The following is a 252,688-nucleotide window of genomic DNA, read 5'->3' on the forward strand; positions in this document are numbered from 1 at the left end:
AAGGCAAGAAAAAGCGAAAAATTGAATGTGCTTGCCCCAAGGCTTGCATGACTAATGACAGGCGAGAAAAGTTAGCACAAAGCTAATGTTAATTAGAAATTAAGCAGAGAAAAGCCAAAAATATTCCCAGAGGCTCAAATCCAAGGGAACTGGCAAAACTAGCAACAAAAAAAGTCACTTTAGGCCAATTTCAGTACGAGAAATGGGAAAAGATTACGTAAATGTAACGAGAAGCTTTCACTTGTTAGACGAAAGCCTGCTAGCTTAAAGCTTTGCTTTCATTTGAGTAAAGCTTTAAGAAAAACAACGGGGGGTAGTTTTTTTGATTGTATTCAATATGTTTTTAACTAATCATCAGATTGTTATGTTTTTAAATGGACTTTAAGGACTCTCTTGAATACTGTGACTTTCCAACAAGAAAGGGCGATACCTTCCTTGCTTCCCAGTCCCAATCTCTCTCCTTTTTTTGTCTATCCCTCTCTCTCACTCTTTTACTCTCTTACTGTCCCTTTCTGTCACCATTTCTTTTCTCGATCTCTCTCACTCTCTCTATTTTCTTCTCTCCCTCTCCCTCTTTCTCTCTGTCTCTGTCTCTCTCTCTCTTTCTCTCTCTCTCTCTCTCTCTCTCTCTCTATCTCTCGCTCTCTCTCTCTCTCTATCTCTCGCTCTCTCTATCTCTCGCTCTCTCTCTCTCTCTCTCTCTCTCTCTCTCTCTCTCTCTCTCTCTCTCTCTCTCTCTCTCTCACCCACTCTTCTTATTCTCCCTCTTCCACTATCTCTCTGCCTCTCTATTTCACTCTTTCTCTGTCTCACTTCCCTTCCTCTCTCTCACGCTTTTCATGTCACTCTTTCTCTCAAATTTTCTGTCACTCTCTCTCGCTGTCTCACCACATTTCTCAGCCTCTCCCTCTCTCTTTTCTCTCTCTTACTCTATCTCTAAATCCCTCTCTCTTACTCCTCTCACTTCATTTCACTCCCTATCACTTTCTATTCTATTCTCTCACTCTCTTCCTATTTCTATCTCCCTTTCACTTCATATCCCCCTCTCCCTCTCTCTCTCTCTCTCTGACTCTGTACAACTCGATTCTTTTCTCCCTTAACCCACCAAATAATCAACTGTAACTTAAAACATGTTCTGAGCTCCCTTCATTACTCTTGCTAATCCACACACTTTCGCCTCGCGCGCTCTCTCTCTCTCTCTCTTTCAGCCTGGCTTATTGCTTAGCACTTTAATATATGGCCAAAAAATAAATAAAATAAAAAGAGAAATTTCACTTGCCGCTCAACACTTTAGCCAGAAGAACACTTGCACTCCTTTTTCTTTAGTCCCGCTCCGCCCAGTTTCCCTTTGTTTTCGCGCTGCCGCAAAATGCCTTAATCATGGCTCGTAAATCTTTGATGTTTCATTTGTGCCAAACACTAAACGTTTTTTAAAATGCCAGCCCGGCTGCAGTGTAGAGGGGTGCCAATAACAGACTGTAAGCCCAGAGGCCGCGAAGGCCCATAGCAAAAGGCCCCGACGGAGTCAAATATATACATGTATATATATATATTTATCTGTATAGATATATGGCTTGTTTATTGCAGTAATTTTGGGGTACGAGAAAAGGGATGTGTGCGTGTGTGTGTGCGGGGATTGTGTGTAGTGTTAAGCAACGCCATAAATTATGGCTAAGAGATAAGGCACCGGCAATCTGCGGCTTTATATTAGCCAGCATGCGGAATGAGGTTATGTTTTGGCGCAGAGCGCAACTCGCCGCCAAAAAATATGAAACTACATTCTCAAAGGGGAAGTGTGAATCCTGAACTGAATGCCGACCCAAATACGAAGTCGCAATAATACAAATTTATAGCAAATTTATGGCATATGCCAAAGGCAAAACGTTTAGAAAAGATTTTCATAATTTTGCATACACTGTAAAAAATGCGCGTGTCTAAAGACGAGCTTGTTCGCACTTCGTACGCTAAAATACAAAATTCGCAAGAGTTTGAGCATAAATCAAGCAAGTTCTTGAACAATTCGAACTTAACCTCAGAATGTTTCTATAAATGGTCTGAAAATAAGCTTGGAAAATCTTTAATCAAGTCAGTTAAAAAAATTGTTTGTAATAGTAGAAATTTAGAAAAAGTTGAAGAAATCTTCCTTAATATAAGAATTTCCAACTTGAATCAAGTAATCCTGGTCTGAAAATAAGCGTTCAAATTCTTGGATCTAGTAAAAAGTAATATTTTTATCATTTACATAAAATGGCGTCAAAATTACTTTACATAAGATTTTTTTTAACATTTACTTGATGCAAGCATACAAATCTTTTTTCTCCTCTCGTACAGGGTAATCCCTAACTGGTCTCTCTCTCTCTCTCTCTCTCTCTCTCTCTCTCTCTCTCTCTCTGCATCTTTCATTTAATTTCAAGATATTGCCATATAAGTTATCTATAAATGCATAAATTCTTTTTGGTTTTTGGCAATGCAGAATATTGTTTTAGCCAACTTTTTGCATTCATATGCAAAATTCGATGCGATAACAAAAATACTTGTGTACAAATTTGATTTGCATTGCAGTCGAAAGATTTGAAGCTAAGCAAAGGACCAGCACAAAAAAAACGAGTAACTAGCTGGGAGTAAAAAACGGAAGGAAGATGAGAAAAAAAAAACCGCAAGCATAGCAAAAATCAAAAGCTAAATTGAATATAAATACGAGATCAAATTGAATTTGAATCACAAAAATATAAAAGAAAGTAGGAGAAAGTAGGGAAATGCGAAAATGCATTGGACAAAAATAATAAAATCAGCATTTCATTTTCTCTCCTTCGGTTTTCATTCAAGCTCCTCGGCGGTAATTGCCTGGAGGGGGGACCTCGTGGCGGAGGGGGGAGGAGGTGCAAGGCAGCTTGGTCAAATGGAATCAGGTTCCAAAAATACTCAAAATTCTGCGCAAACAGTTTCAACTTTCTCTGCGGCACTTGAAATGCATTCCAATTAACTGCTAGCCAAACTGCTTGCCACTCCCACTCCCACTTGCACGCCCCACCCCTAACGCCTCCATGCCCAGCCGCACCCCCCCTACGCACCGATACGCCCCGGCTGCGCTTAATGCTTTGCCCGCAAGTGTCGCTTACATTTTCGAGGCTAGGCTTTCGAAGGGTGGGGTAGGGATCTGGTTGGGTTGGCTTTTTCCGGGAAAATTGTTTTGCCTGGCTTAGCCGGCTGTCAAAGGCATTTGCCAGGGAGTTTTCCTGCTGAAAAGCAGTTGGAACGCCGCCAGTTTACTTTACTTCTCTTCACTTTGTTTTTGTTTTTTTTTGTTTGATTCCGAAAGTTACGCAACATTTTGGAGCCTGATATAAAGTTACAATTGCGCAATTGAAAACTTCACGGTGACTCTGTGTGGGCGTGTGGGCGTGTCAGTTGCAAACGAAATGCAGTAAACTTTTGGAGCGAACTGTTTGAGTGATTAGACGGTCAGGCACTGGGAATAGTTACACATTGAACATTGTCAAAATGTGACCAGAAAGTTGTTAAAATAAAAATAGCTTGGGAGCGCGACTAGCCAATACCCTGTAATCATAACAGTTCTTGATATTGCAAATGTTTCTATTGCCAAAAGATTTTCAGCTTATAGTTATTTGCACTAAAAGTTAAAATTTGTTTAAATTTGTTTGACATGCGTGTGCTACAGTTCAAGAAGCACTTTGTTTGTTTGTTAGAAACTTACAAAGCAATTAGTTTGTGGCTCGACGCAATGCTTCATTAACATTACAAGAGCACAGTTATAAAAGCACAGCGCAATTTGAGGCGTGGCAATGCACAACCTACACGAAAATTCACTTTGTGGCTTTGTGCATTGACTGCAGTTGCACAAGCACTGTATACAGCATTTTTGAGCGCAGCTTATGAGAGCCTTGCATGAATGTCGCTGTCAAGATACAGTTATAGCAGCACTGTTAACAGTTCCCTGTTAACTGTTCCCAGCAGCTTTGCTTTGCATAATAACAGACACCGCACAAAAGAGAATGCCCAAGAATTGAAACTGTGCTCAAAATGCACACATGTATAGGCACACAAAAGCACACACACACACACAAGAACATGTCTTGTTTTTATTTTTAGAAGAGGAAAAATGGTGCCAATAATAAATCAAATTTCCGGCTCCAAATTACTTACCCTACAAATTGTTAGTTGGGCTGGGCAGCAACAATTTATGCCAACACACAAAAGTCTAATGTATGTGCTCCCATTGCCACCCGCCGACACTCACCAGAAAAGAAGAAGAAGAAGAAGAAGCTGTTAAAACTTTAGACAGGAACAGTCTGAAATGCAACAGTGTGTGTGTGTGTGTGTGTGTGTGAGTGAGTGGCAGTAAAAGCAACAGTAGTAAAAATAGTTTATTTAAGTAGCTTGGGTCGGGCGCGAAAAAGGTATTTTATAATGCGAGTAAGTACAAGCAGCGGGCAATGCCGTAAAGAATTTTATATTCTGCCCGCCCCCACTCCTTTTCTCTCTCCCTCTCTCTCGTGCTCTTTCAACTGTTCTGCAGTAAATGTATGCACGTGTGTGTTTGCCATGTGCGTGGGTGTCTGTGTGTGTGTGTGTGTGTGTGTGTGTTGTGTGTGCATGTCTGTTTTGCTTATTTAAGTCGTTTGCAATTTCTGTTTTGCTTTTCTTTGCTTAGTCAACGCATAAAAAATAATGTGAAGCTGCAGCAAACATGCACCGTTAGTTTTTCTGCTCTCCTTTTTTTTCGAGTTGTGTTGAGCGTATTTGCTGTGTGAGTAATGGAACGCATGCAAATGTTATTTCGTATTCTCTTGCACGGATTTAACAGCCTCAGCGCCGTCCCACCCCTCCCCCACCAGCCAACCCTTAAGAGTGTAGTTATTTTATCAGTAAGTTTATTTTGATGTTTGAAGGCAACTTTTGCAATTACAAAACTTGTAAATGCATGTGCAAATATGATATTCGAATTGCCTCTCGCGAGATGCAAGTGTGTGGGGAGGAGAGCGAGAGAGCGACTTTAAGACTTGACAGCAAATCATGTGTGACAATTGCCTAAGCTCCGATTAAAAAGTTGAAGTTGGGCGAGTGCGAGAGTGACTTTGACGTCTGAGTGCAAGTCAAATGTTACAGTTACCTAAGCCTTGACTGCAGATAGGCGTGGGAAAGAGAGAGAGCGCAATTTGAGCCCTTGACAGCATATAAAATGTGACAACTTGCTAAGCTTCAATTGAAGAGGGGCGGGAGTGCAACATGAGCGGCTTAGTGCTACCATTTCCAAAAATAAAAGAGCAAGAGCAAGGTAGGTAAGAGAAAGACATTTAGCTGCCAAAAGTATATCATAATAGTACTATTTTAAGAAAGTGTAAGACACCGGGAGGTGACTTTAATACTTGACTTGCAAATAACAGGATATTGCTTCACTTGCCCAAGCTCTGTGTACAGATAGTGAAAGAGAAAGAGAGCGACTTTAACAGTTGACAACCCAAAGCTCAACCATGAAGCTCAAGTTGATGATGCGCCTGCAGCTATCGTAATATCTCTCTCTCGCTCTCTCTTCCTCTTTCGCTCTCTTTTGGTATTGTCAATCTGCTGTTATCTGCGACAGAAAAAAGCACACAGCGTGTAACTGGACTACCTCAAGCCTGTGTGGGCTTAGAAGGGGGCGCGCAACGGGGCTTGAGCTGATGGCCCCACTAAAATGCTATTTTTCACTCCATTCGAGCGGAAGTTAAGCGACAGAGTGCGACAGAGGGCGAAGCACGGCAATAGCAGCCGGCGCCGGATGTTTTAGCATGCTAACAGACAGACAACAACTGCAGGCACTGGGCGAAAACAACAACAACAACAACAACTGCAGCAACAGTAGCAACAGCAATGGGAACACCCCTGCCGACGCCGACGCAAACGCCAACGGCGACGTCGACGTGAACGTTAACGCGAACGCGGACGTTGCCGCGAAATGACAACAATTGTGCATTTGAATGTCGTTTGGGGAGCCAGTATCCAGCTCTGTAAGCCTCCGCGCCGCCGCCTCCTGCGGTCGCTGCAGCCGAAAATAAAAAGCAACGCAAGCGCGAAATAAAGCAGCATATGTAACACACACACATACCGACACACACGGACACACATATACATGCTCACGCACACATACATAAATGAAATGCCAGAACATTACAATCCGCAATACGTGAAAGAAACAAAGGAGCGTGCGCCAGGTTTGCCACTGCGGCTTAAAATTTCAAATGGAATTTTCAAAGTAACTGTGACTAGCTGTTGTGCGAACAGGTCGAAATTCTTTCACGGTGCAAACGAAATGTAAAAGTCGAAAATTCAATTAGGCAAACACTTTCGGTTAATCCATCGGGTATAAATATTTGTTGCTCAATGCGGTCAATCTGGCACAATCAAGCAGTAAGACGTAACGACGATCGAACGTATCAGGAGCTTTAAGCTTGCTCTAAAGAACATTTTCTAAAAGCTTTGCACAACTCAACAGCTTTTTGGGGTTGATATTTAAAAAGCTTTTGGCAGTATGAATTAATCTAAATATAACAGTAAAGTGTTACTATCATTAAAAGCTTAAGCTTTTAGAGCTTTCGAGCTTTGAAGGCTTAGAGCTTTAATCTAGAACGTAAGAAATATTTGAGTAAGAAATATTTAACATATTTCTATTTAATACTCAATGGGCAAAAGCTCATACCAATTTTCATAGAGATAAAGTGCAAGCTTTAAGCTTTTAAATCAGATAATAAAACTAATTTTACTAAATGTTGTTTAATAATAAAAATAATTATGCAAATTCTAAGCTTTTAGCTGTAACAAAATTATTTTGAAATAAAATTTTTATTCAATTTAGTTAATTTGGGAGCTTTGATTAGCATTAGCATTTACTTCCAAATAAATAGCGAGCTTTTGATTATCTTATAAATATTCATATTGTATAAAAAAGTAATAAAATTTGCGTGTGGCATGCCCACACATGCACCCATATTACAGGGTATAAAAACTACAGTTCGAACTAATTGAAGTGCACCTAAAGCTAAGAACAAAAAAACTTTAGTCACAGCTAAAGCATTGGAACAAAAGGGAAAATTCGGGAGAGAAGATGAATAGATAGAGAGAGAGTGAGAGTAAGAGAGTGAGAGAGAGAGTGAGAGAGTGGGGTAGAGCGTGGGGGAGCGCATTAAAAGTGAGGTTAAGAATGGAAGCAATAGTAATGAACCGTTACATTGTGCTATATTCAAAACTTTGAGCGTAGCTCGACACACATGTCTGGCTGTTAAACCTTTCCGGCACGTAACGCTTACTAATTATTAAGCCCGACACCTGACCGAGCCCAAGGACACGGCAGCCAGGTGGGCAACTAAAGGCTTAGCACGTAAAACGCATAACGAAATGCTGAAAGTTATTAAAAAGGCAACAGAGCGCCAGATCGGGTCGGATTGGGGGCAGCTTGGCCAGCTTGGGGCCGCCTGGGTTTGGGGCATGTGGATCTTTCAAACTACGCACACGCGCCGCAAAAACCGAATGCCGGTGCATCCTCTTTGGCTCGCGGCCAAAGCACATTTCGATGGTCGTGTCGGGCGGTCGAGTATTCCCAAAGAGGAAGTATAGAAGGAATCCGTTAGAGGAAACGAGAAAAAACAAGTAAGGGAGGTAGAGTCGCAGATAGAGTGATCGACTAGGAGTTACCCAGCTCCAAGCTGAGTTGCAATCATTCCAACTTCCATCTGAATGCAACAGCTGTGATTCTTCTTCTTCACTTAGATGTGCCTCAACAAATAAGGTTTTTCTTTATTTCGAGTGAAACGAAGAGAGTATTTCAAAAAGTTAAGTATTCTTAAGCTGTTTATACTAACTAGCTCTAAAGATCTTCAAGCGATGCTTAAAAACTCGTGACTCCTAATCGAATATTATAAAATGGCTGGAAACAAAATATGAAAGACTCTTTCTGCATATTATACAAAGAATATATATTTAAAATTTTAGGAATCTAGCTCAAATAGTTGCAGAGAGCAAAGCCTGTGGACAGCCAGACGGACAGATATGTGAGGATAGGGGGATTCATAGAGTGACATACTTGTGCACAAAACAAGTATACCCTCGTCTACCCATTGGTACAGGGTATACACGAAAAAAAAGGGCAGACAAAATGAATTGGATGTAGCAAATGCTGCTGCTGCTGCAGGCAAAGGCCACAAGGAGCAAATGCAATTTGCTGCGCGCATTTCCTGTCCAACAAACCAATTCAGCTCCTGCTTCCCAAAGCTATCTGTCCCGCTCCGGCATCTGCTGCTGCTGCTGCTGCACGTCGTGTTGAGTGTTGCCTGCCAAGTCATGTTTGCATGACGAAGTTTCAGCTGGGATCTAAACTATTTTAAGATGCTTCCCAACTTGCCAGCAGCTGTAGCAATAGCTCCTGATTTGTGCCTTTAATGATGACTTGGCGGACTTCGAAGCGTCGGAAAACTTGAGCCGGATGAGCCAGGAGCACGGCACGAGGAGCACGAGGAGCACGAGGCTTCCTGCAATCGGAAATTGACGCTAATCTGTGCAAATCTGAAGCTATTTTGTGGCTGCGCTTGTTTTTTTATTCATCTACCAAATCTGCTTCTATGGGTATGGTTTCCACGGCAAATGAATGAATCTCGGATGACTCTCTATACACAAAAAATCGAATGACGTGAGTTTTGGAGTGTGCGTATATTGTATGTGTGTGGGTGTGTGTAATGGGGCGTATGCGTAATGCTGAAGCAGACAAGAAGTTAGCTTGATTGAAAGGAACTCTTGTTAATTGATTGAGTACTTAAAGCTTATTGAGTATTGTGAGAGTACAATAATATATACTGTGAGTACAAAGATATTTGATTTTCATAAGCTGTGAATACTTTAAGTACTTTTATATGGGATGTGAGTACTTCAAATACTCTAAAATGGGTTGTGAATATTTTAAGAACTCATAGTTGCAGAGTGAGTTCTTTAAGTACTCAGGAATGTGGTGTGAATACCTTGCGTACTCTCATATGGGTTATGAGTACTTTAAGTACTCTTAGATGGGTAGTGAATACTTAGAGTACTCATAGATGAAGGGTGTGTACTTTAAGAACCTTAGCTCTGAATACTGCGAGTTCTATGATGAGATGGATATGTAGGATGATTAAGAGAAAGAATTGTTTTATAGTTTTGTGTACATATAAATATTAAAAAGAAATAACAATCAGTCAAAAATGGTTTTTATGTCGCAAGCAAATTGTTGATGACATAACTGTTAATGTGACGTTAAAAGCGTGACGATAACAGCATGTTAAAAGTTTTAATTGAAACATATTTGAAAGCAGCTAAAGTTTCATTATTTAGTTTAATGATTAAGAAGTTTCAGTTTCCTTTGACGCATCAAAGTAACTTTAGGTGTTTCTCTAATGATGCGGCATTTCCAATAACCAGACCAAAAGCTCTAACAACGTCTCCTGTGCGGTTATTAGCTTCATTTTGAACAGGCTTCGCTCTGCACTTCTCGAGTGCATCAGCTAATTAGTTGCACACCCACACACATGTAAAGGCAACTAACTTTTCGATTTACCTCATTGAAGACTAGGCAAACGCCCAGTGGCTTTCAAACTGTAGACTGTTGTAATACCTTCCTGGCAAGTTCTTATACAAACTTGCACAAAGTTTCGTGTGCCAAGCGAAAATTAGTTATTGTCTATGGGCGACGAGTTGGCAAAATAATGCCTTCTAAGCTAGTCAGGGGGTAGGGGGAGGGTAGTCAGGGGGTGGGTTTGTGTGCCCACGAAAAAGTTTGTGTGCGCTTCGACTTTTGTTTTTGCACTTTAGACAGTTCGTTAAACCGGTTCAAAAAATAAGCTCACAACAAAATAACAAAAATTCGAACAAAAATTTAAATCGAAACTTGGCAACTTTGTGACATTGAGCAAACCATCGCACGCCCGGCTCGCTATTAACTTGGCCCTAAAATATGCGTGTCGTTGTTTTTATCGGCAGCGACTCCATAATGTTGCACCAGCTGACGACGCCAGACAACAACACGAGGGGTGGGGTGAGGTGTAGGCAGCCAAAAAAAAAAAAAAAGGAACAACAGCAACAAGCGCAAATAATGAATTGCAAAATGGGCAAAGGGGCTGGCCAAACAACGACGACAACCCTGCCCCAGTCAAGCGCCATAGACAAAGAGCGCGCGAGAGAGAGAGAGAGAGTCAGAGAGAGGGGCAGGCGGGGGGGCAACCCTTCAACAACAGCATCAAACGCATTGTCATTGTCAAACCAGCAGTGACCAGGACCAGGACCAGAAGCAAGCATATTCTCTCTGCGGTCCCATATGCCCAACAAACAACCAGTGGGAGAGGGGGGCGGTGGGGAAGGGGGTAACCTGTGCCCTGTGTAGGGCACAAACAAGCGAATATAGCGACTACATGATGTGCGTTGCCCAACTCCAATTTCATTCAACAGCTGGAGTCGTCGCAAATCATAGTTTGATGTTAGACAAAGGCAAGTTAGCTGCTGGGAGTGTTAACTACGAGGGTCAGTTGGTGACAAGCCACTTTTTTTCATATATAAAAAAAATAGCAAACATATTTTTTAATTTTTAGGCATTTTTAACATAGATTAAATTAAAATTTGTTTAATTATTATTATTAATATTATCAATTCAATTTTAATATCAACCAGGCAGGATGAGAAAATTTCCACAATTTAAAAAAAAAAACAGTTATTTCAGTCGCAATAATTTCCCTTCACAATAAAACAAAAACTCAATTTTTACCCAATTACAGCTTTTATGCATTACACATTTGCTGACAAAATTATTATACTCTCTGGAAGGGTATAAAAAGGCAGATGAACGCCTAACTGTATTCTGTCTAACTGTATTCTGTATTTAGGTAAATAAATATATGTATATATGTATGCATGTAAATATGTATGTTTGTATGTATATGCACAATCGCACTTACTTTCTTAAGCATGACTCCATATTACGCTCCTGCTCTCTCTTCTCTCTCAATCGTTTTCGCTCTCTGGATATGAGTTGAGTTGGCGCCATTTTAATTAAGAAAAAAATTTCTGCAACAAATATTAAACGACACGTATTTTAACCGATTGTTGACAACGACTTCAAGCCGAAAACTAAATTATGTTTGTTAACTAACACACACACAGCACGAACTAAACGCGTTTAACCATTTACGTTATTGAACTTTAATAGAAAACTATTTAAAATACACGCACAGCGGAGAGAACCGATCGATATTACAGACGCGCACTGACTAATTGCCTCATTAGGCACGCGCCTACGCTAAGCCAGCATGCACACTAATACAATCAAATCGAAGAGCAGGCAAGCATTAAAATTACTGCGCACATAGCTCACATAGCGGGATCGCAAGCATTGCGACCAATGGCGTGAGCGCAAAGGGCCAAAAAGTCACCTCAGCCTCTCCTCTCTCCTACTCCATGGAGTAGCTGCAGCCTGCACTCTTAACATATAACGGCATCAAAGTTGGATGCATAATTTTGCTCAAACGCTCACAATGTCCACTCTCTGGATAAATGCTCTTGCCGAACACACACACGCACGCATATACTGATCAAGAATATGCATGCATACATATTATTCCCCTGTATGCGTTACATATTTCGTGACAAAATCAAAATGCCTCATTAACGGATATTAGTATTTTCATTGTAGAGTTTTCAATGTGTTCACAGAACGTTTTTGCTTTGCAATTCATAAAATTGCAACTTTTCTATTTCGATTTGATTCAATTAGTCCATCCGTGACTTTTCTGTTGACATTTCCCGACCATTTTTCATTTGAGTGAAACTTGTTAAGCCTGCATTGAGTTATCGCCTCAATCTCTGGCAGGCGAGTTGAATGGGTGCGCAGACCTTTCGACTTATTGAGCGTCCCCATGGCCTGTCTCTATCTCACTCTACCGCTCTCTTCTCTTGCTCTCCTTCCCTCCTACTCCTCCTCTGCCTTATACCTAACCTCTGTGGCTGCCCAAACGCATCAACTTCATTCAATTTGGCAAAACACAAAATCGCCCAGTTTAGTCTGAGGTCAAAATGAACCGAAAAACGTAGCCCAAAGCCAAGTTTTTCGTGCTGATTTTTATACACTGCTCAAGGCGAACTAAGGGTATATTGTTTTCTTTCAATATCTATTAAAGCAGAGGTCTCGACGTGGTGTCTTCCTGCCTTGAGACACGATTTGTGAACTTAGTTTTCCACTTTGCAAAAACAATAATAAAAAAAATATAAATTATTACACGATTAACAGAGTATCGCACAGTCAGTCGCACCCGACCGCACCATAGAACAGCAGCTGGAACTGGAACTGGAACAACGTGAACTGGATCAGCGGGGGCGCAGGCACAAAATGTGTTTTGGTTTTTTGCCAAAAGTCTTCAATCAAAATGCTTCGGCAAACTTTTAATGCACCAACTAAAATGCGGACTGAGGTGTGAGGGGGCGTGTGGGCATGTGGGCGTGGCCAGGCTGCTGTACAGCAGCAGTGATAAATGATGTGTCGAAAATAAATGATTATGCTTCACACTCGTCCACTTGTTGGCACAAAGTTTTCCTGTTGGTGATTTTTTTTAAACTTGATTTTTTTTTTGGGACACTTCATTTGTTTTTTTTTTACAGCCTAACAAAAAAATAATGTATAGTTCTTTATACCGGATAATTGTGTCTTAATTCTTAATCTACATATTTGTTTATAAGTTTGCCACGTGTATTTTATGATACCCTAATTGCTTTGGGTATATACGCATCTTCATGTTTTTTGTACACTTGCAAAAGCTTTGCTTATAACGCGAAAGTATATATATATATTTCACACACAGAGAGAGAGAGAGAGAGAGAGAGAGAGAGAGAGAGAGAGAGAGAGAGAGAGAGAGAGAGAGAGAGAGAGAGAGAGAAAGAGAGAGAGAGAGAGAGAGAGAGCGCTTAAATCGTTTACAGTTTTGTAGGCACTGTATTGGATTTTCATCTTGAAATAGGAAAATTAATCAAAAAAGTTTAAAATCTATTATTGTAATTTAAGGAAATACCTTTTCGGCCCATAACAAATTGTGGACTTTACGTTTTTATCTATATAATTGAAATCCACGCGAAACTCTGGTTTCATGCATTCCGAAAGATGTGGAAAACGTCAAAGATGATATCTGGAAATGTATTTGAGGCCAATTGAATAAAAAAGAATATAATGTTCAATTGTTCCTCGTGCACTTTGAGAACTTTGAGTCCAATTTCCAGCTTTAACTTTTAACATAGAGTCCAATTTCTAGCTTTAACTTTTAACATAGAGTCCAATTTCCAGCTTTAACTTTTAACATAGAGTCCAATTTCCAGCTTTAACTTTTAACATAGAGTCCAATTTGCAGCTTTAACTTTTAACATAGAGTCCAATTTGCAGCTTTAACTTTTAACATAGAGTCCAATTTCCAGCTTTAACTTTTAACATAGAGTCCAATTTCCAGCTTTAACTTTTAACATAGAGTCCAATTCGCAGCTTTAACTTTTAACATAGAGTCCAATTTCCAGCTTTAACTTTTAACATAGAGTCCAATTTGCAGCTTTAACTTTTAACATAGAGTCCAATTTCCAGCTTTAACTTTTAACATAGAGTCCAATTTCCAGCTTTAACTTTTAACATAGAGTCCAATTTCCAGCTTTAACTTTTAACATAGAGTCCAATTTCCAGCTTTAACTTTTAACATAGAGTCCAATTTGCAGCTTTAACTTTTAACATAGAGTCCAATTCCCAGCTTTAACTTTTAACATAGAGTCCAATTTCCAGCTTTAACTTTTAACATAGAGTCCAATTTGTAGCTTTAACTTTCCAATCAGCACATGGTAAATTATTTATATTTATCCTCTGTTTAATTTGCGGCCGCATCCTTGTGGCAGCTGCCGCAATTTCAATTTAAGTGGCCAATTTACAATGATTGTGCATAAAGAGATTTTTATAGAGATGTGAAATTGTTGTTCAATTGCCGTAATTTCCGGCTCGAAGTGCATGTCAAACTGTCCGGCACTTAGCATGACGCAGCGCCTCTCAAACTGTAGCAACAAATTTTCCATATATATATATATATATTATTTCTTTCAACAGTTTAAAGATTTAGCATATTATTGACAATTTGAATGTTTAAACGCAACTACCGAAAAATTTCAACAGACTTCCACGAAGCAACAGATTTCCAGCAGCCGCTAATCCGCCTGCTGCTGCTGCTGCTCCTTGGGTAGCTCGCCAGCCGGCTGATTGGTGGATTTGTCGCCCGAACCGGAGCCGGAGCCGGAGCCCTGTATGCCCACCAGCGAGGCGGATGAGTCTGTGTGCGGACGCAGCACAACGCTGTTGTCGCTGCTCTCGCTGCTCGAATCGCCCACGTTCAGGTCGCTGTTCAATGCCTCGGCCGGCGGCGGTGGCGCCACAATCGGTGTGGGCGGCAACAGATTGGCGGACGCTGGCGTTGCAATGCATATGCGCTTGGAGGGCGGCGGCGCCACATGACCCAAGCGAGCGTTGGTGAGCGTGGTGCCCGCGGCGACCGTATCAAAGGACATCAGTTCGCCAAAATAGACATGCTGTATGACCGGAAACTTGGACAGTATCTGTTGGGTACACAGAGAGTGGACAGCTTAGGTGGGTTACGTTTTGGGTTTGGGGCCAGGAACGCACCTCCTTTTGGTACATCTTGACCAGGCCGGCATTGATCTTGATCCAGGAGGGCACCGCTGTAATGCTCCACAGCTGATTTGAGTGCTCGCCAAAGTGGCCCGTCTTCACCTGGCAGATGTAGTCGATGCAGCTGATGAACATGTACTGCTCCTTGAAATCATTGATGATCTGCTCGTCCACAAACTTGGCCGGATCGAAGGGACTCTTGACTGCAATAAACACACAAAAAGGGGAAATCAACAGAGGCATCTTGTAGAGCATCAGAGGCACGCACCCGCCAGCTGGGCGCTGCCCCAAATGAAGGGCACAAACTGAAAGTCGTCCAGCGACCAAACGCCCTGGCTGCCCGCCGGCTCCATGTTGTAGGTGCGCTGCAGTTGGCGTGCGAACTCCAAATAGCGCTTGAACAGGCGCAGCGCAGCGCTCACAATATCCTGCTCCAGCAATATCTCCGCCTTGAACAGGGCGCACAGAAAGAATATAAACGATAGCTCATGCCCGGTGCCATAATCGATGCGTGTCGCATTGCCGAAACTCTCCAGCAGATACTGCAGCAATTCGTTGTGGTATTTGTGCTTGGCGGCGGGCAGCAGCTGCGCCAGCAGGCCGGGCAGCTGCTCGTGCATGGTGCGCGACCAGTCCCGGTAGGCCTTGTTGCCAAAACGTTGCGGCTGCTCCAGCGGCGGATGCTCCTTGACCAGCTGGGCCAGCGCATCGAATAGGGCCAGCAGCTTGCGCAGCACATCCGATTCGTACATCTCGTCCGTTGTCTTGATGCCCTGTATGGCCGAGCTGGTGCCATTGATGTAACCAATTAAATCGTGATAGGCACGGGAGCGCTGCCATTGCGCCAGATCTGCGGCATTGTGCACTCGCTTCTCGATAGCCGGCGATTTGCCTGAAAGCGTATAAATTATGATTATTTTGCTGGTGTATCGCGGCAAATGTGTTGCTCTGCTCACCGGCTGTCATTGCATTGGCATCGGCCATGCTTTTTGGGCGTTGTTTATTTGTGGTTTCTTTTTAACTAAGAATTACGTTTTTGTTTTGGAAAAATATATATAGATGCAAGTGTGACCGCGATTGCCTAACAGCTGTTGGTTCAATGTGACCATCTTGGCGAATTATATCGCAAAAGTGTTGCGTATTCCAGTTCATTTGGCAAAGCAGCTCACTCATTTGGTTCACTTTGACTCCAATTGGAAATAGCCATTCGGGTGGCGTGTGTCTTGTGTTGCATATTCTAGTTGGCTTATTGATTGGTGAGAGTTCTTATAAGGTGGCAATTTAAATGTAGTTAGTTAGTTAGTTATTAAGTAAAACAAAACTATGTTCAAATAACTGGCAAGCATTAAACTCAATTGAATAATGCACATTGCATATTTTAGCTCATTTAAATGCAGTTCAAGTTCCGACTCCTTCATCTAGTTCCGATAGGCGCTTCGCCTCTATCGAACTTGTTCAGAACCGAACTACACAACGTCAACAAAAAAAAACGCCTACGCCGGCTTTTCATACGTGAATAAGAAATCAAGTTAATTTCGTGCCCAATTTAAGCCAGCAAAATGCTTGAGACACTGTACAACCTGCCATTTCACATACTCGTGCCGCCCAACATCAAGGTGCGACGCATTTCCATACCCATGCCCTCGCCCATGGCCGTGTTTTCGGTTGTGCTGCTCTCCTACTTTCTGGTCACAGGCGGTAGGTGCAAGCGATTAAATAAAAGCTTAAATTAAGTTAAATATGCCGTTTGCAGGTATTATCTACGATGTGATCGTGGAGCCACCGAGCGTGGGTGCGACCGTGGACGAGCACGGACACTCGCGTCCCGTGGCCTTTATGCCATATCGCGTGAATGCCCAATACATTATGGAGGGCCTGGCCAGCAGCTTTCTCTTCACGATTGGCGGCCTGGGCTTCATCATAATGGACCAGACCCATGCGCCGGGCAAAACGAATCTCAACCGACTGCTACTAACGGCCATGGGCTTCATATTCATACTGGTTTCCTTCTTTACCACCTGGCTGTTCATGCGCATGAAGCTGCCCAGCTACTTGCAGCCGTAATCCGTGTCTAACATAAGGAGAAAAGTCTCTAGCTCTCGAATTAGTATTATAACTTGTATTGCACATTAAAATTCGATGTTCATTTCAAATTGCAACTCATGTACAGCTCACACACACGCAAAAGCTTTGTTGGCCCAAAGCTCAGCGTGGGCAAAGCAAAGCTGTTCAGGCAAAAGCTCACTAATACAACTGCACGCACTTATACTAATGCAGCGCCTAGGCTAGTCGGATTATTTTGCGGGCATTGCAAACAATTTGTTGGCGTCCCAGTGCCAAAATAGTTTTCAGTTTGTATTGCGGCGCCCGAGCGTGCACAGCGTTGGCGTTGAAAACATATATTCTATATATAGAATTATAGAAAATCTATTTTGGTTAACGAGAATATTTGCCAAACGCCCAGAAGAACCAAGTCAAATAAAACGCAGTTAAATAGAAATCAAACTCAAATAACTAACTGTCTAACTTCGACAAGCATTGGGATCATTTATTAAGCCCCATCGACTGCTGTTCCAAGTGATGTAACAGACTTTGCCCCAGAGACGCGAGCGACAACTGATTGAAGAAGCAGCGCAACAGCGGATCGGTTTTGGCAACTGCGTCGCAGTTTGTTTACAAAACAAATCGTTTTCCATTCGAAGAGCAAATGTCCAAAAAGTGCAGCGTACGCTCCTTGAGCGACAGCTCCCTGGCCGAGCTGGCCAATTTGCTGGTGTCCACAATTAGCTATGTACAATATGCGCCCGATGTCCAACTGGACATCAGCATCGTGATGGTCGAGCTGAATGAGTATCTGGCGCAGGCGGGCGCCACATCCAATATCTATCAGGATCTGCTGCGCGTCATACTCAGCTCGGATTATCTGGAGGCCAATATGCGTTTCATTTGCCTGCAAATGCTGCTCAATTGTAGCGTACATTTTCTGGTCACCGAGGTCTTTCCGCCCAGCTACTATGAGAAGATCCTGCAGGTGATTGCCGCCCAGGGCGCCGGGCTGCGTGTCCTGAATCTGAAGGGCATTTGGGTGAAGGACGATCACATGCACTACATGTACGAGATAGTGCGGCGTTGCAAGCAGCTCATCAAGCTATATGTGCCCTATATAGCCAACGATCAGCTGCTGGAGGAGATTGCCGCCAATTGCACACGCCTGCAAATACTGGACATATCGGGCGAAACGGACATCACAGAGATTGGCATCGATTGGCTGGCCAAGGGCGCCTGCGCACAGTCGCTGACAATTGTTGACGTGGGCATGCCCGGCGAGGAGAACATATGCTATTCGGACATAGCGCTAATCCTGGAGCATTGCCATCATGTGGAGACGCTGTCCACCTATTCGTTTGTGGGCGCAGCGCTCAAGTTCATACACGATCACATTGACAACAGCTTCCAGTGCCGCCTGAAATATGCCCACGACACGGCCACGGATGAGGCCACGCTGAATGTCATGATGCAGACGTGTCCGCAGCTGGAGACACTCTATCTGGACTCGCCCAAGCTGGGCGCATTGCGCGCCCTGCAGACGCGCACGTTGCGCAAACTCAAGATTTGTAAATTTATTGTCGCCGAGCTGCTGTCGCTGTTGGAGCGTCCGATTGGACGCAATTTGCGGCATCTGACCATGATCAAGGGCACCGGCAATCTGGAGCTGGGCAAATTGGCGCGCCTCTGTCCCACACTCATCGACTTGGACTGCTATGTGATCGAGAGCCTGTCGTATGCCCAGACCCAGGCGCGTTTCCAGCAGCTGGAGAGCCTCGAGATACTCAGCTGCGACATGCTGACCAGCTCACTGAAGGCGTTCCTCTGCAATACGACAGACCTGAAGCGTCTCGCCGTGGATTCCGTGGACTTTAACGATGAGGATATTGTTAGGTACGGTATGTTACATGGGAAGACTTATTGAGATTTTAACATATACATTCCTGAAGCATGTTTGTGCAGCACGATTTCAAGGTGCTGGAGGATATTTGGTTTACGCTGGCGCCAGAGCTCACTGTACAGGCCGTGGAGGTGCGTACACCTGACTATACTTTCGCCAATTGGTCTTCTTCTTCTTATCTGTGTTGCAGCTTCTTATGGACAGCTGCCCGGAGCTGCAGTCTGTCGGCCAATTGACCGGCTGGTCGCTGTCGCCGGATGATTTGTCCTTGATTCGCGGACTGCTTAAAAGTGGCAATTCCAGCCTTGTGCTGACTTCCAACGGTTTATTGGCTTGAAACATAATAATAATAATAATAATTTGTAGTGCAGTGTATTTGCTGCCTATTGAAATGCCTTACACTTTTTGAATTTCTGCTCTTTGCAGCGCTCGCTGGCAACGTCGCCGCGTGTATCAAATATTGTTATAATATAATAATTAATTAAATCTTGTAGATTGCTTTGTGATATTAAAGTAATAAAACTTTGCTGTATTTAAATTTAGAAAGCAGTTTGTTCGGCCGAGTGTGACCAAGTTTCGCGCAAACAGTATTTTTTTGGGGTATTTTTTATTGTTGGCTCTCACAGCTGTAGCGTAGGGCTGCCATGACAGCACATTTATTTATGTACGTTTTTCTTAAAACATTTATGACTTAAAAGCATGCCAAAACATTACAATCAAAGCAAATTTAATAAAAAGCAGTTTTCTTATATTTTGTATTTAGTTTATTGCGCAACTAGCTGTTTAATTAAATGCAACTTATGCCAGTCGCGCCACTCGACAACCCTGTGCACGACGTATACTTTTCATGCGCACAAAAAAAAAGAAGCGAAAAAAAAGCAGCCTAAGAATTTTGCAATAGTCGCAAGCAAGAATTTATCAACGAATCTCATATTAGACTAGTTAATAAACAATCGCATTTCAACAAAAACAATTGATTCGCACGCAACGTCGCAAGCGTACGCAGTGACATTAAAGAAAAACTATGAAAAATTATAAAAACAAAAAGAAACAACTTACGCAGACGTCAGCAGCAGCAGCAGCAGCGCCCCAGCAGAAGCAGCAGCAGCACAAGCAACCACATCAAATTTATTAAAAGCAGCGTTTTTTCAATATGCAAAACGAATCTCATTGCAACAATCTGTAGCTGTGCGCAGAGCGAGGTGGCGTTTCATTTGTTTGCTGCGCCTTGCCGTTGTCATGCATTTTGTCACACAACAGCGCCAGCAACAACAACAACAACAACAGCAACAACAAGCACAGCAAAAATCAACAGCAACAACAACAACAACAACACGCTTTGTGTCCCTCTGCAAATCTTCCAGCCAAGGCGCTCTGCCCAAAAGCTTGGCCACCGCGCAAAGTCTGCTCAGGCAATCCTCACAACAACAACAACAACAACAGAGGCATAAACGCGCCGCTAGCCTCAATTTGCACGCCACGCCCATGTAAGTCTTCAGTAAATGTTGCGCCTTTTGCCGAAAAAAAAAATAAAAACATGTTTGTTCTACTTTTACTTGAACTACTTTTAGCTTGAAAGTTAATATATACATATATATATATATTTACATATCGTTTGGTGTAGGTTTTTCTTGCCGATTTGCATGTTTAACAGTTACATTTGCCCGCTCGTAATTTGCATGTCTTTATTTCTTGTTGTTATTCCTTTTGCTCATAGTAAATGCTGTTCGTCGCGTTATCAGTAAAATGGCAGAGATAATCCACTTTCAGTGTGTACATATCGTTTGGTGCATTTAATTTACAATTCCAATTAGATGAGATAGTTTCCAATCGTTGGCGCGATTCCAATTGGAATCGCGTAGCCTGCAATCATATTTTCAATTAGAAACCAACTGGAACATCGCAAAATCAACATTTAGACTCGTTTGTTTACTAGAATACATTTATTTACGTCCTACACAGTCTTCTCTTATCAAAACAAGTTTTCTTGTGTACAATTTTTAAATATTTCAACTGAAATTGTGATTGTATGCGGAACAAATATATCATTTTTGCTCGATATATTCTACCTCTTCCTTAAATATCGAAAAAATTGATTTTGAGAAATGGTTATTTGAGCATAACTCGAGGATTATAAGAGCTAGATATGTAAAAGCCGGCATGTTGGTTCTTCTAAAGTATATACAGATGGCAAATGTTTCATTTTTTGCAATACCTTGCCTCATTCCTCCAAAATATGGAGCAATAAAAGTTCTCTTAAGTCAGAGACTTGCGCTTTGGTATATCCACACATCTGTGTACTATATTCAGTCCCTGAAAGTTTCACAGAGAACTGACTAAAAAGACCTGAGTTTAGTCAGGAGCGGATAGTTTGGGCAGGAAGAAGGTAGCTAGAATGTTTGTAAGAGCAACTCATCGCACAGGGTATACCCTAGTCGGGCACTTCCGACACTATTGTTTTAATATGCTTATACTTGTGGTTAATCAATTAGTAATTATTCCATGTATTTATGTCTGTGTTATGCCACATTTCACGCTGAATTGATAAGCTTTACTTTAAAAAACAGACCTTCTGGTTTTCTTGCTGCAAAGAAATACGTTCCCAGAACTAGAAACTAACTTCCGAAAGAAAAACAAAAAAAGGATTGGCTAAGTAGAATGAATAATAAAAAACATAAGTTCTTAACGCAATTTAACACAATTTCTTTAGATTTATTAAAACTGAAGCATAATTGTTGTAGTTCTATTTCTCTATCTTATGAGATATCGTTGGGCTCGTATTTAAAAGAAGAGTTTATTTGTTATCACAAAAAAGAAGGCAGATCTTAACTTAGAGCGAACGTTTATCTTAGGCAGACCCAAGTTTATGGCTTATGGCTTTGCAGATATGTGCGCAGCATTGTTTAGCGTATACTTAATGCATTTGTGGCAGATATCTGGAGAGATAGAAACATTAGAAACATATATTTTCCTACTGATTCTTTCCATATGGCCATATGACATGGGTAGAGCTCGTAAATGCCAAGTTCAGTTAAGATTTTCTTGAAAAATAGCACAGATTTTTCAAGCAGAAACTTTACTTGCGATAAATAACAATATATATATATATATATATATACACATATATTAAAGAACGATCCGAACCAAAGAAGTCCACAGATGTATCTAAGCTAAGTTTCATAAAGAAGGCTCTCAAACTGAGAGATATCCTTGAATAGAAACTAGAATTAGACTTTGAGTAGAAACACGGCTCAACTAGAATATAGACCCTTTATGTTGCCTAGAAGTTAGACCTAAAACATGACCTATTTGTAATACCCTCGAAAGCGTATACAGAGTTGCGCAAAAGTTGCGTTGCGTTGCGCGAAATTTGCATAAAACTTTGCCAAAAGCGTTCAGCGAAGCGTACAAAGCACAATCTCCATAGCCGACTCTTGCACTCGCAGATATATATTTATATATAATATATATATACATGTATAGTTGTCATTGTTGTTATTTTATTTTGCCGGTCTTAGTCGGGCAATTCACGGCGCGTTTTTCGAGTGCAAATTCAAACGTCGCGCTGAAATGACGTTCGCGCTCGCGTCCAGCTCTCGACATCGCGTGAGCAGACAACAATAATCAAAAAAAAAAAAAACGGAAAATAAAATTAATTAAATAATTAACGAAAGTAGGGCCTGACTGCTCCACATAATATATTAATGGCGCCTATTTGCCAAATGCTAAATGTGCTAAAAATAAAAGAAAAGCCATCTTCCGTCCCATCCCGTCCCGCACCCTTTCACTCTAGTGCTTGTGCTGTGTTTCGTCATCGTTTTTCCAATGATGACATACTTTGAGTGACCCGTCGTGCATGACCCACAATAAATACAATAATATTGGCAACAACAATTGCTTCTGAATCAACTAAACAAACAGCGCGACACAAAAGGGAAAACAGACAAAAAAAAAATGTAAGTTTTAGTTTCGTTTTTCTACACTCTGTTACCCCTTGAAAACGGCTAGAAAGGGTATTTTGTTTATGTGCAAAGGAATGTAACAGGCAAACGAAAGCATCTGCGACGACTTAGAGTATATATATATATATACAGATCTGAACAGCGACAGCAGAGTCCATCTGGATATATCCGTCTGCCCGTCCGAGCGAAGCACTATTAATAGAGACTTCGAATTCGGCTTGAACTTTTCTTTATTAGCTCGTTGCATCTTCATAATATCGATAAAAATCGATTTTAAGAGAAACTAGAGATTTGAAATGTGCCTTTAACGATTTCTTGATTACTTAAATCTATCGATTAAACCAATTTTAAGAAAAATGTGACTATAAATTTTTCGATATTTTATATTCGATATAATATCGATATCTATTTCTTTATTTTTTCGATCTCTCGTGCGATTATAATTTGGATTTTGAGAAAAAATTATCGATATCTGTGATATTTGAAATGTTTTCATATCACTAAAAATTATTTGAAGCATAACTAGAGTCTGGAAATTTATCTGTCAAATATATCTCGTCTGACTATATAATATCGATATCAATCGTATTTGTTAAATCTTTATAATTTATATATATATATATATATATATATATATCGTATTTGCCAAAGGGTGGGGCTGAAGAAGAAGAAAACAAAGAGTTTTTTATTCTTCTCAAACTCGAGCTTTAGGGTATCTGCTAGTCGTGCTCTTTCGATTTGAGCACTGCGAACGTTTTTGGTTAGTTTTATTTCTATTGATTTTCGATTTTTCTTTTTCTTATATATACATTTTTTTTTTTTTGCTAGAACTGGTTTCTCTTTGTTGTTCATGCAGGTTGTTTATTACCGTTATGTTTTAGTCTATTTATTGTTTTTTTTTTATTTTTCGCTCTTGCGGGGTGTCATAATCGATTAACTCGCCCCCCGCTCGCAGCCCAACTTATCTCCATCTCGATTTCCAATTAACTCTAACCATATAATCTGTATGCTTATTAATTGTAATTGTTGTCAGTTGTCGTTGCGCGCATGTTGTCTCACCTTTGAGATACGCCCCTCCCGCCCCCGCCCCCGCCCCTTGTTACCCCCACTCGGAGCCCAGACAAAGGTTATCTGAGCTGAGCTCTAACAAGTTCTGGCGGTGAGTTCTTGATTGCCTTTCCATATTTCTATCTAAACAAAAAAAATACTTTTACAAATTCCGAAACTTGTTTTTGTCATCAAATTTTGTTTACGTACTTTTTGTTCTTCTATAAATTCCAGCAGCATTTCCTGTTGTTAGTTTCAGCTAGAATTTGAGTTCTCTTTGTGTTTTTATATAACTCTTAAATATTTTCATTAAATGTGTTTTGTTCTTAAGCCAAATTATTGATTTTTGTGTGGAATTTTTCTCAGTGTAACGCATTAAATCAGATATACATAGTGTATATATACATATATAAAGTGAAGTTGAATCAGCTTCAATTGCCGATGTCAATATTTATATATCTCCCATTCACAATTATTCAGATTTAAACATTTAATTGTTATGTCAAAATCTATGTTGAGTAGTTAAGATCGGAGTACTATAACATACAACCGCATAAGTTTTGTAAGGGTATTTACTTAACGTAGATGAATTTTTTCTTCGTTTTGCTACCCTTCTTTTTTGTAGCGCAAACCTATAACGTATATATAGGTATATAGATTATTCTATATAGAGTATTCTTAAACTTTAAACTATATTTATGCATTTTGTTCGATCGTAAAAGAAATCGGAAATTCTCGACTAGCTACTCTTGCTTTAATTTGGGAAGCTTTTTTATAGAATCAACATCTTAGACTATTTTATTATATAGTTTATATATATTCTTATAAAATATATTTTATTATATTTTAGATACTAAATTATATAGCTTCTAGGCTAGGCCCTTCGCCAGCTTTATCTTTATTATTAGTCAGAAGTATAGTAGAACATGAAGCTGGAATAAAATGAACTTTATAGCTAGAATTATCAGCTATAATTTTTTATGCTGTTGCTTCTGCTGATTTAGCTATTTTCCCTCTACAACTAGCGGGGATTCCTTTAAATTTAGGAGCTGTAAGTTTCATTACAACTTCAAAAATTACTCTAGATCGAATGTCTTTAAGGGTATTCAATCTTCGACTTGCCGTGCTAAAATTTTACCGCAACAAATTATCTAAATAGCTTGTGAACGCAATGTTTGCAGCTGATAAGAAATTTTTTTTTATTCTTTTGAAAAGTTTGTTTATAATTTCAGCAGCTGTCGACCCTCTACTCGAAGTCTCAGCTAGCAATAGAGAGTGAGAGAGGAAATTCGTCAGGCTCGTGTACTTTTTATGCATTTGCCGAGGGTATTATGATTCTTTCATGAAATTTGTAACGCATAGAAGTAGAGATCTTTAAGCGCGTAGAGTATTTCTATTCTCTATCAGTATCAAGAGCCGAGCACATGGCCAAAATGTCTATAAGGCTATTAAGACTTCGGCAGTTTCTCGTTTTGTTTTTACTCATCATCTGACTCGGTTGAGTTGTCATCAAATGAATTTGCACTCAAGCATTTGTGCAGCTATCATCAAATAATGCCAGCTGGCATCTTAATTGAATGCCCCCAACCCCAACCCCATGTAACAAAGTCAATTAAGAAGACAAAAAACAATAAGCGAAAAGGCGGGGGAAAACTACTGGAAATTGGTTTTCATTTAAGCCCAGCAAGCATAAGAGAAATCAAAGCATATTGTAGAGTAGCTCGTACAATTGTGAAAAAAAACAAAAAAAAAACAATAAAAATCATTTAAATTATTTGCTAATAGAAATTTAGTCAATCTTCCATAATGTGTAATTTTAATGGATAGTCGTTAGCGACAAATTTTATTAAACAAATTGGCAAAACAGAAATTCCGTTTGCTGTTTTATGATTATTATTATTTCTGTTGAGTTGACACAGCTGTTCTATGCCCCGATATTGTGCGACAAATACATTTTATTTGCCCGAAGTCGCTTCTGGCTGAAGATAAAACAATGAGTTTCATTTAATGGCGCACATTAGTTAACACAATTGTTTAATTAAAAACAATTTGTACTCGTTCAACCATTTGCACAATATGTTCTTCTCTTAAAATTCCCAAACAGTTTTAGCTGATATGCTACTGAGTCCGTCAGTTGCTTAAAGTTAAATTTAGCCAAACATTTTATGCCTGTTTACATTGAGGCAAAGTTAATGAGGTACTCTTTATGCCCTTCTAACGGGTAGCTTAAGCTTGTGACTGCGATTGTAATGCATCTCCACATATTTTCTGCTATTTTGGGACTTGAAGTTGAAGTTAAGTGCAATTAATTTTCATGAGTTTCCTCATTCGGAAAACACCTGTTTGGAAAGTATTTGAAGCTTTTTGTGGTTTGTAAGCAGCCAACGAGGCTGCCATTAGAGTAAAAACCAGAAAATATACACAACAAGCATGAATGCTCAGGGCGAGAATTCCCGACTAGGGAATACCTTGAACATTCTTCAACTGACAACAAAATGCAGCTCGTGCTGGTAGGCAGGTGGAAGATATTCAAAATGAAAGAGCCTTGATTTGAATATACGGTTCCAGAAGCTACTCGAACTATTAAAACCTACAAGATTGGCTCAGGATTTCGATAACGATTGCTTGAAAACGGCGCAAGTTATCGATTATCGGAAACACGTTCAAAATTTCTCTAATATATCGACTCGGCTATGGATGCCGATCAAGAACATAGAGATGCTTTCTTCCGCCTGTTACATACACTTCCACATAAGCCTTTCCATCCAATTTCAATGGGTTTTGAGGGCATAAAAATCTGGAAAGTATTTGGATTTGGTATTCAGTAGGATTCGTCGATTTGTGTACTAAAGGCCAAACAGAAAATAACCAAACGTGTGGCTGTAAAAGGGAAGATATCTTATCGCGCTTATCTGGCAGACGAGTTTACTTACTTAGTTGTTGCTTTGGTAACTGGGCGAATAATAAAGCTAAAATATACTATCATAAAACTGTGTGTGGGCGCGTATTGTTGTATATACATGCATATATTGTTAATTGATTATCAACAATGTTATCGATTGGCAATTATTATTAAGACTTCATTCCCAGTTCACATTTCAAGCCGTTAACAGTTGGATTAGACAGTTTAGATGGGGAAAATATCAGAGCCCTATGTTGTTTGGTAAGGGCTATATGAAATAATAATAATAACAAATAAGCTCTCTAATAAAATGCTTAATAGAAATGTTCACTTAAACTGAATGTCGAACAAAATAATGAAAAGGCGCATAAATGTGCGATTCCCTCGAATAAACAAATACAACTTTTTGAAATAAAAAACTATGTTAAATTCTTTGTATACAAATTATGAAGGAACAGGAATATTTGACAAAAAAAAGTTTTTGACAAAAAGTTAAAAAGAAAACAAGTGAAACTAAGAAAATCTTTGGCACGTCGAAGATTTAATACCCTTGTTGGACATTCGCTTTTGCGTGAGAATTCGCTATGTGAGAATAGTGAAGTTTGTAAATATCTTGGAAAAAAGACTTTTACCTAGAAGAAACTACTTCTCGAAAGATCGTTCCTATGACAGCTATATGATATGGTAGTCCGAAGTTGAAAAGATTTTGCATTTATGTAGGGCAAGAACCTACTTTCGACAGATGACAGATGTTTGATATAGTGATCCGATCCGCCCAGATCCGACATATGTATTCGCTGCAACAGAAAGACTGAGCTAAGCAAAGTTTCAAGGCGAAAACTGAGAGACTAGTTCGCAGATGGACAGACGGACATGGTTATACATAGAATATATATACTTTATGGGGACGGAGATATCTCTCGATGCGTTCCATATATATGACAAATTCATAATATCCTCTGCAAGGGTATAAAGACGTTGAGCATGCTCTTGACTGCTGCAAGTTAACGTATATTAATTTAGTCCAGTTTGTATGAGTTGTTCCTTGGAATTGTTTTGCATATTTTCAGTGTTAGATTTTCTATAAAAAGAGTAGGTGATCGATTGGTTTCTTAAAATGTATAGCAAGAGAGAGAAGAGAGAGAGAGAGAGCGAGAGAGAGAGGGGTAGAGTGTGAACAAAGAGCGCATGTTTTTATTTTTATTTTTGTATTGGTTTTTCCTCTTTGCTATTCCTTTGTTTTTATTTCCATATGCAATTTTATTGTAGGATTAAAGATATTGAAATAAACACAACAGCAGCAGCAACAACAGCAACAACAACAACAGCTGCAGCTGCTGCAGCAGTAGAAGCAATTGCTACTGCTGCGAGCAGCATTGAGCCTACCCATGCCACAAACATGATTTGTGATGCAAAAGAAGAACAGCAACAGCAACAACAACAACAACAACAACAACTGCAGCAGCAACAGCAGCAACCTGAACTGCAGCAGCAGCAATCACTGGAACAGCAGCAGCAGCAGCAGCTGGAAGCTGAGCAGGATGATAAATGTACACAAAGTATCAATAATGGCGACAGGTAGGTCGAAAAGCACAACTCTGGCCTGGTCTAAAACAAAAATCAAAAAAAAAATAAGAGAGAGAGAGAAAAGAGAGCGTTAAGTATAACCCGCATTTATTTGGCTAATGTACAAAATTTGCATGTCTTTAGCGCAAGCACTTTAAATTTGAATGCATACCATATAATCTATATATATATGTACACTTTATAGATATTGCTGCACTTTTGAACAAGCTATTCACAGTTTTCTCTCTTGTTTTAGGCGCGATTCGATCAGCGATGACATCACAATCAACAGCAGCGCGTTAAACAGCAAGCTATTGACCATACAGGAGGCCGCCGGCACCATCGAGCGCAGCAGCATTTCGCTAGCCACAACCCTGACTACGGCACAGACAACTTCCGTTTCCGTTTGCGCAGCATCCGTCATCTGTCATGAGGCGCTCAGCAGCGTCGGCGGCGGCGGCGCCAGCATCGGCAGCAGCAGCAGCAGCAACAGCGGCAGCCATCACAACGTAGCGCCCGGCAGCAGCATACACAGCAGCCCACAGGCCAACACGCCCAGCATTAGCATCGCCCCAGCCGAGTCCAAGGAGCAGCAACAGTCGCAGTCGCAGCCGACGCAGTCGCATAGCGTTGATTCGAATGGTCAGCCGAGCGGCTCCTGCACGGACAGTCCCAGCAGTCGCAAGAGCTCAACTAGCTCCAAGGGCAAGCCAGCCAAGTTATCCACATCGAGCAGTGGACGCGATGAGGTGAGTCTCCTTGCAACAGCTTTAAGGCCAAAAAGTGCTCAAGAATTAATTTAAATGTGGCACAACATAGGGTTATAGCAAAGATAATATAAAATGTTTACATTTTGTTTATATTGTCTTTACTTTTAAGTTGAACTAGTTCAATTTTTAAATCAAATGCAATTTCTTTCAGTTATTAAACTATATTTTTCAAATCTATATGGGTTACAAATAGTTCGTTAAGAGTGTAATTAAATGTTCAAAACTAAAACTTTTTAAGTTGTGGCATTTATTTTTATTCAACTAGTTCCTTTCTTGCCATTCTAATACGTTTCATTAGTTGAACTAGTTCTATTTTTACAAAAAGATTTACAACAAGTTCATTAAATGAGTTTAATTAAATATACAAAACAAAATTTTTAAAGTTGTGGCATTTTGTTATTCAACTAGTTCTTTTCTTGGCTTTTTTATATGACTCATTAGTTAAACTAGTTCAATTTTTAAATCAAATAAAAACTGTATTTGTTGATAAATACAAAAAGTTCGTTAAAAGAGATCACTTAAATGTTCAAAATTGAAACTTCTAAGTTGTTCAACTAGTTCACTTCGTGTCATTCTAATATGTTTCATTACTGGAACTAGTTCCATTTTGGAATCAAATCCAATATCTTTCAATAAATAAGATTTGTTAAATGTTTAAAACTAAAATTTTATAAAGTTCTCTTAACGTATTTGTTTTCTTACAAAGTGTATTCAGTTTCCCATTGGGTCAAACCTTTTTTGATGAATTTCTAATTGGCCTTTTGAACCAGCTCGCTGCGCCCGCTTATAAAAAGTCTATAAATTAGCATATTAATGTAGGTTTTCTATAGGGTCTGAACGCATATTTTTCGCATACAAAACGTAGCTATTTCCGTTTTAAATCAATTAATTTCTATGCATTTTTTAACTGGCCTTTTGAACCAGTTCGTTCAGTTAGTTTATGCGTTGTTTCTATTAATTGCGCAAAGTAATTGCATCAAATAGTTTTAATTAACCTTTGAACCGCTTTGTTAAGCTAGTTTACACTCTTTAGAGCTCTTCGAACCAATTCGTTGAGCTTTATTCTTTTCCCGCATCAAATATATTTCGATTGACCTTTCGAACCAGTTCATTGAACTACTTTATTCACTCTTTTCCTGCATCAGTCTATCGAACTAATTTAATCTTTTTGTGCTTTAAATATTTTTCGAGTAACCATTTGAACCAGTTCATTAAACTACTTTATTCTTTCTCTTCCTTATTAAGTCAACTGTATACATTGCTCAAACACATTAGATGAACAAATATTTATTATGCCTTTAGAACTAGTGCTGGTTCATTTCGTGGCTTCTAAACTAGAGCTTCTTAATTGTTGTTCCCAATTTAGACAGTTCCTAACTCAAGCTTTTGATAGTTAAGAACTGGTTCTTTTGGCATTTATGCTTTTAATATTCCCATGCTTTAGTTTTCAGCTCAGCTTCCCAATTTTATTAACGTCAGTTCTTCATATATTTTTAAGCTGTGAATTAGTTTGTTTTCCAAAGCTCAGCTGTGCTCTTTCAAGCGCTCTGTGACCAACTTTTAGCCCTAAATGTCGTCATACTTTCGTAAACTTTAAAGCTGGATCTTGATTCCATATACATTTTTTTATTGGTTTCTCTATTAATTATTGTCAAGCACCGAAATTTGTTTTTATTTACGTGTGTTGCCTTCAAAAACGCTCTTAAATCTCGCTGCGCTCTCTTTCAATTGCTCGCTCTCTAAAATTTTGATAGTTTTTTTTTCGGTTCTCACTGTCTTTACGAGAAAGCTCGTGAGCTTTCATTATTAATGAGTTCTACTCATTAGCACGTCACAATTCGCAGAAACCCAAAATACAAATACAGTAGAACTGAATATCAAAACAGATGCTAGGCAAGTGCCGATAATGGTACTGAGCGCTAGATAATGAACTCGGACGCCAGATATCAAATGGATTATTTCAAAACCCGTTGGGTTATTAGCCTTATCGATTTATGCGTGTGTGCAGTAAATGCTCCACTTTTCAACTAGTTCAATTCCCCGGGCTGGAGAAACACTGTGTGACTGCTCGCTGATTAGAAATACCCTTTAAAATAAGCACAAGCATGAGCTTGACGGGAGTGCTTAGCTAGCTGATACCCTGTAAATTATGTTTATGAACATATTTTAGGGGCTACAAAACCCGAATTACAAATAAAAACTATTTTTTGTGTGTAAAAAGAATTGGGTATATTGATTTGGTCTATTTGACTTGGCAACAGTCAGATGGAAGCAATTTTTCGGGCTATAAAATGAAATAGTTAAGGCAAAATATAGGGTATTTTGATTATGGTAAAGGAAGGAAAGAGGCAAATGGAAGCATTTATTTATTAATAATTTATTTTTTATTATTCATTCTGTTTTTATTTATTATTTTTTTTATTTACATTTATTATTATTTTTATTTTATTTATGCTTATTTAATTTTATTTATTCTTGATTTTATTTCTTATTTTTTTTGTAATAAATTAATTTTTTTATTTATTTATTATTTGATTTTTTTACATTTTACTTTTATTTATTGTTTATTAAAATTTTGTAATATTGGTTTTTTTTATTGATTTTATTATTTATTTTATTTTCTAAGTATTTATAATTTATAATTTATTTTCGCACTTGAATGCCAAAGTAGTCTCGATCAAGTAGGATAGCTATTGCTTTAGTTGATCGCGTCGTGGTTGCCGCCCTTACAAGTTTTACAGGGTATACAACAATAAAGAACAAAATATAACAAAAAAGCTCATGGCACCCTAAAAATTGATTGGTCGAAGCTTTACCACATTGATAAGGCTGATATTGTGACTGTGTAGCGTTTGGGTTCTCTGCAAATTAGAATTCAATGTGCTGCGCGAGACGACGACGACACAGCGCTCGAATATTGTGCGGATCGATCGCGTTAGATTATACAACGTTCGGTTCTTACCAAATAACTAAATATTATTAATGAGAAACCAGCGTAAAGCTTGGTGTACCCTTTCTGTGCTCCGATAAGCGAAAACGCAACACCTGCCCAACTGGCCCCGAACACACAGTATGATTCAGCCCTCACGCACACCACGCACACACATATCCATGACTAATGCCACTCAAACAATTACTTACAGGATGCACAGGGCAAACTAAGCGAATCCGCGAGCACCGACAGCGTTCTATTACGCGGAGATACCAACAGCACCACATCTAATGAGAAGCCCAGCAAGGGCACTTCCCGACTCTCCGAGCGCGCCAAGAAGAAGTCCTGGTACAACGTCATCTATCCGAATTATAAATCACGCGCCGAGGACTTCAAGAAACTGTTTAAAGATGTGCCCAACGATGAGCGTCTAATTGTGGGTGAGTGTATATGTATTTGAGTGTGAGATATGATGTATGATGTATGATGTAAGATGTGTGAAGTATAATGTATGATGTACGATGTATGGTGTATGTTGTATGTTGTATGATATATGATGTATGAAGTAGGATGTATGATGTATGATATATGATAATGATGTACGAAATATGGTGTATGATGTATGTTGTATGATGTATGGCGTATAATGTATCATGTATAAGGTATCATGTGTGATATATGATGTATAATGGATGATAAATGATGTATAATTCAGTCAAATCTCATTCGATTTTTACGAGGTTTGGTTTGTTGTTCATTGTTTGGTCTCTAGATCAATTTGGCATCTAAACTTTATAATTGGTCAAAATTCGTCTACCCTTAAATCTCCTGTATAGACATAGTTCAAAATTATCCAGTCTCATAACTCGGCCAAATCTCATCCAATTTTCACGAGGTTTGGCCTAGATCAATTTGGCATCTAATTCTGGCAACATTTTTCTTTTATTTAGTTATTGTCCGCTCTACATAAGAACTTAATGAATGCTTCTTTCAGCGAAATTTCGCCCGCAACAGTGGTCATTTGGCATACCGTCCGATCGGTTTCAAACTAATTTTCAAAGATCTTTCAGAGAATGAATTTTATATGTACCACGGGCAAGGTATATCCGCTAGTCTTGTATATAATTCTTTTTAAAATCTTATGTAAATTTAACAATTTAAACTAAGTTTAAGTCTAAACATACTCTGAAATATTCAGCAAATCTGATATTTTAAAGTGGGTTTGTCTTTAGCATTTAGAATAGTTTCTGAAAGTTCTTTAAAGACCTGCTCTATATTGTAGCTAGCTTAGGGCAAGATAAGAGATGTGTACGGAAATATTATCAAACAATATAAATGTCAAGTGTTTACACTTCTTTTACGCGGCTATTTGGAGGAATATTTTGATTCTTGAATTCATGTACGACACAAGTGTCGTACTGATTGCAATGACATAAAAGATGACTATTTCTATTCAGGCATATATAATGAACTCCTTTTTCAAATAAATTAAGTTTAGTGTGGTTTAAAGATTACTTATGTTAACAAATTGGAAGTTCCCTTTAACTAGACAGCCATGTCCTCAAAAAGGGCGTTGTCAAGGGCTTTCAAGTTAGAAATTGGCAAAACAAATGTAAAATGTAAAGTTTCGGCTATAATATAGTTACTTATGCACGTTATAATTCACAACTTGTTTTTTGCTTGCAGACTACTCGTGCGCGCTGCAACGGGATATATTGGTGCAGGGTCGTTTGTACGTGTCACAGAACTACGTGTGTTTCCATGCGAACATATTTAGCTGGGAAACGTATGTGAGCATCAAATGGAAGGATGTGACAGCAATTACGAAGGAGAAAACTGCGCTCGTGATACCGAATGCAATAACAATATCCACCGCCAGGGAGAAGTACTTTTTTGCGACATTCGCGTCGCGTGACAAGTCGTATTTGATGCTCTTTCGTGTCTGGCAGAACACATTGTTGAACAAACAGTTCTCACAGCAGGAGATCTGGCGTTACGTGCACAATTGCTACGGCGATGAATTGGGCCTGACCACAGACGATGAGGATTATATAGATCCCACGCTGGACGCGGCCGATACAGAAACCGATGGTGACTTTCAAACGGCCCTTGACGATCTCGGTGGCGATCAGAGCAATTCCAGTCAGTGCACCAACAATTCGGGCCAGCAGCAGCAGCCGCAGCAACAGAGCGGCAACAGCAGCGCCAGCAGCGGCGGCGGCAGCGCAGCAGCAGTACGCAAATCGAAGACGAAATATTTCTTCAACTCAAGCAAATCGTCAAATTTAAACTCATCGGCCAACGCATCGGCCAGTGGCTCGGATAATAAAGCTAGCGACAATACGCGTAAGTCAAATAAGAAAATGAAGGCCAATGCCAAAGAGCTGACACTCAGCTCCGTCAAGGCAACGGAGCAATCGGTGGCCGTCACACTCAGCGTGCCCAGCACCAACAGCGGCCCCACCACCAACACCAACACCAACACCACCAATACCAACACCACCAGCAGCAGCACCACAGCCACCGCCACCACCAGCAGCAGCAGCAACAACAACAGCAGCGGCAACAGCAGCTCAGCGATGGCCACCACAACGGCAACAACCACCATAGCCAGTGGTGGGATTGTCGGTGGTGCTGGCGGCGACAGAAGAGCCGAAAAGATCAGCAGCAATGCGGCAACCGCAACTGCAGCCGAACCCCAGAGTCATGGCTCCGATGTCAAGCGCAAAGTGGGCAAAAATCAGCGACAACGCGATGATTTGGCGGCCAAAAATGCCGAGGCTGGGCCCACAGATGTCTCGGACTCTTCCGATTCCGAGGAGAACAATGTGCCGTAAGTGTGAAATGGGATTTTAAACCTAAATTACGATTTTAAACCCTCTTCAGTAACTGAAACTAATTAAATGCATTTGCTTTGTTGCAGCTTTGTGCCTAGTACGGAGTGCACATCGACGCACGAGGGTCGCCAAATAGTGCACACAATTCTGCCCATACGCGTGGATACTCTGTTCAATTTTCTGTTCTCAAAGTCGAAATTCCTAACGGACTTCCACGAGCTGCGCAAATCGACCGATCTGTCCATGGGCGAGTGGCATAAAAATGATGAGGGCCAGAATGTGCGGCTGGTAAACGTGACCGTGCAACTGGCCGCCTCGGTGGGCCCAAAAACCTCAAAGGTAGGCGAACAGAAGTTCAAAATGTATTATTTTATATTAATTACTGTTTCGTGCAGGTCACCGAATATCAAACGATGCGCGAGTGCAGCAAGCCGGGTGAACTCTATTCGATAGACGTGAACAGCGTCAACGCGGGCATACCCTATGCGGACAGTTTCAGTGTGCTCATACACTTCTGTTTGGCGCGGTAAGTGGCAAAAGGGTATTTCAATTGCTTAAACATATCGAAAGTTATGTACTCTTTATATATTGTTAGCACTGTGGATGATCATACGATGTTGTCGGTGCATGCGCAAATCAAATATAAAAAGTCCATTTGGGGCGTTGTCAAGGGCTTCATTGAGAAGAATACGTGGGCGGGCCTGGAGGATTTCTTTGGTGCACAGCTGCATGCGCTGCAGAGCGAGACCTGCATACCGCCGGCCAAGGGCAAGGGCAGGCGTCCCAGACGTGGTAAGCATTTAGCCATTAGCTTTAGCAACAGCAACAACAACAATAGCAACAACAAACAGCAATGCAATAATGTACATGATAAACAAATGCTATTTAATACGAATACAAATACACTTGCAATGCCAAAATGCAATTGCAATTGCTTCTTCTAACCACACAAAATGCACGCACAAACAACAAGAACAACAGCAACTAGAACAATTCTCATGCCAAGCTGCAAACTAGCTACAACAACAACACACAGGCCCCAAAAAGCGACAATTGATTGCGGCTGCAACAGCAACAACAACGACAACAGCAAGCAGCACGGACAATGACAGCATACAAGCGACTTGTGTCATCAACATCCACATCCTCATCATCTTCATCATCATCATCATCATCATCAACATCCTCCTCATCACCAGCATCAACGCCAACAGGCACAGCAGCAACAGCAACAGTTGCCGCCGCCGCATCAGCAACATTTGCAAACACATCCGCAGCAACAAATTTGCCAACATCTCGTAAGGCCAAATTGCACACATGTCAAGGTATATAGCGTATCTATGGCGCTAAGCAACCCCTAAAAGCAAAAGCGATTGTCATCAGCTAATTACGTTGTGAACAATGCAAGAAGAGCCAGAGATTTGTTAGCCTTCGATTAATAGCTAAAGCTTAAGAAGTGAAAAGTGATAAAAGTTAGAACTATTTTAATAATTGAGTAAAGCACGAGGTTTAATTAATGAATGTTTGAGCTTGGCAGACACCTTCTGTTTTTCTCAAAAAGGGAGTTTCAATTCACAAACAAGTCCGTCAGCCGAAAGAAATAGTTGCATATATATAGCTCTTCTTAGCTTGGCATATCCAATGTTCCATTTGTTTTCAATATTTTGCAAAACTTGGCTGTGGCAATCGCTTTGTGCATCGTATTGCTTGAGATGCTGCCATTGATTATTATTTTTATATTTTTGATCCTTAGTCCATTTGCATGTTAACACTTGTGTCCAATTTATTTGTTGCATTCGAATGTTGTGTTTTTGTTGCTGTAGCCGCAGATATAACCCAATTTTGTTATTCAATTGTTTTTTTTTGTTGTTTAATAATTGTTCATTTTTTGCCATTTGTTGGGCTGGTGCGATTTGCAGGTACCTCCACCCAAGCGCGCCCCATGGAGGAAGCAGCCGGCGGCGCCGCACAGAGTGGCCTGGCCGAATCGCTAGACAATTGGGAGACAAAAATGTTGTCCGCTGGCGGCGTTGGCGCTGGCACTGCGGCTGGCCTACTGGCACATGGCGCTGCTGGTGGCGGCGGCGGGGCCGGCAGTCGACAGCAGCAGCTGTTGCTGGCCGCGCAGCAGCAGCAGCAACAGTTGCTGGCGGGCGGCCATCAGCTGGGCCAGGGCCAGGACAGATTCAGACACAGAGGCCTGTCGCTGTTCGTTATATTGTTAATGTGCTTGCTGCTGGCATTAAATGTGATATTATTACTTAAGCTCTGGAAGCTGGAGGAACACATTGACGTCGATCTCAGCCGGCGCGCCCGCTTGCCCAGTTTGGCAGCCCTCAAGTGAGTGCGAAGCATTATAAAACCAAATCGAAAAGTATATAATTTATTCGTTTTGCAGAGAACTACCCAATACGAATCAAGATTGGCTGGAATTGTTGCGCCAGCAGGAGCTGTCGCACGAATCTGAGCTACGCAAATGGCATCAGGTGCTCCAAACGGCCATTGAGCTGCTGAAAAAGGTGAGCATCGTTTGCGAAAAGTTCTACAACGATGCAGAGCTGCGTCAGAGCATTGAGTCTATGCATACGGAATTTTAAGCAGCACAACAACAAATAGGCCCAGGCCAAGCAAAATGCAAAATGCAAAATTAAATGTAATTCATATTCATTATATGATCTCTCGCGGCTAACAAGCAAAACAGCTTAGCAAAAACAAAAGCAAACCAAAGAAATTGTTGCATGTTCCTTAGTTTTAGGTTTTATATTGTAGTACGAGCCAGCAAAGCCTCCCCCGTCTCCCCTACGGCTATCTAGTTACATGTGCCGCTAAGTAGTTTAAGATATTAAGACTAGTCAATGTTTATTTAAAGCTTACACTAAATACTCGCAACGCTATTGTAAAACACATATTTAGAGAACATTTTAGTACATTTGAATTCCGTCAAAAATATTTTTACAGACTGTCAGGAAAGCTCAAGCACGTTTAAGTTGATTTATTTATTACGTTATTTTTTCAAAGATTTATAAATGTGTAAAATATTTATAAGTAGCTTTTTATTATTGGTTTATTTTTATTAATGTTTATTATTTCATTTATTACGTATTTGGTTCGTATCGTTAATTATTTGAATTATATAGTAATATTTATAGTAGCATAATTTATTTGTTTAATATTATTAATATTTTACATTATATTTGACAAATATTTGTTTTTAGTAATCTTGCATATAATTTAATTTAGCTTAAATTTTGTATATTAACACATTTCTTAATTATTTCTTTATTTATTTCTATGCTAATTTTTGCGCTTTTTAAGCTTTACTTTAATGCAAAAAAAATAGTTTTCTGCGCTTTAAATGCCAACTATAATTATTTGTTAATTTACTTTATGATTTATCTAACAAATTGATTTTGTTTTGCTTTTATTTCAGACTGAAAAGACTTTGGCTGAAGTCATGATACCCTAGGCAGCCCTTTCAGCACAAGAACCCACAACTCACAAGCCAAAAACCCCGCACCCCCCTCCAACAAATACAGCAACAACAACAACAACAACAAAAGATATAAACACAACAATAGTTAGTTCCTTTTGTTAATTCCGAACACACAGCCACCAAATAATTGAAATTGAATTTCAAAATGTAGTCACAAAACTAGCGAGAAAACTTTGTGTTATATTGGTAAGTTTTTTTTTTCAATTTGGCTATAAGTAGTAAGGCTTTTAGTTGCGCCTTTCAGTTAATCTATGTATTTATATATAATGAATTTACATTTTATATTCTAATTTTAGTCTTAATTCATAAATTTGTTTTACAAGCTGCATTTATGTTAATGTCGTGTTGTTTTGGGCTTTTGAGCCTTAGAACAAATTCTCAAAGTATTTCACACTCACACACACACACACACACACACACACACACACTCACACACACATACATGCCAGCAACAAAGATAAAAATTTATGGGTAAGCGCCTTGAATTTTTGTTTTAGAAAATTCATTTCAACAGCAATTCAATGTGAAACAACAAATTTTGCGCGCAAACATTTTGCAAGAAACCCGAATAGAAAAATAAATCTACATTTTTTGTAATTTTGATATAAATTATACCTCGTTAAGAAAACGAAACTTGAAACAATGCAAAAATATTTATGTACAATATTTTTGTAAAAAAAACCAATCTATGGAAATCTTTTTCTAAATTTTTCTGCAATTTTTCCGTTTGTTTCTTTTGTAAGAACTCTTTAACTCGATTTTGGCGCCCCGTTTTACAGTCGAAGCAGAAATAATTAAAAAATAAAACTTCAAAAACTTGAATAAATGCAAAGCATTATTGATAATATCGTGGAAAACCCAATGGCTTATTATATATACACTATATATATGAGTACTACATATAGATCCAAGTATTCTTAGTTTGCATTTGAATGTCGAAACTTGTCGCCGTCATTTTGTGCGAATTCAATGTGAAAATTAATAGAAATGAAATGAAAAATATGAAGTGCTAATACATCAAATGTTGGCCGAACTCTACACATAAAATAAACAATTCAAAAATAAAAAAAAAAAAACAAAAAAAAAAACTAGACGTTAAATTTAGGCCGTTGCGAATTGGTTAAAAGAGAACATAATGTTAAGCTGCTGTCTTAAACAAAATTTTAATTTATTATAAAATGAAAAATAAATAAACTACAATGATTATTTATAAAGTATTGATTTACTTATCTAAGATAAAAATATTTTGCATAATTTATTTAGAGAGTTCATTTAAATTTAAAGTAGAGCCTGGATTTTTGGTATATGTGCAATAATTAATACTATTTAATAATACTAGTTTTGATTGAAAGGAAAAATTAAATCTGGGGCAATCAAACAATAATCAATAAGTCAATTGTTATCGATAACTGTACTAGATAACTAGATAGATCGCAGTCGATTCCTCTCTAGTTGATACTCAATAATTGTTATCGATAACTTTGTTAGAAAGTATGCTATGATAATTGGATGGATAACTGTCGACTTCTCAATTGTTATCGATAACTGTGCTAGAAAGTATGCTACGATAACTAGATAGATCACAGCCGAATTCTTAATTGTTATCGATAACTGTGATAGAAAGTATGCTACGATAACTAAATAGCTCGCAGTCGATATATATCGATGTTATCGATATCTCTGCTAGAAAGTTTGCTATGATAATTGGACAGATCCCAGTGGACATTAATGGATACTCAATTGTTATCGATAATTCATTTGATTAATATAGAGTTTTCAAACTTTTCTAGTTTTGGTCTGAAGAAAAAGTCGAAATTCATAACTTGTAATCGATAACTGTGCTAGAGAGTATGTTATCGATAACTTTTGCTAGCCTATTAATGTCAAACTGTCGTGTTCACATAAAGAAAGCCGTTCAATTAATGAAAATAAAATCCATAGTGCGGGCAACTGTTATTCCAATTTAATAATCATCTGTGGTTACTGACATTTTTTTCTTTGTTGTTTAAGCCAAAATGAAAACTTTTCAAAACGCTTGTTCAGATGTTAACCAATAGGGTCCGCAGTTTGAGGGGAACTGCAATGGACTCTATTGATTGGCAAATGGAAGCGCTTCAAAAGGGCAAACGAACTTGAGTAAACGGTTTTGCGCACAACACTTGCAATTTGTAGACTGAAATCGATAAAAATCGATATAACTATCGCCTTTCAGAGGCGATAATGCACTGCATTGTCAGCTGGCGGCGGGATCTTGCGCTCCTTGTTGGCCGACTTGATGGACAGCTTGGACATGTGCATCCGCAAGCGTGCCTTGGGCCGCACAGCCTCCGAGTTCTTGGCGCGACGCTGGACCTTCGGCTCGTTGGGATTGCTTTTGGCCTTCTCGCGCTTAACGGCCGGCTTGTTGGCCAAGCGATTTGTGTTGCGCGGCGACAAGGCCAATCGCGGACGCAGATTGATCGACTCGCTGCCAGGCGGCGTCTTGTTAACCTTCGGCTTGTTCCGCATGCCCGTTCTCTTCTTGCCCGAACCATCCCGACTGCGAGTGGTGTGCTCCGCGGCCGACTTCTCCAGCACCGGTTCCGCTGAAGCATTCTTGAGCCGCTTCCGGCTGAAGCCGCTCATCTTCTCCACCAGCTGATTGAGCGTCTCCTTTTTGGCGTGCGACGGCGGCGGAATGTTCGATTTCTTCTTGGTTAAATGCGTGGAGGTCACCACACTAGCGGGCATCTTAACCCCGGGCTGCATGGGGTCCACCGAGAACCTGGTGCGACTGATGCGTGCTCGTGGCTTCTTCGGCTCAATGCTGCTGTCCACGCTTGGCTTCGTCTGCACATCCTGAGTGGGGCGCCTGTTCTGCAAGAGATCCCTTTGCTGTTGGCATTCTTCTTTGCGCTGCTGTCGATGGCGCTTCATCAACATGTCATATATGGATACAACGGGTTCCTCCATTTCTCGTCGGGTTTCTCTCTTTCAAATGTAATAAAATAATGGAAATAATGTAAAAAGTTTAAGCGTTTGCTGTTTGTATGAAATGAGAGTCAAGTGAATGTGTTGTGCTGCCTCTCGCAAAGCTCCGACAAAAGCCAAACTAGCAACAAAAGCAAAGGTATAAAGTGTAACCATGAAATCAGTTTTAAAAGATGGCAAAGATTAGAAAATGTTCATTATATATGATCTATACACTATTAGTTTTATTTACACAATATAGTATATAAAATAAATTATTTATGATCTATTAAATATTATCTATATCTTACAATAAGTCTACAATATGTTGTATATAGTTCCTGGCTTTTTAACCTAGACTTATATTTTCAAATTCATATTTTTGATCATATTTACATTTATTTTGTTATAATTTTTTTTTTCTTTTTTTGGCAAATTTATATATATTTTATTGTTTAATAATTTAAAATTTACCTTCACATTTTGTAGAAACAACAAATTTTTAAAATTTTTTCGTATGTTCCCGTTTTTCTCCCAATCTTGTTTACATATTCTTATTGTATCTGGGCGAAAAAAAAATAAAAATATTTTATTCAATTCAATAACAAATAGTTGAAAATAAGTTGTTTTGGTTTCCGGTTGAATCGTCAAAAATAACTTTTCGTTTCCGCCAAAAAATCGCAGCATACTTTTAGGCGGCCGCCAAAAAGATTTCATTTAGACATGTGCTTAAAAATCGAAACGCAAAGAAATGTTAACAAATTTGCGGAAAATATCGCAGCTTATCTTTAGTTTATATCAAAATGAACTCTGACTTCAGTTTCTAGCGTTAGTTTCATGACCTCAATTTCGCGCCAAAATATGGGTTAAGTTCAAGGTCCCGCACACAATCTGCCCAAAACTCTTTGTGTCAATTAACGGCAGCAACTTTGGTCAAAGAAAGTGCCCCTCCGTATAACAGAATCGTGTCTGAGTCAGGGCTTTGCTACGTGTGCGCTCTCCGTACCAGGCTGCCTGATAAGAGTTCATTAAACGGCGAAATAATAATAAAAAAAAAAATAAGTGCGCAGATGGGACGAAAAGTCATTTCGCAAGCAAGCAGGAAAGCATGGACGAAATTTTGGAAATCATAAAAAACAAATTTTTAGCAAGACAATTTGCAAGATATTCGCATAATAAAACTATTGAAAATCCAATAAAGTGCGCAAATAAACAACAAAAATGGGCTGTGCGTGTGTGCGTTTGTGTGTGTGTGTGTGTGCAGAGCAACGAACGCACAAAAAAAAAAGAAAGAAAAGAAAGCAAAAACAAAATGTTATCAGCGCAGCCAAAAAAAAAAAATAGCTGAACGACAAATACAAATACACGCACACGCACACACAAGCAAGCCCAGCCAAAAGCTGCGTGCGTTGAAATTTCAAGGTTAAGAGCAAGTGCGTGTGGTTTCGCTGAGTGTGTGTGCGTGTGCGTCAGTGCGTGTGCGCATGTATTGGTAGCTTGTTGGCAGCGTCGCGCATTTGCACAGTACGCATAAAAGAGAACAACCAACAACAACATTAGAACGAGTAGGGTGGACAAATATGTGCGTATGGCAAATGTTTATGGCACATGCCATAAAATTAATAGCGCACTTCTTTCGCCTAATTTATCGTCAAACTAAAAATCATCATGATTATCGCAGATCTGTTATAGGCCTCTGGCTTTATCTAGTGGCCGCATGTTCGCCATTTTTTTTTTTTACATTATTTTTATGGGCTTTCACGCACTGAAAGCTTCAAAACAGCTGACACATTTTATAGGCGTCTAGTGTATTTTGTTGTTTTCAGACTATGCCTCTTCCTGGTATAACGGTGCACGCACACACATTGCGTATACGTTGCGCTCTCTTTGCCGCTGCTGTTGTTGTTGTTGTTGCTCTATTGTCAAGTTTAATGACTGATAAGCTTTAACAGCCGCAGTGCGAACAAAGCTTAACACACGCACAAATATTTCTGGCCTGTTTTGTCTTTATTTCATTTTTTTTTTAGGAGAACGTATTTGGTTAAATACGCGTATATTTTATTATAATTCTTTAATAACTACTGGAATTTGGCAGCGCCTGCCGGAAATGTTATAGTTAAAATCAAAACGTAACCAAACTTGAAACATGTCAAACAACAAACCTGTCAAACATACATACATAACTAATTTAAATATTAAACAGTAAAATAATAAATTAAGAGCTTTGTCCCCACAGCCCCATGTACATAACATTCTGCTAACATAGACAAACGCTCGCCGTAGCTTGATCAACATTTTGACGCTCAGTGTAATCTTAAGCAAATTTCTATCACCAAGTCAACTTTTTTGTACCAGCTGCTAGACAGTTAATTTTGTTGTTTTTTTATTTTTCTTCGTTAAGCCTCATAAAAGCTTTTGTTGCTTTTATCGGTTAAGAGTTTACGAGCTCCACGGTTCACTATCAATGACTGATTACAGAGCGCGCCTAACAGACGTCACATTACATTGTATGCGGTTAAGCGACGAGCCTTGCTCTTAAGCCGCTTGTAAGCTTACAGCAAAGAGAGAGCATAAAATCCACACGCACGTGCAGTGGCTAACTAAAGGCGCCGCAGCGCTGTCTGTGGAGAGACAGAGAGAATGTGCTGTTAAAATTGTCATTCATGCACGGGCGCGCGCTCTCCCAAACGCCGACTGCGTCGCTTAGCAGCAGCAGCACTAGCAGCAGCAGCCACCGCAGTCGAAACAGCGTTTAACGGTGATCAGTACGAGATCGAAATCGGCCGCCGTTGGTTGTACGTAATGCGCGTCGCGTTGCTCGTTGTCGTCGTCGTAGTCGTCGTCGTTGCCGTTCAGCTTTCAATTCAGTTAGTCGATCGCCGTCGCAGTAGCAACAACAACATGCACTAAACAAAAAGAAAAAAAAAGAAGTCATTTTACATCTTTTCGTTACGTTTCGTTTCGTTTTCGGTTTCTCATGTTCTGTGTTCCAGTGCCGTGTGGGGCTAAGTGAGTGTTTTCTGCTCAAAATGTTTCAAAATCAAACAAATGCATCAAGTAAATAAAGAGAAAAGAAAAAATTGAGAAAAAAAGTCCTCTCGCAACGTGCTTGTTGTGTGTGCGCGCGTGTGTGTGTGTGCGTGAAGCGCAGCTGATTTTTAAATACGAAATTTTTAATAACGCTCTACCTGTTGCCTGTGCCCCCGCAACCCCACAGCTCGCCCTGCTGCAGTTCTACAACGAACGAGATTTAGCGTCAATTTGCCGTTTCGCTGCTTTGGGTGCGTGTTTTTTTTTTCTCTACTCTTTGCTCTGCTCGCTTGTTGTTTTTGCTATGTTTACATTTTATTCTATACACACACGCACACATACGCACACACACACGCACACAGCTTCAAGCAATGTAAACTGACATTTTGCTCTGGCGCTTTGTTTCGCGCGGGCTTATTGACAAATTGTAACTGAAGTAAGGCCCGAGACGCCGACTGCAGCTGGCCCTCTCTTGCAGCGCTCTCTTTCGCACTCTTTGCTAGACGCGGCTTAGACAGCAAAATAACAAAAAAATTGCATTTCATTTCATTTGTTTTATTTGGCCGTGCTGCGTATTTCGACAGAAGTTTTTGCCTGATTATTGCGAGTGCTAAAAATAAATACAGCAACAATTGTGAACAAAGAACACACAATTCTATAGACATTTGTTTTGGTTACTTTTTACACTCCAATAAAAAGAGTCGTTTCTTATTTTTGTATTATTTTGTTAGGCGAGTCTCAAGTGCGAAAAATTGTTTGCGGAAATTAACTAACAAATCCCACAGTAAAAGTAAATACAGTAAAAAAAGATCTTGATAAATTTAAAATACATTTTTAAATCCGAGGCAAATTAATAAAATGTATTTAAATATAAATATATATTATATATGTATAAAATATAAATAATTAGCACAGAAAATTTTTTATAATATTACTTAATAAAATCAAAAATCAATAAACCCAAAATAAATAAAATGTTAAGTGATTTATTTTGTTTGAGTACTCGAAAAAAAATGTCTGTGCATTTGTCAGAAATAATATATGATTTATATAGATAAAAGTTATTTTAAAACAAAAGTATTTTAAACAATTTCTTAAGTTTATGAAGTTGGAAATAAAAGTCGTGTAACTATTGCAAATTTTCGGGAAGTTTTAACTTTCGAAATCGATTTTCTAAGACTTTCGCCATTTGTCAAGTGTTTGTGTTTGAAACTGAAAAAATAAAATGCTTTTGCAACAAATTTTAAATACAAGTCAAGTTTTAAATATTAATCTTTTAAATAAGAAATATATAATAAAAATTAAAATTTTCAAATAAAAAAATGCACTTTCAATATATAAAAAAATAGAAACTTAAATCAATTTAAGAGATTTCTTGATATGCATGCGTTAAAATAATTTAAGTACAGCTTGTGTATAATATGTAAATATTATTATATTTAATATTATATTATTTTAAGATAATGACTAAATGGAAAAATTGTGGATCTAAAGAGAGAAGTAAAACTTGAAAGTACAATAAAAATATTAAAAATATATTTCACTTTCGAATTTAACAATTAACAATAAACAATTAAAATATCTTTGCCGTTCTTAAACATTTGAATAATTAAATATAAAATAAAAAGAAAATTACGACCTAATTCGGGGAAAGAAATGTATAAAAGAATTCTCAGAATATTTAAGAGACAGCGAAATTTCACAGAGAAAAAGTTAACTTCTTCGTGTTAAATGCAAAAATAATATAATAATTAATAAATATTATAATAATAGTTATATATAAAAGATAAAAGAAAAATAATATACTTAAATGATTTTAACGTATTGCGAGTTTATAGATATTGTCTTTACCAGATGCATACATATTATTTCTATATTTTTATTTATAATCATATTTATGTTTATTAAATATTATTTTTTTAAATACAATTGCCTCTTCACTGTGAAATTTTCTTAATCAATTTTTATTATCTTTCAACTCGTTTCTTACAGCACGCAAATTATGAAATGTGCGCAAAATTCCCCCAAAATAATTCGAAAAAAGATAAATAATTCCGGCAAAAAAATAAAATATATGTTGCTTGTGTAAAACGTGTTTATTTTGTTTTTCTTCATATAAAGCAACGTTTTACATTAACTAAATAAAGCAGAAATATAAGCCATAAAAAAAAAAAACTAAATAACAACAACATCACAAAAAGGTGATAATGATTATTTCCAAGGATCTTTTCATATTTGGCGAACAAATTTTTGCAACAATTATACCAGAAGGTGGAGTCGCTCTCGCCACGCAGCAGCAACAGCAGCAGCAGCAGCAACAGCAGCCGGCAATTATAAATACAACAACAGCAACATCGGCAGCAGCAACAACAGCAACAGCAACAACAACAGCAGCAGCTGAACAAGTTGTTGAGGAGTCATTAAAATCGGCAGCAGCAGCGGCAGCAACATTGCCCATAGCTGCGACAGCAACAACAGCAGCAGCACAACAGCAACAACAACAACAACAGCAACAACAACAACTGGCAGCAGCAGTTAATACTAAAACGTCAGCAGCAGCAACAACGCCGCGTTTGCTGTCGACTAAACCGGAAACAGTTGCAGTTGTTGCCGCCAGCCTCAACAACAACAACAACAACAACATCAGCAACATCAGCAACAACAACAACAACAGCCTGCTGCGCAGCATTGTCGGCAACAAAACAAAAATTCAAAAAATTCCACAAGCAGCTGAAGAATTGAAAGCCAAGCAGAAGCCAAAGGCGCAGGCTCCGATCGAGACACAGACTCCGACGCAGGCGCTGGCCAAGTGTGAAGTGTTGGCCCATACGCATTACGAAAAAATGCCAATGAATTTGTTGGCCCAAAACGTTGCCGCCAACGCGGACTCGGACAGCGAAACGGCAACGGGCGGCGGCGTCGGCGGGGGCGGGGGCGGGGGCGGGGACTGCTGTCACATGGAGGAACAGGTACCGTTGGTTGACAGTCGACGTAATCTGGCCAAAATAGTCGCCGATTGTCGCCTGCAAATCGATGTGCAGCCAATTGCAGCAGCAACAACAGCAGCAGCAACAGCAACTGTTGCAGCTGCACCGACAGCAGCAGCAACTAGTACAATTTGCAGCGGCTCATCATCAGGCAGCTCGTCCAGCTCAAACTCCTCCACAATATCCACGGATTTTACGCACAACTCACAAACGATATTGCCGAGCGCGGAAAATCTGTCTGCATCGAAACTGGCCAAAACTTGCATTTTAGCTGATGCCCAAAGGTGAGTACATCTGCTTTTTGACCCAATTTTTTGTGCAACCAACACAGACAGCCATAGAGATGGACAGGGGGAGTGGTGGAGTGGTAAGGGGTAGGGGGGACGGGGAGGGTAGGAGAGTGGAGGGAGAGCGCGCTTTTGCTCCCTCCAGTTAGAACCCAAAGTCCAGTTTCAGGCAGCTCTCTAAAAGAGGAAAAAAATGCACCAAAAAATAAACAGGCCAAAAACTGAAGTGTGCGTATAATTTCACCTACAAAATTTGGGACACACACACACACAAACACACACAACATACACACACACACAAACACAACATACACACCTCAGCCAGAGCTTAAGAATAACAGCAAAGCTGCATGCAAAAAATCAAAATAAAAAAAAAGTTGTATAAACATATAAAAGAGAAACAAGTCGGAATGGTTAAAGATGATGAACTGCGCGCTACCCTGCAAAAAATAAAAACCTACAAAGTGTCGATCTGCACTTGAATACTTCAATTCTAATGTAATATTTATTGTTTTATTAACCTATTTTTTGTTTATTTATTTATTTATTTATTAATGGTCGACAAGACGACCCAAATTTCTTGCTATTTCTTCATTTCATAAGTGAACTTGACTTTACAACACAAACTGTTGTGGAGTTAAGCATTTAGACCAAGTTTACAGAAACTAGCAGCTAGTATCTCAACAATATGCTCTTTCTTCGCTTTTGATTTACTGAGTATAAAAAGTGAAGCTAAGAACTCTGCGTAAGGAGCAGGTTTCTGAATTAAACTGCAGCGGCTGCATTTTGTCGCCGCTGGGGGGATTATATCTGTACATATATATACATATATATTAAGGTATATACTTATGGCAGTGAGTGTGTCTTGTGTTTTATACCATTGCTGCCAGCTGCATCATAAAGGCCACAAAAATTAAAAACAGGCCACAAGCTGCAAGCTGAGAAGTGGCTGCCAACAACCAATTCCATATTTGATTACAAGCTCTTCTAGGAAAGGGAATATTGTGACGTGCTTAAACTAGGCTTAAATAAAAAGCATAAGTACACAAAAACATGCATGAATACATATAATTTGCAATTCTTCTTTGTGTTGTGTTCGTAAACGATTTAGACATCATAGTTTATGCACTCTTACTATCTCACTGTCATACTCTCTCTCTGTACATAATCTGTCATACTCTGTCTCTTTCTGTCTCCTTCTGTCTACCTCTCTCTCTCTCTCTCTCTCTCTCTTTCTCTCCATTTTTATTTATCTCTTTGTCTCTCTGTTGATAGGAAACGATTCCTTTGTTGCGTCATTCGTAATCGTTTTACTGGCTGCTCTCAGTAGAAACTTTTTCTTTTTCAAGAGCACGAGATTTCCTTGAATTAGCTTCACTTGCTGCATCTGCTTTGAAGAAGCTTTAATCGGCTTAACTTAAAGTTTAGTAGCTTTCTTTCTAATTTGATTCATGCAACAACTCAAATCCATAACTCGCTCATGAGACTTGCACTGCGTTTATCGAAGCCTTGGTTAAACATTTCAAGAATTTCTTGATTCTTGGATTCGTGGCTGCCTCCCTTTGCCGCATGCCCCAAAAGCCAGCACTCATGCAGCACAGTGTAACTGCTCCAGATAGCTGGCAACAGCTTGTTGCAGTTTTTGGTGCCAATCTGAAGTTATTTTACTTTTTGGAGCCAGCTGCTAAACGAGCATCAGATACATTCTTCCACTTTGCTCTCACTCCCTCTCTTTCTCTCTCGCTGCCTCTCTCTTTCCCAACTACCAAAAAAAACTGGGTCAACCAATTTTCTGGCAAAATTGCGACAACAGATGCACGAGATTTCCAAAAAAAAAAAAAAAAAAAAAAAAAGAAACTGGCAAAAGCGAAAAAATAAAAGAGACAACAAATTCAACTTCAAATAAAATGCATTCATTCAGCTGGCAGCAGAACAGTGCGCCCCAAAAGTGCATGTACTCAAGTGCACTTTAAATCGCATAATAATTGAAAATATTTATGTTAAATGCACATAATGAAGTAGCACTCAGCACACACACACACAGATACACACACGATATTGTTGTGCACATTGTAATTGAATTTAATTTAATTCCTGCAACTAAATTGCAGCCAATCCGCAGCGCAGCCAAAGCGAAGCCACTTCTTGTGGGCTTAAATTAAAAAAAAAAAATATATATATAAAAAAAAACGATATACACTACAAGTAAGAGTGCTTAAGTAGGCAGTGCCCGACTTGGAGATACTCTGTGCACAGCGACAGGCCACGTTGTTAAAAGTATTTCAAGCTTGTTCTACGCTTCTTCCGCCCTTTGTGCTTCTTCCTCCCTTTGCTTTGTGTTCGTTAAGATCGGGTTAGGTTGTAGTTAGGAATTCAAAAAAATTAAATGTTCTTTATCGAAATATACCATACAAGAGCCTATATACATGTACTTAGTCTTATGTATGTAGTTCTCATTATAGTCATCGACCAATGATTAAAAACCATGTCTTAAAATAGATGTTTATCTATGCTTTGAATGTGGAAAGAGATATTGAAAGAAAGAGAAACTAATAAACTTGTGCTACATATGAGGATTTTAATTCCCTCTTAAGGCTGCTGAGATCGACGACTTCTCATTGAGTCCATTCGTGTAAGCTCGTCAAAAAAGGCTTCTTCAAGAGAGACTTGAAATCTGGAAATATATATTCTAGATCAAGCTATGAGGCCTTCAATATAAGAAGTCCTTTAAGCCTTCTTCAATACGTCACTTTAACGGCAAATTGTGATGAAGCACATATATATTTATAAGTCTTATGCAGACTTCAAAACTAAAAGTCCTTTAAAATTGCAGTTTTACTTCTTCACTAACTACACTGCACAAAATCAATCTACCCTTTGCTCATTTGCCAAAGGTTTAAGGTACACAAAACTAAAACTCAACCTTTTTTCCGGCCGCATAATTGAACTGTGCGACTGCAATTCAAATTAACTAAAATATGCACTTGAATCCACTCACTTGCCATTCGTGAGCTAGTGTGTGTGTGTGTGTGTAAATGTGGTAATAGATGTCAGTCAGTCGGCCCGAGGGGCAGTTAGATTGTCAGTCAGCTGCCTCGCGGCTGCCAAGTGACAACGAATTAAAGAAGTAATTTTAGCTGCAATTGCAACAGCTCCAAAAAAACAGAAAAATTCAAATAAAACAAACTAGCAATGATTACACTGAGCGAAAAAAGGGTGTGTTACCATAACCAAATCACAGACCAACAGCTGTAAATGTGACAAATTGTTGAAGATCTTGGTTTTATAAACTTAATTTAACTAATTATAGCCTTTATCGCTCATAAAATATATAAATTAAAACAGTTCCTGCATGGAACAAAACAAAATTTTGTGACTGTACTTAAAGTTCATGCACTTCTCTTAAAGCTTAAGGCTTTAGAAATACAATTTAATTCACTTAAAGCTCTGCTTGTCTATACAAATTCACGCACTTGAAGCTTAAAGCTCGACTTGTTTTTATAAATATATGAAGTAACAGCTCTACCTGTCTGTACAATTTCATACACTTAAAGCTTAAAGCTATATTAGTCTACATTATTATAAAACTCTTCTTGTTTTTAGCGCACTTAACGCTTAAAGCTTTACTTTTCTACACAATTCGCGTTTATCTCTAACCTTTTTGACTTCTCATATTTGGACCTGCTTCAGGTTTATTTAAGTTGTTTTATCGCAATACAATTTATTTTAATTTAAGTGTACATAGACTCTTTTGCTGTAAGTATATTTTGTAATGTAGGCTCGATTGGGCCAATAGTTTCCATTAAATGTATAACTATGCAATCTATGATTCCAACAATTGAGCTTTATGTATATGTCACATAATTGATTTTATATAGCCTGGTCTTACTTGATATCGTAAATTTAAACAACCCAAACTAGATCTTTGAAATTTGTGGCATGTTTTTTAAGATTGATAAGTTTTATTGTCTCAATCAATCAAATGATTAATAAAAACCAGTTCTTTTATTGCTTTCGTGCTGGTTTCTTGAACTAGTTCATTCTACTTTCAAAACTCATTTTTCTTTGCTTTGACTGTTTTTTTTATACCCTGAACCCATTAAAAATGGGTATAAGGGTATATTGTATTTGTGCGAATGCCAAACGTATGTAACAGGCAGAAGGAAGCAACTCCGACCCCATAAAGTATATATATTCTTGATCAGCATAAATAGCTGAGTCGATCTAGCCATGTCCGTCTGTCTGTCCGTCCGTCCGTCCGTATGTATGAACGCAAGGATCTCAGAACCTATAAGAGCTAGATACTTTAGATGTAGATGCTCCTAGCTCCCGCGCAGATCGAGTTTGTTTCCGATAATCGATAACTTACTCCGTTTCCAAGCAATCGATAAAAATCGATATCGATATCCTGTTTTTTGGGCAATTTTGTTAAATAATAAGAGCTAGAGTCACCAAACTTGGCATATAGCTTCTAAAATAGAATATATATATATGATATAGGATTTTTCTTCATGGTTTACCCTCTAGATTAATCTGGCATTCAAATCTGAACACCGATTATTTAGTCGAAATTCATGTCCAAATCTTACCCCAAGATTCGTATGTAAACATGGGTCAAAAATTACCACCTCCATATCTCGGCCAAATCTCATCCGATTTTCATGAAGTTTGGCGTTTTCTTCATGGGTTTCCCTCTAGATTAATGTGGCATTCAAATCTCGACACCGATTTTTTGGTCGAAATTCATGTCCAAAACTTACCCCAAGATTCGTATATAGACATGGGTCAAAAATTACCACCCCCATAACTCGGTCAAATCTCATCCGATTTTCATGAAGTTTGGCGTTTTCTTCACGGTTTGCCCTCTAGATTAATGTGGCATTCAAATCTCGACACCGATTTTTTAGTCGAAATTCATGTCCAAATCTTACCCCAAGATTCGTATATAGACATGGGTCAAAACTTACCATCCCCATAACTCGGCCAAATCTCATCCGATTTTCACGAAGTTTGGATTTTTCTTCATGGTTTTCCTTCTAGATTAATGTGGCATTCAAATCTCGACACCGATTTTTTGGTCGAAATTCATGTCCAAATCTTACCCCAAGATTCGTATATAGACATGGGTCAAAACTTACCACCCCCATAACTCGGCCAAATCTCATCCGATTTTCACGAAGTTTGGATTTTTCTTCATGGTTTTCCCTCTAGATTAATGTGGCATTCAAACCGCGACACCGATTTTTTGGTCGAAATTCATGTCCAAATCTTACCCCAAGTTTCGTACATAGACATGGGTCAAAATTTACCAACCCCATAACTCGGTCAAATCTCATCCGATTTTCATGAAGTTTGGCGTTTTCTTCATGGGTTTCCCTCTAGTTAATGTGGCATTCAAATCTCGACACCGATTTTTTGGTCGAAATTCATGTCCAAATCTTACCCCAAGATTCGTATATAGACATGGGTCAAAAATTACCACCCCCATATCTCGGCCAAATCTCATCCGATTTTCACGAAGTTTGGATTTTTCTTCATGGTTTTCCCTCTAGATTAATGTGGCATTCAAATCTCGACACCGATTTTTTGGTCGAAATTCATGTCCAAATCTTACCCCAAGATTCGTATATAGACATGGGTCAAAAATTACCACCCCCATATCTCGGCCAAATCTCATCCGATTTTCACGAAGTTTGGATTTTTCTTCATGGTTTTCCCTCTAGATTAATGTGGCATTCAAATCTCGACACCGATTTTTTGGTCGAAATTCATGTCCAAAACTTACCCCAAGATTCGTATATAGACATGGGTCAAAAATTACCACCCCCATAACTCGGTCAAATCTCATCCGATTTTCATGAAGTTTGGCGTTTTCTTCACGGTTTGCCCTCTAGATTAATGTGGCATTCAAATCTCGACACCGATTTTTTAGTCGAAATTCATGTCCAAATCTTACCCCAAGATTCGTATATAGACATGGGTCAAAACTTACCATCCCCATAACTCGGCCAAATCTCATCCGATTTTCACGAAGTTTGGATTTTTCTTCATGGTTTTCCTTCTAGATTAATGTGGCATTCAAATCTCGACACCGATTTTTTGGTCGAAATTCATGTCCAAATCTTACCCCAAGATTCGTATATAGACATGGGTCAAAACTTACCACCCCCATAACTCGGCCAAATCTCATCCGATTTTCACGAAGTTTGGATTTTTCTTCATGGTTTTCCCTCTAGATTAATGTGGCATTCAAACCGCGACACCGATTTTTTGGTCGAAATTCATGTCCAAATCTTACCCCAAGTTTCGTACATAGACATGGGTCAAAATTTACCAACCCCATAACTCGGTCAAATCTCATCCGATTTTCATGAAGTTTGGCGTTTTCTTCATGGGTTTCCCTCTAGTTAATGTGGCATTCAAATCTCGACACCGATTTTTTGGTCGAAATTCATGTCCAAATCTTACCCCAAGATTCGTATATAGACATGGGTCAAAAATTACCACCCCCATATCTCGGCCAAATCTCATCCGATTTTCACGAAGTTTGGATTTTTCTTCATGGTTTTCCCTCTAGATTAATGTGGCATTCAAATCTCGACACCGATTTTTTGGTCGAAATTCATGTCCAAATCTTACCCCAAGATTCGTATATAGACATGGGTCAAAATTTACCACCCCCATAACTCGGTCAAATCTCATCCGATTTTCATGAAGTTTGGCGTTTTCTTCATGGGTTTCCCTCTAGATTAATGTGGCATTCAAATCTCGACACTGATTTTTTGGTCGAAATTCATGTCCAAATCTTACCCCAAGATTCGTATATAGACATGGGTCAAAAATTACCACCCCCATATCTCGGCCAAATCTCATCCGATTTTCACGAAGTTTGGATTTTTCTTCATGGTTTTCCCTCTAGATTAATGTGGCATTCAAATCTCGACACCGATTTTTTGGTCGAAATTTATGTCCAAATCTTACCCCAAGATTCGTATATAGACATGGGTCAAAACTTACCACCCCCATATCTCGGTCAAATCTTATCCGATTTTCACGAAGTTTGGATTTTTCTTCATGGTTTTCCCTCTAGATTAATGTGGCATTCAAATCTCGACACCGATTTTTTGGTCGAAATTCATGTCCAAATCTTACCCCAAGATTCGTATATAGACATGGGTCAAAACTTACCACCCCCATAACTCGGTCAAATCTCATCCGATTTTCACGAAGTTTGGCGTTTTCTATATGGGTTTCCCTCTAGATTAATGTGGCATTCAAATCTCGACACCGATTTTTTGGTCGAAATTCATGTCCAAAACTTACCCCAAGATTCGTATATAGACATGGGTCAAAAATTACCACCCCCATAACTCGGTCAAATCTCATCTGATTTTCACGAAGTTTGGCGTTTTCTATATGGGTTTCCCTCTAGATTAATGTGGCATTCAAATCTCGACACCGATTTTTTGGTCGAAATTCATGTCCAAATCTTACCCCAAGATTCGTATATAGACATGGGTCAAAACTTACCACCCCCATAACTCGTCCAAATCTCATCCGATTTTCACGATGTTTGGGTTTTTCTTCATGGTTTTCCCTCTAGATTAATGTGGCATTCAAATCTCGACACCGATTTTTTGGTCGAAATTCATGTCCAAAACTTACCCCAAGATTCGTATATAGACATGGGTCAAAACTTACCACCCCCATAACTCGTCCAAATCTCATCCGATTTTCACGATGTTTGGGTTTTTCTTTATGGTTTTCCCTCTAGATTAATGTGGCATTCAAATCTCGACACCGATTTTTTGGTCGAAATTCATGTCCAAATCTTACCCCAAGATTCGTATATAGACATGGGTCAAAACTTACCACCCCCATAACTCGTCCAAATCTCATCCGATTTTCACGAAGTTTGGATTTTTCTTCATGGTTTTCCCTCTAGATTAATGTGGCATTCAAATCTCGACACCGATTTTTTGGTCGAAATTCATGTCCAAATCTTACCCCAAGATTCGTATATAGACATGGGTCAAAACTTACCACCCCCATAACTCGGTCAAATCTCATCCGATTTTCACGAAGTTTGGCGTTTTCTATATGGGTTTCCCTCTAGATTAATGTGGCATTCAAATCTCGACACCGATTTTTTGGTCGAAATTCATGTCCAAAACTTACCCCAAGATTCGTATATAGACATGGGTCAAAAATTACCACCCCCATAACTCGGTCAAATCTCATCCGATTTTCACGAAGTTTGGATTTTTCTTCATGGTTTTCCCTCTAGATTAATGTGGCATTCAAATCTCGACACCGATTTTTTGGTCGAAATTCATGTCCAAATCTTACCCCAAGATTCGTATATAGACATGGGTCAAAACTTACCACCCCCATAACTCGGTCAAATCTCATCCGATTTTCACGAAGTTTGGCGTTTTCTATATGGGTTTCCCTCTAGATTAATGTGGCATTCAAATCTCGACACTGATTTTTTGGTCGAAATTCATGTCCAAATCTTACCCCAAGATTCGTATATAGACATGGGTCAAAACTTACCACCCCCATAACTCGGTCAAATCTCATCCGATTTTCACGAAGTTTGGCGTTTTCTATATGGGTTTCCCTCTAGATTAATGTGGCATTCAAATCTCGACACCGATTTTTTGGTCGAAATTCATGTCCAAAACTTACCCCAAGATTCGTATATAGACATGGGTCAAAAATTACCACCCCCATAACTCGGTCAAATCTCATCCGATTTTCACGAAGTTTGGATTTTTCTTCATGGTTTTCCCTCTAGATTAATGTGGCATTCAAATCTCGACACCGATTTTTTGGTCGAAATTCATGTCCAAATCTTACCCCAAGATTCGTATATAGACATGGGTCAAAACTTACCACCCCCATAACTCGGTCAAATCTCATCCGATTTTCACGAAGTTTGGCGTTTTCTATATGGGTTTCCCTCTAGATTAATGTGGCATTCAAATCTCGACACTGATTTTTTGGTCGAAATTCATGTCCAAATCTTACCCCAAGATTCGTATATAGACATGGGTCAAAACTTACCACCCCCATAACTCGGTCAAATCTCATCCGATTTTCACGAAGTTTGGCGTTTTCTTCATGGTTTGCCCTCTAGATTAATGTGGCATTCAAATCTCGACACCGATTTTTTGGTCAAAATTCATGTCCAAATCTTACCCCAAGATTCGAATATAGACATGGGTCAAAACTTACCACCCCCATAACTCGTCCAAATCTCATCCGATTTTCACGATGTTTGGGTTTTTCTTCATGGTTTTCCCTCTAGATTAATGTGGCATTCAAATCTCGACACCGATTTTTTGGTCGAAATTCATGTCCAAATCTTACCCCAAGATTCGTATATAGACATGGGTCAAAACTTACCACCCCCATAACTCGGTCAAATCTCATCCGATTTTCACGAAGTTTGGCGTTTTCTATATGGGTTTCCCTCTAGATTAATGTGGCATTCAAATCTCGACACCGATTTTTTGGTCGAAATTCATGTCCAAAACTTACCCCAAGATTCGTATATAGACATGGGTCAAAAATTACCACCCCCATAACTCGGTCAAATCTCATCCGATTTTCACGAAGTTTGGATTTTTCTTCATGGTTTTCCCTCTAGATTAATGTGGCATTCAAATCTCGACACCGATTTTTTGGTCGAAATTCATGTCCAAATCTTACCCCAAGATTCGTATATAGACATGGGTCAAAACTTACCACCCCCATAACTCGGTCAAATCTCATCCGATTTTCATGCAGTTTGGCGTTTTCTTCATGGGTTTCCCTCTAGATTAATGTGGCATTCAAATCTCGACACCGATTTTTTGGTCGAAATTCATGTCCAAAACTTACCCCAAGATTCGTATATAGACATGGGTCAAAACTTACCACCCCCATATCTCGGTCAAATCTTATCCGATTTTCACGAAGTTTGGATTTTTCTTCATGGTTTTCCCTCTAGATTAATGTGGCATTCAAATCTCGACACCGATTTTTTAGTCGAAATTCATGTCCAAATCTTACCCCAAGATTCGTATATAGACATGGGTCAAAAATTACCACCCCCATAACTCGGTCAAATCTCATCCGATTTTCACGAAGTTTGGATTTTTCTTCATGGTTTTCCCTCTAGATTAATGTGGCATTCAAATCTCGACACCGATTGTTTGGTCGAAATTCATGTCCAAATCTTACCCCAAGATTCGTATATAGACATGGGTCAAAACTTACCACCCCCATAACTCGGTCAAATCTCATCCGATTTTCATGCAGTTTGGCGTTTTCTTCATGGGTTTCCCTCTAGATTAATGTGGCATTCAAATCTCGACACCGATTTTTTGGTCGAAATTCATGTCCAAAACTTACCCCAAGATTCGTATATAGACATGGGTCAAAACTTACCACCCCCATATCTCGGTCAAATCTTATCCGATTTTCACGAAGTTTGGATTTTTCTTCATGGTTTTCCCTCTAGATTAATGTGGCATTCAAATCTCGACACCGATTTTTTGGTCGAAATTCATGTCAAAATCTTACCCCAAGATTCGTATATAGACATGGGTCAAAACTTACCACCCCCATAACTCGGTCAAATCTCATCCGATTTTCACGAAGTTTGGCGTTTTCTATATGGGTTTCCCTCTAGATTAATGTGGCATTCAAATCTCGACACCGATTTTTTGGTCGAAATTCATGTCCAAAACTTACCCCAAGATTCGTATATAGACATGGGTCAAAAATTACCACCCCCATAACTCGGTCAAATCTCATCCGATTTTCACGAAGTTTGGCGTTTTCTTCATGGTTTGCCCTCTAGATTAATGTGGCATTCAAATCTCGACACCGATTTTTTGGTCGAAATTCATGTCCAAAACTTACCCCAAGATTCGTATATAGACATGGGTCAAAAATTACCACCCCCATAACTCGGTCAAATCTCATCCGATTTTCACGAAGTTTGGATTTTTCTTCATGGTTTTCCCTCTAGATTAATGTGGCATTCAAATCTCGACACCGATTTTTTGGTCGAAATTCATGTCCAAATCTTACCCCAAGATTCGTATATAGACATGGGTCAAAACTTACCACCCCCATAACTCGGTCAAATCTCATCCGATTTTCATGCAGTTTGGCGTTTTCTTCATGGGTTTCCCTCTAGATTAATGTGGCATTCAAATCTCGACACCGATTTTTTGGTCGAAATTCATGTCCAAAACTTACCCCAAGATTCGTATATAGACATGGGTCAAAACTTACCACCCCCATATCTCGGTCAAATTTTATCCGATTTTCACGAAGTTTGGATTTTTCTTCATGGTTTTCCCTCTAGATTAATGTGGCATTCAAATCTCGACACCGATTTTTTGGTCGAAATTCATGTCAAAATCTTACCCCAAGATTCGTATATAGACATGGGTCAAAACTTACCACCCCCATAACTCGTCCAAATCTCATCAGATTTTCACGATGTTTGGGTTTTTCTTTATGGTTTTCCCTCTAGATTAATGTGGCATTCAAATCTCGACACCGATTTTTTAGTCGAAATTCATGTCCAAATCTTACCCCAAGATTCGTATATAGACATGGGTCAAAACTTACCACCCCCATAACTCGGTCAAATCTCATCCGATTTTCATGCAGTTTGGCGTTTTCTTCATGGTTTGCCCTCTAGATTAATGTGGCATTCAAATCTCGACACCGATTTTTTGGTCGAAATTCATGTCCAAATCTTACCCCAAGATTCGTATATAGACATGGGTCAAAACTTACCACCCCCATAACTCGGTCAAATCTCATCCGATTTTCATGCAGTTTGGCGTTTTCTTCATGGTTTGCCCTCTAGATTAATGTGGCATTCAAATCTCGACACCGATTTTTTGGTCGAAATTCATGTCCAAATCTTACCCCAAGATTCGTATATAGACATGGGTCAAAACATACCACCCCCATAACTCGGTCAAATCTCATCCGATTTTCACGAAGTTTGGATTTTTCTTCATGGTCTTCCCTCTAGATTAATGTGGCATTCAAATCTCGACACCGATTTTTTAGTCGAAATTCATGTCCAAATCTTACCCCAAGATTCGTATATAGACATGGGTCAAAACTTACCACCCCCATATCTCGGTCAAATCTTATCCGATTTTCACGAAGTTTGGATTTTTCTTCATGGTTTTCCCTCTAGATTAATGTGGCATTCAAATCTCGACACCGATTTTTTGGTCGAAATTCATGTCCAAATCTTACCCCAAGATTCGTATATAGACATGGGTCAAAACTTACCACCCCCATAACTCGGTCAAATCTCATCCGATTTTCACGAAGTTTGGATTTTTCTTCATGGTTTTCCCTCTAGATTAATGTGGCATTCAAATCTCGACACCGATTTTTTGGTCAAAATTCATGTCCAAATCTTACCCCAAGATTCGTATATAGACATGGGTCAAAACTTACCACCCCCATATCTCGGTCAAATCTTATCCGATTTTCACGAAGTTTGGATTTTTCTTCATGGTTTTCCCTCTAGATTAATGTGGCATTCAAATCTCGACACCGATTTTTTGGTCGAAATTCATGTCAAAATCTTACCCCAAGATTCGTATATAGACATGGGTCAAAACTTACCACCCCCATAACTCGGCCAAATCTCATCCGATTTTCACGAAGTTTGGCGTTTTCTATATGGGTTTCCCTCTAGATTAATGTGGCATTCAAATCTCGACACCGATTTTTTGGTCGAAATTCATGTCCAAAACTTACCCCAAGATTCGTATATAGACATGGGTCAAAAATTACCACCCCCATAACTCGGTCAAATCTCATCCGATTTTCACGAAGTTTGGATTTTTCTTCATGGTTTTCCCTCTAGATTAATGTGGCATTCAAATCTCGACACCGATTTTTTGGTCGAAATTCATGTCCAAATCTTACCCCAAGATTCGTATATAGACATGGGTCAAAACTTACCACCCCCATAACTCGGCCAAATCTCATCCGATTTCCACGATGTTTGGGGTTTTCTTCATGGTTTTCCCTCTAGATTAATGTGGCATTCAAATCTCGACACCGATTTTTTGGTCGAAATTCATGTTCAAATTCGATTATAGACATGGGTCAAAATTTATCACCCCCATATCTCGGCCAAATCTCATCCGATTTTCACGAAGTTTGGATTTTTATACGGAAAAGCGGGAAAAACTTATTGCCGCGGCAAAGTAAAGAATCCATCTTCTAATATATTTAAAACTAATCAGCTTATATATTAAGGCTTAATTAAGACTATTTCTCTAATGCTTGTTTTATATTTTTTTTGATTGTATTGTATTGATACAAGTCTTTAGTTTTCCATGGAGAATTTCCCAGCGTGGAAATATTTCTGTATATGCAATATTATAGAATATTCTGCACAAATCATGCTTCTATCATCTGGCAGCATATTTAGATATGTACCAACATTTTCATAGTTGCAGCTGCAGTTGCATTCCATTTGCATGCCACAATAAAATTACTAAGCCGAACAGCTTGTGCATCAAATCAAATTTCAAAGAAACACACACATACTGCCAATGTTTATACAACTTTTTTCCTTTTTTTAAGCGAATACCGAAAGCCAAAAATTGTGTTTGTATTTGTGTTATTTTGTTTCTTGATGGCGATGCGATTTGTGCGTGTGCCTCGATTCCAATTCCATTTCCATACAATCCGCTGGAATCGATTCGGAATTCGAGCGGTTAATGTGCGATTAAAGTTTGTTGAACCCGACAAATGAGAAGAATATGTGTAGATGATGATGAAGAAGAAGCACAAGCACAAGCACAAGCAGAGGCTGTGTCAGAGGCAGAGGCAGCGGCTGAGGCAGACAAACGCATTCTTGGCACACAAACAAAGCGCAAAACACAAACATTCCCATTTTGTGTTGCCTGTGCGGCATTTTATTTATTTATTTTTGTTTCATATTGAAGCACTATCGGCACACAGCCACGCCCACACACACACACATACAGAGATACACACAGCCGCCCACGCCCACAGACGCCCCCACAGAACGTCAGCATCTGAGTGCGAGCAGAAACTAAATGAATCGCAACTGAGATGAAGTCCAAGTTGCTATCGGATCGAATAGGATCGACTCCCCCTGCCTCCCTACCCGCCCTCCAATGGAGGGGCCATGCCTAACTAGGCTAATGGCTCACAGTCGATGCGATTGCTCGATTGTATGCCCATGAGTGTGCGACTGTGTGTGTGTAAAATGGAGCCTGAAAGCTCCAGAGGGAATTGAAATAGCACAAAATTGTCATGAAAAACCAAGTTGCAATTTGTGTGCAAATAGGCAAACATTTTTTGTTTTACAATAATTGTTTCTCGAGGTCAATTGCCTTTTTGGCATATCTTTTATTCTCTAGATATATTTCCATTTCTTTTAAGAATAATATATATATTTCGGGGCAAAGGCTCCTGCTTAGAAGTCACCGATCCAGGAGAATTCACTCTTAGGATATGAATTTCTGAAAACAAAAGAAAACTTTCAGGCTGGATAGAATTTTGTTTTCTAGTCAGCTTTTTTTGCCAAGATTATTCTTCTATAATTAATTTTTTAAATTTGACTAACTCGAATTTTTTAAATTGATTTTTCTGGGCTGATGTGGTTCGAAACAGACAAGTTGGGCAGCTTATGGCTTAGAAAAGTGTATGAAATTCTACTATCCAAATATATTTACAAGCTTCTGGCATTATTAAAATATTGTATATACTTTAGAAACAAGTATAAACAATAGTTATATAAAAGGTATAAAAGATTTGTCAACAAGGAAAATATTCTTTAGACGGAACATTATTACAGCGAGTTGATTAAAAAACATAACACTCGGAAAAAACCTAACAAAAAAGTGTATGCTCATATTTAGAGGTAACTTGCGAGCTTTAAGTTTAACAAACGCTTTAAGAGCAGCTTTAAAATAATAAACTTTAAATAAAACTGAAGTTCTTTATTTATGCCTTGATGTAGATAAACTTCAAAGTTCTTGGATTCATTTAAAAATAAATTTCGCCGCTTTACAGAAGCTTTAGGCGGAGCTTTAAAAAGCTTTTGATTTAAATTAAGAGCTCCATTTACACTCTGATAACATAAACAACTTTTCTCAAAGCTCTTGACGGCGTTTAATGAAGAGATTTGGCCGCCTTACTGAAGCTTTAAGTGAAGCATTCAATAAAAAATCAATTTATTATTTGCACTTTAATCTACATAAACTTGCTTATGTAAAGTTCTTAGCTCCTCTTTATAAATAGCTTTTGCCGTTTTCTTATTTGTAGATTATATATTCAGATGCTATTTTCAGTTTTTTTTTCCTACAAAGTTCCCTTTTGTATTTTGAAGCCAAGAATTTGCTCAACCATTTTTGCAACCCTTTTTTTTGCTGCTGCCAATTGATGCGCTGCCAGAAACCGGTTAATAAACTTGTATGTGGGTCAAGTTTTGTCTTGATAACACACGCACACACGCACACACTCTAACAATAAAAGCAACAGGCGTGTCAAATGCAACAACAACAAACAAACAAACAAACAAAACATTCAGTGGGGCAATTTGAAATGGCGCATTTTGAATTCAGCTGAATTTGAGTTGGGTTGGGCTCCGCTCCGCTTTTTGTTTCAGCTAGTTGTGCTTAGATCTTTATTAGATACACGCATAGAGCTTCAAAGAGCCTGAGGAGTTTGGCAAATTCAAGCTCAGCTAGTTCTAGGTATCCTACCTAGCACAAAAGTTGGCCAGGTAAAAGCTAAGCGAAATTCGTTTTCTTAGAAATGCCCAAAAGCAAAAACTGAAATAAAAACAAGTCCTGTGCAGCTGCTCAAGCTATGCCAGCTGTGATGATCTATTGTTGTGTACACTTTTTATTAGAATAATAGAATTAGAGAAAAAATTGCTTTTCAGCAGAGCTTTAATAGGCATGCGATATGCTCAGAACCATACCATTGAAATGTTCAAAGCTGAAAATAATAGCAAAATGGAAATATATTCTATGACAGCTGCCCTTGTGTTGTGTATGTTCGTTCTCTGCTTACCCAAATATTTGCCTCATTTCGATATCAGTTTGAGCGTATTCTGAAAATAATAATTTTTATCGAGGACCTTGATGCACTGATTGCAAATGGTTTTCGGATACAGATCGGTCGGTGTTATTTGAAGGCCGAATGCCTTCATCTTCTCGACGAGTCGCAAACGCTTCCCATAGCCCATGTATATGTGCATCATCGATGTCTCCCATTGGTGGCACATGCGGCAGCGGCATCGAGCAAACGGCGCATATTCAAGGCTGCCCATTTTCGCTCTATGAAGTACTCGGAGTGTATCTATTTCGATCCTAACTTCTTTTCTTTTCGTTTTTATTTAGCCTTTGAGTTTTTTTGTTGACATTTGACATCATAAACAAAGTTAATAAGTTAATAACCAAAGTTAATAAAAGTTAACATCTAACTTATTTAAGAAAACAGTATGACGCTTTGTATTCTTTTCCCTTCAATTGGGGCTTTGATTCCCTGTTCACTTTTATATGAGCTTCTTTTCTCATTTTCTTTTCTTGCTGTTTCTATCAAGCTTCTTGCTTCCCTTCACTTCTTCCTTTACCAATTCCGCTTCTCTCGTATCCATCCCTTCTACATTACGTTGCTGTGATTCGTATCTTACTGAGCTTTCTCTTTCTATTCATTTCTGCAGTTTTCTTCATTTGACTTTGCAGCGTTTTCTTTATTTTGTTCCGGTTCGCTTCTTCCTCTCTTCTCGCTCTACTTCCTTCTCTTATATTTTGTGATTTTTTTGTGCATTTTCTTCCGCTTCGCTTCCTGCTCAGATCTATTCTCTATATGCTTTTTTACTACTGCTTTCATCCGTTTTAATTTGCTTTTCTTTACTTCTTTATTTCTTGACTGTCTTCTCCCTCCTTCTAACTTCTTTTCTATTCACTTTACTTCTCTTTCAGTTTAATTCTTTTTGTACTTATTCATTACTGTTAGCCAAAGCCTTGCATTTACCTTTCATCGCTTCTCGCTGCGATGGCCTGTACTTATCCCATTTTGCTTCTCGCTTCTTTGATAATTTTTTCAAACTTTATTTTCCTTGCTTTGCTTCTCATCAAACCCATTTCCTTTGACTTAGCTTTGCTTAGTTCATCACATTTTTGTTTTTCATATCGCTTATAACTTCTCTTATTGCTTCTCTCTCTGCCTTTGACGTATTACTTGAACTGTATTCAAAACCTTGGAGCATTTTTAATAATGTATTCACAGTTTTTGTTGAATATTGTTTACCCATTTACGATGTTCATAAAGAAGGCGCTTGCATAGTTTTAAAATGAATTAAATTTCTTCTTCTTTTATTATTTATTATTTTTCGAGTTGAATGTACTTTTCGCCTGTCATATTCGCCCCTGTCTCCACTGATCGCTGTCTCGCTTCATCTGCCTGTCTCTAACTCTTTCTCTCTGTCTCCTCCTCTCTCTCTCGGCGTGTGGGCGCCCAGATGTCAACGTCGAGGTCTGGGCCAGCGGCTGCGCCGGCGTTCTTTGGGGCAGGCGCATTTGCATGCGCGCTAGAAAAGGCGGCACAACAATTTTGCTCTCCATTCGCAAGTAGCAAGAGGCTGGGCTGGGCGGAGGGGGGTGGCATAGAAATTGCAATTTATTATAATTTAATCTAGAATAGAAAATTAAATAGACGACTCGTCTGGCAGCTGGCGGCTGCTGCTGCTGCTGTTGCATACATTGTTGCAAGTTATCGCGGGTTTTATCTACCGTTAGGCCGCGCCAGTGTCAATAACACAGCGCGTGTGGGCAGCGTGCGTGTGTGTGTGTGCATGTGTGTGTGTGTGTGTGTGCATGTGTGTGTTTGTGTGTGCGACACATACCTGCGTGTGCGTGCGCGGGGGCGTTGATGACAACGGGCAACCGGGCTGCAATGGAGGCCAACTGTCACTGCCACAGTCACAGTCACAGTCGCAGTTGACGCCTGTGATTGAATGTTGCATGTTTATTGTTGTGTGCTTGTTGTTGTTGTTGTTGCTGCTGCTTAGCAAACGAATAAAAATTAATTCAAAAATAATTTATTGTCATTGTCATTGTTGCTGTTGCTTTTGTTGCTGTTGTTGTTGTTATTGCAAGCTATATTAGTTTAAATTGCGGTTGCAGCGGCAGCAGCTGTCAGCTTTTATTGTTGTTGCAGACATAATTGTCGCTGTTTTTGTTGTTGCTTCTGTTGCTTTTGTTGCTGCTGCTGCCTTTGTTGAGTGCATTCACTTCTATTGCATTTGTGTGACCTTTACAAGTTCATGCCAAATGTACGTTCTTGAACTTTGCCAAACATCATCATTATTATTAATAACATCATTATGACGAGCATCATCTATCACCGTTCGCGTTAGTTTTGCATTTTACTAGAACAAACCAAAAAATCACTAAAATAAATCACAAAATTAACATAAAAATAAACACCTGGCGTATACTTAATATGTAAACGCACTTTTGACTGAATGTGCGCATACGCCCCATTGGCTGTGGGTGGTTATGAGTGTGTGCATGCGTGTGCATGCGCATCAAATTGAGTTGTAAATGTATTTTACAGAAAATCAAAAATAAATTTATTCAAAATGAAATTTTTCTATATAAAACAAAAGCAATTGGCTAAGCATTATAAATGTACCGTTATGCGTTACAAAGCACATGACAAAGTAACATTTTATTTATACGCGATGCTCAAATGTTTTTTTTTCCAAATGACTCATAAAAAGCGTCTAGCCAGGGTGCAAGGGGGAGAAGCGGGTGGTAGGCGAATAGCCGCAACAAGTTGCATAAGAGGCGCGCACATAAAACATGCATCTACCAAAAAAAACCTTTTGAAACTGGAATCCGAAACGGGGACTCATTAAATCATAAAAATTGCAAAGCCAACTATAAAATGCCCAATGAATTTTTAGGAAGCCACAAGAAACGGCCCGAAACATTTAAGCAAATTGCTTTGGTTTAGTTTGTCGGCTGCGCCATGTGTGTGCGTGTGTCTATGTGTGTGTGTGTTTGTGTCATGACATTAGGCTAAAATAAATAAATAAAACAAAATGCGGCAGACTTTCAGCTCTTGAAGCGCCGCCGCATCAAATCAACAATTTTATGAGTTGCACTTTTTTCTCTTAAGTTGAACCAAATGGATTCGTTTGTACACATGCACAAAAGGCACACACACACACACACACACACACACACACACACACACACACACACACACACATGGGCGCATAAACACTCCGAGCTATTACATTAAGATCAACAAGAACGACAACAACAAACAAAGGAATCTAAAAATCATCCGAAAAAAAGGCGGCTAATAACCTTAAGTTGCTTTTGCCAAGACTCAAATAGTCCGACTTTTTCGTGTCGAGAGCAGAAAAATGTGTGTGTGTATGCACTGCGAGAAATTGGAGTGTGTTGAATTTAATGAAATGAATAATAAATATATAGAATAGCAAGAAATTTGAGTACATTAAATTTTACTAAAATATTTATAATATATGTATATATAATGTTCGGCTCACTTGAATTTCTCTCAGTGTAATCGCGTGTGTAACATTAACTGCTTCAAGCCATGGACGTGTGTGTAGCCAAATGATGGGGGAAAAGGCATTTCAAATGTGTGCATGTGTGTATGTGTGTGTGTGTGCCACTGCTGTTGTTGCTGTTGCCATGGCTATTCCCTGTTGCTGTCGCTGCTGCCTCGGCCGCTGTCGCTGCCGCTGCCTCAGCTGCTGCGGCCCCGTCTCTCTCTCTTTCTCTCTCTTTCTCTCGCGGGTTTTTCGAGAAACCTATAGACCTACATTTTAAACAAATTGCGTTTTTTCTTTTTCCTTTTGTTGTTGTTGTTGTTGTGTCTGTTGTTTGTGATGTGATCAACAAATTTTTTGTTAGTTTTGTTTTTCTTTTGCTGTTAGTTGTTGTTTTCATTATTTGGCTGCGTTGGGTTTTCCTCCAAGAAGCAGCAGTAGGCGCTGCCGCTGCTTGCGATGTTGATGATGACGATGATGATGACGATGATCATGATGATGATGATCGTAAGACGAGTCAGTCAGTCAGTCAGTCAGTGTGTCTTGTGTTTTGTATTAAGCTGCTCTTGCTGCCTCTCTTCCCACTCCTTCGCCGCTTGTTTGGCAGCTTCTAATCGCACTTTGTTGTTTCAGCACCATCATCAGCTTTGAGTTTTATTGTTATTGTTGTATATATGTTGTTGCCTTTTGACGACTGCGTCATCAGCGCACAGCAGCGCGTAGATCGCTGCGCTCTGCTGTTGCGCTCTCCCTCTCTTGATTTATCTCTCTTTGGCTGTCTTTTATGCGTCTGTGTCTCTGGCTTGCGGCAGTGGGTCTTCACTTTCGCCAATTCTGAGCTCCACTTGCCAGGTTCAATGGCCGCTGCGCTGCCAGCCGGCGTCGCTCTGCCGCCGACGAGCGCCATTCGCACGTTTTCGACGCCTTGTTTCGTCTTTGCGTCTTTCACACAAAACGTCATTTGCTCATTTGCTCATTTCATCATTTGTTCATTTCATTTGTTTATTTGTTTGCCTGCAAAGCGTTCGCTATGCGTTTCATTTCTGCGCGTTCCGCTTTGCCTTGCATTTCTTGTTGTTGTTGTTGTTGTTATTATTGCTCAATTGTATCTTCCCTTCCTTACAGCTGGTAGCAATTTTATTGGCACATTGTCGCCGACGCATAGGCAAAATAATATCCCAAAGTCTCCGAAGTTTCTACGCCCAGTTTTGCCTTTCCTTATTTTAAAAAGAAACCAATGTGTGAGTCATTTGTGTTAACTTATTTTATTTGTTATACAAAAGTAAAATGACAGTGGAGGACCAGAAATTGTTAGTAAATCTTTGACAATCTTGATTCCTATATAACTTATATAACTATGCAGTATAACTTCTGTTATATACCGAGAGAGAGAGAGAGAGAGAGAGAGAGAGGGAGCTTATGTGTTTAAAATAATGTGACCATGGAGCACAATAACATAACTTTAACAAAATATTATTATAGAGGGGAAATTGATTGCATTCAAAGAGAGGACAACAATCTTAATAAAATGACAATAGACATTTTTTAATGCAAATAATGTGACAATGGAGGTCATGACATTTATGCAAATGCTGCGGAAATGTAAACATGAAGGAAAGTATAAAATACTTGTACTCGAATTTGTTTTCCAATCAATCTCTTTATATAAAACTGTTTTACTGAATGACTGACCGACTGATTGATCGAGTGACTGAATGACTGACTGAATGACTGACTGAATGACTGACTGACTGACTGACCCAATGGCTGATCGACTTGTGACAAAGCATAGTCCGAACCGTAAGAGCTGAAATTTTCACTGTAGTTACGGGTTTCGGAAAATTGCACTCGCATATGTGGAAAAATCTTGAAAAAGCTTTGTATGAAACTCATTTTTTTTACCATCGGATCTGCCTCAAACTCATTTTCAGAGATCTTTGTTGAAATTCATTCGATAAGCTTTTCGTGATATCAACTGCTCTTGGACTCTCTAACAGGTCAAAGGTCTTATGCATGAAAGTTTATATTTAGGCTTCAAGATTCTTACCATAAGACTAAAATGGGCGTAAACAGTTGTTTCCAACTTTTTGCTGTTTTTTCAATGGATTTTAAGCTTGTTTTCAAAAAAAAGTGAAGTTTAAGACAGCACAAAACACGCCACGGCCAAGGCCGGGGAATATCCTCTAGTACAGTATATATCCAACATAAGTGAAGAGCTATAAAGAGAACAACTAAAACAAATTCTAGAAGAAATAAAAGCGTATTAAACATTTATAATCTTAATACAAAAACAATTGCACAACTTCTTCAACTTTAAGCGAAACTCAATAATAAAAAAAAACATTTAAGTTTCAGCTAGTTAAACGCCAAACCCAGACAATGTTATGGCCAAACAGTTCAATGAACCCCGTTTTCAACTTTCATAATTTGAGTTCAAAAACTTAATAAACACTTTCAGCTCTCTGGCAAACGATTAAATAAACTTGTTACATGTTCCCACGTGCAAATTATAAAACTATGTTATAATCTGCGTAACTGGAACTGGCGCTGCCTGAGACCCTCAATTAGGCCGGAAGAAATAAAAACAAATAATATAACAACTAAAAAGGCGACGTGATATAATAACACAAATTAAGCTCATATTTGGAACATCATGAAAACGCCCACAGAACAGGCGCTTCCTAAAGTCTATATTTAAGTAGTTTAATGGCAAGTTGTGTTCAAAAGGTTAATTGGCTAGTGATTGGACGGCTCCTTAAACCAAAAGAAGAAAATACAAGTAAAGGGAGTGCAGCTGGGAGTGCACGACTAGCTGATGCCCTGCAAAAAGAAAGATACTCAATTGGTATATGCTATTCTTGGAGCAATATGTCCAATTTAGTGAATGTAGCTCCTAGAACCTAAGAGATTTGCACAAAAGACAGTTTTTCGATATCGATATTTATCGATTGCTTGCAAGTTATCGATTAGCGAAAGCTCGATAAACTCGTTATGTGCCGGCACTAGGAGTTAGATCGTTTCGGCTATTGATACTGATCAAGAATATATATTAACATTATAGAGCAGCTTCCTTCTGTGCGTTACATACGTTTGCACAAAATCCTTATACTCCTTTCATGCTCTTTCCATGTATTCTGGGTATAAAAACACAAGACAAATGTAAACAAGTTGGTTGCAAAGCAAATTTTGCAATCATAGGAATTGGTTTTCCACGAGAGAAAAAGCTTATAACTTTCGATATGTTGCTTAATGAAAAATTTCAACAGTTTTCGGTGTAAGTTTGGCTAGCTTTGTTTTTGTTTGTTCAAGAAAGAAAAACATTCTGCAAGATAAATTGAAAATTTTAAATCAAAAGCAAGTTGGAGCCAAATTTTAGCTACTCTTTAAGATGAATATTTCATAGCCAAGGATTCCAAGCTGATTTGAGAAAAATGTGTCAAAGAAAAAAGAATAAGGAAAATTGAAAATAAAAGCAGCAAAATTGCTTTCAGCTGGAAAAAAGGAAAAGTCTGTGAAGGTTGAACATTTAAGAATAATAATAAATACTCTCTCCAGAGAAAGATTAAAATAAATAAAATATACAAAACTAAATATTATTCTGGCGCCTAAGAAATTATAATAAATATGTTTAAAATTATTCACAATTAAAACAGAGTTCAGCATTTTCAGTCCAAAATGTTGATAAGCTATTTTGACTAAGTATTACCATTTTAAACTTGTTTTTTTTTTTTTTTTTTGAGAATAAAGTTTACTGCTTTTGAGTAGGCCTTGTGTAAAGGCATTTTAGCAGGGTATCTTAACTTCCTTTTGGGCATTGATAATGTCCTTTTTACAGGGTATCTTAACTCAAAGTTAACAAATGTCTAGGCATAACCTCTCAACAGGGTATCTTAACTTCAACTAAACCTGTGTCTAGGCATTGCATGAAGGCCTCTCAACAGGGTATCTCAACTTAAAAAGTTATTAATTGTCAATTTAGAGTATATGAAATATAAATACTAAAATATATTAAATAAATTATTGTAAACAAATTTCTGGCATGTCCTTCACTTGCCGAACAACTGAATGCTGCAAGCTTGTAGATCTAGCACAGTCAATGCACACTTAATGTTTAAAAAAGAAGATACACAAACATGCAGATACTAGATACATAGATACATTTGGCTGTGACAAGGCCACGTGCTTCGTGCTTGTCTGCAAAGATTTCACAAAAATAGACAAATCTCTGACTAATTTGAAGCGCATACAAAGTTGCATTTTAGCCAGAAATAAATCTTTGGCTGTCTTCCTACTCTCTGTCTGTCTCGCTCTCTCACTCGCTCGTCCCCTCTCTCTTTCGCTCTGTCTGTATGTGGGCTTTTCCCCACCTTTCGCCTGTTGCATTGTTTATGACACTTTGCTGCCTTATTTTTCCGCAGTCAAAGACATTTTTGTGGCGCTGACGCGTCGCCGACTTTTTCCTCCAAGTTTCACTGAGTTTTCTTTTCGTCAGCATTTCCCAGCTTGTTATTATTGTTGCCTTGTTGTTGCCTCGGTGTGGGTCGCATCTGTTTATACAGACTGATTAACACGTCTCGTTGTTGTTGCAGCACACGCTCTGTTATCAACCCAACAAACTGAGCGACTGTCACCTGACACCAGGTGAAAATGCCAATGAATTTCATTTTAATTGCGACTACTTCTGCCCCCTAGCTACTGATAAACTAGGACCAGAGCTGTGCACAGCATTCAATTATATGTCAAGTGTCTGTCAATTTGTTACAACTACATCTAATGCAATTAGCGGTTCCTTCTGACGCCTTCCCCGACAGCCTTTAAGGCATATAGCTTGTGATCTTTAAGATCATATAAATCCTCTCTAGGCATAGCAGCTGGGCTTATGTTTGTCTGGACTTATATTTAGATGTTACATATCTTTAGCTTTGCACTTACCTTAATACCAAATTTTTCCATCATGTGTCGAATGCTTCTTTTGGCTCTTTTTATCCAAAATGTTTATTGAGACCATTTAAAAAGTGTTCTTAAATCTTTCTAAAAGCGCTTTAAGGCCTGATCTGAAACAAATTTTAAATTCTTTCGAATCTTTAACGAAGGTGAGCACCTTTCGCAGACTGATTTAATCCTATGTCTGGAATATAAACATGTATATAGGAATATGGCAGGAATATATAGCAAATATATAGTTATATATTGAAAATTAATTTCAAAATTCATTCCACCTATATTCCACTCTTTTGGGAGAAATATTTCAAATCATCTACGCTTTCTAGTTCCTACAAAAGGCTGAGCTTTTAACAAACATTTTAAATATGCAAAAAGTGGTTGAATATGCTACTTGTTTTTGTTGGAATGTGAGCTTTAGATGGTCATAGAACTGGTTCAGCTGAACTGAACCACTTCTGGTTTGTTCTTCTGAACAGGTTGCCTTTATGGATATGCTTTAGAAAACCCATTTAGGACTAATTCTTTTTGTTCACACAAGTGACTTCTGATTCTATGTATTTGTATCTCAAGTCTCTTTGGATGCGCTAAATTTGTGTTATTTTTTCATAATTTACTTTGTTTTCTTGCCTTTTGCCGGCTGTTTACTTCCGCTCAGCTGAAATGCACTCAAATGCACTTTCAATATTTGCGCAACTAATTTGCACCCCAGTTTTGATTTTTAAAATTTTTTTTTTACACTGAAATTAGCTATGAAGGGTATAATGAATTTGTTCGAGTGTATGTAGGAATATAGGAATTTATGGATTGCATTAATATATATATTCTTGAAGGGAACGACGAGCTGCGGCATCGAGGACGACGAGCATATAGCCATATCGGTCTTTATGTATCAGAGCGTCTATCTCGAGAACTATGAGTCCCTCAGAATTATAATTTTGAACATAAGTGCCCGCTCAGATCAAGTTTGTTTCAAATCATCGATAAATTACCCGTCCGCAGGGTATCTGTTAGTCGAAGGTAGGCGCATTTGTTGCCCGCTCAGAACAAATTTGTTGCTGGATGCAGGGTATCTGTTAGTCGAAGGCATCTGTTTGCCCCTATTACCCGGTCAGATGAAGTTTGTTTCAATTCCTTGATAACTGGCCCCGTGTAGGGTATCTCATAGTCGAGCTGCCCGCCCACTTAAGCACTCTTACTTGACTCTTATTTATTTTTAGTTTTATCTGCATAATGGATATTTAACTGTTCGGCTCTGTGATGTAATGTGTGTTGACGACTCTACAACGTTGTGGTTGTGCGCCCCTCTCGACTCTCCAGTTTCGGCTAGCTCTATAGCATACATGGCTTTATAGCTGACCCAGTTGCAATGACACTTTCAAATGTGGCGGTGCAATAAAATGCTTGACTGTTGAAGTATATTTAAGTATTAAATGCATTTTGTGGCTTTCTCGTGACATTTTTTGCATAGTTCATAAAGATCTCATGTGGAGAAAGTGCGTAGAACAGCAACAACAACAAAAAGAGGCAAGGAGAGGAAAAAAAAAAGCTGGCAACTGTGTCAATTAATATGCTAAATTATACACATACAAGTCGCAGACGCCAAACTGATGGCCCACTTGGCCGCTGCCAATCAATTGCAAAAAAAAAGCTAGGAAAAAAAACAGAGAGCGAGGCGCAAAAAAAAACTAGGAAGCATAATTCCCAGCTAACTAATTACCACACAATGTGACGTGAAAGTTCGTGAAACTGGGCAAAAAAAAAAGATATATATACATAAAAAAAAATAAGAGAAGAAAGCGCTTCATATTTATGAACTTCCTCTCGGCTAATGTCAACAAGTGTTTGCCGCCAAGTCGCAAGCATTGCCCACCTCGCCCCTCCCTGTAACACTCCTTCCCTAGACGGCTCGATTCAATTACGTAGCGCTTATATAATGTAATCTAGTGTAATCTTTTGCAATGTTAGCCAAAGTTGGTCAACTCTGAAAGTAGTTGGTTGACTTTTCTCAGTTCTATTGCCTGCTGCTTTCTAAGTCACCTTTCAAATTCAATTTAGAGATAGAGAAAACCAACAACAATAACAACAACAACAACAGAGAAACACCCACACAGAACAGCCAAGAACTGGAATTGATATAAATATGTATATGTATATATGTTTGTGAGCTGGTTATGTGCATGCATAAATTACGTATACGACTCGTGGCCAAGTTAACGCGCTTGGCCTAACTGTTGCCCCGCCTGCAACAAGCAGTTTGACGCTGACTTCAAAAACCTTGCACATTTCTCATGGCCAAGATACCCTGTAAACGGAAAAGGAGGCTATTGTAACAGTTGGGATACCCTGTAAGGGGCAGCTGAATGATATAAGTGATATTACGTCCCTATAAATAGCATAAAATGTGTGAAAATTTCAAGTAGAGCCTATTTTTTTGTTCCAGTTTTTTGTTATTTTCAATATCATAAAAAAAGCTTTACTAATCAGCAAAGTTCTAAGGCAGGCAATTCAATAACTTATTAAAGTAACTACATACCAAATTTGGTGCCTTGAACTTTTATGGAAGCCGAGTTCTTATAGATCGTTCATAGAATCGACGGCCTTGGCCAGAGCATGGGGCAAATGAAAGCTAATTAAGCATATTGATTTCGTACACAACAAACGCTTAAACATCCTCAAGTAACCCATTTTTGCAGCCCGAGCTCAGGGTATATGGAAAGAACCAAAAAGCAAAAAACCAAAATGACGCCAAGAAACAAATTTGCATAGACGAGGCTACAAATTAAGTCGGTCATAAATAACATATCAAAAAGAAATGACCAAAGTGACCAAAGCGAACAACAAAAGAATTGGGTCAGTAACACAAGCCAAAAAGAAAGACCAAAAAAAAAAAACCAAAACAAAAAAAAAACGCAATTGAGCATGGTCATAGCTTTGAAACGAAAGACAAAGGCGCACGGCAAAACAGGAAAAAAAAAGTATCGCATAATATAATAATATATATATAATAATATATATATATATATATATATATATATATATTTAGCAATATGTTCCGCATTTGTCAATTTGTTTAGGAAGTTCCGCAGCGCAAACAAAATTAATTAAAGGCAGCTGAGAGCAAAAATGTAGAATGAAAAAAAAAAAAAAAACAATTGACAAAAACATCAAATAAATTGCACAACATTTCGATAGACAAAAACAAATAAAAAATACTAAATATATATACAACTAATTGGTGACCCAATTCTTTTGTCAGCGCTCAACTATTTATATTTAAATTTTTTGCTTTCATTTCGAGCTATGTATAAAACTGTTGGAATTATTGAAACTCTAATAATATAAAAAAAAGAAGGGGGGAAAAAATAAACATTTATAATGCCAGCCAAATTATGCCAAAAATAGAAAAAAGGTCTAAAAATCTCGAAAAAAAACCTAAACAAAAGACGCTGCCAATGAACTCAGGCCCTTAACATGCACACACACTCACACACACACACACGCATATGCGCGCACACACGCACAACTGGTCAGCTTGCGTAAAAAGGCGACTTGTTTAATATCGGTCAATGTATTCAAAAACATAAAATAAAAGAAATAAATAAATAAAAACGCGATAAGAATTTCAAAAATTTCAGCTTTTGATTGCGTGCGCTGCTTAGCTGTGTGTGTGTGCGTGTGTGTGTGCGTGTGTGTGTGCGTGTGTTGTATGCAATGCCAAACTTTCACGTAATTTTTGCGTGTTTTTTTTTTGGTCTTCCTTTTTGCCTTTGCTCACCTTTTCTTGGTGCGTGTGTGCGTGTATGCGAATTATATTATTTTTCGGTTCTGTTTTGCTGCTGCTGTAAAGAGTCAACAACCTTTTTCGTATACAAGAAGCGTCAGGCTTACGCGCCTCTCTCTATCTATCTCACTTACTCTCTATACCGCCCGCACCCTACCCCCTTTCATTAAACGTAGTAGCTCCCTTTAAGCGCTAAAAGCAACAACTAGCAAGCTGTTAGACTTAGAGTGGCCCTTATTCAACAACCAAATGCCATCCGACTCAGTCAATTAATCAGTCAGTTAAGAGTTGTTGATTTTATACCCTGTACCCATTGAATGTTAGCATAAAGGGTATATTGGTAAGCCAAGTCCGTCTGACCAATAAAAGATGTGAACACGTCCATCGTGTAAGGCCACAAAGGCTAGAGACTAGCAAAACTAGGTTAAAACAATTGAAATTTTGAATTTTTATTACAAATCAACCAAAACAAATGTCACAAGAGATAAAAATAAATTCCTTACTAATTATCTCCATTTTCAACAATCGTCTAAACATAAAGCTAAATGTTCCATTGTTGGTCGTTCTTTCGGTTCCATGTGCCAGCAACTTCTGATAACATATCTTAAAAGCTTTACGTTTGGATAATTCTTGACATCTTCCAGAATAGGACGTTTGCCTTAAGCGAGAAACTTATTGAAATACATGTATAACATATATATATATTAACCCTTATGCCTACCCATGCCAATTTGATACATAATGGCGAATGGTTCGCGATTTTCCAGATGACAGAAGGGCCTTTTTCGCGCCAACACCTCCCACAGCACAATGCCAAAGCTGAAAACATCACTTTTTTCCGTGTAATTGTTGGACTGGACAACCTAAACGATAATCCTTGTTCAATATATTCCTTGACATTACGAGTTAGGCAAACCTCTGGCGACATATAGCTGGCAGTTCCGACATTGTTGCTCATGACAGTAGCCAATTCGGTGACTGTACCAAAGTCGGCTATTTTTAATGTGCGATATCCGTTCGTCAATAACAAATTGTGTGGCTTAAGATCACGATAAATCACAGACCTTGGTTTCATGGCATGTAAATAGGCAATGCCCTGCAAAAAAAAAAACGAATCTAATTGTATTTGTCTTATAAACAGATATTCTTAAAATGGGACCAAGTAGAGTAGCTTACACGTCCTGCCAGATAACTTTTCTCTGGTTTTACCTTGGCCAATTGATGCATCCATTCGAGTGCAAGCGTGTATTTATAATTTGGCTTCTGTTCACCATTGTCATACAGATAACTGTGTAATGAGCCACAGTCTGCGTATTCCATCACCACTAAAGTTTTGCCCTCCTCATCAACCATGGTGCCATACAATTTTATAATATTCTCATGATTGACGCGGGATAGATAACGCACTTCCCTCTCAATGCCCTGGTTGCCTTGGGTGTTATTCAAATAATATCGCTTGACGGCCACTTGAGCGCCACGAAATGTTGCCTTGTAGACAGCGCCAAAAGAGCCCTGTCCCATGATCTGGAATTCAGAAATTTAATAAAGTTCTTGATTTGGAAAAACCTTACCTCTCCCAGTTTCAAGTCGGGGAATTCCTTGAGAGCCTTGAAAATCGGTTTCTCTTCTGTTGCTTTACTTTCCTGCGTATATGTTACGACGTCATTTCTGTGGAAACGAATTGAACAACACAAATCCACCATAAATATATATATATATAATATATGCATATAATACTGCTAAAGATACCTGATTTGAAGAAGATCCATTACCATATATTTCATCATTGGCCGCCTATGTGGGTCATCCTGCGAACATCTGGCAATCAGGGACTTAACATTGCTAGAGCCGACATCTTTTGGAACACAGGTCAAAAGTTCACATATGTTTTCAAAAACAGGCCTCCTGCGTGTTAATACTTCCCAGAGAATTATACCAAAACTATAGACGTCGTACTTTTCGGTGTAACACCTTTTGCTCGACTCCAAAATATAGGCGTGTATTAGATCGACTGATATTGTACAGAAATTTCGCGTCTTGGTTAGGCGTGCCTCTGGTGGTGTATAACAGTTTGATATAAATTCCACTCCACTGGCCAAATCACCGATCTTTAAGCAGCTATAATTTTCAGTTAAAAACAAATTCTCGGGCTTTAGGTTACCATGGCATATCGGACTTGGCTTAAGGTCGTGAAGAAATGCAAGACCCTGCAAAATGAGAATTATATGAGAGTGCCACATGACTGGTATATTGTTGGGAATGGAACAAACCTTTGCCAACTGGACCATCAAATCATATGCATTATTTCTAGTATATTTGCCAGATCCGTGTATATAGTTATGCAGCGATCCGCCGTCAGCGTATTCCATAAATACGGCAATTACTTTGCCTGGTAACTTTTCGGAACCATGAGAATTCAGGATATTCGGGTGCTTAATTGTATGTAGCTGCTGGTATCTGATTTTGACCCATTCATAATTCGCGTAAAAATAATAATAGATTTTAGCGGCAAAAAGTTTGCGGTCGCTAGTTGCTTTGTACGCTATTGTGAAGTTTCCTTTTCCGATTACCTTTAAGATTTATGTTTATTTAATCTCATTATGCTTTAACCGAACTACAATAATATTACCTCCATAAGCTTAATATTTAAATGTGTTAAATCCACAGTGTTAGACGTGGATGTCGGATATTGCCAGAATGGCTGGAAGAATTTGTAGACACATAACATTTTGATAGCCTATACGGATGATAACTGATTGCCATCAAACAAACGCGTTTGAGTCAATTTAACAGATAAGCTAGAACTTTTTTATTTATTTATTTTTTTTTTTGTTTTTAAAATTCTTTTAATTTTTCTGTTTTTCTGTTACTTTGCTAAGCAACTTTTATCAGCGTTAGCGATAAGCTAGAAAGAATCAAACGATTAAATTGAATTGTATATTTATGGGTTACATTTTTGCAGATAACTGGGTAGCGCTGTAAAAGTTGTAATTACTTAGTTTAATGCAACTTACTAAATAGTTCCCAAAAACAAACACACTTTTTAACCGCTGTCCAAATAATTGAAACTTTGACTCACTTTTGTGTAGACTGTAAATATTTTCAGACAGAGAAAAAAAGTGAACCTCAAGATTGTGCAAAAAGTAAGCTTAACGCGCAAAAGCGATTCAAACACTACTGAAGGGGGTAAAATTCATTTGGCGAAATCAATAACAGTTTTTGTTCTAGTTATCGATTAAAAAGTGACCAGATCATTTTTATTGAAAATGCCTGCGCAATTATCGATTGCCTGTAGAGAATGTGGCCAGAGCCATTCACAAAAGTGGACATACTAAAGGTCGGCAAAGGCTTGGGACAATTTGTGATAATCCGATATTCATTTTCAATTTTCCGATATTTATTTTATTTGTGCACTGTCCGTTTGTATAAAAGCTTTGTAAGCCAGAGACTTGAAATATGAAATATTATATTCTTTTAATTTTCATTTGACATGTTCTACAATTTCCATCATATCAAACGGTTTAATTTATAGATATGCTATTTGTATAATTGATTTAATTGCTGTGATGTTTTTCGTATAGTCAGACTTATGTAAGCTCCAACACTTTCAAAAAGATCAAACTCTAAACTTCAGAGTTATTCAAGAAAGTTTTTCGAATAGTGTTTTTGTATATAGTTAGATATATTATCTACTCATACTTTAGTGAGATTGTGATCTTTGCAATTGCTTTTTTATTCTTAACAAATTGTCTACGCATGCAAATTATAAAATGCAGTGCATTGATCGGCTGTCAATATATAAAATGTTTACTCATTCCAAAAGTCATAGACCTTGAGGAAAGCCCATTCTATGGGTGCCTACGTGAGTTTTGTCACATCACCCACAAAAATAAAAGCCAAGCGGAGCTTAACAAATTTGTTGGTTGTCGACAAATGTCGATTACAAATTAAAAAGAAAGTAAGGAAATTAAGAGTTTTGGCTGAGGTTGATGCTAAAAATACACAAAGACTTACAATGAAATTTTGTTACTTGAGGCCGGCAATATACTTATATTTTTATGTTTTTTTTTTATTTTTTTGGTTTTATGTTTTTTAATTTTTTTTATTGACTTCAGTTTCTCCCACGAATTTAGCTTACGCTAAAGTTTGTTTTCTTTCACTTGATTTGTTGCTGTCTTGCTTCTTTCTAAACTGTCAGAGCTCTTTAATTTTTGTTGTTGTTGTTGTTGTTTGTAGCTTGCATAAAGATAGGAAACATTTAAAAAACTGCATATTTTGCAGTTATTTGGGCAAGCGTGCCATCTGAGCCACGTTGCGATTTAATGGGTCAGCCCGAGGAATTCCCTGACAAAGTCATGACTGTGCCAAATGTTGACGTTGCAAACTGAAAGCTCCCTCATTATATTTACAAGGTTATCGCAATAGAATTGAAAACAAAATTAAAACAGAACACGAAAAATGGTTGTAAAAGATGTAAAATAATATGAATATGATAATGAAGAAATATAATATAATATGCATGATGTTTTGAATAGAAAATTTGCAACATTAGAAAATTGAGTACATGTTTAATGAATAAAATGATTTTGTGGTTGTGGGCGGCATTTGATTGATATGCTTTATGCTAATCTGTGCCCATGCCCCATTCGAAAGTAGCTAAGCAAATATACACATAAACTTTAAACAACAAATTTCTATTTGATAGACGTCACTAATCAACGGTCCAGCGAAAGTGTTGCCAGTTTCCAATCTAAGCATCAAATTAAAAAACACAAAAAACTAAATTAAAAAAATATATACAAAAAATGACTGAATGAACAACTACAAGTAACTGAATCCAACGTAAATAGTTGATATTCCAATTGTTGCTGCTCAAGCGCAAAAGGCAAAAACTATCAAGTGACAGGCATCTAATTGAGCTCAATTATACAAAATATTGTGTTATTTCCTTTTAAAATTATGCAAAAAAAGCTTTTAGATATTTATTTTAGTGCAAAAGAAAAAAAAATTGCTTAAAAACTAGAAAGTATAAAAGTTATGGATGAAATGAATTTCGAACTAATCCTAACTTATCTACAAAAATTGGTAAATTCCCTGAAATTCGCATTCGAAAGGGGGACATTCAAATTTTTAAATATATCTATAATAAAAATGTTGAAAAACATGTTTTTAAATATAAGTTTAGGGCTGCGCTAACAGAAAATGATAAATAAATAACGAGAATGTTTCATTTCCAGACGTTCCAGCGCTCGGTCGAAAATTAAGTTGTTGTATGAAATACCTTTTGATATTCAAGATATCTTCAGGATATCGGCATTAACTATTTTTCCTGCATTATTAGGCTTACAACCTTCTTTTTCGTTTTATGAAAATATTAAATACTATTTATTATTAAATGATTGGCTTCCCTATAGACGAAAGTGTACCAATTCCACTTGTTCCAGCTAACTACAAATATCCCAGTCTAGGGGCACGTCTTGTAAATTTCTAAAACAAAAATCCAAAAATTATGCTTTGCCTGTTTAAAAAAGATTTGACCTAATATTTATGAGTGCGGCCTGAACAAAATGTATTTGACTTGACCTGACATGGACTTATTTTGTTATGTCTTGGACATATTTGATATCTATTTGAACTAACTGTTGCCTAGCGTGTCGTATTTTTGATTGTTCCAGACATTTTGCCAGGCATATCAGACCCGGACATTGCAATTGTTGTTGTTATTTAGTCTCTTTTAATGTGGCTGTCTTCTAGGCAGAGTGTCAGGCGGACAGGCGGGCGGACGGGCAGGCGAAATGTATGAGCTGCGTATTCATCAGATACTTTGCATGCGCATGCAACATGTATCTGTGGACGATGTGTGTGCGTGTGTGTGTGTGTGTGTGCGTATGCTTTGTTTGACGTTGTCTCTTGCTGACTGCATTGACCCCCACTTGGGGCCTGTGCCTGACGTCGTTGTTTGTTGTTGTTGTTGTTGTTGTTGTTGTTGCTGTTGTTGTTGTTGTTATTGCTGCTGCTGTTGTTATTGTTGCTGTCTCATATGCACGCACATTGCGGTTCATTGCACTCTCTATTTACTTTGGCTTCCCATTTCATAAAATTAACATATATTATTTTTTTCTATAATTTGAAATATTTTGTTGTTTTTGTTTTGTTTTTCTTTCTGGGGATGCTGCAGTGCGTTGGTTTATATTATTTTTAATAATTTTCTAGTCCATAATTGTATATTTGATAGTTTTTCTAGTTGATTCCAAATCTTTCTTTTTGTTTTATTGTGGAAGATCAAGACAGAGGCTTGGGCTCAGCTTCTGCTGTGTTAATTTACATGGCCGTCTAATTGATGTGCTTCTGTATGAGACCTTGACCCCTTTCACCTCAGATCGATGATCATTTTAGCTGTATCAAGAGATCTGTCAGGAGTGGGTTATGGCATACCTGCATAATGTAATGCTAACTGGGCTGATAACATTTCTTTAAGTTAACCAGGAAGATGATAATATGAATACTAATGAGAGAGAGAGAGAGAGTCTTATACCTAACTGTTAACATGTGTACTTATGTATGTATTTGATCCAAACCAAAATCTCTTCCATTCAAAAAACAACTGAAACTTAGCAATTTTTATAAAGAATCTTCCGTGCGAGTTGCGCAGTATATAAAGGCAGCTTTTATAGGCGGGATGGGCAGGTCATACGCGCGGAGGCTTACAGTAAAAAGAAAATATTTAAATAAATTTGATAGGTACACAGCAACAACAATAAGAACAACAACGGGAGAGAAAGAATCAGCAAGAGCGGGAGAAAGGGGCCAGAACAGAGGCTATTGACTCGGTTCGGCTTGCATATGTATTTGTGCATGTTGTAGGAGGAGCACGAAACAGAAGCATTGACCGAGAGTTGGGCAAAAGGAAAACAGAGAGAACAGCACAACACAGAGAGTGCGTGCGCCTCAGAGAGCGAGCGAGAGAGAGAAAGAGAGAGCAAGCGGGCGAACGCGTGTGATAATGCGACGCGACGCGACGCGTCGTCCGTCACACACATGTGATATCGGCGATAAGAGTTGACAGTGGAGAATCGACCGTTGTATTGTGTTGCTCTCGCATTAAGAAACAAACATATGCACGCACGCACACACACACTCACAGACACGCACACATACGTACACCGACCAAATGAATGTGTGCCTTACACTGATTTTACTTTTGCTTGGGGAGGGGTGCATTGACTTTTGTTTCTTTATACCCTACAGCCGTCAATTGCATGAATGGGGTATAATAAAGTATTAAACATTATTTTGATAAAAGACAGCATTAAGTACTTTAATACGGGCATGCTATATATAGTCACACACATAATACCCATGTATTGTAAGTTGCATTTTAGATTTCAATTCAATTTTAAATTAATTTGTTTTATTTTAAATAATATTGAAACAAATATTTCAATTTTCTTTGATGTATTTTACAGTACATTAAATATTATTTAGTTATAAAAGTAAAATTGTAAAAAGAATCAATTTCAAATTCTATACAAAGATAGCAAAAATTTATTGAGATAAAATATTTGTTGGCAATAAATAAAAATTATTGCCAACTAATTCAATTATATACATATATAACAAACGATACTTCTATAAAGAACAGCTCCATTACCGGACACCTGCCCATAACCGGATAAAAGAACCGCAGCTTTGGGTGTCCGGTTATGGCAGCTTCCACCCGATTTAAATAAAGTATTGGAATTGCAGGAAAAATTCAATATAGTTTAGTTAATTTATTTGTTATTATTTTACTGCATACTTTTAGGCCCCGCAATATTCAATGGCTTATTACAGGGTATTTGATAGGCATATATATATATATATATATATTTTGTGTACGGTTTATTTTTGCATAATTTATTTTCAGAGTTTGTTAAACTCTCATCAATTCTTTGATAACTGCGGTTTTAACAGTCTTTAAATTGGGGAAATACATTTTGATTGACTTATTCAAAACATTTATAAATAAATAAATAAATTTGGCCAGTTATTTGATTTATGTTAAAAGTACTTTAATTTTTATTGGCTTGGTAAATAACAAAAAAAAAAAAAATTTTTTTTTAAATGAATAATTAAAGTAATAATATATTAATAAATTTATTTATATATTAATTATTTGCTTTTAAAAAAATAATTATAAATAAATAAATAAAAGATTTATTTTATTGTTTATTATTTTTTTGCTTTAACATTTTTATTTATTGATCTTTAATTATTTATTTGATATATCTTTATCATAATCTTTAACACAATTATATTAATTTATGTTTTATTTCTTTTGGTTTTGCAGTGCGGCTCAGACAACTTCGTTGACATTTCCCTTTATAAACGCTGCAAAGCAACAACAACAGCCAATTGCACAGCAACAACAAGTACAACAACAACAACAACAGCAGCAACAACCAACAATACAGTTGACATTTCAGAACTTAAACGTGTTGCAAAACGAACGCAAAATACTTTCCGATGTGAGTGGATTAGTCAGGTAACAACAAACAACAACAAACAAACAAACAAACAACAACAAACAATCAACAAACAAACAACAATAAAACCCATTCTCACGTGACAAATAACAAATATATTCCTTTCTCTCTCACTATGTCTTGTTCTCTCCCCTCTCTCCCTTCTCTCGCGCTCTCTTTCTGCGCAGTCCCGGCGAGGTCCTGGCCATCATGGGACCCTCGGGCAGCGGCAAAACAACGCTTCTGGACTGCCTCAGCGGGCAGCGGCACTTTGACAGCGGCAGCGTCTATCTGAATCGCGAACCGCTCTCGAAACGCTGGCGCCGCAAAATTGGCTATGTGCTGCAGGAGGAGATCTTCTTCACGCAGCTCACGTTGCGCGAGACCGTCATGTATACGGCGCTGCTGCGGCTGCCCGAGTCGATGCCGCGCGCCGAGAAGCTGCGTCTCGTCGACCACATACTGGACACCCTGGAGCTGAGCTGCTGTCAGCAGACCAAGTTTGGCGATTATCTGAATCGTGGGCTCTCCGGCGGCGAGAAGAAACGCGCCAATATCGCCTGCGAACTGTTGACCAATCCGCTGCTCATGCTGCTTGATGTGAGTACATAGAAAATAGACAGAGAAAGATATATTTTAATTAAGCTGAGCTTAGATTAGATCCTCCGAACTCAGCTTAATTAATGCTGCCTCTGTTCTTATTATCTGCAGTTAAAACTCTGAAAATATCTGAAATATAAGAGATGTCATAATTATAACTCAGCTTAATTCTATCTCTCTATTAGTCTTCTCTAAAGCTTAAAATCTATAAAAATCGGAGATATAGAGAGAGAAAGAGAGAGATACACTTAAGCTGAGTTTAGAATTGAACTGGTCTAAGATCAGATTAATAATAGCTCTCTCTATATTCGTCTTCTCTAGAGATAAAGGTCTCTAAAAAGGTCTCAGAAATCAGCCAGAACTTTGTCAAAGCTGGTATCAATTGCAACCAATGCGAAAAGAGCCTCCATTTTATTGTAAATTAAATGGTTAAAGTTTTCTTTTTTATTTTTGACATATTTTGTATTGTTTGATTTATGTTTTTACAAAGTTAATTTCTTTTTTTAATTTTTTCCATTATTTTATATATTTGCATTTTCCAGGAACCCACCTCTGGGCTGGATAGCCACTCGGCCATATCGCTGATGAAGGTGCTGAAGCGCTACGCACAGCTGGAGCAGAAGACAATTGTGATAAGCGTGCATCAGCCGTCGTCGCAGATGTTTCACATGTTTGATAAGCTGCTGCTGCTGCATCAGGGACGCACCGCCTACTTTGGCGAGGTGAACAACATCTACAGGCACTTTGAGGATATTGGGGTGACCATCAAGCCGCACTACAATCCCGCCGACTTTGTGTGTAAGTTGTAAATTGTAATCAAATCGCAGCTGAACACATTGTTAAGACCCTTTGCTTTGCAGTGGAGCAGTTGAAATCGCATCCGGATATTCGCGAGAAGCTGTTTATAGCCGCCAGGGAATCTCATGGCAACTATTTGAATCGCAATTGCATTAGCAGCCAGGACAAGGCCAAGCAACAGCACGACACCATACTGATCAACGACATCATCAACAACTACTACAACCAACGACATCACCAACATCATCATCACCAACAGCATCATCATCATCATCAATATGCTAATTTACATCACACGGCGAATGGCTGCGAGGCCGATGAAGAGGCTGCTCAACATTTGGTCTGGTGCGGCGCCGATTCGCAATCAAATTTCAGTTCCTGTGCCTCCAGTGATTGCCAGTCGTATCGTGCCGGCAAGAGTTCTGCCAACGAAGAGGATTGGCTCTCCTATCCGACACGCTTCCATACACAGTTCACTGTGCTGTCCAGTCGCAACTTTAAGGAAGCCAAGCCACGCATGCTGTCCAAATTGAACTGGTTCCAAACAATTGGCCTGGCGCTGATGGCGGGCGCCATTTGGTTTCAGCTGCCGCGCACCGAGGAGTTCCTCCATGATCTGCAGGGCTGGATGTTCTTCTCGCAAACCTATTGGATGCTCTTTGCGCTCTTCGGTGCACTCAATTCATGTAAGTGAGAGCTGAGAAGCCAAATGTTACTTAAGTTTTATACTGTATGATTTAAGTGCCTTGCAAGATAACTAAGCCTAAAATGTAATGAAATTTTCATTGTTTCAGTTCCTTCGGAACGCGAGGTCATCAGCAAGGAGCGCCGTTCTGGTGCCTATCGCCTCTCTGCCTACTACCTGGCCAAAATGTGCGCAGAGCTGCCGCTGGTGATAACGTTGCCCACTGTCTACCTCATGATCAGCTATCCCATGCTGGGCTGTAGCAGGTAAGGAGCCAAAACACCACCCAGTTGTTTATGCCTCATTTGACTTAATACTGTTGCCACTCGTAGCGTGAAGCTCTTCTTCCTGATGCTCATCTTTTTGCTGCTGAATACGATTGTGGCGCAAAGCGTTGGCTTCTTCATTGGCGCCTGTTGCATGGACATGAATGTGAGCATTACGCTCAGTGCACTCTATACGCTTGCCACACAGCTCTTTGGCGGTTATTTATCGTCACGCATTCCGGAAGGTCTCAGCTGGATACGCTACACATCGATGATACACTATGCATACCAGAATATGCAAATACTCGAGTTTCGCGAGGGACCAGCTATTAGGTAAGCCTGCCAATTGTTGAATTGAATCGTAATCCCCATTACCATATCGTTTCTTTGCCCGACACAGCTGTGGATCGTCGAGCAGCTATGAGATATGCAAACAACAGACAACCGAATTCATTCCATATGAGGAAATACTCAAAGCACAAAACTCCACATCGCCACTCTGGCTGAATACGCTCATACTGATGATGTTCTTTCTGGTATTTCGCGGCCTGGGCTATGCGGTGTTGCGCTATCTGCGCTGCCCCAAAAAGACGTGATAAACCTGACAACGAACCAGTGATACGTAATTAGTGTAGCATGTGTTAATCCTATATTAAATCCACCAAACTAATTAATATCCCTACATGTTGAACAAATATCGAAACGTGCGCCCAATTTTGTGATTCAATATTCAAAAAGCCACATTTATTATATTATATTATAGTATCTACTATATTTAGTTTATTTATAAACAATTTATCTATATATACTTTTATGTATATGGCAAACGGCAGGCGCTATACCCAAAATTTGTTGTTTGTTGCATATTGTAAACAGCAATTTTTGTTTTTGTTTTATGCATTTTAATTGTTAGCCATTTATCCTAAATCTTATTATTATTATTATTATTATTATTATTATCATATTATTATCATTCTTATGTTGCTGCTAAAGAAAATGTTTGTTTTGCATATGCGAAAAATATGTTTTAATGTACGTTTTAAATCCAAAAGTAATGCAAATTCAACAGCCCATATTATAATTCTATATATTATTATTATTATCGCATATCGCACATATTGTACTACATATATATATATATGTATATTTAATATGCTAGAAATTTTTGTAGATTTTTGCAAATTTTTTCACTTGGGAAAAAACACTGTGATTTAGTATGCTAGTTTTTTAATTAGTTTTAAGTTGGCTGCCTAAAACCATGTAAAGCACACACATCAACAAATTGTATAAACATTATTATTATGTTTACAATAACTAATTATATGTAATTAAATTTATTTAATGTAACATACATGAAAAATATGCCGAAAAATAACGTACGCATTTCAATTTGAATTATGTAACTTATCGATAAGCTTGCGATAGGCACAGCTCGCGCCTACGATCGATAGCAAAAGCTCACGTAAAACAATTTATCAATGCTTTTGAAACTGAACGAAGTATTTGGCGCGTTATTTTTGTTTTATTTAAATAAGCAAGCTGAGGTGCAGAGCAACCAGCTTTTGTCGCGTATCTATCTTTCTCTCATTGTTACAGCACAAATTTATCGCTTTTAAATATAGGCGCTTTTATTTAAGTTCAATCCTCAAGCATTGATTTGCCTTTGGTCTCTTTTAAAAATAGTAAGAAAAATATAAAGCAACCTGCGGTAATGCCGGCACACGACCACAACGTGGCCGGCAGACCCCAATGTGCCATGCAAAGCGGAAAAATGTTGAGCATCAGAAATACCAAAGAGCTGCATATAACAATTGCTATGGATGTTGCTCTGGCGCGTATCTGAAAAGAAAATAATGTATAATTTAAATTTAAGTTGAAATCGAATACAATAAGAAAACCAACCTTGAGTGGAAACATTTCGACCATCAGCACAAACAGGCAGCTAATCAAACCAATATTGCCCAGAAATATGTCCAGCGACATAATGGCAACTGGCACCCAGCTCCACTCGGTCATATCATAAATTCCTGCATAGTACGTGAAGAAACCAAAGACTGTCAGACATAGGGCCACGCCCGCTGATGAGATCAGCATCAGAATTTTACGACCAAGGACATCGCACACAATTGTGCTCACATAGGCGCCAAGGATTTGCACTGAACCAATGATAATCGAGCTGGTATTGGGATCCATTTTGCTGCCCGACTGGGCGAACACGTCCGACATGTAGTTGACCATGGCAAAGAGGGCGCTAAACTGATTCGCAATTATTATTACCGCCGCCATGCCATAGCCCTTAAGAGCAGCTCGCGTGACTGTGGAAAGAGGAAATTAATTGATGCAAGTGAAACGCAAATGCTTCACTTACAAAAGTCTTTCAAGCAGAGCGTATCCGGCATATTATCATCCTTGGTAAGCGTCAACCTCATGTTGTCAAATTCGTTTGCAGCGCGTGTCTGTTCGATTGAACTATCGCTAATTTTTATATTCTTATAGTACATGAAGGACTTCTTGGCTGCTTCCAGCTTGCCCTTACGTATGAGATGCATAGGCGAGTCCCGAATGAATAATAAAACCAATATGAAATAGCTAAGCGGACCGATTAGCACCACGAATGGTACTATATGATAGGCCAGATGTGTGCCCAATATGTAGCCTAGAAGTATGCCAATATTCACCGACAGCATCACCATCGATGCCAGAGTTCCTCGAATGCTATAAATGACAGATAGTAAAATGCATTTATCATAGTTCTCGGCAATTCTAGAATTCATAAAGCGTCCACATGATTCAGACTTTGAACCACAAGAAAAATTATTCAAATAATGCTATCTTTATAGCTCCGACATTTCTCACTTAGTTGTGTGTCACAAACTTGCCACTCACTTTGGATCGGAAATTTCACTTAGAAACAATGGATGTATTAAATATATGCCGCCGCCTGTAATACCAGCCAAAAAACGACCGACGATGAGAAATTCCACGCTCTGAGCAAAGTAGACCAGAACCCAAAGACACTGCAAGAAAATTTGGGATTATGTAACTAATGCAAATCAAATATTAAGTCAAATACCGTATGTGGCAGGGCCATGAACAGCAGACACATTTTACCGCCAATGCGATGCATGAAAAGTCCACTCAATATGTTGCCCGTCACTGAGCCCAAGCCCAGAGCCGAGCCCACCCAGGAGACTTCATTGACGCCCAATGGCACACCAAGGGGCGAGTCCAAGGTTTGCAGCTTCCGCAACGTGGGCGAGACCCAGCCAACGCCAATGCCATGTGATATGCATATAATATTTACTGAAAAGGTTTCAAGAATGAGAGCTATACACAATTTTATTACAAATCATTTTCAATATCTCACTAAGCACTGTAGCGAGTAATTGATGGCGATTCCTTTGGTTCAGCAAGCAATTCGAACGCTCGAATAGATTCGTCAACATTTTTCACTTTTTCTAGGCACTTTCTAGATGTTTCAGTCTATTCCATCTGCTCTTTTATTTGCTACTGAACTTTCGCTGCTGTGAAAAGTGCTATTAGATATCTTACCTGAGCCGGAGACATCATAAAGATAACTACACTAATCGTTTAAGCGAACTACAAAGAAGACCCCCGTGCCGGATAAATTGCCACATCGTATTTCTTTGTGTAAGTACACTTCGTGCTTCTTGGTATAAGTTTATGTCTGAACAAACAGAAGAAACTGGATATAAGTTGGGGGCGTGTTCAATATTGGCGCCCGAGCAGGGACCTAAGTTTGTATGCTTAAGCAAATATCTATATGAATATTTTTATAATGATTCATAATGATTCATTTTTATTCTATTTATAGGCTAAATGTCTGCAGCTGTCATTATTCAAATCTAACATGGGAAAAGGGTAGCAGGGATACTATAAAACATCGTTAAGCTGATAAAAACTCATAATGGTTAGGAATTTTTTTATTAAAGGTATGTAAAAAATATTTAATTTTTGTTACAAATTACCCTTGTCAACCATTTAACATGGGCACCTGAGCAGAGACTCGAAGCGTTATTTAAAAAATTTATTATGAAATTTCTAGAAATTTATATGAAAAAAACAAAAACGTTACTTCATATTTTGTGATTTTTGCTAGCATCATCCTCAATCCTCAAGCATTGACTTGCCCTTGGTTTCCTTTAGGAAAAAGATAAAGAATATGAAGCCGAGTGCCGTTATGCCCGCACAGGACCACATGGTGGCCGGCACGCCCCATCGGTCCATGCAAAGGGGAAAAATTATAAGCATTATAAACACAAATAAGCTGCATATTGCAATTGATATTGAAGCAGCTCTCGCGCGTATCTGCGGGATAAAGAAAGTCAGAGGGTAGAGAAAATCAATGGGAAGAAAGACTCCAACGACACGCACTTTGACCGGAAACATCTCAACCAGTAGGACGAAGAAGCAGCCAACGAGTCCAATGTTGCCCAGAAAGATGTAGAGAGACATGAAGAACAGTGGGACCCAGCTCCACTCGCTCAAATCGTACCACTGTGCGTAGTAGGTGAAGAGGCCGAAGCAGGTCAGGCTGAAAGCTACGCCGGCTGAGGAGACCACCAGGAGAATTCGACGTCCCCAGATATCACAGAGAAGCGTTGTCGCATATGTGCCCAGAATCTGGACAATGCCAATGATAATGGTACAGGTATCCGGATCCATGGAGCTGCCCGACAGTGCAAATATATCCGACATATAGTTAACCATGGCGTAAAGTCCACTAAATTGATTCACAATTAGAAGGACCAAAGCAGAACAATAAGCTTTGAGCGCAGGTCGAGTTACTATAGATATATATATATATAAATAACGTAAGATCTGTATATCGGAACGGATAAGATAGCTTACGGAAATCCTTGATGGTCACCTTGTCCGAGTTCTTATCACTTTGGGCCAGTATCTTCTTCATTTCCTCAAATTCTTCGCCCAGCTGATCGCTATCCTTAATGTTCTTATAATATCTGAAAGACTGCTCAGCCTCTTTGTACTTTCCCTTGCGTATGAGATGCATCGGTGAATCACGTATCAAGAAAAGCGTGGATATGAAGTAGATAATGGGAAAGATGAGCACTACGAATGGTACTATATGATAGGCCAGATGTGTGCCCAAAATGTAGCCTAGAAGTATGCCAACATTCACAGACAACATTAGCATGGAACCGAGACTCCCCCGGATTCTGTAAGAGAGAGAGTGTGAAGAAAAAACTTTACACTAGACAACAAAGTGAAGAAACATGCAAGCGAACATAGCAGAATATAGCAAAGCACATAGACCATTTCAATTATTAAACTCAAAGCTACTGTTGGCCGTAGCGCTTTTGCTTAACTGCTATCGCTGTAAACTCTTGACATATAATGTCTTCGTACACTCACTTGGCATCCGAAATTTCGCTTTGGAATATGGGATGTGAAATGTATATGCCGCCGCACGAGATGCCGGCCAAGAAGCGTCCAATAAACAAATACTCCGCGCCTTCAGCAAAGTAGACCAGAAACCACAGGCACTGTAGGAAGAATTTGATTCCTTATATGGGTGAATATGTCTCATTTACTTACCGAGTGTGGTATGGCTAAGAAGAGCAGACACAAGCGACTACCTATGCGCGGCATTATCAGACCCATCAGTGCATTACCCACAAGAGCGCCCAGGCCCACCGCAGAGCCCACCCAGGAAACTTCCGAAATGCTCAGCTGAAAGTTAAGCGGCGATTCGTTGGATTGTAATTTGCGTAATGTGGGCGATAGCCAGCCGATACCAATGCCATGCGATATGCATATTAGATTGACTGGAAATTATAAGTCCAAAAGTTATCTCTTGACTTAATGGATCCCTCCCTTTCCATTCTCTCTTTATACACTCACTAAGCATGGTGGCCAGCAATTGATAGCGATTCCTTTGATTCAGCAGACAATTCGGTTGCTCCAAGAATTTGGTCAACATTTTGTGGTAGGTTTTCAAGATAAATAATGTAATGTAAGTTTGTGACCGCACTTTTGAAGACTAAAACGTCGTCTGGCTTTAATAGGTTGGAGGCATCTGTCCTCGGAAAAATGTTGTCATAAAGATTAGTTCCGCTCACGCAATCCTGTAAAACAGGCTGATGACATTGTTGCGAATGTTACCTGACCACTTAATATCTTACCAAAAAGTAGCTCAACTAACCCAAGCCAGTCGCCTTGAACTACCACGGAGATCGGTCGTGTTTTTTTTTGGCATGCACATGTGCTGAATATAAACATTTAAATAACATTTTTGTTTATTTTCCAAAAGTGCAACAGAGAGCAAGCTTTAGCTAAGCTCAAACTGCGCTCAGCATGTGAGTTAGTAAGCAGAGCTTACCAGAGAGATATTTTGCCAAGTCTCACTAATACAAGCAAAGCAAATCTGGCAGGTCAGTCACTGCCGGTGATAGTGCTGACATTTTCCAGTCACCATTTTTAAATAATTAATCAAATGGCGTCCAACAACCCAGTTCATACTATTCACGACAATCCTGCGTCTCCTATAAATAACCCTTCGCAAAATGCTCTTATTTATTGTGTATTGTATTTATTTGAAAAAAAAAAAAAACTTAAAATACTATTCGGACGATGGAACATATTTTGCTATTTTTGCTAGCGTCAACCTCAATCCTCAAGCATTGACTTGCCCTTGGTTTCCTTTAGGAAGAAGATAAAGAATATTAAGCCAAGCGCTGTTACGCCCGCACAGGACCACATGGTGGCCGGTACGCCCCATTGATTCATGCAAAGGGGAAAAATGTTGAGCATTATAAACACAAACGAGCTGCATATAATAATTGCTATTGAAGCAGCTCTCGCGCGTATCTGCAGTATAAAGAAAGTTAATGGGTAGAGATAGATATAATCGAAAGACCCCAACGACACGCACCTTGACCGGAAACATCTCAACCAGTAGGACAAAGAAGCAGCCAACGAGTCCAATGTTGCCCAGAAAGATGTAGAGCGACATAAAGAACAGTGGGACCCAGCTCCACTCGCTCAAATCGTACCACTGTGCGTAGTAGGTGAAGAGGCCGAAGCAGGTCAGGCTGAAAGCTACGCCGGCTGAGGAGACCACCAGGAGAATTCGACGTCCCCAGATATCACAGAGAAGCGTTGTCGCATATGTGCCCAAAATCTGGACAATGCCAATGATAATGGTACAGGTATCCGGATCCATGGAGCTGCCCGACAGTGCAAATATATCCGACATATAGTTAACCATGGCGAAAAGTCCACTAAATTGATTCACAATTAGAAGGACCAAAGCAGAACAATAAGCTTTGAGCGCAGGTCGAGTTACTATAGATGTATATATAAATAACGTAAGATCTGTATATCGGAACGGATAAGATAGCTTACGGAAATCCTTGAGGGTCACCTTATCCGAGTTCTTATCACTTTGGGTCAGTGTCTGCTTCATTTCCTCAAATTCTGTAAGTGCGCCCAGCTGATCGCTATCCTTAATGTTCTTATAATATCTGAAAGATTGCTCAGCCTCCTTGTACTTTCCCTTGCGTATGAGATGCATCGGTGAATCACGTATCAAGAAAAGCGTGGATATGAAGTAGATAATGGGAAAGATGAGCACTACGAATGGTACTATATGATAGGCCAGATGTGTGCCCAAAATGTAGCCTAGAAGTATGCCAACATTCACAGACACCATTATCATGGCTCCGAGACTCCCTCGAATTCTGTAAGAGAGAGTGTGAGAGAAAGAGAACTGGATGACTTACACTAGACTACAAAGTGAAGAAACATGCAAGTGAACAAAGCAGAATATAGCAATGCACACAGACGAGAATAACTTTTAAACTGAACTTAAAGCTCTCTTCGTCAAGCATTAGACAGATATTTGGTACTAGATAATCCAAAACATGTTGCACAGTGTAATAGCATAACACCAGCTGTAGGCAGACCCATAAACGGCCTTAAAATATTGTTTATCGCTGCTATCGCTGTAAACTCTTGTCATATAATGCACCACTTTATATCTTCGTAAACTTACTTGGCATCCGAAATTTCGCTTAGGAATATGGGATGTGAAATGTACATGCTGCCGCTGGAGATGCCGGCCAAGAAGCGTCCAATAAACAAATACTCTGCGCCTTCAGCAAAGTAGACCAGAAACCACAGGCACTGTAGGAAGAATTTGATTCCTTATATGGGTGTATATACCTTACGGAGTATACTCATTTACTTACCGAGTGTGGCATGGCTACGAAGAGCAGACACAGGCGGCTGCCCAGGCGCGGCAGTATCAGACCCATCAGTGCATTACCCACCACAGCGCCTAGGCCCACCGCAGAGCCCACCCAGGAGATTTCCGAGATGCTCAGCTGAAAGTTAAGCGGCGATTCGTCGGATTGTAATTTGCGTAATATGGGCGATAGCCAGCCGATGCCAACGCCATGCGATATGCATATTAGATTGACTGGAAATTATAAGTCCAAAAGTTATCCAGATAGATCTCTCCCTATTCTCTCTCTTTCTCTTTATACACTCACTGAGCATGGTGGCCAGCAATTGATAGCGGTTCCTTTGATTCAGCAGACAATTCGGTTGTTCAAAAAATTTTACCAACATTTTGTAGCTGGTTTTTAAGCGAAATACAATATATTCCCAGGTTTAATGTAAGGTTGTGGCCGCACATTTGAATACTAACAATTCGCCTGGCTTCCCATTGACTTTAATAGGTTGGAGGCTGCTGTGTTGGGGCACATGTTGCCATAAAGATTAGCCGTGCTCATGCAAGCCTGTAAATCAAGCTGATGAAATGCTGGTAGCGAATGTTATCTGACCATTTAATATCTTACCAAAAAGTAACTCGACTAACTCAAAGCCGATAAGTGCAGTGTCACATTAGTTGACACAGATGTTCAGAGGGAGAGAATTGAAGCTAAGCGCTACAAAAAAAAAAGAAATCTATTACTCATATAGACAGCGAATTTCTACAGTAAAAATTATCTTTTAGTTAAGAAAGATATAGGAAGAAGGTTAGAGCATATAAGGGATGAATATGAGAGAGTGTTCTACAGCCATAAAATGAAATTTTCCCAAAATACACATGCTATACGAGAACCTAAAGGCAGCAAGCATAGGCTTTGGAAAGCCTTACCCTGGAAGTTTAAGTGCACAATTTATCATGCTCTGGTCTAGCTCGTCGGATTGGTCGCGGTTCTTCTTAACAAACTGCTCGGCTTCATGCGTGGACGGTAATAATTATCTAAAGCAATCAAAATATCTAAGTTACGGCCGATAAGGTGTCACGATCCCTAGTCGTTAACCTCTCACCCATGAAATTCGTTGAAATATTAATGTTGCCTCAGTAGCAAAGGTTCTGTAACCCTTTCAAAGCATTTGCTCACAATCCAGCTAAACTACTGGAAAGGCAATAAAAAATTAACTTTTATCGCCGCATTTCCAATTCATAATCTTTACTTTTAATGAATAGAAGCTTAAAACTAATGATCATGATGACTAACAGACTAGTGTAGGTATTGGAAAATCCAACAACTGACCTCCTTATAACTATTTCCTCAGGTAAAACCCTGCTAACGCCGGGACAGAACGATGTTTACTGTCTCCGGGTTATATGGCCAGGCAGTCGAGCTTAGGGCCGGGCTGCCGCTATTTTGTTTCCCGCTTAATTCCGCGTTTGGGGTATGCATTGCACTGACTATCTTAAGTACCGTTGGTCTAGCTTAACACAACTAGAACTTTTATTCCACCCTATATCATTGGTCTATATTCTCGGGATATACACGTATTATTCCCGTCTGTACTCTTTCGCACGTCTGTTCGACGCCAATACTCTCAACTCAATGATCGACTGAAAAGTTCTACTGCTTGCTGTACACCTGCTAAGCAGAGCTTTTCCGGTGCAATCGTACGATTGTGATACAAGCTTTGTGACACTGTCTTAATAAGCTTTCCCCTATCTTGCTATCTTAGAAGCTAAGTATATTAACGCTCACTGCAAACCGTGCTCTTATAGTCTTCAAGTTGTGCCCAAAAACGACATTTTGGATTTTTTACAAATGGAAGTCTTTAGTTTTTTTTAAGTATCTTTAGTTTACGAGATCGACGCTGACATACAGTCGGACAGGTAGATATTTTCATTAAGTAGAGGGTATATTCTAAGAGCTAAACTAGTCACAGAAAATGAATCTATTCTCAAGTGAAGCACTGTACACAGCAAATAGTTGAGATTTTAAAACAAGCCTTTAGATAAAATTATGTTAAAATAAGCACCATCTTCCGCAATGCCTCCTCTTGAATAGTCAGACATAATGTTCTCCTGAGACAATAAATCCATGTATTAAAATTGAATCGAATATCCTAGAACTTTTATTAAATATTAAATTGTATAATTTATATTATAAAATTAAATTCTTAAAATTAGTTTTATTATAAAACTTCCAAGCTGATAACCAAGTCTTCTAAGAATCCAGCAGAGATTTGCCCTTAGTCTCGTCGAGAAATAACATAAAATACACGAAGCTGACAAATGCAACAAGACTTGAACTCCACATGGTTATGGAGATGCCCCAATATTGCATGCAGAGTGGAAAGATTTTGAGGGACACAAAGACGGTGCAGCTAAGGATAACCACAAATGTGGAAACAGCTACCGAGCGGATCTATAAGGAATATAGACTATAGATATGGGCAACATTTAAAATTTAGGACTTACCTTGGCAGGCATCACCTCCACCAGGACCACAAAGAAGACGCCCACCAGACCAATGTTGCAGAGGAACACGTCCAGAGAGAGCAGCAACAAAGGCAACCAGCCCAACACGGACAGATCGTAGAGCTTCGCTAAGTAGGTAAAACAGCCAAAGGCGGCCAGGCAGATGCCAGCGCCCAGCGTGGAGATCAATAGTAGAATCTTACGTCCGAATCTATCACAAATCAATGTGGTTGTATAGGTGCCCACAATCTGTACGGCTCCGATGACAATGGTGCACATGCTGATGTCCAGGGTGGTGTGTGAGAGAGCGAAGGTGTCCGACATGTAGGTGATGAAGCAGAAGGTGCCGGTGAATTGATTGCTCAGAATAAGAACCATGGCGATGGCATAGGCCTTGAGGGCAGGTCTGGTAGCTGAGAAGGTTGCAAAGGATAAGTTGCGGCAAGTGAAAAGTGATAGTCAGGATGTCAAGTACGTACCGAAATCCTTGTAATTAAAGGCATTTACGTTCAAGGCACGCTCTTTGGTCAGCATTAGCTTCATGTCCTCGAACTCCAACATGGAACGCTTGTCATCATCTCTGACGTTCTTATAGAATCTGAATGACTTTTCTGCTGCCCCAAATTTGCCCTTGTTTATGAGATGGAATGGCGTTTCGGGCAGGAACAGATTGCTTATAAAATAGCAAATGGGCAGGGGTATAATACAGAAGGGTGCCGTAAAGTAGCCAACATTTGTGGATAATATGTAACCCACCAGCACGCCCATGTTGACAGAAAGCATAACAAAGGAGCTAAGACGACCGCGTACTCTGTAGAATAACCAAGTGCTCAATTAATCAAAAGAGAAGTTCTTTAATTAGGTGCCTACTTGGCATCCGAGATTTCGCTGATGAATATGGGAAACACAATATAGCCACCGCCGCCCGTTATGCCAGCCAATAGACGAGCCAAGTACAGATACTCCACGCTCTGCGCGAAGTAGGACAACAGCCAGAAGCACTACAAGCCCAAAGGATAAGTGTGGCGCCCAACGCGTGGCAAGCTAAACCTCCTACTCACCACATACGGCACAGTTAGGGCAAACATAATGGGCTTGCGTCCAATGCGATCCTGAAGAAAACCGGCCAGCAAATTGCCTATGACACTGCCAATGCCAAGCAATGAGCCAATCCAGGATAGCTCCTCCACGAACACCTCGAAGCTGAGTGGCGACTCCGGAGTTTGCAGTTGCCGCATCACCGGCGACATCCAACCTACGCCGATGCCATGTGCGAAGGTCGAAATGTTCACTGGACAAAACGAAATCCATTGGGAATCCCTTAAAGAAACGTCTAAATATTGTATGGCCAGCTCACCTAGAAACGTTGCCAGAAACTGGTAACGATTTCTGCGATTCAGCAGGCAATTCGTGTGCTCAAACAATGCGCCCGACGGAAACTTCATGGTGTTGTGTCCAGTCGAACCTCATGCCTCGAATGACTGACGCACAGCTTAGAAGTTGCCTAAAATAAAGATTTGTCTGGGCTGGAGAGCTATGTGTTACGTTGGCCCAACAGCTGATAAAGCTATATAAAGCTCTTTACTACTTACAGTAAAAGTTGTGTGTTTAGGTTAAGTCTAAATAAATTTATTGCAACAGATATACGCCGACTTCTCAGTCCTTAATCATAGACTTGCCTTTGGTCTCCGGCAAGAAACACAAAAAGTATACAAAAGTTAAAAAACTGGAAGCTGCCGAAAACCACATGGTCACCGATATACCAAAATAATGGAGCAGCAGCGGAAACAACTTCAGCGTGCCGAAGACCAGAACACTCAGAAACACCACCGATATGGATGTGGCCAGCGAACGTATCTAGAGAAACGAGAGAATTAATAGGAATAAAGGAATACAGTCAAACCTTCCTATGATGTATGGTAAGGGAATGAATATGGAAAATCTTTAAAATGGAAATTGAAGAGCCTGCGATCGAAAACATTTCTTGTAATTAGGGATCTTGTCGAAAAATGTATATCGTAATTGAAGAAAGAAATATGCGGAAATATGGAATAAATTGTAGGCTGTATAGGTAGTTAACTGTAGTTAACTATAATTATTGCTACCTTGGCTGGAAAGAGTTCGACGAGCACTACGAAAAACACTCCAATAAGTCCAACGTTGCCCAAATAGATGATAATTATCATCAGGACCAATGGAAGCCAGTTAACATCGCTCAGATCATACTGCTGGGCATAGTAGGTGAAACAGCCAAAGACGATGCAGCCCAAAGCGACGCCCAGTGTGGAGATCAGCATGAGTATACGACGTCCTATAATGTCCACAAGTATGGTCGAGGTATAAACGCCCACAATCTGCACCACGCCAATGATAATGGTGCAAGTATTCACATCCAGTATAGTGCCAGATGCCTCAAATATAGTCGACATGTAATTGATGAAGCTGAAGATGCCGCTGAACTGATAGCCCAGAGAGAGCACAACAGAAGCTGCAAAGGCCTTCAGTGCTGGCCTGGTAACTGTAAGGGATTGTCAGATAGGAATAGAAGTTTTGGGTCGCGTGAGTGCTTACTTAAATCCTTATAAGTTAATGCTGTCGTATTCTGTGCCTGCTGAGCGTCTATGGCCAATCGCATTTCATCGAAGTCTGCTTTGGACGCCTGCCCCATGCCTCTTCGCTGATTTTGATAATATTTAAAAGACGTCTCAGCTGCGTGCGGCTGCTTGTGTTTTAGGAGATACGGCGCCGTTTCGGGCAGCAAAAGATTAGCCAAAAAGTACGCGATGGGCAATATTATGGCCAAGAAGGGCACAACATGATAAGCCAGATAGGTGCTTAGTATATAGCCAACCAGCACGCCCAAGTTGACAGATAACATTACCATGGAAGTCAAGGAACCGCGAATGCTGCAAGGGATCCAAGTACAGGTCATGGAGTTATAAAACGATATAGAAGGCAATATGGATATAGATATAGAAAACACGGACTTCGTTTTTAGTGACAAATACTCACGAGCTATCGGCGACTTCGCTGATATAGATCGGGACTACCAAATAGCCTGCACCTCCCGTAAATCCACACAGAAAGCGAGCCACATACAAATAACTCACATTCGAAGCGCAATATATCAGAATCCATAAACACTTGAAGATAAAGTTAAATGAGCAAAAAATTTTCAGCTATAAATCAAATGTATTGCCGTACCGCATAAGGTCCTGCCAGCAAATAGATGCAAAATTTTCTACCCATCCGTTCGAGCAGAAATGCTATCGTCAAATTGCCAAACAGACTACCCAGGCCCAGCATGGAACCTAGCCAGGATATCTCATCGATGCCCACTTGAAAGTCGAGGGGTGTGTCGGGTGTTTGTATTTTGGTAAGCGTAGGCGACAGCCAGCCGATGCCAACGCCATGGCCAAATGTTATAATGTTTACTATTAAATAGTAAATAGTGATTAAATAGTAAATTAAAACTGGAGATTAAAAATATTCCACGCTGCTTATGACATACCTATGACAGTCGCCAAGAGTTGGTAGCGCGTTTTTTGATTTAACAGTGAATTCTGCAAGAAGTTCGACATTCTGTGGACCTCTCTAAAAACGTCTCAATAGCTGCATGGCACGACTACGAATAAGAATCCGCCGAATATGTATCATCCACGACATCCACGAAGGTAGATGGCTAATAAACTATAAAATTGTTATTGTGTGGACTCAGTCTACGGCTTTCATATTACAAACGTTCCGAGACGTCACAAATGGCAAGCCTTAAGATCAGTGTTTGCCAAAGTCGGGCAACACTTAATGGATTATATATAGTGATATAAAGATTAAAGATGCCTGGTGCGAGCGAGTATTTCATAAGGAAAGTCAAGTATAACAAAGATTAGAATTATTTTATATGAGCTTATGTACGAGATGATTTATTTGAAACACGTTGGAATGGCGTACTAAAAAAGAAGGCTTGTCCGACTGTTGCGATAGGGTTACACAAACCCTCCTCGCTTCTCAGAGCGCTCCTTCCTTTCTGGAGAAAACCCCTAGACACCCTAGATCATAAAACTAGAAGACTAACTGCTATGCGGAATACATTTCAGATACATATTTGATGAAATAGATTTTCCTGCCATACCGCATAATGCCCTTCCATCAGCTATATGCTAAGCAGGAAGTCTTGCACACTACAATCAAATTTCCATATAGACTGTACGAGCCCTTAAGGAACCAATTTGAATGTCGAAAGCGTGGGGATAAAGTGAACGTTTTATAAAAGAAGGAATTGAGCCTTATTAAAAGAAGCTGATAGCTTGTCTCGGCCGTCGTTGAAAATGTTTTCTACAAATGTGTCAAATAAAACCCTGATCCACATGGGTAATACCTAAATAAATAACACTCACGCCAGACGAAAGACTAGCAATAAGACTTTATAGCCAAATATTTGCTGAGCTTGTTGGGAGTTTCATAAGCCAAACAAACTATTGTCTTCCCTTAGCTTGCGAAATAATTTTGAAGGTCAAATGGTATTGGGAAAGGTCAGGGCCTTAATTGTTCTAGAAAATGTCATAGGCCCCTATTTAGATTTGTCTGCGTATAGCTACTATGTGGCACTACACATTTGTAGAAAGCACTTGCCAGTGCAATTCTGTGTGCTCCTATAAGTAGACTTTAATATACCATTTGGATGTCAGTACTAGCAGAAGGGGACTTTTTCAACATAGCCAAAGCAAAACCCATTTAAAAAATTGGGCTTTTAATTAATCTAAGGCAAGTTACTTAGCCAGACAATAGAAATTGCATTAAGAGCTTAATTTCTTTGACTTTGTGAATAGATCTACAAATCGCTCGAATGGACAAAATCCCACAAACTCTTTTCAGCTTATAAACAAGCATAGTACAAAAAGACATGAATATTGCCCCCCTATGCGATTCACATAAATTCAAGTAAGGGCTGCAGGCTTTCAAGCTTCCATTACAATTGTTGTATTTATTGAATGTGTTATATTTATACGAAGTGTTATATTCACAAGCCTTAATTTGTTGCAAGTATGTATGTATGTATGCATGCATTCATGCTTGTATGTATGTACAAATGTCTGCATGTATGAATGCATGTGTGTATGTATGTATGTATGAATGTGTGTCTGTATGTACGCATGTATGCGCATGTACGTATGTACGCGTGTATGTATGTATGTATGTACGCATGCATGCACGCATATATGCATGTGGATAAGTATGCATATATGCATGTAATACAACAATAGCATAGACAGTCGCAGTCAAAAATGGTTCGTCGAAGACCTGATTTAAATTATTTAGCAAAAATTTAATTCATGTGGGTCAAAGTGGGTGAAATTTGTCATTTATATTTAAAAGTTAATACAAAAAAACAATATCGCTCGTCTTTAATGCACCTGCATTCCGCCGCACGATTGAAGCTGTGCTCAGGTCGTAAATATGCGCTTATCTGTAGAGAGAACTCTTTAATCTAATCAAAGAAGCCTTTTATAGGACGCCCACATGGGCCGTGTATATGTGTGTAAGTGAGGGCAAGTTCAAGGGGAATCTAGTGTGTTACGGCTGACTAGATTTATGACAAAGACGCGACGCGTTGTTATAAATTCCACCCACAAGTGTGGAAAATGCGCGGAATGCGGTTGCCTGACACTTTTTGCTTACCATCCGATTAGCCTTAAATTCATTTTCAATGATCTGTGTGCAAATTCTGTTGAAAGGTTGAAATCGGGGATCTTTTTGGGTATTCTCATTTCCAAGTATTTGAGCCAAAGTATGTATATTGGTTAAGCCATATGAACGGGGTAAATTTCAAGTTGTGAGCGATAAACATAAATTTTGTTCAGTTTCAAACGCTCGCGGTGTGAATGAAAGTCCTAAAAAGTGTGGGTAATACCCGCAGTATTGTAATTAAAACGAAAATTAAATTAAAAAAAAATAACAAAAAGAAGACAATTTACAGTTGTTGCCAAGCTTAGCTTAACTAACTATAAGCTGGCCAAAATGGTTTCAATAGTCTTGCCCCTCGTCTCGGGCAGAAAGATGGCAATAAACAGCGCACCGGCCAGGGAGCAGCCGGCGAAGAACAGCACAGTGCCATGCATGCCCCACGCAGCAGTCAGCAGTGGAATGAGCTGAGTGTGGCAAATAGACAGGAGGATAGAGTGTTAGTGTCGACAGCTATTGGCCATTGTTGATTGGGACTCACCTTAATGGTTAGCATGGAGAGCAGCCAGAGTATGGACATGAGCAGCATGCTGGCCGTGCTGCGTATCTTTGGCGGCATTATCTCGGATATGACCAGGAACGGCAGCGTCAAGAGGCCCCACGAGGCGATGAACAGCATAAACGAGAAGGCAGCAATGGGCACCCAATCGAGGCCTGCTGTGTCATAGCCCAGCACCTTAAGGTAGCTGTGGCTGGCCATGACCAATTGGCTGAGGCAAATGCCCACCGCGGAGACGAGTAGCAGCAGCTTGCGGCCCGCACGCTCCACCAACAATGTGGACACATAGGAGCCCACCAGCTGTATGAAGCCGACGATTATCGCGGATACGGTGGGCGACAGACTCGAGCCGGACTTCTCGAATATCAGCGCCGTGTAGTTGAGCATGGCAAAGCAGCCACAGCCCTGATTAGCCGCCAGCAGGCCCAGCCCAATGAAGCACGCCTTGCGCGCCCTTCGATCCGCTGTGGTTGGCAAATGAAGCTGGATTTAGATGGGCGAAGATGAATTTTACAGGCTGCATTTGGCATACCAAAGTCTGACCAGGTGACAGCGCTGTCATCGATATCGTCGCCGGCCTCGTCGGCCTTTTCGGGCGCACGCAGCTTGTGCAGCTCCAGCTGCAGCTGCTCGCTCAGCTCCTTGGAGGGGCGGGCACGTATGTTGCGATAATAGCGCAAGGCATGCTCCGCCTCCTGCAGCTTGTGCTTCTGCGCCAAATGCTGCGGCGTCTCGGGCATGAACCAGAAGCAAACCAGAAACACTAACGACAACACGGACACAATCCAGGCTACGGTCGCATAGTTGAAGTAATAGCCCAGTACAAAGGCCGTGACCACGCCCACATTGCAGGAGAGCACCAGCAGCGTGCCCAATATGCCACGTACGCTGAATGAAGCAGAATGTGTAGTAGAAATTAAAGCAGCCGTAGCTGGGGAAGCTGTCACCCGCTCACCTATCCTCGGCCAGCTCCGCCGTATAAACGGGTATCACGCCAAAGCAGCCACCGCCGGCCATGCCACCCAGAAATCGCGCTGCTATCAGATGCGTCGGGTTGCGTGCAAAGGGTATGCCAATCCAGCCCAACTGCAGGAAATACTCTCTGCTAAGATACATCACATTTTGGCCAAGCGCCGCTAACTTACCAGCGAGGGCAGCGCCGCCCAGAGCATCGATTGCCTTCGGCCAATTTTATCGGCCAGCCACAGGAAGAACACATTGCCCACAAGTCCGCCGAGGCAAAGTACCGATGCCACATTGCCCTGATCCTGCTTGCTCAGGGGTCCCGTCTCCAGCGGACTCGCATCGCTGCTCAGTTCCAAAAAGCTAGAGGAAGGCCAGCCGCAATAGGCGCCAAAGGATATGGATACGATGTTTACTGCAAGGTGAGTGAAGAAGAAGAGTTGAGAAAGCGTTATTGATTATTATTTTTTAAATTTATATTTTTAAGTTTTAATTCTCTTGTTTTAGTTTATTAATGCCCAACAATGTAGTCTTTGGTTATCTCGATTTGCCTTCTTGTTGCTAAATGTGTTAAAATTCGCAACGTGTTTAAGCCTCAAGCGATGTATAAATTGTTGCTTGCTGGCTTTGATTGGCATTAACCTTGAGTCATTCTCAATTACTTAATTAACAGACGACTCTCTTCGAGTCTGAAGAAGCTTTTGTCAGTTCAACAAATTTTCCGCTCTTACCAATGGAGTTTTCGATTCCCCTTATTTAACACACAAACGGTACGTTTAGCAAAAAGCTTCCTTCAGCTACCCATCTTTTAGTCTTAACAGCTTAACGAATCACCAATCAGTCAGTCAATCACTCAATCAGTCAGGACAAACAATTTAATATGCATGGATATACCGTTGACTTTGCGAGTCTATCAATTTTATTGCACTGCGAACTGGAATTTTTAGATTAACTATTTATTTAAACCCCGAGCTTAATACACAAAAACATTTTTAGTCATTTTGTTCAGCTGGGAATTGTCGCTTTCCGGCTGTAAAAACACATTTGCACAATTTTTGAGCAAAGCATAATTTTAACTTTATTTTAAAAAACTTTTTTTTTTTTTTGCAACGTAATTCAATTGGATTAATTGAAACATTGATAAAAAAAAAAACTAACTGTCGGGCACGAATTTTTAAGTTATTTTCACTTTTATATATTTATAAAAGATTTTTTTTTTGAGTTTTAAAAAAAGTTTGCATACGCTGTATACGCTGTATATTTTGGCTTGTTAAATTCGCTATTGAGCGCCTTTTAACGACACGGAAAATCCAGGCAACACACACACACACATATATATATATATATATATATATATAATTATATATATATATATATATTTAATGCACGGTTTGGTTTTATCAATTGGTTTAATTCGAATTACAGACACACTTACTAACCGAATATTGCAGCCAGATATTGAAATTTTACATCGCCTTTCGTTTCCATTGTGCTCTTAACTTTATCCATTTTATCTGTGGGGGGAGTGCACGAGCTTTGCGATTCAATTTACGTGTGAATTTGCCGGTTCAATAGGCGCCTGTCATTATCCTTTTCTGTAGCTGTGGGTGGTGGGGAGGTATTCGGTCCACGTCTGCTGCCTGAGTGCCGGGGCCAATGCTCGTGGCGAACTAACCAGGCGTAGTTACGGCATGATAACTTTTATATATGCTATTTAAATCGCACAAAACCCGAGTTGGGATTATAAAGCCAGCCCAGATACGTATGAGAGAGCACAGACTGTTCGGATTCTTGTTATCTTCCCGTAATTATGCTCTCCGCATCGAGAGCTAAGTAAATCTACGACAACAACAACAGCAACAAGTAAGAGGCTCTAGTCGGCAGCTCCCGACTAGGGGATACCCTGAACCCTCTTATTCCAACACCAATTAAATTAATAAAAAAAACTAAAATAACATTACAAAAAAATATGCAATTACCATGCTATTAGAATGCGAAGCAGACGCACATGAATGTGTGTGTGTACATGTATACAGAAATTCTTAAAGCTGCTGCCCCATTCAATTGCGCAGTTGCATATAACTTTGGTTTTTTCTTAACCGATCTTTATGAAATTTTCTACAGTATATCTTATTGTACCATAGAATATTTGTGTATTCTGAAAAAATCAATTGCATTTAAATTGTGGTTTAAATTGGTTGGCAATAAAAGTTGGGTTGTTAACTTAATTTATAGCTCTGGGGTGGTAGCGGGGAGGTGGCGATAGGTATGAAATGAAAGATACGTGAAATATTTATAATATTCTAGAAGCAACATATCATGTTTGGTGGCTCTAGCTCTTATTATTTACCCAATTTGCTAAAAAAAAACAGGATGTCGATATCGATTGGGAAACGGAGTAAGCTATCGATTATCGGAAACAAACTCGATCTGCGCGGGAACTAGGAGCATCTACATCTAAAATTTCAAGTCTCTAGCTCTTATAGGTTTTGAGATCCTTTGGCTCATACATACGGACGGACGGACGGACGGACGGACAGTCAGACGGACATGGCTAGATCAACTCGGCTATTGATGCTGATCAAGAATATATATAGTTTATGGGGTCGGAGATGCTTCCTTCTGCCTGTTACATACATTTGGATTTTGCACAAATACAATATACCCTTATACCCATTTTTAATGGGTTCAGGGTATAACAAGTGCAGCAAATATTCTAATTGCCTCAGTCGAAACTGTCGATGCTCATTGTTTTGTTTTAGTGGCGACAACTGTGATTATTGTTGCATTGTCTAATTTATTTATTTTTTTACCCTTACAAAATGCATTCCATAGGATCTTGGCTAGTTTCGGTGCGAAGACCATGATATTTAATACGGAAATTTCTCATATGGGAATCGTAGGTGCAGTTATTAATGGAACATTTTAACCCGACCTTGACATACGTATAATCAATATGGGCCAATTTGTATGTCTATATTATATATATTATATTAAGGGAGATAAGAAGTATGAAAGAATACTTCAGAAAGTCGAAAATATATTTCTGATATTTAATTTAAATGTTTTAAAAAGTAAAATAGGGCATTTGAAAGGCTACAATCTGGCAAATAGGGCATTCAATCGTCCCAAGTGCCCATTATTGTTTTCCATTTTTTTCCTGTTGTGATATGTGCTCGAAATCGCAAATCCAATAGAGGCGCGTCATTGTAATGTCACCATTTGGCGGGGGGGATGGCGGCTTGGTGCCGGGCGTCGGGCACTGGGTGCGCATTAATCACGTTTTCATGGCGCTCTCATATCAGTAGCCCAAAGATTAAACAGACCCATTCTAAATTATACAAATACGTTTATTTGCTAGAGATAGGCGCAAACGTCAGTACGACTATGAATTACACATATCTTTGATGATATTCACAAATTGGGCGCGTAAATTTGGATTAGTGGGCAAGGCTAATAAATGTTCATATTGTTTACCCTGTCTGTTTGCCATGTGCCATGTGCTGGGACAGGAGGAAATTTTGCTTGTGGCTGATTTGATCCAATTCGGAGAAAGTCACGCCCTCTAGAGTGTGTCGAATGGAAACATTTTTGTTTAATTCATACTTTTAAGCAAATTTTGGTTAGTAGGAAATGGAAATTTGGGTTATCTTGAAAGCATTCATAAATCTCAATAAACATTATTTATTTTTATTTTGGGTAACTGAACTGTTTAATATAAAATATATATTTTTATTTTGGGTAACTGAACTGTTAAATAAACTTAGGATTAAGGCTCTGGGCTTAAAATGCCAGGGCGGACGCTGTTATAAATTTCCCTAAGCTCATAAGAGTTGATGATGATATTTATAAGAGTAATAATAATTATAATAATAATAATAGTAATTTTTAAAATATTAATAATAAATTTACGATTAAAATTCATATCATAATATTAAAATTAATATAATAATAGTCATATATAATACTGGGCATATGAGGCAATAAAAAAATCTAATGATAATAATAACAATAATAATAATAATAATAATAATAATTAATAATAATAATAATAATAATAACAATAAGAAAAATAATAATAATAGCAATAACAATAATAAAATACTAATAACAACAAAAATAATAATAATCATAACAAAACATAACAATAATAATACTAATGAAAAGAATCCATTTCATATACCTTGTTTAATTCATTAAGTACCTTTTTTTTATAAATACAACGTTTCATCGTACCTTTCTGAATGTTTAAGATGCATGCAAGTATTTGTTTACGCTTCCCGATCACTTAAGTACCCGAACTATCTAAATGATGGCAAATTGAAGCAATTGAATGGGCGTAGATCAATTTTAATTAAGCTGTTCTATAGTTAGATCGATTGCTTAGAGGAAAACCAAGAAATTGTATTCGTAGGTAATTTTATTTAAAGCTATTTGCAACTGCCATCGCAAAGAGTTCTGCACAGTTGCCTAGCATATTCATTGTAATAAAAAATGTGAGGCAAGATTAGATAAGCTAAGATCATAGGCTTATGGTTGGCCTGCTGTTCCGCATTGAATGTGAATTTCATCAGAGCGAATTATGCCAATTGTCATGTAGATTGGCCAATAATTGGGATGGCACTTAACATGATTAAATTAACATGCTGCAAATTAAATACCATGCTACGGTCTTTTGGATCATTTAAATTAATTTGTGCTTTACTTATATTATGTACCGAAAGCTTACACACTAATTGCAGTTGGCTTTAATTATTCAGATGTGAGTCGAGATGTGGCCATTAATTGCGCTGGCCACCTTGGCAACGCCCTCCTGCCCCACATAGCCCATTTCGCGTTGCACGGCCGACGGACGACGGTTGCGTGTCTCCGGCAGCAGAGGCAGCGAAATAAGGCCCACAAATATCGAAGCGGCTGCAAAGACCCACAGGTAAAGCACCAGACCAGGGCCGAGTGTTGACTTGACTGCATTGAAAGCCTGTCAAAAAAGTACGCATGCATATATAATTGAACTTAAATTGCTTAACTCTAGTAGCTTTGGCCTTCTTTTCATTACTCACCTCAATCATGCCGAAGAGCAGCAGCCAGGAGACGCTCGAGGCCAACGAGTACAGCAGGTCATGCAGCTGCCAACAGACAATCAATTTTATTTATTGAAAATTCAATTTATCGCAAAAATATTTCATCTTTTTATTCCTTATTCCCCTCGGATGATAAATTTAATATTTAATATTCATTTAGTTAAGCAACGTTTTTATGCCATCAAGTAAATAATAGTCTCCCTGAATTGCATAACTCTGCAGACAAAGCCTATCAGTCATGCCGCCTGAACTTCTGGCAATTATTCGTTTGTATTATTGCATTCCAATTACAAGAAATATTAACAATGATGCTTACAACGAAACCCATTGTTGATATGCATGTGTTTTACATTGCGCTGAAAAGTATGCTACATAATTGTTTACAGTCAGGTACAATTTTCGCCAATACTTCAGATATGATAATTGACCTCAAGGGAAATTCAACCTTTAGTTGGCATTGTGGAACGCAGAGAATTTTTGCAGAACATTTTTAACGAGCTTAAAAATCAAACAGCACATTACTCTGTTCACAGGGTAAACACTTGTGAAAATATTTAAGCGAGAATCTTCTTAAAAAATTTAGTTGGCGGCTTAAAAACTGTAAGCCCAAGGCAGTGACTTTAAGACTGTAAGCTGGGCAATATAATTGTTATCAATATGTTCCTTACCTTTGTGGGCAGCACTTCGCTGCTGACGACAGCAGCCAGGGGATAGAGACCAAAGCTGACAAAGAACAGCTGAGCGGCGAGCAGAACGATGGGCAGATAACGCTCACACCAGATGCCCAGAGACCAAGTGGATCCAAATTGCTTGAACAGGGCCAAGATGATGACTGGAACGGCGGCGAGCAGCGAGGAGAGGCAAAGCAACAGCTGCAATAACAAATATCGTGTTAAGCACTCAGGCCAACGATATGAAAATTGGCTGGGGAGTGTGGGAAAATGGGAAAAGACGAAAATGGTGGCTGGCTTACCTTGCGCGGCAGCTGCGGACCGATGACGCGTGCGAAGAGGGCGCCCACGCACTGCGCCGCAGCGAGCAGCACATAGTTCAGCTCCGTCGAGTAACCGGTACGGCCCAGGAAATCGGCGGCATAATTGAGCTCCACAAAGACGCCGCTCAGCTTGCCGCAAATCGTTAGCAGGAAGCTAACACAGATCAAACGCACCACATAGCTGTGGGAAAAGGGCGCAGAGCCAATGCCCTGGCCCTGACCCTTTATTTCCGCCTTGAACTCGGCCAGCTCGAGCAGATACTCGGGCTGGTCGCGGTCATCAAGATCACGTATGCCGCGATACCAGCGCAGCGACTTCTCCAAACTGTCCAAATTGCCCTTGCGCAAATAGTAATGCGGGCTCTCCTGCGCAAAGGGGAACACCAGCGAGAAGGCACAGGACAAAATGCAGCCCACAATATTCACATAATCGTAGGACACATAAAAGCCCACCACAAAGCCCAATAGTATGCCCAATGTGCGCCACAGTTCAATGGTAAAGGTCAAACGGGCGGCCTTCTCCCGCGTCTCGGCAATTTCATTGATGAAAATGGGTAGCACTACGAATGCTGCACCAGCTGCCACGCCCCCAAACATGCGCGAGGCATAGATGTGCACTATGTCGAAGCCAAAATGTATGGAAAACCAGCCGCACTGAAAGCAGAGAACAAATTTATTTATATGAGATTTGGATATGGAACTTGGTGAATGTGAGCTTGACTTTTGGCTATCAATAAGAAACTTTCGAATTCGGAGTTAATGAAATGTTTAGAGTATGTGAATAGTCCGCTAAAATTTAAGCTATGTTCGAATTCAACCCTATCTTTTTTATGAATTGGCACTCCTTGCGCATTCAGTAGATGTTCATACCAACAATTAGTCATTTCCTTTAGCTGTACGAATAATATCTTCGAGTATAAATGTCACTAATTAGTCGTGACTGTGATACATTAAATGCGATTCGTCGGAAATTTGTTAAGCTCCGGATGACTTACAATCTGAAGTAGTCCACAGCAGAGTAGCACGGACTTGGGACCGATGCGTAATGCCAGGCAGCCGGAAAATATAGCACCCAGTGCGGCGCTCAGAAAGAGATAGCCAGTTAACCAGGCGGTGCCCGCCGGATCTGTGACTGTGTTGAGGGGCGTTAGTGCCTCCGACTCGTAGAGAGTCATGTGTGCCGGGGTAATGCCAAACATGAGGCCGAAGTTAAAGCAAATCAGATTACCTGCAAGAGTTTCAGTTTCTTAGCATATGTTGGCAAGCAGCATCTTTTGAGAAATTCACCCACCAATGGCTGTAGTCAAGCTTTGTATGGCGTCGCCGCTGACGCGCTTGGGCAGGCACATCTTGAAATCGTCCTGCGGTGTTTCGTGGAATCCAATTAAGCCGTGTTGCGTGCAGATGCTGTTAAAACCGCGCTGAAGTGCATGTAAACTGAGAGGCTTTTAATGCATGCAGTGCGGCTTTTATGGCAGATTTATCTAATATCTAGCAGCTTTTTATCTTAATTCCGCGGGCGATAAGAGACTTGCACGGCGATCTGACGCTGTGCGCAACATGTTTTGAACCCAACCTGAAACCAGTCACCGGGGCCGCAACTGCGTCCAGCTTGTTAGATGTGGCAGTTTTGTATACAACTATATATATTTGCACAACGTGAGTCCACAAATGATGCCGCGATAAAATGCGTCTGTGTCTGGCTACACGTTTAGCCACTGATGAAGAAATCTGATTTAACCTAGAGCAGATAACCTACCTGGCCTACCCAAATACGTGTGATTCGGTGTGTGTGTGTCGCCGTGAGGGGTATTCAGGCAACTATTGAACACAGGCACGCAACTCAATTGTATGCAGTAGGCAAACTTGGTAATTAAATATCAATTAATTTCAATTGAAGCCAATTGTAGGCAAAAACATATGCATATTTACATATAACATATTTAAACATGCGCTCTAGCTTAAGTAACATATTTGTCTATATTCCGTTTCAATTTTTAAACATTAAGCTTAAATTAAACTTTAATTTTGAATTTAAACACATGATGTCTTAAATTTGATCGTTTGTTATCGATAATAGTTAAGCAACCAAACAAAAGCTGGCTGCTATGACAGCGAGCAGCAGTGAGCAGAGCTGCACAGTTAATCGAACAGTTATCGACCAGCCGCCACTTGCAGCATAAGATCAGGCCGGGAAATATTTAATTTGTTACTTCGTAAATTAATTCATTTTAAACATCATGTCCGCGCAACCATGGACTGCAGCCTATGCAGCCAACGAAGCAGTATGGCTAGCCAGCGATGCAAGCGCTGGCGACAAACAAAATGCATGGCGCGCACAAAAATTGTTACTGGCACACGCTACATGGTTATTGGAAATGGAAAACGCGCACTTTTAGCAGCATTAAAGATTTCTTGAATCTTACAGCAACCTAAATGAAGCCAACCATTTTGATGTGCTTAAACAGCATCAGGATAAACGTGAAAATGACAGATGCACGGAGACGTACATGCAAGAATGTTTAAGTGGATGTCAAGGGCTGCTGGACCAGAGTCGTCGTCGACGTGCCGCTACTGGAATGCCCGTGGAATGGTCCGTACCCCTTGAAAGTGCGTTCGAGCGTCACTGTCGGGGCAGATATGAAAGCTGCATACATGATGAAATCACAACAAACGAACTACAACGTCCTATGGCCAACAGCAACAGGACACCACTCAACCCGCCAGTGTCCACAGCAACAGCGTCTCCAGCTTTCGATGGATTTCGTACGGCACGTGAACAATTAATGCTGCATGATATGAAGGTGACCATGCATCTGAATGAAGTATCATAATATTTTCGCAAAACAGCCAATGCATTTATAAAGATAGCGTTAAGAATCGAGTCGATATTTCCATGTCCATCTTGCCGTCTGTTTCTATTAACTATTTTCCCTGTGCTTCTTTGATACGGATAAAGCACCATGAGCATTATGAAAAGGTTGGGTCTGCAAGGTCTGAAATATTACTTATTTTTCGTTGTTCATTTCAGAAGAACAAACAAAGTGTTGCAGCTGGAACTGGATTAGGCAGTGGTGCAGGTGGTGCTGGTGGAGCACCCAGTGATATCATGAACTACAGAAAAAAGTCGCTGGGTGGACGGGGACGAAGTGTAAATGCCAAATTTGTGCAGCCCATTGGACAAAATGATGCGTCAGTATAAACAGTGCAGTTAAAATCATATCAAGCTAATATTTACTCTTTAATCAAGTAATGTTGCTGCTGTGCCTGTGAAGCAGGATGAACAGGCTACGCCTGCCGTGGCAGTGCCACCCTCTTTGGCACATTTGGATCCCCTAATGGTTGAACATATTATGAGAGACAGCATGCATAAATACAAGCCAATAGGTGAGTGCATTTACAGAGAGAATCGTTTATGTCTCTAAGGGCTTTTGTTCTATCATTTACAGCTTGGGAGGATATAGCCGGACTGGAGTATGCTAAATCAACATTTATGGAAACCATCATACATCCCCTACAGCGTCCAGATCTGTTCAAGGGTGTGCGTCGTCCGCCACGCGGTGTTTTGTTGTTTGGCCCACCTGGCACTGGAAAAACTCTAATAGCCAAGTGCATTGCGTCTCAGTCAAGGGCAACGTTCTTTAGCATCAATCCGTCCTCGCTAACCTCCAAGTGGGTGGGCGAAGGTGAGAAACTGGTCAAGACGCTATTTGCTGTTGCCGCCGTACATCAACCAGCCGTAGGTAGAGCCTAATTGGTATAGCCAAGATTAAAAGCTTTACTTTCTTGTAGATTATATTTATGGATGAGGTGGATTCATTGTTATCGCAGCGCTCGGATAATGAGCATGAAAGCTCAAGGCGATTGAAAAACGAGTTTTTTATACAATTAGATGGCGCGGCAACGAACGAAGATGATCACATTGTTATCATCGGTGCTACTAACCGCCCCCAGGAGCTTGACGAAGCCGTTAGACGGCGGTTTGTGCGACGTATCTACGTTTCGCTACCTGCGGCGCCAGCCCGTCAACAGATAATTGAGAAACTTATACAACAAGTGCATCATAACCTTGACGAAGCACAGGTTCAAGGGCTAGCTGAGTTAACTGAAGGGTACTCGGGCGCAGACATGGATAGCCTGTGCCGTTATGCGGCCATGCAGCCGCTGCGAGCTCTAAGTAGCTCAGAGATAGACGCAATTGACGCACAGCAGGTAAAATATGGCAGTATATTATGTAAACTTTTTTTTTAAGCTAGGGGAAAACTCTGGATAATTTTCATTTCTGTACAGCTGCCTGCCGTAACCATGTCGGACTTTATGTGCGCACTGCAGCATGTCTCAAAAAGCGTCTCACCGGAAGATGTGGAGCGTTACGTGGCGTGGAATGAAATTTATGGCATTAAGCGTTAAATAAGAACAACAATGCTGAGTTTTTCTGACGCTTTATTGATATCCTTGTTGCGATATTTTCGCCTATATATTGACAGGTAGAGTGACACACTGCTTGTACTTATATTTCGCTATCTTCACATTCACTTAGATTTATCACGTGAAATAATGTCGAGGTTGTCATATATATATATACAGATTTATATAGAAACATATTGTGGAATGCTATGATGACATAGACTGTCATTTACAAACATATTAAGGGCTACTTATACAGGGTTTGCAAACATTAATGTTAATTAACAATATTGTGTTTTCTAGCTCACAGCACATCAAAAGTTGTATTCGTATACATCAAAATTGAATAACATTAAGATTTCGACTAGGTTCTAGTGGGCTTTTGATCAAGCTGCCTCCAACATGCTTTATAAAAGCATGACAAAAGGTTGGAATTAGTTTTTAAAAATACATATAGATTTAACTTAAATAACAATTGTACTAATTTAATTGCATTTAAACATTTACTCTTTAATCGGTGGAAACACGTAATCATCACTCAGACTGTTAATGTCCACATAGGTGGTCTTAGGGCTTAATACCTTGTAAAGTGCATCAAATGTGGGCCGCTCTTCGGGCTCCTCCAGCCAACACTGCAGCATTATTGTGTACACTTGTGGTGTACAAATCTCGGGTCGCTCCAGGCGATTGCCCGCTAATAGAAACGGTATCAGCTCGCTGTTGCTTATTGTGGGATATGGCGATGCGCCCAGTGTGCCAATCTCCCAGAGCACCACACCGTATGCCCAAATGTCGCTCTTACTCGAGTAGACATTATCCCGTATGGCTTCAATGGAAAGCCATCGCAAAGGTAACTGCATGTTAAATAAATGATAAAACATTAACTTATAATTATGACTTCGTTTCATTTGAAGGACGCACCTTGCGTGTTTTGGTATTTGTGTAGATGCCATGTCTAGACAGACCGAAATCTGATATTTTCAATGTCTTATTGTTGTCGATTAGTACATTGCGCGCTGCCAGGTCGCTGAGGATTAGAATTTTCAAAGGTATTGTCAAATTCACTTTACAAATATTTAATTTGGGAAATCAATTAAAGTTGCATAAATATTAATGTAATATATCAGTAAACCATTATAACTATTATGTTTAGCCCAGTTTTTCAGATGTTAAGTGACACGCATTTATAATAAATAGCTGTCAAGTACCTAATTAAACAAATAGCATTGAAACAATATGCTACGTTTCACACCATATCAATTTGTCCTTTAACAAAGCGTCTTTACTATCTCATTACGCATTACGCAAAATTCGGCTATTCATTATTAATGATACTTTGAAACTAATTCCATTCATAAATATAAACATTTCATTTCATTTACCCTGTACTCCTTTAAAAAGCTTAACGAGTATATTAAATTGCGTCTATTATTGGATTTGCAATATCTTGGTCACTTAATAGAATCGCTTGATGTCTCCGCTCACACACGAGTAGCTTTATTAATTAATTGGTGTAATAAATCAACATACAAGAAACCCCCATTTTTAGTGAATACAGGGTATAAAGCATTCACAATTTATGTATAACGGCTGAAAATATTTTACAATGCGCTTAGAACATTGTTAGCTTAATCAAAATTTATTAGTAGACTACATTCGAAACAACATGCTGTCAAAGGGGTTGAGGAGGACGGGCTAAAACAAAGCTACTTGCTCAAAAAGCCATAGAGCTGAGCGCGTGTCGATAGTAAAAAATAAAAAATATGCATAAGCGATTATCGGCAATCTCTATATATAAAACTGTTTGTCCGGACAAGGCCGGGGTATACCCTCAATTATCCTATATAGGCATACACAGTTTAAAATTTCCCACCCCCGAAATTCGATCAAAACTAAACCGATTTTCATAAGGTTAGTAATAAATATAAAGCCTGCCAAAAATAATCAATTATTTAATAATCTTCAATAGAATATGATGCAATTATTTAACATATAAAGTATCTAAAACTTTCGGCCTCGTGTTCGTCTCTGCTTCTTCTTGTCTTCTCTGCATCGAAACTAAACTCAAATTGCAAACATATTTTTTAATAAATGTTTGCATTTAATTTGTGATAAACATATACATTGCATTCCTGAATTTGTGTTCAGCAATGCATCTTTTATTTCTGACAGACAAAAATACTTTGTTTTCGTTTAGAAACTAATTTTGCACATTATAATTGTTTGCAGAAGGAAAAAAAAAACTCCAGCTTCGACACACTTTAATATCTCAACTTTTAATAATATTACAAAATACACAAACCAATTTCATTTTGCAAATTTCATAAATTAAATTTTGGGTTTTGCTGATATTTTTGTATGAAAATACTGTCTTGTACACATTCGCCTCTCAATTAAAAAATTAAACCAAAAACACCATGAACCCAAACAAGGTTGATTGCCATTGGCAAAAGTATGTAACAGTTCTCCGAGCTCATGAATGTTATATGTTATTGGTGAGGATGACGAGCTAAGTCAACTCGAGCTAAGCCGATTGTGTGAGCACGTCGATCTCGGGAAGAATGAAGCTGGATAGTTGTTATATAGTAAAATCCCATATATCCTATTTGACAACATATATGTATATTAGGTCAGAGTATCTCTTAGTCGAGCACTATTAGATGTACTTTTTACTTCTATTTTGGTATGGTATTAATATAACTTACCGATGTGTAATCTCTTGCTCCTCTAGAAAGCGCATGCCATTTGCAATCTGCAGCGCAAAATTGTGCAGCTCCTTGTTGTCGAGTATATACTCAAATGATTCCTCATCATCCACAATGGTATAAGTAGCTTTAACAAAACAGAACATAGTTCGGGAAAAGGGAAAAATAAATAGTTAAAAGCTTGCGTGCTTCATGTGTCAACTTACTTTCTGCAAACGAGGGCTTTTGCAATCTGGCGCCGACACCATTCGATGTGGCATGCTGCGAGCTTGAGTTGTTCGTGGAGGCGGACGACTCCAATTCATTGCTGTGATTGGAGGCCTTCAATTCAATGTAATTAACACTTTGCGGTCGTGGTAAAGATGCAGTTCTCGAGTTGGCCGTCAGCAGTCTGCCAGTCGGATGGTTGGCATTCCGTGCTTTTGGCTGCCCCAGTTCCTGACGCACCATACGCAAGTAACTCAACTGAACAGAGACGAGAAATAGTTTCGTTTGCCTGGCTAACCGCATTGGGGCATAATACTTACCAGATTGCCGCGTCCCACATATTCCATGATCATCAGATAGGGTGCTCGAATGGTGCAACAACCTAGAAAGCAGACCACATTGTGATGTGTGCCGACGCCCTTCAGCATTTCAATTTCCGAGAGAAACTCGGCTACTTCATCCGCCGACGGATTGGCTAAATTCAATGCAACATTTCATTCATGCATTAATTACATTTAATTAATTGGCATACCCTTCAGCTGCTTCACCGCGACAATCGTTGTGCCCCGCATGCGCCGCATATTGATGGCAGTTGCCTCGTGCACACGGCCAAAGGCGCCTTCGCCCAGCATTCGTCCAATGTGAATCGCCGAATGCGGCACCTCAAATATGTCCGCCAGACCCAGAGCTTGTGACTGCTGTGAAAGTAAGGAAATTTTGGTGGTTTTTCAGAGGAGAGAAAAATAATTAAATATAATTTGAGTTAAATTTATCTATCAATCTATCAATTGAATTCTTGAGCGATTTTCCATTTGTATTCTTCATATAAGCGTTTTTTTTATTCATACATTTTTATAAACTATCGGACTGTTGTTTAAGTTTAAGATTCCTAATAAGTTACATATTTATAATTGAATTTCTGCACCTAGAATGAATTTACCTTTAAATAAGATTAAAAATATCACATAATTCAGTATGACATAGCTCTAAACATAGTTAATATAGTTATTGGAATGTTTGGAAATGAGAGATGGAATTGGAAACGACTTGATTTTTTTCTTTATAAATTTTGTGTTTTCAAAGTTCTTTTAATCAGGAATTTAAAGAAACTCTTGTTCTATTTAAATTTTCATATTTGAACCAGAAACTTCATAATTTTCTTATTTCCTTTTTTTATTTCCAGAAATTATAATTTTCGGATTTGCGAACAACTTCTGTGTGTTGCCATCAAATGCATTTTTCGGTCCGATTAAAAAAATAATGAACTTCATATTGGAGAACGGGTACGTATCTACCCGCAGCAGGTAAGAAGCTACATTTACATTACATTACTACATTTAATTCATTTGGCTAATTAGCTTTATGAGAATTGATATATAAATATTTGCAATTGTTTTTATACTATAAACTGGCCGACTTGCTACTTGACCTTGTTTGAATTTCCCCATTTTTCACTTGATTCCCATTAAAATTTCTGTCAGCAAACTTATGATAGGAAATTGAGTTAAGCCTTTCATTTTTGTCCATATTAAATGAAAAATATTGTTATGTGAGAAGCAAACTTTATTTACCTCGACATATTTGTCCACGTAGTTGATGTTGTCCTCCATTCTGGGAAAATGAAAAACAAATTTTGAATGCGGCAAACAATTGCTGCAACTACCGCAGCCAGTAAATTGGATTTTAACTCACGCGACGGGCGCTGCCGCAAAGGATTGCATGTAAATTTGATTCTTCTGCTGTTGTTCCTTAGCCCGGGCCCGGCGACGACGACGCAACAGCAATGTAAATAAGCCCGCTAATATGACGGCAATGAGTAATGTGGTCATGACAATGAGCGAATTATTCTGCAGTAGAATAAAATATCAATATAGCCATAATAGAGGAGCTAAAGAAATATGCGTATACCCACCAAATTGACATTGTTGTTCAGCAACAGGGGACTGGCGGGAACTGGGTAAAACATTTTATGAGATTTGACATTCCCGAGTATTTCGCAAACATTCACTCAGCTCTTTGACTTACCTGGCACTTTGGTAACGCTGCGCGGCCCCTCACAGCCGGCGGTGTCTATTATCATCGCCTGCAGATTGAGGGAGGACTTCTCCTTCAGTTGTGTGCCCAAGTTGATCTTCATGTTGCCATCAAACCCCTTGGCTGTGGGCCGAAAGTGCAATTCGCTGAGATTATAAATCCGATTGAATAGATTCTTCAGAACACCGCCCCAAGGCAGCGAGGGATTGCTCTCCTCGTTGATTCTGTAGCGAATGTGTAAAGTTTCTTAGAAATTGGCCGCAACTAACGAAGCGAGAAGCAATTGGGCACGTTGTGCAAAGCAACAAATAATGCAACTGTGAAGGACCTTCGTACACTGGCTAACTTTATCAAATTTAGTCGTGATTTTCTCAGCATTTAAATGTTAAATGTTGGTAGTACTTAGCTTCTCCCACTCTCCTCGTTGCCCATTTTGGGACCCAACGATTGCGATTTTGGATTTTAAAATTAGTTTGACAATTTCTCTGTCATGCCCATATAAACATAATTTTCATAATTTCCATGAAAACAGATTTTCAGGTCTGTGATTGTCCTTCATACGGTAGCGGCAGCAATATGCGGACAACTTTAAATACCCTGGCGGAAGGTATAATAATATTGTCACAAAATTGGTATTGAGATCGAAATTTTAAAGATTTGATAAATCTTTAACATCAGGCTTCGATATATTAAGTCAAAAGATATGGTTCGACCAAATTCGAAACCGCACCATTGAACATTTTGTTGTTCAATTTCCAATGGAATTTAATATTTGGTATCCGGAAATAGCTTCGAACGAATTACCATTTTGTTTTTTTATATGAGCCGCACTTTGCCCCAAAAACAGTTAAACCAAATCCTTAACCAAACCATGTATTTCATTAAAAATGTGTACAAATTTTGAGGAATCGATCCAAATCTAAAGGCAGGAACCGTGAAGCGAACCACCGCAAATTTTCGGGCTTACAGCCAAGCTAAATATGACATATGTAGGTTGCATGTCTGCAAGGCCAAATAGCTTCACTTGCTTACAGAATTGTTGCAGGCTTTCTTGACACTCGATTCATGCGAAAATAGGCAATAGGTTATTCAAAGGAAACTCACTTTAATTGCATTCTGTATGACTGGAGGGCCTCATGCAGATGATGCTCCTGCTCCTTGCGCAGCTGTTCACTGGCCAGTATGGTGAAGCTGATGCCAATGGTATCGTTAGCCTGCATCTTGGCCACGGCCAGCACTTTGGGTGGCGCCGGCGATAGCTGACAGGAGCACTTGCCGGCCACGCAATCTGCAAGCGAAACGAAGAGCATAAAACGGCAAATTTCAACAAAGATGAGATGGCCACCGCCACCTACGTGGAATGAAAACGCGCATAGAGCGACGCACGAGAAGATTTGACGTTTCCACGGTAACATTGTATTGACAGCCAAACATGTAGTTGCAGTCGACAGACTCGACATTCGGATTGGGACTCTGCGGCAAATAGATGTACTTGCTGGGCTTCTGTTTGATGGTGTACTCGCTGCAGGGCGCATCCGGGCAGCGAGTGCTATTCACAGCGCTCACCAGCACATTGTATGTGGTGCCTGTTGGGTTCTCAAAGCTCTTATTATCCATCATACTGGTTATAAGCACTGCTACTTACCGTTCGGCAGGTTGTCCTTCCAGTGCACCTGCAGGCGAGGTATTTTCTGCATGAACAACGTAACATTTGCGGTCAGCTCCGTGATCTCGCCTTTAGATGGACTTAGCTGCTTTGCGAAAATGATTGTTAAAAAATATATATATATGTATTTGGTTATGGAGCTTAAAACGATTGCTGCAGGATAACTGTCAATACTCTGTGCATTCCCCACATTATTGTTTTAATTGGAATGTTTTCCTAGAAGCTTATCTGTTGCTTTTTTGCACCACAATCATCATTCCATACATTTTCAATTAAGGTTGCACTTTTACCCATCCAGAGGGACGCAATTATAATTGCTGAGCATTTATTTAACAGGAGAAAAAATCTACCTTCGGCACGCCGAGAATTAAATTCTCTTTTAGACATGTGTATATGTTGATGATTTTATACGAAAGCTTTCATTCCGACCAATTCTTTTTCTGGGAGTTGTTTGATATGTTACACCAATTTGATATACAATTCCTGACTTTGATCAAGATATTTTGAAACCCAGCTTTCATTACAAGAAACTCACTTTTCGACCGATTCTTCATATATAGCTACTCCGAGATGCTTCTCATAATAACCCCTACGAGAATTGTAAAGCCGATGAGACGAAATTTTCTGCCACAAAGTGGACTTTTAAAATGATTACATTTCTCAATTTAATATTTTATTATTTTCTTAACTAAACCTATGTATGAAACAGATTTACATTCTTGATCAGGACGGTGAACTGATACGTTTATATACCTCTCTGTGATCTCAGAGATCAGAGTAAATTTAGAATAGGTTTTTGAGCATATACACTGATTACGAATAATGCAAGTTTTTTTATATTTCTTCTAACATATATGTAAACCGTATGAAAACCCCGTATCGATCATATCGTCTGGATTTTGTAAGAACTAATGCAGGGAAATACAAGCTTTGATATAATCGATTTTATAAGCAATTTTCTTAAAAGAGTATTTGTTCTTCAGCGTGCCTTTCTATCTAGCTGAATTTGTATAGCAAAGTGTGTATAAACAATTAATGGAAATTATAGTGTTCCTCATATTTCTCTCATTACTCTCAGTCTTAATACTTAGTGGGTATAAAATTGCCGTCCTTAAAGACCTTACCAATAATTGACAATAAAGAGATTTTCAGTACATAGGTAATCGGCTTTAAGGCGATTTTTCCAAGGATGGAAAATTGATATTTCTTCTGAAAGTACTTACATTTAATTTGTTCCTGTTCACTTCCTCTGCGGAACCTAGCTCTGTTTTATTGTTACTTGTTTTACTGTTGTTGTCAAAGCTGTTGCTGTAGTTGTTGTTGTCGTTGTTGATGGTGTTGTTGTTGCTACTGTGCACAGCATTGAGTAAAATAGTTTGCATAGTGGTGCCTTTGAGTTGAACGCCAGGTATTACCTGGTCTGCGATGGTAGTCAATAGGGTTGGCATCGCAGGCATTAATAAGGCGGCGCTTTCATTTCTGCTCGCCACCATTTGAGCCACATGGCTGGGCAGCAATAGAAGCGCGGCGTATGATATGAGAAAATTAAAGAATTTTAGCCGCAGCATCCTTGAAATTTGCTCTGCTCATAGTTAAAATTGGGAAAACGACGCTTGCTGCAATTATCAAATGGAAATCGCATGGTTAGAATATCTTACATTTTCCACCAAATTTATAATTTAAAACTTTAACCTCAAATATATTTAAATAAGTTGTATTCGTCAATATTTTAAAATGTTGTCGCAGCTGTTTAATATAATAATTAATTAGCCAGAAAAATAAACACATTAATATATAAAGTCTCGCTCTCACTTGTGAGGCCTTTGAGGAGTTAAACTGCATGAATTAATTAACCGACTTCGGGTGGCTTTTGCATAAATGAATGTTTGTAAAAATAATAATACCACAAGTCTCTCGAGGTTCAATCACAATATATTTCCTTTCACATTTCAATTAAAATGTTTACCGTTTTTTTTAGTTTTTGACCCAAAAAAAAAACAATCAACTTAATATTATTAAAAGAGCCCCGCGAAAATGCGTGCAATTTGATATGTTTGAATTTAAAATGAAAATGATATATTCTTAAATCAACAGAAACAGAGAGAAACAATAAAATACTAATTAGCTGCATTCTATTAAGAGCGCCAACTCAAACGAAAGCAGCATGGCGCGAATTTCGCATACGCCTCGTTGCCGTGTCCTGGCCATTTCTCATTTTCCATTACCCAAGGGCAGCGCGAATGTTATTCAGGTTGACGGAATTTTACAAAAAGGACTTTTAACAAATTAGTATTAATCTGTGCCAGCTGATACCCTGTGACCAAATGGGCTTAAATTGGGTATTATAATGTAGTGCAAGCGTAGCCAATTGCAGAAAGACCCAAAGTTATATAAGATAGTGCCTTAATAATATTTATCTATTCGACAACTTCGATCAAAAGTGATATAGATATTTAAAGATAAATTATGTAATTTATAAAATTAGCAGACAGTTTCTTGAGGGTCCATCGCACTTTGAAGAAAGAGCTCCAAGAGTATATTGTAGGCATGGCAACAACCTTTGGTATACAAGGTTTGGGAAGAATCGATGTAATTGAGATAAAATACCAACAAGGAATTGTAAATTATAAAAATCTTGAGCTACTCAAAAAATCATTAAATGCTCAATGAAATTCTGTGTTTCTTCTATAGAAAGAAACCTAATGGGATTTTCAATTAACAATATTTAAAAACAAGTAAGAGGTTCTAGTCGGGAGCTCCCGACTAGGGAATACCCTAAACCCTCTTATTCCAACACCAAATGCGGTTCGCGCTACGCGCTCGTTTGAAGTAATATCGATATCGATTTTTATCGATTGCTTCGATACGGAGTTAGTTATCGATTATCGGAAACAAACGCGATCTGTGCAAGCACTAGGATTACCTAAAATTCCAAGTCTCTACATTTTATAGGTTCTGATATTCTTGTGTTCATACATTCCGACAGATACACAACGGACATGGCTAGATCGACTCGGGTATTGATGCTGATCAAGAATATATATACTTTATGGGGTCGGAGATGGTTCCTTCTGCCTGTTACATACATTTACATTTGCACAAATACATTATATCCTTTTACCCAATTTCAATGGGTAATAATAGGAAAATTGGAAAGTACGCTCTTTTACACATTTTTATACATTTTCAAACTTTTGTATTAAATGAGTTAGTTGTAAGCTGAGAAGCAATCAGAATGCAGCTTGAATGTTTGTAACCTTAGCTAGAGTACGCTTTTTATGTTTTCTTTTGTTTTTCGCATGGCAATCAGCGAATAGTTCGTTCAACATTGCAGTCAAAGTCAAAACTTCAAGTCAGCCTGCACTTAGATTTAATTGTTGGTAAAGCAAACTAAAACACGCGACAACAACAATTAAAACAACAACTAATGCACTTAACTGCTTTTGCATTTGTGAGCTCTGTCTCTTGTGTGCAGGTGTGCGTGTGTCTGTCTGTGTGTGTGTGTGTGTGTGTGTGTGTGTTGTCGCCTGTTATCTAGCAGACAAAAGGCGCAATGCCTTTTGACAATTTTGCTTAAACGAAGCGGCTTACGGCTGAGGGGCTTTAGGGTGACAGAGGGCCACATGGCGTATGATTATTTAACAAGCTGATTATGTTTTGAGCGATCGCTATCATTAAAGCTACTTGAGGTCGCGGTTCGACTTTAATCGAACGTCATTTATTAAGATAGCAATAAAAGAATAAAAGCAATATTTGTATGTTTCCATAAGGTACATACAAGGTTATTTTGAATAACTATATAGATGATAGCATTAGGGCGCAGATCAAAACCAGAAAAGAAAAGGAAGACTAGGAAGCTTAATTAACTTCACTTAATTGTCCAATTAAAGAATCTTTTGATAAAGCTTTCAAGTTCGAAAAAAACGGCGTTAGAATAAATATTGTGCTCAAGTAAATAACAAAAATGACGAAGAGAAAAACAATTTAATTAAGCTGAACGCATTTAAGAGCTGTAAAATTCAAAGAAGGAAAATATAAGTTTTGTCTCAACTTTGTGCAAAATATAAGGGAGACAATGAATGAGTATTATTTAGATATATATATATATATAGGTATAATTCAAAGTAAAGGCTATAATTCTTTTGCAAGACTATATTTCAATGTATATTTCTAAACATTTCTTGTTATTTGTCGACAGATTTAAAATGCCTTGAAAAAATGACATTTATGCTTAAATACATATTTTCTTTATTTCTTTGATTCCATTTTTAATGCCACATGCACAATAATAATATTTGGAAATAAATATCATTTGGCATTGGATAGAATGCATTAGGAGCACTTAGATGGGCACAAAAGATTTGGTACCATCTGTTAGTAGTGCCCATATACTATGGTATATATAAATATATACTATAGAATAGAATGTCATAACAGTAAAACGTAGTATGGTTATCGGGAATCGTAATCACAATGATTAAGCAGTTGTGTGAGAGCTCTAGAGAATAATATATGTTTTTGGCTTTTATAATTCCTCAAGTCATTGCGATAACAATAGAAATAATATATGCCCATTGAATATGCATTATGCAATTTCACCACACTTTCATATCGCATTTTCACATTCTTTTTTCTTTTTCCTCTCGTTCGCCATTTTACTGTTTACATTTGACATTTGAGCTTTTCACGACGCCATTTACAACGCGCATTTCTAAACAAAATACTAAGTGTTTCCCATCAGCATGTGTGTGTATTCCATGTGTGTGTGAGTGTGTATACTGTTGCTTGTTTGGCGCCACAGCATACACACATTCGCACACACACACACACACACACACCTCTGGCGCCCTGACAACGCTTGCCACTTGCTAAACGTCGCTTTAGTCGGGCAGGATTAATGCGCGTATTTATATATAATAATGCTAACAAAGCTAATTGTTGACACGACATTAACGGCAGCGAGGGTGGTGCTACGGAGGGGGGAGGGTGAGTGGGGGGTTGGTGGATTTGAGCCTGGCAGTAAGCAGCAGCAGTAGCCAGGTCATAAATTAAACGATGTCACAACGTTTTTATGGCTTGCTTGCCGTTCGTTTGTTTTGGTTTAACGCTCATCGGTGCGCCGTGTGCCACCCGTCCACCCGTCCACCCCCAGCCACCACCTGCCCTTCTCAGCAACAGCTAAAGCTTGGCCATAAATGTACAGTGTTTTATGTAGTTGTAAAAATGTTAGTCTCTTGATTGTGAGCAGCAGCTGTCTAATTAATACAGTCTGCAAAAAATATTATCATTATTGAATTAATAATTTGATCACTTTCGTCACTAGCGTGATTCATTTTATTTTTATATGATTATGATCAATTTGGTCAATTTATTTTTGTAGTCAGAGCAGCTTACAGAGACTATTAAAATCTGTCTAAAATAAATTCGGTTGATTAATCTCATATGCTGCCAGCGTGAATCACACTTTCAGCAAGCATCCAACTTTAATTTATCTGTGGAATATTTGTCAAACCACAATTATTTATCTTGCATTATTTTCTGTATTTTTCGTCACAAGTGTAAGTCAATTTTTTGATTAAATTTTAAACGATTTGTGGCACTTTGTGTGTACTTAAATCCCTGAAATATTGCTTTGATTGTGCTTTTGATATTTTATTTCAATAACACATCCTAAAAAGAAAAAAACAAGTGGACATAAATTTTTTTAAAAACTATATTTTATTAGAACCTTTCTTCGGATTAGTGTCAGACTTTATGATATGATATGGGTACAGATGATTTAATGAAAAATGTTGCACTTAATACTGAGCTATTGTTAGTGTTAATATGCTTGGTTTAATCATACATGGACCTGCCCTTAGTCTCCTCCACAAAGACAACCACATAGAAGACACACAAGGCGCTAACCGCTGCACAGCCCCACATTGTGGCAGCCAGTCCCAGGTACTCCATCATCAGCGGGAAACTCTTCAGCGATGTGAACGCAAAAAAGCTGAGGCAGCCCAGACAGGCGCTCGTGGCCACCGAACGTATCTTCTGGGGCAGCGTCTCGACCAGGACCACCATTGTAACTGAGATGATGCCTACATTTGCCACAAAGATAATAATGGCCATAATTGTAACGGGCAGCCAGGCGGAAAATGCGCTTAGATCCATATTCGTTTCCTCCGCATAGAAAGCATAAACACCAAATGCAGTCGTGCCGAGGGCGCTGCCCACACAGGAGACCACAAGCAGTATCTTGCGTCCATAACGATCCACCAGATAGATGGATGCCAGCGTGCCCACAATTTGCACGGCGCCAATGATAATGGTATTTGTGTTGGGCTCCAGCTGGGTGTGCACACGCTCAAATATATTGGACATGTAGTTAATAAAGGCGAAGGTGCCCGTGAATATGTTGCCTATCATCAGCATCAGTCCCGTCGTTATGGCCTTTAAAGCGCGTTTGTTGCCTGCCCCCAAATAAAATGGGAATTTTCAAAAGAGAAACCAAAAGCCAAGAACACAATTAATGGACAGAAACGGCTGTATTCCGGCGCGCCGAAAATAAATACCCTTATATAAATAGCCCTATGCAAAAGCTTTTTATCCGACCGATTGTTTCTAAAGGAGCCTTATGATATTGTTGATCGATTTGACTAGGTTCGGCAGATATGTTGCTTCTATCAAGATATTTAAAAATGCGGAATAGTTTTCTATTTTTCGGCCGATTCTTACTATAAACAAATATGATATAGTAAGTATTCGGATGTTGATCTAGTTTGTTACTTAGTTATCTAGTTTGTTCAAGGCAAATCGGAAGACGAATAAGATTTTAAAGCAAGAACTACATTTTCTACCCATCGTTCCTCATAGTTTTGCAGTGTTTGGGTTGGCGCACTTACAGAAGTCCGCTATGGTGAGGCCCTCGTTATGCTCGTCCTTGGTCTGCTGCTGTATGGCCTGGCGCATTTCATCGAACTGCTTCTGATAGGCACGCTCGGACTCCTTGCTGGGCGTCGGGCCATCGCAATTGCAATAAAATTTCAATGAGCGCTGCGCGTCCTCCTCCCTTCCCCAGCGTAGCAGCTGTTGCGGTGTTTCCGGGAATCGCGTGGCTAGCAGCAGATAGCACAGCGGCAGCACTACCACCACGCAGGGTATCACATGGTAGGGCACATAGGAGGATATAATGAAGCCCAGCAATATGCCTGTATTGACGGCCAAGGTGAAGAAGGAGCACAGCCGACCACGTATGCTGCAAATGGTTTGTTTGTCCAAATCCACATTCGCATATCTATCCACTCACCTGTTGTCGGCAATTTCGCCTATGAATATGGGCAGGACCACAAACATGCCGCCGCCCGTTAAGCCCGCACAGACTCTGGCCACATAAAGCCATTCAATGGATTCGGCGAAATAGAACAGAAACCAAATGCACTGCGGGGTTAATAATTAAATTAATAATTAAATTGCTATTGATGCTAGTCCCTGCCTCATTTTATAAACTAACCGTGTTCGGCAGCGCCATGCCGTAGAGTGCCACTTTGCGTCCAAAGCGATTCATGATGAAGGAGAAAAAGAAATTGCCTGTGACGCCGCCCAAACTGATCACTGAACCCAGCCAGGACGCTTCATTAACATCAATCACAAAGTCGAGAGGCGTATCCAACTCCGACTGCAGCTTGGGCAGCATCGGCGACAGCCAGCCCAGTCCAATGCCATGACAGAGCGTAATAAGTATAGCTACGGATGGTCAATTGTTTCAGTTGTTTTTCATTTTTTTTTCATGCACTCTTTTATTCCAAGTTCATTGCCAATCAATATTATCCCCTTCCTTGCCAGACCATCCATCACAGCAACGATAACTACTCGAACAACATCCTGAGCACTTGAGTGGCTTTCTAGCCTCAACTGGAAAGCTTTGATGAAATATTTGTGAGGTAATCGTAGCAATGGTTGCTACCTGCCTGGAATTCCTATGAAAATTCCAGCCCATTCCTAAGCGGAGAATATTTCCTTTTGAGACACACAAAGCCTTTGAAATATAATTGATTTGCGTACGTAGTTCCGCCGCAAGGCAATCTTCAACTGCTTACTTTGTTTCCTTAAGATAATTTAGAGATTGTAGATTGTAGAATTGAAGGTGACCCCGTAATAGAAATATGCCCAGCTAGAGTCTGAATTCTTAAAAATGTTCTATTTTAAATGTAGAGCTTTATGTTTTGGGCCCTGAAAAACTCACAAATTTTTTTGTAGATTTTATTGGACACTCTTTGCAATACTTTCTTATCTGAAGTTTCTAGGAATTCGATTGAATTTGATGAACCTCTTGAAAAACCATTTACAATAAAAATAATATAGATTCTTATATATTTGCTCCCCATAAAATATTTCGCAAATCTCCATTCCAAATTTCTAGAGAAGCTTAGCTGTGCGACCCTTCGGCATTCGTATGCTCTAATAATTTAATTTAAGAAATTATAGATTAAAGAATCAGGACAGCCATTTAAAGATAGGCATTTAAAGACCTATCTCTTTCTCTCTCTCTCTCATTCTCCCAACAATCTCAGCAAAAAAAACATACCACTCAATGTGACCAGCAGTTGACGACGGAACTTCCTTTCAAATATGCCCGAGTTGAACATGTTAAGAAACATTTTGTATATTTTTTTACTCTTATATTTAACTATTAATCTAAATAGTTCTCAATTCTAATTATAGTTCTTTGATTTGGATATCACAGTCTTAGTTGCAGCTCTTGAACTGTCTTTTTTTTAATGCTCCTTAAAACTTTTTCTTGAGAATTTATTGCTCAGATATGGTTTTTCCATGCTATTCACTTGAGTTGCTGGCACCAATTAAACGAGTTAAGATCGCGTCCGAGTCGTTGTCTAAAATAACTTGCGAAATAAGCATCGTAGCCCTATTTATACCCACAGCGCAGGCTGTGATATCTCAAGACGTATCTAAATCTTTGTCTAAATACGAAATTCAGTTGGAGCGGTGACATGTGCCTGGCTTGTGGTCCCCGGCTGGTCGGCTAAGGTGGGTGTTGCGACGCCTAAAGCTTCCGCAGCTTTCGCAGTCTCCCAATCTTTATGGTAGGGTAAATCATCCTAAACGCAACGCGTTTATCTCAAGTTCGCAAGACACTTACCGGAACTGACACCGTTCCAACGAAATCTTTGAAATAGTTTCCACTTATTTGCCCATGACGTTGGCCTGCTCTGACAGTCTGAAAGTTTCTTGACCTAGCCAAATTTATGAATGATATCTAACCAAATAGCATTTACGTAAAATCAAGTAACTGCTTCGCAAAAACAAAGTGAGTGCACATACAACCAAACCCCTGCTAATTAAGTGGGGAATAGTTGTAATTGCCTTCTATTAATTTTGTGCGAAATATCCAAATGAAACTTATTCTCTGCCTGTGACATATCAAAATATGTAAGTCTAAGTTCGTTCCAGTTTATATTGTGAAAGTCCCAATTAGCGAAAACTCATAATTCAGAAATAAACTACCGCAAAAGTCGTGCTATCCTATATACACCTACCTCTATCTTATATATTTATACCCATAATATATCAAAGAATTAAGGCAGAGCTTCTTAACCAGACTCTTTTCAATTTGGGAAAGGGAAATTCAAATTACGACTTGAATCAGTAAATCATAGTTAGCCTCAAAACTGTCGAGTAGGATATCGATATTTATCGATTAATATTAGTTTGTGATCCTCCTTTATTATCATGTAAATCATGTTTCACGTTTGACCTCAAGAACATCGGGTAAGATATCGGTATTAATCAATTAATATCTATATAAGAGGAAATTTAACTTTGAATTTCGATATTAATCGGTTTCTCAACACTGTTACATCTTAAATTATATATTTAAAGGCCGCAAATCAAAGTCTCTAAAATCCGACAAAACCAAAGATAGACAAACATAAATAACTCAATTCAGTTGAAAGAAATTTTATAAAAACGTGTTACCTTTTGTATGTTACATTTATCTGACAGCTAACTTTTACCCTGCTTACTTTTTATTTTACGGGCATCAATACCTTGCGACTGAATGTTCCTTTTTCATCAATATCATGTTCGAGTTGTGCTTCACTCGAAGGCCAAATGAAATGGAAAAGCCATATTTACTTGTGCTGGGCAAAAAAAATTAGAAAAGGGGTAACCCTAAGGATGCTGTTTACAATTTCTGTTCAATTTAATGGGCATGGAAAATCAGGTGTATCTTGTAATTCGAAGCCATGAAAGCTGAGCGAATCTTTCGACTTGCAGATAGGCTAGGTCTACATATTTATCGCAAATGGGAATGTCTGTTAGCTGTGTACTCATATTAAAAGGATGTATAAATGCAATTACGTAAGCTGACGAACATATGAGTACAGAACTGAACTAAAAGAAAAACCCGTTAAGCACACACATCTTCATCATCTTTCGATTTTGATGTGCGCGCCAAAAATTAAATCCCGCGTTTGCCACAAGAGTTTAAGGACGTTGAAGTATGCACGGGTAAGCATATTTGAGTGTGGTTCGCCCGACTAGAAGATGCCCTCCCCACCCAGCGTCAAGCTTTCCCAATGTGTCTATGTAGCCAGTCATTAGCATCAAGAGCATATATGTATATACATTTCGCCTGTACCACTCATTTGTCCCCGCCCGATATACCCTGTTTACCCACTTTCAGTGGGTGCGGCTGTTTATTTCGCTTACAAGTATTAAAAAGCCATTTGAAGTAGCTTTAAATGCTTTTGGTCTGGGGTCTGCCATAAACAACATCTTTACATATTTTTATAATGTTGCAAGCTTAGCGAGTGGCAGCTCTTGAGCCAACTATGGATGGGACTCACGGATAGAATTCAAATATAACATATACAAATATAATATATATAAATATATACATACATATATATATATCATTGCAGACCGCTGTTTTAATCATCTGATAATAATCACAGCCAGACATACAATTTGATATTTTATACCCTTTCTAAATAGACATCGTATATTTTAAAAGCAGCATGCTTTAAACATTCTAATCTATTGACACTTTATTAAATAACTTTTGCATATGTATAGATTATTGATTATGTGGATTACATATATTATGCTCTATTCAATATTCAATAAACCATACAGAAATAATAATTATAAAATAGCTTTATAAGCTGGCGTTAGATCCGCAGTTATAAAATAAAATATATATTTAAACATATAATATTCTAGAGTACTTAAATTTATATACTTTTCCTACAGTCACGATATGTAAGCTTGATATGTTATATGTAATTACAAGAACCTAGGATTTTTATTTATATTGCATATTATTTTTCATTATTATAGGCTACAACCGTAATAATTGAAAAATACTAACAAAATTAAATTCCGTAGTATTTGGAAACAGGGAACAAGGACACTTAAAGACTTGTAGGAGTTGCAATCATTTTATTTAATAAAAAAAGAGAGCTGGTTCCCAACTTCTTAGGTTAGGCATATGAATAGAAACCGAACCAATTCACCCTTTGTTTAAATTAAAGTTAATAAGAGTGTTTAGTAGTTCGTCTTGCCAGAATTAGCTTTTTGGGCTTGTTCTCTCCATGCTGAATACAAGAACAGAACAGGGAACAAATGAATCGACTTTAAAGCTGTTATCGCCCTTAACAGTTCAATGTCGCCCATTTTATGATATGTATAGAATTCTGTTTAGTGATAAGTTTCATATATTTTGTGTGTATTTTTTTTTTCTTTTTTTACGTTTAATCGTTATCGTGCGCGCGTATTCGATGCTTTGATAAGTTCAATTTGTATTCTATTTTATGCCAACTTGAACAAATTTATTGTTGATTTTGTGTTTGTTGTTTTTTCGCCTTTGGTTTTTTTCGCTGGTTAAACTAGAAATAAACAACATAAAAAAAATACAATGGCCAAATGTGGGCGCTGCACACAGATGTGCAGAAATGTGTGGCGTGTTGTGGCTTCAATTGGTATTATTTCGGCTACGCACTAGACCATTTACGTCTTTTCCATTTGGCCATATCGCACCATCGGCCACCAGCACTGGGCTGACTGGCAAATTGTTATGGGTGGTGGGCGGTGGGTGGTGTGAGGTGGGATTGTCACGCGACTGTGAATTAACCTGTTGAACACACAGACACGCTTCGGCCGGCGATAAGACCTGTGTTGCCTAACAAGTATTAAAAGGCCACTAATTTGGCATTGTTTCGCCTGCTTTTGGACTATCGAACTTCAAACTTTCGACTCGCCCGGGAACCACTTTTATAAACGCATTACTCAAATGTGCAGCGGGCAAAAACGAAGGAAAAATAAATATTTATCGAATTACATTGTTCTGGGTGGCAATTTCTCTTTCAAATTGTAGTAGATTATATTTAAAAAATTCATTTCTTTATGCAATTATGGCCAAGCTTTACCGTTTCACTTATATAAATTCAAAATTGATTTAATTGGATTTGTTTCTGTGTGAATGTAATATAAGTTATTGATCCAATTGGAGGGATATTTTCTTGTTGCTTGTTAAAATTGATTTACTAAATAATTGAACAAAAATGTAAATGGATATTGTGTTATTTTTTGCTTTATCTAAAATGTGAGCTGTTAACACACTTTACCTTTGGCAGGCTGCGGTCAGACGTGCGTTAGATATATTTTAAATGTTATTTTAAAATGGAAAAATGTGCATGCAGTTAATGCTGCCTTTTGCTGAAAATGTTTGGAAATGTTTTTATTTTGTTCTAGTCTTTAATATGCCTTTGTTCATGAGCTAAACAATTCGGAAAAACTTTGATTTAACTTTTTTCAAAGTTGCGTTGTTTTATCTGTGCGATTGACGCAGCTGCTCTTATATGTGAGTATGTGTGTGTGTGCGTGTGTGTGTGTGCGTATGTGTGTGAATCTATCATATCTACGGCCTTACAAATCGTTGCTGCCTTTTAAAATCAGCGAATGTCAACAGCTGATAAAACAATGTTATTGCAATCAAATGTTCAGCATTGCCCGTATAATATGTAATGCCAATTCCATTAAACAAATACAGAAAACAAAAATAAGTATCTGTGCGATTTGCAAGTGCGAACGCTTGCTTTATTTGCCAGGTAACATAAATTGACCCAAAATTATCGTTTTCTGAAATTGCATTTCAATTGTTTGTTATTAATCCTTTAAACGCTCGACTGAGCGTTATTGATTTTCATTTGCACAAACAGTTGAAAAGATCCTTTCATGTGAAAAATATTGCAGCTAAAATTTTATAAATTTTAATTACCTAGAAGGTTAAGAGAGACTATTTCAAAGGTATTTTTAATTCATATTTAATGTTTATTACAATTAATTAAATTTGCACTCGTATTGGGAATTGCAATAAATTCAAATTCTTGGGCAAGATTTATATACATTTACATATAATAGTAAATGTCAAAAAAAAAAAAAAACGAGATATTAGGTAAGTTCGACTCTAAGAAGCAACGTTTACGAACAAGACATAGTAAAGAATTGATAAAATAAATGCTCTCTCGTCAGAGTAAAGTCGAAAGAGAGCAAAATGCGTGTAGCCTGTGTTCATTCATAGAAAAAGTACACATCCGCTCTTTTGCACATTTTGTTTTGTTCTGTTGTATTTATGAACACATTTTTATTTTATTTAACAATTTGTTTATATTGCATGGGCGCATAACATATGTGTATATGTGTGTGGGCGTTCATTAACAAAAGTTTGACGCGTTTTGATTAAATAAAATGAAAGCGAATTCTTGGCTACGGCTCAGCGGGATATTTGTTGCCTAAGAACAATAAATAAATAGAAGGCATCCCTGTAAATAAACGTGCCACTAAAATTTTCAAATTTAATTTTTAAAAGCAAGACCAACAACTAGACCAAGAGTTCGAGCCTAATTTATCAAATTCAGTGCCTGTTTATTTAGATTAAAAATTGCCTTCATAGGTATATATACATACATATATATTTTTTGGTATATATATGCATGTTTGTGTGTGTGTTGAAGCGTTCAATAATAATAAATAATATGCTTTTAAGCAGTTCTAACAGAAGCAGCAACAGCCCAGAGGGATAGAGAGAGAGCGAGAGTCAGAGTGAGATCGGGAGAGAAGGAGAGAGAGAGACAGACAGAGAGGGAGCGACCTCTCCCACAAATTTTGTATTTGGAAGGTAGCTGCCAATTCGATAAGTAATCGACACACACACGCACACACACACACACACACACACACACACACACACACTCACACACACACACATGCAGACGCACGTAGAAAATGGCGTCGCTGCTTATCACTTCAAGTGGCCGTTGCTTAATTTGTCCACAAAAAGAACTAAATAAAAATAAAAAATAAAATTACCCACAGCGCCGCACAATCTAATGTAAAAAAAAAAAATGTGAAAGCGCGCAGTAGTCAGAACTAAAATGCCATAAAGACAATAATAATTGTTTATAGGACTGTGCCACTGTGCACAGTGTGGTGAGGGGCTATGCATCAAGACAGAGGTGAGCGGGGCTGTTGCTCAAGTGCCCTCCGATACAGTTCAAAAGTCCATGCAATACTGTCAAAAAACCCAATTAGTCGTACCTAAGCACAGATACAGCACCAGCCCCTCCCAGCCCCAGTCCAGAGCCACGCCCCCCACTGCGCAACCCATACAATATATATATATATATATATATATATATATATATATATATATATATATATATATATAGTTATGTATGTATTTATATGCCGATTGACTTGAGTTCAGCGTCAAGTCGAAATTTATTGCGCAGTCGAAGCAATTGACATCAGATTGATGACTGGACTGACCCAACGACATGGAGCTCAGTAAATTATCCTATCACAGATATCTTAGTTGTTGGTAAATTTCATTTGTAGCAAATTACAGGGTAATTGAGATTTGACCTATATACTCAATACCCTCACTCTCTCTCTTTAAATACTCTACACTATACAGAAACTGCTTGCAATGCAAAAAAATAAAATCGGAGTCAGCGATAATCGTATAGATTACTCGATCATATAGCTGGTATAAATAAATATATATTTCTTTTTAAATATAAATGATTTAGATCAAAATCAACTAATAAAACATTAAATATGTATAAATATATAAATATATATATTAAATTAAAACTGACCGATCTAAAGATCTTATAGTTTTTAAACGAAACATCATCAACTATTATGGATTAAGTGTTGGGATTAGGATTTTATTAATATGATAGACGAAATCTTTTAGCAAAAGCCTTTTTTTAAAATCTAAATAAATCGAAAACAGTTTTTTTTGCAAAATCCGCCAACTAAATAACCGATTTTCTTTAAAATTGTTATACTGTGACATAGAGAGGTAGGGGCATTAAATATTCGGCTAGCTGAAGCTAAACAGCATTTCTTCTTCTGCACTTATTATTTTTGTGCCTTGCTGTTGCTATCTAATCAAGGCCAAACGTCTGCTGCCAGCCATGATTCCGTTTACCAATTCGCAGCCAAAAATTGTGCACTCAAGTACTATAAACTATGTATATAAACCAGAAGGGTAACATTTTGTGAAATTCCCGCAAAATTCCCCATTTCTGATTCTGGTCGTTTGCATATGAAAATTAACATAATTCGTAGTCAAAAGGGGGTATCTAGGCAGAGAAATTTCCGACTTTAGAAAATGTATATGCACTTTCTCCATTTCCCTGAATTGAATATATCTGCAAGCATTTGTATTTAATATTTAAGCGCAGAACATTTTATAAAGATCGGACTATAAAACACCGAAGTTATTCAAGAATGCACTTCCTATAGCAAGGCTCTAACGCAAGAAGAAGCACTGTATGTCTATGTGTTTGAGAGCGTATTGTAATCTATGTAAAGAATAATGTTCGCATAGTTAAAGGAACAGCTCAACGCTTGGTACAGAGCATTTGCCGTCTGGCAAACTTTTAATTGAACAAAGTAAAGTTCAACTGGACTCTCAATTAATTTCTCGAAAATATTGCCAAGCAAATATAAAATAGTCGAATTACAGTGGGGGGACCTAAGTTTGTGCACTTACCACATCAGTTTTAACAGAATAGTCCACTTCAGAGTTGTGTCAATTTACTTTTAAATAAGGTTGCTTTTTCACTCTAAAGAGTTACCAGAATTGGGCATTAGATTTTATTGACACTGAGTAACCACTTGACGTATTTGTATTTGTTGTCGTTTCACAACACTTGTCCATTTAACTATTGTGGCCAATACAAATACGAAACACTTTGTTTTGGGTAATTGTGATTTGACGCTTTTTGCCGCTTGACGCTTTTTACATTAAAAAATTGAAGAGCAATTATTAATTTCAATTTTTCACAGAGCTGTTTTTTGTTTTCACTTGGCACGTTGTGCTTTTTTCTTTCCTCAAATTCTTTCAATTTCTAAAAAAAAAATGTATTCTTTCTCAATTGTATATGCAAATACGTGTAAATTATGCCACACACACTTTCTATGCAAATATGATTTATAATATGATTTTATAATAGTTGACTGCACACGCACATTTTCTTTTCATTTTTTTAATTTTCCATTTGCATTTCCAATTTGTAATATTTGCGCTATTTTTAAACTAATTTTGATTTTATTTTGATTATGATTTCGCTTTTCAAATTTGTCACGCGCGCCAAATTGTGTTGATGCAACAAATATAATTTGATAACGGACGTAACACACGTTGAAGCAACAAGCGTTTGTGCCGCAATGATAAAATTTGTTAACGTTCAAGTTTTGCCCTCCGTGCTTGGCAGTAGTAAAAGCTTCGCCGAAAGCTCTGCCTTACGCTTCAGTGTGCTGTGATAACGTAGCCAATGTGTGTGTGTGTGTGTGTGCTTGTGCGTGCTTCAAGTTTCTGCACAGTGAAGCCTAACTAAACGAGAACGTGATATAGTCGCATTAAACATTAAAACAATTAAATATATTAGGTATGTGTATATTTTTGTTGAGAGTTAATCCCAATTTTAGAGCACTCGAAGAGAAGCACAGTAAGGCCTAGCTAACCGAAAAAGCTACTAATTATGGTTGAGAATTTAAATAATATTAAAATCTGGAGCGTGCGAGTATAAAAGAATCGCAAATATTTTCGTGACATACAACAAATAGTACAGTACTAAAATAAAGATATTTTAAGATATCTTGATATCTATAGTATATTTAGCTTTCGTATATAAGCACTTTGAAGCTATATATCTACAGCCGCACCCTTTATTTTGTCTAACTGTATAAACTTTTGAAACAGCTGTTCAAGCAATGTAGTTTTTCGATATGATTCTAAAAATCAGCCTGCCTGGAAATATCCTTCATATACACTCAGTATTATTAATGCCACAGTAAACCATTCAGTTCTCAGTTAATTCTAGATTTTGGTAAAAATAAAAAACAGCTTAGTTCTACAAAATATCAAACAGTTAGAGTAGTACAAAATTTGGTGGACAGTCGAGCTGCTATTAAATTCCAAGAGACAATAGAAATCACATAACTACATTGAGGACAACAATGATGAGCTTCACATACAAGGATCTCATAGACGTGGCCATCGGCTCACCGGAGTCGGGCCATGTCAATTTCTATGCATTGCACGTGCTGCTCTCGAACTTTGCGCATAAACTGGAATGCCTCGACGAGGCGGTGGAGCAGGATGACTATCTGCTGGCCAACATGCGCCTCCAAAGCAGCCTGAGTAAGTTCCTTGAGATTTTCTGTAGATCAAGTCGTAGCTGTAGCTGTGCAACTGCACCTAGTTGGCAAGTCCTCCAGGTATCGACTGCACGCCGGCGCCGACGACGATGAAGCACCCACAGAGGTAGCCGCCGAACCGGCTGCCGCGGAGCCAGCTGCCGCAGAGCCAGCTGCCGCAGAGCCAGCCGCCGCAGAGCCAGCCGCAGCTGCCGCAGAGGCAGCACCAGCAGAGAACGCGCCAGCTGAGGCGGAAGCATCGCCAGAGCCGGCTGCTGTGACGGAAGCAACCACTCCGGCACCGGAGCCTTCGGGAGCACCGACACCAGCTCCTGAGGAGGCGGAGCCACAGCCAGATTTGGAGCTAGTCCCGGAGCCGGAGCAGCCTACGGATCTGGGCGCCGCTTCATCGCCTGCCATGGCCTCACGCGCCTCCTCACGCACCTCCAAGCTAGACAGAACCCAAACGCGAGCCGAGGGCTCTGTGATTGGCTCCTTGGCCAAGCTGGAGCGACGCCTCTCGAAGGTTGAGCTGATGAAGGAGCAGAAGGAGCTCGAGTTTCAGAACTTCGTTAGCTTGCTGACGGGCCAATTGAAGCTAACCATGGAGCAGCTCAACAATGTCACCCACTTGATGCTCGATCGCAAGCCCAGTCCGGAACGCATGAAGCTGCTGCGGAACATTGCACGTCAGCTCCGTATGCTGATGCGGGTCGAGGATGATGAGGTGTCCATCAGTTGGAGCAGCGCTGAGGCTGCCGTTGAGATGGACATGGAGGAGGGTGAGGAGGAGGAGGAAGAAATGGCAGTGGAGGAGTCCAGTGCGCCCACCGAATTGGCCAAGCCCGAGGAGGAACTGGAACTGGACCAGCATCTCTGCTATGGACCCGAGCGCATGCTCAACGAACTGCTGGAGCTCAAGTCTGACTTCTGTGCACTCACCAACAAGGTCAATGAACTGGCCGCTGAGCTAATGAAGCAGGATGCGAAGCGTCTGATGGAAATGATGCAGGATATGCAAATGACTATGCGCGAGATGAAGCTGGCCTCAGCCGGAAATCTGGAGGCAAATCAAGGCATGTTAACCAAGATAAATACAGCCACAACACAGATACAGACGCTCAAGAATTCGGTGGCGCATCTGGACGAGATTAAGATTGACAAGGCGGATGTGGAGCTGCTGCTGGCCGAAAAGGTTGACTTTCCACAGCTGGCCACAAAGGTGTCGCTGGAGCAGCTCGAGGAGTACAAGGAGCGCCTGGAGAAGCAGTTCTGCGAGGTGCGCTACATTATCAATATCAACGAGAAGAACGTTCTCCAGATCATTGACGGTCTGCGCATGACCCTGGGCATTGATTCGCTTGAGCTGAGCCTCAAGGATTTCCGTGAGATGATCGAGAAGCGTGTCGCCCTCATTGCCGAGGCCCTGCACAAGTACATGGAGATGACCAACGATGATTGCGCCGCTGCTGCCGGCCGCGTCAAGGTCATGCAGGATCTGGCCTGCCTCTCCTGCGACACGCCCTGCGTGATGCGTACCATGGAACGCTCCAAGCTGCCGCGACCATCCTCTGCTAAGGCCTCCAACAGCATCGGTCCACTGGTCACTTATGAGCTGGGCCAGATCCGCAAATCGGGCATCATGGGCTACTACCGCAAGGACGAGTTTCCCCATTCGACCAATGCCTGGACCCAGGGCCTAGGCGGCACAGTGCCTGTCAACAAATGTGTGCCACGTCACGCCGGCGGCCTGCACACCATCCACACCGCCGATGAGCACATGCAGAAGGTGGTGCTGTCCAAAAAGAATACGGGTTGGGCTTAGACAGGATGTTTCTGCTTGCATTTCTCTATGTTAAATGATTTCACAATAATACAAAAAAGAAAACGTAAAAAAAAAATTTAAAATATTACCAAAAAAATAGTCAGGTATACCCAACAGACCGGAAAAACATAACAGTAGTACAGATGCCGGAAACCTTGACGAAAAAAAAAAGCAACAAACTATTCGATTCATTTATTGACTGGTGTAAAATTATACAATTAAAATCAATTGTTATAAAAAATTTAATTTTGTAGTTTTTTTAGTGAGGAAATGAAAAAAAATTAGAATATATATTTTTATCCTTATTGCTACTACTTAAATTACTATTTTAATAATTACTATTAGTTATATCATTTTAATTATTATTTTTATTATATTAATTACTTGTCCTATTTTAATTATTAATTTCTTGAAACTTGAAACCGTTAGCCTCGCACTTAGCTATATAAAAAAGTCATTTGCCGCTTCAGCCCGAAAGTATGCAATGAGTATTTTTTTCATTAATTTTTTAAATTGCAATTTAGTTTTAGTTTCTTGCTGAATTACCCTATCATTTATTTTATTATACGTCATATATGTGAAAAGCAATTGTCATGACTCACCAGAAATTACTTCCACGAAACACTTGCGTCCCATACCCACTCGTTAGCACGGACTCAAACCTTTGTAAGTCTGTTGGCCAAGTGCAAAAACAACCCTGCTCTTTTACAAACCAAGCGAAGTACACTGAACAAAATTGAGCAAGTGGTTGCAATGAATTTCGGAGAAATTATTTTGATTGATATTAAAGCTGATTTGAAAGGTTGATTTCGGAAATGGGTTTTTACAAGGCACAAGAGTTGATGCTAATATTATTTATATATATTCATTTCTGATATGTTAAAATATTTAAATCAAACTAAATCGTAAATGACACATTAACATATATATGTGAAATATATCCGCTATTCAGTTTTGGTCACGTAAGGGTATATTATATTAGGTGTTTGAAATCATCATAATAATATATATAAAATAATATAAAAATTGTTATATGCATATATTAAACATATTCAAAGCATTTATCTTTTCAAACAACAATTAAAATTGTATGTATATAACATTTAAGATTGCTTCGAACGGGCATTGAGCCCCCTTTTTCGCTCAGTGCAACCACTTGCGAGCGGTTACGTTGGCTGTGCGTGGCGTAAAGTCGCTTCACTCCGAACAGTTTCTCTTCGAACGCGCAGCCGAGTGGTTGTTCCTCCAGCGAGCGTGTGTGTGTGTGTGCGTGTGTGGTGCGGCTCTCTGAAACGATAAATAAAAAACCAGCTGGCTGTGGCTAGGGGCAATATTATTTACTAGCTCTGGCTCTGGCTCCGACTCTGACTCTGGATCTGACTCTGGCAGTGGCGCGCGCGGCCTGAACAAGCTCTGTCGATCGCCAAATCGAATCAGATATTAAATGTTACCCAAAGGCGACGCGTATTTTGCGGTTTTCCTATTGTGCTTGGCTTTATTTGCGTCTGCCCCGCGTGTGTCTTGTGTTGTACTCGTGTTGCGATTTCGGCGGAATTTCATTAACAATTCGACTACCCTCCAATTGGCACAAACTATTTATTGATTTCAATAATACAAATACATACATATACACGTACATATATGTCTTGCAAGAACACTTGAGTTTTCATATTCTTTTTTGGCAATGTCAGCTGAAAACAGTCGTAAAGCATAAGGCGCAACGAATAATAATATTAAAGCAAACGCAAAAATTATATATATTAAGAATACGAAACGTGACGTAGCAGCAAACAAACAAAAGCAAAACAAAAACAAAAAAAAAAAGAAGAAAAGTAAAGGCTCCGTGAATTCTTGATCTTCGTTTTGTGTGTGTTTTCGCTGAATATTCTGCTGCTTCTTCCCCAACGTGATCGCGTCATCCTCGTCCTCTTTGGCAGCTGCTTCGTTACCTGAATTGCGCGCACAGCCGGCAATTAATTGAGGCCCTACGTATTGCGGCGTCTCTCTCCCCCCCACCTCTCTCTCTCCCGCTCTCTCTCGCCTGTGCTCTCTGCGGCTTGTGAGCAAAACAAAAACGCATAAACATGGCCATGCAACGGGAGGCGGGCGTAGCGGACTTTGTCCTGCTGGACCAGGTCAACATGGAGAAGTTCATGGACAACTTGCGCAAGCGGTAAGTACGAAAATCTCTTGCCACACAGCCTTATGCCCCGTTCAAGGTTAGCCCAACCTGATTCAGCAGCAGCTTCTTGCCCTTCAGTTCTAGTTGAGAGCGTACTCAATGCAGCCATTCGCATGCCCCATCAAGGTGTTAGACTCTTCTGACCCACTGCCACATTGTCTGTATATCACTTTGTCACATGAACCGTAACGAAACGGTTCGTTAATGAGTTAGGATTTGGCCTAATGAAGTGCTGGCTAAAGTGTTGAAATGTTTAATTAGGCATTGTTAGGCATAGCATAAAAACGTTAAATGTTTTAACAAATAAACAACCTATCTTTGGTTTATCTGTTTCTGTTTACGATCTTTGAAGAGTCTATGTCAGATTTATTTCAAGTTAATCATTTATCATTTTCATATATGTATACATATGTTTGAGTAGCTATCTCATCAAGTTCTCTTTTCACTTCGACTATTCAATTGATTTACTTTTAAGATACTTCATTATTATTTGAATAAAATTAATTTAAAAAAACATATTTTCTGTCAGGTCTTAAATTTTGTTTTTATTATTCGGCTATTAAATAGAATTCTTAAAAGTTGCTTAAAATAGAAAATATTAAAACGAAAACAGAATAAAAATCAACAAATAAATGTCATGCTAGATTAACAAATATTTAATACTTTTAATTTTAAAATGAAAGTATATCTCACTTTGTCAAAAAGAAGAACTAGAATTATTGTAGAACCCATTTAATAGGAGAGTTGCAAAAGCCTATATCGTAACATTTCCTAATTGGAGAAATGATGCAATACATTTACGATCCGCAATACCGTCTGCAAAATCCATTAGCCAACACTAAACGTCGGCACACCTTATCATAGATGGGGAAACACAAGTGTTGGTATATATTGTGTGATTAATTTCCTCGTTGAGTTTGCTTCATGTATACATGTATTGACAGTCGGACAGTGAATCAGAATCACAGTTAATCACATTTAAATACAGTCGAAATATAGAAATGATCTGTTCGATTTTATAGAGTATGTTACGCTGAGTAAGGCGGGCGTCAGCTAAATGAATCAATTAACATTTGAATAGATACGCTAAGTAAAGAGCACATTATCGCTATCAAGCCCATTAATCATTATAGTGAAGAGCGAAGCTGCGTAAAGTGCCGCATAAAGTGGCAAAAGCGAATCCGATTTCATGACGCACTGATAACAAACTAAATCAACAATAAGAACTCTCGCTGTTTGCCCAGCTCTGACTATGATAATGAGTATGATGATTATCATCGTTAAAGCAACGAACCACAAACATCAGAGCCCAGCGAGGCATGCAATGCAACGACCCATGCCCAGAGCCCAAAGCGTGTTGGCTGCCACAAATGTTGACAATGCCGGCAGCATGCAACAAGTTGTTGACACATGCTGCATGAAATAAAATACGCCACAACTTTACGTGTAACTAACTAAACGTGGGCCACAGAACTGACCAGTAGCAATAACAATAACAGCAACGACAGATACGTTGCAGGGCAGTCAACTAGAGACGAACTAAATGTGGGAATGTGGGCGAGTGCTCGTAGTACATTAATACATATACAGTATGTTTCCCCATATATATGTATTCCTCAATGTAAAGCTTGAAATTAACGCCCAGAAGCTGCAAAACCAGATAAAGTATCTAAAATATAGCTTGAGTAGTATCTCCATCTTGAATATGATAAGGATAAAAGAACCAGATAGACCTAAATACATTGACTTCAGTGTTGATATACATTAGCAATATATAAGTAAGATTGCTTTTAAGAAATGGACAAACATGTTTTCCCATTTAAACAACTTTTAGGTACTTAGTATTCCCTACAACACATACCTTTGACATATTGTGTAACAAAGTCTTAAGAGCCTTGCGACATCTCAACATTAATACCAAAACTGAAGTACACTCTTTCGACAACTTTGAAGACTTATCAATAAGAGTCGCACTCACATCTAAAGTTGCTCCATAAACTGTTAATTACACAACTTACCCCTCGGAAGCGATAATAACACGTACCACGTACTCGCATATGCAATCATAATGCAGACGTAACAAAATACAAATCAATTTGTAATTTATAAACACAGAAATTACAAAAGCCAAACCGGAAAATGAGCCAAAGAAATCGCTACATATGTCTATAACAATTTTGAGGAAAACCCCATTGAGCAAATCAGTTGAGGGTCAGAAACGCGCCAAATTCAAAAACGAAATAGCAAATTATTTGAAAACGAGCCAAAATGCGATTTGCAATGGAAAATGTTGAAAGCCAAAGACAAAACACACACAGAGAGAAATAAATAACTCACTTTCGTTGTTTTCCCTTTTATCGAGCAGACAACGCGGCGAACAAAACAAGAGCAAGGCAAAACCAAAAACAAAAACCAAATTAAATGAAAACTGAGAAATGGCCAAAACTGCATTTTGTATTTTGACCAGACATGACTTTTATTTAAATCCCCTTTTCATTTGCCCGCTCTTCTTCTAGCCCAACTATGTGTGGGATGACATCATGGGCTGCGTACTTGGCCTGGCGGCATATACAATATAGCAGCAGCATAACATAAAACAACAAAAAGGCATTAAGAATATGCAAATTGCGTGGACGGAACCGAAGTTTATTTACCCTAATGTGTACTCAGATACTTAGCTATTGTAATAATCCTTGACTGTGCGAGTCCAACCAGAAGTGGGGTATTATGCGAAGAGTCTGTCTGTACTGTTAAATACTTTTTATGATTCCGAAAATTAAAAGATATTCATGTGCATATAAATATTAAAATACATATGTATTACATATATGTTATTATTATTATTATTTTCAATGTATTTACTTCTACCAGATCTTCTTTTTGTGGGATATAAAATACAGCTAGGATTTTCTTAAAGTTTTAAAGCGAGCTTATAGACTTTAAGGCTCTAGCTCAAGTCCATAATGCGATGCAGTGAAATTATCTGTTTCAAATGCATCTAGTTCAAATTATATATAAATATATATTTATTGCCATTTGTCTTAACTCAAAGTTGACAATTTGTCATTCAATACAAAGGGACTTGAACAATGCAACGCGAACATACGCACACAGTTTTGGAAGCACCCGTAAAAGCTAAGCTATATATATATATATATGTGTTTTTTGGCACTGTCATAAGTAAATATAGTAAATATGTGAATGCTCTGCCCCTGCTCTGCCCACACAGACCTATATAAACTCGATCCCGAAATAGCCGCACGACGCGCACAAAATTTGTACTTATATACATATATATATATCTCGCTCTATATGTGCATATGTATATGCGTGTCTGTTCGATTGAAATATGTGTGTTTCAAAAAAATGTATCTCGAAAATGAAATGGAAAGCCTGCGCTGCTGCTGCCTCTGCTACACTACGCATACGAGGATTGTGAGTCACGCGGTGTGTATCTTAAAGATACTATGGCGCTCGCACATAACAAATACGTGTACCTTGGCGTACCCAAAAAAAAAAAAAAAGGGGGGGGGGGGGGCAGCCGCACAAAACCGGTTGATGGCGTCAGTTTGCAAAGCCCAAACTTAAAAGCGGCTTAAAGAAAATGAAATACCCTTCAAACGAACGTGTCGAATGAAGTATTTCGATTTGTTGGAGTTTTGCTGATAACTAAAGAATTGAAATTTTATTGCTGGATTTGGCTATGATATTTACAGGAACAGAAAAACTTACACATCTGTAGGCGTTTATTTGGTGACAAATTTCAAGTAAAAAAAACTCTAGAAAAAACAAGTTTCTTCCTTCTCAAGCTCAGAGCTGCTTTTTAAGGAATTCTCTATTGTTTTTCCTTCCACCAAATCGCCAAAAATGTAACGAGCCATTAAGTCAATGGTCTAGGCCCATGGCCCACCGCTGTGCCGTAGCCCCATTTAGTGTTTGGTTTGGGAAGGAGTATCTATAAATCTACTTGCACTGATTGATTGCACTATTTCCAATAAGAAGAAACACAACAACAATCTATGCACTGTACCGAGTGCATTTCCATGTGCTGATAAGTTTATACTTTTAGTTTTCGAGCTGACTTTTGTTTATGCGCCGCCTCTCATTTATTTGGCCTACATTTTGTGTGCTGTTGTTACTCTGGCTATTGTTGTTTGTTCGGTTTCATCTATAGAGCAGCATCCATCTATATATTGCTGCCTGTTTATTTACCCAACTGCGTTTTCCCATGAACTGCCGTTGAACCCGCCCGAGTTACAGGTGGTGCCTGAGCCAGCCTCTAGCTGGATTCGTTTGTCAGTTCTTGAGAACTGAAGTGCAGACTTTCGGCAAGAATTTCTGCTTTTTATCATTGGCAAACCTGATAGTCTTATCAGCTGGCCAAAATCCCCAAAAGGAAAACAAATTTTTGTTCGCAATTGGAATATTTATAGCTCCATATCATCCAAGTCGTGACTCATTGCTAAGAAAACTTTTGTCAATGCAAACGGGCAGACACTTGACAACTACCAAATGCATGTCAAATACATTAACATTTTGTTTATTCATTTATATTTATTTATTTTTATTATTTTTTGGCTTGTTCAAGGTGCACTTTGAGTATTCCACAGAGGCATTTATATTATTTAATGTGCCAGTTAAGTTTTTTTATTTTAATTATTATCTGTGTCCAAATTTATGATCCCATCAAATGCTTTTCAGACACTTTTATAAGTTTCCCCTCGTTTTAAATATATGATTATGTTTTACCCCACCCATATATAATAGTAAATTGAAGTTGTTTAACCCTTGGCACGTCTGGGCGTGGCCTAATCTTATCAGCCTGCTTATAAGAAATCGGTGGTTATCGCCACATTTGCTTTTGTTTTAGGTTATTCCTTTTTTTTTCGAACAAACATTTATAGGGTATATTAGGTGAGCAGGCGTTTGTTCCTTTTTTATTTCTGCTTTTGTATAAATAGCCGCGACTCGACTTGTTTAATAATGCCACAGTCTTGATAAGATTGCATGAACCCGAAGAAGTGTTAAACTTAGCGAGGTATGCATGTGCCAGATACGTACTCGTCGTATATACGTATGAATAACCTTGGATTCGACTTCAAGCACATATTGGGTACAAGTATTGACTATCCACGTATAGCTGTATACCCGATAAGCAGCTCTGTACAATTTGTTATGCAATGAGCACCACACAAATTGTTAAACCTTGTATCTTTAGGTATTATTATTATTAACTGAAACAAGCCTGCGGTTTGAACCAGCACCCTCTCTTACAATTTAGTGTATATTAGCATAAAGAAACTGTCTAGAAATATGTTTTCTCGTACCATAATATTTCTTATGCACATCATTTACTGCTTCTTTTCCCATCTGGCCTTCGAACTGCGTGACTCTCTATTCGACCTGTCTAGAAATGCAATTTTTATTGCATTCGGCATGACTTGATTACAAAGAAGGCGTCTCGGAAAATTATTAAAGGCCTATAGGGCGCGACGATGAAAAGAAAAACTGAAAGAAAAATAGAAGAAAAAGAATGGTGTTTATGTAGTTTTACTCCGGCTATTAAAAACTTCAAGAATTCTTCTTTTCAATTTCCGATTGCTATCAAAGATTGTCTGTTTATTTGTACAAGAGGCCAGTGTTACTTTGCCCCGCCCATACCCTAATTAAAGACTGCATTCTAGACATGGCCCGTCGTCCAGATGCAACAGATTATATATGTATATTGTATCGCATAGTTCAAAGCGCACCTTGAGTTACTTTCATCTATAGACACGCCTTCATATCTACAGACAGTTGGCTGCGAATCGACACATTCCATATGTCGGCCTACATGCCACTGGGCTCTTGATAAGCTGCTATCAAATGCCGCCCCTTTGGGCTCTGATAAGCCCCTTCGATACTGTCGCGCAGCGGAAATCAAATCATTTACATAACGGCCAAAACGCTTGCCACTGTCAACGGTTGGCGCTCCACAAATTGAGCCGCTTTCTTGGCACTAATGTGCAAACTCCAGAAAACACGACTAATGACTAATGAAGCACAATGCATCTGGGATCCCAGAACAGCTACTCAGCTGCTTGGCTTATGCATGGGCTCGACTAGAAGTTGTCCTACAATAAAAAAAATATATCGCAGTAAAACGAAAGTTAACCCCACATTAAAAGGCAAAGGTCTACTATAAAAAGTTTTTTTTTTTGTAAATTTATTATCATTTTAACTTCTCATTGTAATGAAAATTATATGTATCATTTATGGCCTTAGTGTTATGGTAAACGTTACAATAATTTTCATCTCTCCAGGGTATACAAATCAGACAAACAGCTAGCAAATGTCTTGCAGACACAGGTATCAGGTGTACCAGTTCAATAGCAAGCCTTCTGCAGCCCGCCTTTGTACATCTCACTGACAACGTCGCTGTCTGGATTGTTGTTTATTTACGCAGCGTAGAACGTTCATGTTTGTCATTTGCGTTGCAATAACTTTTACTTGGGGGCATCTGCAACTCGTTCCCAGCTGCCCCACACACACACACACACAAAAACAAAATACAGAAAAAAGCAACGTTTACATAAAAATTTATGCCTATGTCGAGTCCAAGAATTTAGCGCCTGTTTAGTCTTCCAGACATTTGAGCAGCAGGAGAGAAGCTGGCGGGGCTTGTGCTCTGCTAATTGATATGCGTCTGCCTCTATGGCAAACAATTCTGGGTGTAAATTGAAGTTAATTTGAAAGCTGCAATTGCATTGCGCAAAAACATCGAACATCGAGAGGAAAAACTCAGTTGCAAATGAAAATTGAAAGTGTTGTTGAAAAATGCTGTTGTCCGTTTCATATACATGTGTTCGGTGCAGATGGTTTTTCAGCTGTAATGTGTGTCATATATGACTAAAATCTTTGGCAAACAATGAAATATTTCGAATGTATCTATTCACAAGCGTGCCCTTCTTTGCGCTTCTCACAATCGCATGCGCCAGTTCAGCGCCCCTCTTTGCGCTTCTCGTCAAAACCAGCCGCCCCGTCACACACTATTCAATTCTATAAGTTCTCTGTTTAGCACATCGATAAATCGCATCAAATTCAATTAAATCCACAAAAAGCAAATAAAACATTGACCTACTTAAAGCCAAGTCTGTTGGCCATTATGACGTCAGCGTCAGGCAAAGTCTGCCGCCTTAGCCAGTGAAAAATGCAGCGTGGAATGACTAAACTTATTGATTTTCATTGGATCATCCCCCTCAAGGCTTAGCCAAAGTGCGTTTCAACGATTTAGTGCAGGCAAATCTTAAATGTATGAGTGTGAATGCGAGTGAATCATCAAGCTGGAAAGTATTTACGAACAAATGCAATTTGCATGCGAATAGACATTAGCAATTAAACAAATGATTAGTCACCAAACGTGTTACAAGCCTTTTTTATTAACGGCTTAAGTAGCGAAAAACTGGCAAATAACTTTGCCATGTGCTCAGTATTTGACAGGGAGCGAGTAAATCGTGAGAATGATTCACATAGTTATAAAATGAATAAAAATAAAGACACAAACAAATTGTGTAAACAACATAATAATAATAACAAACAGTCGAGACTGTTTGCATTTTTATATTTTTGGCGCCTTTTCACTTAGAACTATTGTATCTTGATGACGCCATTTGGCGATTCGAATACTAAGCAAAAATCAAAAACATCGACAATAGCAATGAATAACGACCTTTATATTGTGAATGCGTGAAGGCGGCGAGCGATGAGCATTTAAATATTTATGGCACAGACTAGTTCCGAATTCCGTAAAACTAGTTAAGAAAAAAAAAAGCAGGAGTGTTCGACCAGTTCCTTCAAACAAAAACATACTCAAATGAAATAAAATATATACATATTTCTTTGGAAATAATCAAATTATTCGAAATGAGAAATCAAGCAGTAAATAAGTTAAAGCATTGTGGAAAGCGAAATCTAAGAAACTTTACAGCTGTTAGGGGAAATTTAAAAGCTTACGATATTAAAAAGATACTAAATATTAAAAAATCAAAAGAAATAGAATTAAATAAAATAATTCTTAAAAATGTAAACGTTAGCTGCCAAAATGCGCAAAGCATTTATTAGTTCTAGATTTTTTAGGAATTAAAAAAATATATATTTATATAAATAAATATGATTTATATATATCTTATCTAGAAACCCAAACAAAATAGATATTCCGCATGACAGCTAAATCATTTTTGACAACTGGAAAACTGTAAGAAACGAAAAAACAATATGATAAAATTCAAGTAGTTCTTTCCCAAGACTTTTTGTGTCCACTTGAAGCACTTTTAGGGCACTGAACCAAGTAACTGCTAGTCTTCTAAAGACACTTGTCTTTGGGCTGGCTGGCTATTTGATCAAACGCAATAATCGTATGATTTATTGGGGCATTGATCCCCGAAGCTCACTCGAAATATGACAACTTTATCCGACTGTCAGCATGTCGAATGTCGCCCACTCGAGATCGCGGCGAGATCAGATCACATGTGTTTCTGTTCGTGCTCCTAAATCCATTCTGGAGCACCTTTGCTTTGGGCCATTTCTTCATAGCTCATTTGGGCAGTCAGCAATTCGGCTGGCCGTCCGTCAATCATACGCCATGTGGGCGGTGGGCACAGCACCCACATACCGCACGCCTCAGGTGTCGCTCATAGCAGTTGCTTGGTGTGTAGGGGTTGAGTAGGGGGTGAAATCGTAGAAATCGTAGAAATCACATAGTCACTTTGCTAAGCGGCTTGCTGACTGCCCTTTTCTTTTCTTATGCCAATTCCGATGTGCGGCTCCGATTCGGCATCCGATTTCAAATGTGACCCGCTGTGCTAGAAAGTCAACAAGCGTGCTAAACGCTTGTGCCCCCCATCGCATTTTCTTGGAGTTCAGTAGTTCAACTTTGGAGGCCCACATAATCATCTCTGAGCAGCTCTCACGTCTGCCTTTGTCTTCGCCTCTGTCTGGGTTGTCACATTTTGACCCAAATGTAGCACCAAGCGGCAGCTCTATAAATAAATGCTGAAAACTTAAGTAAAAACATGTGTTGACTGCCGTTTGCCCCAAAACAACCAGCTAAGCAACAACCACAACAACAGCAACAACAATAAATACTAATATTAAGTGCTATTGTTTTTCTTATACACACGAGCTCAAGCTGCGGGCCAACAAAACTTTTCGCTGTTTTCTTTATTCACCTTTTTTTGTTTTTTAACAATCTCTCTAACTTTGACGCCTTTGTCTTTGAGTTTTTCTACCTCGTAATAAAACTAGATATAAGGGGTATGATAAATGGTTGCATGGAGGTTTATTCTTTGATCTAGATTTAAATATATTAATAAATATAGATATATAGATATAGAGCTATACAGATTTATAGATATACAGATATAGAGATATACAGATATATAGATACATAGATATATAGGTATATAGATATAGATTGACAGAGTAGTTTCTAGCCGGTCAGTTTCAGCTGCTGCATTTTTCCTACCTGCTTGTTAATTTGCAGCGTTTTGTTTCGGCAGTCAGCTGTTAAGTGGGCGTGGCACGCCCAAAACATAGTTTTGTAACAGAGCTCACCTGTTGCGCACAGTTTTCTTTCTGTTATTGTTATTGTTACCAAACTCTTTTGCGGCTGTTTTGATGTAATTGTATTTGTAACAGTGCAACTCCCCCGGGCTTGTAATTACATGGCGTCTACAACTGATGCACTTGTTGTTGCAGTGTATTTCTGCAAATGAAGTAACATTAGGCAAGTGTTGGTAGCTTGGGTAAATAATCGTAATAATGCAATTTGCCGTGCTTACCTATTTGATTACGGTTGTTAAGCAATCGTAAGTCTCTAATTGCCATGAACTTCTGATTTAAGCTCTTAATTTAATATGCCAAACTTTTCGTGGAAATAAGTTTTCATTCGTCTGTTCATTTAAGTTGATTTAGGGTGCTGATTAAAGAAATAATATAAAATCGGAAGCAGTTTATGTGTTCCTTAAGTCAGACATGAACTTTAAACAAGCGCTTTGTTTTTAATAAAGCAAACTTACTTAATTCACTCAGAATTGTTGCGTTTCTTCACGATCTAAGTGAATATTCTCTAAATCAAATCTGTCTAGAAAACACCTGCAGAGTCTTATAAATTGATAACATGTCCATCGCTAGGCATTGCCTTTGACTCTCCCTTTGTTCAAGTGACCCAATTTTTGACCTGCCGCATCTATGCAACTGTCGATCTAAATCTTTTGGCGCCTATTTAATTGTACACAAAATAAACACACAAATGCATTCTAGTCTGTAATTTAATCAATATGAACAACAGCTACAACAACAAAAATTAATTGCATCGCCAACTGAGCGACGCCCGCGGCGTCCAGACAAATTAAGCTATCAATGTCCAGCTCCAAAAACAAACTTCAATTTGGCTGTTGAAAAACAAATTTGGAATCAAAATCATCGACAGTTGCCCAGCGGGCATATACGCAGGGCAACCCACCTGTATTTTTATTGGGCATATTCACAGGAGATCTGAAAGCTACATGGAGAACTTCAATGCATATATATGTACATATATTCAAATGCCTATCAAAACATTTGAATTTGTTGCGCTTTTATTTATTCAACTAATGTGAGACTTTTTCGTTTGCAGCTTTCAGGTTGGCTCCATCTACACATACATTGGCGAGGTGTGCGTTTCGATGAATCCCTACAGACAGATGAACATCTATGGGCCGGAGACCATACGCAAGTACAAGGGTCGTGAGCTGTTCGAGAATGCGCCCCATGTGTTTGCCATCGCAGATGCGGCATACAGGGTGCTCAAGCAGCGCCACCAGGACACATGCATACTCATCTCTGGTGAATCTGGTGCGGGCAAAACGGAAGCCTCCAAGATCATCATGAAGTACATTGCGGCGGTGACCAATGCACAGGGACAGAATGAAATCGAAAGGTAAGGCAAATAATTTTGCTAAGAACTAGTTGTTCTATATAAGTAAATGAACTAGTTCCCATAGTCAATGAACCACCGTTCAGAGCTTAGCATTCTTAAATTGTTATAGCAGAATCAAAATCAGACTTTAACTAGTCGAGTGCAAGTTTCAAAGAGCGATAATTGGTAAAGGGAACTAGTTCATCTTGGAAGCACTAGGATCCTATCAAACTTGTAGTGATGTCTAAAAAAGGTAATGTTTTTCTGAATAGAAATAGTTCAATGAACTAGTTCTCGAAAGGACTAATTACAATGCAACTTCAACTAGAAACAGTTTAATGTTATAAGCTAATAAAAAACTGAACTTAAGTTCACTTCGCTGTATTAAAACGCGCTCAAAAATGCAGTTAGTATGGAAATGTTTAGGTTAGAGATTCCCCATGAGACTGGGAACTGGCGTTTGAATGGGAACTGTAACCAGCTCGTGAATGTCAAGGCATGACAAATTTCCCATTGTGTTGCATGCAAATTTTAATTGAAACTTTCAGCGGCGCCTCATTAGAGCACAGCCAGCATTCCCCAGATACGAATACCCCTACTATAGAGTGTATATACTTAGTGTGCTTTCCTTGACCCGTGGACACATGACATCACTGCGAATACGACTTTATAATAGACTTAACGAAATTAAGTGAACCGCTAATTGCTCACGCTTCCAACTACACGTATTTTTCGCCCCGTCCAGTCCAAGAAAGCATTTAATCGTTCCATGACAATTTAGGGCGAACCATAAAAACTGAATGGCACGGGCCACAGAGTAGATGGGGTGGGGCGGGGAACTTAGCCAAACCCTAGTCAATGCCTTAGCTTAATTGCCACTTTGGCAATTTTTAGTGCCTCAAACTTAAAACAATTTAAACTGACATTTATTGTCTGTTTGTACGAGGGATTAGGGCGAGTGCCATTTTCTTAATTAGTTTTTGGGATGGGTCGGATGGGTTCAGCCTAATAAAAATGCAATTATAATGGAAAATGATTTTTTATTCGCTTTCAGAGTTAAGAACGTGCTTATACAGAGCAATGCGATACTGGAGACATTCGGCAATGCGAAGACCAATCGCAATGACAACTCGAGTCGCTTTGGCAAGTACATGGACATCGAGTTCGACTACAAGGCGGATCCAGTGGGCGGCATCATAACCAACTATTTGCTGGAGAAGTCGCGTGTGGTGCAGCAACAGCCCGGCGAGCGCAATTTCCACAGTTTCTATCAGGTGGGCAAACTACGATGCAAGCCTGAGGCAAAGGGTGTGGGTCTATTGAACTGGGCCCACGAGTGTGAGTGTGAGTAGTGTGTGTGTGTGTGTGTGTGTGTGTGTGTGTGTGTGTGAACGCGCTGTTGTTCTTTACCCAAGTGAGTCAGCGGGACGGCGTTGGTAATGCGGGGTGGCTCAGCCAGGTGGGTGGCAATTCACAGCCTGGTGTGAGGTCAACGACGGGGCGCGGCTATTGTGCATAACTACACATATATGTAAAAACATATATTTACAATAAATATTTGTAAAATATTCTAGGTATTTTAGTAGGGTGTCAAGTTGCCTATATGCCTAGCTATAAATATTTATTACTCTGCGAGCATAGTTTTCTTTTCTGATTCAGCAATAAAAGCTATCAAGAAAATCGTAAACATTTCAATAAAAGCTTATTACAAATATAAATTAACAGGGTTCCTGATATGTCCAAGAATTTGTGGGTACTTAACTAAGTCCATTAAAAATGTTCTACTCTCAGAAAAATCTTAAGCAAATTAGCAAATGTTAAAATTTCTATTGCCTACAAATATGTAGAACAGAAATTGAAGCCCCAAAAGTAATTAATTAATTAACTCAATTACATTTGCCGCCAGCTGAGCTCATAATCTATCAACTGACTGCTAAAATTCATAAATGTTATTCATGTATGATATCATTTAAAATGTATGAAAGCTTAGATAACAGAAAGTCATTCATAAGAAATGTAAGCGCGTCAGCAATTACTTGCTTATTCATCATATGATAAAATGTAGCTCTGGGAATGCAGATAATAAATGTGTCGTAATCGTTCGAATCGTACCTAGTATTATAACATATAGCTGCCTTAGAAACCATCTATCAAAAATTGAGTTCTTATATGAGTAGGAACTCATTTAGTTCTTTAAGATATCCTAAACTCAACCATTGTGACTATTTAAGCAACAATTTGTATGATCAAATCGCCATATGAAAAAGTTCTCATAAAAAAGATCAAAAAATAAATATCTCTACAGCTATATTACAGCTCAGAATAATAAATTCTAGAATATCTGCAAAATCTTATATACTAAGTATCCCTTTAGGGTATTTAATGTACGGTATGCCTAAGACAGCTGTTTCCTGTTCTTATATAGCATATATACTTTTCGAGTATATGTGATTTTATCTACTCACTTCTACTTACTCTTGAAAAGGCAAAGAAAGAAACAAGAGAGCGCCCATTGTTGGTTCTAGCTGTTAAATTTAGCTTGAAGACGTTAATTGTTTCAGACCATTTATGTAGCCAAAGAATTTCGAGCTTTATTTCTCCATTTAACACCCAAACTAAATCAAATTTCTTAATTAAGCGACTCTTAGATTTGATTTGATATGATTTCTCCCCTCTACATTTTAGCTTTGTATTTGATATGGGGTTTTTCCTGCCACATGTCTTTGTTTATTTATTTATGGACAAAGACAGCTTATAGATATTATGAGCTGCAGAGTATTTGTTTATGTGCTGTGCGTGGTATCTAAGCAAACATTTTGCACCTGTTGTCTACAGACTTTAGCCAGAGTTATTGATCTACGTTTTTTGGAATTCAAAAATTTTGTCGCGCTCTGCCTTACACGAACCTAGTGTCGGGAAATGTGACTCTATTTTAATTTGGTTGCCTGTTCAAACGTGAAATTCCGTAGCTCATTTTCAGCGGCTCGCAAATGGCAACTGGCGACATTTAAAGCGGAAGTTCAATTATGGTCAACATTTGTGCTAATTGTCTGCTGTACTAAATAGTTGAACATTCTGGACAAGCCAAATGTGCCTATGAATGTGAATGACAATAAATAGAATAATGACATCTTCGAAGACATGACCTTTTACTCGATGATATCTTGCTTAGATTGCCAAAATTATCATTAAGGGATATTTATAAAAATGTTGTGCGAGTCATGCAGGACACTCTTGATGACCTGTCTTGCAAGTAGTCTTGCATGACATTTTAAATGAAACGTTTACGAGCGCTGGCATTATCACATTATAAAATGAGTAAGGAGAATGGAAATTAACTAGCGCAAAACTTTAGACTTGATAAATTTGTAATTAATTATTCACTATTAAACAAAAAATGTATTTTTTATTATTTAAACATATTCTAATTACTGTTTTCCTTAACAGCTGCTGCGTGGGGCCAATGACAATGAGCTGCGTCAATATGATCTGCATAAGGAGACGGCCAAGTATCATTATCTGAACCAGGGCAGCATGGACATACTCACCGAGAAGTCGGATTATAAGGGCACCTGCAATGCGTTCAAGACGCTGGGATTCCAGGCGGACGAAGTGCAAACCATTTGGCGTACAATTGCATCCGTCTTGCATCTGGGCAATGTGGAGTTCCAAAGTAAGTTTTCAGATTAAGATCAACTAAGTTCGTCGACTAAACTTCCCTTTCGCGTTAGCCATTGAGGATGAGATGGTGATTAGCAACAAGTCGCATCTGCAGTCAGCCGCCAAGTTGCTGCAGGTCACCGAAACGGAGCTGTCGGCGGCGTTGACCAAACGCACCATTGCCGCTGGTGGCAATGTCATGAAGAAGGATCACGATGCCGTCCAAGCGGAGTACGGCAAGGATGCACTGGCCAAGGCCATCTATGATCGCCTCTTCACCTGGATCATATCGCGCATTAATCGCGCCATACTCTTCCGCGGCAGTAAGACCCAGGCGAGATTCAATTCTGTTATCGGCGTGCTGGACATTTATGGCTTTGAGATTTTCGATTCGAACAGCTTTGAGCAGTTCTGCATTAACTACTGCAACGAGAAGCTGCAGCAGCTGTTCATTGGTGAGTTACCTAGGCAGTTGCCCAGGACAGAATCTTTAACTGGGTTAAATCCATTGCAGAGCTGGTGCTGAAGCAGGAGCAGGAAGAGTACCAACGTGAGGGCATCGAATGGACCAATATTGAGTACTTCAACAATAAGGTGAGCAACTCTATTCAATTCTTGCCGTGTACAACTCATGCCTGATCTCTTCCTGCAGATCATTTGCGATCTCGTTGAGCAACCGCACAAGGGCATCATAGCCATTATGGACGAGGCCTGTCTGAGCGTGGGCAATGTCACCGATGACACCTTGCTGGGCGCCATGGACAAGAACCTGAACAAGCATCCGCACTACACCAGTCGCCAGCTGAAGCCAACCGACAAGGAGCTAAAGCATCGCGAGGATTTCCGCATTACGCACTATGCTGGCGATGTCATCTACAATATCAATGGATTCATTGAGAAGAACAGGGATACGCTGTATCAGGACTTTAAGCGTCTGCTGCACAACTCCAAGGATGCCAATCTTAGCGAAATGTGGCCCGAGGGCGCACAGGACATTAAGAAGACCACGAAACGTCCACTGACCGCCGGCACGCTGTTCCAGCGCTCCATGGCCGATCTGGTCGCCACGTTACTAAAGAAGGAGCCCTTCTATGTGCGCTGCATCAAGCCCAATGACATTAAGAGCTCCACGGTATTCGACGAGGAGCGCGTCCAGCATCAGGTGCGCTATCTCGGTCTGCTGGAGAACGTGCGCGTTCGTCGCGCCGGCTTTGTACATCGCCAGCGCTACGACAAGTTCCTGTTGCGCTACAAGATGATCTCGCAGTATACGTGGCCCAATTTCCGTGCTGGCAGCGAACGCGACGGCGTCCGTGTGCTCATCGAGGAGAAGGGCTTTGCGCAGGATGTGAAATATGGCCACACCAAGATATTCATACGATCGCCCCGCACCCTTTTTGCCCTTGAGCAGCAGCGCAACGAGATGATACCACACATTGTGACGTTGCTGCAGAAGCAGGTGCGCGGCTGGATCGCCCGGCGCAACTACAAGAAGATAAAGGCCGCCATTACCATAATGCGTGCATACAAGACCTACAAGCTGCGCAGCTACGTGCAAGAGCTGGCCAACCGCTTCCGAAATGCCAAGCATCAGCGCGACTATGGGCGCAGCATTCAGTGGCCCCAGCCGCCTCTGGCCGGCCGCCAGGCGGAGGCCAAGCTGCATCGCATCTTTGACTTCTGGCGCGCCTACATGATACTGCGCAAATATCCGCGCAACGAATGGCCCCAGCTGCGACTGCAGATAATTGCGGCCACAGCGATTGCCGGCCGTCGTCCTTACTGGGGACAGCAGCGCAAGTGGCTGGGCGACTATCTGGCCAATTCGCAAGACAACAGCGGTTACGATGCCTACAGCGCCATTGTGACCAAACTAAAGAACAGCGGCGCCGGGGGCGGCGAAAGCTTCCGCCAGGTGCTGTTCTCAAGCTTCGCCAAGAAGTTCAATAAGCACAACAAGCAGGCGGATCGCGCCTTCATTGTTACCGATACGAACATCTACAAGCTGGATGGCATCAAGAAGAAGTTCCGCGACATGGACCGCTGTATGCCCATTCGAGAGGTAATGTGTGGCAGTAAATCTCACTTACAGTTCGTATGCTTGAAACCTCTTTTCTGTTTTTCCGCTTGCAGCTGACCTCCATTAGCATAACGCCTGGTCGGGATCAGCTAATTGTCTTCCACTCGCCCAAGAACAACGATCTGGTCTTGGCGCTACAGAGCGAGTCGACGGCGCCGCTGAAAGAGGATCGCATTGGTGAGCTTGTGGGCATTGTGTGCAAGAAGTACCACGAGTAGGTATCTTGATATATCCTTTAAGGCACATCTAACTAAATATCATATTAAATTCCGCTTGCAGCGCTACCGGCACCGAACTGCGCGTGAATGTGGGCAACAATATTGCCTGCCGGCTGGGCGATAAGTCGCGCACCATTGTCGTCGAAGCGGCGCCCAATGTGGAGAATCCAAGTTTCCGTCATTCCGCTGGCAACATCATCTTCGAGGTGCCTGCATCGTATTGTGTTTAGGGTGAAACACAGCTAAAGAACCCAATGTAAATTTACTAGGCTAGTACATTTGTGAGCCTTGGACCTTTGTCCCACTCTACTTCAATTCACCTGCAACGTGTACTTGAACCTTCTCCTGTGTATGCTGTGCCTTCTGCCAACTCCTTTGTAGTTATAGTCAGATTCGTATTGAGAAGTTTGTTTCCCATGTGAGTTGTATGTTTGATAACTGAAAACTTGCGTGAGGTCTCCTTAAATAAGCCAAAATATTTTATGTTATAGTCACAAAAAATAAACAATAACATCAACGATTTGTATATTTTTCTATTAATTTATAATTATATTTGAGTATTTATAAGCAATTAAGGCAATATATATACTTCATCCAAAAGCGAGAGCCTTCAAATAACACCTCTGGAATAGAGAGAGATGGCAAAGCTGGTTGAGTCGGCTTCAATAAAAAGTATTAAATGTACTTTGTGCATTTGTCAACTTTAGCTTTTAAGCAATTATTAACTGATTTATGTTTGTATTTAATGAAAATGCACACAAATCGCAAAAACGCAAAGTAATTTTTGTACTTAAAACAAATTCAATTTTAAAAGTGTGCCATTTGCAAATATTTCTACTCTATTATTATTGTAAACTATTTATAAAAGTACTATAAATAAAAGTGTATAAATGGTAATATTCATTCGTTTACTGTGTTAACTATTAAAATTAGTGAAAACTTGTTTTCGAAATTCGCAATTTTATATGTATATATTTGTGCAAATGTATGCAACAGGCAGTAGGAAGCATCTCCGACCCCATATAGTATATATATTCCTTATCAGCATCAATAGAAATGTTATAAATTTTAGAATTCGTACTAATCCATACCAAATTAAAAAAACTTGTTGACCAAAAAACAATCCGATTGTAAAGTCAAGCTTTTTTGATGATTGAATCATCTATGGCTTCTTTTTAGAATCGAAACAGGCCCTATATCATGTACAAGCTAATTATAAGTAGATGGACCCTTAAGTTTTGCTTAAAGTAGGCTACGAAATGTCAAGCTTGGATTCTGAGACTTTCGACATTAGCTTAAAAAATCAGTAGCACTCAAAACAGTTAACACAACAACAAAGTACATATTTTTTCTAGAACTCCTAGTAACACGATTTTATTTAATTATTTTTTTGTTATTGTTATATCACCGACAATTTCCGGATTCGAGAAACATGAATATAAATCCCAATGAGCCACGACAAGCCAATGCTCTAGAAGACTGGGAGCAAATGGTTTCGGCCCTGCCACAATCTGCATCAGGGCGTGCCCTAATTGGAAATAGTAGTCCGAATGGAAGGGAACGATCGGCCATGCTGCGCTATCATCAGCGTGGCCCTAGACATGGACATGGACACAGGCATAGATATATGCACGCTCGTGCCGAGGCTGCATTATCCACGCTGCGGCGCAGGAATCGTCGTCCAACATGCAAGAATTGCCGTCATCTGGGACGGGTTAATAAGCACTACAAGCGTCTGCTGAAGCGGCTGCGTATTCGCTTGCGTCGCACTAATGAGCGCCAATAGGAATCTGCTCGACCGATCCCCAACTCGTGGCGTGTGTCGTGCTTTATAGTTTTCATTACAAATTTTGTGCATCCATGTCTGTTTATTAAACTGAGATCCTCTTGGCAGTGTATATATAACTATATATATATATATATATATATAATTTGTATGTGCCTTAGTTGTGTGCGTTGCCCTACTCCTCTCCTGAGACCCTAGTGCAGCCAATTGAATGATCGGCAGAGACCAAAATAAAGTGCACGGCGAGCGCTGAGGCACATGGCCCAAGTACTCAACACGGCGGCGTCGGTGCCGCCAATTGATAAAAGATAAAAATAAAGAGTATGCCACGCAAGAATTTGTTTTATTTTGCTCGCATCTCGAATCTCGATTGCATTTGCTTGTAAATTCTTGAGACGAACGCGCGGCGCGTGCATTGAACGTTTCAAGGCGATTACATAAATCGAACGAAATAATAAAGTGAATTATGCAGAAAACGCTCAAAAAGGAGCTCAGCTTCTCGCTGGACACGCTGGAACGCTATCGCGCCAAATATGGACGCAGTGCATCGCTGGACACAAATGGACACAGCCAACAGATGGAGCCACAGCGCGATGCAGCGCATACAACAGGCCCAGCCCGTTCCCCGCCACCCTCGCTCTTTAAGGCCAACTCTCCACCCAAGCTGACCAAGCTGCAGGAACTGCAACAGAAGAAGGAGGCGTATATGCGGGCACGCGAACACGAGCGTGAAATGGAGAAGTTACAGCGGGCAGATAAAGGCAACAGCAATGGCAGTGCCAGCCTGGACCTAACCAGGCCCAGCACAGTCAGCAACAGCAGCAGCAGCAACAACACCGCAACTGGGAGCAGCAGTAGCAGCGCCGCCAAGAGCAGTACCGCCTCGTCGGTGGCCGCCGCCCTGGCGCAGCAACAGGCAAGCAAAACGGCCGCCGGCTACAGCAATTGGAGCAACAATCACACAACGTTAAGTGGCCAGCCGTGGTGTGCGATCAGCGATCTCATGTACTTCTGTGACAAATACGAGTTCAAGACGCTCAGCACGAGAGATCTGAAAACGCACCAGGAGATCGTCGCAGAGGTGCGTGCCTTGCTATCGGGCAAGGCGCCATTTGATCAGCGCACACGCTTTCCCGGCAACATCCACGATCCGGAGAATCTGTGGGTCTGCATTGGACGCTGCGCCAGCGTTGAATATCATTTGCAGCGCATCATTAGCGTCTTCCGAAAGCCGCTCAACCAGCTGACGCCGGACAAACAGCGCGCTGTGCGTCAGAACTTTCATCTGGCTGTGAGTGAACTCCGGCTGGACATCTCGGCGCGCATCAGCGAGGTGCGCCTCTACGATCGTCTGGTGTTCGAGCGCGAATTTCGACTGGAGTGGCAGGATGAAGCCTAGAGAAAGAGATTGCGGATTAGAGTGGGTACAATTGGTGATTTAACAAGCACAACAGTGGACAACAATTTATTTCATTTCAAATTTGGCTTGGAATTACTTTTCTTTTTTGTCTTTTGGTGCGCAGTGAAAAATATTACAAAAATATTACAGGACTTATGGAAAAACACGCACATACATATGCCACTTAACAAATGCTTGAATATGTATGCATATTGCTTTCATTAACTAAATCTATAAATTATTAGACATATACTTATCTATATATATATATGTACATAATTGGTATAATTGAGTAAACATCTTTTTTGGTTACCAAAAATAAAGCACTTGGTGGGCAATGCTGAAACTTTGCTCAAAAAATACGCAATTTGCATTATGAAACATTGCTCAAAGGTGTGTGTGTGTGCGTGGTGCTTAAATATCTAGCGGAAGATTTTAAGTTGAACATACATATTAGCTTAAGTTAGTTACAGTTTTGCGCCTTGGCAACTCGTGGGCTGACTTCAGTGGGCTACGTGACATTCGCAACGTATGCATTTAGTTAACAAATTTAGCAACAATTGTAAGAGTTTAACAGAACTTCAGTTTCATTTTGCTGGTCTTGGGCACATTGCGTATGGTTAGCGAAATGCGTGGTGCACGACGCACCAGATGATCCCCAATTTTGTATGTATTCTCGCATAGATTGTAATTACAGATGCGATCGCATAGCGTATCCTCGTTGATCTCGCTAATGGCATGCATATAGTCGCTATAAAGTGTGTCCTTCAATATGAGCAAGCTGCGTGGCTCCAAGAGAAGCTTGAATAGCACCTCGCCAGTTGCCTCGCCGGTGGTTTCGCGCTTGGTAAACTCGAGCACGGTGTGGGCACCACATGAAATGGTCGATATAATTGGATAGAAGAGCGGTCCGTCTGTGTGCGGCAAAATGCCCTGACCCGGCAGATACTCATTGACCAGCACATGATTGGCCTTTTGCGACTCAAAGATGCCCAGATTGTTGACCTTGTCCACATAACTTTGCAGCCATTCGGGTATTTCTTCGGCTATCATGCCGTTGGGATGCGGCACACCGCCGTAGTTGACCAGGCGGCGATTGAGCAACTGCGTCCAGCGTGGCTTTGGTGTGCGTTCAATGTGACTTAATATGGATTGCTCTTGATCTGAGGTGATGAAGTTCGGAATGTACATGACTGTTGATGGGCACTACAATGCATATTTTATGCTAGTTAGCAAGTAGTCAAGACTGAGACAACACTTGCTTACCTTGCGCACCTCAAAGTCGGTGAAATCCATGACTAAGGCTACTTGCTAATGGTCTAATCTAAAAATTGCAATTATTGCAAATCAATATTTGTATCCCGTTGGCCCGGTCATTTGGCCTTGGAGAAGCTCTTTCTGACAGCTGCCAGCATATTGTGGTGGTCCACCGATATCCTGTTATCACAACTCTGAAAGTACATTGAAATAACTCGTTGAATATCAATATTATATTTTATTTATATTTTTTATATGAAAAATTTATAGCAAAAATCAAAAATACTTTTCAACAAGTTTCGAATTTGATTGAGTTTGTTCCATAACGTAAACTGCATAATAACGCAAAATGTTAAACTCAACGAATTTTCACGTCCCTGGTTTTGTAACACTTTACAGCACTGCATTTTGATATATCGATTATTTTATATTTAGCAGCTGCCAGCTGGTTTGACTGCAAAATTCCGCCAATATTTTAGCGTCGTTACCAACGTTCGACTTACGTGATAGCCATTTTGGGTGTTTTCCACATTTATTTTAGTGATTAATCCTCATATACACATGCAGATGGCCTCGCCTGTTGTTGACAATATTCAAACAGCTAAGAAAATGAAATTTGATAAGAAATGCGTTTTGCGTTATGCCAAAATCATTGAGCATGCGCTGGAGCCACAGCGTGGATCTGAACGAGCCGCCGGCTTTGACTTGCGCAGCGCCTACGACCTCATAGTTCCGGCCCGTGGCAAGGCTATTGTCAAGACTGATCTCCAGGTTCAGGTGCCAGAGGGTTCCTATGGCAGAGTGGCGCCTCGTTCCGGTCTGGCCGTGAAGAACTTCATCGACGTGGGCGCTGGCGTTGTTGACGAGGATTACCGAGGTAACCTGGGTGTTGTCTTGTTTAATCATTCGGACACCGACTTTGAGGTCAAGCGCGGTGATCGCATTGCTCAATTCATTTGCGAGCGCATATCCATTCCGGAGCTGGAACAGGTCGACAAATTGGATGATACCGAGCGAGGCGAGGCAGGTTTTGGTTCAACTGGAGTCAAGGAATTACCAGGAGACAAGCAGCAGATTATAACTGCAAAAACACCAACCGATAAGAAATATGTTTTGCGTTTTTCCAAACTCACGGAGCACGCGCTGGAGCCACAGCGCGGATCCGAAAAAGCTGCCGGTCTTGACTTGCGCAGCGCCTACGACTTGAAGGTGCCGGCACGCGGCAAGGCTATTGTCAAGACTGATCTTCAGGTGCAGCTGCCAGAGGGCTCCTATGGCAGAGTGGCTCCCCGTTCCGGTTTGGCCGTGAAGAACTTTATCGACGTAGGTGCCGGAGTTGTTGACGAGGACTACCGTGGTAACCTGGGTGTTGTCTTGTTTAATCATTCGGACACCGACTTTGAGGTCAAGCGCGGAGATCGCATTGCACAGTTTATTTGCGAGCGCATCTTCTATCCAGAGCTGGAACAGGTGGACAAATTGGATGATACCGAGCGTGGCGAGGCGGGTTTTGGTTCAACTGGAGTCAAGGAATTACCAGGAGACAAGCAGCAAATTGTAACGGCAAAAACACCAACCGAAAGGAAATGCGTTTTGCGTTTTGCCAAACTCACGGAGCACGGGGTGGAGCCACAGCGCGGATCTGAAAAAGCTGCGGGCCTTGACTTGCGCAGCGCCTACGACCTCATAGTTCCGGCTCGTGGCAGGGCTATTGTTAAGACTGATCTCCAGGTTCAGGTGCCAGAGGGTTCCTATGGCAGAGTGGCCCCCCGTTCCGGTCTGGCCGTGAAGAACTTCATCGATGTGGGTGCCGGTGTTGTGGACGAGGACTACCGCGGTAACCTGGGTGTTGTCTTGTTTAATCATTCGGACACCGACTTTGAGGTCAAGCGCGGAGATCGCATTGCTCAGTTTATTTGCGAGCTTATCTTCTATCCGGAGCCAAAGGAGGTGGACAAGTTGGATGATACCGAGCGTGGCGAGGCGGGTTTTGGTTCAACTGGCGTCAAAGAACTGCCAGAAGCTAAGCTGGCTAAGCAGCAGAATGGCAACGGAAAAACGCCCCTTGGCGAAAATGATGCTACACCCATTTCCACATAGAATATTGTGATAAGCTTAAAGTGCGACTTAACTAGGTATACATAAATTTAAAATACATACTACTTGCACAATCTTGGTAAAGAACTTCAAAAATTCTATCAAAAGTATTATGTTTAAATAAAAACAACAACAAAGTTTCTATATAACATAAAGATTTAACTTTCATAATCTTAGAATATTTACTGTACGTATCCACGCTATGGTGTAGATACATCTTATGGAGACGCTCATTACGAACAGAAGAAATTTAGTAAAATAACAATATAGGTTTTTTTATGCTAAAGAATCATGAAAATATTGGTATAAAAAACAGACCCCAATTTTGGCCTCTTGCTGTTTTCCTTAAATTTTCTCAAAGCATATTTCCGCTCGAAGAGATATTCTATAATTCAACGAATATTTAGGAATCTGCATGGAAATGGCCAAGTAGGAGCTTTTCTGTTGGTAAATGGTTTTGTTTTTATAAGTAATAATCTCTTATATGCACTTTAGAGTACCATACAATGTGCTTCCAAAAGTTTCCTAATTGATAATTCCTCCAGGTTGAGATTCTCACTAGTCAATACAGAAAATGTGTTCTGGACTCTATAATATATGTATATATATATATTTATATATATATAGCAAATATTATGTTGCTTGTCTTTATTGTAGGTATCTCTATACTACGCTGAGGTAGGTCAACTGGGGGAATCGTTGGCATTGCCCTGCTCCAGTTAGCCAGAGTCAGCCAGTTATGACCGATGAATGAAGACGGTGCTTTGGGCCCATGGGCTTATCAGTTTGCGTGTCTCAAGTGCATAAGAAGTGCATATGCGGATTTTGCAGCGATTAAATTCAATGACTCCAATTTGTAATTAGACGTTGAAGTGCGGCTACACGGCTCCAGCTGCGTGCTTTTAATTGGTTTTGCAGTGGTGCATCCTTGGTTGGCTTTTGGCGCAACGGTTACGCTTGACCCGAACGCGGCGCCCCGCACTCGAGGTCAGTTCAGCTCTCCGTAGCGCCCAGTTAACTGCATTCGCTGGCAGGTATGCCTTTTTATACCCTTGCAGAGGGTATTATAATTTTGTTGTGAAATGTGTAACGCATAGAAGAAGACATCTCCTAACCCATAAAGTATATATATTCTTGATCATCATCAACAGCCGAGTCGTTATAGCCATGTCCGTCTGTCCTTCTGTCCGTCAGACCGTCTGTCTGTTTCTATTTCTTTAGTTTTAAAGCTATCTTTATGAAACTTTGCAGAAGTATCTCTTTCTGTTGCAAGCAGCACATATGTCAAAACTAGCTGGATCGGACCACTATATCATATAGCGCCATAGGAACGATCGATCGAAAATTATGTTGTCTAGGTTAAATAGGTGAAAATCTAAATTTTGACAGAAATCGTCAAAATAGCAAGGGGTTACATCACGTTTTTTGCCAAAATCGGAGTCGGCTCGAAAATCAAAACTTTTTTGATGATTTTTGTTGAATTTCTCGGCCAAAAAATGTCAGATTTTGTAATTTTACACCTTTTTGAATTTGTACGGATCCCTACTATAAATTGTCATTCAAACATTTTAAATATCAATGGGCTAAAAAAAGTTGTTGACCAAAAACCGATTCGTTTGTAAAGTCAATGATGATTTTTTGGAATTTTGGAATTGTATACCATTTTATACTCGTAAGGATCAGTACTAACGATTGGCATCAAAAAAATGGATATCTAAATTTTGACCAAATGGCAAGGGGTTACATCACGTTTTTTGCCAAAATCGGAGTCGGCTCGAAAATCAAAACTTTTTTGATGATTTTTGTTGAATATCTCGGCCAAAAAATGTCCGATTTTGTAATTTTACACCTTTTTGAATTTGTACGGATCCCTACTATAAATTATCATTCAAACATTTTAAATATCAATGGGCTTAAAAAAGTTTTTGACCAAAAACCGATTCGTTTGTAAAGTCAATGATGATTTTTTGTAATATCTCAGCCAAAAAATGCCAGATTTTGGAATTGTATACCATTTTATACTCGTAAGGATCAGTACTAACGATTGGCATCAAAAAAATGGATATCTAAATTTTGACCAAAATTGACCAAATGGCAAGGGGTTACATCACGTTTTTTGCCAAAATCGGACATTTTAAATATCAATGGGCTAAAAAAAAGTTCAAGCAAATTACAAATCGGTAGGTTCAAAAGACTTATTGACCAAAAACCGATTAGTTTGTAAATTACACCGCTTTGATGATTTTTTTGATTTTTTCTAATATATTAAATATTATTTATTTCAGGTAAATAAAGTCACAACTTGACAAAAGGGAGAACTGAAGGAATAAAGCTGGAAAAGACCAGACAAAGCTTACTTGGGCAACGCCGGATAATACCTTCTAAGTGTAGATACATAAAATAAAAACTAAATATTCAAATGTTGTAAAACATATATTTTTTCATATAACTATATAAATAATAATAAGGCAATGAAAATACGATGTTATGAAAAAAAATAAAAATATTGAAAAATAAATAAATTCTGATGTTTTTTTGTGAGGAATTTTTTGGGCAGTTAAGGTGAGTAATTCGAAAGAGTCGCCGTTGATCTGCGCGAGATTATATCGTTTTGAAGCGACATATCTCCGCGCGGAGATTTTTGTTTTTAGAGCGGCGGGAGATATGACGTTTGAAAACGACATAACTCCAACGTTGATCATGGCGAGATTATGTCGTTTTAAAAACGACATATCTCCGCGCGAAGATTTTCGATTTTAAAGCGGCGGGAGATATGACGTTTGAAAACGACATAACTCCAACGTTGATCCGCGCGGAGATATGACGTTTGAATACGACATAGCTCCGCCGTTCTTGGCGAGATTATGTCGTTTTGGAGCGACATATCTCCGTGCGGAGATTTTTGTTCTTAGACCGGCGGGAGATATGACGTTTGAAAACGACATAACTCCAACGTTGATCATGGCGAGATTATGTCGTTTTGGAGCGACATATCTCCGCGCGGAGATTTTCGTTCTTAGAGCGGCGGGAGATATGACGTATGAAAACGACATATCTCCGCGCGGAGATATGATATAATTTCGCCGTTGTCCACACCTCGACATAATGTCGCTTTAAAACGATATAGCTTCGCCGATCCTAAAACGTCATACTTACGCAGGAGTACGTTTATATATGCATATGTATGTAGGCTCATATGCATGTGTGCATTAGTAATACGTTCCCAGAGTAAAAACAAAAACATTTCAAAATTATTTTTTATTCAATTTTATTTAATACATATTTTTATTGTCTGTTTGCCATTACCAGGTGTTGGTGTTACATTTTTTTAAGTGTTAATAAAAACATTACGTATTGCCTCTTCGGCTTCTTGTTTACAGCTCGGACACTTAAGTTTAATTTTTTAATTTAAAGAAACATTGTTCGATTTATTGTTGGCAACAATTTGGCGGAAATTCCGGAAATATTTGATTCATCATCCCAGTCAAACAGGTCCTGCCATGAAAGTCCTTCATTTAGCGAAACAGTCTAAGCCAAAAGACCTGCATATCAATTTCTTCCATGTCAAAAAGAATCATAGCGTCTATGATCTTTTGAGTGCGGTCCTGAAAACAAAAGAGAAAGTTTATATATATAATTTTCAATCAATTTGCAGACAACTTACACGTAGTTACTTCGTCGGCGGTCGAAAAGGAGCGCGAATTCGCGACCTGTTTTCATATTCAGCATCAAGAATACTATGGACGAATTAAAAACAAGTAAGAGGTTCTAGTCGGGAGCTCCCGACATCGGAGACATCTCCGACCCCATAAAGTATATATATTCTTGATCAGCATCAACAGCCGAGTCGATATAGCCGTGTCCGTCTGTCTGTTTCTATACGAACGAGTCCCTCGGTTTTAAAGCTATCTTTATGAAACTTTGCAGAAGTATCTCTTTCTGTTGCAAGCAGCACATAAGTCAAAATCAAGCGGTATCGGACTACTATATCATATATCTGCCATAGGAACGATCTGTCGAAAACTAGGTTTTTGATTAAAAACCTTATTTGATTATCAAGATATCTTGCCCAAGCTCGGCATTAACAATTTTCCCTGGGCTTCTTAGATACGGGCAAAGCACTATAAGCATTATGAAAAGGTTGGGTCTGCAAGGGTATTAGATCTTCGGCGTGCCGAAGATAGCTTCTTTCTTCTTTCTCGTTTTTTGTATTGTCTGTTTATAATTTATTTGCTTGTGAAAAATAGCTAAGTATTTGTTTAAATATACAATATATATTTAATAAAATAAATCAATTGTTTTCTTGTCTAAACGTAAACATAATTTTTAAGTTGACCGACGCTGCTTGGTCAGTTACAGATGCCTAGGGTTAAAATACATATAAAGATATATATATGTATATATAGTAAGTATATAAAAGCTAAATATAATTAAATAAACAATATATACATTTGCATTTGTTGTTTGCTGTTGTGTGTGTGTGTGTGTTCGTGTGTTTGTTGTTGTCTTCAAGTCTTGGAGCTCCTAAATTAATGCTGAATTTTGAATTCCAATGTGCAATGGCCGCAAAATATAAAAAAATAATTGTAAACAATTTGAACAACAGTTTTTTTTGGGTTGCTTTTAACAAATGATTTTTAACTAGCTTTAAATATTATATAAAATGTTTATCATATATTGTTATAAAAATATATAAAATAAATAGCCTTTTCTTTGCTAAACAAATAAGGAAATCAAATTTATAAATGAAACTTGTATTTTGTTGTTGTTGTTATTTTTAAGTTGTCTGAATGTTATTTAAATATAATAATAATTACTGACTAGCAGTTATAAACAAAGAAATGAAAATATAAATTAAAAATATTTTAAATAAATTATAAATATTTATGTTATAAATGTAGTGCAAAGCAATTGCACTTAAGTACATAAATCGTTATGTAATTCATAATAAAAACTCATTTAAATTGACTAAATTGCTTCATTAATTAATTAATTAATTATTCATATACGATTGTTTTATAACTTTAAGTGTTGTTGTTAAAATCTGGTTTGTTTTGTTTTTGTTTTTGTTTTATTTTTTTCTATATTTCTATATGCAAATGGAAGACTTTTGCGATTGTTGTTGCTGTCTTAAAGTTCACAACTTTAGCTAAGCCTAGCTAAATTTCAGTTAATATTAGTTTTGATTTAAATTAGTACTTATGTGTTTTTTCTTTTCATTTGAAAGCTCATTTGGTACAACATTTGCAGTTGAAATGCAATTTGTTAGCATATAAACTATATAAAACTATATTTATATATATATATATTTTTGTTAATTTGATATTTGTTTATTTTGTTGTAATTTCGATTGTGACAAATAACTAGCTGGCAGCGTCCTTGCTGTTGTTGTTGTTGTTGTTATTATTGTTGTTGCTGTAATTGTTTCTGTCGGCAGCATCAAAGCTGCAGGGCAACATTGTTGCAGCCCCAATGTTGTCGCTGGCCATGTTGCTGGGCCCATTGCAGCTATCTGCCATGTTGCTGCTGCTGTTGCTGTTGCTGCTGTTGCTGCTACTGTTGGACAAACTGCTGCAACTAGTTACAGCAGTTGTTGTTGCAGTTGCTGTTGTTACTGCTGCTGCTGTTGTTGTTGTTGCTGCTGCTGCTGCTGCTGTTGTTGTTGCTGCCCCACCCGTCTGCAGTGCCAGCATTTGTTGCGCCTGCGCAACGCACGCAACACACGGACACGGCCCGCCCAATTTCTTCGCCAATATGGAGCGCAGCTTCAGCGCCGGCCCCAGCTTCATGCCCAGCGAGCTAACCAAATGATCCTCGGTTAGCAGCGGCAAGCCCGTGCCATCTATGCTCTGATCACGAAAGTGCTGCAAAAAGAATGAGAGAGAAAGAGAATATGAGAGAGAGGAAAGATATGGAGGCAAGAATTAGTTTTGTAGCTAACAAAATTTATGCATGCGGCATGACCAGCTTGCAACTGCTGCTGCTGCTGCTGCGGCTTGCAACGGAGGGCGTGTGCCTCTCGCTGTGTACGTGTGTGTGTGTGTGTGTGATTAATGCGCAGCTTTTAAAATTGTTAATGAAAAACGATTTTTAGCTGCTGCTGCCCCTGGTTGAGCTGGAGCGCAGTAGCATTTTCATATTTGCAACGCACGACGCCAACAGCGATTGAAAGTGGGCTGGCGCAGCCAGTTGCCAGTTGCTGTTTGCTACTTGCAAGTTGCTGGCTGCCCCCCGCCACATGAGATTTCTATTATAGATTGGCCCTGATTGAATTCCATGGCCGTGGCCGCGGCTTTCAACCTGTTTGCCATACACAGCTGCCGCCGTCTGCCAACCCAACTGCCACTGTGCAACTGTGCAACTGTGCAACAGTGCAACAAAGCTGCCCTCCACAGCGGCCACACACTGGCCAAAATACGTGTATGCGCAAGGATCTCTAATCAAACCAAAATTTATAGAAGTCTCACTTAAGTCTATAACTCTTACCACATTAAAAGTAAGAAAGAGTTTGCTTCTAGGTATTCGAAATTTATCTAGTCTATAGTCAATCCTTAGTCCGAAACGAACTACGTTTTTTTTTTTTGGTAATTAAAAATATTATTGCAACATTTTTACAGATTCCTAAATTGGGCTAACGATATATTTTGTACTCTAAATATATAACATTTACGAAAATATTTTAAAAAACATAAATTAGAAATATTTATATTTAAAAGTCTACTTTGTCAAATATCGATTGCTTGTGTGCAATCGAAGCTATCGAAAGTAAGTCCTTAAAAAGTCCTTAAAAAAATAAAATGAAATATCGATCATTCAACGAAAACTTGATATAATTAAAGGATTACTATTATATAAAGTATCGAAAATAATACATTAAATATAGATTACTTATCGAAAGATTGGCATTACACTAAAAATAAGATATATTCTATAATAGACATACTATATACACTATTTGTATGTTAAGCCCTATCGAAAGTATACCATATGATAACGATTACTGATCGAAGGTTTTACTTCCACTTCCCTTTAAAACATATCTATTCCATAATAAACACATCATTCTAAAACAGACACTCTTTCAGATGAGGTATATTTAAATCTGCACTCAAGCAAAATCTTTTCAAGAATAATAAAAAGAAAAGCTCCAATTTATCTATAAATTGATTCAAATTTAAAATATCTGACATTTAAGCAGGGAGTTGTTTTTGTCTTACAGCAACTGGGTTATTTTGTTTGTGCAGTGCATGTTTTATGCGGGGAGCGCTTCATGGTGGGGTTGACTGGGGCTGACCCAATCGTAATCGATTGCGGGCGGGCAATGCAATTCGCTGCACTGAACGGCCCTCATCTATATATAAGAGAGAAAAGCGGACGGCTGCTGTTTAGAGTCTGTTGAGGATCATGAGGACCCGGCTGAGCATACGCATTCTCGCCTTAGGCCTGTTGCTCTGGCAACTGCAGGCCACCGCCGTTCTGGGCCAGAAGTATTACATGAATTTCGCATTCAACAACAACAATCCGGATGGCGAGGGTGGCGAAGGATCTGGCGTCCTAAAGGGAGCACCCAATGGTGGCGGTTCCGCAGAAGGAGCTGTCAGCAGTGAACGCGGAGGCAGCGGGGATCGCGGCGAAAGCGGCAACGGCAGCGGCGACAACAGTCCACAGGCAGACAAGAGCGACCGCGATGGCAGCAGCGACGACCGCGGGAACAGCGGCGGCAGCGATGCTGGCAGCGGTGCTGGCAGCGGAGGTGGCAGCGGTGCCGACAGGAGTGCTGGCAGTGGCGCTGAGGGAGACAGTGATGGCAGTCGGGAACGACGCGTACAGAACAAGGACAGGAGCGCGCTGTTGGATCAGAGAGTGCACGATGACGACGACAGCGATAGCCATGACCCCGTGGATCGGCGCCAGAAGGAGGAGCAGGCGCTCGCTAAGGGCGGCAACAAGGAGCACAGCCATCACAGCAGCTATGAGATCAGCATCGACGATAGCTTCGGCGGCCGCTATGTGCGCTCCATTTATGAGAGCTCCGAGAGCCATGGCCATGGGGCTAGCAGGGCCGGTTCCGGACGTGACAATCAGGAGAACGATAGCTCCGAAAGCCAACAAGGCAACGGGCAAAGGGAATTCGGCGACCAGGACTATGAGGAGCCCCTCGAGAATTAAAGCTAAGTTTTGTAAGTGCTCCTTTCTCCCTTTCACTTCCATTTCTTAAATCCGCCTTTCTACTTTTCTTTGTTTCATGCACCTGCATTTACGGCATCCTGTGGCTGCAGGCCAAAGACATTTCAATTTATGAATTTTGCGCAATAAAAATTATACAATAAATAAAGGAAATCTGTGGAATTTGTTCTGTCTAATAAATTAGATGTTTTGGGCAAGCACGAAGATCGAGCAAGTTGTAAATAGTTTGGATTGGGCACAGGCCAGAAGAATCCAAAGAACAACCTTCAGTTTTGTCATATGAGAAGTCGAAGGAAATTGTGTCAACCTTTTATAACCTATTCCTTATTACTTCTAGTTGTAAGACCCTTCTATATTTCGTTTGATTAAAATAGGTTTAACTTATCATTTCTTCCGTGGAGACATTAATTAGCCTTTGTTTCATACTGTATGGCTTTTGAGCCTCAATTCAAAAAGGGGAAATAAATTATAGACGTTTTATGCAATGTCTGTCTTGCTGTCCCTTCTTCTGAAACTTGGGCGACTAGACTTGGACTATTGCTAGATTTACTGCTGATCTTTAAGAGATCGGGTCACAAATACTTTTACTAATGTTAAGTATAAGTCTATTATACAGTTGCAACTTGAGAACATGACAGATTATATAATGTAAGAGTTCTTTAGCAAATGGAGAGTTACTTCTGGTTTATTGGGATGCAAATTATACTTATTATGTCCAATTGCCTAGTATCCAAAAAGCCACAATGTTAATTTAGGAGCAAATTATATATTTATAATGGGTCACATTAACTTCCTTTCCAATTCCTTCAGTAGAACAGCCCACTGATCGTTAGGATCCTTCTTTTTATCTGCCTGCAATTTCTTGCAGCACCTCTTGCTTCAAAGGTTTCTGGGTTGTTTCGCGTTTATCATGCTCACCCGAGACTCTGTTGCCGAGCCAATGCAAATCGAATGAAGTTTTATGAGTGTGCACACCCCATAAATTCCAAGCGATATCGCAATTAACTGGGGGGCCTAAACACATCCGTTCCAGCCGGGAACCGAGCCTATAAAGAGAACCCAATGTTGGGGCGTGTCAATCAGTGCCGTCCTCTGCGTCATTGTGATTGGGTGGTTCAGACTATGCTGCTCTGTTGCCTATGGACAGCGTTGCCCCTGGTGGTGCTCGGTCAGACGTACTACATCAATTTTGTATTCAATAACTATCGCTATGGAAGTCAGTTCGAACGGAATGCGGGAACCGAATCCACTGAGCCACAGAGCAAAGAAGACAAGTCACATAGTTTAGTCGAGCAGGAAACATTAGAGATAAACTCAAAAGAGATCTGCCCAGAAGATGAGCCGCCGGATAGCGAAGCCCGAAGGTTAGATCACGTGCATCCCAACACCGACGAAACGTTTGAAATTGGAGGAGGTAATTATTGCAAAAATACGACGAAATCTTTTGTAGCAAATGATCTACAGCCAAGCCAACAGATTTACAGATCAATAAGGCCACAGGTCCGCCGGAAGGCAACAATAAGGCCACAAGTACTACAACTACCACCAAGAAGCCAAAAACCACTAGGACTACAAGGAAGGGAAGTACTGCTACGAAGCCAAGTACCACGGGGAACATGGCAGACCTAAGCACAGGGACAAACACAAGGAATAGCACAGAAGCAAACCCAGAAACAAAAACAGAAACAAACACAGGGACAAACATAGGGAAAAACACAGGGACAACCACAGAGACAACCACAGAAACAAACACAGGAACAAGTACAGAAACAAACAGAGAGACAAACACAGGGACAAGCACAGGGGCAAACACAAGGATTAGCATAGGGATAATTAGAGAGAACAATACAGATACCAGCGAAGAGAAAACCATAAACATAACCATAGGGGCAGCCGCAGAGAAAAGTACAGAGACAGCCATAGAGAAAAATACAGAGACAGCCACAGAGAAAAATAAAGAGTGGGCCACAGAGAAAAATACCGAGATAGTTACAGATACAAATAGAGAGACAGCCCCAGAGATAGAGAGTGAGACAGTCGCAGAGATAAAGAGAGAGACAGTCACAGAGACAAATAGAGAGACAGTCACAGAGACAAATACAGAGACAACCATAGAGACAAATACAGAGATAACCACACCGCATTGGCTAAAGGCCACGCCGCATCCTTCCGAATTTTTCGATTATCCGGATGCCATCTGTCACGAAGATATGCAATTGCATGAGGTCTTTGGCGTTACCCTGGCCCGCGATCGTGGTCTGCCCGTTAAGATTCTATGCGAGTTCCAGAATCATTGGGGCGGTCCTTGGCTATTGATGAACCGCATGGAGCTGCCCGCCCGGCTGCACATGAGGCACTGGTTCTTTGGCTATCTAACCGAAGACTATAAGGACATAAACATCAACTTCCTAGCACTGGCGCATATCATAAATAACATGCGGCTGGCCATGCTCATTATTGGTCAGGATAACAATGATAAGCTGGTCTACAATCTATACGATAATGTTGTCATCTCCGGCTTTAATGATCTCTTCATGCTACGCAAGGCGCACCTTGTCGAGGCGAACACAACGGACCTGCTCTTCGTCTCGGTGGGTGAGGTGATTGAGTCGGACGCGGGCAGGAATCGTTCGTGTCCCTTTCGGGTGCTGGGCGCCTGGTGGGGTCCCAAATGGGATAGCTCAAAGCGAACTTTTTGGTAAGTTCCCAATAGGAATCGTTTCCACATAAAATTCACTTTTTTATTCCCATTCTGTTTTTTAAGCGTTTTTCCTGTGGAGCGTGACATCAATCGGCCCGGTTATGTGGCCATATTTATCAAGCCAAATCCGTTCGAGGTTAATAATACAGCTTTTTACGATGACGAAATTACCACCCGCCGTCCGTGGGCCTCTACAATGGATCTCGAGCTACTGGCTCGACTAGAAAATGATCGCAAAAAGTACAATGACGTTAAGGAGCAGGAGTTTCTTTTCAATAAGAGGAAAGTCAAAGAGGAGATGCATCGCCGTGTGAATTTCTTCAATCAGGGCGATTATCAACCCAAAAATGATTTGAAGTTCAAAACCCTGACGACCATAGATCAGTCGATGACCAAAACGTAGCAGAGATCATACGCCAAGCTAGCTTTAAGTAGGAAAAACTAGACAATGACTTAACTTAGACGAAATTTACACAAATTTGAAGACTCAATAGTTGAAATAAGTTAAAAAATTATAGACCAACAACTTTTATAAGCTACAATTAAAAGATAACTTAAGTTAAGTTTAAATAGATAGTTTAAACAGTTATATGATTAAGTGCTGCCAGATTGTTTAAGTTATCAAATAATAATACGAAATAGAAATCTTGATAAAATTAAACTAGAATCATACTTTTAAGCGAGCGCATTAAACCAAACAAAGATTGAGCTTGGGCTCGTTATTTACTGAACGTGCAGCCAACTTAATAAGGCAATAAAGTTATTTAGTGTTGCCAGATCGCTTGTTAACTATTGGTTAATAGGTAAAAAAAATTCATTAAAAACTCTGACTAGTTATAAGAAAAAGAAGTAGTTTTTTTTTTTATAAAACTCAAGCCGAGCTACGCTGCAAGAAACTATTGATAGTTAGCTTACAATTAAATTAGTTTAAAAAATCGACCTAACCATTTCCCACAATACCTAGTTAAGAACGAGACAAAAAAGACTTCAATAAACTGAATGCATACCGGAAATTGGTGGCTTCTTGTATGACTTCGATGTGGACTGGGACTGTCATAATTCGCTAGACAGCAAAAGCGGGAACAACAAAAACCAGCTGAATGGAGGCTTTGATTTGGTGTCTTTGTGGTTACCAACTATATTTTGCGTTCTAAATTCTGTTCCTACAATAATTGACAAGGCAGCGCCAGCGCAACAATAGAACAACAAAAACAATACGAATAAGAACAACAACAACAGCAACAGATTCTGGCTTTAACTAGACGGCAAAGTTAACCATAACAATACCATCGAAAACAGATTTGAATGTGCGACTCGGTCTTGACTTTGAACTCCAATTCCGACTCCAGCTCGAACTCCAATTCCAATTGGAGACCATGTGTGCTGCTGCTGCTGCTACTGCGGCTGCACGCAATGTAATTGTACTCGCCGGCAACGGGGGCAATTTACAAAAAAAATATGGAAATATGCAAATCATTTTGGACCATCAAACAAAAGGCAAACGAAATGCAACTGTGCTCCACGTTGTTAGCGTTAGAAATGAGAAAAGACAATAATGGACTCTAACTTTAAGAGATACTCGACTAGCAGATACCCAGCAGGCCAGTTGTAAGCTTTTTACGAATATAAACATTAGTTTGTTGTAGGCCTAAGAGATAAATTAGAATCCAGAAATGCGGCTAAATTTGTTTACAATTGAAATTAACTTGATCAGCATGCAATACAGAAGTTGCATAACAATTTTCGTAGTTCTAGCCCATAATGTGTTTTCCCTGAGTTCCCTTAGACAAGTATGTCCAGATAGAGTCGAGTATTACTGCTGCCTAGATATATACATTGTTCAATGTTTGAGGAATGCCTTATCTGTTAGCTTGCACAACTTTCAAGGATATAAAACTTACTTCTAGCACACATGAAAAGATTCGCTAAGCTCTATACAAAATCTATTAAAAAAATATGCAGAAATGTTATTAATAAGATTCTACTATATAAATTTGATCTAAATAACTTAAGTTTGCCATGAACCTAATTGTTTAAAAGCTAGTTAGGCACATTTAGCATGAATTCACAAAATATTTGAAGTGCAGCCAACTTAACAATAATTACTTGGTGTTGCCAGATCGCTTAAGCAATTGAATTAGTAGTTGACGTAAAATCGTAAAGTCTGGCAGCACATTTACGAAAGGATTAAAAACTGCAACTGCTTTATTTAATATTGATATCATTGTGTTAAACCATATTTCTAAATTTATTTCCACTCATTTTATTTTCCGCTAAATATCGTAAATAAATTTCATACTAAATGGTTAGGCTGACAGTTAATCCAGTAAATAATCTGAAAGCACCATTTAATGCTAATTTTTTGGTGTGACTTTTAAAAAGCCTAAGATAAAAATTATCAGCGATTTTGTGTGTTCTACAACAAATTAAAATGTTTTCAAGCCGTTTAGCATATGAAAGTTAGTTGAATCTTAACATAAATTATACATTCCTAAGCGTGTGCCAAAAATAAATATACACAAAAAACATTTTCGAGCCCAAAGATATTTTTGAACAATAGACAAATGAATGGAATTTCCTCAAGTTTCGATTGGGTTTATGACACAACCCTCGAACCATGAATGGTTCATCTCAGCATTGGATCAACACGCGGCCTACAACTTTTCAATCTAATCAAGTTTATAGTTCAAGTTTTGACACCGACTCAAAATCCAGAGATTGTCGGCCAACGAAAAACAAAAAAAAATTAGCTCGTGAACTGTTGATTGGAATCGGTTGCCAGAGAAGTCGTAAATATTTGTGTGCCTCGAGTTTATGACATTTCAAGTTTTTCTTTTAATCGTTGTCTCTTTTTTTGCGCCTTTAATAGATCAATAAAAATGAATTTCGGCCAAATAAAGTCATTTTGTTGCGCAATATTTACATAGAACTGCTCAGTTTTGAGACTCGTAAAAAGCAGTTCTTGTTTTAGATTTATTTATTTTTTTTTGGGATTTCGAAAAACCATTAACAAAAAAATGAAAAGACGGAATTACCCCCAAAAAAAAGGAGAAGCAAAAGAAGTTAAATGAATAGCAGTCCGTGCGCAAGTCAAAAGTTGAGCTCGGATCCTGTTCAAGCGTCAAATGCGAAACGTGCCGCGGACCCTTTTCATAAGCAAAGCAAGCCCCAGTAATAAAAAATAAAAAAAAAAAGAATAAAATATACAGAAGGGCGCACTAATAAGCGGCTACAAAAGTGCTTCTGGTCATCGATTGCTGTCTCACTCGCATACGCTCGCTCCCTCTCTCTCTCTCTCTCTCTTTCGCTCTCTCAGTCTCTGATGCTGCTGCTGTTGAAATACATTTTAATTTGAACGGGGCAAACACACACAAAAATGAATTTCAAGCTGCAGCGCCGAGCAGCAGCTCAATTGTATTTCTGCGCTCAATTTAGTTGTACGGATTTTGACCTGCTTAACCTTAAAGCCGGAGCCCAACAACAACAACAACAACAACAGCAACAACTTTAAATGTACCACCACCAACAGCAGCAGCAGCAGCAGCAGCAGCAAGGGGCACAAGCGAAGACAACAATTTGAATTCTAAATTGAACAGCTTTTTGTGCTACCTATGCCCGGGAGCAGTCCACATAGCCGCGTCGGCTCGAGGAACGTGGGCCGACCTGCTGCCAAGACAGCAACTGAGGCCTGTTGCTGCTGCTGCTGTTGTTGTTGTTGTTCTTGTTGCTGCTGCTGCGCTGCTGCTGTGGCAATTGCGCCCAACTACCTACTCATTGTAATTCTTCATGTCTGGCCAAAAGCGACTCGACTGCGGCTACGAGTTCGACCTGATTGCCGTCAGCATCAGCAGCAGCAACAGTCGCCGTGGCCCATCAACAACCTTTGGCTGGCAGTTGCTGCTGCTGCTGCCGCTGTTGTTGTTGCTGCTGCTGCCGCTGTTGTTGTTGCTGCTGCTGCCCAGTTCGTTGTTGGTCCGATCTGCCCACCTAAAAAGTTGACTTGTTTGGCTACACTCCACTTGTGACTTTGGCTTTGATTTTGGTAGCTACCAAGTACGAGTATTTAATGATTTTGTATTTCGTTTCTCTGTTGCTGCTGCTGCTGCTGTCTGGCTGGCTGGCTGGCTGGCGAGTGACCGAAGCAACCAGCAATTACGCTTAATGCCAAACATCCTCTGGTGTGCGGTGGCTGCGGTTTGATCTTGTTACGCATTCAGGCAATACTAGGTGGGCTCATCCCCCTCCCAGCCCAGCCAGGCCAATCCGAGGGCCAATCCAAGGGCTGGGCCAGTGCATCCGCCAAACTACGCCAGCTTGATGGGCATGTTGCCAGCAACAATGGCAAACTTTGTGGCATATACAAGATCAGCCGCAGCAGCAGCAGCAGCAACAACTGCAACAAATGGCAATCGCTTGGGCACGCGCACTAGCCGAAAGGTGTTGGAAATTGGGCTTGGGCTCTGGCATTTAGACCCAGTTTAGTTTAGCGCTTGATTGATTCTAACAGTCGGGCAACGCTTTGCGCAACTGCTTTAAACAAAAAGCTAGCTTATTCTATTAGATAGTTTAGTAAATTACACAATGGCCGCCCTAAGGGCCCATCAAAATCTTGCCAGCCTTTGGCCGAGTGTCCGACTCCGGGTTGGGTAATAAATAAGATTTTTCTTTTCACAGCTACTGCCGCGAGCATAATGAAGTCGTGCTACAGTGGTTCGAATGGCAAATAATATCGTGAAATGTGCAACTTGTTTTGAAGGCAGAAATTTACTATAAGAAATCTTATTCATATCTACCAAAATTTAGGGAAATTGATAACTATTCAGAGTTAACTTATCGATAACAAAACATATCGCAGGTTATTGAAAGCAGATCGATGTTTTACAAGTATATAAAAATACACAAAATTTATGGACACATCGAAAACCGATAAAATTGCTATATCATGTAATCGATTTTACAATTTTTACAAATGTGTAACTATCCAGGATTTTATATAGATACTTTAACTTTTATTTATAACCCACTTTTATCGATAAATATATCGATAAATATATATAAAATATCTTAGTCATGTCTGTAGCTTCTCGAATAATAAACAACATTATTATTATTATATTTAGATTACCTATATTATTTATATAAATATAGACATTTATACAGCTCTCAAGAGTTTCAGCCCAGCGTGCAATCATGACCAGCACGATATTATATCTTGGGGTCAAAATATTAGCAAATTTGATGTGACCCAACGGACAGCAGCAAACAAAAGGTTTCAACTGCATTGAAGAAACGGCAAGACCCTCGAAGAACCCCAAAGACCCTTGAAGATCCTCGACTACAGCGAGCGCTGTTAATTTTCTTTGGCAGCATCTTGAGGTAGTGCGCGGAGTTCGAGTGGGGCACATAATCTGTTTATTTTGGTTACCTTTTGTTTTCTCTCTTTTTTTTGCCACAAGAGAAGCAACTGCAGCAGCAGCAGCGGCAGAAAGTGCCCCGGGTTACACGCCAAAGATACAATTTTAGATTATATGCCCCAACTGTGCGCATGCGCATAATAATAATGCATGCAACGAGCTGCGAGAGCTGTTGCTGCAGCAGCAGCAGGAACCGTGTTGCAGGGTATGCAGCAGCAGCAGCAGCAGCAACGACGACGACGACGAGTAGTCAATTGGCAAAGTCTTTTGAAGAGTGGCTCAGCTCATGCCGGCTTCCTGTTGACTTCGAAAGGGGGGCAACTGCTGCTGGGGGGGAGACACACAAAAAAGGCGTGCAAGTGGGTATAATCATCATCAGCTTTGATAACACACCACGAGCGACGTCGACGCCGACGTGGACGTTGACGCCGCTGCCGACCTGCCGGGACTTGTGGCCCTGCTTCTTTTTTCGAATCCGGCAACGCGGGATCCCGAACTCCAACTCGAACCCGAACCATGATCTTTGCTGCTTGGCATTTGACTTTCGGTCTCCGACTGGGGTTTGAATACCCTGCATATATTGAAAACTGATAGAAAGGGTATGATGATTTTATGCAAATGTTCGCAGCACAAGTTGCCCCTGAATATATGTATATAGATTCCTGATCAGAACCGGATACGCAAGTCTTTGTTTATCATATGCAGCAGGAAAGTATATATGTATTTTTTCAACAGCTTACACAATTTTTACAAAATCGATAGATATCGATTGAAGACACAATTTTGTCATGGCAGAGATTTCTGGAGTTTGTAAGTCCAGAAGGTATCAAGAAAAGGCCTCTCTTTTATATACTCATCTATTTTCATAAACACTTAAAAGTTAATCGGACAAAAAAAAAGAAAAGAGCTATTACAGATTGACTTTTTCATGGTGTTGCTAAGCTAAGATAAGGTATTGTTTAGTCGATCAGCACGCTTTTTAATGATTTTTTTTGTTGCTTCCAGTCATGGCTGGGATCTCACTCTCCTACTCTCTTTCGGACTGCTGCTGCCTGACTTGGTTTTTGCTGCTGCTGTTGCTGGCTGTCAGTTAAATGGCAGCTCTGTGCGCCGTGTGGCCACCTCTTAACCTTCGCTGCATATAACCTCTGCACCAGCATGCGGCGGCTGTAACTTGCATGGCCTGCAGCGGCAGCAGCAGCAACAGTTGCAGTTGCAGCAGCAACATTCTCGTCGTCGATTGCAATCATTTGCTTTCGTGCTGTGATTTTTGCCCCAAAGTTGGCAAGTTCTTCAATGTAGGTGATTGTTCTAACTGCGCTCCTTGGCCATGGCCAACATCATCAAACAGACGACATCATTATCGTGCAACAATATCAAAAGCAAAAAAGAAAAGTGGGCAAAAAAATCGCCAAAGGAGCAGCAAGAAATTGCTTGTCGTTGCGATTTTTGTAGGCGGCCCCCAGCAGCAACCAGCAACCGGCGAGGATAAGGATGAGGATGAGGACGACGACGAGTTGCCAATATATTGAAATATGGCGGTAAGCGGGCAATTTAAATGTTGCCCCGCGCCGCTGCCGCAGCAGTTAGCCGGGGCGGGCACGGAATGTGGTTTTAAGTAATTCATGGATTAATGGCTAGCATATTGCTCTCGAGCCGCACACCTTTCCCAACCCACTCCGCATGCAGCCACAAACATGAAGCCCAAAAGTGACTGACTGAGACTGAATGGTGGTCGGTCGTGTCTGTGGCTGTGGCTCTGGCTGTTGCCTTGGCCGTGGCAAGAGTAGGAGTTGCATGTTTAGCACGTGCCTCAGTTGCCCGTTGTTGTTGTTGTTGTTGTTGTTGCCCCTTGTTGCCTGTTGTCTCGTGTGCGGCAGTTTTGTTGCTGTTGACTGAGGCTAGCTGATAATGCGTTGACCGCCAACGCCGCAAAACAACAACTGCAACCTGGCCAAGATCGTTACGTTTATAATCATTAGGCCACTTTTTGTTTAGGCCAGGCATTTCTTTGGGGCTATATGAAAGCTCAGTCTATACCGTTAGTATGCATAAAGGCAACGCAACTTGAGGCGCTATAACCATAACACTTACAAGATTTTTTGATCCGATTAAATCGGCAAGCGAGAGATGAATGCAAATATTGTTGATTATAGTACAAAAGTGAACGCTTTCTATAGGTCAAATCGAAATTTTTGTTTGTGCAAAAGTTATCGATAGTCGGAATTGAATTAAATGATCGATTAAAATCTATCGATAAACATAAATGATCGTATTATTAAATCAGAAAATAATCGATATAATGCACAAATGTTAAAAAATGTTTATTTCTTTACTGTCGACGATATCGACATCGATAGTGCTTGAGTTAACATCGATAATCGATAGCTGGCGATAACACTTTCAATAGTTTTACAGAACTGAAAATTTACATGAATCAGTCTTCAAAGTTGAGAGAGATAGATTGAAAATCGATAAAGAAGAAATACATATATATACCGATAAAAACTGCGATGCATTTTCTACAAGGCCTTGCCCAACACTAAAGAACTCGAATTATAAACATATCAGTGACATAGGAGTATAAATCGACACAAGTCGTTAAAACTGACTCGAGAAAACAGAGTCAGCATTAACTTCTGATCTTTAATATATCATTAACTATTGAGCTGTAACCAAACAAAAGCGGCAAGTCATACAATTCAAGTGCTGTAACAAATTCACTTCTATTCGTCCGAAAGAAATAATAATAATAAGAAATGAAAAGAAACCTTTGCTTTTTGAAAAGCCCACAAGCTGCACTTGCTGCAAGCCAAGTCATTTCCCGCGGCAACTTCCTGCAAAAGCCCAACTCATATGCAACAATTTGCTTTTTGCCCCAAACGGCTCAAATTGCATTTTAATGCAACTTTCCAAATCAATTGAATAGGCCAAAATCGGGGCACAGAACGAGATGGCAATAGCAACGGGCCAATAAGAGCGAATGCGAGTGGGGAAAATTGAGAAAACCGAAAATGAAATAAAACTTTTAGCCAGCATGTGTGACAGTTATGGATGGTTGTAAGGTCTATGCGAAAAGCCAAACTAACGACCGAGACTATGCGATAAAAAATCGAACTTTAATACGAGCTGAGATCAACAAATAATGCACAAAAGAGATGCAGCTAGAAAATAGATAAAGAGGAGACACACACAGATGTGAAGACGGAGAGAGAGACCTCTGGGCTCAGGCTCAAGTGACAAGTGCGAAACCTGCGCAATATACAAAGAGCTTAAGGGAGAGGGAGCGGGAGTAGGAGCTTGACATTTTGTGCAAAATGCTGACGATCATCATGAGGCTGAAGATGATCGTTATTGTAATGCAGATGATGATGTTTAGTTTTGTAATGCTGAAATATGAAACTGTGCGCCTAATAATAGGGTCGACTTTGAAATGCATACGAGCTGCAGTCGAGGGCCAACTGCAATGTTTGAGCGGGGGCGTTAACTGTGCCGCAATATCTAGAGCTAAGGCGATCTACACTCTATCTATATATATGTATATATAGTATATATCTATGTATGCGAGCATGTACGAGTTCGAGTTATGCATTTGCTGTTGCCTGCTTGACATTTATGTGAACCCAAGCAACAATAACACGTTGTCTTGTGCCTGGGCTCAGTCTCCGTCTCAGCCCGGGCAGAACGTTCGACTCTCAGCGGCCGCGACACGACACCGTGGGCTAAAGCATGCCATGATTTTTTTTCTCTCTCGTTTCGAATACCCTAACGCAACGGGCATTAACTAGGCGTCGTTAAATGTGTAACAGGCATTGGTGATTCTTTATATACTCAAGTATAAAGTAATATATATAGTAGGGGGTGTGTTACAGTGATAAGACGCAACGCAGAATGTGGCCAAACTCGAACTTTTGTGAGTTCTAATAATACACTACTCTAATGTTCCATCCAAACTAACAAAGTTGAGGAGCTGTGTTTATGAAACTTGGTATATATGCTTCATATTTTTGTAAAAAGTAAATATAATAAAACTAGCTGATATATAAAAGAAGTTTTGTTTCTTCTTTATATTATCTTATCTTAAGCAAAACCCTAATTATAGTCTATATACAAAACTTATAAATAAAGCTTTTCTAAACCAAACTCAACAAAATTCCCTTGTATAAAATGACAATATTAAGTTGTACACAGATTTTTATTAAGCTCCCATAAGGGTATACAGAGTTCGGCGCTGTGCAGACAAGCTCTCTTTATTTTTTGTTCGTATTTTGGTTTTCGTTTTCGGAGTTCGAGTTCGAGTCATGAATCTTATGACGCCTACGTGTACTTTTGGCATTTGGCATGTCAAATACAATAAGTACGACCGCGACTATGACGGCCTGATGGCGACGAGTACAACTAAGTACTTGGCCCGAGCCGAGAGACCCGAACACCCCGACACCGAAGATGGAGATACTACAAGCCAAGACAAACAAGCCAGCAAATGGCTATGAAGTTTGCCTGGCTTGTTGGTGGCATGGGAGGGGGGAGGGGCGACAGACAGTTCCGCGTTGGTTGCCGTTTTTTTTTCTCTCTTTTTTTTTGACAGCTTTGTTGAGGTTCAGAGCTTGTAGCCTGTGTCTGGTCTTGGGAAACATTCCTGAATGTCATCACACGCACACAGAAACACTCTCAGACAACAACAACAAAAACTAATTCGGGCCATTTAGGGCAGGCAAGTTCAAAGCTTAAGCTTTGAAGTGGCAGCAGAAAATACTCAACCATTCAGGTGGGAAATAACAGTATTACATTTTGATTAAGTACACTAGAATTCACATGATAGATAAGTGTGACTAATGGGCAAACGAGTAAAATACACAGATGAAATAATAAAAAAACAGTTGAGATACAGGTGAAAAAGCAGCTTTAAGGTTGAGCTTCTGAGATATTTTAGTATATAATAATAATATAACTGATATTTAACAGGTGCAAGATCGAGAGAGTCAGGTAATAGAGACAGCAGAAAATATGTGTTCAGGGTTCGAATCATTATTAACCAGTCTAAGTAAAAGGATTGATTCTTAATTTCAAATTAACATAAAAGTAAAGAATTATAATACAACTCTAAGAAGAGGAGCTCTGTTATACATTTATATTGTGAGCTTTTATACCAATAATTGCAATATATTAAGGCGTATCGCCTGGGAGACACATTTAGGATAGTAGCATACAGAAGCGGCAGGCTTCCAACTAGCTTTTAAAGCATCGCCAAGCTATACTCCAGACGATAATACTTAGTAACTTTGGCACAAACAAATACTATCTTTTTAGAGCAATTTCCCTTATTTCATCTTCGATATATATATATATATATATATATATATATATATATCACATTCTCCTTCGACTTTTAGTTGTAATGGATACTGTTGGTTATTGATGCACATCTTAATCTTAAGATGATCTCTGCCCCCGCAAAGCAACCGGTTGTCTCAGTAGACTGAATCAAGGCATAATTCAAGACAAGAGACACAAACTCAATCGCCTGCAATTTAGCAAGCAAATTCTGAAATGCGGCACGCGGCACAGTCGAAAATAACAGAGCTGAAAGTCTCCGACTAGGAGATACCCTGATGCATGCGCTAAGCTATCTTTACAAAAAATTCAGCTTTCAGTGCATTCCGTTTATACATACATGTATGCATGTTTATTTTGTACATATGCAAGCATGCATGCATGCGTACATGTATGAATGAATGTCCGGATACCTACATACATGCACACATACATACACATATACTTAGGTACATACATACATAGATATGTACAAAAAAATAAATACACACATATGCATATATGTACACACATACATATGTACATACATGCACACATGCATGCATGTATACATACATACATACACACACAAAAAAAAACAAACAAAAAATAAAACCACAAAAAAAGCAGATAACTGCAGAGCCTACTTTAATTCTTGAGAATCGAGGAGACGGGCACTTGATAGAAATACGTTCTATTTAAAGTTGCAGCACAGCGTCAAATAAGCTTGGTTTGCGTTTGGTATATATATGTATTTACACACGCACGCCCAAATCTATGCTTTATTTATTGCTAGTATATATATACATATACTTTATCGTATATAAGCACATAAGCATTATAACCTTTTTACCATTCTAAAAAGAGAGTGAGCCCGAGAGTGAGAGAGGAAGAGAGAGGGTAAAGATGACTGCATAGCAGCTGCAGCTGCTGTGATCACGCATAGAAATTATTATTGTGCCTTAATATAGCCATAAATCAGTGCATTTAAAATGCAAAAAAAAAAGAAGAGAGATGTAAAAAATATATATAACTATATAAAAAATATCGCATCCTGCTGGCACAGAGCTGTAGGGTGCAGCAGCAGCAGCAGCAGCAGCAAAGGCTGCAGAGGCAGCTGATGGTCAAGTTTAGTTATAACTTCATCTGCATTTGGCATGAACGTTACGGAATGGTGGGGCGATAATAAACCGTCGCATCGAGCCACCCATGCGTGGTTGGTTGGTCAGCAAACTCGACTCGAGATCTTTTCAACTTATGGTTATATCTAGCTGCCCGTGTGTGTGCGAGTGTGCGCGTGTGTGCGCTGTCTTTCAGTGCATGCCAATCTGTGACCAAAGTCTGAGCAATATCAATAACACTTGCTGCAGCCGCTCTTTGGGGCCCCGACTGCAACATGATGCGACAAGCGCAGGCCCAGGCCGAGGCCCCGGGTCCAGTCGCAGTCCGAGTCGCAGTACGAGTCGCAGGTCTAGGCCCGGCCAATGTCACTGAACCAGTTCTCAATGTCTTCATATATATTGGATTGCGCAGCAACCTCTGCACTAAATATTTACAACCTCCGCAATATCTCAAAAGCCTCCAGACAGCACCAAAGCCAGCGACAAAGTTGCTTCTAACGTGCGACCGGAGCAGGCATGTGGCATACAACAGCAACAACAACAACAAGTTGCATGCAACTCAGCGCTGGCTGCCACAAAAGGTGTAAGTCTTGGGGCAGAAACTGGCCAAGTGTCGTTGTGGCCATAAATTCAATTGAATATTACGCCAATTGGCTTTTTGTCTATCGCAAAATGGGGCGGAGTTGTTGGCGCTCTTACAAAAAAAAAAAATCAAAAAGAGGGTGTGGTGGGAAGAGGGGCGGGGCCGATTCGTGTGTGTGTGTGTGTTTGATAGTTAAACTGGTTCGCGCATATCAGCAAATGTCGGTTTTGAACTGTTTTGGCCAAAGCTAAGCAGATTTCAATGGGCCGTTGCTGTTAAGCGGCTTTTGGGGCCCCGCTAATTAGGCGACTTTTGACGCATCATCATGTGGCAAGTGGCAAGTGGTGAGCGGCAAGCGGTAAGCGGCAGGAGGCAGGAGACCTGGCTATGCGAGCATGTTAGCGGCTAATATGCATCAAAATGTGTCAACACCTTAAGCCAGCTTCATGTTAATTGTTAACGCTATCTTATTTTTTTATAGTTTTTTTTTTGCAAGAGTTGCAGTCTAGGCTTGAGTTTGAGGCTAGTCGAGGCCAGCTTGCGTTGCGGCGACTGTGGCCGTGTTTTCACCTCCATTAACGCGTGTAGCAGGATCTGTGGACTGGCTCTGGCTCTGGCTCTGACTGTGGCTTTAATGACGCCTGACGTTGACCGATCGTCGACCGCAAGCGGCTGACCGATCAAAAGTCGTTCAACTTGCCGGAACTGGTCGTAAAAGATCACCTGGGCCACAACAACAGCGTACAACATCGAGCTATGTGGAGCAGCAGCAGCCGAGCCAACAACCAGCTCGGACAGAGAGACAAACGGACGTACAGACGGGCAGACGGGCAGAGCACTCGGCTAGGCCAGTTAGATAGATGCCACAGCACTTGGCCGCATTCGCAGCTTTATTACAACAAGCATTCGCATTGAGGCGACGCTCGCGTGGCAAACACACACACATACACACACACAAACAATATTAATGGCCGCCAATGGAGTTCAAATCCCGGTGCACATACAGCCCAGTTCCCAGTTGCCAGTTGCCAGTCCCTCCCTGCCAAGTTCAAACGCATAGTTAATCTTGCGGCATGCCAATGGGGCTGACAGGAAGCTGCGCCGACAGTTTGCGGACTCATGACTTTTGAAAAGTGCGAATTGCCATTGGGTAAATGAACTTTGACAGTAATGGGGCCATAGGATGGATGATATAGGGGCAACTGTAATGTGAGGAGTATAAAAGGTAAAGCTCATTAGGATCTAGCCAACAAAAAGAGTGGTATAGTTGCAGCTTTATATGGAATACATTTAAAATGGGAAACTTTAAAGTTGTTAAGGTTCGCTGAGATCGAATTATAGCTGCGATGATATTGGGGCATCCATTCCTTGGGAAGATAACACAGATGAAGTCTCTTTGGGAATCACATCGTATAGGGTTGGTATAACAAGGATATTTTACCTAATTAATCTGGTATTCATAAAATAAACGGTATAGGGGCGCAATATGCTTGAATCGGAGTTCAGCACAGACTAAAAATCGAACTATGAATCTATTTATAGAATAAATTGTGTAGGGGTAGTTGTAAATGATATGATTGGCAAGCTTTTTAAACTGATTTATTGACAATCTAACAAGACATTTTCAGTATTTAATCATGGCATAAATGGTATAGGGGCAGCTAAATGCGATAGGATTGGGTTCGTTTATAACCAAGAACTGATTTACGTTTACGTTTACGTTTGGGCTCTTTAGTGTATTATTGATTATTGTTTTAATTTCTTTTGGGAAATTATCTTATCTTTTCGGGCGCTTCTCAGTCTTTTATATTAGTTTATTATCAGACCTATTTGTGGGGTTTACGGTGATAAGTTTAGTTTTGAAATACTATTCACTCGAGTTGTTGTTGTCTAGCACTATCAAGATTATTTGTGAATCAAGAAAATGTTTAAAATAAAAATAGAAAAATATATTGAAATGTTATAGTAAATAAGAAAAAATTTGTAACGTTTTTCCTTTTAATTTTCAAGATATTTAAATAGTTTGCGCAGAGTTCTGCATGTCTTAATTGCAATCTTTATTCTTAAAAATCTCATGTCAATCTTAACCTCAATCTACTTTATCCTTTCTCAACACTTTTTTTTCAAGTGTGGAAATTTTGTTATTTTAAAGATTTGAAGATATACTGATTGGTTATACACATTGAGTACATGGTAATTGGTTCTGCCCCGACTATCTCCCCCCCCCCCCCTCTCTCTCTCTCTCTTTCTCTGCCTCTAGCTTTCTGTCTCTCTTGCGCACTATCTTAATCGAGCGTGGGCTTGTATCTAGATAACAAACAAACAGTGTTGTGTTGCGCTTGCAGACCATAAACATTAATTAGAAGTTCGGATGGAATGGCGGAGTGGGGCGGTGGCAATTTAAAGCAATTTGCATGTGGCTACGAAATCGAAGCTTAATCAACCAAAGTTGGCCGTGCAAAACTGGGCAAAACTGGGCCTAAGCTGGTTTTATAGCTGGTAAATGTGGCTTACCTGAACGTATTCGGCGCATATATCAATTCCACCCACAAAGTTGCAGACATCGTCCACAGACCAGGAGTTAACCTCCTCGCTCTGCGCCTGACACTGACGCACTGTGCCCGCTGGCGATGTTGCTGCTGCTGTTGCTGCTGATGTTGCTGATGTTGCTGCTGCGTTGGCGTTGTTTTGGCCCTCGGCTGTTTCCAGTGTTGGCTTCTGCTCCGTAAGTGGCGGGGATGGTGTGCTAGATGATGTTGTTGCTGCTGCTGCTGCTGCTGCCGTTGAGCTGGCACGACGTGCCGCCAGCAAGCCCAATGTTGCAGTTGCAGTGGCAGCAACAGTTGCTGCTGTTGTGGATGATTCAGCCTTAAAACGTTTGGCCGCTGGCGGCTGGGAGCTCAAGTCTAGCGGCGCCGCTGCTGCCGCAGCTGCAGCATTGGGCGCCGCAGCAGCCTCCGCATTGGAACGTGGACTAGACTGACGCGAGGCGTGATGCGATTGTTGTTGCTGCTGTTGCTGCTGCTGTTGCAGTTGCGCCGAGTAGATTAAAGCGGGTGTAACAAATTGCGCCGCCTGCTGCAGTGCGGCATTTAGACTGGGACGTGGCGTGCTCGAGGCGCTGGCACTGGGCGATGAGGCATTCGAGCTGCTGCCTTTAAGCTGCATCTGCTGCTGCTGTTGCTGCTGCTTGCCGCGCAATATTTGGTGTATCTCAGCATCTTTGGCAGCACGCGCCTGCAACAAACACATAGAGAGAGAGAGAGAGAGAGGGGAGGGTTGGTTGTGTCTGAGACAGGCCGAACATCTTTTTGGGTGGTCAACTTACCAGCGTTAACAGCGCCTGTGTGCTGCTCATGTCCATCATTGGAAAAATGCCACCCGAGAAGGGCAAAAAGTTGCTCATGAAAGGCGAAACACTGGCGGCGGCCACCACAGCGGCCATTTGGCTTTTGGCCTGCTCTGTGGGTGACTGCGCCGCAGCTGGCGGCAGACTGTTGCCAGCTGCATTGGATCCGCCAGTCACGCCCACACCCACGCCTACAGCACCGCCAACGCCAACGCCGCCCGCCAACGTCACGGAGCAATCCTTGACCTCTCTCAAGCTGGCCGCCGTTGCCGGCGATAGCTTTTTGGTTGACCCACTCGCATTGTTTGTGTTGTTGCTATTGCTGCTGCCGCCGCCGCCGCCGCTGCTGCTGCTGCTGCTGCAGTTCACATTGCTCGTCTTGGCGCCGCTGCGCTCCGTGCCGCCAGTCGATGCGGCTGCAGCAACACCGACGCCAGCGCTGCTGCTGCCGCTGCTGTCATAGTAGGAATTGCGACGGGTTGCATGATGGCTGCAAGAGTTAGGGAATAAATATGGTTAGATTAGTTGATCATTTAAAAAATGTTAATTAATTTTTAAAAGTTCGTAACTTATTTTATATTTCTATTAAGATTTAAGATTTTTGTTTCGGAATAGTTTTTTTTTTTTTTTTAAATTTAAAATTCCTAGTGTCCAGAAAATGATTATATAATTTAAATTTTAGTAGAAACTATTACTATTGTATATTAGTAGGCACTATTAAGAATTTTGTATAACATTTTTATTTGTGAATGAATAAATATTTTTAAAAATCATATTCACATTTTTGAAGTTCTTTCTTTCTAAACATTTTAATTGTCGAGCGAACACTGTACTCTAGGGGGACTAACAGGCTGGATAGTTCCTGGGTTAATTTCCTCATTAAAAGACAAAGATAGGAAATCGGAATAGGAAAACAATATAATATGCTGTTCTACAACATTTTATCAGATTAGTCATTCTGGAACATTTTTCTTGAACAACAGATTTGTTTGGGTTTAGAAAAACAGCTTCAATGTTGACCCACAACAATATCTTTTGTTATGTTAAATATATTTTAAATAGCTGTCTTGTGTTGAAGCATAGCCCATGAAGATTGTAGTAGAAACTAGCCGACTAACTATTTGAATTCATTTTTACAGATCTTTTATTAATATTTATTTGGAATAACCCTGCACTGCGACCTTCTGTGTCTGTTTTGAACACATGCTGTTTTTTAGTCGAAGCTATTTATTTAGTTCTGCCGATCTGGTGTTAAGGCGACTTGACTTTATGAGATTATATTGTTTTATCTAAGATCTATGTCTCACTCTCTTTAGTCGGACATCAGACGTATCCGATTTAAATAGAATTATACGCTTTTGGATACTTAATCTATTTGGATGCACTTACTCATTGGGATTGGCATTGTTGTATTTGGCCGCGAGGCAGCGCATGATATCCGAATAGTTGCGCGTGGAGAAATCTGTGGCATTTGTTGTTGCGGCACCTGTGCCAACTGGGCTGGTGACAGCGCTGCCGGCGCCGCTGCCCGCATTGTTGGCACCGCTGCTGCTGCCAATGCCGGCGACGGCAGCGCTGCTGCGTTGACTGCTGCTGGCGGCCGCCGCCTGTTGAAAGCTGTTCAACAGATTCGTGGACAAATTGTGCAGGGGCATGTGGGCTTGGGAGCTGGGCGGGCTCAGGCGTTGCTGCTGTGGCGTCTGCTGTTGTTGTTGTTGTTGTTGCTGTTGTTGCTGCTGTTGATTGGGTGAGATGCCACCGCCGCTGCCGCTGCGATATGTTGCGGATGAGGGCGTGGCGCTGCGAGATCTGCAAAGAGAATGAATTCAAGTTGAAGTTCGATAAGTCAGGCATAAATTCAACTGAAGACTGCGCCTAGCCTAAGCTAATTTATGTGCCATAAATTGGAATTAAATATATTTAATTAGTTGTTCCCCTCCCCTGCCGGGCGCTCATTTGTCGGCCGTCTAGAAGCTATCTAAAGCCCGTCCCCATAGTCTGTCGTACCATTTGACATGCTAATGAGCAGCTTCCGTGAGAAGATCGAGCGAGCGAGCGAGCGAGTCGAGTTGTGGACCGGGGCCAAAACTAAACCGATCTGATCCGTGTTGACGTTTGATATTTTTTCTTTAAGTAATTTATTTTGCATGTTGCGAGAGGCATTTTTTAATGCGATTACGACTTACGTTGAGCTATAGCCAAACAAAGTTGACATGGGAAACGCCATCAGGAAGATGCTGATGCAGCGATTGCCACTTTTCCGGCAAATGTACAGCTAATGAGCGCTCCTCTCGAAGATCACTCCAGATAACTCCAGACGGGGTACGAAATGTATAGGCTTATTCAATTTCCTACGTAACTTATTAATTAACTGGGACTGTTACAGATTTTCACAATTTGTAAGCGCGAAGAAAGCACAAGGTGAAGCTTGGCGTTGCCACATCGCCAACTTTACAGCTGTCAGGTCCGATTGTTATTTGGCAACAATCGATAAGTTTAACGATTTGTGTTCTCTTTTCATTATTTCACAAATGCATTACTCAAAAGAATTGTAAAACATGCTAAACAAGCTATCCTTTTAAATGGAGCTTATATTGTCAAGAAAACCAAAAGAGAATTAAATAATTTTACAAAGATCAAATATGCACTTAATGAGAAGCCCTTTAAATATAAGCGATAAATATCGAATTGCATAGCTTTTAAATTTCTTAAATTTTTTCGCTTATTTAAAAGCTTGGCCACATTCATGTAAGTTTCAGCATTGTGTGATAGGTTATTTTCTGATACACAATAAAAACTATTACAATTGAACCTTTCTCTTAAATTTATTATAAATTTCCTATATGAATAGATTTATTTAACCATCATACATATTTATTTCCCAAATGAATTACTTGCCTGCACAAAAAGACGCTTCCTAGTAGTATATCGAATTTACAGGCTTGATTATTTAATATTTTTTTTATAATTTATGAATATAATATGCAAATTTTGGACAGGTGTAAGTTTAACTTTAAGCAGAGTTTGCCTATCTTGACTTGGCTTGAGACAACTTTAAGTAACCAGAGGCAAATGATATCAATTTTTTTTCCGCGGATAACTTTACCCCCGGTGTAGCTGGACTCGCAAAGCACACACACACACACACAAGCGGAGGCAAATGCTACACATTTGCAACAAGCTCCTAACGTGGCCATAACTCAAACATGCCACCAACATGGCCCCAGCTAAAGTCAAAGCTAGCCCCAGTCCAATTCGCAGTTGCAGCTCTTGCGGACCACGAGCCATGGCTAATAATCAGCATTGGGTCAGCTAGGCCCCAAATACACCCAGCTGAAGCCCGGCTCACCCCTCCTGCGACAGCTAGCCAGCCAGCCTCATGTTTGGCAGCTGCAAGTGCTTTTTGGCCGGGACGCGCATGCAAGTGAGCCAGGTTCAGAGTGTGGCAGAGGCTGTGCAGAGGGGGATTGGGGCATGTGGGGCATTGGCATTGGTTGGCTTGCTGCAACTCGTGCTGCACGTCGTCGCTCATTTCGTGTTGGCTGCTGCTGCTGCCGCTGCTGGTGCTGCTGCTGCTGCTGCCTGCCACAAATTTATATATAAAGCAGCTAAAGGCAGTTGCTGGAGTTTTTGTTGTTGTTGTTGCTGGCTTTTTACAGCCATTGATTTATCGTGATCTGTTTGGCTGTCGATTTTATGTTGTTGTTGCTGCTGCTGTTGCCGCTGCTCTACAACAAACAATCGCAACATTTTTATACCCTAACTGCGGCTCTTAGAAATATTGTCACGAAATGTCCAGCATATTTCCCAGATACCATAAAATATATATATAATATTTCAGCCCAATTCCAAGGTGAATCGGTGGACTATATCATATAGGAACTGGCCAGGAACTTCCTAATATATAGAACATTTCTCTTAAGTATTTTGTTTTTGTAGATTATGAAATATTTCGGGGTTTTAGACAAAATCTGAACAAAGCTTTGGCTTTTTTTAAAAATAACAAAATTGCGAGTTCGAGAGTAAGAGCAAAAGCTAATAAACATCGGTCTATGATTATAACGTGTAGCTATCATGGGAATAACAGGTCGAAAAAAGTCGAATATTTGTGCTCCACAATTTCTCGTTTAAACTGAAACGCTTACGTTATTTTGAGATACATTTTTACAACAAGTTTTGTCTAAATGCTATTTCAATTCAATTAGAATTAGGAATTAGATTAGGATCAGTTGCTTCTAAAGCACATATGCCATGTGCCAGATAGGGTATTTGCACTTCGACAAATGGCTGTTAAAAGTTCACTCTTGTTTTTATTGTTAAGTGTATTTTCTGTTGTCTTTTTTTTTCTCTATTTTATTTTTTGTTAAAGTTTTTTGCAATGTTTTTTTTTTTCGCTGTTTTGTTTTGTTTGTTAAAACAATGTTGATTATTGCAAATTGCTTTGGCGATTGGTAGCAGCTACTTAGTTGTTGTTGTTGTTGTTGCTTGTGTTTTGTTGTTCTTAGCAATTGTTCAAATTGTTTATGGTGCGATTATGTTGCCAGATCGGCAAATTAACTGCGCTGTTCGAAGCCTCTCCCCCAAAACCCATCATATCCAAACATATATAACAGCTACCGTTGCGATCTATAAGATATATGTATGTATATTTATACACACATGCCTGTGTGTGTGTGTGTGTGTATCTAACGGTGCTGATCTATGGCATGGCTAATTGGCTTTGGGGCTAGGCTCTATCAGTCAGACATATGCTAATGGTGTCTATTGTTACGCCTACGCCTGTTGGAATAAATCGCTAAAAGGAAAAGAACAAAAAAAAAAAAAAATAAAAAAAAGGCAAAACGACAAGCAGAAATTTGCATATATCTACAATCAAAAATGTTTATCAATGAATGTCGCGCAAATTCGCGACGAGAAAAAAGAAACAGAAACCCAAACGTAACACGATACAAAACCATTTAGTGGTGCTTATAAGAAAAAGGAGACAACATAAAAACATATTCATAAAAAAGCGTTAGTCAACGAAATGAACAGACTATTAGTTTTTTTCCTATAGCTCAAACAAAGGGGTCGCGCTGCCCTGAACTTGGCTTAGAAGTGCGTCAGAAGTGTTGAATAAATCTGAGCGAGCATTGAAGTCAACATCGATCTATCTATTTGAGGACCAGTTTGAAGAGTCAACTTGAACTTGACTAAATGCATTTGCTGGCGAGTGCATTATCAAAGTTAATGTGAAAACTGAGCAGCCTCTGTCTTTAGCCTGAAGGGTATTCAGACACTTAAGGTTAAGCGTTAGCTCAAGTGCGGGGCTTGCTATTGAGTTCTTCTTGAAAATATTCTACCTATTGATCAATTTTTAGCTAGATTTAAGCGTAAGTACATATTTAAAGTCGATGAGATGAGCTCTGCTTTGTATTGTAATCAAGAAGGCTTTAATATATAAACCTCGCTTATAATTCCCAACACGTTTAAGCAAAGTTAGATATCATAGACTTGTAGACAAATCAGTTATATCAATTAATTATATTAATGTTTTATACTTAGATTTCTTTTTACAATTATCAACTAGATTTATTTATCTCTGATTTTAATATTAACGTGGCAGCACCTAAATATAGACGGTATGGATACCCACGCACACATATTTGATATAAACAAAGTTGCCATATCGTTTAAATAAACACCCATATTTAGAAGTTAATCATGCTCAACACTCGTGATATGTAATTAATTAATTTCTAAGGCTCAAATCATAATTCGATTTGTCACGTGTTGAATCAAATATTTATGTATTTATAAATTTATAAAATGGTATTTAGTTAATTGACTTTTCCCACATAATTAATAATATTGAAAGGCAAGGCGACAGCTGTTGGCTTTTAGCTTTTTTCTTCGCCTCATTAGCAACTCAATTAAAATAAAGTCAATAAATTGTTGAAACAATCTTTTTGATATGCGCCACAAGCGGCCACAAGGCTTTTAAGCCAAAACAAAGACCACCCTCCAAGCGCGACTCGACAAAGATACAAAGATACAGAACCGTATAGATGTGTAAAACAATGAAAACTATCGTGACTTTGTGTATAAAGATTTGGGCGAACACCTCAGGTGCTGAATGAGACAAACGGCGTGTCTCATTAATATTAATAAGACAATAAGCCAATAAGCTAGGCCAGCCACAAAACGAATAGGCTCGAAATGTATCTGTGGCGCCGTAGTTCGTTCTTGTACCTGTATCTGCAGCTATATTAGGCCAGGGCGAAAATAGTTTCCAGATGTTCTTTAAGTTTTAAATTTTGATTAATTGTTTATATTAGTTCATGTTAATGTTAATCTATGCTTTGCTTTTAACGCCATTAATTAAGTTATGAGATTAGGCCCGAAATGTATCTTTAACTGTGTGCTGTATCTGTATCTGTATCTGTATCTGTATCTGTATCTGTATCTGTATCTGTATCTGTATCTGTATCTGTATCTGTATCTGTATCTGTATCTGTATCTGTATCTGTATCTGTATCTGTATCTGTATCTGTATCTGTATCTGTATCTGTATCTGTATCTGTATCTGTATCTGCATCTGCATCTGCATCTGCATCTGTATCTGTATCTGTATCTGTATCTGCATCTGTATCTGTATCTGGATATGTATCTTCATCTGTAGCTGGGTCATGGCAATAGTGGGCGCTAATGTTTCTCAAGTTTTCATATGTATATTTTGTAAATTTTGATTAATGGTGTATATTAGTTAATGTTTATAATAATCTATGCTTAAATCCTCAACGCTATTAATTAAGTTGTGCGTATTTTACTCATTTTTTTGGTATTGAAATTCGTATTTGCGTTTACTTTTGTTGAATGAACATTTTGTCGGTTTTTTTTTTTTTTTTTTTTTTTTTTGGCTGCTGGCGTTGAGTTTATTAATTTGTTTTATATTTAAATTTCAAGTTTTCTGCGTTTTTCTGTGGTCTATTCGTCTTTTGTTGTAGCTGTTTTTTTTTTTAAATTTATTTTTGTTTATTTTTTGACAGCAAAAGCGTGCAGCTTGTGTTTAAGCGTTTTGATTAATTTGTCGTCTTTGTGGCCATTACAAACAGTAGCAGAAAAAAATAAACAAAATAGAAAAAGCACAAGAAATACAAAGCTGATATCAATACGAATTTTTCGTGGCATTAATTTGTTAAAACGTTAATTAATTTGTCAGGCGAGCGACAGCCCAACAACACAATGCGGGGCGACGCATTAAATGAAAATACATCACTGAAGCATTTACAAAATTGTCTGTTGACATTTTTTGGTTATTCCATAAAATCAAAAAAATTTTTAAAATAAAACAAAAAACGTTTAATTTAATCAAAATCACAAAGGAGACGCAACAAAAAATAACCCTTCATGGACGATAATCGGGAGCAAGAGGGTCAGCTCAATTCCAGACCCGCCTCTATATTGCGCGCCAGTGGCAGCTACCGGAACAGTCATCTGAGCAACCATCCATCGATAACCATAAATTTGCCCACGGATGCCGCCGCTGGCCGGGAGTCGGGCAGCGATGCCAGCGACGCGCAGGCGCAGCAGCAGAGCCACCAGCGGCGGGAGCAGTTCGAGCAGCTGCGTCGCGAACACTATCACAACATGTTCTCCACCGTCCACGGGCAGCGGCTGAAGCGGCAGAGTCCGCCGAGCGTGCAGAAAACGTCACCGGGCAAGCCGCCAGCCGTGACGGGGTCGTCGCGTGGCCCGGCGGACAAGGAGCCAAGTAGACGGGAGGGCTCACAGAGCCCAAAAAAGGAACCACAGGCGCAAAAGCAGTAATAAAGCTTTTGTCTAAGCTTTATTTTCGCAAGAGCTTTAAAGGGCAAGATAAATAAAGCTGAATTCAAAAGTAATTAAATTTTCACTTTAATTCTTAGCTTCTTTTAAAGAACAGACAAGCAATTTTAAAGCTGATAAACGGCTAAAAATCTACCCGTAAACTGTAACAGATTAAAAGAAGGAAAGCAAACTTTTTTAGGACCAGTAAAGTTTTAAACAAAGTGCTTAAGCTTGTTGTCAGTTTAGCTTTAAGCTGCTAGGCGCAAGCTCTAGAGTTTTTAAATAATTACTGACATAGAGTTAGAAGACTTTAGCGTAGGTCGAGAATATCTTTTCATACTACGAAAAAGTTAAGATTTAAGATTTGAAGTGAAAGATAAATATCAATTTCCTAATGCTTTCAGCACAGCTTTAAGCACAACCTTGGGTGCAGCTTTAAGCTATAAAAAGCTTTAAAACTTGCATTATGAATGGATAAAATTCATTCCGCGTAAGAGAGCAGCATAAAATCACAGTTTAAAGCCACGTGCTTTAAGCTAAGCTTTAACCCTCAAACAACTAGTCAAAGCTCCGTTTATCTTACATTTATTTGCATATGTTGGTTTAAGATATATCGAAAATGCCCAGTGCCCAGGTAAAACACTTAACTTATTTGCAATTTTGAACAGTGTACAGCACACGCCAATATAGGACCACCTGAACGCGCAAAGCCCTAAGCTTTTGACGCAATATTTAAGCTTCTTTTACGCAACTAAAATCCCGCTACGGCTTTATGGTAACAAAAAAAAAATTCACATTAATAATGTTGCGACAACTGCAAACACTCACCTGGCAAATGCCGCGGAGACGGACAGCTCGCCGTTGTTGTTGTTGCTGTTGTTGTTGTTGTTGCTGCTGTTGCTGCCGGGACTGAGACGCTCCCGTTTGACGTTGCTGCTGCTGATGCTGAGCAACTGTTGTTGCTGATGATGTTGCTGTTGATGATGATGGTTGCTGTTGCTGCTGCTGTTGTTATTGTTGTTGCTGCTGCTGCTGTTGTTGTTGCTGAGCGTTGCATTGTTGTTGTTGTTGTTGTGCATATTGGCCATGCCCGTTGACTCCATGAGCGCGTCCTTGAGCGAGTCAATCTGTGCGCTCGTCATATGCAACGGCGACAACTTCTCATGCTTCACCCTGTCAAAGTACAAAGCTGCGTAGGCGGCCGCAGCAGCAGCAGCCGTTGCATTGCTTGCGGCCGCTGCTGCCGCTGCTGTTGTTGCTGCTGTTGTTGTTGTTGCCGCTGCTGAGGCTGCAAGGCTCGAGGTATTCGCTGCCGTTGCCGGCGTCGCAGCCGCGTTGCTGTTGCCAGTTGCTGCCCCTGCTGCTGCAGCAGAGGCCGTTGTCGGGCTGCTGGCCTCGCGCAGCTGTTTGGCACTGTCGACGGCTCCGTAGCCGCTGAGCAGCAGCGAGCGCTCGCTGAGCATGTTTGCCGTGTTGCTGCTGCCGCCGCTGAGCAATTGTTGCTGCTGCTGCTGCTGCTGTTGCCGCAAGTCGCAGGCGAGGCGTTCGAGATGCTTGCGCTTGGTGGCCGCCGCCGCGGGCAGAGAGTTGAATTGTTGGGCCTGCTCCTCGTTGTGGTGTTTCGTTGGCGTTGCCGTTGTCGCCTTGGCGGGCTTCTGTTGCAGTATGTCGGTGGGCGTGTTACCTGGACGAGACAATGAGAGAGAAGGGGAGAGAGCGTGTGTGAGCGAGAGCGAGAGCAACTGGGCTGCCAGTTTGTCGAGCTGTGCCGTGCGCGCAGCGCGTCAAGAGCTTACTAAACATTCGCTGTAAATGTCGATACCGAATCCCAATCCGATTCCGAATCCGATGCCGAATCCGAGTCCGAGTCCGAACTGTCAGCGATTCGGAGTCGTTTCGGTGTCGAGTTGAGACGGTTCGCATGCAAATCGGCCAAAGGTTAAAATAACTTATAATATGTTAACAAAACCATTGACCTGCAATGTTGAACCCCTAAGCTAATTATCGGGGTGAGCGTCGAGTGCAAAGCCGGACACAATGCTAGCAAATGGCGACGCACTCTAACAACAACAGCAACAACAACAACAACTAGCAACAACTACAAAAAGAACTATGACAGCTACAACAATGATAGAGTACAACCATAATAGCCATTGATAAGAAAGGGTTGCAAATCGTATAATAACAAAATATTTTAAGGCCCCAAAATTTGGTTTAAATACAGTTTTTTTTGTCCATACAAAAGTTCAGTCAAAATATTTAATATATTTTAAAATATATGTTGATTAAAAAACTTAGTTCCCTTCACTTCATAATGAGAAGATAATGTGCTTAAGGGAAATAAGTAAACCCAATTTTTATCCTCGTAACAAAATCAAAGACTTCTTGTGAGCAGCAAGAAAGTATTTTTACCTTATATTTGTTAAGTCTGACCTTTATGCACAATCTATGGACTTCGGTTTGCTGAATCATAGAAGCACAAAGAATAGATTTGAATATAAAAGAGTTTAATTAAAAAATTAAGTAGCTTTTCTTTGTTATAATCACAAATGAGATCAAGAACAAATGCTATTTGCATATATTATGTAGTTTCTTATTTAAATTTTATGATAACGCTTGTATTTATTGTGCAAACGTTTACGAATGCGACACAAAGAAGAAATGACGAATGAAATACGCTCTTGAGAGAATAAGCACCAGAGAGTGGACATAAGAGAATGTAAGATATTGAACAATGTATATTTATGCCTTGAGTAAAAAAATTAAACTTTTAACGGGCTCAAGCCCAATCTATTATCTAGTCAATATGCCCTCTCTACGCTAGTATAGCGCACACAGCACACACACACATACACTATAAATATACACACACACACACACACACACACACACACACACACACACACACATTTATATTGCTGACCGCAGTGGCATACATTGAACTTTATGGTGCGGTTGAAGCTTCCGTCGCGCCCATCGCATAAATTGTTTATTTACATAGCACAAACATTTCTTTATTTTCCCTTACTCTCTCTCTCTTTCTCATTTGTGGCATATAAATAATTTAATTGTAATTAAACTGGCAAAAATTAAAAAGCAGATACAAGTCCCAATACAAGCCAAAGGCAAGAAGCGGCCCAAAACATTGACCTTTTCCATGGTCTGGACAGGGGCGAAAGGCGAAGGTGTGCAGGTTTGACTGCAGACTAGGTGTAAATTAACACACACACACGCATACACACCAGCAGCAGCTGCATAAATAATAAAATGAAATATTTACAAGCGAAATTAACAACAATTTGTAGCTGAGGATCGTTAGGATCGACTGGAACCATTCGACTGGCCATAAGAATCGGTAATCGCAGCTCCAACCAAAACCAAACACAAAAACCAGTTGTAAAACTCTAGACCCAAGTCTAGTACTCACTGGAACTGCCCAGTGGGCACCCCTGCGGATTGTGCGTGTATCAAATATCCACACACACACGCACACACAATATATAGAAAAAGTATAAATATACAGTAAAAACTTTGGCGGGCCTTATCATAAAATTGAATTTATCATTAGTTAGCACTAAAATTAAGTTGTGTTGATTTTCGCTTCAAAAAATGCTTTTGGCACAGTGGAACAAATCTATCAAAATGTGCTCAAAAATGAAATAGAAGTTAAAAGTTAAAAGAAGTTGGGAATATAATAATAATAATTGCCTAATGTAAAGTGTTGTGTTGTGTTAAGGCAACGCGAGCTGCGCGCATGTTGCATTTATTACCAACTGAAGTCACCAGGCGTTGCACGGCCTAGTCAGAAATAAATAACATTTCAGCAAGTTATGGCATAGCAAATCATAAACGGGATTTCTCAATTTTAGGGTAATGGCAAATATTCGATTGACTTTCTCCCCGAAATATTTAAATGTTTAAATATTTTGATCTGTAAATTGTTTTATGATAAAGCATTATCCAAACATTCCATAAATTGCTATAATTTAATAATATACACAGTTGATATTACAATATATAGACAATTATATAAAGCCCTTTTATATGTGTGTATGTTTTTCTTTTCAATTCGTCTCTTGAATAGATTTGGGCTTATCTTACTTTATAAACTAGAAATCGTATTTCAATTCCTTACTTAAGTTCTTTTTTAGTTTGGTTTACTTTTTGGAATAATTTACACACACTATTCGTTCGCATTTGACTGTGTAATTAGCTCTCGCAACCCACTGTGCCAGCATTTTCAAGTAATCGTCCACACCCCGCTCTATCTCTATCACTCTCTCTCCCTCTCTCTTCTGGCCATGACACAGGTGACCATCATGAGCCGCAGCGGCCCGGCTGCTGATTGGCATCGCGCTTGGTGCCAATGGTGCTAAGTGCCGAATGCCGAATGTCGAATGCCGTCGGGTCTACAGAAAGCAGAGGAACCCAAAACCGTAGACTCTATATAGAGACCGTTTATACTGTATGGCAGATTGTAAACGTAGAGCCCTAACATCGTGAGACGCCGGACGCAAGACGCGAGACATGCGCCATGCGCGCCGCTGTTGACTTTTCCAGTTGGGCTTGTGCTGTTTCCAATACCCTTTCAGAAGGCATTTGATATTTGTCACGAGCTATGTAACGGAAACAGCTTCACGATCACAATCGAGGCACACAAATTCTTGACCGGCAAGGTAGTCTCTCAGTTTTAAAGGAATCTTTACGTAACCTGGCATAGATATGACATGCTGTTGCAGCCTGATATATCATAGAAATGAAAGCTGCATACATATTTTTCATATTCGAATAACTTCCTGGTTTTTCAAGTTAGCGTGGCCAAACTTGGATTACTTGTTTTATGGTGCTTCTTAAAAAAGAGCAAAATCTTTTCAAAATTCTGCCACTATATCATATAGCTGTCATAGGAATAATCAAGCGCTAATTAAGTTCTTGTTGGAATAACTTTTAGATATCTTTACCAAACTTTTACCCTGCTCTTCACAAATGTCCCACAATTAATTCACATAACAGCATTATATATGATATAGGATATATAATATGATATATGACAATATAAATCAAATATCATAAAATAGTCCTATATACGACAATGCAGAGTCAGTCACAGGTTTTGTGTAATAAACATTTCTGATTCTCAAGCAACGACGAGCGTTAATATTCTCACAACGAACTTTGAGGAACAATCGGCTGGAAATAAAGCTAACAGTCTAAAGCCACACATCAGCAAGGGTATTCAATTGTCGACTTGCCTTCCATCATGTTATTATCGTACTAATCGTTTGTTTGTACGTGTGTGTGTGTGTGTGTGTGTGTGTATTGGGTTTGTGTGATCCGCAGAGTGACAGGCCGCATGTTGGGTCGACAAGTGTCAATAGTACTAATAGACGAGCGCGACTTTGGGGCTAGGCTCTCTCTCTGGCTGTGGGCTAGGCCGTAGCCAGTGTCTGGGCACGTTCTACGTTAACAGAGTTCTGGAAAAACGAAAATACAACGGTAAAGTTCATTGCCATTTGCCTGTTTGGCTTTTGGGGCACGTCACGGTGCCCCCCACCGTAACCCTCTCCCACTCTACCTCCCTCCCCCTCTGCCCACGCACAACGGCAACGTCACGTTGACAAACACAGCTGCCGACCCACAGTCGCAGCAAAGTTGTCGTTGTTGTCGTTGTTGTCGCTATCGTTGCCGTTGTCGTTGTCGTCATGTGACCATTTTTCATAGACCTACCTCGCATAACTGCGGCCCTGTTGCAAGTACCAATACGTATCTTTTTGATGTAATTTGTTTTCGATTTGATAAATAGTCCGTTTTTTTTTTTTGCAGCTGCCGCCCTGTTCGTTGGGTCAACTACAAAACGTCTAGACTCCAGAGAGACCTTGTGAAAAATAATTAAAATAAAAAAAAACCGACTACTCGGCCGCAATTTGACTTTCAAAGGCGGGCCACGGGTTCGAGTCGGGGCGTTAAAATTATTCACACACACACTAACACTACACACATACACTACACACTCGCACACACTCAGCTTATCAGCTTTTGACCTCATTTAAAAACCAAATAAAACGCAACGCTCGAGAGCAAATAGCGCCCCAACGATTTATGCGAACTTTGAGACGCGTCACATTACTGAATCCAACGCCTTATCACCTCACAACCGGGGGCGGGGCTAAGCGGGAGAGGGGTGTGGACTCGTGGGGGGGGGGGGGGGGGGGCGTACTAGTCTCAACTTTGCGCTGGCACACAATGGAAATTGAACTTCTTTAAACTGGTTATAAGCAAATGCGCTTTGTGATCTAAAGTTCTTTTTCATTTATCTCGATCTAGTTAGATAAAATAGATTGTCATATATTATCTCTATATATAAAACAGTTTCTTCTGACTAACTGACTGACTAACTTAAAGACCGATTGGTGATTAATCCAAGGCATAAGACGTCAGAGAGAGCTCCGCATTTGATTGTAGTTATATGATGCCACGAGGTTTTTTGGAATATTCCCATTCAAGTGCGGAAAATTCGCGGATTGTCATATGAAAATCATATTTATTTAATATAAACTCCCTTTCAAGCATCTAGCAAATTAATTTAAGGCTTGCTTCAAATCTTAGCAAAGTGGAACGGTTTCTTGGGCAAAGTCTGAAGACCCTTCCGTTCGACTTAACTTCATTTTCAAAGCTCTACAAGAGAACTTAAGGGCCACGCGTTTCAGCTTTATGATTTAAGATATTTCACCCGAAATTGGGGTTATCACGATTTTTGGGCAAGATTTATATTCAAAGCTCTACAAAAGATTACGAGTATACACATTCCACCCGTAACCGTTCGGTTTCAAACTCATTTGCAAAAATCTTTGTGGAAATTCTGTTGAAAGGAATTTCACACAATATACAAAAAATGTGGGCTCGCAATTGCCTAAGCTTCTTAAAAGAGAAAAATTGTGCTAACACTTTTTTATTTTGGATTCAATTGATTTCAAATATATTAAATTTGTCGCAGTCGGAAAATGGGCGGAAAGGTATTGTTACATGGACCGCACAAAGCTGTGTAATACCCGCTAGCATTAGAATAAAAAAAACTCGTAGATCACTGAACTCGAACAAATTTTTGTTGTGCTTTTTCGTTTTGGAAATTTCCACAGGGAAATTGCATTCCATGGCGATTGTCAGCGTAAAGATAACGAATTTTTGTTATTTTTGGGCTTTTTTATGAGTTTTATGCAAACATCATCATCTGATAAATGATACAGCATGAAACATTCCATATATATATATATATATATATATATATATATATGTACATTTTGGGGCGCTATTATGTTGTATATTGTGGGCGTGTCAAAGGCACATAGAAACACAAACACACTAATGAACTTTTGAGTTGCTTTCACCGCATCTCGCGCTTGTCGCACTTGTCCAAAAGGCAAACAGTGACAACAGCCGCACAATAGTTGAGGAGGGCAACGCACAAAAGGAGGGCAACTCAGACCAAATATTATCAGTGAAACGCGTCAGATACGCACTGACACACACACACACACACACACATATGGCATACAATCTTTAACACCTTGATGATCTAATAAATGCGACATGATTTACAAAAAGAAAATAAAATGCGACCACAACGAAAATTAAGAACACACACAACAATCATTTAAGAAAGAAGCCAAATATAATAACAATAATAATAATAGAAGGAATAATAATAGTACTCAAGTAAGTAACAAGAGCAGGCAGGCAAACAGCTCAGGCCTTATATGGACTAGTTACGCTCGTATAGTTCAACTTGGCACTTGGACAAACATCGCGCGATAAGACCCCAAATAACCGACCGAACGAACACTTGAGATACAAGAAATCACGTAAAGCATAAAGCAAAATATCAACAACAAACTAAAGCGTAATGAAAACTGAAACTGAGCTATGGAAACAGAGAGAAATGGAAACAGCGACAGAAACTAAAAACCCAACTACAGATGCAGTCGCTGATAGAACCCACAGAAATGTTTATCTATCACAACAACAACAACAACAGATTTTAAAAAGCAAAAAGTATACGAAAATAAAAACTAATAAACAAACACCAAATCGAGGCCCAATCCCAATAGTCTTAGAGAGGTTTCGGGCATATAATATCATAAAGAAAACAGTTTTATAAACTGCGAAATGTGGAGAAACACAATGAGAAAAGCTCAATACCTAAAGATCGTACCCCGAAAAAAATGATATATATTTATATCATATTTTAAATATAAGTATATTCATATACAGTTCAATATACAGCTGAAGACCAGCTGATTTTTTATACTGAATAGGACAGCATGTTCTCAGGGAACTCAGAAACTCAGCGAGAAATTGACATTAAATTTGGTATGTTGCTTCTTAAAAGTATATTAAAATTAATTCCGAGAAACTGACATCTACAGCCGTATTTTAAGGGAGCCTACCTCAAGTAACCAAGAAACTATATAAGCTATATCAAAGAAAAATTTGTATGTGGCTTCTCAAACGTATATTAAAGGCAAAACTAAAGAGCTGACAGCTATAACAGTATTTTAAGAGGAGCTACCTCAAGTAACTAAGAAACTATAAGAGCCACAACTAACAGAGTTGGTATGCAAGTTATTAAGCGTTAAAAGCGCCAATTAAGACAGGCCCAACACAATAACGTATAGTTCTCCCGAGGTAACTCGGAAAACACAAAAGCTCTGCTCATCAAATTTGGTATGTAGGTAACTCAACAAATAGAATGCGCAAAATAAATGTATTTCTGCCATAAAATAAGCGCCATGCAAGTCAAGCGTAAGAAATAAAATAAATATGATTTTGCATATATTATATAAGGCCTCTGCATAGAACTCATTTAGCCAAGTTTCCGATCAATTAACCCAAATGACAACTTAAACAATTGCCGTTACTTGCTGGCTTTACGGCCAGAATAGGCTCATAAACTGCGCAAAATACCCACGGATATGCTTACTATAATATTGTATAGATATGCTAACAATTACCATAATATAATATGCTATATATAGCGAGAGAGATTATGCGAAAGTGCTTGTAGTCAGCCCACGTCACACATTTAGCTTTAGTTATAAACAAACTAATTGCCGACAGTCGACACAGCTACAGATACAGATACATTTGTATCTATATGCATGTTGTATAGATATATGAGCAGCAATAGGTGTAGTTGAGTTGAGTGATAAAAACCTCAAACGGTGTGCAATTAAAAAGAAGAATAGCCAAACAGACAGACAGACAGACAGACAGACAGAGGGCGCGCGCCAAAAAGGAGTAAATGGATTTGGGGGAGTGGCAGTTTGTGCAGCTCATGTGGGCATAGCGCACACGCAAATATGCAGCCAAGCAGCAACATTAGACATGCACCTTGCAACTTGCAACAGCAACAGCAACAGTTGCAGCAGCAGCAGCAGCAGCAGCAACAACAAGCGAATCTCTCGTTAATTTATGAACCTGAACCTGGGGGCCAAAGACAAGGCGAAAACCAAACCAAACTCAAAGTAAAAATCAAATTAAAACCAGAGCAGGCAAGCACGAAAATTTCTAAGGAAATTTCACCCCGTATACGTAGCAGGCATGCAACAAATGGCTGCGCCAAGGAGACAGAGACAGTAACAGCGAGGAGCGAGAGGGAGAGAGGAGACAAGATGCCAGCGCAGTCGAGCCTCATGGTGAATGACCAAAGCGCATTAAGGCAGCCAAGCGGCCAACCAGAGCAACCAAACAACAACCAAGTGAACAGAGAAAAAAAAAACCTGTGCTAATTATTATTTAGTGCAGTTCAGGCAACACAGAGCCAGCGAGTGGCACAGCCAGTGGCACAGCTCGGTTGCCACAAGAGGCTCTCTCTCTAGTCTCTAGTCTCGAGACCCGGCCCCTCTGCCACAGCAATCTGCACCAATTTAACCAAATAAGGCGCTTTTAGCGGCCAAATGCATTGCATGCAACGTGCAACTTGCGCCACAGTCAAACGCATTGCCGAAGCAGAGAAATCTGCAAAAGTTGAAAGGCCCCAGAGCGAGATGGGTGTGCGTGTGTATCTGTGTGTGTGTGTGTGTGTGTGTGTGTGTGTGTGTGTGTGTGTGTGTGTGTGTGTTGCACCTGTTTTACAGGAATTCAGAATGCAAGCGTCGTCGATAATAAACTTTAATGCTAATAGTAGTTGTACATCATCAGCAATGGACCAAAAAGCCAAAGACACTGCCCAGCAGTCCCCAGGGGCGTCCACAGGTGGTGTGTCTGTGTGTGTGTGTGTGTGTGTGTGTATTTTATCTGCATGTGCCGCTCTTGCGCCGAGCTCAAATTCAAATTCCATTAAAGCAATTACAATCACAACAGCCGCAACTCCTAGCTACATGGTTTTGAGAATCACCGAGAACGGCGCGAAAATGTTATTATTTCTAGCCCATGGCACGTAATTAGAATTTTTGATTAGCCAAGCGACTCGTCAAATCAATTCAAGTTTGGCAGACAGTTCTGGTTCCAGTTCCAGTTTGTCCACTTCAAATGGCAGAAGGTGTTAATCATTTATGAAATTTGCCTCATTTTGCGCGCACTCAATTCAAATTTCCAATTTTGCTGACAGCCGCCGTTAACTTTGCTCTCAGCTGTCATCAACTAGAACAGTTTCTTTTTGATTTGATTTTATTTATTCGATTCGTTTTTTCATCAAGTAATTGTTCATTTATACGAGCTAAGACAAACGATCCACGTCGAGCTGCAATGTTGCAAGTTGAAAGGCAACCACCCAACGGAATTGAATGGTTGCATGCGGCGCACAGCGTGTGGCCGGCTACAGTTATGTGGGGGAGTTTGTCTAGCAAGACAAAATGTAGTTGAGACTGAACTGAAATAGTTTGAAAAGGTTCAAATCAGAACTCCGATTTTAAAGGCGGGGCCAACTAGACTTTGGTGGATTACAATCGGGAGCTCAAATTCAGACTAAAGCAGAAGAATGCTAACTCCTTAAAAAATAAGCAAAGCAACTTGTTTGTCCAGAAAAACAAACTACAATTAATAAAAGCTCATTCGAGAAAAAGATGCTGGTAGATTGATTGAGAGATTGAAGATCAAGCCCAAGCCCTTAAAACTAGGCAGCTGTATTTGCGAAAAATGTCGATCAGAAGTGTTTCACACTTTCTAAAAATCTTAAATTTAAATTTTAAATCTAAACTGATTTCTAATAATATGAAAAGTACTCTGACCGCAAAGTTTCATTATACTTAAACATTATTTTACTTTTTCGTTGAACTGGAAAATAAATGTTATACAAATCTTTCGTTTTCTTTGAAGTTGTTAACCTATTTTTTGTTTCTCTATTGATTGGTTATAGGAAAGAATTATTTTGAATACACTATCTACCTCCTGTCTATTATTTAAAGATTTTATCTTCTGCTTAAATAAGTATAAGTATATCAAAGGATGTTTATCAAAACATAAGAAAATTCGTCTTCTAGATGACTTACAACTTTTTGTTTTCTAAGAAATTTAATATTACTTTGTCCTTCTTTATAAATTTTGTATAATTTATGAGCATTTATTCTATTCAATTAGGAAAATGTTTAAATTTACTTTGTATTATTTATTTTGTTTGTTTAAGAATAAACTAAAGTATATTAAAATTTGGTATTCCTGCAGACCACACAAAATAAACTGAATACAATAAAAATTGTGATAAAATGTTTTATTATGCAACATTTGTTGATCAGAAACGTGGCAACAATTGGATAAAAAAGCCTAAATAAATAAAACTGGGATAAGAAAAAACAATTTTCCAATTGTCGCAGCGTCGAGCGAGAGGCGAGCAGGTGGGAAGGCGACGGGGCCGACTGTAAAAGTAAAAGAAAAACCAGCTGCCCAGGGCTAGAGGAGGGGAAGTTTAGGGGGGAAGGGGAGGGGGGTTGCACACACAGGTAGTTGTCTGCACAGCTTGGTGTCTTGCGCCTTGCGGCTTGTGGCGTAAAAAATCAAGTGCAGATTAATTAAATTCGATAATTAAATGAACGCAGCGAACGTTGAGCGCAGATCGTGTTGCACAGTTGCACAGTTGCCAGTTGGTTGTTTTTTTTTTTTTGTTTTTTTTTTTTTCTGTTGCTTTGCAGCCGAAAGCATTTGGCAGCTTGGCTGCACATCGAGGCTGCCCCGTTGCGGCGTCTAATGCATTTCTGTGATTTGGGCGCAGCGAATTAATGCGCAGCGCTCTATAAATTTGTCAGCAATTAAATGAGGCAGGTGCCTCAGCGCACAAACAGCCCCCTCTCCCTCTGCCAGGCCACCATGCCACACACACACCCCTCGGTTGCTGCTTGAGCTTGCCGCGTGCCATTTATCAAGCGTGTTGTGTGTGCAGCAAGTTGGCTCAAATGCTGCCACCGATAAAAGCCACAAACTCTGAACTTTATAGACTGTCTCTTGGCATTGGCATTTGGCAGCGCGTTGTTGCAACATCAACTTGCAACCGCAGTTGTGCAGTTGTGCAGTTGCGCCTGCCAAACATCGCTTTGATTGATATTTGGGCGATAAAGCAGCGAATGCCGCTGCACGCCACAAAACTTCAGAGCTGCAAACATGTGTTGCACGTTGCACGTTGCACGTTGCCCGGTAAAAGTCGAGCTTGGCCAAAATCGCTGCATGTTGCACATAAATTTTATCGAGTTCAAGCCTTGTTCTTGTTGTTGTTGCCGCAAATTTATGGCAGCAGTCAACTGGCTCAGCGAATGTGGCAGCAAAAGCTGGCCCCAGCTTTTTTCATCTATATATTCATTTTTTTTCTTTGGCGGGGCGTGTGCCTTGTGTGCGCTGTCCTGTTAACAACATGTAAGTGTTGCTTGTTAATGATACCAATGTCTCCCTGTGTGTGTGTGTGTGTGTGTGTGTGTGTCTGCCACATGCTGCAAGCAATAATATTTTACACAGGAGTCGCGAAAGCAGATCATATACATATTTGTGCTTTTGCCGCAAGTTCTCATTTAAAAGCTTACGACGAAAACTTTTATAGGAGAGCCGTAAGCTTTAAAGCTTCCTTGGCATATAACTGTTTGGGCATTACAAAAGAAACTTATATGTGACCTGCACAAGTTGGTAGATAGTAAATACTTAGATATATGGTTGCTTAAAGAGTCCTTTATAAAATAGCTAAAAAGCTTCAATACAAAATAAACTGATTGGGAATTATAGCATGGAGTCGCGACAGTAGTTCAATTCGCCTCGAGTACGCCAGATAAATTCGCTGTTGAGCTGTAAAAGCTTTTGTGGCGAACCATTTGGGAATTATAAACGCCCAGGCATATATTACATTTTTGACCAGTCTCAGGATCATATTCGTATTGACTTATTTATTGGGCAGGGTATACGCTGCGTATACGTAATGCATATCAGCTTGAACTCGTCTCATGCTAAAAGTTCCCTATATTCTCCAGTCGAACAATATATCTTCAGGGCTCTTTTCTATTTCCCCCTCCCTTTCGCTCGACATTTTTTGCAATTATAAATAACATTTTGTCCACGCAAAGGTTCTTTGATAATTTCCTGAAGCACACATCATCGCACGATTTTATATATAGAGTTGGCAATATATAGAGGAGTCATATATAATACAGAGACAAGCTGTTGTTGTTGTTGTGCTGTTGTTGCCTTGTATTCAACAAGTTCAAGCAGTTCAGAACCTTTGCACGCGAACTTATCGCCGATGTGGCGGCGACACAGGCACTCGACAGCATTGTCTGGTTAGAGTGGCTCCAAAAGCACACAAACGCACACAAGCACACACACACACACAAACACACACACACACATACATACACACTATAAAATGTGTGTTTTGTATGAAAAAAGCAAAATACATTACGTATAAAGAATCAATTAATCAAAAACCTTTCATGAATCCCATGTTGAGTCTTATGATATTTAAAAACTAAGAAAATATGCGAATCTTCGATACATGCAGCTTTTTTTTTCTCAATATTAACAGTCATCCATTTTTTAAATATATCGATGACTATCGATTGCTATGCATATAAGCTTATAGCCTTACTTAGTCAGTCATAAATAAATAAATAAGGGTTTACATAAAAACAACATATTGTATTTGTATTTATCGATATATTTTATATATTTGTATCGATATATTTGTTAATCGAAAGTCGATTAGTAATTTAATGACATTTATCGATATATTTCGAACACATAATTTCATATTCATCCGCATTATATCAATCAATTTAGTGCTAAAAAGTATATACATATATGTATATATAAAGGCAATTGACAAGATTCGATTTATAGCATACAGGTAATCGATATTTTATCGATACCAATCGATTATATAAAATACTTTAAAAATACTAGTTTTAGAAGACTATATAAGCACTTTCCCTTGAAAATTGATTTGCTGGAATACCCCCATTATGTGTGTATTTGGCACCAGTGTGCGTGGGGTGACCCTTGTCCAAACATACATTTGAGCTGGTTTTCTTTAGTATTTTGATTGTTTCGTAAACTATTTATAATCAAACAATAGCAACAACAACAACAACAACATTAAGTACAACGACAATCAACAAACGAGCAACGATGTCGCGCCTGATTATATAAAATAAATATCTTTGACTTGAACTTTTGCTGTGTTGACTGTTCCCATTTTGCCTGTACACACACACACACACACACACACACACACACACACACACACGCACACATGTGTGTATATGTATGTACATATTTCAAAAAAACCGAGCAAAAAGTCAAAGCAGCAAAGCGGTCGCCGCGTACAAAATTCAACAGCAGCAGCAAATAACAGCAGCAGCGGCAACAACAACAACAACAACAAGCTGTCGGGCTACACATGTATAGTACACAGATCAGCCAGCAGCAACAGCAGCAACAACAACAACACGCAATATATACACAAACGTCAAAAAAGTCAACTGCGCCGCTGCCATTTGATAAGAGGCCACAAGTGTAAATATAGACGACGACACCAAAAACAACAAAAATAACAACAACAGCAACGAAGTTGACGCCGACGCCGACGTCCACGACCGTTGACTGGCCGAGTCAAATGCGGACGCCTCTCAGCCTGCAGCATGCATGCTCGCGTCTGTGTGTGTGTGTGCGTGCCAAAGAGAGCGCGCTTAGCTAAGAGAGCGCTGCGCTGCGCGTTTTGCTGCGCTCTTACGGCCTTTGACGTGCCACACGACGTATGCGCAATGCGCTTTCGTTCGCACCTCGCACTCGCATTCGCATTCGCATTGATTGATACGAACAGAGCAGAGCAGTTCGCCCATTTTCTTTTTATTGCCTTTGTGTCCGCTGTACTTTGGCTTTTGTGCAGTTCAGCAGAGTTCATTTTTGTTGTATTTATTTTTTTTTTTGGCATGTGTGCCAATGGGTGCGGGTGCGAGTGCGAGTGCGAGTGCGAGTGCTTGTACATGTGTGCATGCGTGCATGCGTGCATGTATGCATGTGTACATGTTTGCATGTGTGCATGTGTGCATGTGTGTATGTGGGTGGGCAGCAAGCTACGTGTCACAATGCGGGATAATTTGCGCGCAAATAAGCAACAGAAAAAAAAAAATAGTTCCTTTAGAGCGAGCGAGTTGAGCTCTAAGTGAAACTGGGTCAACTACGAGTCGGCGTCTATTCAATAATAATTATTTGCATTTGACGAACGTCAAGATATCAGCATTTTTTTAGAACAAATAGAAAATTAATATCTTTTGTTTTTTATTTATTTCTTTTTTTTTTTGTTGTGTATATAATTCTTTATAGACTTTATTATCATTCAAAATGGCGTGAGTTTTTTATACCAAAACCTTTTTTGTTTAATATTTTAAAAAGATTTGATTTCAATAAATTCTCTTTAAAGATTAGTTTTCCGATTATTTTCATTCAATTATTCTGCCTTATAACTCTGTTCCCACAATGTGAATAAGGTTGAAAGCTCACTGATTTATAAAATAAGTATAATGAAATATATAAGATACATATATATTTCTTACACGAATATATAAATATGTGTCCGCTCAAGCGGGGCATTTGCCTTATGGAAGCGTCCATTTGAAGAGTGTTCACTGTACATGCATTCATGATCCTTATCCCATGATCTGTTCATTTTAAATATAGCCTTTCAAAATGTGAATTGGCAACAATTTTCAGGCAAGTGACAAAAGATAAACGCCGTAATTTATGCAACATAAATGGCCATAATGATGCACACAACAACAACAACAACAACAGCAACAACTGCGCCCTGGGGCCCATCGTGTTTATAAAGAGCTACAACAATGCGATTAAATGACGCGTGCAGCGCGCAATTTAACAGCTCAATATTTGCATAATAACAGCGCATGACAACAACAACAACAACAACAACAACAATCAAGACAACAACAAAAACAAAGACTGCCAAGATCCTCCTTCTACTTGCTGGCCCAGACGCAGGCCCAATCGAAGCAATTCAATTGCAATTGCAAAGAAAAACAAAACAAAGAAGTCGCAAATATGTGGGTGAATTATGGGCCGAAAGGGTGGCTAACCGAAGGGGGGCGGGGCGGTTCGGTTAGCCAGTCAGCTGCATCATAAATTGCAATTGGCCCAAACGGCGCTCCAATGACGGATTGACAAATCGGCAAACGGCTGGGCGAGGGGGGCGGGGAGCGGCGAGGGGGCTGCTTTGTTGACAAATTTATGACAGACTTTTGTCTCCTGGCCATAATGATCATCACCAGCATGATGATAATGATCATCAGCAGCAGCAGCAGCAGCTGCAGCAGCGACGGCGGCGGCGGCACGCGAAGACGCGCCAATGTTTTATGATCTTTGGGGCCAAGGCAATAATTTGCCAACAATTTTTCAAACACAACGAAGCAGGAGACGGCACCTTGATCATGATGAGCAACATAATGATGATGTTGATGATGATGATGATGAGGATGATATGCAATCATAATGATGATAATTTGCATTTTAAATGCGCGACAATGCGGCACGTAAAGACGACAAAAATGAAAAGATATAACTAAACAAAATGGGCGTGACTGACTCGCAGATACCCTGTTATTGGTTGCTGGCAAATAGAGTTATTATACACACACACATACGCGCACATAAACAGGATATGTATGATATGTGGCTGTTAACTTAATGATCAACATAATATGTTAACATAACATAATATGTTAATGATATCAATATGTAGTGTCAACAGAATGATCAAATGTTAAAATAATATGTTAGCATAATATGTTAATCATGGCTCGTGAGTAAGAGAAGCTGGATCATAAAGTATATATATGTATATACATATATACATTTTTTTAAATGTCTTCTTCTTCTTCTTCTAAAAGTTGTTGAATATATATTATAATATGAATTTCTGCAAATCTCTAATATCTTAAATAATAAATCAAACAGGAAACCAATATTGATCGACTTTAAGAAAATGGCGGCAGTTATCATTATCTGTATTCGATGAAATGTTAAGTTTGCAGCTAACATTGAATCGACGCAGCTTCGCGAGCTTATCACCTTCTGCCACAAGTTCAATATACCCCGCTTAGACATTTGCGATGCGTACAGGGTATATGCAGCAAGTCCAAGACGATGGCATCTTTTGGCCATTTGAATACCGAAACGAAGACTATGCGCAAAACGTGGCGCAAACTGACGACAGTCTTGTTGCATGTGGCATAAAGTACTCCTTCTGCCCCAAGTCGCAAGTCGCAAGTCTCGAGTCGCAAGTCTCGAGTCGCGGCTCAAAGGAGTCGCCTTATTTGGCCGTGGCCCAAAAGATTGTCTTAAAGCTGCCTGCTGAATCGCTCAGCCATACAAATTTGTCACACGAAATTGGTGTTTGTGACAAATCGAGCAGAAGGTAAACCCGAGAGGGGAGCTAACAGGGGGGATAGGCGTTGGGGGGAGCCTAGAAAAGTTGCGTCTTATGCGGTGACAAGTGATTGAACTATTATACGCGGCATATATGGAATGTCGCTGGGTGTAATGAATGCCCGGGCACAGCTCATATGCATTTTTGTACAGTTAGCTTGAAAATGGCTATATAATTTGAGGTTAGAATTGACTTTGAATCGCGTGATTGACAGTGATTGAAGTGCGTGAGAAATGAAAGTAATGCCCCATCTAGGGTGCGAGATGTTTTCAATTTGGTATGTAGATCTGAACAGATGCAGAAAACAGACGAAAGCAAGAAAATATTCTATATATATAATATATCTGAAGGATATTAAGGCAGATTTGTGAAATGCAAGCTAACTAGCACATACTTTGCAGATATAATACTAGAGATAAGGGAAACTTAAAGATGAAAGAGCATCAAGAAAGAATTCAGAGTAGAATTTTGTGGATATCAGAGACAGCGCCATATCTAGATAATATCATATATAGTTGCATTCTGGGAACTAGCGAGAAAGTTAAGATAACTTCTTGAGAATAATGAAGTTCGTCAGTGCTGAGGCCATACAAGAATCATATGGCAGCTATATGATATGGATGCTATAGAGGATACAGAGTTCCGATGCTGATAAGATTTCAAAGGTAAGTAAATACCCAGCTTGATCGAAAGCCCTTAAGGGTATGAATAGGGAGAGCTCATTGCATTACTTGATAAAAGACCGATTGATAAAATAGCGACTGATTAGTTTTGTGTTCGCGTAAGCTAAGCCAAAAGACGATACGCTATGGCTAATGGCAATTTGAAAGAGTTCGTAGAGAAACGGCAACGAGTTGGCCACAAAAATGCGCAAGAGATCGCAGCTAATTGAGACATCATCAACAGCAGGGGCTGAAAGTTGGGTGAGCTGGGAGAATGGCTTGAATGGGCGCGTCTGCAGTTGGCTAAGTAAACATAAAGAAAAAGAAACACTCAACTGCGGGCCAAAGGCAAGTGTAAATGGCGGCTTAAAGCGCCAGAGGAAGTCGCAACGTCTTCGGCTTGGAAATCATTTTGAAAGAAATCCGCAGCCAGATCTCAAACAGAACCAAAACAAAAAAAAAAGCGGGAGAAGAAAAAAAGCACAGTTGGCCAAGAGCCGCACGCCCCAGACTCAAGACTCCAGACTCCAGACATAAAAATCAGCAACAATTTAATAGCAATTTTACAGCGTGTGCGCTCCAAGTCCCCAGCTCCAGCTGCAGCTCCCCCAGCTGATAATGAAGATTAGATGTTGGTTCGAGCCTCTGTTGAATCTTTACTTAACTTTTCTTAACTATACCCTAACAAAAGAAACACTCAATTTGGATTGCATGTCACGGCTGCGGGAGGGAGCTAAAAGAACTCAGCTCTCAGCTTAGCTGGGCTGATGAAAATTGGCAAGGATCATGCATTTGCTTTAAGATAGATAAACTTTCTATATCTTAAAGGTTTCTTAGAAAAAATCTATCTAGAAGTTATTTGTTTCCATTAAGAGATGTAAATATCTTTAATAAACTCAAATATTAGCTATTTTCTCCTGTTTTCCATATATTATCAAACATTTGTTAGGATCAGAGTCCATCTGTTTAACTGAACTCAGCTCTCAGTTTAGCTGGGCTGATGAAAATTGGTAGAGAAGCTTCTTTTGGCTTAAGAAAATTAAATAATTGAAACCAGCCAGATAATCTCACTATATCCTATAGTTTTCATAGGAAGAGTCAAACCAAAACATTTGGTTTTTGTGATTTAATCATGTTTATCAAATATCTTTATCAAACTCAATTTTTATACATTTTCGATATTTTCGCAAACATTATGATTCCTTCCTTAAATCATAAAGATACAAGCTATGGAAGAATTTGAAGATTATTTCTTGAATACTTTAGAAAAGATCTCCTAAAATAATTAGAAATGAGAGGAAAGCCAGGTAAAGGCTTAGGTAAGATTTGTCGCTTGATTTATCAGTTATTTAGACTCTAGATAACTTTTGCTATCACTTAACTTATCTCATCTTAAAGACGTGTTTTACTCATTTCGGCAAATCCACCCACATGTGTGGAAAATAGAGAAATATGGGGAACATATTAATTATAATTGAAAGCAAGTTCAAGGAGAACTAAATACGATCTTTTGGTTATTTCTAAGAAAAGGTATTTAGATTTCATTCAACTTTTGTTATCTCTCCATCTTACAACGTGTTTCCCGCCTTTCGGCAAATCCACCCAAACGTGTGGAAAGCTTGAAAACTCGTGAATATCAATAATTATAATGACAAAAACAAAGCCTGTCACAGCTTTGCGGGAAACTGTTGCCTATTAACCAGCAAGGGTATTTAGACTTCAGCCAACTTTTGTTATCTCTTCATTCATCGCATCTTTCTTTTCAGTATTTTTTCGTTGTCATTTCAGGACTCGCACAGGAAGTGGGGACTTCATTTAATGGCAGCTGCGACTGGCTAATCTCTCGCAGCTCTTAAAGAAGTTGTCAAAGCTGCTCGATGGGGAGAGAGGAAGAGGCGCGGCGCGCCGTGGTTAGCTCTCGAGTCGTTAAAGCCGGCAAGGCAAGTGAAAAGTTCATTAGACGAGTCATAAAAAAATACAGGAAAAAAAAATACACAAAAATTGCCAACTCGCCAAATGTTCGACGTGTCAGAAATTCAATTTGTAATTGTGGCCAACGTTCGAAAATTTCAACAAAATACAAAATACAATAAAACAAAAAAAAAAAAAAAAAAATGCCCAACTGAATGCCGCAGCAACTGTCATACGAACATTGACCTCTTCGCCGAGAGGTTGCGAGGGGGCATGACTGTTGAACGGGGGGAGGAGTAGGGTAGGCATGGGCACTCGGTAGCGTTGGGCGTGCGTACGTGATCGAATAATGAATAACATTCAAATTGAATGATCAAACACGACCAAAAAGACGTCGAATAAACCAAAGAGAATCGCTTCGGTTCTTCTTCTTCTTCGTCTTGCTGTTGTTGTTGTTGTTTGGGTGTCATAAAGCTGGCGAGGCCAGCATAAGTAGAACCAACAACAATAAAACCTGGCCAAAAGCTGTTAGAGCCGCATTTTGGTACTAAGCCAAGTTAAGAGAGCTCTGCCCGCTTCTGGGGGTCACGCGGCTCGCGAAGGAATACAACGCAGAGAGCTCAAAACGGGGGTGTCCGACAAGGAGATACCCTTACAAACATGCTAGCCTGCTTCTCACACACATACGCACGCATACTGTGCTCATTCTTCCCGTTGCCCCCCATTATATGGAGGAAATGTTTCCTTTATTAACTTCGGCCTTTGAAGTCCGATCACTATGAAATTTTCAAGGCTCAAATATGGCACTCAAGTGTCTGTACATACCAAGGTTCAAGGTTCTACCTTCACAAATGACTTTGTTATCAGATTTGAGGGAAATGGGAAGAGGTATCCGATAAGTGAAATGCTTTTAATTAGTAAACACCTTTTAAAAAGCTGCATCCCAAATTTGGCGTCTTTAGCTTTTATGGTTTTCGAGTTAAGCTCAAAAAAACATGTCATCAAATCGATATTTATCGATATATTCAAAATATTAGAAGAAGAGGCATTGACTGAAGAGGCATTTAAAGCTTCAAGTCTGTTGCTTTTATAGTTTACAGGACATGGACTTGGCTAGGTCGACTCAGTTCGTCTTCCAAATCGGAGATGCTTTCTTCCGTCTCTTGCTTATGTTTATCTCAATCGCAAGTTCATTTAGAGTTTCGTTCGCATCGATATCGATTATTGTATAAAACCATTCAGGAATTTTTCATTTAAAAAAATAAATTGTTGAAGTGCTTTCTCGTGCGAAACTTCTCTTATCAAATAATCCATTTCGGACTTTAAATTGGCTTAAATCAAGCATTTTTTAACTTATTTTGAGTATTTTTTCAGCTTAAACATTTCAAGCGTATTTTGTTGTTGTTGTTTAGGTCGTAAAAGGCCTCACCTTGGCTGGCAATGCACCCTCTGCTCTCTACTGCCCGTGCCTGTACTCCCCTCCATCCACCCCTCCCCGCTCCCTGCATTCCACAATCCAACTCATGCGTCTACACTGCGAGAAATGTTAATAAGCTTTGGCAATTTCTATAAGAGACACATTTGAGATACACACACATACAGTAATACGCACGCACGCGCACATACAGGCACACACGCACACTCATATATACGCACATACACACACAGCCCCTCTGCCCCTGTACATATTTCATGCATAACTCTTGCCTTCCTTCTCTTTTCCACCTCTCCCTCTCTCTCTCTTTCTCACGCGTTTCGCCAATTCTCATCAATATTTTGCTCACGTTGCGACATTTTGTCAATATCTGCTGCACCCCCTCCCCCGCCCACCATCTCTTCTTCCAACTGCTCACACGCCTACCTTAAACATCAGTTGCCCCCCCCCCTCCCCCCCCCCCCCCCCCCCCCCCCCCCCCCCCCAATCCACTCTTTTCAGCCGCTCTTCCTTTTGTGCCACAGTGAAACGCGTGAATCGTTCAATGATTCTTTTTTAATTGAATTCTAAAAACGTTGTCAATTCTTTGTTGTAGCTGTGATTCTTCCTCTTGTTGTTGTAGTTGTTGTTTGCAATTGTTGTAGTTGTTGTTGTTGTTGTTGTTGTTGGGGCGCTACGCGTTGGTATCTACATATGGCCAGTTATATGGCATGAAGCATATGGGCAGAGGGTATAAGGTCTGAGGTAGATTGTCCATCAAATCGAACAGAGAGGGAGATAGGAAGAGAGAGGGAGATAAGAAGAGAGAGAAGGGCAGGAAGAGGGAGAGAGAGTACGAGCCAGAGGGAGACAGAGAGAGGGAGAGAGAGAGAGAGAGAGAGCGACAGAAAGAGAGGGAGTCAGAGAGAGAGGGAGACAGAGAGAATATTCAGCCTTGTGGTATGCGGCTTTAAGTTGTTGTTCTTGTTGTTTTCTCTTGTTGTTGTTGTTGTATATAAAAGTTAAAGCAAGCTGATGGACAAGTCGCACTTTAATGTTGTTGTTGTTGTTGTTGTTGCTGTTGTTGTTGTTGTTGTTGTGGCTTTTATTGAGCTTTTTCGCGCGCTCTTGGACTTGACAATTACACGGCTATATATTATTTTTTTTCTTCAATGACGTTCGTTAAATTTGTTACAGTCACGGCTAACACACACACACACACGCACACACACGCACACACATTTGATGAGCGCCACAAAGTGTTAAATGTGTGTGTGTGTGAGTGTGTGTGTATGCTTTACACCCGCCTTGTTTTATGTTTATAATTATTATTATTTTTATTATTTTCAACAAACGGCAGCAGTTCAAGTTCAATTGTTAATGTAAAAAGCCACACACACACGCACACACACACGCACACACACACGCACACACACACGCACACACACACGCACACACACACAAGTCAAATGCCATTAAATTTGCTTTGGCTTTTTGTAAAGTTTTCGCATTTTTGCCGTTTTTTTGTCTGCTTTGAGCTTAGAGACAAAAACTGGCTAAGAAAAAGCGCTTCGAGCAAAAAAAATACACCTAGGCGAAAAAAGTGCTGGCAGAAAGCAGACCGAATGTCACCTTTTGCTGTGCATTTAATTAATGTCAATTATTATTCAATTAGAGCGCACATCGAAAGGTCATGCAAATTAATGAACTTTTGACTTCTCGCAAAAAGGCGGCGAGCGTTTAATGTGCAAGCTGCGAGTAGCTAAATTTAATTGAACTTTAGCCGGAAGAAGAGCGTCAAAAATGAAATTGAAAACTATTTTCAAGCAAAAAAATAAAATCAAAATTAACATTTGCTTATGTTATCTTTTTTTAAAGTGACATAAACACGGAAAAGGTTACAAAATAGCTTTGGAAACGCTTTAAAAAAGCGTTTAAATTTTTATTAAAGTTGAGCTTTTGAATTGAAATCAACTTGGACCATAAATGCGACGGAAATAAGAAAGAACTCTAGAGACAATAAAATATAATTTATTTACAACAAAAATATGTTTGCCAATATTATGGCATTTCGGTTTCGGTTTATCATAAACAATAAAGAGGCTTGTTTTGTTTAACAACTCTTTGGAAATTAATTTTTAGCTGCCATAAAATAAATTTGAAAACACTTTAAAACTAGCTTTAAAAACGCCAAACAATCAAATTTAATTAAATGCAAAACGATTTACGAGACAGCATAATAAATGAATTAATTTATTAAACAGGCGCCTTTGCGTTTTGCATAAGTCATATATTTATTTTTCTTTTTAATCAATGAATTTCTCTTAGTTCTGATCAGCTTGAAAAGTGCGCTCAAATATTTGCCTAAAAGGCAAGGGAGCCCATCTCTAGCGTGTAACATGCTCTCTTAAATTGCAGAGCGCGTTTTAAATGGCGGCAACTAGGACACAATTGAGAGCTTTGAATGCCGTTACGCGTGCGCCTGACCTTAATGATGGATAAGTCAACGACAGCTGGCTATAAAGACAGATGCTGCTAAAACTTTTGAGAAAAAAAAGAGAGACATACAGACAGACAGACATAGAGAGAATGCCCAGGAATGCCAAAACAAACAATAAACATAACTCAAGACGCGCTGCTTAAAAGTCAACGTCAGGTGAGACGACGTCAACGTCGAAGTCGACTCATTATTGATGTGGCTCAGTTGAGGCTGATGAATAAATGTCGCGACGTCCACTCCCAAACTTCGCTAAGAGCACAAAAGGCGCGGGCGACGACGACGACGTCGTTGGGTGACAATGGGAACGGCAACGACAGCGACTGCGACTGCGACAGCGACAGCGACTGCGTGTCGCAAAGCTCAAGAGAGCAAAAGCAAAGCAAAAGTAATGTAGGAAACATGCGACGTCGCGTCGCTGCTGCTGCTTTATTTGCGTTGGCTGTGACCGCGACGCGTATAATTTACACGTTTTGCTCATTTGCGATTCTGGGCGCGCAGCTGAAACAAAACACAAATGAATTAAAATCACAAAAGGGGGCGAGGGCAGAGACAAAAGGGCGATAAGACCCAAGGAGTGCAGCAGCAGCGTCAAGAGTTAACTCTGAACGCGACTCGACGAGTGAAATTCCAACAAGTGGCGTAATTGCGCCCTGCGGCGGCTACCGTGCGGCCATCGATAGCCATGACTAAAGAGCGCGAGACGCTGTGACGGTAAGGGGTGGGCATGGGTATGCTGCATAGACAGGCAGTAAAATCGCAAATCATAAATACAACAAACAATAAATAAGTGCATGCAAGATGCCAAAGAGCGTAAGAGCAAAAGAGCAACAAGTGTGCGTGTCTCAAGTCGTTTAGCTGCTGGCGTCGCTGCTGCTGCTGCCGTCGCTGCCGTCGCTGCTGCTGTCGAGTGCAAAGTTGAGCAGACATAATGAACGCGCGAGGACGCGTAAGTTGAAGGAGACGGCAAGAACAGCAGCAGCGACTGCGGCTGCGGCTGCGCAGTCGTCGCTGCTCGTCATCGACAACTGCACGCCATCGGCATATAAAAAAAACAAAACCAAAACCAACAACAACAACAACAACAGCGCAACTCAACATTGCGCTTTTAATGCTCTTGCTAAAGAGAGAGCCTTTGCACTTGAGCTTAAGGCTTGCGGCGAATGTTTGAATGCCTGAACAGAGAGGCGGCTTGCGCTGAAGGCGAAGGCGAAATAACAGAAACCAATTAAACAGATTAGGTACTGAACCAATATTCGCTCAATAGCTGAAAGAGTAAAACGGCAAACTGATATAACTTTAGCTTCTTTTTAAGCATACAAGCTTGCACTTATATAAACTCTCTGTTAATGTCAATATTTACCCTAGTACACATAAACTTGACTTTGATTTTGTGTTAAGAAAGTGCATTGCGTATTCGTCATATGTGTTTATATTTTTTCTGCCTTGCTTTGCTTGCCTGACTGCAACTGCGACTGGCGTTCTCGCAGTTCTCAGCTCTCGAGTCTCAGTTCCAGACAAGTCAACATTCCATGGCCATTTGCAGGGCATAAGTTCGCGTCAAAGGTTTCGAGACAGGCAGAAAACAAAAAAAAAATACAAAAATAAATAAAAAGGTAAATAATATAAAATAAGAAATACAGAGTGCCAAAGAGTGAAGCGCAACAAGAGACAAAGGTTATAAATGCAGCGCTGCTCATATTGATAAGTTGTTGTTGTTGTTGTAGTTGTTGTTGTTGTTGTTGTTGTAGTTGTTGTAGTTGTTGTTGTTGTTGTTGTTGTTGTTGTTGTTGTAGTTGTTGTTGTTGTTGTATTAGCCTCACGAGGGGGCCAGGCTCAGAGACTTGAAAGCGTTTCGCTTCTGTTGCGTCTTCTTCCTCTTCTTTTGCTTCTGCTTGTTGTTGTTGTTGTTGTTGTTGTTGCTGTTGTTGTTGCTGTTGTTGTTGTTGTTGTTGTTGTTGCTGTGCACCTTCTGTTCCTGCCCGAAACGTTGCGCCGACTCGTTTTGCATTTTAATTTTATTTCTGTGTTTTTTTTTTTCTGTTTTATTTTTTTTTTAACGATCATCATGATCATGTTCATGATCATTGCACGCTTGTTTATTTTTTTTTAAATTTTTTTTTTATATACTTTATTTTTGATTATTTTAATTTTAAAGCCGCGCAACGTTTTATTTCCCACCCGCCTCTACAAACAAGCGCGCGCATGTGTGTGCGTGTGTGCGTGTGTGTGCGTGTGCGTGTGTGTGTGTGTGTGTGTGTGTGTTGCCTTATTTGAGGAGCAAGTCAAAGTCAACTCGAGTCCCAAGTCTCATTGAAATTTGTGGCTTTTTCGGGGCGTCTCTTTCTCTCTGCGTGCGTGTGTGTGTGTGCGTGTGTGTGTGTGTGTGCGTGAGGTGCTTTGTTTTTAATAAAAATTTGCATGCTGAATGCTTAATTTGGCCGCACTTCAACTGGGGAGTGGCAGCCACATTTTTTGTCTTTGTTTTCTTCTGCTTATTTTTGGTCAAAAGGCTGTGCAAATGCATTGGAAGCTGCGCAGCTGCACAAGTATTGGTGAGCTTTTGAAAGCTCTATGCCTATGCATGGGCAAGTACGTGCTGCGCGAGCATGCATGAGAGCTGTCTGTGTGAAAGCTTCGGCGGTTTCACAGTGCAAACACACACACACACAGACTTATTTATTGAAACGTTCATTTGGTTATATAAATTTGAATTCCAGACGTGCTTTGGCAACATTTTGTTTAGCTAATTTTGCCTTTTACTTTTCAGTTGCATATCATGAGTTAGATTCTCGTTTGGAGCACGCGATTGGCATCAGATCAAAAAGCCACACAGACAAAAGTCAAAGGTGAGCCGGATGACATCATCGACGTCATGATTCTAAATAATTATCATAATTATTAGACGTTGCAGTTGTCGCAGCTTCAAATCGAGCTAATATATCAATCATATATGAGGGCAAAGCAAGGCAATTATAAATTGTTTAAAAGCTCAAAGCTTCTCCCAGAGTTCGGGTCAGGGAAGGGTCTTTGTCTATTTTTACAGTGGCCACAAAAAGACAGCTAACTGACCAATAAAATGGGAAACGGAGGTAAGCCTGAGCAGGGGGGGGAGGGAGGAGGGGGGCACCGACAAAGCAACACAAACAAAAACCGAATGAGAAATAAATACAACAACAAAGGAAAAACACAAAAACGGGAAAAAACAAAAGCGTAAAACGATAGTTGAACTTTCAACACCTAGTTTTATGCTAGATACCCTGTAAAAATGCACTTAATGGGGAATACTGTTTTAATTTTGCACATTTTTACAGGGTATCCATAGATATATATTAAAAGAAGAACCGCTTCCCCTTTCAACTATCTCACAAAAAAGCTAAGCTATTGAAATTAGGTACCTATTGATTCCAAGCATGATATATGTTGAAATCGCTCAGATCAGCAATTATATAGCTGAGATAGGAACAATCAGTCGAAATTGAGTTTCATAGAGGCAACTTTCCAAGTTGAGCTCAGTTAAAGAATGAGAAAAACAACCAAAAATGAAGCTCAAAAGAAAACTTTTCAGAAAAGGATATCTTCTTATGCGATTTATAATATAAGGGATTTCTTTTTACTTTCATTTAAAATGAGGTTTAATGTGTGAAACCAGGGAAAATTACAATATACAATAATTTTGGGATCTTGTGAATAATATTTTAAGGGAAAAAGGTTTTAAGGCATTTTAAAATGCGGCTCAGTAAATCGCACCTAAGAGCGAGGCATACTTTTATTACAGGGTATTTAGTCTTCGACCCCTTACAGTTAACATTTGTTTTGTTTTGTTTTTTTCAGTTGGGGTCTGGGGTCTGGTGTCGGTCTAGCTCGATGCATTGTTGTTGTCTTTGGAAGCAGTTAAATAAAACGCGATAAACGCTGCTTAGACCAACAGGGGGGGGCAGGGGCAGGGGCAGGGGGCGGGGTTTAGGGGTTGGGGCATGTCTCACTTACCGGAATAACACCAGGCTGGCCATACTACTGTTGTCTCGGTATCAATTTCCTTCATTATGGTGGGCTCAACATATTGTCAAAACCGCACCGCACCGATTCGATTTGTCGCCGCCGCGCGCTCTCCCTCTCTCCCTCTCTCTCTCTCTCTCTCTCTCTCTGGCTCGCTCCGCCTGCTGGTGCAGCCTGCCGGGTCCGGAAATAAACAAAGAAAACGAAAAGAGCAGACAAGAAAATATAGGAAAAGCGTTAGCAAGAGTTGGCTTTAACTGCAGATTAAGTTATTAAGTTATTTGAATAAAGTTTTCTTTGCTTCATTTTGCAGTTATCATTGCGGCATTTCGTCTTGCCCTCCCCCTACCCGCCCCTCATTTGTTTTGTTTCTTGGCCAACTTTTCAATTATGCCGGGCCAACAGGTTGTTGGCCATTTTCATGTCGCGTAATTTGTCTTTGTATTCGCCTGCTTCTTCTTCCCCTTGTCTTCACTTAATCTCAAGTTGTGCGTGTTAATGTCTTAATGTATTTAGTATTTAGCTTGGCTCTTAAATATGCAACTGCCCCGCCAGACATTCAGCTGGGCGTTTCTTTAATTAATTCACCTGTTGTCAAATGTGCAAATGCCTTTTTCTAATACCCTGCACTTGCAGAGGCAAGTGGGCACACTCAACTAGTCAGAAAGTCTAAACTATCTTCATTTAAATTCTTCAACATTTAATTATATATATTCCCATAAATCTCGACCTGACCTCGTTGAACCTGGCAACAGAAAACTTGGTATGTGCATTAAATAGAACTAAAGAAAGTACAAAATTATATATAAGACTTAGGTTCTGACATATTTATGTCCTTAAATCGAAGAAAATAAACTAAAAATGTGAAGATCGCGTTGTGAAACAGTTTAAAAAATTTAACCTATGAATCGCCAATAAGGTGTAGGTGTGATATTTTTCGGACTTAGTTTAGGAGTCGAAGAATATAAAATTTCGAAAGACTAGGCGGAAAGCACGTACGTCTCTTTTTAAGAAGCAAATCAATAAAAAACTAAATATCTGGCTTAATAGGGGCATAAAATAAAAGAAATGGACAACTTTTTCTCAAGTGTATTCCGATTTTTCGGAGTTAGTTTCCGAATTGGTTAAAACTCACTCTTGAACTTAAGAAACAGATTTTTTAAGAAGCACATCAATTCAGTAAAAAAATGCATTTCAAATTTTCGGAGTGAGTTTCGGAATCAATTAAGACACAAATATTCCAATTCACTTAAGAAATTGTATCTTGAAACCTATTAAAATTAAAATTTGTTAATAAATGGAAAGTAAATTGTTGAAAGCGAGAATTATACTTGATTTAATTCTAGCACATCTGATTTTAAGCTTTAAAAAATATATTGAAAAATAGATATACTTTTGATGAAAGGGAATCAACCTTCTAAGTCATGTTTACTTTATTGCTCCCAACTATTTTTTCTTCTTTTATATTATGACATAGTCATATTTCATATTTTACAGGGTATGCACTCGGTCACCTTCACCCACGCTTAGTCACAGTTCTTCTTTGTCTAATGTTTAATGTGCTTTGTTTGAAAAATTAAAAGTTCTTAAATGCCGTCAAATTGCGTTTAACACACATATTCGTTATGCATGGCAAAAAGTTCAAAATAAAATAATAATAAATACAAAAAATTTTTCAAGCACGTAATAATTCGCAACCGGTTTAAGCGTCGCAGCTGGGCTTCCCCATTCGAAGTGCATTCGAATTTTGTAGGGTATTTCAGCTGTCGAGAGTCTTGGAAAGCATCAAACAAATAACCAAAGTGTAGCCAAAAAAAAATTGATACGCAAAGTTTAAGGTCGCGAGTTATTTGAACAGCTTTTTGCATTTGAAATTTACCTTTTTTTATACGAGTTTTATTTTATAAACGAAATTTTATTTTGCTGTATTTTGTTGTTTTTTTTTATTATTGTTTTATGTCGATTGTTTCACGTTGATTACCGCCAACGACTTCTATTGTTGTTGCTGTTAATAATATTATAACTGTTGTTGTTGTTGTTGTCGTTGTTGTTGTTGTCGTTGTCGTTGTTGCTGTCAATTTGTCAAACCATTTGACAAAAGTGGCCGAAAGCACGGACAACAGCAACAAATTCAGACAAACGACTTTTACAAATTATTTTTAATTTTTAACTTTTCTCAAATACTTTGGTTTCGTATATTAGCTAATATTATATAAATTATTTATATTTATCTTATAATATATATATATTTTTTCGTTTTTCTTTTTTTTTACAGTTTATTTACCTATTTATTTGATTGATTTATTTGTTTTATAATATTTTATTTTCAACGTATAAACATTGATTTTTATTTTTATATTTCATTTATTTTATTTACTTTATTTATTTTATTGAAATATGAACCTTATACAAATAAAACTTTTAACTTGTTAAAAATGATTTTTTATTTTATATTTTATTACTTTCTTACATATATTTGTTGTTGTTGTTTTTTGTAATTTTTCTGCCGCAGCTTGCACTTTTTTTAAGTAAATGTTTGCCTTTGCTTTTGCTTTTGTTGTTATCGCATTTCCGCGCGCCGTGAATGTATTTTTGGATATAAACATTTATTTGATTCTTTGTACTTTTATTTTGTATTTATTTAAATTTTTTTTTTTTTAAATATATTTTAATGAACAACACACGCGTTGACTTTAATTGGCGTGCCTCAAATTTGATTCTTGTTTCGTTTTGGGCAACATTCAAAATTTGACGCTTTGACCTTTAAGCCAGAATGCTTTTTGATTCTTATGAGCATTCCAATTGGCATTCACTTTTCGACTAATTTGCATTTCACATTTGCACTTTTCGGCCAGCTAATTGCGTTCGCTCAGATATTGTATCTTAATCTCTAAGATACATTTGTTGCATGAAGCTCTTGTTGCTGTTGTCACGTGCTGCCTGCGCTGACATTTGACTGCGGATTTGCTAGCGCTCGCATTTGTATCTTTTGGTTATGCGTGTTTCGGGGGGGGGGGGTGGCGGCACACGTGAGTTAGTTGCACCAAACACAACTGTTGCATATGCCGCTTCTTCTGGCCTTTTTGTGTGGCGTCTATATAACAGCTTAATCCTTTGAGCTTTTCAGCTGTTTGACGCACGTTGCACGCTTGTTTGTTTTGTTTTGTTTTTTTCTGAGTTAGCAATTTATGGCTCGCTTTTTTATCAGCACTCGAGTTGTTGTTGTTGTTGTTGTTGGTTGCGCGCCGAAAAAAAGCAAACTGCGATCGTTTTGTTGTTTTTTTTTCGTGTGCTTTGCAGCGAGCGCAATTCGCACGACTCGCAGCGCAAACGGGAACGTACTGAGCAGCAAAGCGTCGCCGCAGCGGCTCCACATTGGAGCCGCCGCTCAACACGTGCACACACACACACAGAGCGAGCGAGCGAGCGAGCGAGAGAGAGAGAGCGCACGCGCGCGTCTGATGTGAAGAGCGCCGTGACGCAAAGAGCGCGCGCCTTGAGCTTTATCAGATGACGCGCTCTCTTTTGCTACGCGCGTTCGTTCGTGCTTGCCCTCTCTCTCGCTCACGCTCACGCCGAGTGCAGTGTGCAGCGTGTGTGTGTGTGTGTGTGTGTGTGTGTGCGCAGCTGAAAAAGGGTTCAATGAAGGTCAGCTGGTTCAGAGTTCAGCGCAGACGACAGACAAAAAAAAAGAGTGAAACGAAAAAAAAAAGCTGCACTTAAACTCACATGCAAATGCAGCTGGTGTGTAAGTGTGTGCGTGTGTCTGTGTGCGTAGCTGTGACTGTGTGTGCGTGTGTATCGCTTGTCCATTTGATACTTTGGCCTCGTCTGTCAATTGTTGTTGTTGTTGCTGTCGCTGTTGTTGTTGTTGTTGTTGTTGTGTTCCATTGCACTTTTCCTATTTGCCCAGTTGTTGTTCGCCCGAACAGTGGGCAAAATGTAGCAAAAACATATGCATATTAATTGCACCGAACGGCGTTCTAATGAAAAAACCTGGCCTGGTACCATCTACATACATGTATACATACATACATATATACGCAATTCAATGTAAATCGATATCATTTGATATCACGACGACCTAAACAACCTTTAGAAATCAAAATGAAAAAAAAAAAAACAATAATAATACAAAAAAATAATAAAAAAAAAAAACGCACGTCAAAAGTCGCAGCAGCAATATATTTCTGTGCATATATATATTGGCCCAAGATACACAGCCACAGCTACAGATACAGATACAGATACAGATACAGATACAGATACAGATACAGATACAGATACAGATACTCTGATACAGATACAGATGCGCCGCACACTTAACCCAAACGAGACCAAAAGCGAACAGGCGGCCATCGCGACCGACCAAACGACCGAGCGACCTGAAATATTTTTAGAACTGCGACCGCGACGGCGACGGCGACGCGTCGCAACGGCGTGCATATATTGTAGCCCCAGGTCCCCAGCCCGCCTCTCCGACCCGCAGCAACCCTGCCTGCCCAGCAGCTGAGGCAGCTTTTTTTTTTGTAAGTGTCAAGCCGCTAGCCCCGCCCCCGCCCCCCACACACACGCTGCCCTAAGGTTGCGGCGGGACGACATTTGCCAGGGCGCTGCCAAGGCAAGTGGCAGAGCGAGTGAGAGAGAGAGAAGGCGAGCGAGCGAGAGAGAGAGAGGTCAGAAGGTCTGTGATCTTTTCAGCGAGCGCTGCAAGAACAAAGCGCAACAAATGCGACTGAAAGGCAAATAAAAGCGACACATGCCACATGCAAAAATAAACAACAACAACAACAGCAAAATATTCTTATAAGAAACTGCTCAGCTGCGGCTCAGGTGTTGTTCCCAAAAGCGAATTCGCCAATGTTAAATAAATTGCACGTAAATATGAGAAATTGGGCAACTTTTTATGGAGTAGGAAATGTCTCAATAAAATGAAAAATAATTATTTATAATGCAAATATTATAATGCATATATATATATATTATAAGGCTTTTGAATTTTATATAAATTTGTTATTTTAACTATAGTTATTTAGCAAATTATTAAGAAAAGGTTTAAAATTGTAAAATGTTCAATCAAAATATATTTCCTTGATTTAAGGCCTTAAATTATGATCCATTTCCTGAAACTAGTTCCCCATGGAACTACGTAACTAGTTCCCCATGGATCTACGTACTAGTTCCAAAAGTAACTACGTATTACGTAGTACGTAACTAACAATGCAAAAAACTTTCGTATTAGTTCCATTTTGCGAAGGCTTAAGCCTAGAATCAACACATTGAAACACTTTGGAAACACTTTGGAATTGAAATGAAACATGGGAAAGCAAATGGATTTTGTTGTTGGGCGATTTACTTTACGTTTTTCGGAATGCGTCAAGCTTGTCAAAAACGTATTATGTGTATCTTTTTTTGATACATTTTTGATTTTGAATGTTTTGGCACAACTTTGGTTCGACACATTTAAGCACTCGGGTGTGTGTTAGTGTGTGTGTGTGTGTGTGTGTGTTGGACAGGCAAAGCCAAAAAGTCAAATGACAAGACGCAAAAAATAAATAAATAAACAGCAGAGGGTGAATACGCAGATATAGAAGATGCATATGAATATATATATAAATATCTATATACATATTTCTATATAGCGCGCTTTGCTCTGAACGACATTCACGCAGCACATCAATGAATCAAAAATACAAGCCAAGCCAAATAGAAGAAGGGGAAGAAGAGAAGCAGCAGAGGTAGGGCAGGGCAGAGACAAGCAGGTGAGAGGGCGCAGCATCTCTTGACGTTGACAACGCGGCCGTTGGAGAAGAATTGCTGATGAGGGGCAACAAAAGGTGTCTGTGTGTGCGTGCGTGTGTGTGTGTGTGTGGGACGAACTTCAGTGTTGCAAAAAGACGAAAAAAAAAAACAAAACAAGAAAAATGAATTTCAGCAAGAAAAAAATAAACAGAACAACAAGCAACACGCGTTGCCGCTTTTTCATCTTTTTTTTCTTATTTTTTTTTTAGTTTATTTTTATTTTTTTTTTTTTTGTTGCAGTTCGACGGGCCACACAATTGACTCGTTTGCCAACACGCGTCAAAATGTTGCAACAACCGAAAAGCTGCCACAGCGCATGGCACATATGGACACACACACATACACACACACACACACACACACACACACGCACGCACGCCTACATTCACGTATTTCTGCTATCGACCCAAAACTTTTGCGGGATCGGTTTATCAATGGCAGATCTACAGATTGCGAATATGCTAATGAGAATGAGAAGAAAAAAAAAGTCCAAATATTATCATTACTTAAAAAAAAAACATCGCTTAAGCATCAGGCGCTTTTAAGTCATATTTCTTTTATGATCCATAACCGAAAACTTGGCACATTCGAAGTTTGAGTTAAGGAGTTGAATCCGTGCAAGAAGTTCAGAATATATCTATATACATATACGTTTCGTATATACTTCTTAAAATATGATTAAGTCAGTGAGAGGGCTTTGTTCTAGTATTAATATAGCAGGCACACAGATACTACTCTAACTTTCAACTTGAAGTTTAATATTTTCAAAATATATACATTTAATCTAGCTCAAATTTTATGGGGTTCCATGGGGTAAAAATATATTGCTTAAAGAAATATATATATATATCTAAAAGAAATATAAAATAAAACGAGAGAGTACGGACATTTTCCCTTTGTAGATATAACAGATAGAAGAGCAGAATATAACAGATTATAAATAACGAAAGAAGAAAATAATTGTTATAAATCATTTTCAATAATAAATAAATAATCTTTAAAAATTTCATCATAAATTATCTTAAGAAATCATCTTTAAAAATTATCGCTAGCAATGATTTCCAAATATCTTTTTACTGTTCTTATGCGAAATATTTCTTAGCCCTTTTATCCTATTCCTTGGGGCATAATTCAGAAATATATTTAAAAACGCAAAAAATGAGAATTTATAGATATATATCCAAAGATTTTGATTAATAACTGAGCATATCCTAAGAACAAGCTTAAGAAATCCATAAAAAATGTTCTAAAGTCAAATTTTAATGTAAATATTGTTTTAAGCTTTTCTAAAGATGTTCTTCAATTCCCGTAAATTGCAGAAAAATGTCAACATTTATATGTTTCATATTTCTTATCAAAATTAAATTAAGATAAAATCACAATTTTAACAACTTTTGCACTGTTTTTTTTTTCGTTTCATTTTGAAGCATATTTTTGTGGCAAGGCAAGCATTTGTTATGCCTCGCGTTGACCTGCATTTTGTGGCACAGACACACGCAGGTGTCACTCGGCCCAGAGTACAGTTGCCACACGACCTGACCCCGGCTGGACACCCGGGCCTGAGTTAGAGCCAAATGCACAGCGTCGAGCCTTGGCCCATGTCCCAGAGACGGGCCTCAAGCATAACTGGTGCAAAGTCTGAAACACGCGCTGCCCACACGCCCGACTCGGCTCGACTTGGCTCTGGCTCTGGCCTGGTAACTGGTACCTGGCACCGCGGCTGCCCCTACCTGATCTACAGTCTGTGGCCGTGTCTGTGACAGAGTTGAGTTGTAGTTAGTTGGCATCGCAGGCCAAAGAAAACAAAAACATAACAACAACAACTAAAAAAAGTGGGCAGGGGTAAAAAAAAAACGAAACTTTCGCAACGTGCACACACAACAACACACACAAAGATCCTAGACAGAGGTTTCAGGGGCCAGCGTGTGCCGACTACACTGTGAAAAACTTTAGCATCAGATCTGTTAAAGAATACAAATAATAAATAAGGGTAGTTAACTTTTTCAAACTAATTTAATATTTTCTTAAAATCACTTTTACAATTATTTTCCGAAGAGAGAAACTTTAGTTTGGCAAATCTATGTTATATGGCAGATAATTTACTTATAAGATATTTTTGTATCTTAACTGGAAAGCCAAAATTTCGATCGAATTTCATCAAGCTATGCCCATGTCTTTCTCAATGCTCATGCTCATAACTCTCAGGAAGTTCTTTATAGTTTCTTATTAGCGAGCGATTACTGTAGACAAGTGCTTGTTTTCTTTCAGTGTAGTTCACATATGTAAGGTGCTGCATATATTCAGATCGGTTCGGTTTTCAGTTGAACCAAATGAAGTGAACTCAACGCTGTTTGTCGCTGTCATTTTGGGTGCTGCGCGTATGAGTGTGTGTGTGCTGTGTGTGTGTGTGTGTGTGTGAGGGCAAACGGGCGTTCGCTTGAGGTCTGGCATCGGTCGCCTCGATGTCGATCGGTTGGCTGTTCCATCCGTCCGTCTGTCTGTCTGTCGGTCGCATGGCATTAGCATTTTTCAGTGTTGTTTTATTTTTAGATGCGCGCAAAAAAACACACACACAAGCGTGTCTCTCTCTCTCTCTCTGTGTGTGTGTGGATGCCTGCGCAAACGCTTCGATGCTTGGAGGTGACTGTCAGACTGACTGTCAGACTGACTGTCAGACGAACGCACTGACGGCACTTTTTGCTTTTTGACAAACGTCTCTGACAGCGCCCAACGACAGTTTGCACCACATTCGCATTCACATTCACTCACACTCGCACTCACACTCACACATTCACACTGGCATTCACATAATATTCGTTTTTGGCATTTTGGGTTCAGCTGCTTTGATCCTTCGCAGTTGAGTTCAACTGTTGATCGCCAGTTCAGAGCCAGTTCTTGGGGTTTTTTCATGTTCCATTTGCCATTTCTTATAATTCTCGGCCCCGCGTTATTTATTTATTGTTCTTTATAAAGTGTGCTCTATGCTATCGTATATCATTCTTTTAAGTATTATTATTATTATCATGCACAAAGGTCTCTCTCGCCATTATACAATATCAGTTCTGCGAGTTCAGCTTTATTCCGCCCGATCGTATTGCATTCGCATTAAATTGAAGTTCACAATATTATTCACAATTTGCAGCTTGTTTCCAGCTAAGATCACGCCAAGTTTATATAAAAAATACAACATTTAAATGTTTTGCACTGGGAAAATTACTTTGAAGAACGTCTTTAAATTATCACAAATTATCATAATTCGGAATAAATTATAAGATCTGTGTAGATGTTCACATTGGGACGGCTTTATAGTATAGATCAGATAAGAATATATACACAGATAATTTAAACCCAACTGATCTTCCAGCTGATCATCAAATTATATGACCTTCTAGTTCAGAGTTGAACTTGGGCTTGATCAGATAAATCATGGTTTGGTTTTCAAAACATTTGATGCCTTGGATCACAGAATATCTCGCACAGTTCAGATCTACTGATCTTCCAGCCGATCCCCCCATTGATCCTCCTACTGATATACCAGATCTTTACCAACCACACTATTTGCAAACAAAGTTGTAATTCCCACAAATTCAACTGATCTTCAATCAATCAGATTCTTTGAGCCGATCTACCAGCTGATCCTCAGTAGGAAACTGATGAGCCAGATCTTTACCAACATAACTATTTGCAGACAAGCTTTTTGCCACACATTTAACTGATGCTCAATTAAATCGTTTAACTGATCAAACAGTTCTGTTGACCGATCTACTAATCGATCCTCAGCAGGTGTCTTATAAATGAGATGCTATTCGCAGAGGTTCTGCCCATACCTTTAACTGAGGTTTTTTCCATACCTTTAACTGATCTTCAATCAGATTTTTTAACTGATCTTCTGAACTTCTTCCAATCGATCGACCAGCTGATTCTCACATGCAATTGTTTGCTCATAATTTTAGCACAGAGACTTGCTGTAATTATATATATATATATATATTTTCTATCTAGATCTTGATCTGCAACCAGCTTAAACTGATCGCAGCTGTGTGTTGTATCAAAGTTCACATTTTGAAAATTTGCAAAAAATATAAAAAAAAAAAAAGAAAAAAAAATAAACACATTCTCGCGCCGCGGCTTAATTAAAGTTCAGCAGCACCTCGGCCCACCTCAACCCACTCGACAATATCACGACATTTGCAATCATTAACAGACCCAACTGAACCAAGCTGAACTCGGGCAAGATCAGTTGAGTCAAGTTGAAGTGAACTCAGCTAAGTGTTTAGTGTGGGCGCCAGTTGAACTGCCAACTGGCAACTCGTAACTGGCAACTGGCAACTGGAACTGAATTTGAACAATCATCAACAACTGAACGACTAAGGCGAAATAGTTTTCGTGTTTGAGAAATCACCGACAAAGTGGGATGCTTTATGGATTTATGATTTCAGGCAGGCAGCGGCACAATTCAAACGAAACCAAAACAAATCAACGACTCTACACTGTGCAACATTTTAAATAATATAATTTCGTTTTAAAATTCAAGTTATATTTCAAGTAGAGACTCCAAATGAAAGTTTATTCTTTGATTTCCAAAACACTTTTCAGTTAGCTTCTCCAATTGAAGCCTTTGCAAATTTGCTGCTGTATTTCAGCTTGTTAAAGCTTCAACTTGTTGAGAATTATAAGAAGTTATTAGAATTGTCGCAGACTTTTAACAAACATTTGCAATCTATTTTGAAATCCCGACTTCAGCTAGTTAAGGTTTAAACGTGTTGAGAATTATATAAGTTTTTTATATATGTCGAATAATGCGTATTTTCTTATAAATTTCCTAAGGCTTCAACTTGCTGAGAATTATATAAATAGGTCCAAATTGTCATCTTACTTTTTAAACATTTCACTTATCCACTTAAACTTATTGAGAATTATATAAACTTATTGTAATTGTCGCAATTCCTTTTTAAACATTTTGTAAATAACTTTTTCTAAAATTTAATAAAAATTGTTTTTCACAATTTTGACAAATTACATGCATTTTTGTATAGTGTATTGGCAAAAGTGTAAACGCTGCGGTCAGCGCCAATGTTTAACCCCCAAACCGAACCTGAGTCAATAACAAGCACAACAACGGCTCGCATAACCGAACGATCTTTGATCTGCAGTTCGACAAAAAAAAAAATATGAAAATAAAACGAGGAGATAAAAAACTGTCAACGGATCAAATTTATAAGAGCATGACAAATGCAAGATCAACGCAAGCGTATCTTCCGATCGCAGCTCAATTATGAAGGGGCCCGATCAAGAAAAACGAAAAAAGACCGTGATTTCCTATTGTCGGAGAAAAAGAGGCTGACAAAAAGTGTGGACTGTGGCAAGTGGCAAGTGGCAAGTGGCAAGGGGCAGTGCGAAGTGCGAGTACATAAAGCATCATCTTTGGGTTTCAGTTACAGTTGCTTCGCTTCCTCTTCTTTCATTTTTGTCAGGGGCGTAGGATCGCTGCGTTCGCTCGGCTCGGTTCATGTGACAAAAATGTCGCAGTCAGCGGAAAGAAGTAGAAAAAAAAAACAAAAAGATCGCGATATTCATCTCTCATCTCGCGATCTTCACAATCTGCCATAACAAACCTACTCCCGCACACCCTCTCCTCAAGATCGCCTTTATTCCCTTGCAGAGGGTATTATAATTTTGTCATGATATGTGTAACGCACAGAAGAAGACATCTTCGACCCCATAGAATATATATACTCTAGATCAGCATGAACAACCGATTTGCTATATGAAAGATCTGTGGAATAATTGGATCTTATGGAGCAAAATATTCTGTTTCCCAGATATTTTCATCAAATGTCCGCATTTACAATCTTCACTATGCCCACAAATCTGCGAAAAGGCAGGGTATTATATCTTCGGGTATTAAATCATTCTCGTTTCTTTCGTCTCTTTTCTTTTTTGGGGCAAACGGGTTATGATGAAGTTTTGTGTATATTCGTTTGTCTTCGTCAAATATTTGCTTTAGAGTCGCGCTAATGACAAAATATGAGGCACTCTTCTTCTTCTGCCGATTGACTCCCCTCCCCCCTTGCCCCTCCTTCACCATACTCCTAACGGACGAGGGCTCACTGTACAGGGCGCACAGTGCAGGAAATTGTTTGAGTTTGTTATGATTAGCATTTATTTTGATTACCCTTTGCGGTTGGGTATTATGATATCACCATATATATTCTAGAAGGGACTTTATGGAGTTCTGAATGTGAACTATTGTGAACTATGTGAGCTCTGAGAAGTATGTGAACTGCGAACTACGTGAAACTATATTTATGAAGCTTGCTTAAGCTTATTACTAAAAATATTTATAGATTTTGGTTATAGAAAAAATTGATTAAATGCAGTTCAAGAATTTCCCTGCCAAAATATGAGATATCATGAAATAGCTGCTGCTTTTAAAGGGTATTTGAGAGTCGGCAAACGGCAGGCACAATTTGCTTTTATTGTTTTATGATGCGATTTCAGCAAAAAGGGGAGACTTAGGCAGACTAAAACAGAGAGAGAGTGAGGGGGAGAGAGAGAGGGAGAGAGAGGGGGACAGAGCTATAGAGAGTTGCAGTCTGACTTCTTTAGGGTCCGACTCTGAACTTATCAAGTGACAGCGACATGAGGACATGTGAGGTAAGCATTATTCTAATGTATATATACAAACATATAAATACACGATATCACAAATATGCTCCGATATGATGTTATGCGATATCTTCATAAGGCGGCACTTTTTATGCTGACCATTTCAGAAAACAACTCAGAGCTGTGCTTCGCTTTGTTCTTGTTGTTGTTGTTCATTCAATAAACTGGCAAATTCCATTGACAAAATAGCGGAAGTTGAGCTGTGATGGGACGGGGGCGGGGGGCAGGGCGCAAGTTGCGATTTGCCCAAAGGTCAACAATTATTATGAGCCGGAATTTCGCACCATTTGTAGACTTTTGGCTTGCTTTTGGCGGAATTTACGATGCTGACCTACCAAAAAAATATATAAAATAAAATAAAAACCAAGCAACGCCCGTTCAATAAACACGCAAATTTGATGCGCTAACTAAACAACAAAATTAAAAAACAAAAAACAAAAACAAAAACAAAAAACAACAAAATAGTTGTCTAACCTGTCACAGCCAATGGGCAAATATTTAATATTTGGATTACGATCAGACAATGGACAAATCAACGAACACATTGACAATGACGAGCGACACGAGAGCTGCACTGAGAGAAAACTCGAGCTAACAACTCGTTCAAATGGAATTAAAACTATTTTGTTTTTCATTTCATTCGAATTGAACAAAGTCAAGCAAGTGGAAGCCATATTAAATTAATATTAAAAGCATACAAAGAGGGAATATCCTTGTTGGAAATGGGAGTTAGCGCATGCGACATATAATAATAATAATAAATATATAATATGGGAATAATATAAGGGGATTAGACTTAGATATCCTAGAAATTAATTTGTCCCCGAATTTTCAGCCTGAAAATAAGTTTCAGGCCGTTTTCATAAAAACATTTTTCCACGATTTTTCCACACTTGCGGGTGGAATTGCCCAAAAGTTCGTCCTGGCGAGCAGCTGCCTCAGTAAGTCAGTCAATCAGTCAATCAGTTAATTAATCAGTCAATTAGTCTGTCCGTCAGTCAATCAATCTATTAATCAATCATCAATAAGTCAGTCAGTCAATCAGTCAATCAATCAATCAACCATTCAGTCAGATAGTCCTTCAGTCAGCAGGTCAATCAGTCAATCAGTCGGACAGTCCTTCAAGCAGTCAATTAGTCTGTCTGTCAGTCAATCAATAAATCAATCAATCAATCAATCGTAAGTCAGAACAAACAGTTCTATATATAGAGCTAGATTTGAACTTAAGTTTTTGTTGTTTTTCAACTTCAACCGAGTAAAAATATTTATAAAAACAATTCAGTCAGAAGTCAAGTTGAACAAATATAAACTGAAACAAGTCAAGAGTAACATTGACGTCCAAGTATTTCGCTCAGTGTACAGCAGCTGCATTTGCTGGACACGAGATAATCTTGGCCCAACTTGTGCACACGCTTAGCTTTAATTCCAAATTCTGAAACCCGTTGACCCGAACTTGTTGATCCACTTAACGTTCGGCTAAGCCAAAAAGCGAAACCTCGAGAAGGTTAACATTAGATTGGTTTAGTTGTGTTTTTTCCGTCTCCTCATCAAGGCCATGGCTCGTGCCCACACAAAGTTCAAAACGCCGCCCGTCACCTATTAACGAGTATGTTAATCTCAAAGTGGGCCCATTGACGTCACAAATCGATGGGCAGCCCCAGCAGCAGCAGCAGCAGGTTAAAAGGTTCACTCGAAAACTTATCACATGAACAGGTCAAGAGATTGTTAGAAAAACAAAAAAAAATATCGAAAAACAAACTATAAAATTTGAATATGAAATGGTGCAAAATTTTCACTAGAAAAAAGTTCATGGATTTTACAATATAATATGAGAACAAATTTAAACTAAATATGTCAAAGAGTCAAATGTCCAACTAAATATTAACATTTATTTATGCGTGCTTTTATGAAGACTGAATACCCTGTAATACAACTACAAAGGGTATGTGGCAAGGTATATTCAAAGAGCGTTAAAAAAATTTGAAGTGAAATTGTGAAAATGTTGACATAAAATTAATTAAAATATTTGAAATGAACTTAATTCCATTTTTATAGACAAAGTTAAACCAAAAATTATAATATAAAATTAACTGTAGCTAAAATTAAAAAATAATAAAATTAGAATAAAAATGTATTATATAAATTCAAGTTCAAGCTCAAAATCATTTATTAAAGCAACAAAATTGCATTTTTTTATTTTTTCAGCACATTAAGTTGTAATATTTCAAAATATCTTGAACACTTTTAAAGGGTATTTTAAAGTCCATCAGTTGATTTGAATGCCTAAACAAAGTCTTATATATTTATACAACTTTTTTAGAGTTTATAGGCGAAACGTGTTGATGTGTGCATAATTTAAATGTTATAAAAAATGTATATAAAATAAACATATTTATTTAGATATATAAATATTATTATATCTTTTGTCTACGCTTTTTTTTTTTAATGTTATTTATGAATGAATATACGACTTGAGCTTAGGCGTCGCGATTAAAATCTGTGAAGATTGATGGGCCGAAAGTGTTGAAAAATTTGCATGGAATATTTCCATATTGCTTTAAAGAATATTGAAATTAGTTGACGAAGTGAAAGAAAGAAATGAAGCTATATATAGAATAGAAGCAAAGGCAACTTTTTAGATAAAATATGAATACATAATTATATTCCAATAGCTTTTAGGCACTCCCTTTGACTAAAAGCTTCATTCGTAAACTTTACTTTAATATTAATAACTTATAATTCGTAGAAAAGCATCTCTTTTTATTTACTTCTTGTTGAAAATCAAGGAATAGCACATTTGCCATCAAATTCTCAAGTTTTTCAAGAGATTCACCTTCTTATTGCCAAATCGCGACGGAATATGCGCGGAAACGTTAATAACCTCACTTTTTCGAACTTACAGCGCCTAACGGTTAATATGAAGCTTTCGTCCTGGCACTGTTAAAGTGCCAATTGCGTTGTCAGCGTTTCGTGCACCACTTGAAAACTGTAAAACAAGTGAAAAATGTTTTGCTAAAGCCAACACACATTACGCACACATGCAGGCAGACACAGACACATTCACACACACGCACACACACGCACACTTTATGAACAATTTGGGAGGAAGAACAAAACAGTTGCGCATTAGGCGCCCTGAGAACTGATTCACTTGGCCAGAACAAAGCCAGAGCCAAAAGCAAATGCACAAAATAAAACAACAGCAAAACAAAAAAAAAAGAAAAGTCAGACAAGAAATGTGCAAATAAAATGCAGACAGGTAGCGCACACAAAAACAACAAAGAGAAGAGGGAGAGAAGTGCGCTTATCAGGCAAAGCAAGCGCCGGATATGAGCGCCACTTAAAAACAGTAAAAACAATGCGAAAGCAACAAGTGTGTAAAAGAGTGCGAGAGAGAGAGAGAGAGCGAGAGAGGGTGAGTGGCACTCAAGAGCGGCGGCAGCGATGTTGTTACTGTGCTTTCTGATAGCAGTAACAAAAGCTGCCGTGTCAGGTAGCCGCCGTCGCCGTCGGCGTTGCCGTTTTACACGGGCCAATTAATGAAAGCGACAAAATGGCAAATAATAATGTGAAGGGTATGTAAAAGGCGTAAAGGCAAACACGTAACAAAATATGTGCACACACACAAGCACGCATACACATACAAGAGAGCACGCAAGCTCTTACTTGACTTGACTGCGGGGGAGCGTAAGTTAAAGAGAGAGAGCACGCGCAAGCATTTAATAAATTTTTTTTCTATGTCTATGCGCGTGCTACTTTGTAACAGCGACAACGTCGACGCTGCCACCGTCGGCGTTAACGCCGGCAGCAAACAATAATAACGCAGACTAATTGCAAACATGCGTTCGAGCAAAAGCTTTGTCACCGCCAACGCTGACGATGGTGACGGCGACAGCGGCGGCGACTGCGACGCCGACGCTAACGCAGTTCAATCAGAGCGGCGAGCGCAGCAAGTGTTTTACAATTTACAGTTGCTGACAATTGCTGAATCATTTGTTTATTGCCAAATCAAATGTGTGTTTGTATTAATTACCGTTTTAAGCAGACGTCGCCTGTGCTGCCGATGTTGCCGTTAGTTTTATGTAGCTGCTGCGCTGCTGCTGTCAAACACTTCAATGAAATTTTATGTGGAGCAATTGATAAAGCCGCACTCACACATACACATGTATGCATAAAAATCTACACATATACACTGACACACACACACTCTCACTATTTGTACATATAAATTAAGTACAATAATTTCACTGGCACTTGTTGCTGCTGTTGTTGCTTTTGTATAAGTTTCATTGATCGCCGCGTTTTGATTAATTGTTTAAATTACGTTTATTATTACTGTTTGTTTGTTTATTTTTACTTTTTGTATTGTTTTATTTTCTTCTTTTCCTATTTGCCTTCGCCACTTCGCCACAACCGTTAACGACCCGCACTCGAGAGCGTCGCAAATATAACTGACGGCTGCTCGCTGCCGATCGCGGCGGCTCTGTCTCCAACTCTGCTGTGTGGAGGCCGTGCCGGGTTCGGCTCGTGTGCCCAATGCACTTCGTGGAGCATTCATGTGTGTCCGTGTCTGCGTGTGTGTGTGTGCGCGCTGAGTATTTTATATGAATGAATATCGTGCCAATGGGCGTAAGAGCGTCGTTTTAAGAGTGCGTGTGTAAAGGGTAAAGAGCAATTGTACATTTTAATGTAGCAGGTTGTTTGCTCTGTGTAACGATCAACTGTTATTATAATTATTAATTATAATGATTATGCGCTTGGGTTGTGCTCGATCTTAAAAGAATTTTGATTTCTTTTCAATTAAGGGAAAATTGAAATTGATTAACTGGAGTTGCAGCCCAAATTACGGTTAGTTAGGGGTGGGAGATGGATGGGAGAGTTTACGCATAGGACTCTTAGGAGATTTACAGTGTCCATGTGTGTGTGTGTGTGAGTTTACATATAAATAGTAATAAGTACATATGTATAGAGATCCTTTCAAATATATAACATAAGCTATAAGTTCTCTTCTTACCACACACAAAAATCTAGACGATAATCTGCTAATTAATTTTCCGTCTCTTACTCTCCAACAAAAAAACGAAAACAATTAATAAGCCAAAACGACGGCGTCTGCCGCTGCTAATATCACCGGGGGGCAGATGAAAACTGTCAAACAAAACAAACTACACGATACGCCAATGCTGAAAGTGTGCTGTGATTTCTTGTGCTCTTCATTGTTTTCTTTTGACACGCTTTGCTTTGCATGCAATGCAAGTGGAGCTGAAGTACAAGAAGAGGCGTCAATGACGAAGCTGCCGCTGCGCTGCTGCTGCGCTGCTGCTGCTGTCAGTTAGAGACGACCTTAAGCTAAACACATCAAAAGGAAGCAGCAGCAAAAAGCGACAGAGAGAGAGAGAGAGAGAGCGAGAGATGGCATCGAATATAAATTAACTGCCATGAGCGAAGTAATGGAACAACAACAACAATAGCGACAAAGCAACAATGAAGGTTGCGCAAAAAGGCAGAAAGCAAAACGGCAAAACTGCAACTGCAAAACGCCGCTGTCGCAGTCGCAGTCGCGGTCAACGTCAACGTTGCCGTTGCTTGTGGGCGTCGTTGTTGTTGCTGCTGCTGCTGCTGTATAATCTACGCCTGCGATCGGCCAAGTACAAATGGCTGCAGATGCAACGGCAGCAACAGCAACAACAACAACAATTGCTGCCGAGGTCAAACAGCAATCAATAAAGGTCAGCGACTACCGCCACGGCACGCCTGAGTGCCTGCTGCCAATGCCAATGCAGTGTGATGGGCAGGCAGGCAGCCAGGCAGCTAGTCAGCCCACGCCCCACCTGCTCCAGCATGCCCCCCCCCCCCCCCCTGACTGTGACCATTCATGCGGCCCACGATGAAGATGCTTTATGTTGCAAATTGAAAGCTGGACGTCCAATAATCGAGCCGACTGCTGACCAAGCCGAGCTGCAGACCGGACAAGACAACGCCGAGCGCTGCTGCTGCTGCTGCGACTGCGACTGCGACTGCGGCTGCTGTAGGCAGCCAGACACGACTGCGCAGCAGCCTAGACGAATACAGCTTAACCCTACAATGGACAGCAAAAAGTGATGCGTGGCGCGAACTAGTGTCAAGCTTTTATGTTTGTTCCTGATTTTTTGTAAGCCCTGGTAATGGAACTAGTTCATTTGTTATATCTATATATATATACATATGTATAACTCTTTCTGCTATGATTATCAGATATATTAAAGGACATTGTCATATTAAACAATTTTAATCGAGATGTCTTTATATATTTATATTATACTATATATTTACTGACCATTTTTGAACAACTTTTATAATAAATTTATTTTAAAATTTATTTTCCACGCATTTTTCACGTTTTCATTTCGTTTGGTTTTCTTTGCCTGTTTTGCCGGCAACTTGAATAAATGGCTGTGCATAAATTTAGACACAAATCCCGCTGGGGGGTTAAGAAGTTAAATGGCGGATGTCGATGTCTGTGGCATTAGGCGTATGTTGGCAAGCGTTATCCAAGCTAGCCCGGGCCCAGTCCCAGTCCCAGTCACAGGCCGACTCCTCTGTGCCCCTTGGCGACGCCCCCGCGGCTGCTGTATTGTGGCAAGAAGTAGCCAAGTAGTCAAGTAGCTGACTTGTTGACTGCGCCCCTCGCATGCCACCCCACCCCCCCCCCCCCCCCCCCGCCTCCAAACTAGCCTGCAAGCTGACTTCGTCGTCGTCGTCGTCGAATGTATCTTTAGCTCTTTGGCATCCACAAGATATTTTTAATGGGACTCGCTTCCTTTGGCTGCTTCATTTTCTTTTTCTACAGATTTTTGTGAATGAAGTTGTTTTCAGACGAGGCGCACCATTATCGCACTGACATGTCTGGGGGATTGGCTGCGTTTCATGGCCTCCACCTGCAGCCGCGTCCGTGTCACCTGTTGATGGATTTCGTTGTTTGATTAACATGGTAAATGGGCGAAACGCATTTGATATATTGACTGTGGCTGCTCGGGGATTTGCATTTAAGTGACTTTGTCTGGCCGCCTAACTAGCTGCCAGGTAGTCCGCGTCTGCGACAAGCAGCTGCCTCCTAATCCTCTAAATGGCATCATTAGAAATCGCTTAACGCCCGCACAGCTCGGCTGTGTCTCAGTCTCTACCTGCCGTCCATCTATATAAGCCCTGTCGACCGGCCATTTGGACAGACACTCGCTGCGTCACACTCAACCCGTCAAGATGTCCAGCTTCAGATCCTTTGCTGTGCTGCTGCAGCTGCTGTGCCTCGCCAGCTTCGTGCTCGGCCGACCCAGCGATAACCCCGCCCTCAACGAGGTGAGCTCCCAGGAAACGGCCAACGAGGAGTACATGAATAACGATATGATGCAGCAAATCTCAGCCTCGCCTGTTGTCGGAGGCGCCTTCTACAAGCAGCGACGCGCCTTCTATAATTCTGGCCAGCTGTGGCGCAACTCGTTCCTGCGACGCTTCTACCAGTTGCCCGGCTCCTCCGTCTATCCCGAGCTGGCCATATCGCCCGGCGGCGGCAACTACTACAGCAACGAGGTGCTGCCCCTGCCCATGTCCACCTACGAGATCATCGAGCCGGAGACCCTGTTTTAGCCGCAGTTCAAAGTTCAGAGCTCGAGCTTTGGCCTAACACTTAAGTTGTAAAACTATCAGGAATGTGACATAGCTTTAGGTTTTCCTTTCTCTTTTTATATGAAATATAAATAAAATTCTTACAATACAATATTGAGCTGGGTTTCTTCTTTCTCAAATATGAATATTTCCCCATAATAATTAGCTTATCTAATCAATTTTCATTTAACGCGAAAGAAAGTATATCTTCGGCAAGCCGAAAATTGAATACCCTTGAAAACAGAATAAAAGATCCTACTTTTTCACCGTTTTTTTCTATAGCAGCTATATGATATGGTGGTCCGATGTCAATAAGGTTTTCGTTTATATATAGAAAATATTACCAAGCTTCCAAAACTTATCTAATTTTTTTATAAAAATGGTCTCCATATTGACGAACCGTTCCTATGACAGTAAAATATAAAGAATAAAGACATCTGCAAAGATCGACGAAGGATAATAAAACATATATACTTGAGGACAAACATGAAAAATTAAGTAAATCAATTATTTAGAATTTAAATAATATTCAAAGCAAGAAAACCAAGTTCATATTTTATCGTCTTGGCTTGCTTTGAAATAGTTGATATTTGTAGAAATGCCCAGCCCCAAAGTATAAATAACTTTGGACCCAATTATTGGCTTTATCTAACCATATTTGGCAGATGCCAATTTTGGGTAGGGCTCAAATCTCGCCCACTTATTGTATATGAAAATATTGAGAATTTGCGATATTTTCAGTACACAGGGCTTTTGAAAATTAAAAAATAAAAATAAGCTTAAGAAATGTAAAAAGCAAACTTTGAATCAGTTTTGATTTAAGTGCAAACAAAACGAACTTTAAGATTCTTTCTAGAGACGCGGCTTTATTTCGAAGCGCGAACCGAACCAGCGACATTTTATTTTCTGGTTTGCAGCACAAAGATAAAGTCTTCCACATTTTTCCCGAAGTAAGGGCACATATTAGATACTTAAATATGTTGTTAATGTAATTTGTTTAAGTGAAAGTTAGGTTAGGTTAGAAAGTGAGGTTAGGTTGGAAAGTGAGGTTAGGTTAGATTTGTTTAAGCGGGTTGTCTGACCAGGGTCAAAGAAATGCAACTAAACCAGCTGTAAGCCATAATCTACTTGGCGCCTGTTGCAAACACAAGCAAATCCAATAATACCCACTGTCTAAAACCATTTCCAACTTAACACACACACACAGAGGCACACACACTCACACACACGGGGGCAGAGAAAATGCACACGCACATAATTCATTCGGTTTAATCAAAGAGGAAGGCCTTTGCCCACCTACCGCATTATGTTGCAACAACAATCAACACTCAAATCAACAACAATCTGTACAAACTACAACAACATAATCACAAACTCCCTGCAACGCCAGCAACAACAACAACAACAACAACAACAACAGCAACAGCAGCAAAACAGAAGCCAAAGAGCAGCAGCAAAATGTGTGTACATTGTGTGTGTACACATCCCCAAGGAATTTTCATGCCTCATGACAAATCCTAAAGCAAGGCAACAGCAGCAACAGCAACAGGCAGCAGCAACAGGCAGCAGCAACTTGCAACAGCAGCAACAAGTGTTCCAAATCAAAACGGAAGCCAAGAGCCAGGGGCAGAGGCAGTGGCAGCCAGGAGTTCGGCCTGATTCCACATATGTACATGGGTTTTTGGTACGACATGGCAAAAGCATTTGGAAAATGTAATTTACAACGCGCAACAGCAACAGTCGCCGCAGCAGCAGCAGCAGCAACAACTTGGCAACTGGTCAACTGGAGAACCGTTTCAGCTCACCTGCCAGCGATCTCACACTGTCAGTTTGTTGTGCGCAAAAAGCCATCAAGAGTGTTTGCCCGGCAGCCCAAGTTCTCAGATGATGTTGCTGCCTTGATTTTAATTTTAACCTTTTTGCTGCCGTTGCTGCTGCTGCTGCTGTTGCTGCTGCTGCGACTGTTGCTGCTTCTGTGCAAAAGTTTTTCCTTTTTTAATTTGCTGCTCCGCTTCATAGAGCATTTTTCATTAAATTCCTGAATTAAGGCATTCTTGCGACCCGTACGACTTGTTGTTGCTACTGTTGCTGCTGCTGCTGCTGCTGCTGCTGTTGTTCATGTTCTGAAATAAGAGCAACATTGCTGGCAATGTCCAGAGCGACGACATGGTGACGACGACCGCGAAGACGACGCCGCCAAAGTCTACAACCACCAACTACTAACAACAATAACAACAACAACAAGAGGCAACAACAACAACTACCGGTTAGCTGGCAATCGCTGTTGGCCCCGCCTTGACCACCTCAGGTGTCCCGCAGCTGCTGGAATTTCATATTTCTTACTGCTGCCCTTTTGTGGCGACTCGTGGGCAACAGCAATCTTTGAACCTGCACCCAAAAAAAAAAAAAAAAAACAGAAAAAAAATAATAATCGCAGTGTCAAGTTTTCGATTACCAGCAATATTTGATTTGAAAATCGCAGAGAAGGGCGCGGTTAGCGGCAGCGGCAACATTTATAGAAAGTCGTCGCTGCAGCAGCAACAAAAAAAAACACAAAGAAAATGCAAGCCATAATAGGAATGTGATTGGAGCTAGCTAAGATCGATAACAGTTAAGGCAAGTAATCAAATTAGTTTCGCTTAGATAGTAAAAAAGCCCCTAGTACTTGCCCAATTTCGATTGAATTGTCATAAATCGATTACAATTCCGACAATAATAAAGCAAACATAATCGATTAATTTCTATCATATGCTTTAAATTCTTTACCAATTTTGATCGAATTGTAAAAATCGATAACTGCTCAGCAAATAATATTAATAATATACTAAAAATTCTCTTCGGATCTCGCTTGAATTGTTATAAGTAAAATCGATAACAGTTTTGATAAATAAGTATAGGTAAAATGTTAAATAATT

The 252,688-nt window shown here is 39.6% G+C and overlaps 25 protein-coding genes across 32 annotated transcripts; 11 read left to right on the top strand and 14 right to left on the bottom strand.

Annotated features, from left to right (window-relative positions):
• Window positions 1-14,112: 14,112 nt before the first annotated feature.
• LOC115759103 (serine/threonine-protein phosphatase 2A activator) lies at window positions 14,113-15,777 on the bottom strand. The gene is made up of 4 exons (XM_030699941.1): window positions 15,667-15,777; window positions 14,979-15,602; window positions 14,705-14,913; window positions 14,113-14,637 (listed from the first exon to the last, which is right to left on the bottom strand). The coding sequence occupies exons 1-4, from the start codon at window positions 15,692-15,694 to the stop codon at window positions 14,233-14,235; spliced, it is 1,266 nt and encodes a 421-aa protein (XP_030555801.1). The 5' UTR covers window positions 15,695-15,777; the 3' UTR covers window positions 14,113-14,232.
• Window positions 15,778-16,174: 397 nt separating this feature from the next.
• Window positions 16,175-16,794, top strand: LOC115759104 (putative oligosaccharyltransferase complex subunit CG9662). Its single transcript, XM_030699942.1, has 2 exons — window positions 16,175-16,408; window positions 16,464-16,794. The coding sequence occupies exons 1-2, from the start codon at window positions 16,270-16,272 to the stop codon at window positions 16,772-16,774; spliced, it is 450 nt and encodes a 149-aa protein (XP_030555802.1). The 5' UTR covers window positions 16,175-16,269; the 3' UTR covers window positions 16,775-16,794.
• Window positions 16,795-17,404: 610 nt separating this feature from the next.
• On the top strand, window positions 17,405-19,132 carry LOC115759101. Of its 3 annotated transcripts, none has more exons than XM_030699938.1 (3): window positions 17,405-18,649; window positions 18,706-18,787; window positions 18,847-19,132. In XM_030699938.1, the coding sequence occupies exons 1-3, from the start codon at window positions 17,418-17,420 to the stop codon at window positions 18,991-18,993; spliced, it is 1,461 nt and encodes a 486-aa protein (XP_030555798.1). In that variant the 5' UTR covers window positions 17,405-17,417; the 3' UTR covers window positions 18,994-19,132. The 3 variants fall into 3 exon arrangements, with proteins under 3 accessions (XP_030555798.1, XP_030555800.1, XP_030555799.1); XM_030699940.1 differs by having other exon boundaries at window positions 18,719-18,787; window positions 18,847-18,979; XM_030699939.1 differs by having other exon boundaries at window positions 18,719-18,994.
• A 595-nt stretch (window positions 19,133-19,727) lies between these two features.
• LOC115759105 (protein Aster-A) lies at window positions 19,728-38,182 on the top strand. The gene is made up of 11 exons (XM_030699944.1): window positions 19,728-20,143; window positions 27,837-28,145; window positions 28,390-28,882; window positions 32,047-32,275; window positions 33,522-34,668; window positions 34,759-35,011; window positions 35,068-35,198; window positions 35,268-35,464; window positions 36,592-37,012; window positions 37,071-37,325; window positions 38,103-38,182. The coding sequence occupies exons 1-10, from the start codon at window positions 19,896-19,898 to the stop codon at window positions 37,267-37,269; spliced, it is 3,627 nt and encodes a 1,208-aa protein (XP_030555804.1). The 5' UTR covers window positions 19,728-19,895; the 3' UTR covers window positions 37,270-37,325; window positions 38,103-38,182.
• Window positions 38,183-40,373: 2,191 nt separating this feature from the next.
• LOC115759254 lies at window positions 40,374-41,117 on the bottom strand. Its single transcript, XM_030700155.1, has one exon. The coding sequence runs from the start codon at window positions 41,115-41,117 to the stop codon at window positions 40,374-40,376; it is 744 nt and encodes a 247-aa protein (XP_030556015.1).
• A 5,870-nt stretch (window positions 41,118-46,987) lies between these two features.
• LOC115759256 (ABC transporter G family member 21) lies at window positions 46,988-87,341 on the top strand. Its single transcript, XM_030700156.1, has 8 exons — window positions 46,988-47,415; window positions 84,091-84,285; window positions 84,454-84,865; window positions 85,408-85,663; window positions 85,726-86,349; window positions 86,458-86,614; window positions 86,681-86,947; window positions 87,015-87,341. Exons 1-8 carry the CDS (start codon window positions 46,988-46,990, stop codon window positions 87,208-87,210), a joined length of 2,535 nt encoding a protein of 844 aa, XP_030556016.1. The 3' UTR covers window positions 87,211-87,341.
• Window positions 76,252-78,557, bottom strand: LOC115759007 (dual specificity protein kinase pyk3-like). Of its 2 annotated transcripts, none has more exons than XM_030699815.1 (8): window positions 78,391-78,557; window positions 78,032-78,331; window positions 77,511-77,968; window positions 77,333-77,429; window positions 76,971-77,285; window positions 76,678-76,857; window positions 76,483-76,624; window positions 76,252-76,419 (listed from the first exon to the last, which is right to left on the bottom strand). In XM_030699815.1, the coding sequence occupies exons 1-8, from the start codon at window positions 78,487-78,489 to the stop codon at window positions 76,280-76,282; spliced, it is 1,731 nt and encodes a 576-aa protein (XP_030555675.1). In that variant the 5' UTR covers window positions 78,490-78,557; the 3' UTR covers window positions 76,252-76,279. The 2 variants fall into 2 exon arrangements, with proteins under 2 accessions (XP_030555675.1, XP_030555674.1); XM_030699814.1 differs by having other exon boundaries at window positions 76,938-77,285.
• Window positions 87,342-88,181: 840 nt separating the features above from the next.
• LOC115758798 (facilitated trehalose transporter Tret1-like) lies at window positions 88,182-90,096 on the bottom strand. Its single transcript, XM_030699572.1, has 6 exons — window positions 89,982-90,096; window positions 89,688-89,917; window positions 89,501-89,631; window positions 88,983-89,329; window positions 88,517-88,929; window positions 88,182-88,453 (listed from the first exon to the last, which is right to left on the bottom strand). Exons 1-6 carry the CDS (start codon window positions 90,058-90,060, stop codon window positions 88,253-88,255), a joined length of 1,401 nt encoding a protein of 466 aa, XP_030555432.1. The 5' UTR covers window positions 90,061-90,096; the 3' UTR covers window positions 88,182-88,252.
• Window positions 90,097-90,742: 646 nt separating this feature from the next.
• Window positions 90,743-92,594, bottom strand: LOC115758409 (facilitated trehalose transporter Tret1-like). The gene is made up of 6 exons (XM_030699056.1): window positions 92,501-92,594; window positions 92,195-92,424; window positions 92,012-92,142; window positions 91,487-91,815; window positions 91,010-91,422; window positions 90,743-90,943 (listed from the first exon to the last, which is right to left on the bottom strand). The coding sequence occupies exons 1-6, from the start codon at window positions 92,577-92,579 to the stop codon at window positions 90,743-90,745; spliced, it is 1,383 nt and encodes a 460-aa protein (XP_030554916.1). The 5' UTR covers window positions 92,580-92,594.
• Window positions 92,595-93,166: 572 nt separating this feature from the next.
• On the bottom strand, window positions 93,167-96,457 carry LOC115758408 (facilitated trehalose transporter Tret1-like). Its single transcript, XM_030699055.1, has 8 exons — window positions 96,166-96,457; window positions 95,461-95,550; window positions 95,152-95,400; window positions 94,849-95,078; window positions 94,653-94,783; window positions 94,004-94,338; window positions 93,531-93,943; window positions 93,167-93,466 (listed from the first exon to the last, which is right to left on the bottom strand). The coding sequence occupies exons 3-8, from the start codon at window positions 95,228-95,230 to the stop codon at window positions 93,266-93,268; spliced, it is 1,389 nt and encodes a 462-aa protein (XP_030554915.1). The 5' UTR covers window positions 95,231-95,400; window positions 95,461-95,550; window positions 96,166-96,457; the 3' UTR covers window positions 93,167-93,265.
• A 556-nt stretch (window positions 96,458-97,013) lies between these two features.
• LOC115758407 (facilitated trehalose transporter Tret1) lies at window positions 97,014-98,796 on the bottom strand. The gene is made up of 6 exons (XM_030699054.1): window positions 98,698-98,796; window positions 98,402-98,631; window positions 98,211-98,341; window positions 97,820-98,151; window positions 97,341-97,753; window positions 97,014-97,287 (listed from the first exon to the last, which is right to left on the bottom strand). Exons 1-6 carry the CDS (start codon window positions 98,783-98,785, stop codon window positions 97,087-97,089), a joined length of 1,395 nt encoding a protein of 464 aa, XP_030554914.1. The 5' UTR covers window positions 98,786-98,796; the 3' UTR covers window positions 97,014-97,086.
• A 176-nt stretch (window positions 98,797-98,972) lies between these two features.
• Window positions 98,973-100,940, bottom strand: LOC115758410 (facilitated trehalose transporter Tret1-2 homolog). The gene is made up of 6 exons (XM_030699058.1): window positions 100,852-100,940; window positions 100,545-100,774; window positions 100,353-100,483; window positions 99,912-100,246; window positions 99,446-99,858; window positions 98,973-99,197 (listed from the first exon to the last, which is right to left on the bottom strand). The coding sequence occupies exons 1-6, from the start codon at window positions 100,919-100,921 to the stop codon at window positions 98,997-98,999; spliced, it is 1,380 nt and encodes a 459-aa protein (XP_030554918.1). The 5' UTR covers window positions 100,922-100,940; the 3' UTR covers window positions 98,973-98,996.
• Window positions 100,941-103,242: 2,302 nt separating this feature from the next.
• Window positions 103,243-106,200, bottom strand: LOC115758405 (facilitated trehalose transporter Tret1). Its single transcript, XM_030699053.1, has 6 exons — window positions 105,984-106,200; window positions 104,727-104,959; window positions 104,537-104,667; window positions 104,114-104,469; window positions 103,564-104,045; window positions 103,243-103,489 (listed from the first exon to the last, which is right to left on the bottom strand). The coding sequence occupies exons 1-6, from the start codon at window positions 106,051-106,053 to the stop codon at window positions 103,343-103,345; spliced, it is 1,419 nt and encodes a 472-aa protein (XP_030554913.1). The 5' UTR covers window positions 106,054-106,200; the 3' UTR covers window positions 103,243-103,342.
• Window positions 106,201-108,972: 2,772 nt separating this feature from the next.
• LOC115758727 (facilitated trehalose transporter Tret1) lies at window positions 108,973-112,419 on the bottom strand. Of its 2 annotated transcripts, XM_030699479.1 has the most exons (7): window positions 112,379-112,419; window positions 111,911-112,056; window positions 111,615-111,847; window positions 110,599-111,273; window positions 110,294-110,497; window positions 109,605-109,670; window positions 108,973-109,522 (listed from the first exon to the last, which is right to left on the bottom strand). In XM_030699479.1, the coding sequence occupies exons 2-7, from the start codon at window positions 111,966-111,968 to the stop codon at window positions 109,301-109,303; spliced, it is 1,458 nt and encodes a 485-aa protein (XP_030555339.1). In that variant the 5' UTR covers window positions 111,969-112,056; window positions 112,379-112,419; the 3' UTR covers window positions 108,973-109,300. The 2 variants fall into 2 exon arrangements, with proteins under 2 accessions (XP_030555339.1, XP_030555340.1); XM_030699480.1 differs by lacking the exon at window positions 112,379-112,419 and having other exon boundaries at window positions 111,911-112,282.
• Window positions 112,420-112,850: 431 nt separating this feature from the next.
• Window positions 112,851-119,156, top strand: LOC115758820 (fidgetin-like protein 1). Its single transcript, XM_030699597.1, has 8 exons — window positions 112,851-112,987; window positions 113,048-113,423; window positions 113,651-113,811; window positions 113,870-114,006; window positions 114,069-114,358; window positions 114,412-114,831; window positions 114,910-115,106; window positions 119,122-119,156. The coding sequence occupies exons 1-7, from the start codon at window positions 112,860-112,862 to the stop codon at window positions 115,027-115,029; spliced, it is 1,632 nt and encodes a 543-aa protein (XP_030555457.1). The 5' UTR covers window positions 112,851-112,859; the 3' UTR covers window positions 115,030-115,106; window positions 119,122-119,156.
• LOC115758819 (vascular endothelial growth factor receptor 2) lies at window positions 115,518-138,221 on the bottom strand. The gene is made up of 15 exons (XM_030699596.1): window positions 137,708-138,221; window positions 122,862-123,254; window positions 121,618-121,723; window positions 121,328-121,558; window positions 121,077-121,260; window positions 119,964-120,196; window positions 119,851-119,891; window positions 119,631-119,785; window positions 119,510-119,549; window positions 118,471-118,636; window positions 118,259-118,413; window positions 117,938-118,196; window positions 117,732-117,858; window positions 115,948-116,053; window positions 115,518-115,880 (listed from the first exon to the last, which is right to left on the bottom strand). Exons 2-15 carry the CDS (start codon window positions 123,204-123,206, stop codon window positions 115,530-115,532), a joined length of 2,499 nt encoding a protein of 832 aa, XP_030555456.1. The 5' UTR covers window positions 123,207-123,254; window positions 137,708-138,221; the 3' UTR covers window positions 115,518-115,529.
• Window positions 127,365-130,498, bottom strand: LOC115758821 (facilitated trehalose transporter Tret1). The gene is made up of 5 exons (XM_030699598.1): window positions 130,208-130,498; window positions 129,134-129,366; window positions 128,930-129,060; window positions 128,526-128,878; window positions 127,365-128,093 (listed from the first exon to the last, which is right to left on the bottom strand). The coding sequence occupies exons 1-5, from the start codon at window positions 130,278-130,280 to the stop codon at window positions 127,474-127,476; spliced, it is 1,410 nt and encodes a 469-aa protein (XP_030555458.1). The 5' UTR covers window positions 130,281-130,498; the 3' UTR covers window positions 127,365-127,473.
• A 776-nt stretch (window positions 138,222-138,997) lies between the features above and the next one.
• On the top strand, window positions 138,998-141,392 carry LOC115758946. Its single transcript, XM_030699747.1, has 2 exons — window positions 138,998-139,360; window positions 139,422-141,392. The coding sequence occupies exons 1-2, from the start codon at window positions 139,177-139,179 to the stop codon at window positions 141,179-141,181; spliced, it is 1,944 nt and encodes a 647-aa protein (XP_030555607.1). The 5' UTR covers window positions 138,998-139,176; the 3' UTR covers window positions 141,182-141,392.
• A 1,577-nt stretch (window positions 141,393-142,969) lies between these two features.
• Window positions 142,970-160,791, top strand: LOC115758707 (unconventional myosin ID). Its single transcript, XM_030699456.1, has 9 exons — window positions 142,970-143,354; window positions 154,018-154,320; window positions 155,354-155,573; window positions 157,747-157,972; window positions 158,031-158,414; window positions 158,474-158,553; window positions 158,612-160,021; window positions 160,093-160,253; window positions 160,319-160,791. Exons 1-9 carry the CDS (start codon window positions 143,266-143,268, stop codon window positions 160,485-160,487), a joined length of 3,042 nt encoding a protein of 1,013 aa, XP_030555316.1. The 5' UTR covers window positions 142,970-143,265; the 3' UTR covers window positions 160,488-160,791.
• A 1,447-nt stretch (window positions 160,792-162,238) lies between these two features.
• On the top strand, window positions 162,239-163,561 carry LOC115758567. The gene has a single exon (XM_030699278.1). The coding sequence runs from the start codon at window positions 162,510-162,512 to the stop codon at window positions 163,440-163,442; it is 933 nt and encodes a 310-aa protein (XP_030555138.1). The 5' UTR covers window positions 162,239-162,509; the 3' UTR covers window positions 163,443-163,561.
• Window positions 163,562-163,592: 31 nt separating this feature from the next.
• LOC115758569 (alpha-ketoglutarate-dependent dioxygenase alkB homolog 6) lies at window positions 163,593-164,893 on the bottom strand. 2 transcript variants are annotated; one of them, XM_030699281.1, is made up of 2 exons: window positions 164,718-164,893; window positions 163,593-164,648 (listed from the first exon to the last, which is right to left on the bottom strand). In XM_030699281.1, the coding sequence occupies exons 1-2, from the start codon at window positions 164,736-164,738 to the stop codon at window positions 164,013-164,015; spliced, it is 657 nt and encodes a 218-aa protein (XP_030555141.1). In that variant the 5' UTR covers window positions 164,739-164,893; the 3' UTR covers window positions 163,593-164,012. The 2 variants fall into 2 exon arrangements, with proteins under 2 accessions (XP_030555141.1, XP_030555140.1); XM_030699280.1 differs by having other exon boundaries at window positions 164,709-164,893.
• A 126-nt stretch (window positions 164,894-165,019) lies between these two features.
• On the top strand, window positions 165,020-166,917 carry LOC115758568. Its single transcript, XM_030699279.1, has one exon. The coding sequence runs from the start codon at window positions 165,261-165,263 to the stop codon at window positions 166,797-166,799; it is 1,539 nt and encodes a 512-aa protein (XP_030555139.1). The 5' UTR covers window positions 165,020-165,260; the 3' UTR covers window positions 166,800-166,917.
• Window positions 166,918-171,746: 4,829 nt separating this feature from the next.
• Window positions 171,747-229,804, bottom strand: LOC115758396 (pneumococcal serine-rich repeat protein). 3 transcript variants are annotated; one of them, XM_030699035.1, is made up of 6 exons: window positions 229,653-229,804; window positions 202,102-202,957; window positions 194,854-195,273; window positions 193,444-193,954; window positions 192,630-193,352; window positions 171,747-172,660 (listed from the first exon to the last, which is right to left on the bottom strand). In XM_030699035.1, exons 1-6 carry the CDS (start codon window positions 229,705-229,707, stop codon window positions 172,160-172,162), a joined length of 3,066 nt encoding a protein of 1,021 aa, XP_030554895.1. In that variant the 5' UTR covers window positions 229,708-229,804; the 3' UTR covers window positions 171,747-172,159. The 3 variants fall into 3 exon arrangements, with proteins under 3 accessions (XP_030554895.1, XP_030554898.1, XP_030554896.1); XM_030699038.1 differs by lacking the exon at window positions 202,102-202,957 and having other exon boundaries at window positions 229,653-229,777; XM_030699036.1 differs by lacking the exons at window positions 202,102-202,957; window positions 229,653-229,804 and adding an exon at window positions 195,651-195,844.
• On the top strand, window positions 174,193-175,189 carry LOC115758397 (accessory gland protein Acp32CD). The gene is made up of 2 exons (XM_030699039.1): window positions 174,193-174,976; window positions 175,076-175,189. Exon 1 carries the CDS (start codon window positions 174,201-174,203, stop codon window positions 174,963-174,965), a length of 765 nt encoding a protein of 254 aa, XP_030554899.1. The 5' UTR covers window positions 174,193-174,200; the 3' UTR covers window positions 174,966-174,976; window positions 175,076-175,189.
• Window positions 229,805-248,865: 19,061 nt separating the features above from the next.
• LOC115758884 lies at window positions 248,866-249,800 on the top strand. The gene has a single exon (XM_030699679.1). The coding sequence runs from the start codon at window positions 249,372-249,374 to the stop codon at window positions 249,753-249,755; it is 384 nt and encodes a 127-aa protein (XP_030555539.1). The 5' UTR covers window positions 248,866-249,371; the 3' UTR covers window positions 249,756-249,800.
• The last annotated feature ends 2,888 nt before the right edge of the window (window positions 249,801-252,688 follow it).

Source organism: Drosophila novamexicana, unplaced genomic scaffold (genome assembly GCF_003285875.2).
Source record: "Drosophila novamexicana strain 15010-1031.04,08,12 unplaced genomic scaffold, DnovRS2.1 tig00000193-arrow-pilon, whole genome shotgun sequence".
Lineage (NCBI taxonomy): Eukaryota > Metazoa > Arthropoda > Insecta > Diptera > Drosophilidae > Drosophila > Drosophila novamexicana.

Coding starts and splice junctions, on each gene's coding strand:
- LOC115759103 (XM_030699941.1), bottom strand. CDS start 15,694: ATGGCCGATGCCAATGCAATGACAGCCG. Junction 14,914..14,978: donor GGGCAGCGCCCAGCTGGCGG/GTGCGTGCCTCT, acceptor TGTTTATTGCAG/TCAAGAGTCCCTTCGATCCG. Junction 14,638..14,704: donor TCAAGATGTACCAAAAGGAG/GTGCGTTCCTGG, acceptor TGTACCCAACAG/ATACTGTCCAAGTTTCCGGT.
- LOC115759104 (XM_030699942.1), top strand. CDS start 16,270: ATGCTTGAGACACTGTACAACCTGCCATTTCACATACTCGTGCCGCCC. Junction 16,409..16,463: donor CTACTTTCTGGTCACAGGCG/GTAGGTGCAAGC, acceptor TGCCGTTTGCAG/GTATTATCTACGATGTGATC.
- LOC115759101 (XM_030699938.1), top strand. CDS start 17,418: ATGTCCAAAAAGTGCAGCGTACGCTCCTTGAGCGACAGCTCCCTGGCC. Junction 18,650..18,705: donor AACGATGAGGATATTGTTAG/GTACGGTATGTT, acceptor ACATTCCTGAAG/CATGTTTGTGCAGCACGATT. Junction 18,788..18,846: donor TCACTGTACAGGCCGTGGAG/GTGCGTACACCT, acceptor TCTGTGTTGCAG/CTTCTTATGGACAGCTGCCC.
- LOC115759105 (XM_030699944.1), top strand. CDS start 19,896: ATGCATTTTGTCACACAACAGCGCCAGCAACAACAACAACAACAACAG. Junction 20,144..27,836: donor AATTTGCACGCCACGCCCAT/GTAAGTCTTCAG, acceptor ATTTTATTGTAG/GATTAAAGATATTGAAATAA. Junction 28,146..28,389: donor AGTATCAATAATGGCGACAG/GTAGGTCGAAAA, acceptor CTCTTGTTTTAG/GCGCGATTCGATCAGCGATG.
- LOC115759254 (XM_030700155.1), bottom strand. CDS start 41,117: ATGGAGGAACCCGTTGTATCCATATATGACATGTTGATGAAGCGCCAT.
- LOC115759256 (XM_030700156.1), top strand. CDS start 46,988: ATGCCAATGAATTTGTTGGCCCAAAACGTTGCCGCCAACGCGGACTCG. Junction 85,664..85,725: donor CAATCCCGCCGACTTTGTGT/GTAAGTTGTAAA, acceptor TTTGCTTTGCAG/TGGAGCAGTTGAAATCGCAT. Junction 86,350..86,457: donor CTTCGGTGCACTCAATTCAT/GTAAGTGAGAGC, acceptor TCATTGTTTCAG/TTCCTTCGGAACGCGAGGTC.
- LOC115759007 (XM_030699814.1), bottom strand. CDS start 78,489: ATGTTATGTGTCTACAAATTCTTCCAGCCATTCTGGCAATATCCGACA. Junction 78,332..78,390: donor TAAATATTAAGCTTATGGAG/GTAATATTATTG, acceptor TAAATCTTAAAG/GTAATCGGAAAAGGAAACTT. Junction 77,430..77,510: donor ATGGATCTTCTTCAAATCAG/GTATCTTTAGCA, acceptor TCGTTTCCACAG/AAATGACGTCGTAACATATA.
- LOC115758798 (XM_030699572.1), bottom strand. CDS start 90,060: ATGTTGACGAATCTATTCGAGCGTTCGAATTGCTTGCTGAACCAAAGG. Junction 88,930..88,982: donor GCTCTGCTTGAAAGACTTTT/GTAAGTGAAGCA, acceptor CTCTTTCCACAG/TCACGCGAGCTGCTCTTAAG. Junction 88,454..88,516: donor TCGAAATGTTTCCACTCAAG/GTTGGTTTTCTT, acceptor TTTTCTTTTCAG/ATACGCGCCAGAGCAACATC.
- LOC115758409 (XM_030699056.1), bottom strand. CDS start 92,579: ATGTTGACCAAATTCTTGGAGCAACCGAATTGTCTGCTGAATCAAAGG. Junction 91,816..92,011: donor AGCGAAATTTCGGATGCCAA/GTGAGTGTACGA, acceptor TCTCTCTTACAG/AATCCGGGGGAGTCTCGGTT. Junction 91,423..91,486: donor GGTGACCATCAAGGATTTCC/GTAAGCTATCTT, acceptor ATATATCTATAG/TAACTCGACCTGCGCTCAAA.
- LOC115758408 (XM_030699055.1), bottom strand. CDS start 95,230: ATGTTGGTAAAATTTTTTGAACAACCGAATTGTCTGCTGAATCAAAGG. Junction 95,079..95,151: donor ATTGCTGGCCACCATGCTCA/GTGAGTGTATAA, acceptor TATAATTTCCAG/TCAATCTAATATGCATATCG. Junction 93,944..94,003: donor GGTGACCCTCAAGGATTTCC/GTAAGCTATCTT, acceptor ATACATCTATAG/TAACTCGACCTGCGCTCAAA.
- LOC115758407 (XM_030699054.1), bottom strand. CDS start 98,785: ATGAAGTTTCCGTCGGGCGCATTGTTTGAGCACACGAATTGCCTGCTG. Junction 98,632..98,697: donor GTTTCTGGCAACGTTTCTAG/GTGAGCTGGCCA, acceptor CGTTTTGTCCAG/TGAACATTTCGACCTTCGCA. Junction 97,754..97,819: donor CTTTAATTACAAGGATTTCG/GTACGTACTTGA, acceptor CAACCTTCTCAG/CTACCAGACCTGCCCTCAAG.
- LOC115758410 (XM_030699058.1), bottom strand. CDS start 100,921: ATGTCGAACTTCTTGCAGAATTCACTGTTAAATCAAAAAACGCGCTAC. Junction 99,859..99,911: donor ATTAACTTATAAGGATTTAA/GTAAGCACTCAC, acceptor AATCCCTTACAG/TTACCAGGCCAGCACTGAAG. Junction 99,198..99,445: donor TCGAACTCTTTCCAGCCAAG/GTAGCAATAATT, acceptor TCGTTTCTCTAG/ATACGTTCGCTGGCCACATC.
- LOC115758405 (XM_030699053.1), bottom strand. CDS start 106,053: ATGGATAAAGTTAAGAGCACAATGGAAACGAAAGGCGATGTAAAATTT. Junction 104,960..105,983: donor ATATCTGGCTGCAATATTCG/GTTAGTAAGTGT, acceptor CTCACCTTGCAG/TAAACATCGTATCCATATCC. Junction 103,490..103,563: donor TCTCCATGCTAACCATTAAG/GTGAGTCCCAAT, acceptor TGCCACACTCAG/CTCATTCCACTGCTGACTGC.
- LOC115758727 (XM_030699479.1), bottom strand. CDS start 111,968: ATGTGCCTGCCCAAGCGCGTCAGCGGCGACGCCATACAAAGCTTGACT. Junction 111,848..111,910: donor AAGCTTGACTACAGCCATTG/GTGGGTGAATTT, acceptor AAACTCTTGCAG/GTAATCTGATTTGCTTTAAC. Junction 109,523..109,604: donor TGCTCTTCGGCATGATTGAG/GTGAGTAATGAA, acceptor CTTTTTTGACAG/GCTTTCAATGCAGTCAAGTC.
- LOC115758820 (XM_030699597.1), top strand. CDS start 112,860: ATGTCCGCGCAACCATGGACTGCAGCCTATGCAGCCAACGAAGCAGTA. Junction 112,988..113,047: donor TTACTGGCACACGCTACATG/GTTATTGGAAAT, acceptor TGAATCTTACAG/CAACCTAAATGAAGCCAACC. Junction 113,424..113,650: donor TAATGCTGCATGATATGAAG/GTGACCATGCAT, acceptor TGTTCATTTCAG/AAGAACAAACAAAGTGTTGC.
- LOC115758819 (XM_030699596.1), bottom strand. CDS start 123,206: ATGCTGCGGCTAAAATTCTTTAATTTTCTCATATCATACGCCGCGCTT. Junction 120,197..121,076: donor TCATACAGAATGCAATTAAA/GTGAGTTTCCTT, acceptor CATTCGCTACAG/AATCAACGAGGAGAGCAATC. Junction 117,859..117,937: donor AAAGCCCTCGTTTGCAGAAA/GTAAGTTGACAC, acceptor GTTTTGTTAAAG/CTACTTATACCATTGTGGAT.
- LOC115758821 (XM_030699598.1), bottom strand. CDS start 130,280: ATGTTTCTTAACATGTTCAACTCGGGCATATTTGAAAGGAAGTTCCGT. Junction 129,061..129,133: donor GCATGGCGCTGCCGAACACG/GTTAGTTTATAA, acceptor TTAACCCCGCAG/TGCATTTGGTTTCTGTTCTA. Junction 128,879..128,929: donor GGCGAAATTGCCGACAACAG/GTGAGTGGATAG, acceptor AACCATTTGCAG/CATACGTGGTCGGCTGTGCT.
- LOC115758946 (XM_030699747.1), top strand. CDS start 139,177: ATGATGAGCTTCACATACAAGGATCTCATAGACGTGGCCATCGGCTCA. Junction 139,361..139,421: donor GCGCCTCCAAAGCAGCCTGA/GTAAGTTCCTTG, acceptor AACTGCACCTAG/TTGGCAAGTCCTCCAGGTAT.
- LOC115758707 (XM_030699456.1), top strand. CDS start 143,266: ATGGCCATGCAACGGGAGGCGGGCGTAGCGGACTTTGTCCTGCTGGAC. Junction 158,554..158,611: donor TTGAGTACTTCAACAATAAG/GTGAGCAACTCT, acceptor CTCTTCCTGCAG/ATCATTTGCGATCTCGTTGA. Junction 160,022..160,092: donor GCTGTATGCCCATTCGAGAG/GTAATGTGTGGC, acceptor TTCCGCTTGCAG/CTGACCTCCATTAGCATAAC.
- LOC115758567 (XM_030699278.1), top strand. CDS start 162,510: ATGCAGAAAACGCTCAAAAAGGAGCTCAGCTTCTCGCTGGACACGCTG.
- LOC115758569 (XM_030699280.1), bottom strand. CDS start 164,738: ATGGATTTCACCGACTTTGAGGTGCGCAAG. Junction 164,649..164,708: donor CCGACTTTGAGGTGCGCAAG/GTAAGCAAGTGT, acceptor TATGCATTGTAG/TGCCCATCAACAGTCATGTA.
- LOC115758568 (XM_030699279.1), top strand. CDS start 165,261: ATGCAGATGGCCTCGCCTGTTGTTGACAATATTCAAACAGCTAAGAAA.
- LOC115758397 (XM_030699039.1), top strand. CDS start 174,201: ATGAGGACCCGGCTGAGCATACGCATTCTCGCCTTAGGCCTGTTGCTC.
- LOC115758396 (XM_030699035.1), bottom strand. CDS start 229,707: ATGAAGGAAATTGATACCGAGACAACAGTAGTATGGCCAGCCTGGTGT. Junction 195,274..202,101: donor GTCTCCGCGGCATTTGCCAG/GTGAGTGTTTGC, acceptor TTCTCTTTGCAG/ATCTCGCAGCGCCACGCCCT. Junction 193,353..193,443: donor CACAGGCGCTGTTAACGCTG/GTAAGTTGACCA, acceptor TGTTTGTTGCAG/GCGCGTGCTGCCAAAGATGC.
- LOC115758884 (XM_030699679.1), top strand. CDS start 249,372: ATGTCCAGCTTCAGATCCTTTGCTGTGCTGCTGCAGCTGCTGTGCCTC.